General features: G+C 42.7%; 3 protein-coding genes and 1 long non-coding RNA gene across 6 annotated transcripts in view; 2 read left to right on the top strand and 2 right to left on the bottom strand.

Moving 5' to 3' along the window:
• The first annotated feature begins 8,064 nt into the window (after positions 1-8,064).
• On the top strand, positions 8,065-22,995 carry LOC133382060 (uncharacterized). Of its 2 annotated transcripts, XR_009761778.1 has the most exons (4): positions 8,065-8,234; positions 11,159-11,333; positions 22,282-22,357; positions 22,841-22,995. It is a non-coding gene; the product is annotated as an uncharacterized LOC133382060 (long non-coding RNA). The 2 variants fall into 2 exon arrangements; XR_009761777.1 differs by lacking the exon at positions 11,159-11,333 and having other exon boundaries at positions 8,076-8,234; positions 22,841-22,993.
• A 6,403-nt stretch (positions 22,996-29,398) lies between these two features.
• Positions 29,399-139,130, top strand: SLC4A8 (solute carrier family 4 member 8). Of its 2 annotated transcripts, none has more exons than XM_061614936.1 (25): positions 29,399-29,917; positions 68,679-68,760; positions 80,525-80,656; positions 82,921-83,056; positions 86,839-86,999; positions 90,491-90,676; positions 91,549-91,625; positions 93,674-93,831; positions 97,425-97,512; positions 98,105-98,251; positions 100,551-100,654; positions 101,698-101,872; positions 103,008-103,141; positions 109,534-109,779; positions 116,668-116,773; positions 118,451-118,612; positions 119,502-119,615; positions 122,457-122,618; positions 125,987-126,238; positions 128,545-128,613; positions 130,965-131,138; positions 134,163-134,300; positions 136,087-136,202; positions 137,306-137,408; positions 137,935-139,130. In XM_061614936.1, the coding sequence occupies exons 1-24, from the start codon at positions 29,873-29,875 to the stop codon at positions 137,391-137,393; spliced, it is 3,252 nt and encodes a 1,083-aa protein (XP_061470920.1). In that variant the 5' UTR covers positions 29,399-29,872; the 3' UTR covers positions 137,394-137,408; positions 137,935-139,130. The 2 variants fall into 2 exon arrangements, with proteins under 2 accessions (XP_061470920.1, XP_061470921.1); XM_061614937.1 differs by lacking the exon at positions 29,399-29,917 and adding an exon at positions 57,207-57,819.
• Positions 139,131-156,058: 16,928 nt separating this feature from the next.
• On the bottom strand, positions 156,059-176,250 carry LOC133382349 (pro-glucagon-like). The gene is made up of 4 exons (XM_061622042.1): positions 176,150-176,250; positions 175,069-175,221; positions 173,522-173,575; positions 156,059-156,206 (listed from the first exon to the last, which is right to left on the bottom strand). The coding sequence occupies exons 1-4, from the start codon at positions 176,248-176,250 to the stop codon at positions 156,059-156,061; spliced, it is 456 nt and encodes a 151-aa protein (XP_061478026.1).
• Positions 176,251-241,426: 65,176 nt separating this feature from the next.
• Positions 241,427-243,517, bottom strand: part of LOC133379514 (aquaporin-5-like) — a 21,580-nt gene continuing 19,489 nt past the window's right edge. The window contains exon 6 of the mRNA XM_061614935.1: positions 241,427-243,517. This exon is cut by the window's right edge and continues 1,938 nt beyond it. The gene's annotated coding sequence lies outside the window, so the exon portion shown is untranslated.

Genomic DNA, 243,517 nt, shown 5'->3' with positions numbered 1-243,517 from the left:
ATTGGGCTGGATCAGGATGGGGAATCCTGTGGCCCTCCAGACGTTGTTGGACTCCAACTTGCACCCAGCCATCATGACCAATGGTCAGGTATGATGGGAGCTGTATTCCAGCAACATGTGGAGGGTTACAGCTCCCCCATCCTTGCCATACATAGATCTTTATACATGGCTAAATACCAAACAAAATAAATACAGTTAGTAGTCATTTTATTTGTTTAGCAGTAAGCCATTGCAAACATAAATCATTCAAAGTTGGGACACAAATTTTGCCCTTAATTTCCTGGCTGCCAGCGCAAATAAGGAAATACGCACTGAGATACATTTTCCTTGTCAAAGAACAAAAAGCACACAAACTCACTTGGTGTAACAATTTCCCCCCCTATAACTAAATTTGGATAGATATTTCTGACAAGGATCTTTGTATAAGGGACACTGGGTAACATAATGAACAACATCATCTATAGCTGTTTTACAGAACACATGAAAATACTGTTCCAAGGAAAGTTTCTTAGAGTAGCCTTTGAGAAAGGCAGACATTAAACCTTAACTCAGTAAAGGCAATTCCACGCGGAGCTAAAGAAATCACCTCCAAGTAGTTAGCTTTCAGGTGATCTGTTTTAAAGCATGGGTAAAGCCTAGAACATCTCAAATGGATGGTTAGCATATCAGTTAAAGCACCTTTCCAAGACCCAAACAGCTTCAACTGTAATTTAGATGATAACTAATCTCAGTCAGCTTGCTATCAAATAGTATTTAAAGCTTCAACTCACTTTTGAATGTTTAAAGGTGAACCCTAAGCTATGGAGACCAGGTAAAAGGGTAGCAAAGCTAATACTCTGTTATGAAAATTTTGGAGCTGAACTTGTATTCTAGCCTAAACCCAACCCACTTCTGCACAAGTGCAGCAGGAGTACCAAGAGGTAGGCTCAAACCTTTCTTTTAAAAAGAGCTTTGAACCTTCTCCAATTCATGAAAAATGATTGGCTAAGACCCTAAAGCTCTACACCATATAACATAGAGGGGACAACCTTACAGAGCAACTCAAGTGGTGGGAAGCCGGCGGAGGGGGGGCGGTGGAGGAAGAGCAGGTGGAAAGCTCCGTGTCATCCACTTTCTGCTTGGGAGCCACTGGCCTGAGCTGTACGCATGAGTGGGAAGGAAGAAGCTGGCTCCCATTCATTGGCCTCCCTGGGAGTAAACGCTCCCTGTAAATGGCCATTATAATTTTTTACTCCACCAGCCTTTTAGCCAGTGTAGATTTTAGCTGGATCTGGATCTGGGGGAGGGCTCTGAACACAAGGAGGATCTTGTGTAGTCCCCCCTGGCTCCTCCCACGCCCCTGGAATGCCCTATTTTTGAGGCTACTGCTGGCTTCTGCCAGCTCTCCATCCACCAAGCTGTCTGTCTCCAGTGGTGCTGGCAGGGTCCTGGTGGCTGTGGAGCCCAGTGGTGCCAGGAGCCTGCCAGCTCAGCTGGGAGTCTGCTGCATCCAACTCTCCCAAGCCTGGTTGAAATATGAGTTGGATTCCACCCTTAGCCAAGAAAATTTTTAGGACTGGAGCAACCAATTACCCATCCTTAGTGTAAAAAAAAATTCAAAATAGCTCCAACAAGACATCTTGCTTTAGCATCAGTACCAGAGCTTGGAAAAGTTACTTTTTTGCACTACAACTCCCATCAGCCCAATCCAATTGCCATGCTAGCTGGGGCTGATGGGAGTTGTAGTTCAAAAAAGTAACTTTTCCAAGCTCTGGTAGCATCCAGGTGGACCTTCCAAAAGGAGTTTTCTGTGGAACGGACTCCTAAATGCATAATGATTTCATCCATTGGATAGGATTATGAGAAATTCTCCAATTAAATATAGGAGATCTCTTACCAAATTCTACCAGTTTAGTTTTGGATAAATTGATCCTGAGCTGTTTCTGCTGACAATATTTAGCCAATATTTAGTCATCTTCTTCAGGTGAGGCTGTCAATGTGCTGAACTGGTGCCTGGCTGCGACAATGGACTGGATGAGGGCTAATAAACTGAGGCTCAATCCAGACAAGACTGAGATGCTGCTAATGGGTGGTTCTTCTGACTGGATGGTGGCTGTCCAACATGTCCTGGATGGGGTTGCACTCCCCCTGAAGGAGCAGGTTCGTAGCTTGGGGGTTCTCCTAGAATCATCTCTGTCACTTGAGCCTCAGGTAGCCTTGGTGGCATGGAGTGCCTTCTACCAACTTTGGTTGGTGGCCCAACTACGTCCCTATCTGGACAGGGGTAACCTGGCTTCAGTTGTCCATGCTCTGGTAACCTCTAAATTAGATTACTGCAATGCACTCTACATGGGGCTGCCTTTGAAGATGGTTCGGAAACTGCAGCTTGTGCAAAATGCAGCGGCCAGATTGGTAACGGGGACCAGACGGTCTGAACATATAAAACTGATTCTGGCCCACTTGCACTGGCTGCCTTTATGTTTCCGAGCTCAATTCAAGGTGCTGGTTTTGACCTATAAAGCCTTACACGGCTTGGGACCACAATACCTGATGCAACGTCTCTTCCAATACAAACCCACCCATACACTATGTTCAAGATCAAAGGCCCTCCTCCGGGTGCCTACTCCAAGGGAAGCTTGGAGGGTGGCAACAAGGGAGAGGGCCTTCTCAGTGGTGGCCCCCAAATTATGGATTGATACGACTGATGAGGTGCGCCTGGCGCCAACACTGTTATCTTTCCGGCACCAGGTCAAGACTTTCCTCTTCTCCCAGGCATTTTAGCATGTGTTTTATATTGTTTTAAATTGTGTTTTAAATTGTTTTTTAAAAAACATGTATTTTAAATTGTATTTGTTTTTAGTTACTGTAAACCGCCCAGAGAGCTTTGGCTATGGGGCAGTATACAAGTATAATAAATAAATAAATAAATAAAACAAATCCATCTGCTTATTCAGACCACCCCTTGTCAGAGATAACATAACCATGTCATCTGCATTGGGTTTCTATCATGAAAAGAAAGGTGGGCTATAAATGTAATAAATAAATAAATATAAGAGAATACTGACCTTCTTATTTCCTATGGCAGGTGAGCTTAAGTAAAGTAAGTAAGTAAGTAAAATTTAATTTTTGTGTCGCCTATCTGGCCGAAGCCACTCTAGGCGACGTACACATTAAAATTAATAAAATACAATATAAATACAGAATAAAATACAATGCAATAAATAAAGTTAGAAATTGTCTGGATAGCTCTTGTTTTTGGCTCATGAAATAAAGTTCTGCACTGCAGTCAAAAAGATTTTGGCTATGCTTTTTTACAGCATGGGGATGATTTTGATCTAAATGACACCAGCATTTGAGATCATGGCACACATAGCAGCTTCAGGTGGATTTTCAGCAGGAGCATGGTACAGAGAGGAAAGGGTTAAATCTCACTTTCCATGAGCCATAGTCTATATCCTGATTGGGCCACCCATACCTGTCTTTTATTTTCTTTTTAAAGAAGAAACATGGAATGCACTTCCAAGTTTCTCAGAGGTTTTGAGGTGAAGAAAGAAATGATGCATGAGTAAGGTATCAAAGGTCTGTGAGATGCCATAGGAATTAACATGGGGGGTTATTATTAACTCCAAATCTCATCCTTGTATGATTACACAATAAACAATAGTTGTTTAATATAATTACATATCAACTGGTGAAAATGTGTTCAGCAGGGGAAAGGTGCTGTGGCTTGAGGCGTCAGCCTGCGCTCGGCCTATGCCATATTTCATTTGCTTTTTGTTTTGTCAGAAATATTATGCTATATATTTTAAAGTGTTTTCTTAATAAGATTTGAGATATTTAATCAAGACTGTGTAATTTTTTTTAACATTGTCTCAGGAAGAATAACACATGGAGTGGTTTATCTGGGCTTTAAAAGTATGTCTTTATATTGCTACAATGTTTACCTTGTTGTATTTTGTTTTCTGCTGTAAACCACTTGATGATATTTAATGAAGAGAAGCATATAAATGAAATGAAATATTTATTTATTTAAAACATTGATGTACCAGTTACTCATTTGCTTCTCTAAGCAGTGTACACAAAAACAAGCCATACATACAGGAAACAATAAAACAATTAAAAATCATAATAAAAAACCAAAGACTTCTTTCACATGCCTGCTGTAGCAAAAAAAGTTTTAGTCATAAATGCCTGCTGTTAAACAAGGAGGGTGCCTGTGTAATCTCAGTTGGGAGGGAGTTCTGCAGTCTTGGGCCCACAGCACTGAATGCATGGCTTCTAGTCATTATGAACTGTGCATCTGAGCTAGGGGGGGGGCACCAACACAGAACTCAAAAGATCTTAGTGATCAGATCAGGATATAAGGGATCAGGTGGTTCTTAAGACAGGTAACTCTTGGGTCAGAACCAATAACCAGATTATGGCTATTTTTCTTCTTTTATATTCAGTTCTGGCTTGAGTCCCACCACCACCAAAAAACCCCAAACAAATTTAGGGCCTAATTTGGATGTCTAGGTAGCTCCCCAGCCTCCTCAGCTCTATACACACCTGAGATATGGCCAATCACCAGTATTTATTCAAATCAGCACACGGCATCAGCAACAACAATAGTAATATAGACAAAACCACAAAGATGTGCCAGTGGAACCCTATATGCCTTTTTTAGTCTTCTCATATTTCATCCAAGGCATCTCTGAAGCATTTGGGTAAGTTGGTGCCCCTTCCTGGCTTTGCCATGAAGTGCAAAATTTGAGAGCATCACAATACATTGGTCCAGCCGAGGACAGCAGCAGGCTCCAATAATTCCTTAAAAATCTGAGTATTGCAATATCTAATCCAACCAATAGTAATGGCAAAGCATGATCCCAGCTGCTAGGATAGTCAAATGTTCCCTTCCTGCTCAAGTAGTTTTGGGTTTCAGATATTGTGGTTTCCAAAGGAGAACAAACACTGGGGCTATCCTCCACATATTTAAGTGAATCTGAGTCCAGGAAAAGATGCCCTCTTTATTGAGACTGAGTGAACCAATAGCAAAATATGCTCCATCTTTGATGTAAGTGATCAAGGTAGTCAATTAGAAACTAAAACTTTTTTTAAAACCAATGTTTTTAACCTTAAAAAAGTCTTGAAAGCTTTAAAAAAAATGTTTTTAAAGATGTTTTGTTTTAATGTATTTTAAAGTCTGTTTTTATGATGTTTAAAGTGTTTCTAGTGATTTTGTTTGCTGCCCTGGAATCCTGCTGGAAGGAAGGGTGGGATATAAATAAAATGATAAATGAATAAATAAATAGAAATACAGTTCCATATTTCTAATGGATTAGAACTTCCATGAAAAATGGCTAACTAATACAGATCGGATGGCTATTGTTACAAAGGGGGTTAATTTTATTTATTTATTTATTGAATTTCTTAGTCGCCCATCTGGCTGGCTATCCAGCCACTCTGGGCAACGTACAAAATAAACATACAAATACAATAAGCATTAAAAATCTGGAAAGAATAATAATAAAATCTATCCCACCCCAAAAGCCTGCCTGAAGAGCCAGGTCTTCAAGGCCCGGCGGAAGCTTATCATAGAAGGGGCATGGCGGAGATCATTTGGGAGGGAGTTCCACAGGGTGAAGGCCACAATTGAAAAAGCCCTCTCTCTAGTCCTCACCAGTCTGGCTGTTAAACCAGGAAAGTGGATTGGATCTAAAACCAAGGATTTGTTGCCCTTACAGTAATCCAGAATCCAAGACACTCTATATGGCACTGTTGGTCTACATCCTATTATACGGTTTCTCTAAATGTTTACATATTTTACATGTGCATGATAACTACATGATTTACATGAAAACTTTCAGATTAATTTACAGTGAAATCTTATGCATGTCAACTGCAGCCTAATTTTTAAAATGATGACTTAACTGGAGTCTACTTGATCTTGATATCATATTAGTGTTTTTTACAAGTTTGTGGTTTGTGTGTTTTTAAAGTATTTCTGGTGATCATACCTGAGTCATCAAGGCATTTTGGAACATTCTTGCCACTGTGCAGGCACAAACACACATCTTTAAATACCACATATGCTTGCTCTTCCTTTTAGAATAAGCACTGTTGGCATTTTAACATGAAATGCCATACAGGGGATATTAGTCACCCCTTGATGAGCCCATCAATGCCAGAAGAGCACCTTCCAATTAAATACAGCACTTTCTGTTGCCTCAAATGTTCCTTTTCTTCTTAAGTAACCTTAAGCCAAGGATATTTGTCTTAAACAAAGGCCTGTGAGTAGGTGGCGTCTCATTATTGCTTACTAGTTTCAGCTCACTGAAATCAATGTAGGTGTCACTTTGGAATGAGCATGTGTTTGACTGATGTTCACTTTAGGCACCGAAGAATGACAGACACAAATCCCATCTGCAGCCCTTGAAGTGTAATAGCCTGATATGGCTAAAATAATGTTTTTTTAATTAACTCTCACTCCATTTGCATAGCAAATGTGTAGACATACTTGAATGCTAAAAGGAAAAAGATATACTAAGCTCAACGTATATGTGAGCTGATTTCTTTCATATAGCAACTGTAACATTTCATATGGATTTTTTTTTTAATGTATAGGATCATTGTAAGAAGGCCATTTCTGGACCAAACCAAAGAAGCCTATTCAAAGGAGACCCATTGAAATGGATGGATATGACTGACTGAGGTCCATTAATTTCAATGGGCCTACTCTGAGTAGGACTTAGCTGGATACAACCCAGTGGTCCATCTGGTCTAGCATTGTGTTTCCTGCATGATGTCCTGGGCCTTGCTACATGTGTGTGAGGTCCCTGGTGCTTCCTGTGGGTCATTGTCTTTATTAATCCTCATTACTGAATTTGTTTTATAAATGGTTTTCATCAGCAACTCTTACTGCAAGGAACAGATAGAGGAGCAATGGAAAAGGCATTAAGAGCAGGTTGGATGTGCTTTTGCTACAATTAATTCAGGTGGACTAAGGCTGTACATCTTCAAACATATGGGAGAATCCTGAAAACGAGCCTGAAAACTACTTTCTCTTCTGCATTTTTCTTGATGTTGGTCATGTATGCTGTTAAATAGTATTTCTTGCACTTGAAATCATGGATCATAAATTTCAAAATAAGTTTGATTTCAAATGTTATGTCCTATTTGTATCCTGCCCTTTTTTTCAAAGAGCCCCCCAAAATGTACATTGCGTCCCCCCCATTTTTTCCTCACAAAAACCCAGTGAAGGATGGAAGGCTGAGAGATTTATTAAAAATATCTTTTAGTGATTTTGCTAAATAAAGAATAAATCATTATTGAATTTAAAATGGAACAAAGGTATATACTGTACATATTCTTAAAGGATCTAGGATAATCAAACGAGAAGAAAAAGGAAGCTAAACAAACAAACCCAGAAAATAAACATGCTCTGATTTCAAAGTCCATTCTAATTGTTCTGTTGTGGTTCACAAGCTAGGGTGCAATCCAACTTGTACTTGCATCAGCCTGGGGGGAGTTGGATGTGGCGGACCACCGGCTGAGCTGGCAGGCTTTCAGCTTTGCCAGGCTCTGCCGGGCTCCACCAGCAGAAGCCCCTCATCCCGGCTGAGTAGTGGCACCACTGGAACCCTGCCTGCTCAGCCGAGGGTTTGCCGGGGACAACCAGCCCAGTGGACAGAGAGCCGGGGAAGGCCCAAAAAAGGGACATTCTGGAGGCATGGTGGAGGAGGACCCAAGGGGAGACTTATATGTCATCCTCCTCACATTCATAGTGCTCCCATGGGTCCCGATTTCCATTAGCCTATTGGCTGGCAGAGTAAAATATTTTCAATGGTGGTCAATGGGAAGCACTTATTTGTCAGCTCTGCACTGAGACAGCAGTGCAGGCGGGGGCTGGAAATTCCTGGGTATTTACCAGGGCAGGAAAATCCTTAGCTGGCAGCTTGGTTGTAAATCTGCCAGGCTAACGAGGATGAAGCATGATAAGGGCAAGGCCCTTTCCAAGCTTACGTGCCAAGCCAGAAGTCCAGAAGCGAGGTCAGTAGAGGTCCGGGTTCAATTGCCAAGGGATCAGTCTAAGATAAGGTTCAGGGAATCTGGAAACACACGAAGCCACGCCTGACATTGTAGTCAGCAACAAGCTGAAGCCAAGGTTTGTCTTTTAAGGAGCAGGTTTGTCAGCAGGTGTGAGCCACAGCGTTTTGGCCTTAAGTGGACAGGCCTGTCCCTCTTCTGCCTGACCTTCTGCTGTCTATGTTTTGCAGGTGAGGGGGGAGTATCCTGTTCACTGTCTGCGTATGGCTGAAGGGCTTCAGCTGTGTCGGGTGCTCTGCAGCTGAGGGGGAGAAGGAGCTGGGTTCTCAGGAGTTTCTCCTTCTGGGTCTGCTGCTGTTACTCTCGAGTCATCCTCGTCTGATGAGTCCTCTGACGGGGCCATGACATTATTCATCAATAGGGTATTTGTGGGAACTGGTTTTTGCTTTTCCATTTGTGCACGCAGCTCCTGACTGAGCTGGCATTCAGCCTGCCTGGCAGCAACAGAACGGCAAGTAGATGCCACAGAGCTTTCTGACGGCTCCCCCTCCCACCAGCTTCCCATTATTTGGATTGCTCTGCCTGTCACAAATGGCTGATAATTCCAGGAGTACTAGGGACCTGGGTCAATTATGGATTGTTCCATATACTTGCTTATCTCGGCAGTTGCTGGAGCTTCTAATTTTTCATTAATGAATTTAGTCAAATTGAACCAAGTTGAATAAAACATGCCTTTCTTTCTTTCTTTTTTTTTACAAACCTCTATACAAACCGTCTGGGTCATTTTTTTTCTGATAAGGCTAAAACCCAGATCTGACTATGCCAATACATTTTTCCAAATGCTTCCAAAATCTTGTTATAGGAGGTTGAGAGATCATGACTGGTCTATGTGATGGCTGAGTGGACATTAAAACCCAGATCTTCTTGGTCTGATGTACTATTCTCCATCACACTTTGCGTAATATTCTAAGGCAGAAAACACCCTCTTGCAGAATATATCAATTTCCTTTAGCACATTATGATTCGCTGTACTAGAACATATAGCAAAACATATTTACAGCTAATCTTCCTCTCACTGATTAACTAATTATTTTGTGATAAAATCCACTCTCCAAGGATGTACAGAAGAGTAGGTTAAGTACACGAATAGAATGATATAATCTGCTTTCAACTGAGTTAGTCATGAGAGCAAATTTCAGTCTGCATAGATACATGTGCACAGTTGGAGCCATTTCTATTTGATCATCTGTGGATTTTACTGATGGTTTTTCCGTATTTTCATGCATCAGAAAGAAAGGGTGGATTCAAACAACCAGGTTGTTCTGGGATACTGTGGTCTGTATCCAATGCTGCAGCTCTACTGACTCAAGAGACTTCCATGAGCCATAGGGTATGCCACAGGCTCCAGAAGGGCAAAAAGATAAATGATAAGATATTCCAGATTGTGGAATGGAAGAGCAATTTGGCACAGGTCTGGAAAGACTAGAGGATGGGAAGGCCTACCAACTAATAATAATAATAATAATAAATTTAATTTCTTCATCGCCTATCTGGCCAATGGCCACTCTAGGCGACTTACAAAATTGTTAAAATACAATTGATAAAATACAGTAATACAATATAAAACAATACATCTGCAGCAACAATATTAAAACTGGGCAGGAGCCATTACAGTTATAACAATTAACCTTCCCCGGATACCCCGAAGGCCTGCTGAAAGAGCCAGGTCTTTAAGGCTTTCCGAAACACATTTAGGGAAGAGGCGTGCCGGAGATCTTGTGGGAGGGAGTTCCAAAGAGTGGGGGCCGCCACTGAGAATGCCCTCTCTCTAGTACCCGCCAATCTGGCTGTTTCTGTTGGCGGGATTGAGAGAAGGCCCTGTGTGGCCGATCTTGTCGGGCGGCATAATTGAAGGCGCTCCGTGAAATAAACTGGGCCGAAACCGTGTGGGGATTTAAAGGTCAATACCAACACCTTGAATTGGGCTCGGAAAACAACTGGTAGCCAGTGTAGGTCAAACAACACTGGTGTGATGTGATCTCGGCGGCGACTATTCGTAAGTAGTCGAGCCGCCGCATTTTGTATCAGTTGTAATTTCCGGACCGTTTTCAAGGGTAACCCCACGTAGAGCGCATTACAGTAGTCCAAACGAGAGGTGACCAGGGCGTGTACCACTAGTGGGAGCTGGTGAACAGGAAGGTAGGGTTGCAGCCTTCGTATGAGGTGTAGTTGGTACCAGGCTGCCCGGCTCACTGCCGAAATCTGAGCCTCCATGGACAGCCTGGAATCAAGCACAACCCCAAGGCTGCGGACCTGGTCCTTTAGGGGTAGACTCACCCCGTTGAACTTCAGGTCAATGTCACCCAACCTTCTCTTGTCCCCCACAAGTAGTACCTCGGTCTTATCAGGGTTCAACTTCAGCTTGTTCCTTCCCATCCATCCACTCACGGATTCCAGGCAGTTGGACAAGGTCTCCACAGCCAACTCTGGTGAAGATTTAAACGAGAGATAGAGCTGAGTGTCATCCGCATATTGATGACACTGCAGCCCAAATCTCCTGATGATTGCCCCCAGCGGCTTCATATAGATGTTAAATAGCATGGGAGAGAGGATAGAACCCTGTGGCACACCACAATTGAGAGGCCAAGGGTCTGATACCTCCTCCCCCAACGCTACCTGTTGGTACCTGTCGGAGAGAAAGGAATGGAACCACTGTAATACAGTGCCTCCAATTCCCAATCTCCCCAGGCGAAGCAGAAGGATACTGTGGTCGACAGTATCAAAAGCCGCTGAGAGATCGAGGAGGACAAGAAAGGTGGATTCTCCCCTATCTAATGCCCTCCTCAAATCATCTACCAGAGCGACCAAGGCTGTTTCAGTTCCGTGACCAGTCCTGAAACCCGATTGGTATGGATCCAAATAATCCGTTTCATCCAAGTGTGCTGACAACTGGTTGGCCACCACTCACTCAATGACCTTGCCCAGAAATGGTAGATTCGAAATTGGGCGGAAGTTATCGAATACTTGGGGATCCAAGGAGGGCTTCTTTAAGATGGGCTTTACAATTGCCTCCTTGAAGGCTGATGGCATCACACCCTCTTTCAAGGATGCGTTTACCACCGCTTTGATCCCCTCGCCCAATTTCTTTCTGCAGCTCACAAGGAGCCACGAAGGGCAAGGATCAGTAAGACAAGTGGTTGGCTTCACAGATGAAAGCACCTTGTCCACTTCCTCAGAAGGGAGAAGCCAAAACCGATCCCGATTTACCGGCATGCAACTGGCCAACTCTGGTTCATCCACTGTGTCCACGACGCACGGGATCGAGCTCCGTAAGTGTTCGATTTTATCAGCGAAGTGTTTTGCTAATAAGTCACAGGAGGCCTTTGACTGTTCCAAGGGTTCCTGAGCAACTGGACCGACCAGACTTCGGACCACCTGGAACAGCCTCCTGAGACAGCACTCCGCAGACGCAATAGAGGCAGCAAAGAAAGCCTTCTTTCCTACCTTTATTGCCACTTGGTAGGCAGCTACTGCTGCTCTAACCTGTGTCCGGACATCTTCGGAGCGGGATTTCCGCCACCGGCGCTCTAGTTGTCTCACCTCCTGTCTCAGACTACGCAACCGCGGTGTATACCATGGTGCTAGCTGAGTTCTATTCAGGGGGAGAGGACGTTTCGGAGCCACCCGGTCTAATGCCCTGGTGATCCCCACGTTCCACTCCTTCACCAGGGTTTCGACCGGGCGACCTTCAGCAGGTTCCAATTCCCCAAGCGCAGTCAGGAATCCATCCGGATCCATCAGGCGTCTGGGGCGGACCATTCTAATAGGTCCTTCACCCCTGTGGAGGGGGCATGGCAACGAGAAGTCCATATTTACCAGGTAGTGGTCTGACCATGACACAGGAGTGGCAAGAATCACTCCCAACTTCAGACCACTTCTCTCCTCTCCCAGGACAAATACTAGGTCGAGAGCATGACCGGCTACATGGGTGGGCCCAGTATTACTTAGGTACAGTTCCCAGGAAGCCATGGTTTCCAGGAAATCCCGAGGGGCTCCTATGAGAGCGGCCTTGGCATGCACGTTAAAGTCACCCAGAACTAACAGCTCTGGGGACAATGCCCGTACAGCCGAGACCACCTCCAGCACCTCGGCCAGGGAATCTGCCGTGCAGCGGGGTGGGCGGTACACCAGCAAGATCCCTAAACTGCCCTTCGGGCCCAACCTCCAGTACATACAATCAACAAATTGAGTCCTATGGAGGGGAGGTCTGGCAAAAACCAAGGACTCTCGATAGATAACTGCCACACCCCCTCCCCGCCTTCCCACCCTCGGCTGCTGTGCGTAACGGAAACCTGGCGGACACATGGCCTCAAGAATTGGAGCAGAGGCTTCGTCCAGCCAAGTTTCCATAATACATGCCAGGTCTGCGCGCCCATCCAAGATCATATCATGGATGAGCGAGGTTTTCTGAGCCACAGACCTGGCATTACATAACAGCAGTCGAAGGTCGGTAGGAACCTTGCGTCCCCCAGTTTTCGTCTGGTTCTGAACAGACCCGGAACATGGGATGGATATAATGCATCTGTCCCGTGTTCCCATATTCTGGCGTGGTCTGCTAGCAGCACCCTTCCAGCGCCTGCCGCCCAAACTTCCTATAACTTGGCCCCCCACCTCCCACTCCGGCTTGCACATGCCTCAATCCCTATCTGCTTATCAGCAGGCCACCCACCCTAATAAAGTTAGTCCGGAGACCCGCCTCCGTACCCTATAGCAGCAGTATTTACTAATTTAAAATAAAGTAATTAAACCAATTAATTAAACTAATTAAATTACATCAAATTAAATTAATTAACTAAATCAATACAATTCAGTCCAATTTACATTCATACACATTCACACACTAGCTTCTGGTAGCAGGTAAAAGTTCTAGTCTCCTGTGCAGTGTCCAAATTGTTTTGTTTTAAAAAGTGTTTGGATTTGTAGTTCACCCCACCCCAAATATTTAAAACACATAAAAAACCAGTTACCATAAAATGCACACCCCACTTGTTATATGCCTTCAAGTCGATTACGACTTATGGTGACCCTATGAATCAGCAACCTCCAATAGCATCTGTTAAAAACCACCCTGTTCAAATCTTGTAAGTTCAGGTCTGTGGCTTTCTTTATGGAGTCAATCCATCTCTTTTTAGGTCTTCCTCTTTTTCTACTCCCTTCTGTTTTTCTCAGCATTATTGTCTTTTCTAGCGAATCATGTCTTCTCATAACATCCAAAGTGCCAAAAGTATAATAACCTCATTGCATCATTTTAGTTTCTAGCGATAGTTCTGATTCTATTTGTTCTAATGCCCAATTACTTGTCTTTTTCACGGTCCATGAAATCCGCAAAGCTGTCCTCCAACACCACATTTCAAATGAGTTGATCTTTCTCTTATCCACTTTTTTCACTGTCCAGCTTTCACATCCATACATAGATAGCAGGAATACCATGGTATGAATGATCCTCACTTTAGTGTTCAGTGATACATCTTTGCATTTGAGGACCTTTTCTAATTCTCTTATAGCTGCCCTCCCCAGTCCTAGCTGCCTTCTGATTTCTTGACTATTGTCTCCATTTTGGATGACTGTGCCAAGGTATCGATAATCTTTGACAAGTTCAATGTCCTCGTTGTCAACCTTAAAGTTACATAAATCTTCTCTTGTCATTACTTTAGTCTTTTTGACGTTCAGCTGTAGTCCTGCTTTTGTGCTTTCCTCTTTAACTTTCATCAGCATTCGTTTCAAATCATTACTGGTTTCTGCTAGTAGTATGGTATCATCTGCATATCTTAAAATTATTTCCCCTCCAGTTTTCACACCCCCTTCATCTTGGTCCAATCCCGCTTTCCGTATGATATGTTCTGCGTATAGATTAAACAAATAAGGTGATAAAATACACCCCTATCTCACACCCTTTCCGATTCGGAACCAATCGGTTTTTCCATATTCTGTCCTTACAGTAGCCTTTTGTCCAGAGTATAGATTGCGCATCAGGACAATCAGATGCTGTGGCACCCCCATTTCTTTTAAAGCATTCCATAGTTTTTCATGATCTACACAGTCAAAGGCTTTGCTGTAATCTATAAAGCACAGGTTGATTTTCTTCTGAAATTGCTTGCTCCGTTCTATTACATATGTTTGCAATATGATCTCTGGTGCCTCTTCCCTTTCTAAATCCATCTTGGATGTCTGGCATTTCTTGCCCCATATATGGTAAGAGCAATCTTGAGCATTACTTTACTTGAATGGGATATTAAGGCAATAGTTCGATAATTACTGCATTCTCTGGGATCCCCTTTCTTTGGAATTGGGATGTATATTGAACACTTCCACTTTGTCGGCCATTTTTTTCTTTTCCATATTTGTTGACATTTTTTTGTCAAAATGTGGACAGATTCCATCTCAGTAACTTGTAGCAATTCTATTGGTATGCCATCTGTTCCTGGGAATTTGTTTCTTCCAAGTGTTTTAAGAGCAGCTTTCACCTCACATTCTAAAATTTCCCTATGAACAAAGTATGCAAAATGCACATCCCACTAATCTATGAAAATTCTAAACTGTGTTTTCCAGTTGTGACCACCAAAACCGAACTCAGATAAAGGGGCCTTTGGGCTTCGGGCGGTATATAAATTAAATTAAATAAATAAATAAAATAAATATCAGTGATGTAGTGGTGCTAGCACAGGCATGGATGAAGAACCACTTATTCTACTAGGGGGAATGTCAGTGTCCTTTCCTGGGGTGCTGTTTGCCAATGTTATGCATGCAGAATGAATAAGTATTTCTCAGAGAGAAACCCACCAAATAAGCTAAGTGAAAGAAGAGGTAGGATACACAGGCGGAGTCTTAAACTGCCTTTTTATTTTGAAAAAATTCAAAATCTCTTTATTTATAACCCAATCAAAATGTCACAAAATATTGAGCAACCATTTGAGTCCACCAAAACTCTTCATCAGGCTGAATGTTAAGTGCAATGGTGTGTGTGTGAGGCAAAAAGGTAGCTTGGTATTGAAGCTATAATGTCTGCATTTGTCAAACTTTCACGGTTGTTGTATGGTCTTAGAAGGGGCCTGGCTATGGAATTATCATGAAGAGCACCTGCACTTCAGAATTTACCAGTACACCATTGCTTCATATGACTTCTAAATTATGCTCAGATCTAATCATCTTGGCTTGCTTGAAATTTAGTTCGCTGGAGACAAAGCCGAAGTTGGGTACTACTGATTTCCAGTTCCTTATTCAAAAGTTTGAAGCTGAGTTGTATGAGCAGCCTGAATAAGAAACTCAATGTTATTATTTATTTATTTATTGTATTTATATACCGCTGCATAGCTGAAGCTCTCTGGGCAGTTTACAGCAACTACAAACACCAAAAACAGATACACAAATTTAAAACACATCTTTCAGTGGCATCACTAGCGGGAGTGTGGGGGGTGCGGACCTCCGGCGCATGCCCTCCCAGGTGCGTGGATGGGGGTGGCTGGTCTTGCGCACGCGTGCACACACACACACTCACCACGCGCTCCAGGCTGGCGGTGGGAAGCCTGTTCCGGCTTCACTGCCAGCGAGCGGGCACCTGCTTTTGGTCTTGCCCGCCCGCCGCCGAGGAGGAGTTGGCGCGGGGCAATGGCGTGGGACGGGGTGGCTCTGGGTGTCACCCCCCTCAGGGTGTCACCCGGGTGCGGTCCGCACCCTCCGCACCCCGGTAGTGACGCCCCTGACATCTTTTAAAAACAATTTAAAACACAATTTAAAAATTTAAAACAATTTAAAACACATGCTAAAATGCCTGGGAGAAGAGGAAAGTGTTGACCTGGCGCCGAAAGATAACAGTGTTGGTGCCAGGTTCATCTCACCAAGGAAATCATTCCATAATTTGGGGGCCACCACTGAGCAGGCCCTCTCCCTTGTTGCCAGACTCCCAGCTTCCCTCGCAGTAGGCACCCGGAGGAGCGCCTTGGATGTTGAGCATAGTGTATGGGTTGGTTCATATCAGGAGAGGCGTTGCATCAGGTATTGTGGTCCCAAGCCGTGTAAGGCTTTGTAGGTTAAAAGCAGCACCTTGAATCGAGCTTGGAAACATACAGGCAGCCAATGCAAGCAGGCAAGAATCGGTTTATATGTTCGAACTGTCTGGTCCCCATTACCAATCTGGCTGCTGCATTTTGCACAAGCTGCAGCTTCCGAACCGTCTTCAAAGGCAGCCCCACATAGAGTGCATTGCAGTAATCTAACTTGGCGGAAGCCAGGTTATCCCTGTCCAGATAGGGACATAGCTGGGCCACCAAACGAAGTTGGTAGAAAGCACTCCGTGCCACTGAGGCTACCTGAGCCTGAAGTGAAAGAGATGGTTCTAGGAGAATCCCCAAGCTAAGAACCTGCTCCTTCAGGGGGAGTGCAACCCCATCCAGGACAGGTTGGACATCCACCATCCAGTCAGACGAACCACCCACTAGCAGCATCTCAGTCTTGTCTGGATTGAGCCTCAGTTTATTAGCCCTCATCCAGTCCATTGTTGCAGCCAGGCACTGGTTCAGCACATTGACAGCCTCACCCGAAGAAGATGAAAAGGAGAAATAGAGCTGCGTGTCATCAACATACTGATGGCAACACACTTCAAAGCTCCAGATGACTGCACCCAACGGTTTCATGTAGATGTTGAACAGCATGGGGGATAGAACTGACCCCTGCGAAACCCCATACTGGAGAGTCCAGGGTGCCGAGTAATGCTCCCCAAGCACCACCTTCTGGAGCCGACCTGCCAAGTAGGAGTGGAACCACCGCAATGCAGTACCTCCCACTGTCAACTCAGCCAGACTTCCCAGAAGGATACCATGGTCGATGGTATTGAAAGCCACTGAGAGATCAAGAAGAATCAACGGAGTCACACTTCCCCTGTCTCTCTCCCGACAAAGGTCATCATAGGCTGTTTCTGTGCCAAAACCAGGCCTGAAACCCGACTGAAATGGATCCAGATAATCGGTCTCATCCAACAGTGTCTGGAGCTGGCCAGCAACCACTCGTTCAAGGACCTTGCCCAGGAATGGAACATTTGCCACCAGCCTATAGTTATTAAGATTTTCTGGGCCCACGGAGGGTCTGTTCAGGAGTGGTCTCACTACTGCCTCTTTCAGGCAGCCAGGGACCACCCCCTCTTGCAGAGAGGCATTAATCACTTCCCTGGCCCAGCCGGCTGTTCCATCCCTGCTAGCTTTAATTAGCCAAGAAGGGCAAGGATCCAGCACAGAAGTGGTTGCACGAACCTGTCCAAGCACCTTGTCAACATCCTCAGGCTGTACCAACTGAAACTCATCCAAGAAATCGGGACAAGGCTGTGCTCTGGATACCTCGCTTGATTCACCTACTATAACACTGGAGTCTAAGTCCTGGCGGTTGCTAAAGAGTTTACCCTGGAAGTGCCTAGCATATTCATTACAGTGGGCCTCAGATGGTTCTACCATGTCCCTGGGGCCAGAGTGTAATAGACCCCGGACAACTCTGAAGAGCTCCGCTGGGCGGCAGATTGATGATTTCATAGTGGCAGCAAAATATTGTTTTTTTGCTGCCCTCACTTCCCCTAAATACAGCTTACCCATAGGCACTTACCAGTGTATAATTGCATCCACTAGGAGTTCGTCTCCATCTGCACTTAAAAGTTCAAAAGAAGAAACTTCCCACAAATGAGGGAACTGGTAAAAAGGAAGTTGAAAGACCCCAAGTCAAAAGGTTCAATCGCTCCAAAATGCTTGGGAGTTGTTTAAAACACAGTATTAGAAACTCAGCTAGAAAGGTTTTACTAGGGCCAAAAGGATGCCTGCATGGTCAATGAGCAGAGTCAAAGAAACTATTAGAGTCAAGAACGTTTCCCTTAGAAAACTGAAGTCTTGTTCAAATGAGGAGACCAAAAAGGAACAGAAATTCTGACAAAAGACATGCAAGCAGATAATGAGGGATGCCAAAAAAAGAATTTTAGGAACACATTGCTAAAAACATCAAGACCAACAAAAATATATATATTTAAATACATTAGCAGCAGGAAACTAACTAAGGGGGTGGTTGGACCTTTGGATGACAAGAGAGTGTTCTTCCTTTGATGAAAGGAGATTGCAGAAAAGGTGAATGAATTATTTGTATTTGTCTTCACAGGGTAAGATATAGGGTAGTTCCGTGTATGAACTAACTTTCACAGGTAGGGAGTCTGAGGGACTGAGGCAAATAGTGCTGACAAGAGACAAAATTCTCATTGATAAATCACTGGAACTAGATAGCATCTACCCAAGAGTGCTTAAACTCAAACATAACTCAAAAAGAACTTGGAACAACTATCAGGTGGATCCACAGTTGGCTCCAGAATCATACTCAAAGAGTGCTTATCAATGGTTCCTTCTCAAACTGAGGGGAGGTAACAGGTGGGTACCACAGGGCTCAGTCCTGGGCCCAGTGCTCTTCAACATTTTTATTAACAACTTGGATGAGGAGGTTCAGAGCATGCTTATCAAATTTGCAGATGATACAAAATTGGGGGGCACAGCTAATACCATGGAAGACAGAAATAAAATTCAAAGGGACCTTGATAGGCTGGAGCACTGAGCTGAAAACAACAGAATGAAATTCAATAGGGATAAATGCAAAGTTCTACACCGAGGGGAAAAAACCAAAATGCACAGTTATAAGATGGGGGATACTTGGCACAGCAACACAACATGTGAGAAGGATCTTGGAATTGTTGTTGTTCACAAGCTGAATATGAGTCAACAGTGCAATGTGGCTGCAAAAAAGGCAAATGCTATGTTAGGCTGCATTAACAGAAGTATAGTTTCCAAATCACATGAAGTATTAGTTCCCCTCTATTCAGCATCGGTTAGGCCTCATCTTGAGTACTGCATCCACGGTCTCTGCACATCAAGAAGGATGTAGACAAACTGGTTCAGAGAAGTGCAACAAGGATGATCACGGGACTGGAAACAAAGCCCTGTGAGGAGAGACTGAAAGAACTGGGCATGTTTAGCTTGGAGAAGAGAAGACTGAGGGGAGATATTACAGCACTTTTCAAGTACATGAAAGGTTGTCACACAGAGGGGGGCTGGGATCTCTTCTCAATCGTCCGAGTGCAAGCCAAGGAATAATGGGCTTAAGTTGCAAGAAGCCAGATTTCAACTGAACATCAGGAAAAACTTCCTAACTAGTAAGAGTCATACGACAATGGAACCAATTACCTAGAGAGGTAGTAGGATCTCTGACACTGGAGGCATTCAAGAGGCAGCTGGACAGCCATCTGTCGGGAATGCTTTGATTTGGATTCCTGCATGGAGCAGGGGGTTGGACTTGATGGCCTTATAGACCCCTTCCAACTCTACTATTCTATGATTCTATGGTAAAATTGCTGATCTAACAAGAATATGTAACTTGACCCCAAGATCAGCATCTATACCTGAGGACTGGAAAGTAACCAATGTAACATCTGGAGGGATCCTGGAAACTACAGGCCAGTTAAGATTTGTTCAGGGAAAATTGGTGGAAATCATTAATAAAAATAAAATTACTATGCATATAAAAGAACAAGTCTTCCTGAAGCAGAACCAGCACAGCTTCTGCAAGAGCAAGTCCTGTCTCATCAGAATTCTTTGAGAGTGGAAACAAGTAAATAGATGGTGACCCAGCTGACATTGTGTACTTATTTTCAAAAATCTTTTGACAAAGAACCTCGTGAAAGACTTGAGTAAGCTTAGCAGTTAGGGAATAAGAGAAATCTCTTGTTGCGTAGTAACTAGTTAAAAAAACTGGAAGCACATTGTAGGAATAAATAGATAAGTTTTCCCAATGGAGAGACATAGAAAGTGGAGCCCCTGAAAGATTTGCTTTAGGACCTGTGTTTTTAGCTTGCTCATAAATGATCTAATGAATTAGGGATGAAACCAAACTGTTCAAGGTGGTTAACACAAAAAAGGATTGGGAAAAGCTCCAAAAGGATCTCTCCAAACTGGGTGAGTGGGCAGTAAAACAGTAAATACAGTTCAATTTAAAGTGTAAAGTGATGCATATCAGGGCAAAAAAATAAATTTCAAATATATATACGCATGGGTCTGATGGAACGAGACCTCGGGGTTGTTGGAGAGAGCTCAATGAATGTTGACTCAGCTGTGAAAAAGTGAATTTCATCCTGGAGATTGTTAAAAAAGGTATTGAAAATAAATTGTCGATAATGTTGTTAAACAAATTTATGGTGTGACTGCTCTTAGAATATCATGTACAGTTCTGGTCGTCCCTCCTTACCAGAAAGGACAGTATAGAACTGGAAAAGTTTCAGAAAGGAAAGGTTAAAAAAATTGAGGGTTTTTCGTTTAGAGAACAGGTAAGATGGGGCATGATGGAAGTATATAAAATTATGCATGGTGTGGGGAAAATGGATAGGGATACTTTTTCTCACTCTCATATAATACTAGAATTGGGGCCATCCAAAGAAGTTGAATGTTGCAAGATTCAGTATAGACAGAACAAAGTACTTCTTCCGGCAGCACATAGTTAAACAATGGAATTCGCTCCCACAAGAGGCAGTGGGCCAATAACATGGATGGCTTTAAAAGGAGATTAGAGCAATTCATGGAGGTTAAGGCCATCAGTGGCTACTAGCCCCAATGGCTACATCCTACCTCCACTGTCAAAGGCAGAATGCCTCTGAATACCAATTGCTGGGAGTTACAGGTGGGCAAAACACTGTTGCCTCAGGTTCTGCTTGCAGACTTCCCATGGGCAACTGTTTGGCCACTGTAACAGCAGAGGCCTGATCCAGCCAGGACTATTCTTACATAAGCAACAAGATGGTAAAAGGTTAATAAATTTAGCATTTATTCTTAATACACACATTTACTTCCTTTCTATATTTAGTAATATTTTCAGTCACATGCTTCTGTAACAACCTGGTTTGCACACTGAGAGGGAACCTTTGCCAACATTATTTGGAGGCTAAGATAGAAGATGGGGAAGGGGGGACTGAATAAAAATGGAAAAACTGACAACTGAGAAGACCAGAGAAAGAACATTAAAAACAGCAAGAAGCAGCGACTGCAGAGAGTCAAACTGACTGTGGACTGAACTAATATACAGTATTACTAAATAAATAATACTAAATAAAGGGCAACTTTTTAGGTGCAGGTCTGAAGACAGTTGCTATATTGAATCATAAAGATTTGGATGGAAAATTGACATTGTATCCACGTAAAAAGCCTTTTGGGCACAATCCAGTCAAGGTTACATACCATTATTACAATGGGAGAGTTAAGCTGTCTTGGGACAGAAAGGAATAGATACAATGTTTACTTCATCAGTTAAATTAACTGATTAAAATATTTTGATTGACTTAACACAGTGGTGGCAGTCCAACATAAATGGTATATAACAAAGTGTTTTTTAGATTTGCCAGATTTTAGTAATCACAGTGAATTCATTTGCACATGCACAGAGGCACATGTTACCATATTCTTGCAAGCTACACAGCAAGTGGATTGGACTGTGAAAGACCAACCCAAATTGTGTTTGCATTCTGACAAATTTGTAGGGCAGTCCAATCTCTCAGAGAGGAGGTCATGTCTCTTGCTACCCTGGTGCATTCACTATAGCTGCCCAATTTCCCTGCTTTTTTTTAATATGTTTTTTATTTGAAATATATAAAGAAAGATTGAATATTAAATATTCACATAATACAGAAACCATATACACAAAGAATAGTACATTACATATAAAAGTACTACTCAGTCTATCACTATCCACATATAATACAAATTACTTAACATTGGTTATTAGGCAGTTTTAGATAATAATTAATTAACAAGAGGACAGATCCCAGATCTCCAGAGAAACTATTGTAGCCATAAGCTACTAAAGGCAATTGGAACCTGTATTGGTGCTGATGTTTTGTTTGTATGTGTAATAAAACACAACCATTCTGTAGCAAAACTATCTTTTTTCTTTTGTCCTCTTGCTACACTCAAACGTTGAGTAAGTTTCTCTGAGAGCGCTATTTCCCATACTATGCTATACCACTTCCCAATGTTTAATCTTTTTGCCTCTTTCCAGCATTTAGCTATCAACATGCGTGCTGCTATTAAGAGATACTCAATTTTCTTTTTATGTGATATGGTTTGGTTTTGGCCATCAAATTTATTAAGTAATGCCAATTCCGGTGTTTTTATTACTTTCATTCCCATTATAATGGATATTTCTTCAAAAACCTCTGTCCAGAATCTTTGAATATGTTCACAGTCCCACAACATGTGAACATAGGATCTGCGGACCCCACATCCTCTCCAGCACAATGGTGAGTAAGACTTGTCTATCCTTGCTATTCTGGATGGCGTTAAGTACCATTTTTGTAAGATTTTGAGTGATGTTTCTGTGTATTTAGCTGATATGGCTTTAAAAGGAAATTTCCCCCACATTTTTGTCCAGTATTCTTGATCAATTTTGATAGCCCAGTCAGATTCCCAGTAAGTTCGTAGCCCTTGTGATCCTAAATCCTGTTTAAGTAGCAATCTATATAGGGTAGATATTTGCCCTTTATCTTTTTCTGGTATGTTAAGTACCATTCTTTCAAAATCTGTCAAGTTTCTGGTGCTTTGCTGTATGATGTGTTGCTTTCTAATAAATGTAGATAGTTGATACCACGCTAACCATGTAATATTTGAATTCTTCAATGATGTCCTCCAGACAGTCCTGAATATGGGTAATGTCAGTATAATAATGCATTAATCTGTAGTTGATTATCTTTTAATGCCTTTTTATTTATCATTCTCTCTTTTAGGTAAAAGTCCGGGTATCAATGGGGATATCCTTGGCATCAATGATTCCTTTCTATATTTCCAGACCTTTAGTATGGGATTAATGCTTGTATGTTGTTGTTGTATTCCCTTTTTAATTTCTTTTTTAATAAAAGGTAATACTGCAAGATCTATGTCTTGAAATAAATACTTTTCTATACATACCCAATATTTTTCTTGAGAATCATTGATTATGAACATCAAGTGTCTAAGCTGATAAGCTTCATAATATAGTTTCAATAGGGGTATTCCCCATCCTCCTTCTTCTATCCTCCTATATCTCAAGTTTTTTGATGTCCTAGGTCTTTTACTTTTAAAGATAAATGTGTCAATTGTTGATTGCCATATCTTAAAATTTTTTGGTGCAATATAAGTGGGTAATGCATAGAACAAGTACATAAATTTTGGCACCACCATCATCTTTATAACTGATATTCGGCTCATTAGCAACAAGTTCATTTTATTCCATCTTTTAATATCTGCTGTTACTTGTTTCCAGATTCTTCCATAATTTATTTGAAAGGATTTGTTCATATTTTTTGAAATTTGAACTCCTAAATAGCGGAATGACTTGTGATCTAATGGGATTTTAAGTTGATTAGACATGTCAGTTTGATCTTTGGGAGGTATATTGTAACATAACAAATCTGATTTTGTGTAATTGACTTTCAGTCCTGATGCATTTTGGAAATGTTCTAGTTCCTCTTTGATATATCTCATACTTGTTTTTGGATTTTCTAGCATAAGTACCATGTCATCAGCATACAAATTTATTAAATGAGTTTGATTTTTAATTGGCACTCTCTTGATGTTATCATTGTTTCTTAATTTGTCTGCTATTAAGAAACAATGATAACATCAAGGGAGTGCCAATTAAAAAACTCATTATTAAACCGCAAGGGTTTTTTTTTGCCTATTAGTGAATTTCCCTGCTTTTTAATCTGGCAGGTAAGAAATGGGATCCTGTCCAAGTCTGCTGAGAATGGATTGATCATTTGCATGCTTATTGAGTTCAGTGGGATTTACTTCCCTGCAATCATGCTTAGGATAGGTGAAACTGAACACAGGGGTTGAGGGGAGGAAACACAGAGGGGAGGACTGGGATGGGAGCAGGCAGGACGGGGAGGGGAGAAGGACAGGTTTGATCATTTGCATATTTGTTGAATTCAGTGTGGTTTACTCCCGTGCAATCATACTTAGGATAGGAAAAACTGACCAGGGGGGAGGGAGGGAGGGAGGGCTGGAGTGGGCAGGGGAGGAAGAAGGAAGAGGGGAGGGGAGGAGGGAGGTAGAGGAGAGGGGAAGGAGGGGAAAAAGCAGGTCTGATCATTTGCACGCTTACTGAGTTCAATGGGATTTACTCCTATGCAATCATGGTTAGGATAGGAAAAACTGACCATGGGGGAGGAGGAGGGGGAGGGGGAATGAGCATATTGGAGGGGGAAAAGGAAGGGGGAGGGCAGGTTTGATCATTTGCAGGCTTATAGAGTTCAATAGTATTTACTTCCATGCGATCATGCTTAAGATAGGTAAAACTGACCATGGCGAGGAGGAAGGGAGGGGGAGGAGGGGAAAGGGGAAGGGGGGATTGGAAGGGGTTGGGGATGAGGAGGGAGGGGCAAAGGAAGGGGGAGGGAAGAGGCAAGAGGGAGGGAATAGGAGGGAGGAGAAGGGAGGGTGGGTTTGATTTTTTGCATACTTTTTGAGTTGAATGGGATTTATTTCTGTGCAGTCAAGTTTGAAAATGGAAATGGACTGCCTTCAAGTCAATCCTGACTTACGTTGACCCTATGAATAGGGTTTTCATAGTAAATGGTATTCAGAGGTGGTTTTACCATTGCCTTCCTCTGAGGCTGAGAAGCAGTGACTGGCCCAAGGTCACCCAGTGAGCTTCATGGCTGTGTGGGGATTCAAACCCTGGTCTCCCAGGTCGTAGTTGAACACTGACCTGGGGGAGGGGAAGGGAGGGGAGGGAGAGCAGATTGGGTGGGTGGGTACTGGGCAGAGGGGAAGCCCCTTTCCTTTATTTATTTATTATTTGATTTATATCCCTCCCTTCCTCCCAGCAGTAGCCCAGGGCAGCAAACAGAAACAATAAAAACACTTTAAAACATCATAAAAAGACCTTAAAATACATTAAAACAAAACATTAAAACATTTTTTAAAAAAGCGTTAAAACATCTTTTTTTTTAAAAAAAAGGTTAAAAACATTATTAAAGAAATATTAAAAGCAATTCTAACACAGACGCAGACTGGGATAGGTCTCAACTTAAAAGGCTTGTTAAAAGAGGAAAAGTCTTCAAAAGGCACCAAAAAGATAGCAGAGAGGAAAGGAAAACATTGTGAACAGTATCATGGCTTTTCACGGTTTCCCCCACCTTTTTATTCTACAGCAGGCACATGTAACCTCCCACCCAAATTTAAAACAAAGCTGTCCCTGGCCACATCCACAGCAGATCTTTATTTCACTTTGGACAGTCATGGCTTCTCTCAAAGAATCCTGGGAAGTAGTTAGTGAAGGCTGCTGAGAGTTGCTAGGAGACGCCTTGTTCCCCTCACAGACCTTCAATCAGAGTGGCTGACTATTAAACCAGTCTGGCCACTGAAACTCTGTCAGTGGAATAGGAGTCTCCTCTCAGCACCCTTCACAAACTACACTTCCCAGGATTCTCCGAGGGAAGCCATGACTGTCTCAAGTGAAATCAAGTCTGGTGTGGGTGTGGCCCTCTGATTAGCCAAGCCCAGCAGCTGTGAGTCTTTTAGAACACTGACAGTTGGTTCTTACTGAGCATGCCCCGCATTATCATAGGCTTCCAGCCAAAATTTCTTAAAATTAATTAAAAATCAGCCAGGCATTTTTTAAACTTTTAAACTGCAGAAGATGAAGGTCAGGCTATGGGGCAAGGTCAGAATTAAGATTACAGGTACTCTGTGAACATGGCTGATTTTTAATGAATTTCAACAGATTATGAGAACTCTGGCAGAAAAAAGTCCAAAGGGGCTCTGAGGTTTTTCTCTCTCTTTTCAGACTTTGAACTCTTGATTCTCTCTGACTGTTTTGTGTATCGCCATGAAAATTGACAGGGTTCTTAAGCAAGCGTTTCTGAGTTCAGAACTATAAGTTTTGTAAGGTTTTGTTTTGAAATGAGCTTATGGGAAGCATCAGAATGGCATGTGGGGGTATTTTCCATTTAACATTGTGGAATGTGAAAAATCCATGCTGGCTATAGTATACAGCCACTCTAGTGGCTGTATAATAAAAAAAGAGAGAGAAATGTAATGCTCACCCATAGAATGCAAGCATTTTGCATAGTGGACTGAGAAAACAATTACAGGAACGCACATCAATGTTTTAAAATAAATAAATAATGCCTTAAGATATGTAACTCTGAAAAGCTGAGGCTGGTGGTTTTGGAACTGGAAACATCTTTTTTAATACTGCACAGCTACCTATTTGTCAGCCACCATAGACTAGTTTCAATAGTAGCCCTAGATATTTCCGTAACGAAGCAGAAAATCCCATGGGACAGGAAGATCATTTTAATGGTAGGAAGATTTCCAAGTTCATTGTGCCACACAGATTAGGTATGTGTGTCTCGCATTTTGCCACCCAGGGGTGTAATTGTCCAGGGTCTTTGGGGATCTTAGACCCCTTACTTTTTTGGGAGCGGGGTCTTAGCAGAGTCCCTATGTCTCTAGCATCCTATGAGCCAACCAGCATAAAAAGCCCCTGTGAAGATTCGTGTAACATACTTCCTTGTCCTTTCATGCTTACTGGAGCCAATCAGAGTGAAAGGAGATGAGTTGCAGAGAAGACTCTTCTCAGTAGCTAACACACTCCTTTTCATTCTGTTTTGCTCCTGTTGTGGGGGAAGGCACTCACAGGAAAGACTGAGGAATGTGGAGATGACCACGGAGAGCAAGCAAGCAAGCGAGGGAGAATGGCAGTGAGGGGACTGTTGGAAGTGGGGCAAGAGCAACTCCTGTTTTGTTATGTTCCAGAAGGGAGATAGAGTCAGGGTCCTCCAGATGGATAGGCTTGATTACCATTACCTGTGATGCTCTGACTGAATTCCTTCCATCGCTAGACTGATATGTCTTAGGGAAGCTTATCTGCCCCTCCCCCTTCCGCCCTTTCCTCTTCTCTTCTTTGACTGTCCGAGAGACAGGAGACACCTTTGTCTCTGCTCTCTCTCTTCTGAGCCATGAGGGCGACTCCCAAGCCTGGACGTTGCACCTCCAACTTAGTCAGTCAGTTAGAACTAGGTATGCCTTTCTATCTACTATGTATTTCTATAAATAAAGTAGCTTTTCTTATTTTACTAAGTCTTAAGTCTCAGTGATCTCAATGCAGGGTAAAAGCTTGCTTTCTTAGGTAAACGTACACACTGGCACACACGCATTTCAGACCGTTGACCATTCTCTGCTAAGAAATATACAAATTTACACAACAAGGGTTATGGGCCCAGTAAGCTAAGTTGAATTGCAAGTTGTTCCTAGAAGCTATAAAAGGCTAAGTGCTGAGTGTGTTTTACAAAGAAATAAAAAGTGGAGACTTTAAGTTAGAAAAAGAAAAGCAGAACAAAAGATAGGAAAGAATGGCTGAAGAATCAACATTTAAAGCGAGCATCCCGAGACTGGAGAAAGATAATTATAAGGTGTGGAATCTTTGGTTCAGTGCGATCCTTGAAGGGGAAGATTTAAATGGAATCCTGACTGATCCTGAACCCTCAGCAGAGGATGAAACTGCTACAGCATCCTGGAGACGTAAGCATGCCAAAGTGAAATCTCTGCTTATTTCTGCATTATCAGATGAGGCACTAAATGTTTGCATAGGATGTAAGAATGTGAAAGAAAGGTGGCAGAAGCTAGAAGAAATATATGACAGAAAATCTAAAAATCATGTAATGTACCTTTACAAGGAATTGTTTATCCTGAAAGAGAAGGAAGCAGACACCCTGAATAGACATCTCAAAAGGTTCACAAAACTGCTAGTTGATCTGGAAAGATGCTGGAGGGGCTTGGCTGATGATGAAATGAAAAAGGCACTGCTCCTGAGCTCTCTCCATGAGCATCATAAATTAATTTCCTGTGTGCTAGAAAATTCTGACCAAAACATGAGTCAGATCATATCATATTTGAAGGACCAAGATTTTAAAGAGAGACGGAAGAAATTTTGTTGGAGAAGGCAAACCTTACTATGGGCAGGAACGAACAAACAAAGGGTAGCGACATGAGTCATCGCCTAAATCCACAAAAGGGCATGGACAAACACAGCAAAAGGGGTTTCATGTGCAAAACTCCAAATCATCTTCAAAGGGATTGCAATAGGTGTCAGACAGGAGCGAAGCCTGAGTTTAAACAAAGGCAGACTGAAAGGGGAGAAGCCGCTGGGCAGAGAAAGGCAAAAGAGAGAGAAAGGGAGCTTGAACTTAGACTGTCTATAAGTTCCAGATTTTAAAGATAATTTAATAAGTGCTACTTGGATAATGGAGCTAGGAGAGCAACTTTATATGAGTGGAGAATTTTGCCACGTTCTGGATGAAGGAGAAATATGTTGCACTGCAAAATTGAAAAATGGACTTTTGCATTTAGAATACCTTGAAGCTATGCCTGCAAATATGGTCAAGGAAACCTGTAATTCTGAATGTTTGCATATTTGGCATAGAAGAATGGGACATGCCAGCTTAGCCAGAATAGGTGCTCTAGAGGAAGAGAATTTGGCTAGAGGCATTAAAATGAGACCATGCAAGTGCACAGGAAAATGTGAATGCTGTATAAGGACTAAAAGTGTGAAACCAAAATTTCCCAAGAAAAGTGAGAGGAAAACCAAAAGGCCTCTAGAATTAATTCACACTGATCTCTGTGGGCCAATGAAAGTGCCATCCCAGGGTGGAAACTTTTACATGCTGACTTTTATAGATGACTACTCAAGGTATACTACAATGTACCTGCTAAAAGATAAAAGTCGAGTACTTCAAAAATTGAAGGGGCACATGAAATTAGGAAGGGTGGAGAGAAAAGAGATGGAAGTGGGCATGAGAAAGGTGATGCAGGAGATAAGGGCTCCCCCGCAAAAAAATCTAGTTTGAGGAAGTGAAGGGATGGAAAGGACCATTATTAGGGATTGCTTTGTCTGACATTTGGGGGAAGCAAACTGGCTAATGGGGAACTCCCCCTACTTTTTGCTACACCTTGGAGTCAACCCTCCAAGGCAGGAATGAGCTGAAGGAAGTGAATGAGAGACTGAGGAACAGCGTTCAAGGAGGGAAGGAAAGGCAGGGAGAGAAGTGAGAGAAGAAATGATTTTGTGGAGGTGGCTGCATTTCCTTGCCTCATGGCTGGGTCTCTGACTCCCCATTTCCTGGTATCACCCCCATATTGACAAAAAATGCTCCAGGCTTTAAGACACGCCCCTCACCTTCGCTTGGAACTCTTACTGGTCCCCCTCCCCGTAATGAATGGTTTCTCTTCTGCCTTCACAGTCACCCAAGTCAAGTCCAGCCTCTCCCCCTCTCAGCCTCTCCCCCCCTTTTCCAACTCGCTCCCGCCTTCTCTCCTCCTCCAGCACCTGCCTCGTGCCACTCCCCCTCCCGGTCTCCCCTCACCGTTCCTTGTGTCCTTCCATTCTCATTGGCTCCGCCTTCCTGTTTCTTATGATAATCCCCCCCCCCCATTTTCCCGCCTACTCTCTCGCGCCCCCTCCCCACGCCTGTCCCCTCTCGTGTCTTCCGGGACACTCTGCGGCTGTTTTGTTTCTCTCCCCGACCCCACCTCACCCAAAATCACCACCAGAGGCTACACTTTCTGGGCCGGGATTGGCTGCTTGCCGCGGCTGGAGAAGATGGTGTGGCGCGCGGCGGGCGGCAGGCGGCGGGCGCCTGTGACCGGGCAGCCTCTGGTGGGTTGGAGTCGCTGAAGGAGAGCCTTCTGTCCGCCGCCTGGAGCCGGCGGGGAGAGGACCGAGCTGAGAAGCCTTCGGCGGAGCGGAGCCCCCTGCTTGCCCAGGGCCAGCCATGCCTGCGGAGGGCAACGAACCCGACTGCCTCCTCAGATACCAGGTGAGCCGGGCGGTTTTCTGGGGGGGGCAAAAGGGTCGCCTCGGTGGCGCAGCAGCGCCCAGGCGCGTCGGGGACGATGGGCGCGTGGGGACAAGCGTTTTCGCGGCACCGGCGGCGCTTGGAGAAAGGTGGCGGTGCGCCGTCGCCGCAGCTGTTTCTGCTGTTGTTGCCGCAATGTCACCTTCACGTGGGCGCAGCTCCGGGCGGGGGCGAGGCTCAAGGATGCTGCTGGTACTTATGGCTGGTGCAGCCTGCCTGCTCGGGGTGGAAGGCAGCGCTCACTGCGGCAGAGCCATTTGCCTAGAGAGAAAGAGATTGGCCAGGCCCCGGAGGATGAGTGTGTGGCTTCTTTTCTGTTTGGGAAAGAGTGGAGTGAGTGGGATGCATGCACGCACACCTCTGGGGGTTTGGGAAGAGGAACCTGCCCCTACTTCTTCCAGAAAGAAAACGTATAAATATAATACATACACCCACACCCTGTTCTATGCCAGGAAACCGGCATCTAAACATCTGATTCTGCTATAATGGGGAAGGAGGGCGTTATTTCGAGCTGGGATCCAAAAATAGTTCAGAAGATACCTGTTTTAGGCGGAACCGGCTGCGTTAGCGTAGCAAGAGAGCTGTGAGGAAGAACGTCAAGCGGTCTCTTGATTCAGTATATCTGAAGATCAACGGACTGCTAGCGTCATCTTCTGATCTGGATCTTCTAGCTTCAGTTTCTTTTCTCTCTCTCACTACTTTGAGTGTGCTCCTATGTGTACATAATACGCCTTTATATTAAGGCTTTTGGTTTTAGGAAGCAGATAAATAACAGAGGGGAATCCTTCACCTCCAAAGTGCAGGGCACTCTTTCCTAAAGTGGAGAATGGTTGTTTCATCCAGACTGATCTTGTGGGTGATTGTTGTGTATGTATAGGAGAGGGAGAGGGGATATAGCCAATTGTAGTGTATGGACCACATGTATACACGCTCACCTGTTGGGATTTATTTAACTGTTGGGTGGCTGTGCTGAATATGCCTTTGTAGAGTTTTAATATCTGCAAAGTAGACTCCTGGGTGTGCGTGTGTGAGCTTTTGCAGCACAAACAGGCTATGGTGATCCATATTTTCAGACAGGTCCTTTCCAGCCCTACCTGCTTGTAATTTTCCTAGAAGCATTGGCCTGGTTACTGTTGAAAAGGAATGCTGAACTAGATGGAGACAAGCACATTGCCTCAAACTACAAACTAAGTACAAGGCAAAAGAAAAGTCTGAAACCCAAGCACCACTGGATGGCCCCATTGGGTTCTAGTGGGATAGAAAATGATGAAAAAGGGAGAAAAGCTTCTCTCTAATACACCTCTGTCATATCTCTCCTTATTCACCTTTCCTCCCCAAAACTAAAAAGCCCCAAATCTTGTAACCTTTCCTCATAGAAGAGTTACTCCAGCCCCTTGATAATTTTCATTGACTTTTTCTGATTTACAATTACATTTGAGATGTGCCAACCAGAACTCTATGCAGTATCTCTCCCCCATCAATTCCACAAAATACATTTGTTTTGCTGCCAGATCTCCAAAAATCAATTTTCCCTCAAATTAATTCTGCCATATCAATTTCCTTCCCATATTCAATTCCCTAAATCATTTCCTCTTCCAAAGATCCATTCTTAGTTTTTTTTGTATTTTTGCCTTTCAGATATTTAACTGCATTGGTCGTTATGTGCTTTTATAATGATTGTGTATTTTAATCTTGAATGTAAACTCCTTTAATTTTTTTTTAATAGAAAGACAGGATATAAAATCTTGATAATAAATACACTTTATATTACCAGTTACTTTCCTACCCTCTGCAATCTGTTTCCAATTCTCTCTCAAAGGAAAAAAGACCCTTTAATGCAGCCACCAACTTCATCTTTGCAGCTTCATCCAGAATGCTTCTGGCCCTGCCTTGTCCAGCATAAGGGCAAAATAAAGACTTAAGGCAAGGCTAGGCTTGGGCAGCAGCTCTCCAGTAAGCTGTCACTTGCCACTGCCCTGATGTGTTTGCCTGCTTGCCTTCACCAATCAACTTCCTCATCCAGTTCATGCTGCAATATTCCAGATGGAGTGCATCTGATCAGAATCTGCCAGTGCAGTGCAGACAGGGGTTTCTAAAAGGGCACCCAGTGAACCCACAACTGAGATCTGAACTGAGAACCCTCCAAGGGCCAAGCCTAACACTCTAGCTTCTGGATATTTTACTGCTATTTTGGCATCTGGAAGGATTATCCCATCATTTAATATGACTTTCTATTGTACATTTCTGTTTTGTCTGTTAGATTTCTGATATTATCTCTTAAACTGATGGTGAAGCAATAATGAGTCACTTCAGTAATAAAGACACAGGAGAGTCATTACCAGTGGCTTTTCAGGAAAGCTTGAAAGCTCCACCATGCCAGACATTGTATAAGCAAAAATGCAAAATTATTATGCCCAGAGTTATCTGGAAGAGATGATTAGGGAAAATAAATGGTAATGAGTAGCAAAATGACCCTGTCCAAGGTCATGCTGAACCACAATTGTCACCTGAGTCTCCTGGGTTTCAGCACAATCCACTATGCTTAATGAGAAATAAATCAATTGAATAAGCTCTTTCAACTGTAATTAGAGAAGCAGATCCAGCCTTAGAACAGGAGCAAACAAATTCTCAGGGAAATAACAAAAGGTAGCACAGATACCTGCTCAGTCCATACCTGGGAAAAGAAGAGAGTGACTGCAGTCAAGAAGGAGGATGGCAGAAAAGCCCTAATATCCCATTCTCCCAAAGCTGTTATCAGTAGTTAGGGTTGCCAGGTGTCCAGCTTTTGGCTGGAGATTCCAGATTTTGGGGGCCCTCTCCAAGTCTCTGGGTGACTCCCCTTAACCTCAAACTTGTAGCTTTCATTCTTTAAAAAAAAAGTTTCTAGGTGATCTGGTTCAAAAGATATAAACCAAAATGTCAGCTGCTTCCCCCCCCCCAATGTCTGTTAGTACCAGCTGCTCTAATACCTACCCTTTCAGGTTTTTAGCCAATAAGTGAAGTCAGGGTTGTGATTGGAAACAGCAAGAGCTAAACCTCATTTCAGGTTCTGAGAACAGTTTGCTTTTCCTGCTTGTCTCACATCAGGAATCCAGTAAATATATAGCTTTCAGCAGCATAAAGAATACTTTCTCTGTAGGGAATCGGGACTTGCTTTGGAGTAAACATGCATAGGATTGCACTACAACAGAAGATCACAACAGGATCTTGGTAGGCATAAGAGTGTATATGCAAGGTTTTTTTAATTACTTGCAAAAATGGTATATTATACTTTTTATTTTTCAAATAATATTTGAACAGAAGTTTTAAAAAGTGTACATGCTGCTGTGTTATACTTTTATAATTAAGGACTTAAACAAGTTTAAATTTTACTGGACTGTGGAAGAGGGCAGCTTATTTGTCTTATTTATAACCTGTTTTGAAAACCTTTTCAATGTGATTTTTTTCTGGGAGCAAAGCTGCAATGCTAATTCCACATACCTCGGAGTTAACCCCATTGAATTCAGTAGGACTTACTTTTGAGTAGATATGGTTAGGGTTGTGCTGAAAATCAGTGGGACTTTTGAGTGAACATAGAAAAGGATTGTGTTGTAAATCTTTCTCCCTCTGATCCTTTTTTTAAAAAAGCAGTTAGGTAGGGCTTACTTAGGTGTCACTGCTTTTATTTGGCAGGAAACTAATACTTTAAAAAATGTTCTGCAATGGCCAACTGGTTTTGACAATAAACTATTAGATGGGGTGTATGTATTTTTACATTTCAAGCGTGTGTGTATATGGAATATTTCCAATACCCCAGTGAGGTAGGGTTGGAAACCAAGGCACCTCACAACAAGAAATAAAGCCATTTAAAATCCAATAACCATAAAACACATATAAAACAGTTGCAAAACAGTGTAAAGTGGCATGATTCTGAATTTTGGATTGGGCAAGTGAAGTTGATTATAATTGAATTGCAGTCCCATGCATGCTTCCCTGTCTGAGTAACCCCATTGAATACCCCTTCTGTGATGCCGCGGATTGCAAGCCGAGAGCTCTGGAGCCCCTGTTATTCCCTTGCTACAGCCTACCTTTTTCGGCTGCCAAGATGGTGGAAGAGGCTTCAGCCCCTTAGGGAAACCTCGACCACCATCTTGGTTAAGGGCAGCGCTGTGCACGCAACCACACAACAGCCGAGAAAGGTAGGTTACAGCAAGGGAATGGCAGGGGCTCTGGAGCTCTTGGCATGCGATCCGCGGCAGCGATACTGCTGCAAATCGTGGAAGGGGAGAACAGGGGCCCCTCAGGCACCTGGCTGCCCTTTGGAGCCGGCCCTGTAAACAGGGCTGTAGCTCAGTGGTAGGGCACAAGCTTTGTAGGCAAAGGTCCAAAATTCAATCTCTGGAAGAGACTATAGCCTGGAATCCAGGAGAGCCAATGCTAGTCCATGTCATCAGTACTGAGCTAGATGGTGCCAAATGGCTTGACTTGGTACAAAGGAGGAAAGAGACCCAAGGGCCATAGTGATTCCAAAATTTATTTATTTATTTTATTTGCAACATTTATATACTGCTTTATTGTAAAAAACCTCAAAGCGGTTATAGCAGAAATTAAAACAATAAAATTATTGGCAAAAACAGTTAAAGACAGGTATTTCAAAATATAATATATTCAAAATAATAAAACCAATAATGAGTTAAAACAGATATAAAAAACATAATAGCTTCTAAATGCCTGGATAGTCTAGCCTAAACAAAAATGTTTTTAGCAGGTGCCAAAATGAGTACAATGAAGACACCTACCTAATGTAAAGAGGCAGGTAGTTCCAAAGTGTAGGTACTGCCACACGAAAGGATCGATTTCTTACAAGAGCAGAACAAGTACTATGTGGGACCTGTAACATGGAGAGTGCACCTTGAACTTGGCCTGGTAGCAAATTGGCAACCAGTGCAGATTTCAGAGCAGAGGTGTTGAGTGAGATCCTATCAGCACATATGTCGGCAATCATGCTGCAGCATTCTCCACTAACTGGAGCCCCCAGATCAGGTTGTGCTGCATGGGGATTTCTGTGACCTTGGCTAACTGGCTACCAGGATTTTTTTAGGTTTGGTTAGGAACCCTGACTGGTTGTGGGATGCTGAGTTTTCTGTCTTAGTCATAGGAATCTTGCTGTGGTTGATAAGGTGTTACATTTGGGAAATCATCACTGTCTTTTGTTTTGCTTTTTCTATTTGCATTTCAGTTACCTCTGACCTTACATGGTTCCATGTGGTCAGCTCAACTCCCTTAAAACCACTGATGATGCACCTTGTTATTTGCACGATGGTTTGTTTCTTGCCCTATAGTGCTAAAAGAAAATTCACACACTGGGAAGTGTGGCTTCAATTGGTGTTGTTTCCAGTCTACTCCCTGTGAAGGTAGACCAAACCATGTGTGTTTTCTCTCTGTCAATTATTACTCAGTGGAATTGGGTTGGCTATCAAAGTAAGTTTATACCAGCCCACAGAGTAGGCAGGAAAGAGTAGAGAATCTTCACAACTCTTACTCATTTCTCAAACCTCTCTCTGAAGGTCAAGTCTGTAAAGACGTTTGGAGCAGCCATGTTAAAAGGCAGGTAGGGCATACCAGGCAGGGGGTTGCCAACCCTGCTTTGATATGGATATTGTTGCAGAGGATCCCTAGTCAAGCCTTACCAACAGCACAATCCTAACAACATCTACTTGGAAGTAAGTCCTGTTGAGTTCTATGGAGCTTAGTTCCTTAGTAAGTGTGTTTAGAATTGCAGCCTTTGGGGACATCCCTATTTAATCCTGAGTGCTCCCATTTAACATCTCCACAACAAAAGGCTCCCTTCTTCTTGCAGTGGCTTTCTGGTGACTGGCCGGGCCTGAAGGTACTTAAATTTTCTTGCCAGAAGCAAATAGGCTAGATTAAATGTTCCTTACCTACGCTCTCTAAGCAGGTGAGAAGGAATGATCCCGTCACTTCAGCTGGACCTAGAAACACCCTCATTTAGCTAAGATTTCAATACTAATTTTCGATCAGAGAAATTGTTTTGTTTGAGTGGTATGCTCCAAGCAATTGTGGTTGATACTTAATGTGTCATGCTTAATGACATCACTAGGGCCACCCACTATGACATCACTATGGTCTGCCCCCATGACAACACTAGGGCCTGCCCCTGAAATCTTAGGGTTTGGGATGCTTCTGACCTGGCAACACTAGTAGACATAGACCATCAGTTTTATTGATTCTGTAGATCTTAACTGTCCTTTCAAGATGCCACGATGCACACAAGTTCTGGGACTGTAAATAGCATCACTGAAACCTTTGGAGGCACCAGTTAGTAGCCATCAGTGCAGTGTGTGGGTATACTTACAGGCTCTCATGGGGAAAACCAACTCCAATTTGGCAACAACATTGGTACTTCCATCATATTTCTTGATGAACAATTCTGTAATGTAACTTTATATATTGCCACATATACCTCCTTTTTTTTCTTTTGCGGTACTGTCTTCTTTCCTTAAGCATTCATTTTAAACATTTTTTACTTCTGTTTAAAATCTTACATTGGTTGCTCCTGCTTATCTTTCCTCTTTAAATTCTCTTCATATTCCTTCTAAAGCTCTGTGTTCATCTGATATAAGCTTTTAGTGACTAAAAAAGTGACCTTTTTAATGACTTTATATTTGGAATGCATTGCTACCAGATATTTGGACAATCAAGTCCCTCTCACTTCCTAAGAAGTATCTAAAGACCCATCTGTTTTCATGTGTATTTTTCCGAATAACTGATTCATCCCCATTTTAATTTCATGTCTTGGAACACCAGGAAATGCAGGGCAGCCCTCATAGGTGCAGCTTTCATTGGAGGAGAAAGCAATGGAATCTTATAGTTCCTCTATAAAAACGCAAAACACCTCTTTATTGACAAATCTTTCAGCTTCACAGATAATAATGGGATGCAAGAGCACTTGTACCAATGCACAGAGCTAAGGCAAACCCCAGGAACTAGAAAAACACTTAGGGTATATTATTTTTATCTGTAAGTCTGTGTTTCTGTCTTACACTTACACTAGCCAGAACCTAACAAAGAGGCTTCCTAGACCCTGCCTGTTGTCCCTGTGCTGAGTCTCTTTTAAGAAAACCTGAATTTTGTCAGGTTGGGTAGTTTGCATATAGAACAGTGGCCCCTTGACTTGAGCGAAATAACTACTCAAGTGAGCAAACTCATACACATCGGGTTCTATTCAACTAAGACCTATTTGGAGTAGATCTGTTGAAATGAATGAACCTCATGTCTATTAACGTCAGTTGGTCTACTCTTGAATAAGATCCTCTGTGGCGCAGAGTGGTAAGCGGCAGTAACACAGCCGAAGCTCTGCTCACGGCTGGAGTTCAATTCCAACGGAAGGAGGAAGTCGAATCTCCGGTAAAAGGTGTTGAGGTCCACTCAGCCTTCCATCTATCTGTGGTCGGTAAAATGAGTACCCGGCATATGCTGGGGGGTAAAGAAAGGCCGGGGAAGGAACTGGCAATCCCACCCCATATATACGGTCTGCCTAGTAAATGTCGCAAGACGTCACCCTAAGAGTCTGAAACGACTCGCACTACAAGTGCGGGGACACCTTTACCTTTACCTTTTTACTCTTGAATAGGACTAGCACTGAATACCACCTATTAACATCTAAAGAACATCCATCTCACCATAAGTCCAGAGTCTAGAATGATCTAAATACACCAGTGTTGCTTAGGACTATTATCACTCACATTTTGGCAACCATTCCTGCTGAGTACAAACATCCTTTCCCAACAGTAAAGGTCCTTTCTTTGCAGCATGCTTTGGAATAGGAAACAAGTAGCTTGAAAGGCTCAAGGGGGTCATGAGCCTCTGTCTTTATTACCTTAGAATTCTTCTTGCACAATTCTTCCCATAGGTCAAATTCACTCTAGGTAGGGGAAACAAAATTTCTTGTAGATTCTGTGATCTTGTAATTCCTCCCTTCCTTTAACAAAGCCTTTTCTCTATAGCAGGAAACACTTTTACCAATTAAACTGGTATGAAGGGAGGGATAAACTGATAAATGAAAGCATGAGCAGTTATTTTACTTTACAGATAGATATATCTACATAATAGATTTTTTGTTGTTCGAATATTAAAATAAAGAATAAATCATGTACTGAGTGCCTTTCCCTTCATCGTTAGAGAACTGCTGCCTTTCCCAACAACTACAGAATTAAGGAGCAGTCAACAGAGCTTACTTTCTCTAGGACTCCCTTGTAGGTATGTGCCCTGGAACATCTTCTTTTAAAAATTAAGCAGTGTCTCCAGTTACCTGGACAGCATTCTGCGTACACAGTCAAAAATTATTTTGAGACTTTAAATATTCATAGTGGCACTTAATACTATACTGGACCCACTCACTGCCACTGCTGCCTTTAGTGAGGATGAGAATACAGCCTCTGCTTCTAGCAAAAGCAATGTGAATGCCACTTTTTGTTTTGTTTTATTGTTTCTTTTAAAAATAAAAAAGTTCCGAGCCAACTGGGGTTTTAAGCACCTGGCAGGTGCTCAGAACCTGGCTGGATTCCCTGTTCAGCTTGCTTTCTAACATAATTTAGACACCAATCCAAGGGTTTATTTTTCCAAAGAACTGGGAAATTCCTGTTGTTGTAGCTGGCCTAGAGAGGCCATGTGGCTTACTTTATAGTTTTCTATTTGAGTCCTCTATCCAGTCCCAGTCTGTTTCACAGATACCCTAAGAAGGGAGGGCAGAGAGGCTTTGAAACTGCTCATCAACAGTTAGTTAGCAACTGGGCAGCAGACTGGGCAGACACACAGTCACCTGGTCACAATCTTCCCCACTATGATGATATTGTATTTCTATATTAATTGTAGCCACTATTTTTAATTTTTGCATTGGCAAATAAACTAGCATATGCACATTTTGTAAAAATCTGCATCCTCTTCTGTTCCCTTTTTGGTGATGCATTTCACCTTTCTCTTTTTTTTAGCAATGCATAATTGGCCACCCTAAGGGCAAGAGCTTTGGTAGGGGAAGTTTTAGCCATCAGCTATTTCCTTAATTTACTGATAAACTAAACTAGTCAAAGATGAACACACACACAGAAAATCATTCTTTCACTGTACTTGCAGGTTGTTTAGAAAGAAGAGGAAAAAATGAGGCACCTTTATTTCATGAACTGGCTACTGGAACAGAGAAATTGAGGATTAATAATAATACCAAAATTTTCCAATAAAATACATATGACAATTTCCAATAATGTATATATGACAATCAAATGACAATCAGTGGTAGTTAGGTAAGAAACCAGAACTGCATTGTTAAGGAATGGAAAGAACTGTGAGCTGAGGGCAAAATCCAACTCACCTTTCCGCTGGGGTGGGGTGAGTTGGATGCTGTGGATTCCCAGCGGTGCTGGCAGGCTCCTGGCTCCTCCTCTGCTGGCAGCAGCCCTCCATTGTTGCTGAGCCATGGTGTCACCAGGGGCCTGCTGCCACCACTGGGGGTCTGCCGGGGACAGCCAGCCTGGTGGATGGAGGGCCAGTGGAAGCCACCAAAATGGGGCATTCTAGGGACATGGTGGGGGAGGAGCCGCAGGGGGGACTTATGCAAGATCTTCCTCATGTCCAGAGCCCACCCCTGGGTCCTGATCCCCCCCACAAACTCTGCTGGCCAAAAGACCAGCACAGCAAAATTTTATTTCCAGTTATGGCCAATAGGGACCGCTCACTCCCTGTTTGTCAGAGCTGGCGCTTCCTGGCCGTATGCACAGCTCCCTACAGAGCCAGTGATCAGCTGGGCCAACAGCTCCCATGTAGGAGGAGGATCCTGCGGAGTCAGTCCCTGCCCAGCATACCTTCCCTCCCAAGAGTTGCCAACTTTTTGCCGGCCTCTGTGTGTTCGGAACCCCTTGTAGACATTAGCAGGTGATAACACCTTCAAGGCATATTTCTATACTTTAAGAGGCTTCATAATTTAATGTGCTGATGTCTGCAGATCAAACTGATGTTAAATGCACAACAGCAAGACAGGTCCTGTCTGTTAATCAGCTGACAATATTATTTCTATCCACCCCCCCTCCTTTGGATATGCACAGTTGTTGAGTGGAGCTAATTCAAGGTTGCAGATTGCACAGAGGGGAAGATGGCGTACTCTTCCCAGTAATTAATCATCCTTACTCATGTAGCTTCAGTATCTCTGATGACACAGATCCAGTAGGCGGTGAAATATAAGTTGGGGCTGGGAGCAGTTGATGGATAATTATGGATTCACCATTGAGTATATGTTCTGTCACCATATGCATCCATAATTCTTTGGCTTGTCTTTGCTGCAAGCAGGCCCACTCCCAACACCTGTCCTTTGTGTTCATTTGGCCATAAAGCAATTATTTTCTTGTAAACAGGAATACTTAAGTGAAGTCTACTCTTTACAGGAACATAAAGGCATAAAGAATTCATGAGACACACATATACAGTATATGATTCCCAACTGTAACCATGCTTTTAGCACATGTAGCTGCATTTTCCTACATTCTTCCTTGCTTGTTGTTCTTTCTCTCTATTGTTTTCCACATTAGATTATGAGCCCCTTGTGGGTAGAGACCTATCGGGTTTTTTTTTAACCTATGTACCTCTGTAAGGGACTGCATAGACTGATGGTGCTGCTGTATAAATAATGATACATGACACAGGCTGCTTTCACACTGTACTTTATTCTGTTATTCTGACAGTTTCTTACCTGGTAATTTGTGCATTTTATTTGATCTGTCATATGATGTAAAAGCTAGTTCTGGAAATCTAGTGGAATCAAGTGGAGGTTTAGCCCTCATTTATTGTTGTTGTTGTTGTTTTATTTATACCCCGCCATTTTTCCAAAACTGGAACTCATGGCGGCTTTCCATCATTTCCATGATAAATGATTCCAGAAGAAAACAATCCATTTGCAAGCTTGGGAATCTGGAAGATTGCAGGAATTTTGCACTAGCTGCAGCCGCTCACATGGCAGGCATCCCAGCATGCAATGTGTTCCCACCCTTTAGGTGCATGTCAGGTTTTTGTGTGTGTGATGAAAATTGTACTGCTATTCCAGCATAGGTGTCGGTAGCAGCTTCCCCTTCCTCCTTTTCCCACCCCCCCTTGTGCCCAGACACCCCACAAAAATAATGTTGGTTGCTAAAGTGAGAGGGGTTGCATGGCTATGGGATGAGAGCTTAGACCTCCTATACAGTGGGGAACTACCATGTGCATGTGTATAATGGGCGAGGGATGAAAACAAGGCATTGTTAGCTGTATCAGTGTGAAGTAAATTTGCACAAAATGCTGGTATATTGGTCAAAAAAGCCACTGTTCCTTAACACAACAGGTACTGCAGTGTGAAAGGAATTTTAGAAAAGACAGAAGAACTACCATTTTAATCTGCAAAACTGATGCAATAAGCCCCATGTGTAAAAGCAGCCACAGTTAATTCTTAGTAGTGGATTGGATCCAGACTTCCTGTGAAAGGGATGGTCCAGTTGGAAGAGGGGGCCAGGAGAGGCAATGTTTGCCAATTCCTCATGTGCCTTCTGATGGTCCCTCCAAAATCTGCTCCAGAAGGTTGAGAGAACCTCTGGAACAGCATGGGAGGTGGTGCTGGGAGGGGGGGCTATGGAGGAATTGGGAGTTGATGCAAAATCCCCTCTCCCCTCCATCCAGTGGGACCCCCTGGAGTCTCTTCCATGGACAGACTGGGCGGTCTGGATCTAACGACATATAAACAAATTATATCTAAAATGTGGGATATAAAGCTGATCCACAGTGGTAGAAGGGTTTTGCTGCTGAAGTGTGTGGTGCGGTGCATTAAAAGAGTATTTTAAAAAATCACAAGCAACAGGAGACATGGTGGATACGTTTGCTTGATAGACTACTTCTCTGCCTGTTACCAGCCTTCCCTCAAATGTGCAGCTCCAGGGGAGAGTTTGGTTGAGAATGTTGTATCATATGCTCTTAGTGTGCACAGGGTGATGGATGTTATTTTTTTATTAACTATATTTGTATGGTTGACCAATAACATATGTTCTCTGGGCAGCTCACAAAAATTCAAGGAATAAAATATAGTATTAAAAAATTTGCAGTCCAAAACAGATGAGGCTTGAGAGGCTTGGCCAGAACTCTGTGTGAACTGTATGCTCCAGAATGTGCCCCAGAATCTTCTGTAACACCAAGGACAGAAATCCACGACAGATGTGCAGGAGATTCTTGGGCAGAAGGCACTGAGGAAAGAGTTCCATGAAGGTAAATTGTTTGAAAGCTCCTGCTTTAAAGTAGCTGGGAATTCTGCAAAAAATGAACTCATGGGTCTGAACTAATAACCCTATTGTTGGGGGGGAGGGAAGGGGAGAGAAAGCTTTGGGATAAAAAAAAATTGTGTGTGCTCAAACAACCTACCATACTGACTCAGAGCTTCTAGCAAGTTATTAACTCAATTTAATGATCCTCCAATGTTTCATTTATTCTCAAAGCTTTTGAAGTTGCCGGAGTGAGGAGCAGTTCCTTTCCCCAGAGAGCAGAAGAGAAACATCAATTAATTCTTCTCTGATTGTTATTGGTTTCTCCTCTGCCTTCTTATAACCCCAGAACACCTTTTATGTGATAGTCAGTAGCTATGGGCAGAGTACATGCTTAAAATAAAATAAAAATTCTGCATCTAGTTAATGCTAATTTTGGAGCCAAGAAAATGAATGCTGCAACCTGTATAAATGATACAAATCTAAGCTAACCCTTTTCTGTCCCTTCTGGATCTAGGGAGGCTCAAGGGTTTGTGCAGGGCAGATCTGGTTTCATCCACATACTTGCAAGTTCTCACCACTTTGAGAACTAGAAACTTTGCAAAAATGGAAACTTGCATTCTCAGCAGAAGGTAGATTCTATTGCAGAAAACCAGATTCTGTGTTTCAGTGAAAATGTGGAGTACGTATAGCCTTGACCGAAGCTTATATTTTTGCCAATTTTAGGGTACAATCAACAACTGATTTATTCTGGAGTGGCATTCAAATAAACATCATGAAATAAAGTTACTGTGAAGTAAGTGGCATAGCCTCCAACATTTATCAATGAAAAAGGTGATACCTCTTTCGTGTTACATGTGAATTGAGAACAGCTCCACGTTACTGAGATAGAGAGACACAATGCAACCCAAGCATGTTTACACAGAAGTTAAGTCCCACTGTGGTCAATAGAATTTACTCCCAGTTAAGTATGCATAGTCTGTGTAATGGAATTGAATGTTCAGAGCTGCAGCATCCTTCTAGATCAGGGATATTGCTGGACTCCAACTCATATCAGTCGCAACCATCATGGCCAGTCATTAGGGATGATAAAAGCTATCCAGCACCATCTGGAGGGGCACATTTACTTACACTCCTGTTGTAAGAAAATGCAGAGATCCAAAAATGGTGGTTCCCAAAAATCTGTGATTGCTACCAAACTTTCTTCTCCTTATTATAGGGAGAGGTGGAATCTTATCTCTAATTATGCAGCCACAAGAGTGGATGTATATTATAGCCAGCATGGATTTTTCACATTCTGCCATGTTAAATTGAAAATACCCCCAACACCATTCTGCTGCTTCCCATAAGTTCATTTCAAAACAGAATCTTACAAAATGTATAGTCCTGAACTTAGAAATGGTTGCTTAACAATCCTCTAAGTTTTCAACACAAAACACTCAGAGAGAATCCTGTCTTTAAATTCTGAAACTCGAGTAAACAAATCCAGACCTCTGTTGGACTTTTTCTGTCAATGGTCTCATAATTTGTTGAAATTAACTAAAAATCAGCCATGTTCACAGAGTACATGTAATCCTGTTACTGACCTTGTCCCATATTCTGATCTTCATCTTCTGTCATTTAAAAGTTTTAAAAAATGCATGGCTGATTTTTAATTAAACATAGGAGTCTATGATGGTTCTTACTGAGCATGCCTGCACTAACTGTCAGTGTTCTAAAAGCCAAACTAACAGCTGTTTGGATTCACTCATCAGGGGGCCACACCCACACCAAACCTTTATTCCACTGTAAATAGTTATGGCTTCCCCCCAACAATTCTGGGAAGTGTAGTTTGCGAAGGGTGCTGAGAGTTGTTAGAAGACCCCTGTTCCCCTGACAGAATTCTAATGGCCAGAGTGGTTTAACAGTCAGCCCCTCTTCCCAGAGAATTCTGAGGATTGTATCTCTGTGAGAGGAATAGGATGTCTCCTAACAACTCTCAGCACCCTTCACAAACTACACTTCCCAGGATTCTTTGAGGGAAGCCATGACTGTTTAAAGTGGAATAAAGGTCTGGTGTGGATGTGGCCAGGGATAGCTTTGGTTTAAATTTGGGTGGGAGTCTACATTTGTCTGCTGTAGAATAAAAAGGTGGGGGACACTCTGAAAAGTGATACTCTTAACAATGTTTTCCTTTTGCAAAGTAAAGGGGCTTTCCCTCTGTCCAGTGCCTACCCACCCAATCTCCTCCCCCTCCTTTCCCTCCCCCTTCCTTTCTATGCCTCCTCTTCTGGCCCTCCTCCAGGTTAGTTTCACCTATCCTAAGCATGATTGCATAGGAGTAAATTCCACTGAACTCAATAAGCATGCAAATGATCAGACGTGCCCTTCCCTCCTTCTCCTGCCTCCTATCCCCTCCCTTCTGCCCCTACCCTTGTTGCCAAATTCTTCCAAGCTACACGGGAAGTGGATTGGACTGTGAAAGACCAATACAAATTGTGTTTGCATTTTTACAAATTTGTCAGGCAGTACAATATCTCAGAGGAAGTCAGGTCTCCTGCTCCCCTGGTGCATTCATTATAGCTGCCCAATTTCCCTGCTTTTTAAAGTTTGATAGAAATGTCTGTTGGCTATAGGTACGTTCTTAAACCGCAAGGGCTTTTTGCTTATTAGCGAACACCATGCTAAGCTTCAGAGATGCTCTGAGTATCTCTGAAACTTAGTATGAAGTCAAGGGAAGACTTCCTGTCCTCTCTAACACTGAGCTCAGACAAGCAGGGTGTAATGGGCCAGCCCAGATATTGGCTTGAAATATGCATAAAATATGCTGAATTCATTTACATCTGCTTACATTTTTTATATAGCTTAGAATATGCTTAAGATTTGCTGAAATAACGGATAAAGTCTGCTTCATGCATAAGACCAAATAGTAAAAAAGGAGTAGTTTAAAATTGCCCCCCCTTGCCTCCGTCTCCAGACTAAAGGTAATTTTCCTATTAAAGCAGCTGACACATACCCAGAGATAAGATGTCTGGGCAGTCAGCCAACACTTTCCGGCTCTTTTGAGAGGAAGCTCCTTATATGGTATGGCTGCCTCTAGCAGGCAGCATAATTGATAAGGCCAGGGGAACACACTTCCCTTAGATAAGAAAGTGTATAAAAGACCAGGTTTTATAGCACTTATGCCCCTCAGCTCTGCGGGAGTGCGGGAGGTGTAAAAAAAAAAGCAGGAGAACCATCCATGACATCTGATGGGTGATGTATTATGACATATATTTCCATGTACTTGGTAACTTTGGCTCTGTAATATGATTTAAGAGTTTAACTCAGTCCTTCATCTATTGTAACTTGTTTTAACTAAGATGTGCCTTCAGAGTCTTATACTTTGATGTTAAATGGATATCCAGCAACTTCTTTCATGCTTATATGTACTTCTATTTTTCTGTTTCTGTAATTGTGGCTAAGGCCACTTAGAATGTATTTTATTAGTTGCAGTGTGCAAGATATGAATAAATAGCATATACTATAAAGATTGTTCTGCTGTCTGAAGTCTGACTGCCAAATAGAAAATTTCTGGTACCTCCCAAAACTCAAGAATTCTTGAGTGGGGTCTCCTTTATTTTCCACCTGCACTAGATGACTGCTGTTGATAACCTGTGAGCTTAGATGAACTAACGTTCAACATACAAGGACTCTATGTATATACAGAGGAAGGGAGCAAGTAAGAACCCTTGACTCTGTGCATTCACTGGCAAGGGGGCCGGCCTTGCTGATAGCATGGAGTTCATCAAGCTCATTAGAGTGGGAAGGGATACTCATCATAGTGAGTGTGGTGAGTGAATCTGTGGACTCCTTGCTAAATATATATAAGCACAAAAATGCAAACCTGTAATTAATTTATTCTGTTCATTCCATTGTGGATTCTAGAAAACATAAGATTCTAGTCTACTTTCTGTGTTGATCTGATCTGTTCTGGATTCTAGAAGAGATAAGATCCCAACACTAGTTTCAATAGAAGCTCAGTTCAAGAATCTACGTTGATTCCTCAGTTACTTGGAACTAGGCTGTCATTGGGATCCTCACAGTGGAATAAGGAGTGTGCACTTGTTTTAATAACTGATGAAAAACAAAACAATTGCATCTCATTACTTTCATTTGTTTTAGTTGAATAAATGTACTCTTAATTAAAATCCATGTTACTCATCTGTCCGATTCATTTTTCATTGGTTTCTAATGAAGAACAGCAGTATTTTGGAACGTTATGTATAGTTCACAGAAAGGTTGGGGAAAGAGAGAGAGAAATGAAATGGAGAGATATAAAATAGGAACCCTTTGTCCTATGTATTTAAAACTTCACATGTCTGATCTGGTTGGGCAATACATGACTGGAAATTTCACAGCAGTAGGATTTACAACACAGAAGTTACAAGCAGGAGAAGGGCTCCCACTGAAAGGAGATTTCCTTTTTAAATTGCCTCTAAAATTGAGATCCCATTTCCAATCTGTCTGATATTTGCTAGGGATGATACATTCAAGGTGCAGTAGAATGCCTGAAGTTTCTATGCCATTTGAATGGAAAAATACCAGAGGTACAGGCAACAGAAAACTGGCTCGGTCTCCCAATGAAATCAATTGAAAAAATGAATGGAAATGATAAAACAAATGAATTAATTCCAAATTAAATATCAAAACAAATAAAAAAATCAAAAGAACAAATCATGAAATGTTCATAATGAAAATGGAGAAACTAAACTAGTTTTATTCTTGCACAGCCTTATGACTGAATGGATTAATGAAGTAGGCATAGCAGTTTTGAAATTTGTATTTATAAGCGGTTTTGACTATACAAACAAGACTGCTACATTTATACCCATTGTAAACAACAACAAAAGGCTGCAATCCAGTACATGTCCACTCAGAAGCAAGCTCCATTGGGTTCAGTGGGACTTACTGCGAGGTAAGTATGTATTGGATTACAGCCTAAGTATATTTGCATTAAACATTGTGCTAATACATATGTAGCTACATCCTCGATTGTATTTTTCTATATGCAATTAGCGGGCTGGTAAAAAAGCACACTAATTTGCGATGCTGCTTTAATTTAAGCCCTACTAAAGATGTAAGTTAGGGCATCAGAATGGCAACTGATAGGGCCAAAAAGCATGAGAAAGCCATTCTGTTTGGATAATACAGGTGGCAGAAGTTCAAAGAATGACTTAACCCACCTTTAAGAATCAAGGGTTTTTTTTATATACTGGGCTCCCACTGAGGGAGTTGGCTTTCTTGGCTGCTGAGGATCCAACCTGGAACTACATGAATTGAAGATTGGATATACCTAGTGAGATCAAAGGAAGCTGGGAAAAGAAGAAGTCTGCATGTGTCAGGAAGTGCAAGGCAGGATAGCAGTATTGTTGAACAGGCAGCATCAAGGTTGATTGTAATTGAACATAGTCATCTCAGTTTCTGTCAGAGTATTGACATGACCTATTCAAGAGAGAGAAAAAGATATATTATGCAGGTGGTGTGATTAAGCTTCCCATCTCCCAAATCTGAAACAGTTTATTATATATATTACATGAATACATTTTCATAATTAATTTTCTTATCATTGCACCCACCAAATATTAGAGGTAGTGAGAAAAGAAGGCACTGGAGAGTGGCCGTTCATTCGGCCAGATAGGCGACTCAAAAAATAAAATTTTATTTTATTATTATTTATTATTTTCTATTATTTGGTTAGCAAAGCATTCTCACATGAATCCTGTCACTCTTTCTCAATTATAGTTGAAATGTAGGTAATGTAGCAGCAGCAGGACAGAGGACATCTCTGTTTGTTTCAATAAAGTATGATCATATAGATACTCAGTGCCTGAAGTGGGAGGGAAAACAAAAAATGTGGGATGGTTATTTAGGATAAACTAAATTATGTCTGCCTGAAAAGAAGTGACAGATGGTTATAGGACCACCTGCAAAGGAGTGGAATGATATCCCACCCCACTTCTAGTAAAGCAAATTCCAGAGCATGGAGTGAACTAGTTCAGTTTAACGAACTAGTAAAAAAATATTTGAATTACACCTGAAAGTAGCTCCCATAATTGCCGGGTGAACTAAATGTGAATGAAGTTAATTTTGGGGTGGAACTGTGAACAATTTGTAGTTCATCTTCAAGTTCATTCTCTTACATGTTTTTTAATTTTTACATTCTTTAAATATCATAATTGTTAGGAAAAATAAATTAAACAATTCACATTCTATTCTGTAGTGTTTTGGTGTTTTGATGTTTTCTTAATCTTAAGTATATTAAGTATATTTTATATTTCAGCACAGCAGCTGTAACATTCTGAATGTTGGGGGGGGGGGAAATGCCGGAATCATTTGGATGAATTGAACTGGAAACTGAAAGGGAACTGAACTCTAGCTTGTTTTCTGAAGGGATGAATGCGAACTTAGTTCCTTTTTGGACAAGTTGAACGTGAACTAGTTTCTTTTAAAAATGAACTTTCCAAGCTCTGGCGAATACTACAACACTGTGTTTGTTAGATTGCAATTATGAGATATTTTACTATTTAACAAAATAAATTTTATTTATTATTTAATTTGTATCCCGCCCTTCCTCCCAGCAGGAGCCCAGGGTGGCAAACAAAGTGCTAAAAACACTTTAAAACATCATAGAAACAGATCTTAAAATACATTTAAAAAAAGCATTAAAAATATTTAAAAAACAACTTGAAAAAGTGTTAAAAACATTGTTAAAAAACATATTAAGCAATTCTAACACAGACACAGACTGGGATAGGTGTCAACCTAAAAGGCTTGTTGAAAGAGGAAAGTCTTCAAAAGGTGCCAAAAAGATAGCAGAGATGGCGCCTGCCTAATATTCAAAGGGAGGGAATTCCACAGGGTAGGTGCTGCCACACTAAAGGTCTGTTTCCTATATTGTGCAGAATGACCTTCTGATAAGATGGTATCTGCAGGAGGCCCTCACCTGCACAGCGCAATGATCGACTGGGTATATAAGGGGTAAAATGGTCTTTCAGGTATCCTGGTCCCGAGCTGTATAGGGCTTTGTACACCAAAACTAGAACCTTGAACTTGGCCCGGTAGCAAATGGCAGCCAGTGCAATTCTTTCAGCAGGGGGTGACATGTTGGTGATACCCTGCCACAGTGAGCAGTCTCACAGCCGCATTTTGCAGCAGCTGCAGCTTCCGGACCAATCTCAAGGGCAGCCCCACATAGAACGCATTACAGCAATCTAGCCTGGAGGTTACCAGTGCGTGTAGAACAGTGGTCAGGCTATCCTGGTCCAGAAACGGCCGCAGCTGTCTCACCAGCCGAAGCTGGTAAAAGGCATTCCTAGCCACTGAGGTCACCTGGGCCTCTAGCGACAAAGATGGACCCAGGAGCACCCCCAGGCTACGGACTTGCCCTTTCAGAGGGAGTACAACCCCGTCCAAAGCAGGTAACTGAGCAATTATCTGAACTCAAGAACCACCAACCCACAGTGCCTCTGTCTTGCTAGGATTCAGAGTCAGTTTATTGGCCCTCATCCAGCCCATCACCGAGTGCAGGCAGCGGTCCAGGGCTTGCACGGCCTCTTCCGATTCAGATGTTACAGAGAAATAGAGCTGGATATCATCAGCATACTGCTGACACCTCACCCCAAAGCTCCTGATGACTACTACTAAGGGTTTCATATAGATGTTAAACAGCATGGGGGACAAGATGGTACCCTGCGGCACCCCACAGCACAGCTGCCAGGGGGGCGAAAGACAGTCACTCAATGCTATTCTCTGAAAGTGACCCTGGAGATAGGATCGGAACCACTGTAAAACAGTGCCTCCAATACCCACCTCACTAAGTCGGCCCAGAAGGATACCATGGTCAATGGTATCAAAAGCCATTGAGAGTTCAAGTAAGAATAACAGGGTTGCACTCCCCCTATCCTTCTCCCGATGAAGGTCACCCATCAGGGTGACCAAGGCCGATTCAGTCCCATAACCAGGCCTGAATCCAGACTGGAATGGGTCAAGATAATCTGTTTCATCCAAGAGTACTTGCAGTTGCTGTGCCACAACCCTCTCAATCACCTTCCCTAAGAAGGGGCAATTTGCTACTGGTTGGTAGTTGTCACAAACCAATGGGTCCAGGGTGGGTTTTTTCAGGAGTGGTCGTATCACCGCCTCTTTCAAGGCGGCTGGAACCACTCCCTCCCGCAATGATGCGTTGACCACACCCTGGATCCACTTGGTCACACCCCCTCAGCAAGCTTTAATAAGCCAAGAAGGGCAAGGGTTGAGAGGACACGTTGCTGGCTGCATCATCACAAGCACCTTGTCCACGTCATCAGGCTGCATCAACTGAAACCATTCCGAAGAAGTTGCAACAGACTTTACACTGGACACCTCATTGGGGACTACAGTAGATGTGGAGGGGGCATCAAGACTGCCACGGAGACGAGCAACTTTACCCTCAAAGTGCCTTGCAAACAATTCACAGTGGGCCTCCGAAGGGTCTAAGACTCCATTTCCTGGATGTCAACAGACCCCTGGCAATACAGAAAAGCTCCACTAGACGGCTACTTGAGAATGCAGTAGAGGCAGAGAAGTGTGCCTTCTTTGCCGCCCTCACCACCACACAGTAGGCACGGTTATGATGTTTTACTCGTGCCCGATCAGCCTCACAGCACGTGTTTCACCACTTGCGCTCTAGCCGTCGTCCAGCCTGTTTCATTGACCTTAGCTCACTGGTGTACCAAGGTGCAAGCTGGGCTCCACAGTGCCAGAGAGGGCGCTCAGGGGCAATCGTGTCAAGAGCCCGACGCACCTCACTGTTCCACAGTGTGACAAGGGCTTCAACAGGGTCACCTGCTCTATCCACTGGGAACTCCCCCAGGGCATTCAGGAATCCAGTGGATTCCATTAGGCTCCAGGGCAGACCATCTTAATCTGTCCACCACCCCTGCAGGGAAGGATTGGAGCCATAAGTCTAAATTTCACCAGGAAGTGATCTGACCATGACAATGGGGTGACATCCACCCCCGCTATCTCCAGACCACCCCTTCCTCCATCTGGAGCAAAAACCAAGTCGAGGGTGTGACCTGCCCTATGTGTTGGGCCAATAACAACTTGAGACAGCCCCATGGTGATCATGGAGGCCCAACGCTACAGCCAAGATGACCTCCACCAGCTCGGTCAGAGAAGCTGCTGGGCAGCAGGGTGGATGGTACATTAGTAGCAACCCTAGTTTACTGTCTCCTCGGCCCAACACCAGGTGCAGGCCCTCACAGCCAGCTCCAAGACAGAGTGGTTTCCTGGTGACAGAGATGGAAGTTCTGTAGACCACAGCAACTCCTTCCCACCGTTCCTGCAGCCTGTGCTGGTGCTGCACCGAGTATCCAGGTGGGCAAAGTTGGGTCAGATCAACTCCTCCAAGCTCACCCACCCAGATCTTGGTAATGCACACCAAATCGGCACCTTCATCCACAATCAAGTCATGGGTGAGAGTGGTCTTATTATGTACCGATCTGGCATTAAACAACAACAACACACAGGCCAGTGGGCACAGCAGATGAGCAACGAGGAACCCATCCATGAGAGGAGTGGCAGCAAGGAACAAGGCGCAGATAGCCTTGCCTTCACCTTCTATGATAATTCACCACATCCCCATGGCTATACTTCCCTCTGCCAGTAATCACTGAAATTGGGGTGGCATCACTCATGTTCCTCCGTACTAAGTCTCCTCTTAAACACCTAATATGGGCCCAACACGAGCCCACCAACAAAGCCTGCTGGAGCGAATGATCCCAGTAGGCCTCTGCGAGGATTGGGAACAGTCACACCCATTTAAACTTTTTCACACAGGGCCCATCTACTCTCCTTCCTGTCTCACACCCAGGGAGGGCCAGCCTTCTGCCAGTTACAGACTCTCACTCTGAAGGCATCTGGCAACTTTCTCCTATCAATCAGTTCACCGCACAGGCTCCCACCCTGTGCAGGAACTACACATGCACCACACACCCTCCCCACCACCAGTCTCCTCTAGACTGGTTTAACAGAGAACACATTAAAAAGAACAGGAAAAAGTAATAGAAGGGGGTAGTGCCCTCGCCCTTGGGACTCCCTAAGAAGCAACCCTACTTGTTTCCTCTATTCCTAAGTTTCCTACTTATTTTCCTCTATTGTTAATGGAATTCAAATCTAGGAGAGGTGTGAATGTTGCTCATTTTGTGTCAGCATATACCTCTTCACAATGATCTTACTGGCCTTCTTGGAAATCTATCTCTCTGGATGGCATGGAGGCCTACAGCAGACCAATGCTAAAACAATCTAAACCCTGATGTTAGTCTGACTCATAGGCTCAAGGCAGATAAATTCCCATATCTTGAGTCTGCTATTTGCAGCTTAAAAATACAGTTGCCTTAACCCAATTGCTCCACGCTTGGTACGGTAAGCGATTTCCTGTGTCAATATACTAAAGTTGGCCTTGAGGTAGGGGAGGGATGTGGCAAGGTAACATGTATATAACCCCGTGCCTTACTCTAGGTGCATTTTGTTTTGTTTTGTTTGAAACGGTGCCTTGGGCTAAGTGCCATGGAGCATATGTAGAGTTCTTCCTGTCACAGGAAAATGAAGGGTGTCTTTTAAAAATGGCTTTAAGGGTAAAATGCCCTTGTACAGTAGGAATTAGGAATCTGTAGCCCTTCAGATGTTGCTGAACTCCCATAATCTCTGACCATTGGCCATGCTGGCTGGGGCTTATGGGACAACATCATCTGGAGTATCACAGGTTCTCCATCCCTGATATACAGAGTGCCTTTTCTTTGTGAAAGGAATGCTTTCACAAATACCTGGAGGGTGTCCAGCCCTACTGTTGATCCTGGCAACCTGTGCCTGACCCTCTGGCTTCCTGTTGGTTAGGGCAGCAGCAAATCTGGGGGCACAGCAGTGCTGTGAGCGGGCACTAGGCGGAGATTGCAGGGATTTAATTGAGATGTTGGGCCTGAGCTCTAGTTCGGCTGGCTTCTCTTTACCTTGGCGTCTAAGATATCTTTACACTCCAAATCCACCTTGCAAAGTGACACCTCCCAATATTCATATGGCACCACAGTATGCATGTATTTGAATTCACAGCACACAGCAATCACAGTGCATACATATGGAATATGCAATTACAAGCATGCTTCTCTCATGTGACACATTAGTATCCATGTATGCATTATTACACCTCATATGTGTGCATTAACAACAAAAGTAGATTTTTAAAATTCTGGCTTTGCATCCTCCAGTTCCAGTAACTGGCTAAGAGGGCTAATTGCTGGTCACTAGACATTCTTATTGCACACTAGGCACTGTTTAATTGAACGTGCAGCAGTGTGCTCACACAGAGTTCTGCTGCTCCTCTGGATTGGAGCTCCTGACTCCTTTTGAAAGAAGAAAAAATAGGTTTGTGTATATGTGCGCATCTTATTCAAGTACTAAAATCTTCAGAATCTTCCTGCTCTTCTTATGTATCAGAAGAATGAACTGTGGAAACCTATGCATGTCCACTCAGAAATAAGCCCCATTGGGTTCAGCGGGGCTTCCTCTCAGGTAACTAAGTACGAGATTGCAACCTAAGTCACCTATATAAGTGTTGTTGGACTTGTGCACTTATTTATAATACTTTCCCATTTTATTACCAAGGTATTCAAAGTGGTGTACACACTATCAAAATCAACAAGAGATGCCAACAAATGTTACAGTCCAACAATGTCAGAGGTTTCCAGCAGAATTTCTTATTACCTACCATTTTCAAGGCATTGTCTTGAAAGATCTTTCATTTTAAAACCAAGCCTGTTGTGTTTTCCTGCTCTTTTTCCTTTTCAAAGTACCACCTTTGTTTTCTGCATTTGGGTTTTCACCTCCAGTCAGCAGTTTGTTGGTATTGTAAATGATGGTGTCCAGGCTAGTACATGTATTGGTGGTTTCGAGGCTTGATGTTTAAAATGAATGGGCACATTAAATAGATATAAGCATGTTTTCATCGCCTCCATAACTGATTTATTAATTAAATGAACGATTTGTTTAGTTCAACATATAAGGAATCTCTCTTCACTGCATAACTACAAATAAATAATAATCAACTCTGAAGCAAGTCCCCAGATTTTCTTACTTACAAAGACATTGATTTCTCTAGTGTTTCTATGCGTACGCATGAAGAAAAAGATTGTTTCTCCAGACTTGGGAACAGTTTGATTTACTGATTTCTCATGTCATGCAGAAACACGTCCTATAGACTACTGTTGACTACACTGTGTACAGTCCACTGCTGCCAACACAAGATACAACAATGATTTTAAAGCACTCTGTTGTTAGGAAGGTATTTGCAGTTTGGGGGTAGCTGAGAAACATGCTTTATTTCAGCATGTGCTGTAGAGCCTGGAATTAAATTGCAGCGCTTTTGCTGGCGTGGAATCTGGCAACTGCCGTCAATTTTGAGAATTTCAGCTGTCACTTAAAAGTCTAGCTTTCTTCCCCATGGTACTAGTTTACTTTATTGAGGAAGGTTAATTGCATGAGGGAGCATTCAAACATGCACCCCCCACTTGCAGTCTAAAGTGAACAAGCAGTATCATGTGTTTTTTCCCCCTCTCAACATGGAGATCAGCTCCTACATGTATATCAGCTGAGAAGTGTGCCCAGAAGGAAAATAATTTTTCATTTTCCTTTGGGCTGTGTTCTGTTTTCTCCAGATGTTTGCTTTTGAGGTTTTCCTGTTGTTAAACAATAACAAGGGACATAGGGCTGAAGAGGAAGGTCACTAGCGAAGTTTAACTGATTGGTGCCATTTTCCCCTTGGATGCCATATTACACCAATGGTCACATTTCATGCAAAGCTTGCCAGTTAACAGGTATCACTGTTGTGAAAACTGGCCTGCTATGGGAAAGAGCATTTTCAGTATAGAATTCACTCATGCACTTCAGGGGGAGGGAAATAAATCTTCAATCAACGAACAGTGCAACCCTATGTACATTTACTCAGAACTAAGTCCAACGATGTTCAGGACAGCTTACTCTGCTCAGCTAAGTGTTCCTAGGATTGTGGCCTATGTTAGAATGTACAGATAATGTGCTTATGCTCCAAGCACCCCTATTTTCCAGCGACAGACACAGAGTGCACAACCTTTTGACCCCCCCCCTTGTAAATATATATTTTTCAAAAAATGCACATCAGGGCACATTTTAAATGACTTCCCATTAAAATCTGTCTGGAAATGTGATGGGAATGACTTAGTCCTGTTCCCTCAAAGAACTGGGACAGACCTAAAGCAACATATGTATTTATATGCTGCCACCTCTGTCTTTTTTCCAGTAAAAAACAAAGGTATGCTACATAAAACAAAGGCACGGATGATGGGCACCAACTACTTGAAAATAGTTTAACTATTAAATGTATCTTGAAAAGCAGCTTTAACCACAAGTATTTATGTATTTAATTTTTAGTAATCTACATTTTAGTAAAATTAACTGAAACTACATTGTAACCACTTGAAGTAGTATCAACTACTTTTTTAAGCACCCCTGGGAAAATGACCTCTCCAAACTGAGTGAAACTGAGTGAATTGGCGGAAAAATGGCAAATGCAATTCAATATAAACAAGTGTAAAATTATGCATATTGGAGCAAAAAATCTGAATTTCACATATACGCTCATGGGGTCTGAACTGGCAGTGACCGACCAGGAGAGAGACCTCGGGGTTGTAGTGGACAGCACGATGAAAATGTCGACCCAGTGTGCGGCAGCTGTGAAAAAGGCAAATTCCATGCTAGGGATAATTAGGAAAGGTATTGAAAATGCTGTGCCACCCTAGTCAGAGGCAGCATGTTTCTGAAAACCAGTTGCCGGAAGCCTCAGGAGGGGAGAGTGTTCTTGCACTCGGGTCCTGCTTGCGGGCTTCCCCCAGGCACCTGGTTGGCCACTGTGAGAACAGGATGCTGGACTAGATGGGTCACTGGCCTGATCCAGCAGGCTCTTCTTATGTTCTTATGTTCTTAACAGCCGATATCATAATGCCGTTGTATAAATCTATGGTGTGGCCGCATTTGGAATACTGTGTACAGTTCTGGTCGCCTCATCTCAAAAAGGATATTATAGAGTTGGAAAAGGTTCAGAAGAGGGCAACCAGAATGATCAAGGGGATGGAGCGACTCCCTTACGAGGAAAGGTTGCAGCATTTGGGGTTTTTTAGTTTAGAGAAAAGGCGGGTCAGAGGAGACATGATAGAAGTGTATAAAATTATGCATGGCATTGAGAAAGTGGATACAGAAAAGTTCTTCTCCCTCTCTCATAATACAAGAACTCGTGGACATTCAAAGAAGCTGAATGTTGGAAGATTCAGGACAGACAAAAGGAAGTACTTCTTTACTCAGCGCATAGTTAAACTATGAAATTTGCTCCCACAAGATGCAGTAATGGCCACCAGCTTGGATGGCTTTAAAAGAAGATTAGACAAATTCATGGAGGACAGGGCTATCAATGGCTACTAGCCATGATGGCTCTGCTCTGCCCCCCTAGTCAGAGGCAGCATGCTTCTGAAAACCAGTTGCTGGAAGCCTCAGGACGGGAGAGTGTTCTTGCACTCGGGTCCTGCTTGCGGGCTTCCCCCAGGCACCTGGTTGGCCACTGTGAGAACAGGATGCTGGACTAGATGGGCCACTGGCCTGGTCCAGCAGGCTCTTCTTATGTTCTTATGAAAAGCCTACACCCTTCGTGGTCCTGAAATCCAGACTTGATACTACAAAGGAATGAATGGTAAGGTCTGATTTTGTGGCGATTGTGGTGGTGGGAGATAGGGTAGTGGTCCTGCAACTTTAATGAAGTATGCAGTGGAAATTCCACCTTTAGTAGCTGTTCAGCAGGAAACTACTGCAGGTGTTGCATCTTATGTCAGCTACACCTGCCAAAATCCCCTCTTCTATGCAGCTGTTGAAATATGCAGGAGTCCTGTCCTCTTCTTCTACCTGGCTATCCTTTAAAGAAAGGAATGTAACCTTCTTACCAGACGGATGATATGGTGAAGCCAAGCGCATTCTGTTCCAAATTCCAGTATCAAAAAATAACCGGGCACAGTGTTGAAAGTTGCAAGGTTTCCTCCCTTCCCTGCTCTGCATTTCAAGAAGACTTCCCTAAGAATGGATTTGATGGGACAGAAGGATGAGTATCTTTTTCCAATCTATTTGGAATATTCATGCTGCCGTGTTCCATGCTGTCATAGTAATGAAGGTCGTGTGGCTCTAGGAATACTGTTAGCGAGGAAGCTCAGCTCAAGCAGGATCTTTAATGGTTCAACCTCTTCCCCTCCCCTATCCACCTGCTCATTACAAACAACGGTTTGAAATAGATGCTTTAAGAAATAGCAAGGCCTGAAACTGGCTTCTGTTGGGGTCAGTAGCTATTCAGCTAGATGGGTGTGTGGAATGGACTCGAGGCTCCTTTTCCTTGTACAGATTTGCACCAGAAGAGAACTTAGCCCAGAATCTGGATCCTTGTTCATAATTATAGAAGAAAGTTGATTCCTTGTCTCTTCTGGCCTTGCGCTGCTGCTGAAGACAATCATGACATCATATAAAAACCTACAGGTAAAGCACTGTATTAGAGTGGATAAGTACCCATTGTAATAGTTAAAATCCTTAGGACTTGTATTTGGCATTTTCAATTTATTTTAAAATAGGCAGTTTAGGTAACCATAGTTTCCTAGCGCTAACTTAACTTACCATTGTGAAGTGAAAATGTAAATGTTATCATAGTAGAAGCCTTAGTAGTTAGTTACCTGTAGAAAACCATGCAAATTCTGAACAGCTCCGAAGACCTGCTAGAGAAACAACTTTAAAATAAAGGTTACTGCCGAATAACACCAACAGCTGGTTCTGGTGTTCATTTATATAACTGAAATAGAGTTGCTAACTACTTTTTTCTATTTTTCACTAGTCCCTGCTCCTGCATTATGCTCATCTCCATGCTGTGAAAAGGTTCACATGCTGATTTGCGTACAGGAGCAGGCCAGGCTTTTTTTTCTGAACAGTTGGCAAACTTAAATTGAGCATACAAGCAAAAGAACTTGCTTTTTTTTGGAGGAAGATACTACCACTGGTGGTGTTATCTCGGTCGACAGTAGCCAGTGGAAAATCCCAAAACACAGCAGGGAAAGGTAGAAGTGGGCCAACACAGAATCTGCTGGATCCTGAGCCAGCCTTGTATTACAGTAAGAGGCTTAATCTGGGCCTCTTTGCTGCACCAAAGAGGTATATTTCCTGATTCCCTACCTGGCCAGTACAAGTGGTGAGGCTGTGGATGTGGTAGCAGGCATGCTGGTCCGTTAAGCCCTGCTGAGGCCAGCTGGAATTTAGATTGCCCTCTGACTTACTTGTTTGTGGCAGGTACTAATTTGCTGTGATATTTTAGGCTGGGTTTTAAACCTTGTCATAAAGCAGCGGAAAGCCCATTTAAAATTACTTAATTAGTGACACCCTAGGGTGCTAGGCAAAGGAGAGGGGTATGGTCTCTTTGAAGGACCCCAGAATTTGTTACTGTCATTTTTTGTTCTATATGGCTACCATTTTATAGTACGAAATAAGCCTATAATGTTGAGTAGCCAGCAGCCTTAGCATATAACAGCAAGGAACTGGTCATTTTTGGGGCTTCCTTGAAGTTGCCATTCTAACCGTTTGAGAAAAGTTCCAGGTATATGTACTGCAGAGCATTCAGTGTGCGAGGAATGCATTTTGGTGATTTGGAAGTCATCTTAACCAGTGGCTGGTACATCAGCATCCCTCAAACTCAGGATGATGGCCTGGACCACAGAGAACAAATAGTAACAGAATTAATACCATCCATGGTCATCTTGAGCAAGTTTTGAGTCAGTATATAAACCTGTAAACTTGCATTACACCTAGCTTGTTTGTTTGGCATTTCAAACAACTTGATTTTTATATGCTGCTTAGGAGGATTGCATGCAAAAGAGGATAGAAATGAGAATTTTTGCAGGTGCAGCTTTTCTTTCTCCTGCATGAAGGACCAACATTCCCTCTTCTGCAGGATAGTTCAAAGTACAGGTATCAGCGTCTGATGCATACTATTCCTAGAAATGAGACCATTTTCACAAAGCAGTTTTTAGGTCTGTTTGCAAGCCTTGCTAGAGGCAATCTGCTAGGGAGCTGTTGCTAGGAAAGGAAAGGAGGTGGCTAGGAGTGCTGAAGAAGTAATTAGGAAATGGAAAGCCAACAGTTATAATAAGCCTGCTGCTACGTAACAAACACAATAGGTCAAATTTTCTTTCTTGTTGCAAACAAGCAACGCATTTACCCTGACATCAGAACTTTCAGGAGAGGACACTAATGTTCCTCCTCAAATTCTTTCTCCTTTCTGTGATAACAATAAATGTCCAATCATATCAGACTGAGGACAGCTGGGTACATTGTCTGTGGCATGTCCATTCTATGTGCACTCCATATTTCATCATTTGATTGATTATTTATATATATATATATGAGCAGCCTGCTGGATGAGGTCAAATACCCATCTAGTCCAGCATCCTGTTCTCACAGTGGCCAACTAGATGCCGATGGGAAGCCTGAAAGTGGGACCCGAGTGCAACAGTGCTCTCCCTACTTGTGATTCCCAGCCCTTTGGTATTCAGAGACATCTGCCTCCAACAGTGGAGGAAGGATATAGTCATAATGGCTAGTAGCCATTGATAGCCTTATCCTCCATGAAGTTGTCTGATCCCTTTGGTGGCCATCCAGGTTGGTGGCCATCACTGCCTCTTATGGGAGCAAATTCCATAATTTAACTATGCAGGATGCGGGAGAAATTCAATTCAATCCTCATTTAAAAGCAAATATACTTAATTCACACTTTCTGGAACAATATGCAAACTGAAATGCAACCATCCTTCAAAATTTAAACATTTCTGAATTTTGCCATTCAATGCTCCAGTTAAGTAATGTACATGAAAATGCATATACTGAGGTAAAGTGTGCATGTAAATCCTCATATTAGTGAAAATGACACATACAAGTTTGTATTAAGGAAAATCATTTTTCAAAAACGAGTGAATTAGGATAAATATGCACTAAAATGCTGATAAATGTTCATGAGGATTTTTTAAAAAAACTGGAAACTGATGTGGAAATTTGGAGAACTGAACTGGAAAAATCAGAAACTGAGGGAAACCAAAATTGGCATATTTGCCCATCCCTAATCCTGTGATGCACCTTATATCATTTTACATTCACTTACCTGGGAGTAAACCCTATTCAACTCACTCAGTCATACTTGTATCTCAGTAGCCATGTATATGATTGAATTGTATGTGATTCTGCTGCTGAGGCCTACTCTACAAATACAGTAGAGACAGAATCTACCACTATCAGACTGCACATACTAGGGAAGCAATTCTGAAACATTCTTCCATGTAAAAAACCCTCTGCCGATAACAAATCAACTAATCACAAACCATGCTCTGCCACTGAGCTACGCCCCTTCCCTAGTGATCCCCTATGTAGAAGTCTCTCTACATGTGGAAAACTAGGTGGGAAAAAAGGAGCGAGGTCCTTGCTCAGTGCTATTCTCTGTTGTGCTAGCTTTCTATTTGCAGTGTTTTTGTTTCAGTGGAGAGAAGTGTGCAGTGGGATACTCCTATCTGCTATCTAAAGTAGTACAGCTCACTCTTGCCATCTAATTCTGGAGAAAATAGCTAGCATAATATATCCCACAGTTCACTCCCATTTCCAACTTCAGTCATGAGATGGGAGGGGTTACATCATCCCAGTTTGTGCTTCCACTACCTCCAGGCTCTCTCCTCCATTCTCTGGCTTTCTGGGTCTCTCTGGGTCTGATCCTTTTTGGCTGGTGCCTGTTTGGTTTATGGACAGCTGGCTACTGGCTTTGCAGGAATCTTGCTCACAAACAAATCTGGCCACCTTGGAATCTTGCTCAGAAACAAATCTGGCCTTCTTGGCAGGAGAGGAAGCATTTCCATCACTATCGGAACTGAGTTGCATCTTTTTTAATAATCTGGCTCCCCCTCTTGGCTTGCTTTGTCTGTGGCTTAGCTCCTGAGACACCCAGGGCAGAGTTGGGGTGCTAAGTAATGGGTGCAGCCTCTCATGGCATACCAATAGAGTCCACCCCAGCTGGCATGCAGGTGCACCATTGGGATCCCTGACAGCATGCAGTTTTTCATCGTCTGTGGTAGCCTACAGATCTGCAAAACCCCTCAAATAAATTTCATTAGTATTACTGACCCTCTCGTAGCTTCCCTTGGAATTTGTTGGATATTTTCCCACAGAGCAGGAATCTCTGGATTCACCGCAAAGTTTGCTTTGAGTGGCAAAACTTAGTGATGGCTCTATGTGAGTGTGTGCAGCTGCATTAAGAAATGCATTTGGGCTACAGTATGGATTCTCTGTGTCAGTTCCCATTCAGAGCAGTGGTACTCTGAAGATCAAATGTTGACTGTTTTTTGTCACCCAGGAAAGCATCCAAGATTATCTCATCACTATCATGATTTCTGGAATTGCCAGTCCTGAGGTTTGCTCGTGATTGTGTTTCATAGTGGCAGGGAGGATCCAGATGACATTTTCCTGCCAATGCCATTTGAAGCACCTTAAAGTACAAGATTTGAATGCCTCTTTAAATGGCTTGGTCAAGACTTAGAGCGTTTTGGGCAAGGTGTCTTTGTGATGCTTTGTTTTTTATTACTTCTGTTAACAAGTAGTATAAATCTGGCACCTGTAGAAGTGGCTTCAGCAGCCAGCTAATGTTTAAGGGGAAACTGTCAATAAATATATGGAAGCATTTATTGTGGCTCACAGTCCTGGAATGTGGCTACAGTCCTAGAATGGTTTTAGTAGAAACAAAGAATAAGGATATAGCCTTTTTTTAAAAAACCCAAAACCAGATAATTTTGAAAAACTACAGATGCCTCTTTGTTTCTTAGACTCAGTCCATCACTTAGTTTTTACTGATTCTGTCTAAGCAATATCTTCTAAAATCTGGTCCTTTTTTTCTGCCATGGTTGCTCTTTCCCTGTTTTTTATCTGGACTATTCCAGTGTACTGCTCACTGGCATACCTCTTTCCCAGCTCTCTCTTCTTATTTTCGTTCTTTATTCTGTAGCCTGGCTTCTTTGTGCCGTTTGTCATCCCAACAACATTTTTCTTCTTTCTCCATCTTCATTTGCTTCCTTATCCTTTTTGTATTCTCTAAACTCCCCCTCCCCCCACTATTTCTTGCTTTCCTCTTCCTCTCCTTAATAAACGTTTTAATTTACTTTGTTTGGCTACTTTGGGTTTGAAAGTGTATGGTTTTTTTTTATTATACGGCAGGAGGTTCGCAGCAAATTGTTTTACATTTTCAGGAGGTAGTTGGTGCTGATTAAACTCATTTGTTTCTGAAGCCTTCTTTCCCTGCATGGCCTTCTAATTGAGCCACAATTGAGTCATAATCTTCCCCACCATGGTGAAATGCATTGTATTACTATTAAAATCATAGTAATTTGCACTTAATCATATAAATTACATATATAAATTTTGTGCACATCTGTGTCCTTTTTTTGGCAATGCATTTCTTCTTTTTTGGCAATGTGTAAGTCAGGGGTAGGGAATTGCCAGCCTCTGGGCCATGCATGACCCCCCAAGGGGTCCACAGTGGCCCATGGGAGCATTTTCCCCAAACTATCATCATCCACCTACTAGCTGAGGTCACTAGTGATGTCAGATGATGGGCAGGAGGACAGGGTTTAATCCTGCCTTGGTTGCACAATCCTGTTCCTGGCAGGGAACAATATCATCTAGCCAAAGCAGCAGGATTTAATCCCCAGTCACCAGCTGAGTGGGGATTAAAGTCCTGTGCAAAAGTGCCCTTTGAAGTAGCACACAGGTGCACTACTTCAAAGAGGCTTTTGTGGCTTATTTGCTCAAACAGGAGTGTGGGGGCTGCCTTAAAGCTCTGCCCATCTATCAAATTCGGCCTGTGAGGCAGATGCTGATAAAGGTTCCCCACCCCAGGGTAAGTAGCCACCCTACCCCCAGTTTCAGCAACTCTTCTTCTTAATATTTCACTTAATTCTCCTGAAGATGGAACTTGGAAACCCAAACTGAATTCTGGTTTGAGCAGATCTGGTTTGAGCAAATCTATTATTATATGAATTTTTGGACCCTGGAGTTTGGCTAGAGGTTGTTATCGCTCATTACTGGTAAAAAACATTTTGGTTTTCCTTTGGGAAATTCTGCTTTCAGCAGAGCTATGAAAGATTAATATGCGAATTTATGTCTAGGTTGTGAGTGAAGAAGAAATAAAAGGGCAGTACTGGAGGTTGCTATTAGCGAAGTGTCCTTTTTTCACTCTTAAAGAACTATTAAAAATTTAATAAATAAAATGAGGCATGAACAGAAGTGTGTGTGTGTAATAACTGCATTATATGAGGAAGAGCTTTATCAGGCTATAGTTGGTGCCATAAGTTTGAAATGCATCCAGTTTCCACATCTTTGATCAGAGAAAAATAATCCCTTTCCCCAGCCAGCTTCTATGACAGGAAACTGAGAAGGACTCCGTTTGTTGCATATGCTTCTCAGTACAGTTCTAACAATTCTGCTTAGAATTTACAGTTTTTCTCTGGGATGCCCATCTTAACGTGGTGAAGGGGTTTGAGAGTGTCGAAGAAGCTGATAGCAATGCCATCAGGAGTCAAGACGAAGAGGCTAGACTCCTAGAAGGGGCACCCAAGGCGGAATGGTCAGAGCTGAGACACCAGACTAAGATGCATCCAGACTCAGAGGAAGGCAATGGTAAACCACCTCTGAATACCTCTTACCATGAAAACCCTATGAACAGAGTATCCAAAATGCAACATGAGATAGTGCTGGAAGATGAGAAATTGTAGAATGTGAAGTGGAAGGTGCTCTTAAAATACTTGGAAGAAACAAACCACCAGAAATAGATGGCATACCAACAGAGTTGCTACAAGTTACTGAAACAGAATCTGTCCAAATTTTGACAAACAATTAACAACAAATATGGAAAACAATGGCCTGCAGACTGGAAGCTTTCGATTCCAAAGAAAGGAGATCCTAGGGAGTGCAGTAATTATTGAACTATTGCCTTAATATCCCATGCAACTAAAGTAATGCTCAAGGTTCTGCAAAAAAGGCTCTTACTATATATGGAGTGAGAAATGCCAGATGTCCAAGCTGGATTTAAAAATGCAAGTGGTACCAGAGATCATATCGCAAACATGCACTGAATAATGGAACAGACCAAGGAATTTCAGAAGAAAATCACCCTGTGCTTGATAGATTACAGCAAAGCCTTTGATTGTGTAGATCATGAAAAACTATGGAATGCCTTAAAAGAAATGGGGGTGACACAGCATCTGATTGTCCTGATGCACAACCTATACTCTGGACAAGAGGCTACTGTAAGGACAGAATATGGAAAAACCGATTGGTTCCCCATCGGAAAGGGTGTGAGACAGGGGTGTATTTTATCATCCTATTTGTTTAATCTATACGCAGAACATATCATATGGAAAGTGGGATCTGACCAAGATGAAGGAGGTGTGAAAATTGGAGGGAGAAATATCAATAATTTAAGATATGCAGAAGATACCATACTACTAGCAGAAACCAGTAATGATTTGAAACGAATGCTGATGAAAGTTAAAGAGGAAAGCACAAAAGCAGGACTACAGCTGAACGTCAGGAAGACTAAAGTAATGGCAACAGAAGATTTATGTAACTTTAAAGTTGACAATGAGGACATTGAACTTGTCAGGAATTATCAATAACTTGGCACAGTCATTAACCAAAATGGAGACAATAGTCAAGCAATTAGAAGACGGCTAGGAATGGGGAGGGCAGCTCTGCGAGAACTAGAAAAGGTCCTCAAATGCAAAGATGTATCACTGAACACTAAAGCCAGGATCATTCAGACCATGGTATTATCAGTCTCTATGTATGTATGTGAAAGTTGGACAGTGAAAAAAATGGATGAGAAAAATCAACTCCTTTGAAATGTGGTGTTGGAGGAGAGCTTTGTGCATACCATGGTCTGTGAAAAAGACAAATAATTGGGTGTCAGAACAAATTAAACCAGAACTACCATTAGAAGCTAAAATGATGAAACTGAGGTTATCATACTTTGGACACATCATGAGAAGACATGATTCACTAGAAAAGACAATAATGCTGGGCAAAACAGAAGGGACTAGAAAAAGCGGAAGGCCAAACAAGAGATGGATTGATTCCATAAAGGAAGCCTCAGACCTGAACTTACAAGATCTGAACAGGGTGGTTCATGACAGATGCTCTTGGAGGTTGCTGATTCATAGGGTCACCATAAGTCGAAATCGACTTGAAGGCACATAACAACAGCAGTTCTAAGCTTTAATAGTCTTAATTTTCTTTAGGACTTGAAAAATGAGGGTTTATGTAAGTTTTGAATTTTAAATTAAATGTTTTCCATCCACTGATCTAAATTTGGATTGCGAGTCCCTTTGACACAAAGGACAAGCTTCTGTCACACATCTTTGCAAGTATGTCTGTTTTCCTAGAATTGGTGTAGGAGAGAAGGCTGGTTGCGCTATGCAGCAGAGGGAAATGATCTGCTTCAGATGGCATCATGAGAGAGAGAGTGAGAGAGTGAGAGAGAGTATGTGCATATGGGGAAATAGATGAAGCCAGAAACTGGTGTCTGCTGCCGGAAGTCTTGACCCTAGCAAAGGGACATTTGGGCCCTGTTTGAGGTCACAAAATGTTTTGGGTCAGCACTGGAAGGAGAAACCAATTGACTGTGTTTGGACAACCTGCAACATTTTACCTAGGAGAGAACTCCCTAAATGCCTCTTCTCTCTAGGAGCTGCATAAAGCAATAGCACTCCCCCCCTTGCCCTGCTTTAGGGAACCAGCAGTGTCTTGTGATATGAGTAGCCATTGGACCATTTCTATGTGATAGTACATCCACCACAGTTGAATGAGAGGAAACACTCTTATTGAACAGTATCAGATCACCAGGGCCAGTGCCAGAGGGCTGCCAGGTTGGGCCCTGGCTGAGGGCCCCTGCGATCTAGAGGGTGGGAGAGTAGCGCTCTCGTTCTACATGGTCAGCTCCCCACCGTGCCATGGATTGTGCAGAGGGAGCTCCCAGGCACCCCCCCAATACAGTCAGTATGGGTTTCAATAAGCTCACATGCGTGTCCCATCTATTTCTCCTATTCCTGTGAATGATGTGCATGCTGTGCACACATGCCTGCCATCAACCACGATGGTGGCAGAGGCTTCCTAAGGGGCAAATGCCCTTGCTGCCATTTTGGTTGATGATAGGCATGCGCACACAGCATGCAGTTCGTTCACAGGGACAGGAGAGGTAGGTGGGATGTGTGTGTGGGATTATTAGCCCTGCACCACCTGTACAAGTGAGTTGGGCTATGGTGGCATGGGCCCAGGGGGGCTGGTGGCAAAGGGCCCAGTCATGCCTGGTGCCGTCCCAGCAGATCATGGTATTCCATGTTTATCTAGTGGGTGGAGGAGGTTTGGTCTTGGTTGTACAAGGACTGGGAATTAAATGTAGTGTAGTTCAATTAACCCTCCTTGGTGTAAGATTTGGCCAGAATATGTAAGATTTAGAACACCTTCAGATTTTTAAGTGAGATATAAAATACCTCTCAATGACACCCTGAGATACCTATCATGGCTAGCTACAAGTTACAATTATCCCAGGCATGGGGAACCTCTGGTCTGCAGGCCTCATTAGGCCCAGCATGCAGGGCCGGTTCCAAGGGGTGGCCAGGTGGGGCACTGGCCTGAGGGCCCCTGAGGCTACAGGAGCCCCTGAGGGGCCCCTCTGCTCCCCTTCTGTGATTCGCGGCAGGATCTCTGCAACGGATTGCATGGCAAGTGCTTCGGAGCTCTGCCATTCCCTTTCCTTGCTGATGGCATGCATACGTGCTGCGCGCTCGCATCCCTGCCATGAACCAAGACGGCAGCAGAGGCTTCAGCTCCTTAGGGAAACCTCAGCCACCATCTTTCTTAAGGGCACCGCTGCATGCACAACTGCAGAGCAAGGTAAGCAAGGGAATGGAGGAGTCCTGAAGCTCTCACCAAGCGTGAATCACAGAAGGGGAGCACTGGGGCCTGGGGCCAGCTTTTGCCCAAGGGCCCCAGCGTGTCTGGAGCCGGCCCTGCCAGCATGGATCCCATTTTGGCTCATGAGGCTGTTTCCCTTCAAACCACACCTTTGGCCAGAGTTTTTCTCCATTTTCTACCCCACCCCACACATGACCCTTTCATATGCTGTGGTCATTATCATGACTCATGGGGTTGAGAGAACAATGATTAAGATAAGCAGGAAAGCAATCCATTTCCAGAATCGCAGCATTCATTTAAAACAAAATAAATGCTTACATTGTGTTGACTGCCATGAGATTCTAAAGCAAACAACGGCATACTTCAGCCAAAACTGTCTACGTGTAGTTGTGGAGGCAACTTTCAAGGAAGAGAATAAACAGAGTTAAAATTGCATTGCAAGATCAGACTTGCCCAGGAGTGTAGTAACCATAAGGTGTAAATATTCCCACTCCCATTCTGGTGATGAAGCTGGCCTTCCTATGTTGGCAACTGAATAATCATCAGTGCAAAAAACATGGAAGACAAAAACCTGTAATAGAAGTAACAGCATGTCAAGGCTGCTTGAGACCCTTTTTCTAGAGCAAACATCGTCATGAAGCCATAGAACATCTCAGATGTTCCCAAAGATAGGCCAAAATGTATGTGGGAGGGACTATTTTATCATGTATGTATGTGCAAACATCTGTCTATATTTGGGCAGGCCAACATTTAGGGGTGAATGTGCAATAGAGGTGGTACCTACCCTGTGGAATTCCCTCCCCTTAAATATTAGACAGGTGCTATCTCTGTTATCTTTTCGGTGCCTATTGAAGACTTTCCTCTTTCAACAAGCCTTTTAAGTTGAGACCTATCCCAGTCTGCTTCTGTGTTGGAATTGCTTTTTAATATGTTCTTAAACCTTCTTTTTAAAAATGTTTTTAATCTTAGATGTTTTGAAAGCTTTTTTTAAAGTAATATTTTTGAAGATGTTTTGTTTTAATGTATTTTAAAATTTGTTTTTATGATGTTTTAATGTTTTTGGTGCTTTTGTTTGCCGCCCTGGGCTCCTGTTGGGAGGAAGGGTGGGATATAAATCAAATTATTATTATTATTATTGTTGTTGTTGTTGTTGTTGTTATTGTTATTGTTATTGTTAATAATAATAATAATAATAATAATAATAATAATAATAATAATAATAATAATAATAATAATGCTTGTATGTATGAGAAATGTATAGATCATTGACTGTGATTCAGGATTGGGTCCCTCTATTCTTTAATCTAATTTTTCAGGTACATGTAAAGATTTGTGTGTATATATTTTTCTAACAGAGACCTGAGGATGAGGCTGTTGTTGATCTGGGAGGTACCAGCAATGTTGTCAACATTCATTATGAACCAGAAGAGCTGGAAGGTGAGGCTGTTCTTTGCTGGGCTATTTCCATCCTCTCCCCATTTTCCTGGCAAGTCATTAGTCGTCATTAACTATTTGGGAAATAAAGTAAATGTACTTTCTATCTGAGAAGGTTCCAGATGTAGTATTTTGGACACCACAGAATCAAAGCTGCTTATATTCTGTGCCCAAACCAAGACTTCAGTGACTTTTCTTTGCCAAGAAAATGCAAGTTTTTTTTGATCATTTTGCATGTTTGCTCCTATTTTAATGCTTTATTTCAAGCTCAACAATTCAATGTATGTGACTTATTGTATGTCTGTTGAATTTTTTTAAAAAAGGGGGTATATATGTGGGGGTAGTACAGGTACAACTCAGACTCAGGGTACGTATGTGTGGTAGTTTTAAAAGCTTGTAGGGGATAGGGATGGGGGAGAAATTTGATTGTTTGCATTTAAAGGCAAACCTACCCAAACTCACAGTATTTAAAACAATAGAAGATCTGAAACACAGCCATCCTTTAAAATGGGCACTTCTCTGAATTTTGCAATACAAAGCATAATGCCATAGTGCAATACAGCCACATAATGTATATATAAACTGCATATACTGGGGTAAACCGTGTGTAATATGCATACATTAGTGAATGTAATATAAAAAATGCTTTATATTAAGGAGAATTGCTTTGCAAAAATGTGTATATTAGGAAAAATTGTATAGAACCGTAGGAGATTCACTCCTCCCCTGTATGGGATGAAAAGACAGAGTTGCATCCAATGTATATATTCCTTTCCAAGCCACACAAGATAGTATCTTCATCTGGTGTTCTAGTCCCTTGTTTCTTTCCACCACTTCCATCCTGCATTGTATATGTGTTCTTGCAAGACTGGCATTGGCTTTGCAGGATGGATGGTCATATTTTGAGCTGAATTTCATCTCATGAGAACAAAAATACCTGCTTTTTAAAAAAAATTGCTTTGTCCTACTTCCTGTGCTTTGATGTATAAAATCATGAGGTAAAAGGACCTTCCTTGGATGGTGAACTTTTATGTTTTCTTTATGGGAAACAGCAGGATACACCAGATGTCCTCAAGCTCAACAATTATTTATTAAAACCTTTGGGACAGAGGAACAATCTTTGACATAGAAGGAGCATAAGCAACCTAAATGAACAATGTCCTGATTACTGATTATATTGGCCAGAATTGCCCAGGTTTCGCCCCCCCCCAGTTTATCACATTTAACTCCTCTCCCAGGCTTTGCATCAAAAAGATTTCTCTCCTGCTCTTGTCATACCGTCTGCAGCTTGAGGCCTCAGAGAGGCAGTACACAACACCTTCCTTGTAGCGGGGTGGTAAGGAAGTGAAGGGGCTCTGAGAAGGCACCAAGTCAGTGCATTGTGTGTGGAATCTGAGCATAGCTACAGTGACGTACCTAGCATATTTGACACCCAGAGCGGATCATTTTTGAACACCCCCCTCCTCTATATGACAAAATTATTGTCAGTAATAATAATGAAATGAATAATAATAATGGCCAGAAAAGAAGTTTGCACTTACCAAACAAAAATATTCACCTCGCAGTTCGCACTCTGTTTCACTGTTTTAAATTTTAAACACAAATAAAAACTCCAAGTGGTCACATAGAATGACAGAATTGAAGTAACTCAAGTTCTGTTTCTTCGTCTTTACAATCACTGTGCTATCATTGTTTATTTCAAATCTACTGTTTAAATGCAGGAATATATAGTACCATCCTATCTACTATGTATTTCTGTAAATAAAGTAGCTTTTCTTATTTTACTAAGTCTTAAGTCTCATCTCAATGCAGGGCAAAAGCCTGCTATTAGGATGCACACTAGGATGCACACCTTGACGTGGTGAGGGTTTGAGAGTGTCAAAGAAGCTGAGAGCACTGCCGTCAGGAGTCGAGGCCAAGAGACTAGACTCCTAGCAGGGGCACCCAAGGCAGAATGATCAAAGCTGAAACACCAGACTAAGATGCATCCAGACTCAGAGGAAGGCAATGGTAAACCACCTCTGGATACCTCTTACCACAAAAACTCTATGAACAGAGTATCCAAAATGCAACATGAGATAGTGCTGGAAGATGAGACCCCCAGGTCAGAAGGCACTCACCGAGCTACTGGGGAAGAACAAAGGACAAGTACAAGTAGTGCTGTGACTAATGACGCAGCTGGGTCAAAGCCAAAAGGAAGCCCAGAGGCTGATGAGCACAGATGTGAAAGGAGAGTCCGGAGTTGTACGACGCACATAATAGGAACATGGTATGTGAGACGCCTGAACCAGAGAAAGTTAGAAATTGTCAAGCAAAAAATGGAACATATCAACATCACAATACTTGGCGTGAGTGAATTAAAATGGACGGGAATGGGACATTTTCAATCAGGCAAATACAAAATATTTTATGCAGGAAATGAGAAATCAAGAAGAAACGGGGTTGCTTTAATAGTGAGAAGTAGCAGAAGCAATTGGGAGCTACAACACAAGGTCTGAGCGAGTGATAATCAATGAGATTATTAGGGTCGCCATAAGTCGTAATCGACTTGAAGGCACATAACAACAACAGGTAAATACACACACAGGCACACGCATTTCAGACTGTTGACCATCTCTGCTAATATCTATACAAATTTACACAGCAGGTATGGGGCATCCTCTTGATTCTTCTGGACCCCACAGCAGCGTTTGACACCATCGGTGATGATATCTCTCCGGCCCATCTCTGTGCATTGGGAGCTGGAGGCTCGCTGATGAACAGTCATTCCGCTCTGACTTGCAGGGCTGGTTTCAGATCGTGGCATTGAGGGGGGCCTCCTTCTGTTCGACCCCAAGGCATTTCAGTGGTGGTGTCACGCAGGGCTCCATCTGGGCCCCTTGCTTTTCAACACCCATTACGAAGCAGCTGCAGGGAGGTCCCCAGGGGATCTGACGCTCAGTCCCAGCAGTATACTGAAGTCATCCAGCTCTCCTTCCCCTTGTCTCTGGGGTCAGGGGAGGCCACATGGGGAGCCAGGAAAGACCTTCTTCATACAGCCTATAGTTAGACTACGGCGTTTGCTCCCATATGAGGCAGTGACAGCCACCAACTTGGGTGGCTTTAAATGGGGGCTGGACAAGTTCACAGAGGATAAAGGCTGCCCATGGCTACAAGTCACAACTTTGGCCTGGTCCAGCAGCTGGGCACTTCCGATGTTCTTTGGCTCCTTCTTACTCTCTCTCTGTGACAAAGCTCAGCTTTGCAGGTTTACACAATTGCTCAGTGGATCTCTGGGGCAAGAACGGTAATACCTGTGCCTGCACACCTGGAAGCAAAGCAGCTCCTTCTCAGCGCAGTGCGTGAAAAGGCAGAAGCCCCGATGGGAATTGTTAATTGTGGATTTGTTACTACATGAAACCCTGCCTTTCCTCTGAGGAGCCTCAGGTGGCACACAACATTTTCCCCTAAATGGTACAGCCCCGGCTTTGCATGCAGAAGCCACCCCCTCCCCGTTCAGTCCCCGGTGGCATCTCCAGGCAGGGCTGGGAACCTCCCCTGCCTGGCACACTGGAGAGCTGCTGCCAGTCAGTGCAGACAGGCCTGAGCTAGATGGACCATAGAAGGCAGCTTCCTAACCCCATTGCTGGCTGAGCCACAGGCCTGAGGTCACCCAGGGAGCTTCTTGGCTGAGCGGGGCTTTGGATGACCCCCCCACCAGCAGCCCAGGTGCACCCCTTGTGCCACCATCTGACGCTGGGCTTGCTTGGTGCCCGCTGCCAGGGGCCTCCTTGCTGTGCTGGGCTCCATTTGCAGGTGAACTGCACCCCTCAGCTTGCCCGCCGGAGGGAAAGCACTGCTTGTTGCAACCCGCAGCAAGCTGCCTATTCACCTGCAGCCCGCCGTGGTGCACACGCTCCTTCCCAGGTCGCCACTCCTGCCATGCTGCAGCAGCTACGGCATAGCGCCCCCGGAGCTCCAGCAGGCAGCGCCTGAGTGCTGGCCCGGCCAAGGCTGACTGTGGCGGCGGTGGCAGAAGCATGGCAGGCGGTGGCGAGTGCGTCCCAGTCAAGCGGCTGCCTCCTCCTCCGGCTGGGGCAGCACCCCCTTACTGCTTGCCACAGGGGTGGACCACCCCACACTCTGCTCTTGGTACGCCACTGCATAGCTATTTTAAGATGGTGCCATTGCACCCAAGTTGGTGCCATCCCTAGAGCAATTGCTCTCACAGTACACATCCACAGTGTCACTTCCTTCTCCCTTGCCAGCACTGAAAGAGAAGTTAAGGAATGTAAGATATCTCCCCAGGTGCACTGTATGAGGGAAGAGAGGCTTAGCAATGCTAATGCAGACGTATAAAGTACTGAATAGAGACTGCAGGAGGCTATCTTCTATATATGCCCAAACAGAAGGGCAGTAGAAGTTTGTGGAGTAGCGAAACATGACTGGAATCCAGGAAGGAGGGACAGGAAGCCATACTTCCAATACAGGCTCTGCTCTCTGGAATATTATGGTTTTCATAGAGACGTCATTTTCAAATAAGTCTTCTGAAGGAGCTGCTGGGCTCAAACTGGGAACCTTTTGGATATGTGCAGGTTTTCCATGGGGTGATGTAGGTTGGAACATCTGCTGCCATAAGGCAGTAAAGAATCTTCAATCCTGAACTGGCCCTGCCCAGCCAAGCTGGTCATTGGAACCTCCTGGATGGGAAGAATTGTAAAAGGACTTCCAGTATGGGAAAGAAAAATAAAAGAATTAAATCCAACAAACATGAATAGTTACCTAAGTTTCTGCACCTATTAATATCTTATCACCACCCAATACATATAATGTCATCTTCAAGCCTGCAAAAAACAATACACACAGAGTCACAGTGGACCATAAAGTAACCACTACAAGTAATTTTGTACCAACAACTATTTTATTTTCCAAATTTTGATTTATTTATTATTAGATTTATATCCCGCCTTTCCAGTAGGAGCCCAGGGCAGCAAAGCACTAAAAACACTTTAAAACATAATAATATATTTAAACAACTTTAAAAACATATTTAAAAAAGCTTTATAAACATCTTTTTTTTTTTAAAAAAGAAAAGGTTTGAAAACATATTAAAAAGCAATTCCAACACAGATGCAGACTAGGATAAGGTCTCAACTTAAAAGGCTTGTTGAAAGAGGAAGGTCTTCAGTAGTTTTCAAAAAGATAACAGAGATGGTGCCTGTCTAATATTTAAGGGGATGGAATTCCAAAGGGTAGATGGCACTACACTAAAGGTCTGTTTGCTCTGTTGTGCAGAATGGACCTCCTGATAAGATGATATCTACAGGAGGCCCTCACCTAAGGAGTGCAGTGATTGACTGGGTATATAAGGGATAAGACGATTTTTCAGGTACCCTGGTCCCAAGCTGTTTAGGGCTTTGTATACCCAAACAAAAACCTTGAACTTAGCCCGGTAGCAAATAGGTAGCCAGTGCAATTCTTTCAACAGTGGGGTGACATGTTGGTGATATCCTGCCCCATTGAGCAGTCTCGCCATTGCATTTTGCACCAGCTGCAGCTTCTGGACCAACCTCAAGGGTAGCCTCACATAGAATGCGCAACAGTAATCCAGCCTGGAGGTTACCGGTGCATGGACAACAGTGGTCAGGCAATCCTGGTCCAGAAACAGCTGCAGCTGTCTTACCTGCAGAAGCTGGTAAAAGGCACTCCTAGCTACTGAGGTCACCTGGGCCTCTAGCAGCAAAGATGGATCCAGGAGGACCCCCAGACTAAGGACCTGCTCTTTCAGAGGGAGTATGACCCCATCCAAAGCAGGCAACTGAGCAATTATCCAAACTCAGGAACCACCAACCCACAGTGTCTCAGTCTTGCTACGATTCAGAGTCAGTTTATTGGCCCTCATCCAGCCCACCACTGAATCCAGGCAGTGGTCCAGGGCTTGCATGGCCTCTTCCGATCCAGATGTTACAGAGAAATAGAGCTGGGTATCATCAGCTTACTGCTGACACCTCACCCCAAACCTCCTGATGGCCACTCCCAAGGGCTTCATATAGATGTTAAACAGCATGAGGGACAAGATGGTACCCTGCGGCTCCCCACAGCACAGTTGCCAAGGGTCTGAAAGACAATCACCCAATGCTATTCTCTGAAAGTGACCCTGAAGATAGGATCAGAACCACTGTAAAACAGTGCCTCCAATACCCATCCTACCAAGTTGGCCCAGAAGTATACCATGGTCAAAGGTATCAAAAGCTGCTGAGAGATCAAGTAAGAATAACAGGGTCTTAATCTTAATAAGATTGTTTGTGATTATCTTGTTTTGTGGATTTTTAATTCTAACTGTATTATTGTAAATTGGGGTTTATGCTGAGAGATTTGTATATTGTAAAATTGCAATAAGATTTACAATCAGAAAAGAATTTCCAGTTTGAGTAGTTAGGCCTTACCTGAGTAACAGGATTTTCCTTGCTTTGAGGTGCTCCTTCTTGTCTTACTCTTTGGGCCTGACTAGGGATGTGCTAGAATTAATATCAACATTTGCAAGGGAAACAAACCTGGATTGGTAAAAGCAGCAGCTAGCAGACAAAAAATGAACTCAGATCAATACTGTCCTATTAGGTCAACAGAATGCTTTCAAACTGGCACCAGCCAATGAATCCTATCCCTGTCCCTGGCTGCTGGCTTTGCCCTCTGCTTCAGTTTCTGGTTTGCTCCATGGGTCTAGTTACTGCTTGTTCACATGTTTCCGACCTCCAGCCTGCATCTCAGTCCTGATTCCTGCTTCTTCCATGGCTCAACTCCTGGCTCTTGGCTTCTGCCTAATCTTGGGCAGCTGCCTATTACCCACCCCTGAGATCTTCAGAACTAGAAACTTGACTTTCATATAAGAGTAAAACTGTTCTTCAGGAATCTAAATCTTGGGCTTGATATTGGATTGGGTGCAGAACGCCCAGGCACATGGATTCTAAAAAGGCAAAGAATCCTCCAAGGTAGGGCCATGGAGAATTCTGTAGTTAGAGTTCTCTGCTTTACCATCAGGCTGATGATTCCTAAATGGTGGGGAAAGACTGGGAGTGGGCCCATTAGTGGGAATGCTGGCGTTCTGTTGGTGTTCTTATCGCTCGTCCTTTGGGTGAAGCAGCTGCTGTTATGTCAGCACCTGGATGCACAGTCATATTTAAAATAGCTTGTGTTATGTGACAGTGTGAGTACCTCCCACTACAACTACCAAATATTTATCCAACAAATACAGCCTGCTGCTGCTTCTGCTTGCAAATATCCCTCTGAATAAAATTGTTCCTTGGCACAAACTGTGCTAAGGCTTCATGCAAATTTTTTGACATGCAAAGGAAATGCAGATGAGCAAAAGTCTGATAAGGGCTTCATCATGGTAAAAAACTAAAGCAAGATTCTACTTTTCTGTATATGGAACATAAGAAGAAATCTTTAAGTAAATTGTGCTTCATTATTGAGATTCTTTCCAGAGGGGAAAAGCTCCATTAGTGTGACACAATAATTTTTTTTTTAAATACCTTGAAGTGCCAACAAAAGGCTGAAGAACTTGCAATCATAAATGAAGCAAAGCAAAAGTTTTTGGAAATTGCAGAACACCCCTTCCCCTGAATGTTGACTTAAACAAAATATTTTCTCTTGCCTTCTGTATTCCTGTAAGGAAGAACTTGAACAGTGGCTCTCTAGGCAGGCATTCCAAAGGGCAAGAGCTATAACTAGGAATAGAGAAGAGAGCCAGAGTCCTCAAACCCTGGAATAAAGTTTTTTTCTAGGGAGGCACAGGAAATTGTTAGTGAAGGAATTTGATGTCTTAATTTCAACCTCAGTGTTGAGAGTCAAAATACCAAATCCTGAATATGCTGCATTTCAAATTCTGAGATTTATCTATTACATTTACATATATACTGAGATTGTATTTGGAACTTCAACATCTCACTCTGCACTTCTAAACAGATGGTAGAGGGTAAGCCTATTGAATAGTAGGACTGAGTAAACATATACAGGATTGCACTTTTAGTTGTTTATTGAAAATTTCTAACGTTCATGTCAGTTGCAAGCAGACCCTTGCTAATAGCACTAATCTTCGTAACAGGTTTTAGAAATGAGTGGGGAATATGGTGTGCTTCTGGTGTCTGTCAAACTCCCACACAAAGCAAGCAGGGTGTCAGTTCCTATAAATAATTCTCTTTTATACCAAAGGGAAGTGATCCTTAAGAGGAAGCCCATCTCAGTACAAAGGTGGGAAAAAATCTTTGTAGCCTCTTCTGCTGTATCTTATGCTTCATTCCTTTTATTCTCTCTTTGCATTCAGTCTGGCACAATGTGCTTAAATTAGTAATAAACTGCTCAGCAGCAAAATGTCTCAAATCTCTCACTTCTCAGTTTTATATAAATAAAGATCATGGTTTATCAGACCTAAAACTTGAACAGAAGGCACCTGTTTTCAATGCCGGGGCTTAGTCTTACTCTGCCAGTACATAATGTCAGCTGGCATGAGCATGGCTGCTGAGGAGCAAGTCGGCAACTGTGGTGCTGCAGTCAACTCTTGCTCTCCTGTGGGCAGTTAATGGCAACAGGTAGCTGAACACGGGCCTGCGGTGCAGCAATATTTAGGAACAGAGGATGCTGCCTTATTCTGAGTCAGGCCATTGATCCACCTAGCTCAGTATTGTCTACATTGACTGGTACCAGCTGTCTAGAGTTTCAGACAGGGAGCTTCTCCCAGCCCTACCTGGAGATACTGGGGACTGAACCTGGGAACTTCTGCATGCATGGCAGATGCTCCGCCACTGAACTATATGCCCTTTGCAAACAGCAGCCCATTGCCAATATTAAAGTGTTGATAGCAGGTTTCCAAATTGCTGAAATGAAAGGTCTCTATTCCCCCACCAGTTGTTTTGGTTAGAAGGCTGCAGATTTTCAGATTCAGCACTGGCAACATTCAGTTTTGGTTTCACAGGCCGAAGGCTAGACTTACTGCAATAAGGTCTACATGGGGTTTGAAGACTGCTCCAACAATGCAAATAATGCAAAACATAATCTCATCCTCCAGAAAAAGATGGGCCATCAGAAATGCATTAAAATGACATTCCAGTGTCTGCACTGGCTGCCTTCAGCCCCCTGCGCCATTCCAAGAGTGGCTCATCATGACCTATCATGCCTTAAATAGCTTGGACCTTGTATAGCCATCGCATAACCCAGTGGGCCATCCTCTAGCCTTATGCTTAGCTGTTCCAGGTGGACAAAACTCATTTGAAACACCCCTGGAGTAAGGGATTTTTCAGAAAGAAAGCAAAGATTTCTCCAATGGGGGTGGGTCTGCACTGCCATCAGTTCCCACTACTATACACAAAGGAGCCACTCTACTCAACTCTTCTACCTCCTTGGATTTTAATAGTGTTGCAAGGCACTGATAACATCTCCTGTTCCCTCTTTTACAGTGTTTGTTTCTCATTAGGATTTCTTCCAGGTTTCAATTTCCTAGCTATTTCCCCTGAGTCCTAAAGCCTGCTGTCTTTCTCCCTTGCACCTACGATCTATGTGTCCTCATACAGTTTTTCACCGTAGTACAAGAGCTTTTCCAGTGCCAATTGGATGGTCTTCTTTGCTATGAGATAGCAGCAGCACCTGTAGCAACAGATGCAGAGTATAAGAAAACTTCCGTCTCTCAGCTTGTCGGAGTAGATTTTATTTATTTTAATTTGTGAATTGCCCAGAGAACATAATTAATTATGTGTATAGAAATGCCTAAATAAATAAAATTATTTGTTTGTTTAATGTGTTTTAGGTTAAGTGATCTGGAACTATCAAACTCCTATGGCTTCATTGAGCCCTACGATGCCCAAATGCTGTCTCTTAGTAGTTTACACTAATCTGATACATAGTTTTTCTGTCTATGCATTTTCTGTACTTACACTGCTTTGCGAGGTCCTGTAGGTAGCAAATAAATACTTTCAAGCTCTCTCCTGGCTTTTTTCTGTCAGTGAATTCAAGAATGGCAGGCATAGGATTCCTAGGCAGTCTCCCATCCAGGTTCATTTTGTTTCCTTCTTGTTGTTGGGGACATAGGAGGGAAGTCTGGAAGAAGAGAAATGAGGGTGGGGGTGGAGGGGGATACTGCACAATTTAAGCTAGATTAAGACATGAAGGACAACATGCAGACCTAGGGGATCACTGCTATCTAAGGCATTCTTTCCCAACCAGTGTGCCTCCAGATGTTGTTGGACTACAACTCCCATCAGCCTCAGCCAGCATTGCCAATGGTCAGGAAAGATGGGAGTTGTGGTCCAACAACATCTGGAGGCACACTGGTAGGGAAAGGCTGATCTAAGGTGAGAAGGGGAAGTGGCTGAGGAACATTTCATCTCTGCTGCTTCAGGATAACTGGTTTGATCTTGTTCTGAAAGTGGCTTATGAGCTAAAGTAGGGATGGGGAACCTGTGTGGCCCTTCAGATGTCGCTGGACTCCAGCTCCCATCACCCCTGACCCTTGGCCACACTGGCTAGGGCTGATGGGAGTCGGAGTCCAACAACATCCGGAGGGCCACACAAGTTCCCCAATGCTGAGCTAGAGATGAAAGGGTGTAGGAGGCTAGTGTTGGAGTTTTCTCTGCCAACTCCTGCCCAGTATAAGAGTTATGAAACTGAGAATTTGGGGACTCTGCTATGAAGATTCCAAATGTTCTTATTGTAATGTGTTTTGTGTTTCATACCGCCTTGCTGTATTTTTTTTAAGTTAAAGTGTGGCCTATAAATAATGAAATAAAATAATATAATTAAAATAATATAATTAAATAATATAAATAAAATAAAATAATCTGGCACCAGTGAAGCTACCTGAATCATAATTAGAGAAATTTCTGAGCCAAACCAACCGTGAACTGACAATCATTCACATGTTTCCCCTCAGGAATAGCCAACAGGCAGCAGTCTGTGGTGAGCTAGGAGCTGTGAGACTAGCCAGCAGTCAGGACTAAAGAGTAAGCCACAGGGCAACCAAGAAGCATGGTAGAAATCTGGGCTGAAAAGCAAGTCAGAGAACAAAGCGGGTGGCAAAATCAAGGAGCAAGCCAGACGTAAGGGCCAAAAAATGACCACAAATACAGGAACACCTCAAGCAAGGTTCAACTGGAACAGGAAACCCTTTTGTGCTCCTTCCTGTCCAGGAAGATCTAATGGCTAGCTGGGGGGGGGATGGAGTTAGTCTACGGACTGTAGATACTTCTCTGAGATGGCACCTGTAGTTGAAAGGTTCATCGTATGGGTGAGCTGCACACAGATCCAGCATTTTCTGACACAACCCCACTCACATATAAAGTGCAGACAGCAAGGAGGGTGGAATTACTTCAAAGGGAGTAGGTAGGAGAGGGGCATTGACTCTTCCGCTCTCCCTCCTGAACCTTCCTTCCCCGCAGTCTGTTACTCTACCTGCTTGTCTTCATTCCTGTCTCTGGTTAATATAAGTGACCCAAGAACAGAGAAATGTGGTTGCTAAAACAGACTGAAGCACGTATGTAGGGAAGTCAGAGGACTCAGTACGCCCACCCCTACTTTATTTGTCAGCAGGGAGGACATGTGAAAAGTCTCTGCCACTGTGATGTCTAGTTTTTCCAGAACAATTCAGATTTGTAAGACTCTTGCTGTTAAGGCAGTCCTGGTGCTGAAGCATGGCTGGGTTTGGATTAGAAGGGTAGATCAGTAATTAACAGCCAATGATGAAATGCATTGCTGTGGTGCCAGCAATATAAAACATAAAAATCTCTTGCTTTGATTCCAGGGCACAGGACTCTATATGTTGGGGTACGGATGCCTTTGGTGAGGCAGAGCCACAGGCATCACAGGCATGGACAGAAGCACAGGAAACGAGACCGGGTGAGGGAAATTATTCCAGAAGACCAAGAGTCTCATGGTGAGTGGGCAATGCTGGGTTGCTGAGTGATGGTAACATGGTGGTAGGGCAACCAACTGCACAGGCCAGTGGTCTGTCTAGCTCTCCAGATCCTTAGGCACAGGCTTTCCTAACATTGCTACCTGAGATCGTTTGATAGCTTCATATGATAAAGCAGGTGCTTACATCTCCAAGTGTTTTGAGTTGGCAGTGGGGAGGTATGTGGAACCAGAATGGTGAGATAGTTAAGGGTGTTGTAGAGGCGTACAGTTGGAGAGGGACTTGTAGGGGTGGGCAGAAGAGAAGGTAGATCGGGATCTCCTGGTAGATCTCTGGGTGGTTTGAAGTAGATTAGTGAGGATTTCTGAATTCCAATTATGTAACAGTGGCAACAACAAACTGCACTACTGAAATGAAGAAAGCTGCAGTTGGGGAGGGTTACTGGGAGTTGATTTTTGTGTGGAAGAACTGTATTCAGTTCTGGTACTCAGAATGAATTCCTTGGTTAAGAATTTTTAAATTAAAGCTCTATATCTTTTGCACCTGGCTCCAACTGGTGGTTCTTAGGAGTCTAGTAAAAAAGACGGCAAACCCAAAATACGTCCCACAAACCTAAAATCCATCCGACTCTGGTCTAGCCAAATCACCTGTTCAACGCAGGAAATCCAGAACTAGATGGCTGTCCAGGCTCTGCTTGAAGACCTCCAGTGAGGGAGAGCCCACCACCCCTCTAGATAATTGGTTCCATTGTCAAGATGCTTTTACCATCAATAAGTTTCTCTTCATTTTTATCTTCCTGTAAATTAAGCCCGTTAGATCTAGCTCTGCTCTCTAGGACAGTGGAGAAAAAGTTGTTGTCTTCTTCTGTTTAACAGAATGTTTAATGTTTCAGGCATTTGAAAAATCCTATCATGTACCCCTCCCCCAAGTCTTCTCCAGGTCAAAAGTACCCAGTTCCTTCAACATTTCTTCATAGGACTTGTTTTCCATTCCCTCTGACATAGACTATTATTGTCCTCCTCTCAACCTTTTCTAATTTATCTATATATTTAAAAGCACAGCACCCAGATTTACAGTATTCCATTTCATGCTGAGTAGTGTGGAATAAAAAGGAACAATTACTTCCTGCGACTTGGAAACTATGGTTCTGTTAATGCATCCTAAATGGGCATTAGCCTTTTTTTTGCAGACACATCACACAGTTGAATCTTGTTCAGCTTGTGATCAACTGCAATCCCAAGAACCTTTTACCATGTATTATTGCCATGTGCTGTTTCTGGAGACTCGAAGGTGGCACAACAGTGAGCGATTTGTGGCTAAACCAGCAGTGCCTAACTGTGTGTGTGTGTGTGTGTGTGTGTGTATTAGGCACATGTGCTGGTCCTGCCCCTTTTTTAATAACAAGGAAGAGAATGGATTGATGTGGCAATCTGAGCGGGGTTTATACTCCATTACTCAGGATTTGAGCTGTTCAGCCATGAATGAGAAAAATGAGTTTCCTTCAGACCTTTCCCAGTACTATATTTGCATTGATCAGGTAATGACAAATTGGGATTATAGTGTAGAGAACAAATCTGGAGCCTTTGAGCTACATCCCTTCTCTAGGTTTGGACAACAAAATGTTACTGTGATTTCTCTCCAGAGATTCAACAGTGTAAGGGCTTCACCTTGCAATGAGCAGAGGCATCTTCTCTGGAGCCATATACATAGGAAATGTTAAGGTCAACCTCCTGTGTTAGGTGCTTCTACCCTAGGACCACCCTGAGGCAAGTTACTCTGGCCTTGTTTAGGGTAAAGCATACACGGTATCCTCAGATGAACTGAAGAGCATATGCATGTCAGGAGCACATTCAATGCAGCTGAGAAATTCAAGCCCTATGCTGATCCTGCCAGTCCAAACAACATAATGAGGAATGGAATGGATTAATACAAGTGGGGCATAGTCCAAATGAGGAATGGCTGCATAGAATCCTGCATTAATAATAAAAAATGTTGCTCTTTTTGTTGTGCACTTCTGGTTAGGAGGTATATGGCACAGCTAGCAATGTGGGAAGTTGCTGCCTTTGTACACATCTTCATTATCTGTGGTATTGCATGTTATCCTTTCCCATGTTGTGTTTTTATGATGAGGTGCTGCTCCTGCAAGTTACAAGTCCCATGTCTAGGAACATCACAGGACTTTTCTCTGTTGTTCTTTTTGCAGAACATTCCAAAATCAATTCAATATATTCTCGGTAGTTGTCTCCCTGTCCCTGATTGGTTGATTTAATGCTCCATTTTCTTAGATACCCCATCTCAGCGAGTTCAGTTTATTCTGGGCATGGAAGAGGATGAGGAGCATGTCCCCCACGACTTGTTCACAGAGATGGATGAAATCTGTGTGAAAGACAGTGAAGATTCAGAGTGGAAGGAAACCGCAAGGTAAAAACAAAGGGCAGCAACTGTATGCCAGCTTCCTGTGCAGTCGATTTAGCTCCTTAGGGCTGAACCAGAAGCATTCTTGAAGAATCGAGTAACCGTTTCCCTGCCATAAGAGCAGAAAGTCAACTGGGCAGGCTGAATGTTGATATTGGACAGATTGCCTTCTGTAGCATGGGTTGCCAGGGATGTGCAAATGAATTGTCAGCACAGTAACATTTCTGTGCACATTTGCTGTAAGGCTAAGAAGAAGGATGGATAGTAGCACCTAGTTCTACTCTGGACAGAGTTTGGCAGTTCAGGGTTTTGCATCTGGAACTCCACCATACTTTCTGCCCCAGTTACAGAATCAGTTCCAGATGTTCCAGTTCTAATGGCATTTGATGGGTACTGTTGACTCCAGAGTAGGGACGGAACAGAAATCCAATTCAGTTCACATTTAAAGCTGAATTTATCAAATTTTCACTTCCCCAAACAATATGAGAACCAAAACACAGCCATCCTTCAAAATTTGTACTTATCTGAATTTTGTGATGCAGTTCTCCAACCAACCAACGCTTTCAAAAATGCATGTATTAGTGGAAAATGTGTATAAAATTAACTTATTAGTGAAAATAACATTTAAAATGCCTTATATTAGGAGAAGTTGTTTGCAAAAATGTATATCAGTCAAAACAGCAGACAAAAATATGTTTATTAGGATAAAATTATGCACTAAAATGCTGCAGAATTTGCATGACGATTAAATAAATGCAAATTGCTGCAAAAACTTGGGGAACTGAATTTAAGATTAGAAAAATTAGTAACTGAAAAAGCCCAAATTGACAGATTCTTCCATACGTACTTCAGAGGTTTTCCTAATGCTATGTATAGGCAACTCTGAACATGCATAGAAGCTTCTTATGTTAGCACAAGATGATAATGTCATCACATAACGCCAACTCAGGAGGCTTCTGCTCACTGGCAGCTGAACCTACAACGTTGGGGAAGGCTTCCAGGCTTGCAGTAAGATCTTCTGGCTTCCAGTAAATCCAATTTCCAGACTGGTTTGTTTCTGCTGAGTATAGAACTGCTGCCAAATTTCATTTTAAGAAGCATCTCAAGTTCAGAAGTGCATTGAAGGCACTTTCAAATCCATTCAAAATGTATGTGTAAATATATCCTAAGTAGGAAATACCTATTTGCCAAACTAACACAAACCAAACCAAAGCACATTTGTTGCCTTGCCTGATGGTGACACCTACTGGCAGAAGAGATGTTGTTGCTGACTACTAATGCTTCTAAGCACAGCCTTGGTAGCTCTTACTACCACTGTAGCTGTTGCTTTTCAAAATAAACAGACAAAGATGAAGAGGACTGCAACAAAGCTAGTGAATGGTAACTTCTCCTACATCTGTTTGTGAAAAACAGGGAGAATTCAGTCTAGTAACCTGCTCAGACTGTGGTTTCATAAACCTTGGTTTCTCTGATCCTCTGCAAAGCAAGAAACATGATGGTTTGAGTCTCTTGAAGTGGCAAAATGTAAAACTGGCAGTGCTGTGTGAAAAGGATCTTGAAGAATCAAAGAGCTTGGAAAAAACAAAAAAACTCTGATTGCCTCATTTAGCATAGTGGGGAGGAGAGCCTGGCTGGGAGTCCAGAGTTTGTGAGTTCAAATCCCCGCTCATGTCTCCTGGGTGTAAAGGGCCAGCTAAAGATCACCCCCACAGTGAGTGGCTCAGGGGTTACGTGCCCTGCCACCTGTGCAGCCGCGGGCAAGCTGCATAGTCCCAAGGAGCTCAGTTGCCCCCCAGCTGAAAGTTGCAGACAAGGAGGGGGCTGGCTTGTGCAGCTGTGGCAAGCTGAGCAGGCCCTAGCCAGCTGGGGAGGACTAGCCTGAGAGGGAGGCAATGGTAAACCCCTTCTGAATACTGCTTACCATGAAAACCCTATTCATAGGGTAGCCATAAGTTGGGATTGACTTGAAGGCAGTCCATATTCCATTGATATTTGCCTCATTTCAACATAGTCAAAGAGAGATCTAGGGAAAGCTTCTCATCAGCTGTTTGTATCTTCTTTGGAAGATACCCATTCTGCTTTGGGAATACCTGCCTTTGGGGAAGGGCAATATCCTAGAGGCAGAGCACATGCTTTGCATGCAAAAGCTCCCAGGTTCAATACTTACAATTTCTAGTTAAAGGTTGTGACTTTGACTGCTAAATATTCTGGAATGATGCTGCCAGTGAGAGTAGATAATACTGGCCTAAATGGCCATATAATCTGACTCTATATAAAGCAGCTTCTTAGAGAGTTAATCCACGTGATACATTTAAAGCACATCCAACATGTATTTAAAGCTCATGCCTTTCCCCAAAGTTCATGGGAACTGTGGTTTGTTAAAGTTGTTGGGAATTTGTAAATCCTGGATTTTTGGGGGAAAGTATCATGATTTAAATGTGTGTTGGATATGCTTTAAATGTATGGTGTGGATCTACCCATAGTGTCAAGCAGGGATCATGCTGCTTTGCATATAGGCACATATCTCCAGAAGGTACCCCGGCTGCCAAAAGTAACAGCAGGATGCCTTTTCCCTCATGCATTAGTTCTTCACCCTGCTCTACTCCAAATCTAGGATTTATTATTCCTGACCTTTCTGCTGGTTAATACATAAAGAAATAGTTCCAGCTCAATTTAACTTTTTGCTCAGGCACGAGATTGTATTATGCAAGGTCCTTCAGCTCTTCCAGTGTTTCACCTTCCTGAATCTAGTGCATGGATTCTGCCCTGAGCATTTGACCCTGGCCTGGCAGCTCATGGTTTATTGCTCCAGAAGTACACACTCCTACTGGGTATCTCTTGCTTTGCACTCTCACCTATCATTGACAGGCAGGATGTTGCCCCCTTAATACATTATCCTGCAGAAGCTGTCCCTGCTACTTTATCCTTCAGGATTCAAACATCACCATAAGCTTCAGCTTGTCATAGCTTGTCATAGCTTTCAATTTAGCAGTACTCATTTGTCACTCAGAAAGCAAATATTTATCAAGTAATGGAGGCTGCACACAAGTACCAAGGTAGAGCAGTTTTTCCTCCTGATTCAGTTTACATATGTTCCAGGGATACCATGTAAGATTTAGAAAAGAATAGAAAAGAAAAAGCTATGGATTTAAGATGATTTTTGTTGTGATTGTTTTTTTTAAAAAACCTTTTAAGTATAGTAATGTTATCAAATGAGGTCAAGCAGTCACCTTTTTAAAAAGTAAAAGCAAAAAGAGATGTGAATTTGGCATGAATAGCCAGCACATAGCTCCATTTGATTGGAAACACTGTAAGCTTTATACTAATTATTGCTCAACATTTAGAACCAGGGGGTTGGCCAGAGATTTCGTTGCTCCTGAGGAACAATCACATGCAATTCTGTCCTGCCTAAATGGCACCACTGTTCACTTACACTAATGCATAAAATGTCCCCCAGTCTCTCTGGGTTTTAGTCCTCAGTTTTCAAATAAGTGAAGTGTTTGGAATCGCCAATATAGTAGGGCTATTGCAAGCATGCACAGATGCATTCTGATCCCAGGGTATGGCCTGAAGACCTTGCTGAAGAGATAAGCAGGTCTTAGTCTAGTCAGTACCTGCTTGGGAACCACATGTAGTCCATCTTGGGAGAAAGGGGGCTGGAGGTGGGATGTAAATGTAAGAAAATGAAATAAATAGGCATATTGATATTCAGCATCATATTCTGGGTCATTCTGCTAAAGCTTTTTACTGCTATTGATTCGGGTTATGTTGGTGTGCATCACTTGCAGGTGGGTGAAGTTTGAAGAAGATGTGGAAGATGGAGGAGAGCGTTGGAGTAAACCCTACGTTGCCACCCTCTCATTGCACAGTCTCTTTGAGTTGAGGAGTTGCATCATCAATGGGATTGTCCTTCTGGATATGAGTGCAAATACCACAGAAGATATTGCAGGTGCCAGTTTATGATAATTAAAAAGAAAAAGGAAAGGAAAGCACCAGAGTCAGCTTAAGACATTTCGGAGCCTGAGTCAGAAATTCCAAATGGTATCTTTCTGTTTTGCATGCAGCAAATCCCAGCTTCAGTTCCCAGTACCTTTCCCTAGGTTAAGGGTGGAGATTAGAAGGACTTTTGCCAGGGACCCTGGAGAGCTCCCTCCAGTTGATGGTACTGGTCTATATGGGCCATTGGTCTGGTCTGGTGAAACACAACTTCATATTAGGGTAGGGCTACATTTCATCCCCATTTTGGCTTCCAGAAATGGGAGCATAATTTGGGGGATGGGGTGATGAAACTGTACGAATGGTTTCCAGGGGTGGGGGTTTGATGTGGCAGCTTCCTCATTTCTCTCTCTATTTTTTACTTTTTATATATATAAAAAAGCCACACACATCAATAGTGATGGCCAAAGCAGAGATCAGGCTACCACCATGTTTCCCCATCAAAAGCCCTGGACTGATGCTTGCAGTGTGGGTTTTGTTCTGGCTGGAGCTCTGCTGTGGCTGCTGCTGTCAGCACACGTAGCATTTTTGCAACATTTATGAATTGGTAAAAAAGAAAGAACTGGTTGCCATCATGGCAAGTGCTCCACCCACCTGAAACCATTCAGATTGTTGGGTTCCCCAGCTCCGAAATTGCTAAAATGACCCCAAACAGGGATGGTAAAGGGGGAGGGGATTTTGGCTTAGCTCTAGTCCATTACTTGTGGACCTGATTAGAGCTGTCAGACTGGCTTGCAACCTCAAGATTTCCTCCGAAGTATTTATCATGGTTCATCATGATTTTGTCATGTATGTTATGTCGAGTGTGTTTTCCAGCAAATATATTGCTAAAAATATGTTGTTTTTTTAAATTCAAATGTTTTGCAAGCTTTAATGACAATAACTTGTTTTTAATACCATCAAAGCTGGACTCATACCATTGGCAGCCTTGTGGGATTTGACCAATCAGGGGTTCATTAAGAAATGTGGAACCAAAGCCCCAATTTGGTATGGGAAATGCTACTTTTGTTGTAACAAAAGATAGTCGTAACAAGATAGTCAGCCTCTATCCACTTGTGAATAGTGAACATGCTATCCTGAGTTGTTAAAATCTGCATCATGGCTGCTTGATCAAACAGAAAGTCATTAGGATATCTTTGTTTAATTATTTTTAATTGATATCTCACACATTGGCAGCTAAAGCACACTGTAGGCCATACATTAAAGGTGGTTCTTCTAATGCTTCTGGAAATTCAGGGTGGATAGGAGAAGTAATGTTGGAGTTAGACTTACCTGATGACTGAATGGTAAAGATGGGTGCCAGTCCTCACAGTTTGGAGCTCTCTCATAGCAAGTCCTTAAGCACCTACAACATGATTACTACCATCAATATGCTCTACTTACAATTTGTTCTTGTAGCTCAATGGTAAATCACTGTCCTATGGGTATAATGGGCACGCTCCCTGTCATCTCCATGTAGGACAGTTGTAAGAAACATGTGTCCTCATGATGTAGTTGGACTCCAGCTATCATCATTCCTGACCACTATCAATGCTGCTGAGGCTGATTGAGAGTTGGAATCCAGCAACATCTACAGGACCACAGGATGCTTACCTCTTGATGTAGGTAATCTTGTATGTCAGGGCTAAGAAAGATTTCTGTCTAGGACTGCAGAGAGCTACTGTCATTCAGGATTGATAGATAGTACTTGGCTAAATGGAGCAGTCATTTAAGGAATGTAAGGCAGCTCATTATATGCTTCAGGCATATGACTAAGACTTTTGTTGTTCCAACAGGCATTTTAAAGTAGTGTTCGGTTTTATGATGGTTTTATTTTTTTATATTTTATTGTATGCATGGCTTGTTTTTATATGCACGGCGTAGAAATGCAAATGATTAAATGGTACATAAATGTTTTAAATAAATAAAATAGTAAAAATAAAATAAATAAATTTTCTTTTTACACTTAAAAATCTCATGAAATTGTCAGGCCATCACTGAAATATTCTTTGGAAGCCCATGCCTTTCTAACTTAATCCATATCATTTCTATAGCCAATGTTCCACCTCGTTCTCTACCCATCCTCACATACACACTACCATCCCCTCATTTCTCACACAATATCCTTTAGTCTTCCATTGACTCCATTTTGTCATTCCTCTGATTGAATTTTTCTTTTCATGCTGGCTCTAGATCACCAATAGTTATTTCCCTTTCTTACTTTAGATGAATTTTAAAAAAATCCTGGAGGGAGTATCTGCTGTTGGCTGCTAGTCATGATAGCTAAATAGAATCTCCATGTTCAGAGGCAGACTACCTCTGAATACCAGATGCTGAAGACAGAGAAGAGGGGTGGGCCATTACTATCATGCTATGCTCTGAGTTTCCCGGAAGCATCTTACTCTACGATGAGACACTCAATGGATTTTGGGATGATCTTCTCTCCCTCCCCCACAATTCCTTCACTGCTGAGGGCCAGACTAGATGTAATGTTAGATGCACCTTAGCATTTAAAGTGCACATTTTAAAAAATGCAGATAGCAGCTTGTGTGTGTGTGTGGTCTAGGGATGGAATCAGCTAGCTGATGATGCTTTGGAAGCATTCCTTCAGCCTAACAGGCAGTATCAATTGGAGTTTGTTCTTTGTCCACTATCAGCTGCTTTTGCTGGTCCAATTTTTCCCCTCTCCAAAAATATTGATATCAATATCGATATTTTCAAAACATTGATATTTTGAAAGGAAATACCAATAAATTAAAGAAAATGAAAGGAAAGTAGTTTTCCTGTTTCCTCCTCCTCTTTTGTGACTAAAGCTGATCAGTTTTCACATTAGCAAGCAAGCAGAGAGTGGCTGTTTTCCTTTTGGAAAGGAAAAGAGGAAAGTAGCTTTCAGTGCCCCCCCCACCTTCTCCTGGGGTCAAAATGGGTGAGACTTGGCTTTTTTCCTCCCGCTTGAAGTTTGGATTATTAGAGTGGTGATGGTGTGGCAGAGAAAATGAGAGTGCTGTACTGTGCTGCGAGTAAAAACAGTAAAAGAACAATATGTTCGAAGGAATATCCGAAGGGAAAAAATAGTGTCAGGGGAAAGCCACTGAAGTTCAGAGCAAACATGATCTCTTCGCAAAGATGAAGAATATGCAGACCATTGAAAAAAACAGTGCTAAATCTGAATTCAGCTGAATTCTTGCCTGATAATTATCAGGATCTCAGCAGGTAGGGAGGTGGAGTTTAAGCCTTTTCTCCTTTGTTGCATTCCTGACCCCCAAAAAAGTTCCTCCAAAGCTGCTGCTTGTATTGGGAGGAAAACTCTCATTGGTGCAAATGGCATAATGGTTACTTAGCACATAATAGTGAATCCACCCTAAGGCACTAAAAGTAGCCAGTTTTTGAAATGAACAAAACTCCAGCCAGGGATGATGTCTTATCTGCACTGCTCTTGAGTGACTTGGCAGTTTTCCCTTTCAGACATGGTTCTGGATAAGCATGAACCTTCTGGGGACCTTGATGAAATCACCCGTAAAAAAGTCTGGGAAACCCTCCTGAAGAAGCATCATCATCAGAACGAAAAGAAAAAAACCCTCCTCCCGATTGTCCGCTCTTTTGCTGATGTTGGCCAGAAAAAATCTGACGCTCACTCAATAGATAAAACAGGTGAGAATCCCTGGGGATGAGGGGTGTCTCCACTCTGGTCCAATTGACACACTGGCCTGTGAATCACCTACTAGGGCTATGCACTGGCTTCATACAATCCTGGATCCTGAAACAAATTGGGCCAGTTTGGGTCGATTCAGGATTTGCCTGGAGCAGGTTGAGGCAGCCCCAGATTGCCCTGGGTTGGGTCCACACTGAGTAATGTGGGGCAGTCAATTGGGGAAGGTCAGGTGACTGCATGTTTAATCAGGGTTTTAAACCCTGGTTAAACATGTGGTTGGCAGTGAACAGTGGGGGAGTGCATAAGGAGATGCAGACGGAGACTCTTGACTGATACAAATTAAAAATATACTGAAATATATTAAAAGCAGCATACCCAGCCAAAGAATATCACATCAAATTTGAAATAAAGGACTGAGAAAATAATAAAGTCTTTGATGCCAAAATGACATTAGGGTAGACACCATGTGCACATATTTGGGAAAAACATTCTATAATCTTAGAGCCACCACTGAGAAATCTTTGTGAGTTTCTTCAAGTTTAAAGGCAAATACTGCTATTTTTAGTGAAGTACTGTTCCTTTTCCTTCCTAATCTTTCAGTGAGACTAGCACAGGCACTGGCGCACATTAGGGGCTTGTGAAACTGGAGTAACAGCTCCCCTTTCTCATGCACCTTCATTCTCATGAAGAAAAAACATCCATCTGCATGTGGATGAAAGCAAATGTTCCATGTAATTTGTGCTAGGAAAGGGATGTGTATGTGTACATATATTTTTGCATATAAACATGCACTTGGCGAAAATGGATCCATAGTCAATGATATGCTAAAACTATTAATTTCATCTATAATTCTTTGTTGTATTCTTCCTAGGAATGCAAAGTCCTCCAAGCTCCTTAGAAGTGAAAAATGGATTAAACCATGATACTACCCCAACAGACCTAACCAAGGTGAGATCTTATTTATTGATTCATTCACCTTACACACTGCTGTTTGACCTTTTTACCAAAGCTCTTAATATATATAGATATCCCAATATAAAATCCACTTCAAAATTTAAAAAATAGAATTGTACTGTTTGGATTGCCACACAATCATTTTGTGAATTTTGGATTTTTAAAAAAAAGAGCTGTAGGAGTATGTATGTGTGAGAGTGGAACTGTAGAAGTGAATTGCTACAGGGGAGCAGGTAGACATTGTCAAATCTCACTTCCTCAATCATTAGCCCACACAATCCCAGCCCACAGAGTGCCCTAAACAGAGAGGCTCCTGTTCTGCCCGCTGCCTGGCAGAAGTCTGTAAGGATTCAGACAAGGCAATGAACACACTGGAAAGTTTCCTCTATAACTTATTTTATTAGAGGATATAGCCATACAGCACCAGAGGAGAGAAAATAGATAGACAGACTTGCATCCCTTGTGTTCCTGAGGAATCCCTGTATCAGCACAGACATCATTTCAGCATGCCAGCACCACATCATAATCTTGGCCCACAGAGATGTTCGCCATCAAAGGGGTCTGTAGGGTTTATATACATTCCCACCACCATTTACCACAATGCAAGTTGCCTATTAATCATACATGGCACTGGTTAGCTCACTTCTCTTGGCTCAAGACCCCGACTAAATTCAAACACAGTTGGGCTGGCGTGCAGCAAGGACTTAGGCATAAGGAAGGCTTATTGTATGCATCAGTTCCTGATCTCCTCACCGCATGATCCCAGTGCACCTCCTTCCGCCTCTCCTCCGTGAATGGCTTTGGCTATTTTGATAAACTGCAGAATTGATTGGTATCTTTAAGCTCCTTTCCCCTTTGCTTAAGCTCCTTCTGTTTCCGGCTTCCTGATTTGTATTTACAGGCAGAAATAGCAGTGTGGCGTGTAGATATGTTAATTATATGTGAGTGAAAAGTGCCCTTTAGACCAGGGTGGCTGCATAACCACCTTCTGACACCTTGGGGGGCTGCATGCCATTGGTGGGCATGGGCATCCCGCAGCTGGCATGCTCATACCGCACACAGCTCACATACACAAGGCAGCACACACACACACATCACATGTACAGCAGAACAGGCACTCACATCACATACGCAGCAGAGTATACACATACACCACATCACATACACACAGCCACATCTACCACATTCACACTAGAATACACACACTTCACTTACACATCAGTGTATGTGCATGCATGCACGTGCATACACACACAAACAGTGCAGATGCTGCATCTCCTCAGATCAATAATCTGGACAGCAGAGGGAGGGAGCAAACTCAATTCCAATCATGGTGCTTTGCTGAAATCTCTCCTCCCACCTCAGCACCACGATTGGGATACAGATCTCTCCCTCACCTTGCTTCCAAGATGATTGATCCAGTCAGTGGAATGAGGGAGTGATCTTAATCCTGATTGTGGTGCTGGGCTGGATACAGAGTCTCAAATCTCTCTGCCCACCCCAGCACCACTATTGGGATGAAAATCCTCTGGTGCTTGGCATTCCCACCCCCAGTGGTGGCACCAAATTGGGTGGAAGGACTGGTGGGACATGGATAAAGGCTCGGCTGGTTGAATGAGGCTTGTGGGCCACCAATTTGCCACCTCTGTTCTACATGTTCCTTAGGAAGTAAGTCCTACTGTGTTCAAATGGGCTTACTCCTTGATAAGTGTATTTAGAATAGAGTTTTAGCCATTTTTTAAAAAAAGTTTGTTTTGATCTCAAAAGTCCACAGCCAAACTGGCCAAGCAGATCTCTGCTCTGTTGTAGCTGAAATATTTATTATGGAGCATTTTTAAATGAATACGTCTAATGTAAAGTACTGATGTCTTCTCTGTGCACCATCCCCCTGCAGAAAAAGAAGAAAAAAGTGAAAATTTCTGAAAAAGAGTTCCCAAAACATATATGTGAAAAGAGTACATTGTCTTGGGAACAAAATGCTTACCAAATGTGTCCCCCCTTTAGCTCAGCTCTAAAAATTATACCCTATTCTTTGGAATTAGGCAGAGCTTCATTTTATGAAAAAGATTCCCATTGGAGCAGAAGCCTCAAATGTTCTAGTGGGAGAGGTGGATTTTCTTACTCGGCCCATTGTTGCCTTTGTGCGCTTATCACCAGCTGTTCTTCTCACAGGCATGACTGAAGTCCCAATCCCTACCAGGTAAGAATTGTTGTTGGCATTATTGTGGGTCAGTATTAATTTTTTTAAACATAAAGTTCTGTGATTATGCGAACTTATATGCATGTATGGAATTTGCCCAGCTGTGCAGTTTGTCATTTGTGATTTTGTCGTTTCTACTGCAGTATTTGGAATGTTGCGCTTAATTATTTTTTGTCTATGACTTTTAAAGAAAACAAAGTAAACTGAGATGGGGGTGTGTGTATGTGATATTACACTTACAGCTGTGTTTCAGAAAGGTTTCAAGTTCCCTGAATAAAGGGACTTTATTCAAGTAATCCAAATGATCTCTGCCTTTCTCTGCTTTTTCCCCCAGACTTCCCCCCCCCAGACTTTTCTTCAAATTAGAATAGCAGAAAACTTGTTTAATTTTTAAAAAAGGGTAGAAAGGAAGCATTTATACAAAGCAGAAGACATATTTACAGTAGAAACCAAGCATTTCTGCTTTCTACAATTCTGATATAAAGTATTCTGAATCCAGTCCTGTGAGCATAAACAGTTTTGATATGGGAGGCACCCCACAGGCCTGAACTTTAATAATAATAATAATAATAAACAACTTTATTTCTACCCCGCCCTTTTTCCAATAGGACTCAGAGCGGCTTACAACTAAAAAACAACACCATTAAAACATACAGAAATATACAATTAAAAATAGAATTAAACTATGAGAAAAATTAGAACCATAAAACATATGTTAAAAACAGCGGACAATTTAAAATAATAAAATCGTATACTATAGTCACCAATCCTATGACACTTAATCCTGGTCGTTCTCTACCCAAATGCCCGTTGAAATAAAACAGTCTTTACTTGTCGCCGGAAAGATGGCAAGGAGGGAGCTAATCGCACCTCACTCGGAAGGGAGTTCTATAGCCTAGGGGCGGCCACCGAAAAGGCCCTATCTCGTGTCCTTGTCATATGTACTTGTGAAGGTGTGGGGAGCACAAGAAGGGCCTCACCTGAAGATCTCAAATCCCAGACAGATTCATATAGGGAGATACGATCTGTCAAATAGCCTGGACCTGAGCCGTATAGGGCTTTGTAGGTCAAAACCAGCACTTTGAATTGTGACCGGAAACAAATTGGCAGCCAGTGGAGCTGTTGTAACAGGGGAGTTGTACGGTCCCTCTAACCAGCCCCGGTTAACACTCTGGCTGCAGCTCTTTGTACCAATTTAAGTTTCCAAACAGTCTTCAAAGGCAGACCCACGTAGAGAGCGTTACAGTAGTCTAAGCAGGATGTAACCAAGGCATGCATCACCCTAGTCAGATCAGGCAGCTCCAGGAATGGGCGCAGCTGGCGCACCAGTTTTAATTGGGCAAATGTGCTCCTGGATACAGCAGTAATCTGGGCCTCCAAATTCAAAGCTGAGTCCAGGAGTACACCCAAACTGCGAACCTGAGACTTCAGGGGGAGTGCGACCCCATCCAGCACCAGTTGAGTCCCTATTCCCTGATCTGCCCTCCGACTGACCAGGAGTACCTCTGTTTTATCAGGATTTAATCTCAACTTGTTTGCCCGCATCCAGTCCATCACTGATGCCAGACACTGGTTTAGGACCTGTATGGCTTCCTTGGCTTCAGGTGGAAAAGAGAAATAGAGTTGGGTGTCATCGGCATACTGATGGCACCGAACCCCCAAACCCCGGACAACCTCTCCCAGCGGTTTCATGTAGATGTTAAATAACATGGGGGACAAAACTGAACCCTGAGGGACCCCATAGGTCAGTGGCCAGGTGGCCGAACAGGAGTCCCCCATAACCACCTTCTGGGTTCGGTCCTCCAGGAAGGACTGGAGCCACTGTAACACAGTGCCCCCAAGTCCCATCTCAGCAAGGCGGCCCAGAAGGATACCATGATCGATGGTATCGAAAGCCGCTGAGAGGTCCAGTAGTACCAACAGAGACACTCTTCCCCTGTCCAGTTCTCTGCGTAAGTCATCCACCAAGGCGACCAAAGCCGTCTCTGTCCCATAGCCAGGCCTGAAACCAGATTGAAATGGATGCAGATAATCCATATCATCCAGGAATCTCTGGAGTTGGGTGACCACCACACGCTCTATTATCTTGCTTAAAAATGGAATATTGGAGACTGGCCGGTAGTTACCTAGTAAAGAGGGATCCAGGGAGGGCTTTTTCAGCAGTGGTCTTATAACTGCCTCCTTTAAGCATGATGGAATTCTGCCTTGTTGTAGAGAGGCATTAACTACTCCCCTGACCCAATCGACCAGTCCCCCTCTGGTACTTCTAATGAGCCAGGAAGGGCAAGGGTCCAGTACACAAGTGGTGGCACGCGCCGCTCCAAGGATCTTGTCCACATCCTCGGGCAGAACAGGTTGAAAAGAATCCATTTTAATTGGACAAACAGGCGCCAAAGTTACATCCGCAGAGACTGTATCAATTTTAGCGTCCAAGTCAGAGCGAATCTGAGCGACTTTGTCTGCAAAGTGCGGTGCAAATTCTTGACAGCGGTCTGCTGAGTGGTCAGAATTATCCTCACGGGGGCTGGAACTTAAAAGCCCCTTAACCACCCGAAACAGTTCTGCTGGACGGCTCCCAGCAGACGCAATGGAGGCCGAGAAGAAAGAAACTTCTTCCCTGTTTCCCTACCCTCTGCTATCCAGCTACTATAGAGCACTTCCCCTTTCTTTTTAACATATCCAACAGCCCCTGTAAAGACATATTGTTTTCTCCAGGCACTTTAACATGCTAGCAGAGGCACAGAACAGCTGAACATACACAGTTTTAAATACTATATGCATGCAGCTTGAAAGCTTAATTGGGCCAAGGCCTCCAGATACTAGTGCATGAGTGTGTAGCTATGCATGTACATACATGTATATCATCCATATTTTATGTATTTGCTGCAGGAGAGATTGTGATGTACATAAACCACAAGCACATGGGCGGTATACAGGGGCACATGCAGAGGTTTTTGATGCTTGTACATGGGACATTGATGATGGATTTTCACTTGTATATTGCTAACACTCTATGTTTACTTCAGGAAACACATTTGCTGCATAAAGCATGGAGATGGTCTTCCTCTGGGGAACTGTCCCAAATAAATAATACAGAATCCTCTGGGCTACTGAATGGGCAATCTAGAATGGTCCTTCCTTTCTGTCCAAATTGATGTGGCTTTCATGGTACTGTTGAAACCTTTATTGTCACAGGAAGGTGTATTGAAGAAAGGTGGATGTTACCTTCCACCACAACCCCCCAAAAGGAATGAGGGCCAAGGGCAGTATGCAAGTATGGACCAGCTCCAGTTGGCTAGGGCTGGATGTTACCATGAAGGAAAGTGAGTTGTCTACAACTTGCTTCCCAAATGAGATGGAGAAAGGTTTGGGCAATGTATATCTGGTGGCCCAATCCACCCCCCCCAGATGATTACACTGCATCAAAGCATAATGGATCTGGATGGTGGGGAAGCCTTGGAAGATATGCTTTCTCTGAACTCAACTTCTTTTCCTTTCCTTGTGAAATTTTACAGGTCCCTATTTGCTTAAAGGAAAGTTAGCTTCTCAGTGCCTCAAAAAAATATCTGGCCCATTTTTCTCTTTCCCCCTAGGTTCTTGTTTATCTTGCTGGGTCCAATAGGGAAAGGGCATCAGTATCACGAAATTGGAAGGTCAATGGCTACCCTCATGACTGACGAGGTACAGTGAAATACAAAATATAATTTTGTCTCTTTTGTTTCATTGCATTACCTTTCTCCCAGAAATTGAGCACTGTGAAGAATGTCACAAACACCAGGATGTGGGATGTACTAACAGTGCTAGAAATAAGAGACGTCTTGCTGATGCTGGTAGCCATTTTGTGGAATTACATTTTTAGAAGAATAAACAAAGCAAGTACATATTCAGGAAGGCCTTGTTCTTAGCTGCAGAATGTGCATGCTACTTTAACATTAGAAGAAACTGCGAAAAGTGTTTGGTACAGAGCATTAAAAGCGTCAATATTGGTGAGACCATCTGACCCATACTGTATGCAACCGCGCTCTTTTTTTAACCCTTCTGCTGCTTGGTAAAAAAGCTGCATATATCCCAACAGCCTGCATATTGCTTCCACTAACAAGATAATCCAGTATAAAATGTTTTGCTACCTATTTCATATCTTATTTTTCAGGACAAATAAGCCCATGCAAATAATTAATTTGACAAAATATCCTGCAAATTTCAAATTGCTTTTGATGTTATTTCAGGGTTAATGTAACCATTTGATGGCTTTGTCTCGATCACCTGTCTACAGATTTTCCACGATGTTGCTTACAAAGCCAAGGACCGTAGTGATCTTTTAGCTGGGATTGATGAATTCCTAGATCAGGTGACAGTGCTACCTCCTGGAGAATGGGATCCATCTATTAGGATTGAGCCACCAAAAAATCTCCCTTCCCAGGTAAATAATAGCTCTCTTCTCTAGCACACAATAGCTACAGTTTTGGAAGAAATGACCTTTTGCTGGACTGCTTTGTCACTAAATTTGGTAGACGGTATTCACCAGTGTAATCAAAAGCATAGTACATTTTGAAGCTTTTTACCTGCCTGACCACAGCTAATGCCCCAAAAGAGAGCCTGGCCAATCAAGCACCAGTCTTAGGATTGCACAGCCTATTCTGACTCAGATCTAATGGAGAAATAGTTGGGTATCATCAGCTTACTGGTGACACCTTGCTTCAAAATTCCTAATGACTGCTCCCAATGTATATATTGCTCCCAGTGGCTTCATACAGATAAAAAATAGCATTGGGGACAAAATAGTGCCCTGTGGCACCCATAGAGTAAACACCAGGGGGCCAAAGAGCACTGTCCCAATGCTACCCTCTGGACATGATCCTGTAGGTACAAGTGGAGTCACCAGTGCCACTAACCCCCATCTCGCAGAGTCATTCCAGAATGGTATTGTAAGCTGCTGAGAGATCAAGCAGGAGAAGCAGGGTTGCTCTCCCCCTGTCCTTTCTATAAAGGTTATCCATCAGGGCGACCAAAGCTGATTTGGTCTGAAATCTAGGCCTGGACCTGAATTGGCATTCATTCAGAAAATCAGCCTCATCCAGGAATGTCTGTAGTTATTCCACCATGTCCCTTTCAATTACCTTTCCCAGAAAGGAAGTATTTGCAATTGGGTGATGGTTGTTACAATCCATTGGGTCCAGGCCTGGCTTTTTCAGTTGTGGTCACACCACTGCCTCCTTTAAGGCAGCAAGGAAGCATTCACCACTTCTGACCTGGACCCATCTGATCAACCTGATCAACCTTGGCTCGAATTCACCAGCTATGATGGGCAGGGATTGCGAAGGCACTCAGCTGGATACATCTCTGCAAGCACCCTGTCCACACCAAAAGACATTATAAACTGTTAGGGTGACTTGTAGCACCTGCAAAGCAGTGTAAAGCTCACCTCAATACCCCGGGTGTAAGTGCGGGCGGAGGAGGACCAGATGAGCCCCTGTGCTTTCTGCCAAGCATCAAATAAGACACACACACACACAGCTCTTGATCAAAAGCGACCTCAGTCCTACACAGGCACATCAGCCAGGCAAGATTGAAGGCCCCCTTTATTGTAAGCAGAATCAATATATAGGTTTCAGGAGTAAAAGGGCAACAAATGAAATGTAACACAACATTATTGACAACGTCAGAGACAAGAAACAGATCCTTGCTACAATTCAAAAGCCAGGACGTTCCTCCCTCGAATCTCGGGAGCCCTTGAGTAATACATTGTGAGATAAGAGTAGGGATGAGGGAAATAACTGACACTTCTAGCCGTCATAAACATGGGAACATATATACAAGAAACACATATGGCCCTGAGAAGGTCGTACATTAATGAAACTACGAGGTTCTGTTACTAAACCTCCGAAGGAGTAGTCAGAAGGAATTTGTGAAGAAATACAAAGCCTTAATTATAAAAGAAGATACATGGGGGTAAATATACATCAAGTGCTGTGAGAATAAAACACTCAAGGACAGCTCCAGTTTATTATCTTCTGAGAACATTGTTGCAGACTAACAGGCACCTCTGAGGCCAGATTCTCATGGACAGAAATGATATTTAGAGTATTTGCTTTCTCCCTCCTATCTGTGTTCCAGCGTGCTTTGCAACTTTGGTTCAGTTTCTGCAAAAGAGGTTTAGGCTCAGGGTTTTCTACCTAACAAAACTGAAATTGATCCCACAAAGTTAGGGAAGACATAGCATTGGACACCTTAGCTGGATCTGTAACCATAACAGCAGCATCTAAACCCCTGCAGAGTCAAGTGACTTTATCCTCAAAATGATGGGCCAGATGGTCACAGCAGGCCTCCATTGCGGCCAGAGCCTCATCCCCACCAGCAGGTGAGACCAGATTCTGGACAACACGCACAACAATTACTTGAGGATGCAATAGAGGCTGTGAATAAATATAGCAAGTTTCCACAGACTGACTGACTCAATCCACTCTTCATCTGTTTTCTCTTTTCTCATTCCCATTCTCACTTCCTTAGCTACGTTCAGGCCCATCTGCTATTTCCCATGCCTGGATTTGACTCCAGTTGTTATTATTATTATTATTATTATTATTATTATTATTATTATTATATACCGCCCCATAGCTGAAGCTCTCTGAGCGGTTTACAGTTGACAAACTATTCCTTGATTCCTTGCTTAGAAGCAAGCAAAATTAATGAAATTGTTTATCATGTTTCTATTTTATTAGGATAAGAGAAAGATGCCTGGAACACCAGGAATCGCTAATGGAAATATTAACCAAGATGAGCCAGAAGATGATCACAGTGGGCCAGAACTCCAGCGAACGGGAAGGCGAGTTCTATAAGCCCTCAGATGGTTTCTGCTAAAGGCAACTGTCCCTCTTCCGTAACACTAGAACTTGCAGAAGCATAGTGGATATCAAACAAAATTGGAAGTAGCTTCAGGAGAGGCAGAATAAATTACACTTCTTCACACAACACCTAATTTATTTTATGGTATTCATGCCACACAAGGTGATGATGGCTGCATAAGTACAACTTCTGCTTTTCAACTATTGGACCAGATGATCTTTGCTAGCTCTAGCAAGAAGGCTACTTACTAGTATTAAGTGACATAGCAGGGAGGGAGCTGCCCACTCACCGGCCTGCCTGCGCCCGCTCACCCTCTGCCCTGCCTGCTCACCCTCCCCTGCCCGCTTGCCCTCCCCCCACCTGCTAACTGGCTTGCTCGCCCTCTCCCCCCGCTCATCCGCCATCCGGCCTCCCCCGCTTGCTCTCTTGCCTGCCTGCCATCCCGAGGGCCCCTTGTTAAGGTGGGGGAGTTGCGCTTCCTTTCTGCGGCAGGCTCCCTGCTGCAGATCGCAGGGAGGGGGCTGCTCGCCCACTTGCTGGACCATCCATGCCCACTTGCTCACCCATCCACTCTCTCCCTCACTCCCCCTCCCCCACCTGCTCTCTTTCCCCCCACCTGCTCACTCCCCCTCTCCCCCCTGCGGATCGCAGGGAGGAAGCTGCCTACCCTCTCACCGGCCCACCTGCAGCCGCCCACTTGCTCCCTCCCTCAGTCACTCAATCGCCCTCTGCTCCCTCAGGCTCCCTCACTCACCCTCCCCCAGCCTGCTCGCTCGCTTGACCTACAGCCTGACCTCCCGCTCCTCCTCTGCCTGGTAGGTCGGTAGGTCGGTAGGTGGGGCATGCCTGTGTGCGTGTGCCAGGGCCCAGGGCAGGCTGGTGCCCAAGGGCCCCAGCAGGCCTGGGGCCGGCCTGGGGGAACCATTTTTGCCTCCATCCTTCTTTTGTTAACTCCCCTATAGGAATCAAATGATGTGTCTGCCTACGTTTTGTGGTGGTGATCTCCCTGTCTTTTCTTTGCAGGCTCTTTGGTGGCTTGATCTTGGATGTGAAACGGAAAGCTCCTTGGTATTGGAGCGACTATAAAGATGCAATAAGTTTGCAGTGTTTAGCTTCCTTCCTCTTCCTATACTGCGCCTGCATGTCTCCTGTTATCACCTTTGGGGGGTTGCTTGGAGAAGCAACAGAGGGAGAAATAGTAAGAAAGTTTCCTCCTCATCTCTCCTTTCTTTCTCTCATGTGTTATGAATAATTCTCAGGTAGTTGTCAGTGGAAGCATAGCGAAAAGCAGCAGTCATGTAACTTAACTGCAGCTCTTCTACCTTTGTGCCGTTGAGGATTAATAGATCTAATATTTTTAGCACACAGTCACAGACTCCATCACTCAGTTTGTGTGGCAAGTGACATATTACTGAAGTTATGGAATTTTTCACCACCTGGGGAATGTGGCTTTCAGATGTTCATTTGTTATGGAAGACACTCTCTCCATAATCTCTTTTAGAACAGAGGATGAGGGAACGTACTTAAGTTTACTTACCTTGATTGATGACTTCTGAACACATTTCAACCACACTTTATATTCATAGAGAGTGCTTAATGATTGGACTTTAAAAAAAATGGCTCTACTGGGCTTATAGATAGAATGCAGTACTTCAGGACATTTGTGAGACTGAATATAGATACAACAACATTTTATTACGGTCACCCAACCATTAGAGAGTCCACAACTGGATAAATACATAATCACAAATTCAAAACAGCAAAGATGAGGATTTAAAAGCCAATCATTGAATATCTAAGATATATTACTACATTCAGAAATATTGTTACCTGTTCAGTAATAAATTTATTAGATCCCTCAGGGAAAATACTCAAGAGTCTGTAGAAACTCAACTGAAATTGAGTCTGAATAACGATTAAAGGGTGGCAGGTGTTTGGGATTAAACTGATCCAGAATAAAAAGGGTGTGTGAGAAATACCATGCCGCTGCAGAAGCTGAGACTGAGGACTGTTGTTGAATGTGAAAATTGGTGCCATATTAAAGCCACTTGAAATTGCTTCCTGCGTCATCTGTTTCCACACGGTGAGCCTTTTTTTAAGGAAAGGGTGATTTTTCTTCACACTTCTGCAATTCCCACCCACCCACCAAAAAAACTCCATTAAAATAAATATGTGGTGGTGTGGAGAAAATCTATCACTATACAGAGAATTTTAAAGTAGCCTAAACATGGGGGGAGGGCGCTATCTAGGGGCAGAATAGTGAGCTGCATGGACCAGTAGTCTGACTCAATATGGCAGCTCTTCTGTTCTTATGTCTGTGTTTACACCTGCAGAGTGCAATGGAGTCCTTGTTTGGAGCCTCAATGACTGGAGTGGTATATTCCCTCTTTGCTGGCCAGCCTCTCACCATCTTGGGAAGTACTGGGCCAGTATTGGTTTTCGAGAAAATTTTGTTCAAGTTCTGCAAGTAAGACTATGTGCTCTCTCAAGGGGTGAACCAATTTTACAGTTTGGCAAAATGAAGTAAGATAGAGAAAGGGGAAAACTCAGTGGCGTCACTAGGGTTGGTGTCACCCAGTGCGGTAACTCATGGTGTCACCCCCATGGACCTCCTCCCGTGCCAGACCATACAGAATCCTTAGTAATGTTTTTTGTACTAATGTTACTCGTAAATCGTAATTCCTGTATATCACTGAATGTAATGGCAGCAATAGTAGTGACATAAACAACTAGCAAAATTAAAATTACACCTTTAAATTACAATGTCATACGCACAGCCCAAATTCTTGCTCTTATCACTAATGGGAGTTAATTATCTTGCATATGCCCATAGTAAATTTTCAGATACTTTCAGACCCTCAGCAATTTTCAAGTGGTCTATGTAGAAGAAAAGTTTGGAAACCCCTGGTATAAGACATCTGCTTATGTCCCTATGCTGCTCTCACCCCTCATTTAGGTGCCTGGGATGCATGCATGTGGACATACCTCCTTACAGTTATGGAAAGTGATTCTTAATAATAAGTCTCCAGACATAAAGTTACATAGGTATTTATCAGTTGTTTAGTAGAAAATTCAGAAGTGCAGAGTCCCTTCATGATAGTTGCAGCCACATACACCCTTTTTTACTCCTGGATTAAGATCGAGATCTTTGTAAATGCATTCTCTCACAACAACAAACATCTCTAGGAGCCAATCAACATGTAAGTGGAGAGCGTTAGCAATTGAGAAGAGTCTTCTCAGTGGCTGACTCACCTCCTTTCACTCTGATTGGCTCCAATCAGCAGGAAAGGCAAGGAAGCCTATTAGAAGACTCTTCTCAGTGACTAACACACTCCCTTTTCATGCTGACTGTAGGATGCTTGGAGACATAGGGACCCTGCTCCCAAAAAAGCAGAGGGACTAAGATCCCCTGGGCGACTACTGTCCTGGTGCTTATTACATGACCGTAATATATTTTGTGACGTGCAAGTTCGATATTATTTATTGTGTTTAGGATTACACTGATGGCATTCCCAAATATGTACTTTCACACAGACTTTGGTTTTCCATAATACAATGTTTGTCCAAGCCTCCACACTTGCGGGGGCACTACTTGCACACCCCTTCCATAAGCACATCAAAGTTGGATACACACCTGAACCAAGACCCAGACAAAAGGGCACTCAAAAGAAAAAGGTAATTACAGTGGCTGAGTAGATCTTGTACAGTGGTTATACTGACTGGGCAGCCACTGTCCTTCATATTTACAAAATACTTTTTCCTATACAAAGATTAAATTTTTGTGTATGAAAAAGTAATATATGAAGTGGTCTCAATAGTGAGAAAAGTAAACAAGTGAATGGTGATCCAAATGTTTTTCATTCTCACATTATGAAGCTAGCTGCCAGATGATGTATCACCTTCCCTACGCATGCAGCATAGACTGAAAAAACAGCACCCAAGCCACCATTCAATACGTGCACGTGTTCTTTCCGACATGAATCTACAGGTCTCAAAAAGTAATGTGTGACAAAGTCCTCAAACACCTTATAACATGCCTCAAACATGGTCTCTTGTTCTACCAGCATGCCTTCACACCATCACTTTGCCAAAACATAAGGATAGGTAAATTGCTTTTAGGGAGGTTCACAATTATGATTTCCTATTTATTTAATCTAAAAATATTTAAAATACATAAAAACAGCCAGGGAAGATATTGGAGAAATATAAAATAAATACAAATAAAAAAGGGGGGGAGGTGAAGAGACCTTAAATGTGCTACTCACCATCTCTCAGCCTATCCTCCCCTCAGGATGAAAACAACGGAGAACCATGACCACCCCCAGGAAGAAGGGCACACTTAAAATGTAGAGGAAAAAATCATCTACAACCATAGTGTGAAATCAAATACTTATTGGGACACAGTATGAAGAAATATTTATATAAACATGACTCTCAAATATGTTTATGAATTACATGATCTGTAAATATATTTATAGTGCAATCTGATGTTTGTTTACTCAGAAGCAAGTCCCAATGTATTCAATGGGGCTTACTCAAACTGGGAAGTGTGCAGAGAACTACAGCCTCAAGTGATAAGGAACTTGTTCTTTCAACTTGTTCTTTTAAGTTGAGACCTTATCCCAGTCTGAGTCTGTGTTGGAATTGCTTTTTAATATGTTTTTAAGCCTTTTCTTTTTTTAAAAAAAGATGTTTTTTTAAAGTCTGTTTTTATGATGTTTTAAAGTGCTTTTAGTGCTTTTGTTTGCCGCCCTGGGCTCCTACTGGGAGGAAGGGCGAGATATAAATCAAATAATAAATAAATAAACTTCATTCACCCAACCCAAAATTCAGAATCATGCCTCTTTAGGCTGTTTTCCAACTGTTTATTCTTGCTTTATGGTTATTGGATTTTAAATGGCTTTATTTCTTGTTGTGAGCTGCCTTGGTTTCCAACCCTACCTCACAGGGTTGTTGGAAAGACTACACACACACACTGCAGATGTATAAATACATACAGCCCATATAATAGTTTATTGTCAAACCAGTTGGTCATTGCAGAAAAATCAGTATTAGTTTTTAAAAAATCAGTATTAGTTTCCTACAGAATAAAAACTGTAATACCTAAGTAAGCCCTGCCTACTTGCTTTAAAAGAGGGGGGGCAGAAAGAGAACACAAACCCAATTCTTTTTTACATTCACTCCAAAGTCCCATTGATTTTCAGCACATTCATAACCATGTCTACTTAAAAGTAAATCGTATTGAATTCAATGGGATTTACTCTGGAGATATGGGATTAGCAATGCTTTTACCCCCACAAAAGCAAGTATTGGGAAGGTTTTCAAAACACTGCCCAGGATCTGACTCCTACACACAAGAGGGGAAAAAACTGAAATGTATATACTTACCTAATTTATGAGATTTTCAGATGAACGGGGGGAAACCACCATTTTCTGGCCTTGCAATGAGGTTTACTAGACACTGCCACAGGTCAAACAAACACTTCACTGATTGGCTGCAATCCTGAACGGGTGGGGTTAAAGCTACGAAGTGCTATACAGTAGTTTTAAAAAAGATTTAACGGGAGGGCTGACGTTTTTATGTATATCTTGAGAACCGGACCACCTAGAAACTTAATTTTTTTTTAAATTAAAGCTGAGAATCACCCCCCTCTGATGGTGTCACCTGGTGCGGTCCGCACCTCCCACACACACCCCTCATGACGCCACTGGGAAAACTAACAAAATTTCTCACTACTGTCCTCCCCCAGCCTTCCCTGCTGTGGGTGCAATCTGATTGGGATATCACAGGCTGTTGCTGATCTTGATGGATAGACAGCCAATGGAGCAAGCAATGGGGAAAATGGGAAAAGGCAACCTGGCATGATTTTGGTACTTGTGATGTGCTATATTGTATCCAGCTGAAGAGAGACAATATCCCTTCCTCTTCCCACTCCCAGAAATGGTTGTGACAAATATCATAAACCAAGATGCTGATCTTCAGAAATGTAATTAATTACTAATTCAATCAAGCAGTTATGGTAATTTATATCCCACCCTTCATCATACAATGATTCCAGAGTGGGTTACAGAAAATTTATCTCTTAAAAAAATAAAATTAGATAAAACAATTTTGAATATATCTACAACAGCATATCTTTTTTTTTTAAAAAGCAACAGTACAGTTATACAGCCATATCAATAATATCAGGTGCACACAAACACAATGCCTGGCTGCATAGATGGATATTCAGCTGGCGTTAAAAAATAGGCTCATGTTGGTGGGGAGGATTTCCACAGCAAGGTGCCATTACTGAAAAGGCCCTTTCCTGGATCACCACACAGTAAACTTGATGCAACAGTAGGATTACCCAGAGGTCCTCTCCTACAGATCTTAACATATGCTATGGGAGGAGACACTCCTTTAGGTATCTCTGTCCCAAGACATTTAGGGTTTTATATGTTAATGTGAAGACCCTGCTTTGAGCCTGGTAAAATATCGGCAGCCAGTACAATACCTTCAACACTGGTATTATATGACTACACCTTACTATCCCACTCACGGTTCTTGTGGCCAGATTTTCCACCAGTTGAGCTCTCTGGCCTATCTTCAAGGGCAACTCCATGTACAGCACGTTACAGTAATATAACTGGGAGGTTACCAGAGCATGGATTACTATGGTTAGGGTATCATGGGCCCAGGAAGTCACAGCTGACACACCAGCTGGAGCTTCTGCCATTACTTCTGTCCTGCTTCCAGACTCACACCCTGGCTCTAAAGGGCAGCAACAATCCCATACCCAAAACAGTAAACTGAGGTAATGTACTCCTCTGAGATATTGGTAGGCCTGTCACCAGCTTCCTATTAAAAGGAAGCCAAACCTGAGTATGTTAGGAAATATTACCCGGCGACCACAGAAGAAGGTTTGACATTTCTTGGGGTTTCTCACATCCATTCTTTGTATCAATTTTATGCCATTCATACTTGCCCTGTGATTCCCCAAGCCTGGTTTGTGTGCTAGATGGGATCACTGTGAGCTAAACTGAGGTGTTGTGTAGCTTGTGGAAAATGAATTTGCTGGGGGGGGGATAAAAGAAGCACCAGATCTGAAAACTTTCTTTGTAAATATACCTAATTTTGTGTCTGGAGACTTTATGGTTCCCTTAGCCATTCTAGGGTAGAACTTTCAGAATATTACACCTGCTGTGGCAGGAAATCATGTTTCAATAGCTATCATAATTGCATTAATACAGGTGAGGGGACCTTAGGCCTGAGGGCAAATGCAGCCCTCCAGACCTCTTTATCTGCCCCTTGGGAGTCTCCCCAGATCACACTCATCCTCAGGCCACACTTTCCCTTCTCAGGCAATACACCTTACTGGCCCTACTGCAGCCCCTCCTCAAGCTTTTGCTTGGGTAGAATGTGTCCTTCAACTGTGATAATACTTATTGCTTGCCTAGTTAGAGAATGGAAAGATGTGTGTGTGTGAATATAGAAACCTTTGGCTTTTGTCTGACTGGAGTATAGCCTACTATACAAAGGATGAGAGTCTTAGCTGTTGCTTTGCCCTCAGGTCCCACCTACCGCTAGCATGTGGCCCCAAAAAGGTTGCCCATGAGAATGTGGTCCTCATGTGGAAAGAAGTTCCTCACCCCTGAATTCATGCATCATTTTTAGCCACCTGTGTTGCATTCATAATTTGCAGCATTATTTTTCTGGTAGTTGGCAGCAACCTGACTCACCCCACCCCCAGACATGGAGATACATGTTTGATGAACACGTATTAGGATCCCTGCAATCATTCCATGGAGTCCTCCCCTACAGGTCCTCAGTTGGGTGTGCTGCCATTGTGCTGTTGCACAGTAATGTCCCTGGCTATTGTCTTTAATGGGAAGACCTTAAGAGTCACACCTTACTTAGACCCCGAGGCCACAAACAGCAGGAAGGATGGCATGGAATGCCTGTGGAAATTATCTGGGTTGGATCATTTTATTAATAAACACCCATAGCTCAGGGTGTACAGGGATATTTCATTAAAACTAGAGGGAACTGGCTTCTAAGCTGACATCTTTAAGTATATTTACCACTACGTCATAGGTCTTCCATTGTGTTGAAAGTCTAGAATTCTAATAAGCCCATAGTGTTTCCCATAATGCAGTACTTCCAACTGCATTTCCAATGAAGCCTTTCCTTTTTTTAATTCTTTTTAAATTGATTTGATTACGAAACATCAAATTAATGGATATTTGAAGAATATGTTTTGGGGCTGGAAAGAACATAAGCACAACATTGTGTTCTCTCTGTGTGTATTTATATCTATACACATTCATACAAATCTTCATCCTGCCTTACAGAATAAAGTCCTCCAAAGTGGCAATGCATGTTGAAAGAAAAATGAAAGGAAAAAAGGCTGAACTCCAAGTAGAAACCATGGATATAATAAAATAATGCGTAGTGTATCATTATATAAAAACACTCTGTTAGGAAATGTGGAAGAGATGAGCCAAGGTTCTAAACCAAATGTAAATAAAACATATGCTGTAATTAAGTTATACTCTAGATCAGAGAAGGGGAACTTTTTTGGGTCCATGGGCCAGATCCTTATTGGGCTAAATGTGAAAGGTGGGCAGGACTACCCACCTGTCAATCACATGTTGCCACATGATGGACAAGTGGATTGTCCCTTCCACCTGTCAAAATCGCTTGTGGGATTCCCAAGCACCTGCTGCCACTGAAGAAAGTGCCAGAAAGAAGCCTGCATTTAAAAATATCTCGCCTTCCACAACAGTGAAGGGGGGAATGACAAAGAGAAATAATCTTTTTTCTTTATGTTCAATAATTCCTCTTTTTCCCTCTTTATGACTTTTTTTTTTTTGCAGAGACTATGGCCTTTCTTATCTTTCCCTACGAACCTGCATTGGCCTGTGGACTACTGTCATGTGCATCCTTCTTGTAGCGACTGATGCCAGTTCTCTTGTCTGCTACATAACTCGTTTTACAGAAGAAGCTTTTGCCTCTTTGATCTGCATCATTTTCATCTATGAGTCTCTAGAGAAACTGATTCAGTTGGGGACAACCTACTCAGTTCATATGCACAGCGATCTTGATCAACTGAGTTTGTATTAGTGAGTTACTGTTGCTTTTCTTTTTAAATTGTTATCCTTCTATTGATTTTTCCTGAGTTTATTTGAATTCACTGATTACCCTGAGAATGTTGGCTGCACAGAAATGGGAAACAAGGCAATTGCCCCTCATTCCAGGAATGGTTAAGGAAGAGCTATTGTATGATAGGCTTGTTGAAATGAACATGCTATAGAAAAATGCACCTAGTTATAACCAGCCCGTTCATATATCAGAAGCAGTTCAACATTTCTTTTGATATTGGGAGTGAAATAATTGTGGAGAAAGTAATCTTGGAGCTGATTAAATGGGAGAGATAACCGGGTTTGTTCAAAGGATTCTTTTGCTATACCAGCCTTTCCCAACTAGTGGGCCACCAGGTGTTCCAGGACCACAACTCCCATCAGCCTCAGCCAGCATTGCCAATGGTCAGGAAAGATGGGAATTGTGGTCCAACAACATCTGGTGGCACACTAGTTGGGAAAGGCTGTGCTATACAGTATCTTTCTCTCTGTATAAACACACACATTTATTTACATAGTTACTGATTTTTGACTTTTCAATTAACAAATGTTAATTTTTAAAAGGGTTTTGTGCACTTGTTAACAATAGTCTTATTCTTACCCATGCTGTGACATAAGCTGCATTCCTCGACTTATTGCTCAGGGGGCTGTCATGAGTCCCATTCACTGTCTGGTTGTTGCATCTGCTGGCACTTCTGTTCCAGGCAGACTATGCAGGGAGAGCCAGGAAACCAGGCAGGGAAGCAGAACCATGGACAGCTCTGAGTGGAACTGGGCAGAATTCTGGTGTCATATTGTGAAGCACCCAAGGGGTGTGTGTGTATGATTTTGCTCCATCAAAGATCTGGAATGGGGATGGGAAAGAACTAAATTCGACTTAGTTTGCATTTAAAGCTGAATTGTCAAATTTGCACTTTTTGAAACAATATAAGAACCAAAACAGATCCATCCTTTGAAATTCACACTTATCTGAATTTTGCAGTGTAGTTCTCTAACCAAATGAAAATGGAGATGGACTGCCTTCAAGTCGATCCCGACTTATGGCGACCTTATGAATAGGGTTTTCATGGTAAGCGGTATTCAGAGGGGGTTTATCATTGCCTCCCGCTGAGGTTGAGATGCAGTGACTGGCCAAGGTCAGCCAGTGAGCTTCATGGCTGTGTGGGGATTCGAACCCTGGTCTCCCAGGTCGAAGTCCAACACCTTAACCACTATGCCACACTGGCTCCTCTAACCAAACAGCGTTTACAAAAAATGCATTATATTCGGAGAAACAGATTGCAAAAATGTGTACATTTGTCAAAGCTGCATACAAACATGTGTTTATTAGAAGAAATTTGCATTAAAATGCTGCAGAATTTTAATTAGGAGTAAGTAAGGATTTTAAAAAAAGAAATTTGTAAATTGCTATAGAAATGTGAAGAACTGAATTCAAGATTGGAAAAATGAGGAACTGAGACAACTGAAATTAACAGATCTTTCCATCCCTAGTCTGGAGCTAAGTGAAGGTTCAAACTCCATACTACTTAGGGAACTATCCGTGTGAAAAAGGGTCATGCATAATCTGTCTGTTCTTGGAAGAGAAGTCTTTAGAGTCCAAGGTGGAAAGCAGGGCTACCAGTTCAGGCGATGTAGTTGGAGGCAATTCTGTCACTCTCATGGAGGACTCTTGCAGAACAATGTCTTCTTTCTGGGCCTCTTTCCTAATCAATGGTCTCAGACCATTCTATGGATCATAGAGAACCTAACCACATTGGGTCATTACACCACTCCAATACCCATCAATATGTTTTCTTTTGATCCTGTCAGTGCTAAATGTCTAGAAAAAGAGACACAGGAGCTCAAGCCTGCATGGAAACACTAATCTGAAAGCCTCCCCTTGCAACTCCCAACACCCCACAGCCCCCTGAAGTGTGGGGACTTTTTGTAGTTAAGCAGACATAAGGTAAATTCACTCTACAACTATTCAGAGTATGAAGTCAACCACAGCATCTTTTTTTTACTAAACCTTTGTAACCTCTGAAATGCAGTGCTAGGCTCCATGATGGAATCATAGGAATGTAAGAACTTGCCTTATATCGAGTCAGACCATTGGTTCTTCTAGCTCAGTACTGTCTACACTGACTGGCAGTGGCTCTCCAGGGTCTCAGACAGGACATTCCCAGTGCTACCTTCTGTATGCCCAGCATGTAGTCTGTCACTGGGCTATGATTCTTCCCTTCATGCTGATTCATACTAGGAAGGGGAGGCATATCAGAATGGCAGAGGTTGGAAGGAGCAAGTACTTCCCTTGTATCCTTTTAAAGTAAGGGGACAACAACCATGGTACTGAAAATGGATGTGCACTAATACATTTTGGCAATCTAAAGAGCTAGGCATGTTGTGCTGACACCTATTTGCTAGGGATAATCACCTGATAAACATGCATTACAACATTGAAACTGCCAAGCTTGCCTAATATTGTGAAACAGAAATATTTTCACAGAAAGATAAAGCACTAGAAAATTCTGCCTGGAAAATTTTCCTCCCTACATCACTGGCAGGCATGTAGTGTGTGATTTATTCATTTATTGTTATTTATTTATTAAATTTATATCCTGCCCTTCCTCCTAGTAGGAGCCCAGGGTGGCAAATAAACTCTAAAACATCATAAAAACAGACTTTAAAATATACTGAAACAAAACATTTTTAAAAAACATATTAAAACAAAACATCTTTAAAAACATCTTTTTCAACAAAGCTTTAAAAACATCTTAAAAAGCAATAGCAACGCAGATGCAGACTGGGATAAGATCTCTACTAAAAGGCTTGTTGAAAGAGGAAGGTCTTCAGTAGGTGCCGAAAAGATAACAGAGATGGCGCCAATCTAATATTTAATGGAAGTGAATTTCAAAGGGTAGGTGCCACTACACTAAAGGTCTGTTTCCTGTGTTGTGCAGAATGGATCTCCTGATAAGATGGTATCTGCAGGAGGGCCTCACCTGCAGAGCGCAGTGATTGACTGGATATATAAGGGGTTAGATCATCTTGCAGGTATCCTGGTCCCAAGCTGTACAGGGTTTTGTACACCAAAACTAGAACCTTGAACTTAGCATGGTAGCTAATGAGCAGCCAGTACAATTCTTTCAGTAGCAGGGTGACATGTTGGCGATACCCTGCCCAGTGAGCAGTTGCACCACTACATTTTGCACCAGCTGCAGCTTCCAGATCAACCTGAAGGGCAGCCCTACATAGAGCGCATTGCAGTAATCCAGCCTAGAGGTTACCAGTGCATGGACAACAGTGGTCAGGCTATCCTGGTCCAGAAACAGCAGCAGCTGTCTTAACAGCCAAAGCTGGAAAAAGGCACTCCTCGCCACTGAGGTCACCTGTGCCTCTAGCGACAAAGATGAATCCAGGAGCACCCCCAGACTATGGACCTGCTCTTTCAGAGGGAATACGACCCCATCCAAAGCAGGCAACTGACCAGTTATCTGAACTCTGGAACCACCAGCCCACAGCATCTCATCTTGCTACAATTCAGGCTCTGTTTATTGGCCCTCATCCAGCCAATATGTCATTGCATTCAGGGTTTCTCCCCTTCCTCCTCAGATTCTTGGCAGCTGGCAGTAACTATCCTATGCTTTCTAGGAGGAACCCTAGAGTAAAAATGGCAATCATTGTCCTCACTCTAATTGGCTTCATTAGCGCTGCAGCATATAGCATTATCATTAAGCCAATCAAACTGAGGTCAGTGATTCCTGCCCTTGCTCTGGGAATCCTCGGAAGAAAGAAAAAAATGACGGCTGTCTGCTGCTGAGATGCTGGGGAATGCTACTGCCATCAGTGCTATGTGAAACAAGTGGCAATGAAAAATGGGGGTGCAGTTTCAGGAAAACTCTGGCTCCTCCAATATGCTAGAAAAGTTAAAAAGGCAAAACAAAAGAACTTTTGGTTTACCCTGAAATGAAAAGGAGGCACAGACAAATTGGGGTTAAGGGGGAAGGGCTGCTTATTAATTTTCCCTTACAAAAAGTAGGGGGACAATGGTTGCAAATGTAAAAAAGTCTGAAGTGTAAAGCAGCCCCTCCCTCTCATTGTTCCATTGCTCAAGATTATGCAGCTGCTTTTCCTTTTAAAAACAAAAATCTCTGGAGACTGTTGCATGTGTCTGCCATGTAATGCCTAGATTGTCACTGCAGAGCAAGAAACCCAAGCGTTTTGAGGGAAGGCGAAACAGCTACAGTACAGCACTGGCTGTGCTGTTCAGCAGGGTGGAGCAACCTGTTTCAATTGTCACCCTGGGGTTGGGGAATTGGTGAAAGCACCCTGAATGGTGCAGCAAGAGTTTTTTTTTTTAAAAAAAACATTAGCCCTGTCTTGGGACAAGGTATAGGGCAGCCTTTCCCAACCAGCGTGCCTCCAGATGTTGTTGGACCACAACTCCCATCAGCCTCAGCCAGTATTGGCAGTGGTCAGGAAAGATGGGAATTGTGGTCCAACAACATCTGGAGGCACACTGGTTGGGAAAGGCTGGTCTAGGGTGTGGAAGGAACCATTTGGGCTCCACGTCAGGCAGCAAAATAGCTTGGACCAGCACTGGGCTTCTGTACCTTGCTTGTCATGGCCCAGTGGTGGCTGGCGTGGTGATGAGCTGCAGAATCACCCTCCTGACACCAGCATGGACTGCAAGGCAGGGCTGCTCAGGCATACTTATGGTAACACTGGATTATTATTATTATTATTATTATTATTATTATTATTATTATTATTATTATTATTATTATTATTATTATTATTATTATTATTATTATTCAGAATTTATTACCCATCCTTCACCCAAAGGTCCCAGGGTGGGTTACAACAATTTAAAAACATATAATTAAAAACAGTTAAAAAAACCCAAGCAACATCAAAGAAAAAAGGGTGGGTCCTAAAAATATACATCTCTGATGTCGAAGGCCAGGGTAAAGAGGTGCATCTTCAGCATTCACTGAAAGTTGTACCTTGGTGGGGCCAGACACACCTCAGTGGGGAGGGAGTTTCACAGCTTAGGGGCTGCCACAGAGACTTCTGAGCTTCTGAGGGTGGGGGAACTACCAAAAGGGCCCCCTCTGCTGATCTCAACAGCTGAGAGGGTCTGTAGGGAAGGAGACAGTCTTTCAGATATTTGAAACCTAAGTTATCTAGGGCTTTAAACACTAATGTGAACACCTTGAACAGGGCTTGGAAATGAACTGGCAACAAATGCAGCTGTTTTTAAACAGGTTATATGAGTTCTAAAGGGAACCCCAGCCAGTAATCTGGCTGCTGCAGTTTGGACCAGTTGAAGTTTCCAAGTGATCTTGAAGGGCAGCCCCACATAGAGCGCATGGCAATAATCCAGTCTGGAAGTTACCAGAGCATGTGCCCAAGTAATCTCTGTCTAAAGGGGGCCAAAGCTGGCGAACCAGACGGAACTGGAAAAAGGCACTCCTAGTCACTGAGGCCACCTGAACCTGAAGTAGGTGGACCTGCTCCTTCAAGGAAAGAGCAACCCCATCCAGAACAGGCTGCTTCCCATCTCCTGGACACGAGAACTTTGGACACATAACATCTCTGTCTTTTCAGGATTCACCCTCAATTTATTGGCCCACATCCAGTCCATCACTACCTCCAAGCATTGGTTTAACAACTCAGCTACCTCTCCTGATTCAGATGGAACAGAGAGGTATTGCTGGGTGTCATCTGCATATCAATGGCACCTCACTCCAAATCTCCTGATGACAGCTCCCAGTGGCTTCATATAGATAGCATGAGGGACAAGATGGAACCCTGCAGAATACCACAGGATAATTCCTATGGTGCTGAATAGTAGCCTCCCATAACTACTGTTTGGATGCAGCTCTGGAGGCATGAGAGGAACCACTGAAGCACAGTGTCCCCAACCGCCACCTCCTTGAGACGTTCCAGAAGGATACCATGGTCAACAGTATCATCAGCTGCTGAGAGATCAAGGAGAATGAGCAGGGTCACATTCCCCCTATCTCTCTCCCAAAAAATGTCATCAACCAGGGTGACCAAGACAGTTTCAGTGTCGTGGCCAGGCCTGAAGCCAGACTGGGACGGATTCAAATAATTGGCTTCAGCTGTGCACTCACACAGCCCCAGCTTTGTCACCCCCCTGCCAAAGCCCTGTCCAGGTAAGCTGCCATGATTCCAGTGCTGGGAGGACAGTTCCACAGCACTGCCTCACCACACTGACTGCCACTGATGTCTCCAAAATGAAGTCACCAGGAGGCTAGCAGCATCACAAGTTTAGGTGCTCAAGGGATATTGATTAATTACATTTCATTTCAACTTTCTTCCCAAGAGTTCAGGGGTAACTGCAATTGCTGTGTGATTCATGTAATATGTGAACTCATGCACATGTTTTATAAGGCTGCACACTTAAGTTAGAGTTAAGTTATTGTTTTTAAGAACGTTAAGTAGCTTTGAAGCAGGTTTTGCTTCCCATGGTGTGTCAAAGCATGTTTCTTTGTTTCATGGTGGTCTTTGACCAAACAGGTCTTGTTTGAAGCGGAATCCTCCAAAACTGTTTGACCGGGGGGAGTGGGAGTGGAGTGGAACATGTGTTCACACCACATGTAGCAGTATGAATACTTTCAAATCACCTTCAGCTGTCTCTGGAATATTTTTGTTCTTGACGTGCTCACTTTGATTTAAATATATTGACGTGTTAAGTCCCAGCAAATGTTTTTAGGACTGAGATGCTTACTACAAATAGAACATTATGGTTTGTATTTTCTCATTCCATCCCAAATTGATATATTATTTGCTTTGAAAAGTAAACAAGACCATGTTTCGGGACCTTCCTGATGTGCTTTGTTAACCCTTTCCTGTGTCTGTCAGCTGCAGATGTTCAGCCCCAGCGAATATCAGCGATGAGACCCTGAACTACTGGAATGACAACAACATAATTCCTTCTGCAGTCGCGTGGGCCAATCTCACAGTCTCTGTAAGTCTTAGGGTTTTCCATCCCCCTTACTGGAGATGAGTTGACGTCTGTGGCACAACATTACCAACGGATTAGATCAGCATTCCTCAAACAGCTGATCTTAACACAATATTATTTTTTTTAAAAAAGTGCCCTTAAAGTTCTTCTTGTGTCTATAAATATTATCATCGTATTTGTATCCTGCCTTTCCTCCAAGGGGCTTTTCTAAAGAGCTATGGCTCTGTGGGAATTTGAACTTGGGCCACTCTTGTCACACCCTTACTACTATGCCACAGGCCATCAGTGGGCTGCAGCAGAACTGTTGTTGTAGTAAAAATGTATGTGTAAAAAGAAAGATTGGAACATGTCATTTTTAAGGTTAAAAGCATGCTCCTTCATTGCTGGAAAAGAACTCTGGGAGTTGCAGAACCCCAACAACAGAACAAACAAGTTTGCCCTCAAAGGAAAAGGGGGCAGATAGCTTGCAGCTGTGAAAGATTTTTCATTATCTCATTACTTGTCATTATTAAAGACTATATTTGTTTTGATATTCATTCATGAAATCCTTCTTGGTTTAGAACTCGTGTCAAAAGTGCATTTTTTTTTATTACCAATGGTGGCAATGATAGTGGAGTGTCTCTCAATAACTGCCTTCTGATGGCTACCATTTTATAGACCAGCAGTGCAGTATACATACTGCAACTGCCACAAAAAATGCCAGGCTCATTGGCCCCTTTTGTGGTAGCTGCTATTTTATTTATGTGCAATGTCCTGGAATGATTCAACACATGGGGCGTTGTGGGTGAATAAAATAGCAGCTGTCAGGAGGCAGTCACTGAGGAGACCTCAGCTGCCAACAGAGCAGGTACTCTTCTCAAGCAAGCAAGCAAGGAACACATGGTGTTTGTTTATTAAAGGTGGTTTTTCTGCAAACAGCAGTAAATTTGGGAACAATAGAAGCTTGGGAAAACTGATTTTTGATGGGATGCCAGTGAGAGCCCCCAATCTGGATCAAGAGTTCTTTCTGGATTGGGTGCCTATATGGCTTCTTTTCCTTCAAAATAAAGTGGACATGTTAAGTCTACTTTGCTTTTTTGTTTTTTTTTAAGTGTGAAGAACATAGTTCATCCTTGGGTCCTCAGTTAGCAAGATTGTGAGCCAGACTGGGTCTTATAAATCCTGTGACTTGAAGAGACATTTCTGTACAGTTCAGTGGATGGCTATTCGATCAAGACTTCTGACCTCTGGGCCCTGTGGATCTTGGTTCTAGTTCTCCAGGGTCCAGAAACTGATTATGAGGCCTGTTGCTGAAAATCTCTAGTTAGACACAGCTGCTGTAGTGGTGGACACTAGGCTGCATACACACCATACTTTTAAAGCAGATTCAAAGCACATTCTTCCCTCCCCAAAGTATTCTGGGAACTGTAGTTTACGCTACAATTTTCAGCATTCTTAACAAACTACAGTTTCCCAGATACTTGGTGGGGGCCTGGAAATGTGTTTTAAGCTGGAGTCTAGCAAGATCAAGGGGGCACAGCCTCCCCAACTCTGCAAGTTTACTGCTAAAAGTCAAAAGCCCCAATTTATTCAAAGGCTTGCTGCACTTAATCCACGTAGTTTGTTCATGTTGTCACTCTTATCACTTTGCCTGCTTCCACTGCTGTCCTTTCAGTGCTTTGATTATACTTCTTTGTTCAGCAATGTCGGAAGATGCATGGAGAATTCACAGGACCTTCATGTGGAATTGATGGCCCTTTTACCCCTGATGTTCTTTTCTGGTGCTGCATCTTATTTTTTACCACCGTTATCCTGACGAGTCTGCTGAAGATATTTAAAACCAGTAGCTATTTTCCAACAAAAGTAAGTAGATAGCAATGGCTAACACAGCAAGTTTAAACCCTAACGAGAGCACACTGTCTGTTTGGCATAAGAATGACTGGGCTGAATGTTTTTCAGTGTTCTGCACAATCACCACATTTGGAAGCCCCACACCTTTCCTCACCCATAAGTCAGATGGACAGATTTCTTGGGGTTTGGATTTCTGCTTGCGTTTGCTTTCCATATGTAGCACATTTACAGATTAAGGCATATACTCATCTCATATTTACTAGGGAGAGGGCCAATAGATGGCCCTGTGTTGGGGCCAGCATCTGGAGCAAGAGCATCTTCAGCTTCTAGAAGAGGTAGAACTTTTCTCTAGGATCCAGAGTTGTAGGAGAGATAGTGGCAGGCCATATGGTGGGGTGTCGCTGCTCACCTGCCCTCTGGCCGGTTCTGTTGCTGATGCTCATAGGGGGTTAGAGGGGACGAGTGAGGTGACAGTGAGGTGCAAACACACTGGCAGAGCAAATCTGGTGAACTCGCTAGTGCACATCTTCACAACAACCCTGTGAGGTAGGTTAAATGGAGAGACAGTGACTGGCCCATAGTCCCCTGGTGAGCTTCACAGCTGAGTGGGGATTTGAAAGCTGATCTCCCATGTCTTAGTCCAATACTCTTAATAATTACACCCCACCAGCTCTCATGCTGCATAGTGGTCTGGATTGTTTGCATGAATTTGCAAATAGGATGATGTGCAAACAATCCTGCATTGTGGTAGGGAGGCTGAACTGGTGTCTTTCTGGCCTGCTGCCCTTTTCAGTCCCTGACCTGTGCATCTGCATATTAGTTAACCAGTATGGATCCTGCTGAATGCTCTGATAACCAACAATTATCCTCTTGCTGAACCCTCTCCTGTTTCCTGCAATAGGTTCGTTCTACAGTAGGCGACTTTGCTATTTTCATTACCATCGTTATCATGGTGTTAGTTGACTACTTAATTGGAATCCCATCGCCAAAGCTAAAAGTCCCCAGTGTCTTCAAGGTAGGCACCTCTTATTTCTTTAATGATGCATCTGATGCAGCCTCTTTAAGTGCAGCTAGCTTTTGCTCATGGAAAACCAGGTATGTGTAAGACCGTGTTGAGGAACCTGTGCCTCTCCAAATGTTGCTAGACCTCTTGATGGGAGTTGGAGTCAAGCAGCATCTGGAGGGCCACAGGTTCCCCATCCCTGGCTTCAGTGGTTGTGGCAAAGAAGGAAAGTGTTATAGTGCTATCCCAGGTTCTTTCTATGTGCTGGATGGGGAGTCATGTTTCCTGGCTACGTGTGCATGGGTGAGGGATAACTCTGGTTTAGGTATCCTGTTTCCTATTCTGTAGGGCAGCCTTTCCCAACCAGTGTGCCTCCAGATGTTGTTGGACCACAATTCCCATCTTTCCTGACCATTGGCAATGCTGGCTGAGGCTGATGGGAGTTGTGGTCCAACAACATCTGGAGGCACACTGGTTGGGAAAGGCTGCTGTAGAGGATGGGGCACAGAAGTGCAGCTATGCAATTTTTGACTTTTGAATTAATGATCTTACACCCCACCCTTCCAAGACAGTAATGTGTATTATTTTACTTGCTTCAAAATGTGGTAAGCCTGTCCTGTTGTGTTTGTGGCCCTCTTGCTCCTCCTGCTGCTTGGGGACCTGGACTTCTGCACTAAAGTCCTGCCCTGATCACACTACTGATTGGGTGTAGGATGAAGTGATGAGAAAGGCAGAATACAGCAGGCAGCAGGGACCCATGCCTTGAAGTAAGCAGGTGGGTGTTTGAAAGCAGGGTGGAAAGCAGGAAGATGGAGGCACTCAAGAATTGTGGAATTAGAAAAAGCCTTAATTGAACTAGCAGTTGGTGGCTTCTTCTGGGGTTTTATGGCAAAGCCAAGCCTAAAAGGCCCTATTACCGCCACCTACTGACAACTAAAAGCACACACTATCTAATCACAACAGACAAATTACAGACTTGCAAAAACACCAAATGGCAGATAAAACTAGAGTCCGCAAACCACAGTCCCTAAGAAGGACTCCCAAGCTCCTCTATAAACCAATAAGCCAATAAACAAATATGAAGCTCCCTTTCATCTCTATTTTGTAAGCAGTCCCAAAGAATAACATACCCCACAAAGACCCTAGCCTACCCACCCAACATTAAAAAGATTACCACATGCTACGCAGTGTCCTGTTAACACAAGCAAACAAACTTCTCGCGTGTGACCACAGTGGTTGAAGATTTGAAAATCCCTCACATCAGGTCAAAAGGAGAATACGTCCCATACTATCCATTTCCCACCAATGTTCAGTTGGTGGCTCTTTTGCTGAGGCAAAGCAAAAGGAATACCCTAGAAACAAGGGCTGCTTTCACACATGGGGCTAATAGCGCTAGTTTAACAGATTAAAAAGGTAGCGCTTCATTCCAGATTTCAAAAATCCCTTTCACACTGCAGTACCTGTTATACCGGCATTTTGTGCAACGGTCTTTCACACAGGTCTTCACCTACCGGTTTGAGGCCTGTTCTTTCAGTGCTTGGGGTTTTTTTGAAGGAGGCGCGATCGCGATCAGCTGAGAGGCGCAGCAGTGCAGCCTCAGAGGCTCTGGTTAAGCAGCAGCAGCATAGGCTGCTCTCCAGGAGCAGCTGGGATCAGCTGGGAGGTGCGGCGGTGGCAGTTGGTAAGGGCGGGAATGCACTGCATGCTGGGATGGCTGTCACGTGAGCAGCGGCAGTAGCGCAAAACTCCCGCAATCTTCCGTGTCCCGGCCTTGCTATCGGAATTGTTCAGGTATCATTTATTGCAGAATTTAGTGCTAAACTTCCACTACGTTCCACCAGAATTCCGGAGCTACCTGTTATGTCATGTGAAAGCTCAAATTTTATGCACAAATTAACAGGAAATAAATCGTCAGAATAACGGAATAAAGTGCAGTGTGAAAGCACCCAAGTAAAGGAGCACTGATGAAGCAAGCAAAGGCTGCTAATAGCCTATCACAACTGGACAATGCTTTAAAGCTGCTTGCAGATGGTAAAATGTTTGTCTCTTACCACTTTAAGGAAAACACCCCAAAGGGTGGATTTAGAGGACCAGATGTATTCTTCTCCTCTGCAGATGTTTTGCTTTGTGAAAGCTGAAGCTTTCTGCTGAACTTGGCACACAGGTCAAAAACATCCTAATCTATTCCACATTCCCTGAAAATCTTTCCATCACAATGCTAAGGAGCTCTTGCAGGCCAGCTGTGGGATTCCTGACATGCTACAGATGGTACTTGAGTACCTTCGGGAGTACATACTTAGTTTTCATTGGTTGCCAGGACTCTGTTGCAGCTGTGCATTATAGGGAAAGATCAGTTTGCCTGTCTCATAATACACTGTATCTAGAGTTACCAATTCATCTGTTCTGTATTGATTCCAATATAAATTATGCACTGTCCAATTCTGTTGAAATGCACCATTCCTGACCATTGGCCATGCTGGCAGGGGCTGATGGGCATTGGAGTCTGACAGCGGAGAGAGGTTGGGGAAGGCTGCTGCATGGCATGGGGTAAGTGTGTCACTACACTGACATGAGGGGAAAAAGTTATTCCATTGTTCTGTTGCTGGAATATGTGTGCCAGACGGCCCAGATCTGATGAGTGCCTCAGTACTCTGAATCCTTAGGATTGTGCCAAAAAGTTTGACAGCCCTAGTATAGGTGAATATATTTAAATTCAGGATCAGGAGCTAGGATCAGGATCAGGTCAGACTCTTATATACCATGCAGTGGCATTCCTAGCATCTTTTCAGGAGATCAAGAGGAACTGCAGCTGAGACTGGGCAATGCATGTTGCATTTGTGTATTTTTCTGCAGCCAACAAGAGATGACCGTGGGTGGCTCATTAGTCCAATTGGCCCCAATCCTGGGTGGACAGTGGTAGCAGCTATCATCCCAGCTTTGCTCTGTACCATACTGATATTTATGGACCAGCAAATCACAGCTGTTATTGTGAACAGGAAGGAACATAAACTTAAGGTAAACTGTCCACCTTGCCCTTAGAAGGCTGCCATACTTTTTATTTCTTTTGCTATGATATGAGAGGTAAAATCACACTGCTTACTAGAATAGCAGTACTGTGGTCAGATTAAGAGGCTCAGATTAAAGCACTGGTTTGGACACTTTAGTCCCCTTGAAATAAATGGCACATTAGGCTAATTTAAGCCCCATTGATTTCAATGGGACTAAAGCATGGCTAACTAAGGTTGCAATCCTATACAGTCTTAGCTGGGAGTAAATCCCATTAATCTCAGTGGGATTTGCTTCTGAGTAGACATGTATAAGATTGTGCTGCACCTCTGGATGCAAATCCATTGCTTGCAGGAGCATTGTGCATATATTATTTGTCAGCCTAACCCTCAGGTTTAGGGAAGTTTGTACCATTTTTAAAACTCAAAACCAGGAAACATTAAAATACAAATCCACTAATAGCTTTCTGGAAGCTGCTATCAAGGAAAGGTATGGTTTTGTCTGCACTAGCTGTTTTTTTCTAAGATATGTATCCCAGGGCAACAACTGAATGCTTGGGAACAGCTGACTACCTCGTCCTCACAGTGACCCTGCTTAAGACTACACTTCTGAGTTTTGTGTGTGTGAACAAGAGTATTTCATTAAGAGATTTCCTGCCATGGTCATCATAATATCAGGAATAACACTCTTACCTGGAAGTAAACCCTGCTGCAATAGGACTACATCCATAAGCATGCCCTTCAAATGGCAACTTGGAGACCTTAGCTTTTGAGTACTGGCCATTTCAAACTCAAGCTGGATCTACCATTCCATTAATTAATTTTCTCCACAAGCAGGTGTGTTAGCTTTTTATTTTATGTGATGAATTTATTTGTGCATAAGCTCACTAAATTGGTGGCCTAAAGCAGCCAATTGGTGATTGTACACACAAATAATTTATTTGTATTTATGCCTTGTAAGTCTCTTTCATTCCTGATTGCTTCTCCACTCTTCTTGGGAGGCATATATTGCAAATGTGTACAGATCAGTGCAAGGATGACAATGAGGGACAAATCAAAACCAAATGGAACAAAAAGCAAAGCAAATGAAAAAAGTGCTGGTGCACATATATACTCCCATTGTGGGTACTGTTTGGTAAAACAAAAGATGTCAAGTCCTGATTTATTGCATCTCAGTAGTAAAACATGTGCTTTGTTCCCAGATTCATTCCCCCACATTCCCAGAAGTGGATGGCAGGATTCATGTCTGAAACCCGTGGAAAGCTGTAGCCATTCAGTATGGACAATACTGAGATAAACAGACCAATTACCTGACTTGATATAAGGCAGCTTCCTGTGTTCTTATGACTGACTGGCTGCATTTATGAGTTGCATGTCCACTCATCATGAGCACTTAGATATACAGCATGTTAAACACATACACGCACATAAAAATGGGAGAACAAATAATAAACAACAAAAGAATATAGATCTAATTAAAGTAGTTGCCAGTCAACAAATAGAAGCAGCGGCCTTGCAGACAGAATTACTTTTAGTTGGCAGTAAAAGTAATATGGGTGGGAAAGCAGATATCCTTTGAAACGGTGAGCACCACAGCTGTAAAGACCCTACTCAACATCTTTATACTACAATTCTTAGCTATGTCAAGGAAGGCCGAACAAAAACAAGGCCTTCTTGCCAGATCTCAAACTACTAATTTTTTGCAATGCATTACAAAAAATGTTCTGCTCAGTCAAATGCCTTCTTAGATTGAGGAACATAAATAATGTTTGGGTCTGTTGATGATCGCATTTGCCTATTAAATTTACTATTTTTCTCATATTGTCTAAAGACTGACTGTAATAAACTTTGGTTGTGATTACTCTGTTCAGAAATTATATTATTTAATTGTTTTGCATAAAGGGTAATAAAAACCATATCTTGATTCAACAAGAAAATGGGCCAGTATGATGTTGTCAGCACAGGGTCTATTTTTTAAAATTAATAAATTTAATTCCAAGAATTTGGAAAATTGGAAAAATCTCTGATAATCTTTTAACAATTCTGTAACGAGTACTATTCTTGCAAAAATGTATTATAAAACTCTGCTTGGAAACCATCAGGATCAGCTGCTTTACTGTCTTTCTTTCTTCTGTAAATGTGGTGTTTAGCATATTCTTGCTAGCACTGCTAATTTTGGTATACCCAGATCATACAAAAATTCCTCTTTAGAGTGGGATTATCTGATGAATAAAGTATTTTACCCCATTTAAAAGCCTAATTCACAATTTCCTTTTTTGTTTTTGATAATAAATTTAACTTTTCTAAATAGAGGCAATAATATTTCTCTTTTGTTGTCCTGCAAGGCTACTAGCATAGTAACATCAGAAGCTGCCTTATACTGAGTCAAACCATTGATCCAACTAGCTCAGTATTGTCTACACTGACTGGCAGCAGCTGTCCGGGTTTTCAGATGGGAGTCTCTCCCAGCCCTACCTAGAGATGCCAGGGATTGAACCGGGGACCTTTGGCATGCGAGGCAGATGCTCTACCACTTAGCCATGGCTCTTTCCTAATCTTACTTATCAGCATTATTCCCTTTCTTGAAATCATCAACATCATCATGATTTATTACCCAACTTTCACCCTAAGGTCCCAGGGCAGGTCACAACAATGTAAGATACAACATTAGAAACAGTTTTAAAACAAAATATAATTACAAGAATAGGGTGGGTCCTAAAAAGATACATTACAAGTGTTGGACGCCAGGGTAAAGAGAAGCGTCTTCAGGATTCAACAAAAACTGTATAGTGAAGATACCAGGTACAACTCTGTGGGGAGGGAATTCCACAACTTAGGGTCTGCCACAGAGAATGCCCTTTTCTGGACCACCCCCAAGGTTCTGAGTGTGCTGGAATTACGAAGAGGGCCCCTTCTGCTGAGCGGGACGTAAGAAAGGAGGCAGCCTTTCACATATTTGGGGAAATATGTCTGCTTAATAAATAACTAGAGATCTTTCTGCTCTTGCAGCATTCTTTAAATCCAGTAATTTTGTATTGACTTCCCAGCAGATCTCAATGCAGGGGTAGGTAGATATGGGATGAAGTGTGCTCTCTGATATATCAAAAACAATCCTGGCTGTAGCTAGGTCAAAGTACTGCCAAAAGTGAAAGAACCTTGCATCTGACAGAGGTTGGATAATCTGCTTCTCACATGTTACCATCATCTAGGGTGTGAAGAATTGGGGTGTGTGTGTGGTTTTTTCCATCAGCTGCTCTGTGACCTCTGTTGCATGTGGAACATTCTGACAATCCTTTCTTTAGAACTCGCTAGTGTTTCATAGCTCTGTGTAGTCATAAGCTTCCAGCTGGCCACTACTAATGAATTGTATCTCCACAGAAAGGGTGCGGCTATCACTTGGACCTTCTCATGGTCGGCATCATGCTTGGTGTGTGTTCAGTGATGGGGTTGCCTTGGTTTGTTGCTGCCACCGTCCTTTCCATCAGTCATGTGAACAGTCTCAAATTGGAGTCAACAATGGCAGCTCCCGGAGAGCAACCTAAATTCCTGGGCATACGTGAGCAAAGAGCTACGGGATTGATGATCTTTGTACTAATGGGCCTCTCGGTTTTTATCACTGGTGTGTTAAAGGTAAAGGGATTGGAGGAACATTCAAGGTTACATGCTGACAATAAATGCTTCCTTTTGGGGATAGGTCTGTCATTAGATTTGGGATGGTGTTAATAGGAGAGACCAGCCTTGGCAATATGAATTAACTGTGAGATTCTGTTTCAAAAGTGTGCTTATGGGTGGCATTTGCAAAATGTGTTTGGGGTCATTGTTATGTCATGGACTCATTAAATGAGAGATTGGAGGGCTTTAGTTCCTTCATAGTAATGCTCCCCAAACTATAAGTACCTAGAGCACAGGTTTTTTTCTACAATAAAGTTGGAGTCAGAAAACTCTGTTATATTCACAAAAGGAGAAAGATACTTCCTCACTTAGCTCCCGCTTGCTTTTGTATACACATATAGAAAATGGCACTGTAAATTCTTAGCAACTGTGTTTAGGATTGCAGCCTAAATTATGGGGGCTATCTTTGCCCAGTCTGCATTACATTGACAAGATAAGGGTAGAGGAGTGGCTAGGGACTAACAAAAAGGCAGGGAGGAGATCTGAATCAGAGTTTAGAGGCTGAGAAGGCAGATTAAGGCTTTCTTAGTGGTGGGGTCCACTTTATAAAAAGTGCTTCCCTCTTGAGATCTTCCTGGACCTAGCTATCATTCCACTGGCAAGTAAAAATAAAGAAATGAACAATCTGTCTGTAATGCACAACTTGTTGCTATTTAAGTATAGCTGGCTCTTTTGGCTTTTCAGAATTATTTCCAGGTTTTAATGCGTTATTAATTTTGCATTGCTTTTAATGCTGCTGTTGCTGCTCTTGTTGTATGCTCTGTGGAGTGCCATTTTGGCAGAGGATATGGCGTGTACGTGCCTGAACTAAATGAATGGGGAAAGGGTGAATGGCAGCTGAGGTGGACAGAAAAGAAAATGTGACTAAGTTCAGGAAACGATGGAAGAAAGTTCTATGTTAAATGCCAGGAAACGTCGTCTAGTCATCAAAAGATTTAGGCCAGTGCATTGAGTTTTTAAAGGTCTTGCATCAGGGAGCCCTGGGTTGAAATCCCACCTCTGCAATTGCATTCGTTAAGCCATGCCTTATTAGGCTCAGACCCCCATTTATAAAATGAGAATAGGACTAATGACATACCACAAAGGATTGTTATCTGGGTGTACACAACTAAACTGTAAAGCTCTTTGCAAAGTACAAATGATACATAAGCAATAATGGATGGTAATAGATTTTTGCTTATTGAATGGATAAATTATTACTGTAGGTTGCTAATCCAACACGGCAGCTAAGTTATCTTCTTGTCATTTCCTTAAATATCTGACTAAGGTTGAACCTGTGACCAGTTTTAATTCAGAACAAAAATGTGTCCCAGCTAAGTGTTTGGGAAATTATTGCCCAGCTCCACAGCTGTGTGTTCTATATGCACAGCTGATCACAATTTTAGATGAACAGTACAAGAGGTAACAGTATGTGACACAACCTCTGTGTTATTCCTACAGATACAAAATTCACTGAGCAGTCCACATTAAGTCAGAGTTGTCTTGTGCAATCCTGCCTCTTTCCCCAAAGCATTTGTTAAGATTTACTTTGCACGCTGATATCTGGAGGGCCAGGTTGTGACCTGCACTGGAAACAATGGCAGTTTTACTGCTGAAGCCCCCCCTTTGCAAACAGCTAAACTAAACCTTTTGCTAAAACAGGGGTCACCAACATGGTGCCCACAGGTGCCAGTGTGTCTGCTAGTATTCCCGATGGTGCCCATGAAAGATGCTCAGTAAATATCCCCTCATGAATCCACAATACATTAGATACTGTTTGCCCTGCCTGTTGAGTACCTGTTTGCACTGACTCAGCCTCTCCTACCTTGAACATGCTCCCTTCAAAATCCCCACATTTCATTGGATAGCAGGATTGCACACCCACCCACCCACCCTCCCCCCCTTCCACTGTGCACAGAACAGAGGTGCAAAGATATTCTTTCTAAGAGCGAGTATGATGGTAGCTGATATAGGTGCCTTTCCCCCCACTGATGGAGGGGGCATGCCCAACGCATTTTGTGATCTCTCTTTTTCTGCTCTTTTAGATGAAGCAGCCATTATGTTATGCCCCCATGGCAGACATTTTATGATTAGTGGCCACAGCACATTCTCAAAATAGCAGACTTGCCCATTAGCCAAAAAGGTTTGAGCCCCCGTGTTAGGGAAAATAAAATCATGTCAATGCAACTCAAGTAACAAAAAGACCATAATGAAGGCCAATGTTTTGCTGCTGCTTATAAATTATAAGCTTAATATCTCTTGAAATGTATATTCTCTCTTTCCAGTTTATACCTATGGCTGTCCTCTATGGAGTGTTTCTGTACATGGGTGTTTCTTCCCTGGGAGGAATTCAGGTATGCAGTTTAACCAACTAAAGGGGACTGTAAAAATTAGTCAGGTCAAAGCAATCTAGATTACAGAAGATATTCTGGGAAGGTTGCATCATATTTAAAGGAAGAACCTTCCTCTTTTGCGTGTTTCTTTTCTTTAATTTTTCTTACTGAATATCTTTTTGTATTCCATCTCTCATTTCCATCCATCCATCCTTTCCCTCCGCCCTCTCTCTCATATCCTGTCTTTCTTACTCGAGGCACTGTAGCTGGCTCTCCACCCATTTTATTGTCATAATAACCTTGCGATTAAGGTTAAGTTGAGAGATAGTGTCTGACCCAAGGCGAGCTTTATGGCTGAGTAGGGATTTGGACCTGAGATTCACCGGTCCATGTTGAACACTCTAGCTACTGTTTTATATTCTGTGTTTGGGGGTGGGGGTGGGATTGGTAGTTGAGTGCATGTGTGGTGGCCTTGCAGTTTGCAAAGACCCCTGAAGGGTGCAGTGCTCCTGTGTGTGCTCTGTGAACAGACATGGATTCCCATGGCCCTGGCAGGGATCCTTGTTGGTGTGGGCTGGGTGCCAAGTGTAGCACTCACAACATTAATAAAACACAGCAAGAAAACAATGCACAGCATACAGTGTATTGAAACCATGACATCCAAAACAGTGCAAATATACATAATATATATGATAATATTCATTTCATTGTGTTTGTCTTAGTTACCCCTCTTTTTTGTGTGTGACTCCTTTGGGGTATACCCGTCCTCATGGTGTTGGTTTTTTTTGCCCTTTGGGTCTAGTACAGGGGATGCAAAAATGACTTGAATTTCCTTTTTGTTAGTAATCTTAAACCTGTGATATAACACTGCAATGTCCATTCTATCAAACAGTGACTTCCCTCATTAGGAACATAGGAAGCTGCTGTGCACCAGGTCAGACTGTTTGTCCATGTTGCCCAGGAATGTCCCCTTTGACTTCCATGGTCTCTCCAGGTTTCCAGGCACAGCTGTCTCTCTCATCAGCTGTTACCTCACCCTTTTAATGGGAGGTATCAGGGATGGAGCCTGGGACTTCTGCATGCAAAACAGTTGAACTACCATGGAGCCATGGTCCCTCCTAAAATATATGATGTTTGGCATAAAATTTGAATGTCTTGAGTAACAGCTATGAATGATAGGTTAAATTGTGAAGGTGTAGTGTTCTTCTGGGTAGTCTCATGCTTTTCTTTGAGTGGATGAGGAATCAATGGGGCACAGCACCTGTCAATTTTGCCCGGTACTGGGTCTGGGGCTCTTGGGTCACTGGTAGAAATGTACAGGACTGCTGCTGAAGAACAATAGTTGCAGGTTAAGTGCAACTCTCTTCATTTGTTGCAAGACTCAGCTTGCACTGTAAATTTTCACAGATAATACTAAAAAGCACATTTGTGCCTTTCCAACACTATGCTCATATACGAAGGCTGCTTCATGTTTTTGTAGATGAACATCACAAGGTCTAATGTGTGGATGTGCAAAACATGCATGGTGTACTGCTTTATATATTTTTTTAAAAAAAATTCAAAGCAGTTTACAACCTGTCTTAACACATCAAATAGAACATTACAGAATATCAAATAAAACATTACAAATGAACATCAAGTACAAAATAGGCAGTTAAAGCAGCATCATTAACAGGAAAATAAAGAATTTTCTTAAACACAAAAATTCTACAAATAAAAAAATGCAATAAAACTCCAGATGTGCCACATCTATAGGAATAAACAGAATAAATGAAATAGGAGCTGCACCTGCACTTTCTCCCCCCCACAGTAACATCTCCCAAATACACCCTTAATAACCTTCCACATACAAACCTCACTGTCAAGCATTTCCACAAACTATACACATAACCCAGCTAATCCCCAGCCAACCATTTGTTGCAAACCGAATGTCAGTCTACCAAAAACCCCTTTCAGCTCTGAACATAATTTACAGCCTGCTCATTCACCCATCTCCAGCTAGGACAATACAGCATCAGACAGACAAGCCACAGGATGGGCTGCAGCTCCCATGTCTATGCTCTGTGGCAAAGGCAGGTTTCCTTGCCTTGTAATGTGAAGAAAAGCCCTGTTAGTAGTGTGAGGTGGGAAGTGGAAAAAAGGGAGCCATTGTTTTTTGTTTTTTTAAAAAAATGGAAAGCACTCTAGCCAATGTAAATATTGTGTTCAAGCTATGGGCACAAATGTAAAGCCTAATTGTATCTGTGTTGTGTGTGGAAATGCCCTTAGGCATTTTGTAAGGATTTGTGAAAGGTTGCTTATGAAGAAGCCACTCTATAGTAATTTATGTGTTATTTCAAATGCTTGATCTTTTCTTTTTACACTCTTCCCAGTTCTTTGATCGTCTGAAGCTATTTGGAATGCCAACCAAACACCAGCCAGACTTCATCTACCTTCGGCATGTTCCCTTGCGAAAAGTGCACCTCTTCACTGTCATCCAGCTGACGTGCCTTGTCCTTCTGTGGGTCATTAAGGCATCTCGCGCCGCTATTGTCTTTCCTATGATGGTAAACAAACAAACACACACAATACTGAATAGGTCATATTCCTCTACACTATATTTGCAGTGGTCTGTCACCACACTGTAGTTTGCATGGCTGCTAACTACAGCATGATGATGATTAGAAAGAGGCAGCGGTAGGATGGGGACTGAAAGAGGAGAGGACATGGAGGCAGAGGAGGAAGGGCAGGTAGCTGAGGAGTTGGAGGCAACAGCTATGGGGGGAGACTGAGAGGGGAGAGAAGGAGGACTTTTTGGGTGGGGTTGGAAGGAGCAATGGGGATAACCCCATTAGCTGAACTATATTGCCCGCCTGCCAGCCATGTGTAACTGGTGTGGGCACTTCCTTCGCCTCTTGAAGGGGCTTTTAAAAGGAGGAGAATAAGAGCAATGTGGATAGCCCCCTTTGCTCACTGTTGTTGCGGGCACTTCCTTTGTCACAAAGAGCAACTTTTCTGAAGGGGGGTTGCTCTTTCTTGGACAGAGGAAATAGCAGCAAGGAAATAGTGGGAGGTTGTGTACCGATGGGGGACACAGGGGAGGGGAGAGAAAGACAGAAGGAAAATGGGTGCAATAAGAGGATGGGTGGTGGGGAAAAAATGGGGGTAGAGAAAGGCACTATACACATATTCAGAGAGCCTCTTTTGCATGCAGGGAGCCTAGCAAGGTGCCTTGGGTGGGGGGTTGGTGAGTGGAGCAAGCAGGGGCTCTGCCCCTAGTCTATCATGTGGATATAGATTACATCTGCAAAGCACTGGTCTATTTATTGCATCTTAGCAAAGTTCAGAAGCCCCATTGAATACTCAGAAAAGTGTTCTCCAAGTGATTTTTGTGTCCTTAGAATATTTACTTAATTACATAGTGTTTATAAGCCAGGGTGCAAAATGGATAACAGCAGTCACACCAGAAGACATGTTAGCTGTCCACAATTTAAGTAATTTAACAAACTGATGGGAGTGGAAGGCGTCAGCAATGTCACCTCAAATGTAAACATGGACTCTGATCTAGTCTCTGTGTAGCCAAGATCAGAAAATGTGCAATAGTTCCAACAGCTTTCCGGCATAGGATGGAGCAAGGGAGAGAGATTCAGTTCATCTCCTTGCTGCTCCCAGTGCTGGCCCAGGACATTTTGCTCCCTGAAGTGGAGCCCAAATGTTTCCCTCCTTGCTAGGACCATCAGTTTTAAATATCTTGCTGCACTGTTCAGACCTTTATTTATCTATCCTGCTCCCCAACTTCTGGAGTTGACTGAAGCAGGTTACTTCATGTGTGGTGGAGTGAGCCCTGGCTTCCCCTTCAAAAGCTGATTAGTGCTATTGCTAACAATAACAATAATAGTAAATTGTTAATTTTATTTAAATTAATATCCTGGCCTTCCACAAGGAGCCCAGGGCGGCAAACAAAAACACTAAAAGCATGTTTAACACATCTTAAAAACAAAACATCATTAAAAATTAATCTTTAAAACATCTTTAAAAAAGAAATCTAAAAACACAGATGCAGACTGGGATAAGGTTTTTACTTAAAAGGCTTGTTGAAAGAGGTGTCAAAAAGATAACAGAGATGGCTCCTGTCTAATTTTTAAGGGGAGGGAATTCCTAAGGATAGGTGCCGCAACACTAGAGGTCTTTCCTATGTTGTGCGGAATGGACCTCCTGATGAGATGGCAGCTGCAGGAGGCCCTCACATGCAGAGCACAGTGATCGACTGGGCATATAAGGGATAAGACAATGTTTCAGATATCCTGGTCCCAAGCTGTATAGGGCTTTATATACCAAAACCAGCACCTTGAATTTAGCCTGGTAGCTAATGAGCAGCCAGTGCAATTTTTTCAGCAGAGGGGTAACATGTTGGCAATATCCTGCCCCAGTAAGCAGTCACACTACTGCATTTTGCACCAGCTGCAGGTTACGGACCAACCTCAAGGGCAGCTCCACATAGATCACATTATAGTAATCCATGCCAGATTATCTGACCTGGGTTGCAAACATGTATTGCTATGTATTGCTGCTCTGGCAGATGGATAAGGAGAACTACATGCACAGCAACCATTTGTACACACTGTTCTTTCTCAGGTGTAGATAAGCCATGGGGCTTTATGTCCATATGGGTATGTCCTTTAGTGGATCAGGGCAATTGTGTTGTCCCATGATAAAAAAAATCAAATGTTTATTTACCTTCTCCCTTCAGAGGCCTGGTACAGCTGGCAGAAGTAGCGATTATGGTAGCAGTTACCTCATTCTGGCCTTTCACAGTTAACTGTTATCATTTGTTTACAATCAGCTTCCCTTTAAAAGATGAAAATGATATCATAAACTAATCATACTTGCCATTTCACAGTGGCCTGTAGTCTCAGAGGAGCTTGGACATTCCCCTCCCCATATGTCAGAGCTAGCCACTATCCCTTCCCTAAAATACAATTTGAATTATATTACAGCTTTGGTTGAGTGTTCAGGAAGGATGGCAGAGATTATCCCAGCTAGGCAACAGTATGTTTGTTGATGCTTTGCTATCAAAGCCGTAGTATGGGAGAATGAACTCAGATGACTGGGAACTATAACATGGTAACTTATTTACTTACTACAGGTTGCCTGTCTGTAGCCGTGTGAGGATATGGTTGTCTCTCCTTTGCAAGGAAGCAGAGGGGTAGTAGGCTGGGCTTAACCATGTGGTTGGAGGTCACAGCTGACTTCCTAACCATGAAGCAGCTTGTTCCAATCTGTCTGATTCCATTCCCCCCACCTTCCCAATGCAGGACCATTGTGTTCTACTTCTTCCCTTTCCCCATTAATTTCAGTAGTATCATAGATGGACTGAGAGATTGCAGTATTGATATCATTTATTTAGCTCCACAAAAACAAAACATTGCAGCAAGTATAAGAGGAGAAGGAAGAAAACTGTTCTTTTTTTTCTGTCTGGTGCCCTTTATCCCCTTTGCCTTCATCTGTGTATTGTCTCTGCTGGTGAATTCTCTTGTTACTGTTGAGTCCTCTCTCTCTTTCCCTCCTCTTTTCTTCCCCACTCCAACAAGGTTTTGGCATTGGTCTTTGTACGTAAAGTCATGGATTTCTGCTTTTCAAAGCGGGAGCTCAGTTGGCTTGATGACCTCATGCCAGAGAGCAAGAAGAAAAAACTGGATGATGAACAAAAGGTGGCAGATCAAGCAGAGGTGAGCAGACTTATTTCTACATTTATATATGCATCTTTCAGAGCTTCATTCTGCTGCAGCAGAGTTAGGCACCAGCTCTATGATCCTTCTGTATTTATTTGTTATTAAGGACAGTCACTGTCATGGCAATCCCAAGATGCTTTTCTTTTCACTCAAATCCTCCTTTAGCAAGGCCTCTTCTGACTTTACTGCCACCCATCTGGTTTTCCCAACTCTCTCTCTTTCTCTCTCTCTCTCTCTCTCTCTCTCTCACACACACACACACACACACACGGTCTGTTGTTCATATCTTCAGATGAATGCACAAAGACTAAGGCAGAAATCCTGTCTTCATTTACTTCATGTATCCGTGAATGATAATTCCCAGCCTGGATTTGATGCTAAATTTTCCAACAGCAGCCTTCACTGCATTTTCTGTGAATATGTCACCTCTGAGGTCCCTAAACAAATGTCCTTTTCTACTCAAAGGATCAATGCTGTTAAAAGCATCCTTTCTGCGGTCTCTTATGCATACTCAGTTTGCGTGGGACTCCTGCCTGCCACTATACAGAGATCCATAGAACTCAGCTGGACTTACTTCTGAGTTGACATGGATTGCACTGTGGGAGTGAATTCAGATGGCCAGGAACTATATAACATGGTAATGTAATTACTTACTACAGGGTGCTTGTAGCCATATGAGTAGGAGGTGGTTGTCTTGGGGTTAATCACCGCTTTGGAGCACATGGCGGAGGGGTGATATGCCTGGGCTTAGCCATGAGGTTGGAGGCTACAACTGGCTTCCTAACTATGTGGTAGCCCCCATCCCAAGATAATGCAGGGTTCATGTCTTGGCCGTCTTATGTGGAATGTCAGCCCCTCTGGGCAGGGACCAAGCAGAGGAAAGTAAAGTGAAATAATTGCAGTAACAATGAAATCTCAGAGACCTGAATGGCAATTAGATGCCTAACACTTGTCAGATTGTGTTTATTCGACTTGCTTCCTTGTACAAAGGAAACCAACTGAAGGACCATAAATCATACTAAATGTAATGAGTATACAAAGTTAGCAAAGGTTAGTCACAATCAACTCCCATGGGAGAAATAGGTGTATCCTGATGTAACCAGGACTCACATTTCACAGATTTCACTGGGACTTAATTAAAATCTTAAGTTTTGCTGGGTAGTAAGTGGAGTTTTTTGTGTGAAAGGGGTGGTTTACCCCCAGTTTTGGGGCCTGAACCGATCTCCCACCCCCAAAAACCTACCAGTGTTGGCAGTGGAAGCAAAAAAAGCTTTTTAAAAAAGCTTTAAGGGTTTAAACTGCTCTGCCTAACCCAGTGCCCTAATGTATGTCACCCCTCCCCTTCCTGATCCTCAGATTGATCATTTGACAACCAGGAACACAGGAAGCTACCTTATACTGAGTTGACCTAGCTTGAGTCTAGTTTGGTTTGTCTGTGCTGACGGGTAGTGAATCTCCAGGGTTTCGGACAGAGAGCATTCCCAGCCCTACCTGGAGAGGCTGGATATGGAACCTGGTCCTTTCTGCATGTAAACTAGATTCTCTACAGGGCAAGTGCAATAATCCCCCCTCCCCAGCTGATCTGCATGAGTCAGCTGAGAAGGGGGCCTGTGTATGTGTGTATGTGTGGATGTGTCCTGTGAGAGTGTGGGATGACCGCAACCACCACTGGCATATGGCCCTGGGAGGGTTGGCCAGTGGCTCTTAGGCCAAAAAAGGAGTTAGCCATCCTTGGGTGCATGCGTTTATGGCATTTGAACAAGAGTTTTTTTGTGTTCAACAGGAGTCTGAGAGCATGAGAGAAGATACTGTAATTCAAATACCTGTGGTGAACCCATGCTATCTTAGTGTACCAGGAATTGAAATTCCACCACAGACTACTTCACCAAAAAATAACAGGTAAACAACAACAAAAATTAAGTTCAAAGAAGAGCTTTGGGAAGTTAATGGAATACTCTTTCATTCAAGGACACCAAATGGGTGATCAAGACTTGCTATCATTTTTGGTGCATGTCAGACGTCCACAAACGATATGCTTCCTCTTTCTCATTTTTCTTTTTGAATATGTTTCTGTATTCCAGTGGTGCTTTACAAAAGCAGTGATAGATGATAAAACATTCAACTTGTCAATGCTGTGTTAACATCTGTAGTGGGAAAGGAAACTCTTGTCTCTATTCAGACAAAAATGAATTGAGTTGAACTTCTTGCTGAACTGTAATTCATCAGTTTAATGCTTGAGCCGCCCTTTGAAATTGCTTTCTTCAAGAATTGCTGTCTTAAGATCAGTGGCAGAGAGCCTACCAGGACATTCTGCCACTGATCTTAAGGAAGCTATGCTTGTTAGTCTTTAAGGTACTATGAGACTCTGGGTCATATTCAACTAGTCATTACGCTATCTAGCACAAGGATTCCTGCTAGTGCAATGGGATTTCCCCCCTTCACCTCCCCCCTGCCCCCCACACCTTCCCCAAATCCACTGCAGAGGGTTGGGAGAACCCCAAGAACAGCGCTCAGGAGAAGGAGAGGGGAGATTGTTCCAACAGGCAGAAATACTAGTGTTGATGGAATGATCTCATTAGCGTTACATTGAATAGAATCCTTTATCTTGATTGTGGTGTAGGAGGAGAGCTTTGCAGATATCCTGGACCGCAAAAAAGACAAATAATTGGGTGTTAGAACAAATTAAACCAGACCTATCACTAGAAGCTAAAATGATGAGACTGAGGTTATCATACTTTGGACACATAATGAGAAGACATGATTCATTAGAAAAGACAATAATGCTAAGAAAAACAGAAAGGAGTAGAAAAAGAAGAAGGCCAAACAAGAGACGGATTGATTCCATAAAGGAAGCCACAGACCTGAACGCACAAGATCTGAACAGGGTGGTTTATAACTGATGCTATTTGAAGTTGCTGATTATAGGGTTGCCATAAGTCGTAAGCGACTTGAAGGCGCATAACAGCAAAGGTTTTAATCACTAATTAAAATGTTTATTGCAGACCTGATCCTGCAGACATTAACATCTCCGAAGAAATGTCTAAAACAACTATGTGGAAGACCCTCACCATGAATACAGAAAAACTCTAAATCCAAAGAGTAGAGGTATGGAGATTCCCTATAGGGTGGCCCTGCATTTGTACTCGCCCATGCAATCCTCAAGTCAGACAGCTATAGTGGTTAGTCTAAAGGTGCTGGTGAGAGCAGAGCATTAAAGAATTTCATGTTTTAAAACCTGAAAAAAATGATTAAAAATACCATGCTCAAGCATAGCCTACCCACACTGCTATATCACATTCACTAGTGTGGACAGAACATAGTGGGATATACATGCACACACAAAACACTACACTGTCTGGACTGTAGAAAGTCAACTGCAATGCTATGTGCAGTTTTCAGCAGAAGAGCAATCATTGAGTATTGCTAGGAAGTAACTCTAGTCTATTATGCGCACTATTTCTCTGTGCAAAAGATATAGCCATTTGACAGTCATTGATGTGCAAATTCTGAGACTGCTTTCAGACTTTCTGGGGAATAGAGGAAGATGAAGAATGGAAAAGAAATTATGTTGATTCCTGCCTTCAGTATGTCCAGAATTGGTATATATCTAATAGCATATTTTGATTCACAGCTTTGCCATTCAGGCCCCTCTGCTTTGGATGAGGAGCAGCAGCACATGAAGATGACTCAGGGAAGAGCCAAGACATGCAGGCAAGGGAGAAAATACTTTTGCAATGGAAAAGGGCACAAGCAAACAAACTGCCCCAGTACTTCCTTCACACAAGTAACTGGGTTCATATTAAAAGCCATTTAGAAGTGTTTTGACTATCCTTTTGTGTGCTTCAGTGGGCATTCTAATTATGTTCAGACCAGCAAATCAATGAACGCACACGCAATCAATGAACATTAAGTGTTAAAGCCTCCGTGTGTGTGTGCGTGTGTGTGAATTTGCTATGTTGCAGTTTCTTAGTTGTAGAGGGACTGCTGTCTCTGCATCCTTAAGTCCTGTCCTCCCCTCCCAATGTCTGTTTTTTAACCATTTAAACTTTGAGTGTACAACACCACCCTCACAACTATTTTGGGTTCCTTTTTTTTAAATTCATATTTACTTGTTCTTTGCAATTCATATTTACTTGTTCTTTGAAAGGCTAGTAGTTCAATTAGGTTTGCCTTTTACCCTGAATCATCTTAAAGAGTGATCACAGAAGCAACTGATGAGAGATAATATAAATGCTTACAAGAAGGTGGGGGAAATGTCCCTGTAAAATGCTTGTTTCTATTTTTTTTAAAAAAAAATAAGTTATTTAAATTTAGCTCATTTGGTCATTTTTAAAATTTTGATTTATTTATTTTACAGCTGGTTTATAATGAAACTTTAATTCATTAGAATATTTCAACGTTTCAGTCACAATACATACATGTGCCAAACATCTTTGTGTTGCTTTGTGTGTGTGTGTGTGAGTGCGTGTGTTTGCGGTCTAGGTAAATCCAACCAAGCCATTGACTGTAGCAATGTAAACAAGCTAGCACAGGAGAGAGAGAGGGAGAAAGGTGATTGCCTCAACCGCTATTAATGCCACAATTGTCACAATCTTGACAGATTTCTGCAGCCAATGAATTATGGGGTGAAAGTGGGTTGATATGGGGAAAGTCCAGAAATGTTGAGCTTAAAGGTAAGAACAAGGGCAAGTAGCAAAAGCTGCCCTGGTGAAGTTACTCTGAGGGAAGTAGCTTGGGCCAGGAGTCTCAGTGCCTCAGTGCACAGAAACCTTGTTAATAATATTCGTCTGTCCCCTCAAAATTAATAAAATTAAAGCAAATTGATCTGCTAAACAGAGGTTTGATTCTCAATCATTCTGTTTTCTGTATTCATTGAGAACATTGGAATTCTCAGACATGGTCCCTGTGTGGCTTTTTAAAGTCAAGGTGAAGGGTAGAGAGACACACTTACTGTTGTGTCGGTTCTGGTGCGTCTAGCTCCACCTCTGTTTTCTGAAAATGGGGGCCATGCAACGCTAGTCAAACTCCCACCCCTTTTTACTCTAAAACCTGATCAGATCATCTCCAGTGCATTTTTTAAAATAAAAAAATCAGCTTCAGACAGATCTCACAACTGATTGTTAGATTAACCCTTTGCTCCTCCAGGTGTGACCAATGGAAATGATCTGCTATAGGCTCAGGCAGAGACAGTGATTAGCCCAACACTTTGCTGTGAGCAGTCCTGAAAGGCCTGAAGTCAGCAGTGGCGATGTTGTCAGCAGAGGGCAGAGTCACTTCAAAACGCAGCCAGAAAAATTATTCTCACTGCTTTTGAAGTGGCTAGTGTGCCCACAGCCACAGTGTCTGAGCTTCCCCGAGTGTTTATTGCCAAAGGACTGATGAATGGGGCTGCTGCTATTGTCCTAATTGATGCTGGGCCATTTGAACTCATGGCATGATTTAAGGTATCCCAAGGGAAACCAACCAACTGACTTCTGCAAGTAGGAGTTTGCTCTTTAGGCCCTGTGCATTATCCACCGGTGCAACTGAGGGAGAGAAATAACTGGTTTTGTTACAGAGCAGGATCTCACTCTGCCTTTCACCTATCCAGGGGAGGCACATATTCTGTGGTGTTGTGCATTGTCACAGTAGGGTGATGGTAGTGTATGAGGAAGGAGTTTACAGGTTCATCTACATGGTGGTTTACTGTGTGTTTGGTGGTACTCACATCTCCTTTTAATTCACATGGTTCAGATGACGTTACTGGCAAACAGAAGCTATCACACAGTTTCCCCCCTGTAAATCTGTACTAACCCAATAATAGGAAAAGGGAAGAAAAAAAGTCTTCACTCCCCTCCTCTAGTGCTTGCAGACCCTTTGCTCCTATGCTTTTAGGTGGATGTGTCAATCGTTCCCCTCTCCCGCCCACTGTCTCCTCCTCCCTTCTTTCATTCAATTTCCTGTAGGCTGACAAGTAACTTCTGGCTGCTCTCCATTCTGCTGGCCTTTTTTATGTTGCTGCAAACTGTGCCTTATTTTTCATTTCCCCCTAATTTGTGAGTACACTGCTCAAACCAAGATTTGTATTTCAGCTGTAATGTACCAGTGAAAATACAAATAACCACACTTCCAGGTTATTGTTTTTAAATGGAACTTACTGCAGTTGGTAGAACAAACTGAGCATGCTTGGCTGCCAAGTAGCTAGAGAAGTGGAGATGTTAAATTAGAGGGTATGGTCATTAGGAAACTGCATGATTGATCCTCTCAGTGTGAATAGAAAACACGATGTTTGTAGCTGGCATTTAGCCCTTACTGTGGAAGGTACAAATAGAAAACAGAGGTAAAAACAGTGTCTTTAGTACGAAGTAATACTCCCATGTGGATAAGCCTTGTGCATCCCTAAATGCTTGCACTTCTAAATAAACGGTTGCGTACCATTTTTGATTATCCTGGGTCTAGAATCTTTAGCTGGCTCCTCAAGATTCAGAGAAGGAAAATTTTGAAACAGATGAGAAATAGAAAAAGTGGAAGTAATCCACTGACTTTTCAGAGTCCATAATATGTGTCCTGACTTCTGCTTCACAATTGCCCCCAGGAGGACCAGGTTTTATTTTGTGTTGTTTTCTTCCACAACCGGTGCTCTGCAATTGCCATTCCATACTTTATCAAAACGTTTGAAGGACAAGGTGAGAGATGGTAGGCCAGGAGAGTTTAGGACAGGTTCTCCAGCCTAGCAGCCACTGCACTTCTGCATTTCTCTTACAGCACTTTTCTCAGTTTCTTTCTAGAGGCTTTTCTGTACAAAGTACTTTGGAATTTTCAAAATTGGGGCATGTGTTTATTGAAGAAATGGAGTACTAAGATGGGGAATATCAACAGGACAAGCTTAAAACTAGTTTAAAAGGTATCCCTTCTCTCTAGAAAACTCTGGAGCAGTAGTTCTGTGATGGGAACTGTGGATCTCTAACCAGGGATTCTTGCCATCCTCACCAAATTATTGTTGTTATTATCCTGCCCTTCCTCCCAAAGATTTGCTGGAGAAAACCATGGCAGTTTTTACTGCAAATCTTTCTCATTTCTATTTTGTTAGATATAGTATCTTCTTCTGTTCCATCAAAGGGCTAGTTCAGATGGGGTTTTTTTTAAGTGCTTTTCTTAATGAACACATATGAGAAAGATACATCAGAATGGGCTGCCTGTGAAATTTCCTGGGTATGATCTTAAGAACAGAATCCTCTTTTATTTTTGAATATTGTTCACAGGACAATCAGTAACACTGTCAGGTTAACTAATGTACCCAAGGGACCACTGCAGCAATTCAGCTCTGTGTAGTCTCTCATAGTTCTTCCCTTCTCCCTTTTGCATGGGGAAAATGTGACCAACAATCTAATGCAGAAAAGCACAGGCTGCACTCCTTTGCTGACTTACCTGGGAATAAGCCCTACTGCATTCAATGGGACTTGCTTCTGGATTGCACTGTTAGACTGCAGTTCTATGGAGAAGTAGGCCATGTTGAATCCAGAATTGTTTAGCATGCTTAGCTGTGCCTTGAGGTGATATTCAACATTAATCCTACTCACAGTAGACCCATTGAAATTAATGCACATGACCAACTTCAGTGTGTTTACTCTGAGTAGGGCTTAGTTGAACATCACCCTTGGATTGCAGTCGCCATGTTCAAATGCACATCTATTTTTTTAGCACTACAAGACCATATCTAAATTTCTTATCACACAACATGCTTATTCTAGAAATATTCTGCTGAAACCACTGCAAGAGGAGTTAGACCACTGCAGACATCATGTCTTTGATATAATTTACTTATTTGTAAAACTATAACATATCAGGGCAGTATACAACAAAAGTACAATAAAACATAAAATACTTTAAAAGCAATCCAAAATAATCATAAAAATGACTGGCTCATCTTGAAACAGTTTAAACAACTGAATAGGCCTGCTGTTGGCATAAAAAAGGTCTTTGTCTGAACATTAGTAGTGAGGGTGCCTGCCAAATCTCTGCCAGAAGATTATTCCAAAGCATGGGAATGGTGACACTAAATGGCTGACTTCTAGTTGAAGCTAGTTGGACTTCTGAAGCACGGGGGACAACTAACAGCACTCCTCCGGATGATCTCAGTGACTGACCTTGGATATAAGGCAGTCATTATGTATCTTGCCTGTCTACCCCCAAATTGTTATCCTTTCATGAAACTTAAGCCAAACCACATAGTTCTTTTCTCTGATTCTTTTCCCACCAATATTCCTTCATCTAATTTGGCCATGTGAAGAAAGCTAGCATTATGAAATTAGTTGTGTTTGGTTTATTGTCTTTTTAAATGTTTTGCCCCAAAACCCAGAATGAAAACACGAGACTCAAAAACCTGATTGAAAAGAAGAGCACAACATTTATTGATAAACAACATGATCGGCAATGAGCAAAACTACTCTTTCCTTATCCCTTTTAATAGCATGGGTTCTTGCCATTAAGGTGAGAACCAGGAGCTACTGCCTCCCACAGTCTGCTTCCTTTAGGTGACAGGCAGCACCCTGGCCCAGAATCTTGTTTCATTCCAAAAAGGTGATATTTATACCTCATTGCTGGGCCCATTTTATGGTGCACTGAGCTAAGCAAGGGAAGAACAAGCACCTATCTGCACACTTAAATCCTCACTATCGATTGCCACCCTCACCAGCTGCGTCAGCTCTGGTTTGCAGCCTTGTGCTCCCTTCCCTCAGTCAAGGACATGGGCAAAGCCATCTCATGCATACACATACTCCCCCAACCAATGATCTGTGGAGGGAGACAAAGCGGCATTCTTGTCCTTTTAAAGTGAATGTAGTTGTGGGAACTCCTTTCTCACTTCACAAGCGTGAGCATACTTTTAAGACTGGCAGGAGATCAAAGGCACCAATTTCATATGTGGACTGACCTCTTTACACTATACTCTAGAATTCCTAATGTTCAGAATGGGTTGCAATGTTCAGAATGGATTGCAGCATGAAAAGATGCTTAATAAATGTTTCATGGGGGAGAGGGGCATGAGGTCTCTTAGGTTACACTTTCCCTTCTTTTCTGTTCTTGGGAACAGAGAACATTAAATGCTCCCTGGGAATGGACATACTGGTTTGGTCTGGGTAAATTTACTAATCCTAACCTGGAGTCAGGTTTGGGATATGGGACTCATGCCACTGTAAACCTCTGGGTGATTTATCCGAGGCCAAATGAAAGTTTGCTTGGTTGTTGTAGAGTACTGTATTGGTAAGAACATTTAACATTGGGATTTCCCCCTTTTGATTTCAAAAATTCTTCCCCTTCCCCAAGCAGGGTTAGAGCTATGGCAGATGGCAGCAAGGCAATACCTGGCAGGTAAGGGATTGAGATAAGGCAGAGTGTGGTGAATTAGGGACAGAGCTGTGATGGAATTTAGCTGCTCAGGGCAAAGCTATGGCAGAGAATGGTGTGTTCCAGGTGGATATTAGGCATAATATGGCTAATACTGGTAAAGCACTATTTTACAAGCAGGTTGAGTAAAATGCTAGTTGGTTGGCAACCTCAATGAATATATGCCTTGATTCATAAAACAGTTATGTTATGCTTGATTTTTTTGGGATTTGGGCCACTCTGCATTCCCATTCAAGTTTGCTTGGACACTTCACTGAAATCAGTAGAACTCCCAAGTAAATGTTAGGATTGGGGTACATATCAGGTGTTAGTGGCTTGAACCTAACTGGATTGTAGGTCAGGTAATGGATGGAGCTGTACCTGCCAAGTGCCAGCTTAGGAAATGCAATTTTGAATTTCCTCTCTGACTTTAATTTTGAAATCACCATTTGACCTGCCATGAAAGTAAAGCCTCCCCCCTCCCAAACAAACCAGAGTATCTATGTTAACATTTGCATTCATTCAAATCATGGTTTTCATTGTGTGCTAAGGAACTAACCCCCTATAATGGATTATATTGTCATGCCACACAGTGAGTAATCAGCTATTTTACTTTCAGTTCTCGGCATCTCCTGCTTACCTCTGTCAAAGAGCTTTGCAAGATTTGCCTGCTAGCCTGTACTGGAGGCAAGATGTATACCATATCTTGACTCTAGGAGCATCTGTGGCTAAACAAATGAAGGTCACATGTACTTTGAGGGAGTCCTTAGTTAGTCCTCCACTGTCTGTAGACTAAATTATAGAGTGCTTGATGAGTACTGAACAGAAAGTGAAGGAAACAATTTCTTCTGGCCTAATGTAGTGCTGCCTACCAGATTTCTGGTGCTATCGGGAACCATTGCTCAGGGTACGTGGGGACTGATCAGGACCAAAGAAGTGGGGGTGGGGTGGGAAATGCTGGGCTGGAGCAAAGTCCCAGCACTGAATAGTAAAGACTTTCATCCAAAGGCTGTTGTCCATGGGAATTGGGAAGCCATGGAGAAAACCATTAAAGCATGCTTGGGGGCAGTTGAGTGATTCTGCTGGCAGTAGCCGCAGACCTACTTCAGTACAGATAAAATTGATATTGAAGCAGAGAATATTTGTAAAGAAAATGTTGCTGGCAGGGATTCAAGGGCCAGTGTTCTTGGAGGGCCATAATAAACTTGGCCCCAGGTTCCACAGTGCCTCTTAAGGGGCTTGTTGTCTGAGAGGCTTCAGGTAAATGTAAATGTTATGGCACAATCTATCTTCTCTGAAAATCATAACCCACTTGATGAGCTTCATAATCCTAACTGAGGAAGGAGGGGAATCAAATAAAGAAAAGGTGCTGGCATATTTTTCTAGTGTACTTTCTTCCTCCTATAACCGCTGCATGTAGAAATAGAGAAATTATTTTCTTTTTAGAAATAAAAGAAAAAATATTTATTTTATTGTAAGAGATGTAATTTCGAAAAACACTCCATGTTGTAAATAAAATATAAAAATTGAAAGATGGACTCTTTCTACTTGTTCTGTGCAAACGAAAGTGAATTTTGCTAAATTCGCCTCAGTTATATAGACATGTATAGTTTTGTTTTATGGTAACAGACATTAGTTTATGCCTCATGGTTTATGTCTGTAAAATGTTTGTCACTCATGATGATACTCTGACAATCAGAATTGCGTCTGTTGTTGATCTACATGTTCACCAAAAATAACAAGTTAAAAATCAATAAAAGCTGCCCATATTTATCTAAGTGTGCTCTCTGTGGCATATTTTCAGAAGGCAACGGAACAGAGAGGGCTTGCATTTGAAAGGCCTTTTCAAAATACTTTCCAGCAAAAGATACATTATACTTAAACACAGTATATGTTCAGTGTCTTTATTGATTGCACTCATGATTAATATGTTTAATAAGCCTTTGTAGCTTACAAACTTGGAAACAAAGAAGTGCTTGACATTGCCGGAATCCTTTGCTTAAGATGAGTCAAGCAGTGAAAGATTTGGCTCGTTCCCATGTTTGAACAGCAATGCAGTGGGGTTTAATCGGTCTGCCTAATAATAAGAGACAAAGAAACAAAACAACTGAATGGGATACAGTTCAGGCTGGAGTTGAGTTTTCCCTCAATGACTGCCTCTGTCTCAATAGAGAGGCCAACCTCATACTTCCATAAGAATAGCTGAAGTTGCGGGGGGGTGACGTCACCCATCAAAGATGGCATCTTAGGTCTGCTCTCCGCTACTTCCGGGACTAATTCTTAAGCTTTTAAAGCACCCAAGCCTTCTTGGAGTCAGAAACAGGCAGGGAGAAGAAAAAATGGGGACACTTGTGCCACCTGGTAGCAGGCGCTTTCCATTCCTTAAAATCCTTCCTGTCTGGACCATGCTCCTGCCATCCCCAGCAAAGCTCATTTTAGACTCTGAGGCTGAAGGTGCCTGGGTGTGTGTGTGATGTGATGGATGGATGGAAGCAGGGAATTTGAAATGCATTCCTTTAGTCTTAGGATTTTTGCCTCTCTGCTCCTTTGGAAGCCTAGTTAGTACCTTGATTGCCATTTTTTTCCTGCTCTGAGCATGGCAGTTCAAAGAGAGGATGTTCAATCAAAACTCGATATTCTAGAATGATATTAGCCTGATTAATTGATGCATTCTCCCATCACAGCAAAAGAGACTACAGAGTGCTGTGTGCCAGCTATTTCAAATCTAGAACCCGACTGTTCCCATTGCTGTGGCTCCCCCTCCCACAACTCTTTATTGTGCCTTAATGATACATTCACACTGTATTAAGAAATGACAATTGTCTTATATCCCTGGGATTTTAGACTTATTTCCAAGTGACTCAAGAAGCGACTACATCACCTGTTCTTCTTACCTAGTTAGTTTTAGATGCTTTTTAAAATACTCATTTATTGCCTTAAGTTTCAAAAGTTTTGCGTATTCGTGGGTAAACACAGCATCAGCAAGTGGTCCTCCTTGGCCAAAAGTGCCATCCTGAGACCGGTCCGGATCCCCAACGAGAAAGCTGTTTGAGAAGTCAAAGATGAGCAAAATTAAGACATTCACAGGGTAGGTGTCATGATCCTCCAAATCCTATATTAGCTTGAACCACCAGCATGTTAATAGTCCAGTTCACACTAAGCCAATCCATTGGCTTAGGATGAATGAGTAAACATGCAGGCTCCTGGCTTCTTTGCCTCTCCTCCCGATATTCTGTGGCACTAACCCACAACTTGACTTAGGAAGTCATCTGAACCCAGGCTTTTGGTTTAGTTCTTCTCCAGCCATGAGCTGCAACTAGAGATTGAGAAATCTGTCCATTTTGGTCCTCTCTGTGTCTCATTTTTCCAATCTTCAATTTGGTTCTCCACATTTCTGCAGCAATTTGCATTTTTTTTAAAAAAACTCATTAAAATTCCTTAGCGCTTTAGTGCAAATTTCTTCTAAAGAACATATTTTTGTATGTGGTTTTAACAAAGGTATACATTTTTGCAAGCAATTTCTCCTAAAATAATGTACTTTTCTATGTTATTTTTGCTAACATATTCCTTTTTATGCACATTTCCCCTTAATGTAGCATTTTTGTAAAAATTGGTTGGCTGGAAAACTGCATGATAGAATTTGGACAAGTATAAATGTCGAAGGGTAGCTTTGGTTCTCATATTGTTTCAGAAAGTGCATATTTGATCAAATTGACTTTTAACGTGAACTGAGCTGCATCATATTGTTCTCATAGTGTTTTGGAAAATGTGAATGTGATAAATTTGGCTTTAAATGTGAACGGAACCAAACTTACCTCCCATCCCTACTACGGATACCCTGGCCATGTGTTTGTGACCTCAGCACTTTCTGCTGGCTGAAGCCCCTCTTAGCTACCAAACAAGGTACGGAGGCTGCGGTTTGCGTTTGGTTTTGTGCTGGCGGATTGGTACGATTTCAAAGGTTGTATTCAACTGAGCCCTACTCAGAGTAGGCCCACTGGATTTAATAGACCCAAGTTAGTCCTGTGGGTCTACTCTGACTACAACCAGCACTGAATACTACTGTGACAGTTTTGACTGCATTGTAATTTGTTGTATAAGGAATATTGCTTGAATGAAAAGTGTAGGTCACGTTTACCAGAGTCCAGAGTTTGAGATTTCTGTGTTAATGCCAAGAGGGGTGAAAGGTTGGGAGGGGGTGTTTACATCATTGCATAGCTAGAAGAACAAACTAAAAGCAAGGTAATAGACACTCTGTAATACTGCATAGTCTGGTAAACAGTCTGGAAACTGGTTCTTTTTGTGCATAGAGAGGTTCCCCGCCTAGTGTATGGCCTGCGATGTACAGCATTCTTGCAATGAGGGCGAAGGGCTGACATGGGGATGGAGAGAATTTGCCTAGGGCAAATGGGAAAGGTTGATGCAGGTGACTGAGTGGAGCCTCTAGAGCCAGGGTAGCCCTCCAGAGTGTGCTGGACTGCAACTCCCATCGTCCCTGACTGTTGGCTATGATGGCAGGGGCTGATAGTATTTGGAGTCTGAAGGACACCAGGTTGGAGAAGGCTAGTTTAGGAGCATTCCATTGACTATTAGCCCAGGTAATCTTGCCACCATCTTGAATACTGTAGATTGCTTCCTCCGTGCTTTTCCTGAAGCATCTGTTATGAGGGAAGTGCTGAGCATAGGGCTCGCAAACCACTTTGCGCTTGGGAATCCCTGCACAGAGTGGCAAAAAATAGGCTTTGGCTCTCCTGCCTATCCGCTGATTTCTGTGCAGGGCTTGCAAAGCCCTTTGAACATGGGTTCCTGAGCGCAAAGTGTCTTGCGTGCATCGTGTAGCAATCCAGAAGGCAGCTGATGCCTGCAAAAAAGCCCAGGCTTTCGTTTTCCTGCCCATCAGCTTTAGGGGAAATGGTGTCATGGGCCAAATTGGGATTGGGAGAAAATGATCTCACAGGCCACACTTGAAACCCTGATAGGTCAAATGTGGTCCGTGGGCATGTTTGGAATCATTGCCTATCAGCTGATAGGTGGCAACCTCAAGTCTGAGCTGATCAGCAGTGCTTCAGAGCCCCACACAGTGCACATTGCAAGCCCTGTGTGGTGCTTTGAAGTCCTGACGTGAGGATTTCAAAGCGCCGCATCCCCTGATATCAGGTGATTGACAGGTGGATGTCTGATGGCCAGATCCAGTTCCCCACCTCTGCTGTAGATTTTCCATCTCACCCACATTATATCATACATCATTTATCATGGTTCTTTAGCCATATTCTTACTCTCTTTGGCAGCAAGCAGGAAGGAAAATTGCAAAGATCAGTCCAAAAACACAAAGCCATTGTATGTTTTTCATTTCCTGTTATGCAGATCAGATGTAAAATGTGTGAAGAAGCAGCTTATTCACCAGTCCAGAAAAATAACTCTAGGGACAGACTTAGCTTGTGCTTTTAAATAATGCTCACAGCTCCATCCACACACCTGCACAAGCTTCTCCCACTTGTCCTGCCCATTTTGTCCACCCTCCTGGCAACAGATCACACTCTTTGCCAGCATACATTGCAGCACATTTCATGCTACATGTTACAAACCACACATGAAGCTGTAGAGAAAAGAACACACTTCACCACGTGGTGGAAGCTGAAAGCGCAGAGAAAACTTAGCACTGGAACCCAGTACAGGAGGGCCTCACTTTACAGAGCTTTGCTAGTGCAGTAGTCTCAGTTAGATGCAATTAGACTAAAGCCCCACTCATACGGCGCTTGTTCCGCTTTTACGGTGGTTTTCGGGCATCATGCACCATTCTATTCAATGAGTTCTGCTTTTCAGCGGTTTTTGCTTTTCAGCAGAGGTCTGGAATGTAACCCGCCATATGAGTGGGGCCCTACTGTATGCCACACTCATCTGCATGTTAGATGAGTTGCATTCTGTGTTTTACTGTAACTGTTGGAATAAGCTAAAGAACAGAAGGGTGCTTAGGCCTCTTGTGCCTCCTTGTCAACTAGCTATCCTCATAAAGGTTGCTGCTGGATAATGGTTCGTTCTCAACAAGTGATCTCTGGAGAACAGGGTCACAGATATGGTCAGGGAGACTGGAACTCCTTTTGTCTTTGTACAAATTATGTACAAATTACATTTTAATATTTTTAATTACATTTATATCCCACCTTTCCTCCAAGGAGCTGAGAGTGGTGTACACTTGCTTCTTCCTCACAACAACCCTGCAAGGTAGTTTAGTTTGGGAGACAGTGACTGGTCCAAAGTCACCCAGTGAGCTTCATGGCTGCATAGTGAACCCTGGTTTTCCAGGTCTTAGTCTGACAATACTCTAACCACTACACCACATTGGCTTTCCATATTTTTCAAGAAAACAATATTCCAACAAAAAATAAACAATAAAACAAAACAATATTCAAAAAAAACCACACAAAAACCACACTGCAACACAATTGAGTTTAAAACTTTAAGCTTCCTCTTTCATGTGCACTCATCTCAAGAACAATTCCTGATTTGTCAACATTTTCTTGATCTTGAGCACATCTAATCTGGTTTATTACCTTGTCCATTACAAGTTGATTCCAAATTTTATTATACCAAGAAACAATTGACCTTTCCAATGTGTGATTGGACATGAATATGATCAAATGAAGAATGTTTTTAAAGGGAATGGCCGCTGGATCAAAGCACCTCCTGTCATATCTGTGTAATAGGTACAGTGCCTGATTTTGTAGTCTCTGTACCAGTTGGTGATGTGTGCCTAGTTTGTACCTGTTAATGGAACATATCCTCCCAAAAGTACCTTTGAATTGTTTGAAAGCCAGCTTCCTTGTTTGATTTTATAGGTGCTATAAAATCAAGAAAGTTATTTTTAGGAAATATCACATGCTTCTGTTAGATAAAGAAAACATCAATGTATACATTAGGCATCAGTATCAGAACTTGTTTTAAAATAATTTTAACCCCTGTATCAAATCAAGTTGATGAGAAATATGTTTATCCTAGTTTGGAAAAAGCAGCATCTAAGATGATGCCACCACTTAATTTAACACAAAAAACCCAGGAAACATCCAAAGATGTAAAAGGGAGAAGTGTATCACACTGGAAAGGAGGAATGCTTATTGTTATGTTAGCCTGAAATGTTACGGTCAAAGGAGCCTTCTTAGAATCATAGAATAGTACAGTTGGAAGGGGCCTACAAGGCCATCGAGTCCAACCCCCTGCTCAATGCAGGAATCCAAATCAAAGCATGCCCGACAGATGGCTGTCCAGCTGCCTCTTGAATGTCTCCAGTGTCGGAGAGCCCATTACCTCTCTAGGTAATTGGTTCCATTGTTGTATGGCTCTAACAGTTAGGAAGTTTTTCCTGATGTCCAGTCGAAATCTGGCTTCCTGCAACTTTTTAAAATTGTTTTCATTGTCATATTTTGAAGTTATTGTAACCTGCCCTGAGACCTTTGGTGAAGGGCAGATAATAAATGATGACAGTTGTAGTAGTAGTAGTAACAGTAGAAATAATAATAATAGTAATCGTAATAGTAATAGTAATAGTTAAAGGGTGAAATGGAGATAATATAAAGTGATCTGAAAAAATGTCTACCCTAAGTTGCCCTTTACTTGTAATTACTGCAGAATAAACAAACTTTTATTTTTACTGCAGGCCAACAAGCATGCTTCTTTATTGCTGGCTGGGTAGAGAACACAAGTGAAGCTGAAAAGCAGAGCAAAGGAAATCCCAAGGGGTAGAATCTAACTGTAGCCCATAATAGAAGATTCTAATATTTAACTCTTCAAGGGTCATGTTACTATCTTGGCTGTTTCCCCCCAAGGATAATTTAAGTAATTATGAGGTGACTGTGATCACGAAAAACCCACCCTCAGTCAGGGACAATCTTGAGTGAGTAGACTTTTGGGTGCTCTTCGAAAGGAGGCTTTTGTTGTGTACTCACCCTGCCTTATTCACTGAATTTTTCAGAGGGTCCTATTCTTGAATTGCTCCTGTCCTTAAACAAACTGTCATTCTTTAAATGGAGGCAGTCATTGTCTGTCATAACTCAAATTAATAAGACAAATTTCCAAAATAATCTGGGGGGGGGAAGCACAGTTCTGGGAGGAGCTGTGCACCAATTTGCCCCACCCTGGCTACAGGGCTGAATAACCCCATTTTAAGAAAGGGATAGAAGTATCCCGCCTCTGTGTTTTTGTTTTGTTCTGTTCGGTCTTGTCAAAGAGCACTTTCCATTATTTAAAGTTTTCCTTCCCTGCATGTGGCCCTAACAATTCTAGCAAAGCCAGTTGGGGGATTTGAGGGAAGCAGTACATCAGCAATACATTCCTTTTTCCCCCTTCATACCTGCAGCTCCTACTTTAGCAACCAGTTCTTTGATTTTTATCTCTGACTGCTCGTAGCATGACAGCTCAAAAAGAGACTGAAATTTTTTTTATTCAGAATTGACTGGTTAATTGAGATATTATTCCCACACACCCCCTAAAGGTATTTATAGAATTTTTATGTTGTCCTACAACTTAAAAATTTTCTGGACAGCTTACAATAAATAAGTAAACAAACATAAAACAAAACTCAAAACTGCGTAGATGCAAGAGGAACACGCATTCATGGCACCTCCAAAGTTAAAACACATCTTTGAATGTTTTATTCATTTCTACTGCAAAACACATAGTGAAAAATTCCATGGAAATGTATAAATTCTGAATTTTCCATATAGATTTCAACTTTCATTTGTAGGACTGAAAATAAATGTATGGAATATCTGCATATCTTCTGGCAATGTGAGAAATTGCAAAAATTTTGGAAGGAAGTTCTCAGAGTGACATATGAAAGTCCTGGCTACATCTTGCGCTGTATTCCAAAAAATGGTCCTCCTTTGTTATGTGAAATCTGAGGTTCAACCAGAAGACTTTGAAGCAATTGCAACTCTCCTAACAACTGCAAAAATATGTACTGCAAGAAGATTTCATTTCATTTCATTTTAAATTTGTACACCGCCTTTCTACATTACTGGAAGGTGGTTTACAACCATAAAAATATACAAAACAATCAAACTGTCATCCTATAATAATTCAAGATATAATTAAAAATAAACAATGACCAAAATTCAAGAAAAAGTTGGAAGGTCGAAGTTCCTCCTCAGAAGTCACGTCAAGTGATAAAGTCTACCAAAATGACATATATACGAAGGGAAGCCATTAATCAATTAGAGAACAAGTTCAGAGAATGTTGGCTTTATTCCTTAACTACTGTCTGGGACAAGAAAGGTCAAAGATGATAGTCACCCCTATTTGCAGTGATCTGATTAAGAAACACTCAGCTGTTTCTGTTCCCTTTCTAGTCTGTTTCCCCCCCTAATCTTTCTGTTTCCCCCCCCCTTTTATTTATTTGTTTTGTCTTTATTTCTTGGCATATTCACACCCTTTTTTTCTTTCTCTTTTAGAAAATACAGTTGTGATAATATATCTTGATTGACAGATCAAGACACTAGTTGAATCTGTTCCGTTTAATCACCTTCTTTTTCTTTTTCTTCCCTTTCTTTTTGACTTTATGATATAGGGAGTCCTAAAAGGTGGAAAAAATAGTGACAATGAGATAACACTGAACCATTTGATTAATGTGATGATATGGTAGTGTTCTCTGAGGTTCAAGAGAAAAAAATAAATGTTTGAAAAAATTAGAAAAGAAAGCACCATTATCTTTTTACATCAAGTTCTTATTGTCTACAAAAATAAACAAAAGGTAGGCAGCATTTTTCAGAAAACTGTAGATTTCTTTTTCCCCGTGTCATATTTGTATAATTTCTGTGAATTTTGTTGTTTTGGTTGGCCATTTTTGTATGATAAGGTGTGTTTTCTGAATGCCATTCAGATGCAACCAGAATGTTTGTTGCTGTTAGTAAATGTGAATTTAAAAAACTTGATCTTCTATCATTGTCATGAGTCCTGCAAAAAGGGCATGGAGCAGTGAGAACAAGGAGGAGGAGGAGGATTTTGAATGGCATGATGGTTCCAGTGACGGGCCTACAGGCACGCTGGACTCTGAAAGCTCTTGCGCCATGGACAGGCACAGCTCCATTCCCATAGCTCCAATTTATTTATTTATTTATTCCATTTGTATACGGCCCCATAGCCGAAGCTCTCTGGGTGGTTTACAACAATTAAAAACATTAAAAAACAAATATACAAATTTAAAAACATATTTTTAAAAAGCAATTTAAAAACATGCTAAAATGCCTGGGAGAAGAGGAAAGTCTTGACCTGGCACCGAAAAGATAACAGTGTTGGTGCCCGGCGCACCTCATCATAAAGATCATTCTAATCCACTGAGAAGGCCCTCTCCCTTGTTGCCATCCTCCAAGCTTCCCTCAGAGTAGGCACCTGGAGGAGGGTCTTGGATGTTGAGCGTAGTGTACGGGTGGGCTTGTGTCGGGAGAGGCTTTCTATCAGATATTGTGGTCCCAAGCCTTGTAAGGCTTTATAAGTTGAAACCAGCACCTTGAATCGAGCTCGGAAAAATATAGGCAGCCAATGCAAGCGGGCCAGAATTGGTTTTATATGTTTGAACCATCTGGTCCCTGTTACCAATCTGGCTGCTGCATTTTGCACAAGCTGCACTTTCCGAACCGTCTTCAAAGGCAGCCCCACGTAGAGTGCATTGCAGTAATCTAACTTGGAGGTTACCAGAGCATGGACAACTGAAGCCAGGTTATCTCTGTCCCGATAGGGGCGCAGCTGGACCACCAACCGAAGTTGGTAGAAGGCACTCCATGCCACCGAGGCTACCTGAGCCTCAAGTGACAGAGATGGTTCTAGGAGAACCCCCAAGCTATGAACCTGCTCCTTCAGGGGGAGTGCAACACCATCCAGGACAGGGTGGACATCCACCATCTGGTAAGAAGCACCACCCATTAGCAACATCTCAGTCTTGTCTGGATTGAGCCTCAGTTTATTAGCCCTCATCCAGTCCATTGTCGCAGCCAGGCACCGGTTCAGCACATTGACATCCACACCTGAAGAAGATGACAAGGAGAAATAGAGCTGTGTGTCATCAGCATACTGATGGTAATGCACTCCAAAGCTCCAGATGACCGCACTCAACGGTTTCATGTAGATGTTGAACAGCATGGGGGACAGAACTGACCCCTGCGGAACCCCATACTGGAGAGTCCAGGGTGCCGAGCAATGATCCCCAAGCACCACCTTCTGGAGCTGACCCACCAAGTAGGAGCGGAACCACCACCATGCAGTCCCTCCCACTCCCAACTCAACCAGTTTTCCCGGAAGGATACCATGGTCAATGGTATCGAAAGACGCTGAGAGATCAAGGAGAATCAACAGAGTCACACTCCCCCCGTCTCTCTCCCGACAGAGGTCATCATACAAGGCGACCAAGGCTGTTTCTGTGCCAAAACCCGGCCTGAAACCCGACTGAAATGGATCCAGATAATCAGTCTCATCCAAGAGTGTCTGGAGCTGGCCCGCAACCACTCATTCAAGGACCTTGCCCAGGAATGGAACATTTGCCAATTACCAGCAAGGAGGCTCAGCCCAGTCAGGCAGTTGCCTCTCTGCCCAATGTTCACCCCCTTCCAATTCCCGCTTCACTGCTGCCTCGGTACAGCCCCCCTCCCTCTGATGGGGAGGATTTTGCTGAGGCACCCTTGCCTCACACACGGGGGCTGTTGCAACAGCAAACTCAACGACCCCTGTTGCCCCTCTGAGGAGGAACGCTCATGTGTGTGAACATTCTCAACAGTGACGCTCAATTCACACAAGTAGGGTGCCTGCCCTCCTTACTTAAGCATGGTAAGGGGGCATGTCTAGTTGCTGTGACAATGTCTTAGTGCAGTGTAGTTGTGCCTGGTTTCTCCTAGTAACAATGCTGAATTCTGTGTAACATGTAAAGTGTTTCATGAAGCGGTCTGAACTGAAACTATTAAATCTACTAAAGAAAAGCACACCTCCACATTCGTGTCTGACTTCAGTGGGTTCAGGCAGGACAATTGTTGCTGGAACGTTGCTAGCAGCTACTCTTGCCAGGAAGGAGATGGGATGGGGTGATGCAACCGTTAGGTCTGAGGAGCTCCTGGTTGATAGTGTGGTTACCACATTGGTCCACTTCAGTCCTGTCCCAGTGAGCGGCGGCACTGACATTGGACGGATGTCACTGCCCCCCACCCCCTGCTGACTATTACTGTATCCCATCCAAAAATTATGGGACTAGAACAAAAATCCTAGTTTATCAAATTAATTCCATGTGCTTTCCCTCAGAATGGGTATATTTTGGATCACATGGTTCTGAGTTTCTCTTGGAGTAAACATTGTCATGCTTGGCATTCACATTGCATCACAGAGGGACATGTGAGGATCACACTACCTTATTCCGGCCACTAGCTTTCATAGCCGTAAGTTCTCAAATGTTCCTCAACTGCCTTGTCATACAAACTTCTTTCACCATCAGTGGGAACTTGGCCAGCATACTGTGTCATAATCCTAGAAGCAATGCTCATAGTACTTCTTGAGCCATCAGAATTCAAGCTGTTTAAGAAGCCGGAGAGAAACAAAATTAAAGCTGTCATGTGAAAAGGAATTAGTTCAGCAGTATCTGGGGGGCCATAGGTTAGCCACCTTTGTTCTGAAATCTCATAGGTTTCAGTGGGAAAATTAAGCACATACCAGTCTCTCTCACTGAAACACCTGGGTTTTAAAAGTGCTTAAATTACGACTGCATCATGTCCTATTTTTAATTTTAAAATGTTATAGACTATAAGAAGTAGATCCATATTCTATACCTGCTTAAGTGGGAGTAAGTCCCACTGAACGCAGTGGAAGTTACTTGTGAGGTGACAACTGTAGAACTGCACAAGAAGACAAGTCTCTGCCCTGAGGAGCTTACAATCTAAACTTCAACACACAGGAAGCAAGGTAATGAAATTTCATTCCTGTACTACGTTACTTGAGAGCAAGTCCTACTGAACTCAGTGGACAACACTTGTGAGTAGACATGTATAGAAAAACAGGTCTCTGCCCTGAGGAAGCACCAGCATTTGGGAGGGGGGAATCCCAGAGCCAAACCCTCCTGCCATATTTTATGCTTGGAGGGGAGATCACTGCTTGCCTTCTTTCGTTGTGTAAAATCAGGGATTCCCTTGCTCCAGTGGAAGATATCACCTCTCCAGGGTGGGGCAAGGTGAGGGAGAGAATATTTGCACTTGAGGAGGAAGGGAAGGAAGCCCCCATCACAGAAGTTGGAAGCGGAAAGCTCCTTCACACCCCTATTCTCCCCTTTCCACAGGGCAGTGGTGGGTGGGGCCACAAATGTAAATTTTACCTTTGCAAAGTAGGCCAGTGTCTACACTTACTTGCACATCCTTCTCTGTCCTGCATGCAGGCAAAGAAAGGCATATTCCTGCCAGGCAAAGACACTAGGGCCAGTGAGGGGTGTGCTCTGGAAGCAGGGCTGGCACCAGACTATAAAAGGCCCTGGGGCACCAGACTGCAGTGGCCCCTCGGCAGTGGTGACACAGCACGCTGGCACGCTAATGTGGCAACATGGGGAGTGGCACAGCTGGGCTCATGCTGGCAGGGGGAGGGGTGTTGCCTGGGAGGGTGGCTCCTACTCCATGAGTCATGCCAGCATTGCGTTGTGGGGTGCATGGTCCATGACCCAATGCTAGCATGGATTGCGGAACAGGAGCTACAACTACCCATCCCCAGCAGCACGAGCCCCTCTCAGCCACAGGAGCCCTCGGCCAGTGCCCAACCCGGCCACCTTCTGTCGCTTGGCCTGTCTGGGAGAAGGGTATGCAGCCTGAGATGAGTTGGGAGGTCCAGAGACAGAGTCATGAGGGCCATATTTGGCTCCCAGGCCTGAGGTTCCCCACCCCTGTTTTAAAGTAACAACACTAACATACATACCTCAGCTACATTGTAATGCTATGAAGGCTTAAGGTTAGCCCAGTTTCACTGAATTTCTTCCCAATGCCCCCTCCCCACCACAAAATTACCATCTGATGACTATGGCTTTTTTTTTGGACTACACTCTTTACTGTGTTTTGAAGATACCTTTGCATTGTCACTAGGAACCCTGAATGTTCTCTCCCTTAGACTTTGCAGGGTTTCTTCTTTAGCTTTTAAGAAGTTCCAAACTCCCATTTAGCCATAGTTCTCCCCCAGTTGTTTCATCATCATCCTGCTTAAACACTCAGGGTACTTTCTGAGTCATCAGAAAACAGCCATGTTTAAAAAGTCAGAGATGAATAAATTAAAACCTTCACAGCCTGGGCTTTATTATCCTGCAAGTTTGACTCAAATTCAAACCACTGACATGTTTCTGACACTCAGCACAATTAGATGCTTTAGTGCAGGCATGGGGAACCTGTGGCCCTCCAGATGTTGCTGGGCTCCAACTCCCATCATTCCCAGGCAGCATGGCCAATGGTCAGGGGATGATGAGAGTTGTAGTCCAGCAACATCTGGAGGGCCACAGGTTCCCCATCCCATCAGAACGGACACAAGGTAATGGCAGGTTACTTTAGCTAATAATGAACAGAATCCTTCTGATCTACAGACCAGCAGTTGGTGGCCCATGGGCAGAATTTGGTTCGGGGAAGGTTTTATTTTATCTATTTATTTTATTTATTCATTATTTGATTTATATCCCGCCCTTCCTCCCAGCAGGAGCCCACTTGGATCCTGGGTGTGGAGCAGGGAGGACTTGGGGCGGGCAATGATCCCCTTCAAACTTGTTAAATCAAGGTGTGGTGATGGTGGTACGGAGCCCTTTGAATCCAAGAGTGACAGTCTCAGTTATCTAAGGCAAATGTGGGGATCAATAGATTTTTTATCCTTCCTTCACTATCCCTTTCTGTCTTCTTGAAAGTGTTCTTGGCCTTCTGCCTGCCTTTCTGATAAGCCAGTGGCCTCCCCTTGCCTTGAAAAACAGGAAGAATGTAAGAAGGACCCTGCTGGATCAGGGCAAAGGCTCACCATCTAGCTCAGCATCTTGTTCTCATAGTGGCCAGCCAGACACTGCAGGCGCATGGGAACATAGGAAGCTGCCCCACCACCAGAGCCTTGGTCCATCTGGCTCAGTACTGCCTACACTGAGACTGGTGGTGGCTCTGCAGGGTTTCAGGCAGGGGTCTCGCCCAGCCCTGCCTGAAGATGTCAGGGATTAAACCTGGAACCTTCTGCACACAAAGCATGTGCTCAAGCACTGAGTTGCAGCCTTTCTTCAGATGCCTTTGGGAAGCTAGAAAGAAGGATGTGCATTCTCCCACTTGTAATTCAGAGGCATATTGTGAGTGACTAAGAACATAAGAAGAGCCCTTCTGGATCAGGCTAGTGGCCCATCTAGTCCAACATCCTCTTCTCACAGTGGCCAACTAGATGCCTATGGGAAGCCCAAAAGCTGGACCTGAGCACAAGAGCACTCTCCTCTTTTGTGGTTTCCAGCAAAAGGTATTTGTCATACAGCAACCACATCTATACCATAAAGGTTAGATGAAGTTTTTGGATTTCAGCACAGTAAATCCCAGTGCAGTCAAGAGGAGTGGTTTGGTTAAATGCAGATGCTGTGGTTGAGCCTGGGGGTTGTGCTGCTGCTCTGTGCTAACTGGTATCCTAAGGCTATCATGAAAGGGACCCTGCTGTATTGGACCAAAGGCCCAAATACAGCCACAACTTGTTCCCGGTGATGATCAGCTAAATCAGCCTTTCCCAACCGGTGTGCCTCCAGATGTTGTTGGACGACAACTCCCATCAGCCTCAGCCAGCATTGCCAATGGCTGAGGCTGATGGGAGTTGTGGTCCAACAACATCTGGAGGCACACCGGTTGGGAAAGGCTGAGCTAGATGCTTTTGCAAACCCCTTAAGCAGCATGTGAAAGCACAGACTTTAGTCCCCAATATATATGTATGCCTCTTAAGATGCCTCTCTTTCTTCTTATAAACCAGTTAGACTGATTTTCCCCCATCCCAATGGACTAACTGGAAAACAATGCACCCACAAAGGTCCAGACCAACACCATGCTGAAAATATATTAGTCTAAATCCTGTATGAGGGTGGTAACCTTTCTTTGGCCCAAGGGCCACACTGACAGTCGGTCACCCCTCTAAGGGCTGCAGACCAATGGTGGGAATGGCCAATGTACACTTACATGCACATTCACACATATACTCACCACAGATATAGCACACATAAGGACCACACGCTCATCACACATACCGACCACACATACAGACCACATAATTACTACACATATAGCACACACACATGCACACTTAACCACACATACAGCACACACACAACTCCCCCCACCCATCTCTGCTGTGTGGGGCAGAGGAATCGCTGTGTTTTGCTCTTCAGATATCATTCCCTGAAGAGCAAAATACAGGCTCTCCTACTGTCCCGCCCCATTGCAGCATTGTGATGATGTGGAGGAAAGGATCCTCTCTTCCCATCCCAGTGCTGCGGGGGGGGAGGACCCCTAATTTACATGCAAAGGCACCTTTTTTCCTCTGGTGTGGCACTGTTGCTAGAAGGCCTGAGTGCTGAGGGAGCAAGGAGGAGCGCACCTTCTCATTTCCTGAGCACTAGGGCCTTGTAATGCCACACCAAAGGGAGAAGAAGTGCCTTTGCAAGTAGGTTGTGGGCAAGAGGAATAGACATCCAATTCGGAGAGAGGGACAGTGGACCACTGAAAGCACCTTTGAAGGCAGAGGCAGTCTGCAGGCCACAGGTCCACCACCTCCATCCTAGACGTTAGCATCAGATGTCTAGGTTCCTGTAGATTTGTTTCAGCCCAACTCTACCGTATCTACCATTTCTAAATGCTGCTTACCCAAATTTGTCAGCCATTTGCCAGCTAACAGGGAGTAAAGTTGCGATGGCCAGTCCAAAAATGCACAGACACGGTATGCTCTTCATCTCTTCTCCTGCTCAGACATAAAATTCGCAACAGAGATTTCAGCAATGACTTTGGAAGACTTGCTAGCCTACCAAGCAACTCAGGAGGTAGAGTTGGTTGGTGCCCTTAAATGCTCTTGGTGCTGCATCCTTGCTCTGTTCACTCACATGCTCAAGCGTCTCCAATTTGTCCTGCTTCAGTGCTGCCCCAGCCCTCATTTCATCACCCTTGGAAAGAATGCGTAGAGAAATGTTTCCTGCTGCGTGTCCAGGACCAGCCCAAGACATTTTGGTGCCCGAGGTGAAGGACAAGATGGTGCTCCCCCATTCGATATACAGGAGCCAACTAGACTAGCATTAGTTAAGAATGACTTAGGAGTTTATGGGAGCAGATAGCAAACTGTGAAAGTGACAATAACATTCAAGAAATATGGACACTACAAAGAAAGACTGGATGGATGGAAGCCAGCTGTGCAATATATAAAAAGAGAAGGATAAAATGTGACATTTCCATCACTGAATCTGTCAACTGCATTCTTTATTTGCTGTAATTTTCTTATTCTAGCTGTAGGAATACGAGAGCATTTTAATATTGCTATATTGTTTATGAACGTACTATGAGAATCTCATTCTCTTCTTAAAACATGTGTAGATTGGAAGGGAGGGGGAGTGATGGTGAATACTGCTGATGCCTCCACCAGAAAGGCATTCTGAAAGAAGCAAGATTATCTGCAAGTCCTGAATCCTCTGAGTTCTCTGTGATTTAACGTTGTTTCTGAAAGTTGCATGTCAACTTTCTAATAGAATATTTTTTAAAAATCAATGAATGATAGGTCACTCATGTTTTCAGTGCTGTGTTATTTCTGCTCTTTCTGGGATTTTATTTAAAGTGGACATCATAGTGAGTGAAGACCAGTATTCCTGAATACTTCAGCAACATTTTCTTCATGATTCTGAGGAAGACAAAAAGCTGGAAGCTGAGCAGTACTCAGGTGAAATGACAGAAAGCTCAACTGAGGAAGAGATGGTTGAGATTAATGGCATCACTTCATCTGTTGTGGCAATCTTTCCATATACAAGTTGATAATCATCGTTACATTTCCCACTGTTAAACTCTGTGCTATGTGAAGAGATACCTCTTTTTTGTTTGTTCTGAATCTTCCAACACTCAGCTCCATTGGGTTTTAAAATGTATCCCTCTTCACTTTCTCCACACCATGCATGCATTCAGAGGGTTGTATCCATTTTGGTCCCTGAGCTTTCTGCTTAATCACCACTGGAAGATGTGCAACAAACCAAGAAGGAAGACACTGAACTGGGTACGAGTAAGATATCATTTCTTCAGCCAGCGTTGGTGCCTTCTTAGAGAAGCTTGTACTTTCAATAGAATCATTTTTCTGCTATCATTTCAGGGCATTCTGCTTGGCAGGTTCTTGTGCAATAAATGTGCATCTAATATTAATTCATTGCCCATAATCCACCCTGATCAACCCCAGTGTCTATTTGTGTGATATTATTGATGCACGTGTTCTGTTTATGCCCCTCCTTAATTTCTTCTCAGGTCAATAGTTTAGTAAGTATGGAAAATGGAAAGGGAATACCTTGCCAGGCTCCCTTTTCTTTCTAAATCCTTTTTTCCTTACAAGAGATGTTTCGTGGCTCACCTTTTAAACTGCCTTGCTAGCCTAGCCAAAAGACAAGCCACATATCTTCTGTTTCTGTCCCTGAGCATCTGAGGCCTAGAGGCTGCATGTAGCTGTCATGGGTAATAAAAATAACCACTGATAGATCTAGCTTGTACAAGGCAAACACTACTGAAGAAAATAAGCTAATGTGGGAATACCCTGTATTGGCACCTTTATTAAAAGATTTCCTAGTGGATTGCCAAAAGAATACAAGTATCTCACCAGTATTTTGGTTTTCAGCTGGAGAGCTCATTTAGGGATCTTTCCAGAATTTTATTTAAAATGGGTTTGTTTGTATAGTATACAGGGCCCCGGTGAAACCGGGACCTGCTCTTTCCATTGTATATATTCATACTCTCCATCACAATTGCATATTATCCCATTGCATCTATTCAAGAGGAACAGTGTATTTTCAGAGTTGGTGCACAAGCTGGTGAAGTGTACCTAATCTGTAACTCTTGGAGCACATACTTCAGAACAGATCTATTTGTTTAGCTCATTGATCGGCTGATGGTTATCATCACCTTGCTTTACTATCAGGTCAAACTATCAAGTGTAAACGAGATTGAAATTCTCGAAGATTAAACTGTTTAGTGCTTCACTCTCAAACATACAGAATCAGTTTAGAAATATGTCTTCTCTTTGCATTAGAAGTACTATATAGTAGTATATATACATATCAGGGCTCTATGATAATTAAAGCATTGTGGGGAAAAGTTTGTGTGCCACTTGCTCTCTTTTCTAATGCTTTGCAATCTGTGCTCTGGAGAATGTTGGGGGTCCCTAATGTTCCCACGCACAATTCTTTGCACAACTCTGCACAACTGCAGATGAATGTGGGCTGTGCTTTAAGACACAGCCTCAGCTTTAGGACACAGTCTTGCAGGACAATGATGAGGACCACATAAACATCTGGAATCTTCTGCAATGTACAAGAACTATGCTGCAGTCATAGTTTCAAGAAGGGTTCCAAGAAGGTGGTTAAAGGTTTGCTCTATAGCATTGTGAGAGTTGCAGAAGTGCAAAAAATATCAGCTCATTTTCACTTGGCAAGAACTGGAAATATATCAGAACTAGGCTACATATTACGTTCACCGTATGACCCTGAAGGAAGTCCCGTTGCTGCTTGTGAAGTGGCACATAGGAATGGACAAATCTGCCCATTTCAGTTTCATTCTACTTCTCCTTTTCCTAGCCCTAGTTCAGTTTGGTTTGCCACATTTCTGCATCAGTTTGCAATATTTAAAATAAAGCCCTCATGAAAATTCACTACTAGTGTGCATTTTTTTTCTAATACACATTTTTTTGCATTTTCCCCTAATGTAATGCTTTTTGTATGCTTCTCTCTCTCTCTCTCTCTCTCTCTCTCTCTCTCTCTCTCTCAACACCCACACTTTCCCCTAATATATGAATTTTTGTACACATTATGTGGTTGGAAAACTGCACAGCAAAATTCAGTGAAGTGCAAATTTCAAAGGGGAGCTGCATTTCAGTTTGCATTAAGTGCAGGGCATGGTAGCCTGGAAGAGGGCTTTCTCTGTGGAACTCCCTCCTTACAGAGGTGCACCTAGCATCTGCATTGTGCAGCTTCCGTCAAATGCTGAAGATGTCTATTTTTAGCTGGCCTTTGAGAGTTAAGGTATTTTTGTGGGACCCACCTTTTCTGTTTTGTTTAATCTTTGGGCTGCATTCAGACAACAGTTTATCCTGTTTCCCCAGCATTTCCTTACTTCATAGTCTCCACATTTTATTTGATCTTTCACACAACGTGCAAGACACTTCTGGAAATCTAGTAGAATATAGCGAAAGCTTAGCACTCATTTCCATGTTAATTGCTTCCAGAAAATATCTTTTTGAAACTCCATTAACCCAGAACATCGTGAAATTTTGGGCAGTATACCAGCGCACCGTTCTTTCCTGCCATTTTCATGGGGGCACAGAAGTGAGCATGTGTGGAAAGGGTGGGGGAGTCATGACATGCCCAATAATGTTCATTGTTATGTCACACTACACCCACTGGTCTGAATGAAATTTAGCGCAATGTGGCAGTATATTGCTCAAAAAGCCACAGTTCCATAAGTCAACAGGTACTGCAGCGTGAAAGGAATGTTGGAAATTGGGACAGAAGTACTACCATTTCAATCCACAAAAATGACACAAGAAGCCCCATGTGTGAAAGCAGCCATACTGTGCTGCTTTTGTTTGTAATTGTTTTATTTCTTTTTATAATAGTATATAAACTGCTTTACTCCCTCCTCTCCAATTTTAATTGCATTATTAGACTCATGTAACCCACTCTCAGACCTTACAGTGAAGGACCACGAAGAAACTGTATAAAATACGTACATACATATGTACATACATACATACATAGTAAAATAACTAAAAATTCTGTTTTGAGAAGGGCAAATTGCATTAACACGTGAACTGAACTGAATTTCTCCCTGATCCCTAGAAGCACACACAACGTTTTGAACTGAAATGATCAGAGTATGAACTTTCCCACTATGAAACCTCTGGGGTAATTATGAGATAAATCCAAACTTCTCCAAAGGTCAAACTCAACTTTTAATTAACTTGGCTATAGCTTGCCCCCATCTGAAGCCACTGTCTTCTCTTTTCAGTTCAAACTGCTAGATTAATTAAAAATGGAGTGAAGTGTGTGATCTCATGCCTATGTGCTGTGAGAGTGTGTGTCTTTGTATTGTGGCAAGCAACAAACTGCAACTGAGTGTAAAGGGGAAAAAAACCTTGGCCAGACAATAACCTGACTTTTCAAAGGCCAGATACCATGCAACAAGCTAGGCGGATATTGGAGGCACAAAAATTAAGCCACTGCTGCAGTCTCTTCCTATTTTTTATACATTTTAAAATGCCCATATCCACATTTCATGTATATCACATGAATAGGAAAGTCAAAGAGCACATGCCATAAGCGGTGAATGCATGGATTTCCATTCTGTGAATACAAATTTCAATTTTGTAGCTAGAGTGACAGTAGTTTAACCATTCTGGAGGACACATTGACTCTCCTGTGTAAAGGGCAAAATATAAACATATCATGTTTTCAGATTTATATACCAGGTGGGATGTCAAATGTAAGTGTATCACATGGGGAAGTGCCTGCACAATTTTGACAACTGAATGAATGAATGAGAACCTACACACACCCTTAGTCAGCAATCCAAAGTGCAACATTTTGGCCAAAGTGCAACATTTTAATGTACTTTTTGTAGGTGCTTCCTGTTGTTGAGAATAATGGTATATTCAAGGTATACTGCTCCACCAACTACAGTCTTCCCTCAGCCAGTCCCCATCTCCATGCCTTCTTACTTACAACCAGTCTAGGGGTGGCTCTACCTTTTATTGGCTCTGGCTCCACCTACTGTCGGTCTTCCTGCCTTCTGCCCTACCAGTCCCAATGGGCACCACCCACCACAAACTGTTAACTATTCCACATTCTCTATACCAGTCCCTGATGGTGTGGCATTTCTCCTCTTCCTCCTCTGTATAAGAGCTATTTGTTAACATGCTGAAAAATGTGAAGAGTTTGCATTGCTAAATGTAAAATTGTTCACTTTCCAGGTAAGATATATCTATACCTATATACACATTGTCCATTCCCCAAGCCATGAAACGTATGAGGTCAGAGCTACCTGGGTTTGGCTTGGCTTCTTTTCGGAAGAGAGATCACCGGAGACATGGCATTTTGCAATATTTGATTTATTTTTCAATACACAGAGCAAAAATGTAGGCACACAGGAAGAAACCCATTCCCATATTACACAGAGCACAGGTATGAGCAGTCTTTGCACATGCACAAGCTTTTGTGTGAGAGAATGTACACTTGTGTACAGCTCAACTATTGTGCACACAGACTATACACTCAATGAATGTTGCATGTGAACAACTGCAAGTGTACAGCTCAACTCTTTGTGTATACCAATTGCACACTAGTTGAATGTAAAATGTGGACACCCCTAAGATAACACCATTTCTACAAGCAGGGCAGCAGATGTTCTCTCACCAGTTCTCCAGAGAGAGACCCTTTGCATCCCACATGGCTTTTAGAGCTCACCTGTCTGCCTCTCACTCTATTGTCATTTTGCCTTTCTCTGACTTCCCCTAACTGTTCCAAAAAGATTCTCATTTGCTCTCTCTCTCTCTCTCTCTCTCACACACACACACACACACTCACACACACCCACACACACCCACACACACCCACACACACTCACACACACACAGAGAGAGACAGAGAGCTGGGGGAGGAGGAAAAATAACCTCCCCAGTTCCAGTGATGTTTCTCGTTCAAAACACTCAAGAAAGATTTCCAACTATTTTCTAGCCATTGGCTCTGCTAAGAAGCCACCAAGAACCCATCTTGAGTCATTGAGACATGCTTGTCAACTTGTGTGTATTTGTATGAATGGATGGGATGTGTGTGTATGTGTGTGAAGGAGAGAATAAATGGATGATGGATGAATCAAGTGGAGAAAGGGGGGAGAGAGAGAGAGAGAGAGAGAGAGAGAGAGAGAGAGAAGGGGTGTTTTACCACTTTTTATTTAACCCCACACACCGCCACTAGTAGGTGGCTCCTGGTCACTTTCCTCCAATGGAAAACTGCATTCCACTCTGAAAAGCTTGCCCACCCCTGCTTCATCTAGTCCCCAAATTAAGATTCTGCACTGCTTCAACAATATTTTGAAATCATGATTGTGGTGCAGCAGCCCACAGATTCCATGGAAGCAGCTCACTTACGCCACTGACTCTGTCAATTTCAGTTTCTCCCAGTTTCTCGTTCTTCTAATCTTAAATCTGGTTTGCCCCATTTTAACATGTACTTGCAATTTTCTTTTTAAAAAGTCAGCACAAAAATTCATGTGCATTTCTGTGAGCATTTCTCCCACTGCACAATTTTTGTACAGAACTTTGCATATTTTTTGGGGGGAAAAAATCCTGAACAGAATGTGGCTTTTTTGTTATTTTCACTAATATGCACATTTTTGCGCACACTTTTCACTAATATATGCATTTTCACACATTTTCTTTGTATGGAGAACTGCATTGCAACATTTGGAGAAATTCATATTTCAAAGGACTGCTGTGTTTGTTTATTTATTACATTTATATACTGCCCCATAGCCGAAGCTCTCTGGGTGGTTTACAGCAATTAAAAACATTAAAAACAAATATACAAATTTTAAAACACAAAAACCAATTTAAAAACACCATTTAAATTTTTAAAAAACAATTTAAAAACATGCTAAAATGCCTGGGAAGTAGAGGAAAGTCTTGACATGATGCCAAAAAGATAACAGTGTTGGCACCAGCCGCACCTCATCAGACAGATCATTCCATAATTTGGAGGCCACCACTGAGAAAGCCCTCTCCCTTGTTGCCAGCTTCCCAGCTTCCCTCCGAGTAGGCACCCGGAGGAGGGCCTTGGATGTTGAGCCTAGGGTACGGGTGGGTTCATGTCAGGAGAGGCGTTCCATCAGATATTGTGGTCCTAAGCCATATAAGGCTTTATAGGTTGAAACCAGCACCTTGAATCGAGCTCAGAAACATACAGGCAGCCAATGCAAGCGGGCCAGAATTGGTTGTATATGTTCGAACTGTCTGGTCCCTGTTACCAATCTAGCCACTGCAATTTGCACAAGGTGCAGTTTCCGAACTGTCTTCAAAGGCAGCCCCATGTAGAACACATTGTAGTAATATAACTTGGAGGTTACCAGAGCATGGACAACTGAAGCCAGGTTATCCCTGTCCAGATAGGGGCGCAGCTGGGCCACCAACCAAAGTTGGTAGAAGGCACTCTGTACCACCGAGGCTACCTGAGCCTCAAATGACAGAGATGGTTCTAGGAGAACCCCCAAGCTACAAACCTGCTCCTTCAGGGGGAGTGCAACCCCATCCAGGACAGGTTGGACATCCACCGTCTGGTCAAAAGAACCACCCACTACTAGCATCTCAGTCTTGTCTGGATTGAGTCTCAGTTTATTAGCCTTCATCCAGTCCATTGTTGCAGCCAGGCACTGGTTCAGCACATTGACAGCCTCACCTGAAGAAGATGACAAGGAGAAATAGAGCTGCGTGTCATCAGCATACTGATGGCAACACACACCAAAGCTCCGGATGACTGTACCCAACAGTTTCATGTAGATGTTGAACAGCATGGGGGACAGAACTGACCCCTGCGGAACCCCATACTGGAGAGTCCAGGGTGCCGAGCAATGATCCCCAAGCACCACCTTCTGGAGCCGACCCGCCAAGTAGGAGTGTTTTGGTTCACATATTCATGAGGAAGTGTGAATGGTAAGTTTGCATCAAAGTGTGAACTGAATGGATTTCTCTCCTGTCCCCAGCCAGAAGTGTAGACACACAAACAGCTTTTTGGTTTACTCAAACACCTCGGAGTGAGAGGGTTCTTTTGACATGGAAATACCAACATAATGACATCAGAAGAGCCTGGCTGTTGGATCAGACCAAAGGCCTGTGTAGTCCAGCATCTTGACCTCACAGTAGCCAACCAGATACTTCTTGGGAGCCCACAAGGAGTGCATGAGCACAACAACATTCTCCACAGTTGTGATTCCCAGCAACTGGTATTGAGAGATATGTGAGTGGGATTGATTATTCAGATAAACTGTCCCAGGAAAGTCTATTAAATTTTAAGCCATTTAAAATTCTAATTCCTCCTTTTGCGTAATGGCAGAAAGGCAGTCTATAAATGCATTTAAGCTGCAGTCCTACATACATTGAGCAGAGCTTGGAAAAGTTACTTTTTTGAACTACAACTCCCATCAGCCCTAGGCAACATGGCCGCTGGATTAGGCTGATGGGAGCTGTAGTTCAAAAAAGTAACTTTTCCAAGCTCTGCACTGAGCTCAGTGGGGCTTATGTTTGAGCACACATGTACGGGGTTGCACTGTTAATCAAATCCATCCATCCGCTCATACTCCAGCATCTATAGAGAAGGAAAGGGAAACCTATGGCTTTCCATATGATGCTGGACTACAATTCCCATAATTCCCAACCATTAGCCATGCTGGATGGGACTGATAAGAACAGGAGTCCAAAAAACATCTGGAGGGCCACAAGCAGAGCTTGGAAGATTATTTTTAAAAAGTAATAAATTACAGTTACATGGCCCAAAAAAGTAGTGATTACGATTACAATTGCTCTGAAAGTAACAGATTATTTTACTTTTTCTCAAAAGTGATCACTACAATTACATTTCAGTTACTTTTTTAAAAAAGCGCCTACTAGGTGCTGGCCTTGGCTGCTGCACATCTAAGTAGCCTACAACAACATTAAAAATAAACACACACATACAGAGGTAGTAGAATAATTATTTTTATCCATAAGATAGCAATGGTGGTCTCTCCAATGGTAAGGGAGATGGGGAGGGAGGCAGAGGCCACTACTCAGATCTTTGAACGTCAAACCAAGTGCAACCCCCCACCCCTGTCTCGCTCTCCATCTCCTCCCTCGTCGCCTCCTACCCACCCACAGAGCATGAGAGAAGAGTGATGCTGCGCAGAAGCCAGTTTGAGGCACATGATTTTCATCCACAAATCAGAGGAGCAGAAGACTTCCCTTCCTCTCCACCCCAGGTAATGCCCAAAGGTAATGCTGGAAACATTACAGTTACTCCACAAAAATAATAAAATTACTCCTAGTTCTATTACAATCAAAATGTAAAGGAATTACCCACTTGTTCCTCAAAAAAGTAATGAATTACTTCCAAGCTCTGGCCACAAGTTAGCCACTCCTGGTCTAAATATTGTGCTGTCCAATCCTGAGCAGCTCTAAAGTATGTCCAGCCCAATTTTAAGCATGTTAACTTAGAACCAAGTCTACTGAGTTCAATAAGGCTTAGTCTCAACAGGTGAGCATTGCACAGGGTTGCAGCCTTGCAGCCCAATCCAATGTATCAGAGGTTCCCAAACTTTTTCCCCGTGGACCACTTGAAAATTGTTTAGCATCTTAGCAGACAACGTAATGATATTCTGCCTGTTGTAGCAACTGTAATGCACTGGCCTAGATGCTGTAAGAGTTTTAATTGAATCAAGATGAAACTTCTGGATTCTAGCCTCCTGCTAATCCTCGCCACTCCTTTCAAGTGCCTTTCAGGGGGACCATCAGGTTCTAAGGATGATGGTGCAGCCACTGCAATGTCCGTTCTTCACTGACCTGCCACGGACCACATGAACAAAGTTTGCTGACCACTGGTGGTCCATGGACCACAGTTTGGGACCTCCTGCAGTATATCTTTGCTTGGCTGCAAGTCCCTCTGACTTCAAAGAGGCTTACTCCCAAGTAAGTGTATAGGATTGTAGCTTCAGTTTCTAAATGAGAGAGATCAGGGCCCAGGTTTGCCCTGAATTCAAGCCTTCCGATCTGAAAGCCCCTGCCTTATGTCATTGCTCATTAGTGAGGGAAAGGCATACGTACATTGAAAGGCACTCTTGCCGTTGATATTATTTCAAATTTTTCAGGGCAGAACTCCACCACAGGAAACAGGTTTAATTATTATTATTATGTATTATTTATTACATTTCTACCCCGCCTTTCTTTTCATGATTGAAACTCAAGGCGGCTTACATATGGTTCCCAGGTGGTCTCCCATCCAGGCACTGGCCAGACCTGGAAAAGATAAATCTTATCGCCTGTTAATGTCTGCAAATCAATCCTCTGTTAACACTGCAGCTATTAGGGCCCAGTTAAAAGTTGCGACTGCACAGTGTCCCTCTTGTCAATTCCGACTCTGCAATAATCTCCAATATAAAAGGTGCTCATAGAAAAGGGCCATAATATACGAAGCTCAGCATCTGGCAGTGGAATATCCACAGTGCTGGATTTGGAGGCAGATGTTGAGTACAGAATAGATTTGATGGCAGATTCTAAGCTTTGTGGCAACGTGATGAGATAATGGCAATAACTTAAATATTTCATCAGTAGCTACAATGAGCCTGCATTCTTTTCTTCTGCACTTAGATGCTGTTAAAAGTATTTGTTGCTGTAATGTTTCGAATCTATATCATACTGAAAACTGAAGCTGTCCAATGACACATTTTGCCCCATAAATCCCCCTCTTAACATCAAACACTTCCAAGAAATACAGGAGAAATTCAAAATGAGGCAGAGGCTGAAATACATCGTTTTTAAGGTGACATCATTTATTGCAGAGACATTCAGCAGCAAGTTAAATAAGCATCTGTACTTCACCAACTTAGAAATAATGAAGAGTGAAAGAGTGACGGTAGAGCCTTTTGAGCAGAAGATTCCAGTGCTGGATGAAGCTAGACATCAGAACAAGGGAACTCGGATTCCTTGAATTTTCCTTTTACTTATGTCTGCAAAAGTGACAGATCATGAAATAAGAACATGAACTGAGTTTAGACCTAGCAACGGCCTGAGCCTGTTGTCGTGGGTGGGGTGGGGGAGGCACACATCATGTTGTCAGAAACATAGTTTTGAACTGTATATCTCGCCGTTCCTTGAAGCAGCTCAAGGAAGCTTACACCACAATCCGGTAAGGTAGGTCAGGCTGAGAGACCATGATTGTCCCAAGATTATCCAGTGACCTTCATGGATGAAGAGGATCAGAGGCCTACAGATGTCCTCCTTTTCACCCAGACAATCCAATATTTGAAGTGACATTTGCATGACTGTCTGGGAAAATCAGATGTATTTCATAGAGTCAGGTTTTTCCAGACATGCAGACAAGGGAGTACTTATCACTACATAAGGTGGCCAGGTGGATATTGAGGGCTGGCACTAGAGTGCAAGGGGCCTTCAAAGATAGCACCAGCAGCAACACGACTGCACTACTGCTGCTGGCGCTGGGGGCTTACCTTAAATAAGCCCGGTCGCATCAGCGCATTAGCGTGCTGTATGCGCACACCTGCCATCACCCAAGATGGTGATGGGGACATGTTGATGCCCCTTCCACCATCTTGGATGATGGCAAGCATATGTGCACAGCACAGCGATGCAGCAATGTGGGAAGTGGCATGGCCAGCCTGCTCCATTGCTGGCTCCCTGGGAGGGTGGCTCCTGCTCTGTGATCCACACCAGCATCAGGTTGTGGGGTGCATGCTCTGTGACCCAATCACAGATCACGGAGCAGGAGCTACATTGTCTCAGTCCTAGGGGCCCCTGTCAGCCCTTGGCCAATGCCCCACCTGGCCACCCACTGATGTGGGGCCTGTGGATAATAATAATAATAATAATAATAATAATAATAATAATAATAATAATAATGTGTTTACTTAATTCCAAAGGTAAACACAGTTCAACAGCTGCACTTCCTTCTGCTATATAACTGGACACTCAAATGCCCTTAGGAAATGATGCTACATGGTGATATACACAGTTCCCTGGGACATTGTACGGAGAAAAGATGGCTGTGAAATGGGTGTATTGTTCCTGCAATAAAATGTAGGATTAAAGAGTGGTTTGGTGTTTTGGTGCTCAAGCCACACCTCTGCTTTGTACTCAGTTTCTGAGGCAAATAATTTATTTCTCAGCTTCATCAGATAGCCTTCTGTGAAAAATGTGTTTTTGTGCTGCAGCAGCAAATGTGGAATAAAATATGTGGCTTGGTATTTGGGGCTCAGAGCCTCAAACCCAGCCTCTGTCTTGACCTTGTTTTGCAGTTTTGGGCAATTCACTTGTGTCCATCTAGTCCAGGATTCTGTTTGCAGCAGTAGTCAACCAAATGCCTTTCGGAAGCTTACAAGCAGCAGGGCATGAGGACAACAATGTTGCTCTGTACTTTTGCCCCCAGTATTAGTTTTTTTTTGGGGGGGGAGGATGTTTTATAGCTTATGGCTAGTTGTATGAACCCTGCCCATGTCCATGAGCGAAAAAGAAAGGCTATGTGTGCTGTCGTATCTCAGGCTTTGGTGTTATTTATCCCATCTCTAAAATGGGCACATGGTAGGATTTCATTCAATTTCCATCTAAATTATAGTAATCATTTCTAAATTGGCATTTGTACCTATAAATTAGCATATAAATGCTATGCAAATGTATGTCCTTTTGTTGTTGATGATGTGCAAGTGGCCATCCAACTGGGTTTCAGATCTAGGTTTCACCAATCCTAGTCCACTTCATTGCACTGGCTCCTCCTTCTCTTCACAGAAAGAGGTAAAGCCAGAACACTTGACATGGCCCAGCTAGAGTAGGTGTGTCAAGGACATGAGCAATAGGGAAACTGTTGTATTTTTAAATGCTGTAAAGCGTACCTGAATGAGAAAATGCCAGATGGGTAACTTTCTTTAATGAACCTCTTCGTAGAGCTGTGAACAGGAAGAAGGCAACAGTTTATGAAAACAAGAGTAACAGTGCTATCCAAAGCATGTCTCCTCAGAAATAATTCCTTTGGATTCAATGGGACTTATTCCTAGGTAAGTGCATATAGCAGATGGCCCTCCAGATGTTGCTGGATTGCCACCTCCAATCGTCCCTGTGCATTGGCCATGCTGGCTGCGCTGGTGGGAGATGAAGTCCTACAACGTCTGAAGGACCACAGGTCGCCACCCCTGATACACAGGATCGCAGCTTAACAGTGCTAAACTAGCTCCGCATCATCAAACATCAAAAGCAGGGGCGGGGAACCTTTGGCTCTCCAGATGTTGTCAGACTACAACTCCTATCATCCCTAGCCATTGGCTCAGCAACATCAAGAGGGCCAAAGGTTCCCCACACCTAAGATAAAGCCTAACTCTGTTGCAGCTGTTTCCCCATAATTATACCTGCCAGATAACTCATCCCCTTGCTGATTCTCCCTGAACTGGGAATAATTATGAATCAGGCTGTAGTAGTATTAATAATGTTGGATTATTAATAACAACAACAGCTGAAACTTTTAAATCAGTAGAATATTTAGTTCAGTGTTGCTAAATTGAAGCCCTGTCATGAAAAGCTGGGTTAAATAAAAGCGTTTAGGATTCTGGACACCCTCGTGATGTGTTACCATACTGAGATTGAAAAGGTAAATAAAAATTTAAGATTGTCTTCCCTTCTGATCATGGTGAACAGCTGTTGTTTATTCAACAATAAATCGCTATTTTATTTAAAACATTTATTACGCACTGTTCATTACTGTATAATCTCAAAGCAAGGTATAATTTAAAAGCACAACATATAATAGCGCCTTAAATCAATAGCCTAAAATCATTGTTTGTCACACCTCTTTCAACATTTCAGGCAGGTATCTATATCAATTACTTCAAATGTATTACAAATTTAACAAATTCCCACCAGATCAACCAAAACCTTTGTAGCCAGTTGAGAGATCTAAATAATAACTCATAATCCTTCCCAAGGGGCTTTGGGTACCAACTAATTAACCTACTTGAAGGCAGTCCATTTCCATTTTTCAACTCGCTCTGGGACTTTATGGTGAAACATGGTAGGAAAATGAAGAAATAAATAAAGCGTATTATAATTGCAACCTGCTCTCAAATTGGTGTTTGTTATGAAGAGCAGGCTAGAAATGTTTCAGTAAAAAAGTAGTAAAATCCAGATACAAATCTACATATAAATTACTACAGACAAAGGATTCTAGTAGCCTTATTTAGTAGGGGAAACACCTTTTTTGTTTTATTGTTGTTAAACTACTGGGAGTTGGAAATCCATACTGATCTACTGCATATCATCCAGGAATCAGTAGAGCGATCCTGTGTCTGTCCAACCCTTGCATGGGTTGCAAAGTGGAAATCACTTTGATTTGAACTCTACTTTGTCTTTCTGCTCTAATTGGAAAACTGATTCACAACCTATCACTTACCTGTACTGCTTGGCATTGATAAGCCAGTGTACAAAATCCTTGGCCTTCATTTTGTCCAAATATTGAGTGAAATCGCTGGTAAAGGTACCTTCAGAATGTCGCTTGAGGTTGGATGTAAAGCTGTGGGCACTTTCTGTTTCATAAGATTGCCACCTGTTTCAGAAATCAGGAATGGATAAAATAATATCCATAGCACAACAGACCCCATCTAAAGCCAAATCAGGTCATTTTCTTTTAACATTGGCCAATGCCGGATACTTCAGAGGAAGTGCACAAAAAGCCATCAAAAAGGTACAAGATGGTTTGTTTGTCTCTCAGACATGTAGACCACTTCATAGCTAACACTCTCAAAGAGGGTGACAATAAATTTTCTATAGCAACAATAAAAAAGCTTTATAAAAATAATGGAATGATCTTGAAAACCAAGATGCTTCTACACTACATCAAATGTCATGTGACAAGAAAACACTGGTTTTTTTTTCTGGGGGTGGTGGTGGTATTCATGTTGTCTGCTGTCTCTGTCCTTGTCCTACTCATGATCTTGTGAGCAGATCCTACACATGTACCTGTCTGTACAATCTGAGACTCTGCTTTTTGTAGGGACCCAGATTGCACATGCAAGGTCTATGCAAGTTACATTTGTTTACACATAAAAATCTGTTCACAAACTATATTGAATGAGCACAGATGGGGGGGGGGTCAAAGGGCACAAGCATGACCTCCACATGTCATGTAATACATGAATAGGGCTCCAAACTTGTACCAACGTATATGTTGGACAATGCAACATTTCACAAATCCTTTGTCTACTATAATTCTTGTTGCAGTAATGCATATTTCACCTGACATAAATCCATAAATTCTGGTTTAATTGAGGTGTGCTAATCAATCAGCATCTCTCCCATACTATCTTGAACTGACAATCCTATTGCCTCTATTACAGGATCGAGAAAAGAATTCAGATTTGACAGTGCCTACAATATATACTAAAGATTCCTAAAAGCAATCATCCAGCATCTTCTAGGCCCCTGTGTTTCTCCTTTTCCATTCTGTAAGAGTTATCATTTGAAATGCTTCTTACCTAGATTCATCAGCTGAATCTTTCAGGACCATTTGCCAGCTAATAGGAAATAAAGCAGCAATGACCAGCCCACAAACACAAAGCCACCCTGTGCTCTTCATCTGGCCTTCTGCATCAAAACAAGCCAATAAATAAACAAGAAATCAAAACACAGTTTTTTAGTTACATTTCCCTATCAGCAGGGCTGTGGAGTCGGTATGCCAGACCTTCGACTCCGACTCCTCTATTTTTCTACTGTCCGACTCTGACTCCGACTCCTTCATAAATGGCAAATGTATATTAACTAGTAATAACAAATTTACTGTAGTAAAATGGTAGCACAAGGCATTTCATCACCACCACGTGAATCCAGAGCTTGGAAAAGTTACTTTTTTGAACTACAACTCCCACGAGCCCAATCCCTGGGGCTGATGGGAGTTGTAGTTCAAAAAAGTAACTTTTCCAAGCTCTGGGTTCACGTGGTGGTGATGAAATGCCTTGTGCTACCATTTTACTACAGTAAATTTGTTATTACTAGTTAATATACATTTGCCATTTATGAAGGAGTCGGAGTCAGAGTCGGAGTCGGTACATTTCTACCGACTCTGACTCCACCCAAAATTGCTCCCGACTCCGACTCTGACTCCACGACTCTGACTCCACAGCCCTGCCTACCACTTTAGGAGATGATACAATAATACATCTTCCAGGGTTGCCTGTCTTGAAGAAGAAAGTATGAAACCCCAGACTCTGAAAACCAGTTTGCAAACATCTAGGTCGTGAATCTGCATTGTATGCAGTGTTAGCCATCCTCAGAGTAGGGATGGGGGAGAAATTTGGTTCAGTTCACATTTAAAGGCCAATTTACCTAATTCTCACTTCCCAAAACAATATATGAACCGAAACACAGCCATCTGACAAAATTCACACTTCTCCAATTTTTGCAATGCATATATTAGGTGAATGTGTGCAAAAAATGCATGTACATTAGTTAAAATAATATACAAAAATGCATGATATTGGGGGAAATTGCAAAAAAGTGTATATTAGGCAAAATTCGTATAAAATGTGTCTGTTATGAGAAAGGTGCACTAAAAAGCTGATAAATTTTCAGGAGGGCTTTTTTAAAAAAAAATCACAAACTGATGTCACAATGTGGAGAACTAAACTCAAGACTGGAAAAATAAGCAACAGAGAAAAACTGAAAGTGACCTACTCACACATCCCTAACTCAGAGTAGACCTACTGAAATGAATTTACACGGCGAACTTAGGTCCATTAATTTCAATGGCCCTGCTCTGAGTAGAACTTAGTTGGCTACAACCCTCTGGTTTTGAATGTTATGGATTCCAATCCCACTCTGCGCAATCCACACACACTTACCAGCTAAGCCAAAATAACTGATGTGAAGTTGATTTCATACCAGCCCAGTTTTCTATGCCAGTCCAATGGGGCTGGAGCAGCAATTCTAAACTCATGGAGTCCAGATAATTAATTATATGATTAATGGTATGATAGAGAGAAGCATCATTTTTCACGTCCTTATTGTCTCTGTTCACAAGTTTTTGAAATGCTTCAAAAATGAGTTTTTTATTATTGTTTGCTATGTTGAACTGCTTATATGTTGCCTTGAACTGCTATATGTTCTTGGAATGGTGTCCAACAAATCTAGTAAGCAAGCACCCGGGTAAATGTGTGCATACACTATGGGAAATGATGCCCCTATCATCCAACCTTCGATGCTCTTTAAAGCTGTTGTCTGCCTCTCAAGTCTTACTTTCAAATAAGCATGTTTCAGATCACAGCCTTCATTTCAATGCTTAGTGAGACTGTTTTTCATAAGTGTACCTTTTTCATCTTAGCAGAACTTATCAATGAGTGCTTTTGCAAAGGATTCCCAGCCAAAATGGCAAATACGATGACATTTCTGAAATATCTCACTTTCCCAATCTCTTTCCTGCAAAACAATGTCTTTTTTCTACCTAGGTAGATGCCTCACTATGGCTAAGCTGAAAACAACCACGTTTCTTCCGACTTGACTTAGAAGAAAGCTAGAAAAATAAACACCCCCACCACATTACTGTGGATGTAACATAGACTTTCTACATCTATGACAGTAGTTAATGCATCCTTTAATGCGAAATAGATTGATTATTATGGGAGGGGTGGTTGGTGAAGAGAATATTGCTTACCTTCCAAAAGACGCAAGTTTCTCTTTCAATCCCGAGTCCTTTTTCTTTGTGAGCTGTTTTTGTGGCTTAACGCTATTCCTTGCCAGGGTTTTTAAGCTTGTTAGTGGAATGCTAAAAGATGACAGGTAGGTCATTGGTGTTCCTGATTTTGGTTGGATGGGTCAGTTATGAATCATTACTGGATCTCTCTGTTCTTTTTTTAAGTGGGTCCATAGAGAAGATATGGCCATTGCAGGACTCTTCAGTAGTGCCTTCAGCAATGTTTTCTCCATGATGCTCAGATGGATCAAGTCAACAGAGCATTTATTTCTTACTGGGTGAATCTCTCTCTCTCTCTCTTTTATAACACCACATCCTGTGTGAGCCTGCAGGACTGCTGTTCCAAACACCTTTCCCTTTCAAAACAAGAAGCACACACACACAGAGAAGAACATACGACACAACACAAATTTGCAACATTCAGAAATTACTGGGAAGACATTTCTGCCTCTCAGGACTCTGCTGCTAACTTCAAAGACTCCAGTATGAAGCTGATAAGGTAGAATTTATTAGTAAATTCAAACTGACTGAAGGTGGACTCAGTCTAGATTGGGGTACCGTTCCCACTTTGGAAAGTAATTGTCCTTCAGGTGTTAAAATGGCAAAACAAGAAAAATAATATTGTGGCAACTGGTGGGAATGAGTCCCTCTGTTAATCTCTTGTATACACTTGGAATGTACATAGAAATGTGATAGACTTACTGCTGCCCTTTGCATTTGATGATTTTTGGGGCCCACTGTCCATGATTATCCTCCCCATCCTACTCTGTACATGCTCCTGACAACACAGAATACTGTAATGTCCCGTAGTTGAATAAGACTCTAGTCTAGTGAAGTTTATGCACATTAAATTTGGTAGACTTCATAGGAGCCTTGGCTTCTGGTTTGTAACATGAAGATTTTTCAAGTCAAAGATACTTTCCATGACAGTGTCTTTTGTACTGTCTGGAAAAGACGTCATCCATGGATTATCAATATAAAGCTTATATTTAATCAATAAATTAATTTATCAGTGTAAGAAGTGCTTTTGGGGCCAGTCTAGTTGTACCTCCAGATGCCAGAGACATGTCTATTATTATTATTATTATTATTATTATTATTATTATTATTATTATTATTATTACACTCATAAACACATAGTGAGAAACATACATATAGAGAGTAACTGCACTTATTCCTTTACAGAGAAATAATAATCTGTGAAGGAAAGCAATGGAAGTGAGGAAAAGGAGAGCCAACATTAAATACCTGCAGGGCCACTACCATCTATCTGGAGCTTCAACCTCACCACCACTACCTTGCCCAGCCCCATCCTGATGAGTGCAGCAATGCCACCAATGGGATGATACCACCGCTACCACCCTTCCTAATGAGCCACTATAGTAGGACCCTGCTTTACGGCACTTCGCTTTAAGGCGCTTCGCTAATAAGGCGGTCTCAATTAGACACAAATAGACTAAAGCCCCACTCATATGGCCCTTGTTTTGCTTTTACAGTGGTTTTGGGGCATCACGTGCCATTCTATTCAATTAGTTCCGCTTTACAGAGGTTTTTGCTTTACAGCGGGGGTCTGGAATGTAACCCGCCGTATGAGTGGGGCCCTACTGTACTGAGATTAAGGCCATAGTCACACTATACATCTAAAGCGCTCTGATGCCACTTTAAACAGTCATGGCTTTCCCCAAAGAATCCTGGGAACTGCTGTTTGTTAAGGCTGCTGAGTGTTGTTCGGGGACCCCATTCCCCTCTTCAAGCTATAAATCCCAGAGTTCCATGGGAAGAGGGACTCACTGTTAAGAGAACTGCAGCTCGGAGAGAGGAATAGGGGTCTCTATACCACCATCAGCACCCTTCACAAATGACAGTTGCTAGGATTCTTTGGGGGAAGCCATGACTGTTTAAAGTGGTATCATTGTGCTTTAAATGTATAGTGTGGATGTGGCCTAACAGGGAATGAGTATAAACAGATGCAGTTCCTTTGGCTTCATTTTGGTTGGGGGTATGCAAGGCCAGCCCTACCATTAGGCAAAGCAGGTAGTTGTTTCTGGGTGTCATGAAAGAGCAGCAACGTTACTTCCAATGAGGGAGCTGATAGACTTGTAGGATTTTGCACCTGAGGTGCAAAAATAGCTTGGCCAGTCTTAGGTAATATGCACGTTGACTTGTGTGTATGTATGTGTATGTGTATGTGAGGGGTAGCACCGTTTGCTGCTCTGCCCTAGGCAGCAAAATAGTTTGTGCCATCCCTAAGACTAAAAAGATAAGTGAAGAAACTAAACACATAAGCTCTGGGAGGTGGGCCTAGGCATAGAGTGCACAAAGGCAGAATGAGCAGAGCGGTCATTTAAGAAAGGTGGACATTTTGTAGTGCCTGAAGGGGATCTAGTTGAAGGCCCAAAGATCACAAACCTGTCAAGAGATGAGGGAAGACAGAAAGAGTGGATCAACCCTGTACAGAGTTTTTTTAAAAAAGTTGCTTTCCCCCCCCACAACTTGATAGCCTCATGATGCTATTAATTAAAACAGGGAGGAAATGTATCTGTTGCTCCCTGCCCATTTGTTAGACACTGCAGTCTGAGTTTTGCCAGTTTTGCCAGCCCAGAGACAGCTATTCTGATTCTGAACTTCTCTGACATCCACAGTCTGCACTTTTCATGCAAGACACGCTTCCTTTCTAACAAAGCAATTAGACGCTTCTCTCTAGCACTGGGTTTATTTTAATGCCACTTTCAAAATACCACTGTCTAGTGGAGCACAAGAAATCCCGGCTAATTAGGCATCCTGTATGGTACCAGAAGCGACCAGCCATTGAAAGAGCTTGGGTAACAGGTTCATTAGCACCACCTTTGGTGAACTGGGTTTTCTGTTGTGCTGATCTTGTAGTGCATGATTAAGCTGCTTTGTTTATTCTTGCTGCCAAATAAGGCTGAATGAGCCCTGTTGTAATACATACCTTGATCCTGGGGCCTTGCAGGTATAGGCACGTATTGATTAGTTATGTGGTAAGGATATGTTGAGGTATACTCATGATTCATTACTGATTTTTAAAATCACCTGTGATAAAAGAAATGAAGGCTGCCTCGTAGCCATTGTGAAAACCTGTGTGACCCTAGAGACTAAGGAAATATTCAGAGCAAAGTTCAAACTCTGCAAACTCTCTCTCTCTCTCGTCAAGCAGAATTTGAATTCAGATCACATCCAGAATTGTGAATGTCAATGAGTCTTTGGAAAAGGGCTGTAGCTCAGAGGTAGAGCATGTGCATTGCAGGCAGAAAGTTCTAGGTTCAATCTGTAAGAAATGTGGTTTTCCTTAAGGGAAAAACCCCCTATGAGACCCCAAAATGGTCCCCTGTGGAAGACCCACGACAGAGACAATTGTGAAGCAGTTATAAAGCTTTATTTCATCCTTGCAAGCACGGGTGTCCTACCAGAAGGCAGACACACCCAACATGACATTGGTACAGACTTTTATCCTCTAGCACGATGCTTAAGTTCCCTCCCCTGGGAATTGGTCAGGTACTTCCAGGGTTTACAATCTTATCCGAAAAACGCCTTAATGAAGTCCCACCCCTATTTAGATTTTTTATTACTTAGTTCTAAGCTGCCCCATACCAATATTTATTATGTAAATATTAATTAAGCAGAATATCTTCAAAACACTCCCATTACGTCAAGCAAAGTAAAATTTCCCTATAATTCTGTCAAGCGAAAATCCCCATTCTATATTAAAACAGACTTTGACCACAAACAGGCCGAGGCTGTCTGAGTTCCAGATAGTCTTTTTCTATCTTTACAGGAGAAAATCCCCTTTTCACCTAGCAACCTTAACCCAAGTTTGTCTAAAGTCAATCTACAAAACAATCTATTTACCCTATTAATTTTCCCTTACATCAAGCAAAGCAAGTAAACAATAAAAACCTCATCTAAATCAGCCAAGCGTGAATCCTTTATCTACTTTAAAATTAACTTTGTCTAAAAGGCAAACAAAGCAGCTGCAGCCTCATAGGTTGTGGTTGATCATATCCTGTTCAAAGAAAAAGCCCCTTTTCGTTTACTTGTCTTAGCTTCAGCTTCTATAGAATATCTACTACAAACAGTCTATCAACTTATGAAACCCTTATTCTGAACAATAAAATTACATATTTTATTTATCCTTAACATATTCTGAAAAAGCAACACATTATATGCATTTCTCTCAAATCCCTGCCATTTCCAAGGATCAGGTAACAAATGATGGAAACAAATGATTCTGCCATATATCCTAAACAGCTGCTGTCAGTCAGAAAAGGCACGACTAGGTAGATGGAGCAATGGTCTGACCTGCTATAAAGCAGCTTCCAAAGTTAATAAATGGGTTTTATGAACCTGTCTTCTTGATCTTGGGGAAGTGAAATTCTTACTTCCTAAATAAATAATGTCTGTGCATTGGCTCTTAGGGGCTGAGAATGCTTAGATTATTACAAGACAGGAAAAACAACAACAGCAAGAGAGATCTAGGGAAGACAGGAATAAACTGTTGGGATAATAGGATTTAGCAGAGAATAAAAACTAGGGCTATGCACAGCCTCCCGACCTGCCCTGTGGCTCCAGCTGGGGGTGGGGGAATCAGGCCAACCCACCCTGGATCAACCTGGGGACCCCCCACCCCACCTCATAGCCAGTTGCAAATACGTCACAAATATGCAAAACCCTAATTAAGGGACAGGGGAAGAAGACACTGCATCATTTCCAGCCAAGGAGAGGCCTTGTAGCAGCAACTGTGATGGAGCCAATCCAGTGTTCCTGCTGATACTGATTTGATTTGTTCCTACTGACGTGTTTGCAGTGCACTGATTTTCCTGCCACATTTCCCCATCCCTTCACCTTCCCAGTAAGCAATAGCAACTCAGCTCCTGGGAGGTCTGGTGAGCACCCTCATGCCATCTGCTACTGCATTTTCCCCTAGCCATAACTGGGGGATGGGAACCAGGCCTGCAGACCACTGAGTACTTCATTTTGGTATGACTGCTGAGTTTGTTTTTAAGGAAAGTAATTCCATTCACCTCCTTTCCAAACTAAGCTCTTTAAAAGTAAAAAGACTTCATTTTTTGAAAGAACAACAAACACCTGTCTGGTGCACATTAGATCTCCATGCTTGCAGCAAAGCCCAAGTGAGGATGTCATGGGGCTTTTAAAAAACTCAAGCACCCAGGAAGACTGTGGAGGGCATATCTCTGGAGAAACTATTTGTAGAATAGAAGGGCACTCACAAACAAACCCTTGTACACCTTGAGAATAAGGTAAGTGCAATAAACCCCCTGCAATCTCCCACCCTTGAGTATTTCTTTATCCCAGTTGGTATCTGTTTTAGATTTGTACTGATTTTATGTATGTGCTGTTGCTTTAAAATGTTTTATAATTTTTTAAAAAATTATTTTATATATGCAGTTGTTTTAACTGTTTGTATATATTTAGCTGTTTTATCTATGTTGCAACATAAATTGCTTCAAGATGCCTCGTGGGAAGGGATTCATAAATGAAACAGACAAATACATAATAATAAATATTTCACCAAAATTTTCTCTGCCCTTTTGTAATTTTTGAATGCAATTTCTTTTCCCATAAATTGATAGAGAATGATCGGAAAAAATGCAAGATGATTTTCTGGTGCTAAACTCCCTGTGACCCCCTTCTCCAAAGAAAAGGTTCTTCTTCTTTTTCTTCTTGCTTGGGGAAAGCAGTGGGGGTTGGTGGGGAGGGGACCCCTGGGAGGGGAGCCCCAGTTCAAGCAATGGCATTTTTTGAGCATTCCTCCTGCACCTTTAAGCAAGTTCATTTGAATCTGTTGGGTGTTTGTGCCACGTATAAATGCTATTTTAAGGAGGGAGAAGATTTGGAAGGGGGGGGAAATGTGCATCTCTTTCAAGGCAGATTTCACATGTATAATATGAGCTGATTAAAAATAAAGCAGTTACTCTTCTTGCATGAAAACAACGATCCAGGTTGCGATCATAGGGGAGATGGATCCCAAGGAAAGACTCTCTTCTTTCTCCACAAGGTGTCTCCACAGTACAACCTAACATGGAGCAGACCTCTGAAGGGAGATGGAAGAACAGAATATAGAACATAAATGCATTAGCGCCAGTACTGTAGTAGCAAATTCAGAAGTGCAGGGTCTCTTCATTTTAGTCACATCCATGCCCCTCCCCCCTTTTCTGCTACTGGATTGAGAATGAGATCCTTGTTAATGGCTTCTGCCACGACAAAAGATGCCCCTGGGAGCCAATAAGCATGAAAGGCGAGAGTGATCCCTACTGAGAAGAGTCTTCTCAGTGGCCAACTCACCTCCTTTCACTCTGGCTCCAATCAGCAGGAAAGGATAAGAAAGTATGTTAGAAGACTCTTCTCAGTGGCCAGCACACTCCCCTTTCATGCAGATTGGCTGGTAGGATACTGGTAGGATACTGGAGACATTGGGACCTTGCTTCCAAAAACGTAAGGGGTCCAAGACCCCCCATGACCCTGGATGACTACACTCCTGATTAGCACACTTCTGCTTCTTTTATTTTTTCTTTTAACATACTGCAGCTGAGACATAGTGGGATCATGGCAGCGGAGGAAGGATGGGGGTTAAATAGTTATCCGATACACCATGATCTCAACGAACATCCTTCTCTCCCAAGGAAGCTGGTATTTGCTGTAGGAAGGAAGCTGTTCTTGGAGACAGGGGATGCCTCCGCCCTGTTCCAAATGGAGTTTTTTGGAAGGGGTAGGGATAGAGTTGTTGGGACTATGATATGGGAGGAAAGGATGAAACGTCCTCTCCCTTTGTGGGCTGTGGTCCTGATCAGCCCCCCTGTTATTTACAGTGTAATAATGATTCATGCAGCCAGTCTAAGTGACGCATTTAAGATCACATGTAGTTTGGCACTCAGTCACAGATTGCAGAGAGGCAGAATTCTCCATGCCTAGGTGAGGCTCATTGGAAGGCCACAGCAGTAAATCATGCAGCAATGCAGTGGGCAGGTTCCTCTTGGAGGTTTTAAGTGTTTAATTTATTTACATGTTGCTGCACAGTTGTATCTCTCTGGCAGTGCACAGTTTGGGAATGATTTAGAGTGTGGGGGGTGAACCCAGTGCAGGGGCTTAACTCAGCCCCCAAGAAGTTTTTCCTGGCTGCACAAGACCCCATCAGTTTTAGTGGCAGTGTTGTTGTTTTTTAAAAAAGTATAGACACATCTGGGCAGGGGTGAAGCCCAGCATCCTCATAAGGCTGCAAATCACCTCCTCTCCAGTCATGGGATCGATCGTTTGATGTGTGGAAAGGGGGCTGTGTGCCAGTGTGTTTCATGCGCTTTTGTGAATGGACGTGTGCTAAGTACACCCGCTGCCGCCATGTGTTCCCCCCTTCCCCCGAGAGTTGGCCAAAGGTGAATGCAGCCCTTAGGGCAATCAAGGTTAACCACCCCCGTTCTAGTCTGAGTTTGTAAATGACTTCAAGGGGGCCCTTTATACCCTTAATGCGTGCAAAAGCAGGGATGGGCACCCTGTGGCCCTCCAGATGTTGCTGGGCTGCAGCTCCCTTCATCTCTGCGTATTGTCCTTGGTGGCTGGAGCTGGAGAGTCCGTCAACCTCTGGAGGGCCTCACAGCCTCTTCATCCCAGCTTCAAGGGATCCTACCACACCCTCTTTAGGGCTGGGTGCAGCTGTGCTCCCCTCCCAAACGTGCTTGTGCTGGAGCTCCACTGCACGGGCCAGAGAGTGGAGTGTGGAGCAGGAAGGTGCCAGGCCAGGCCACCTGCTCCTTTGTACGGCAACGAAGGACTGTTATTAGAGCAAACCTGAATCCCGTGCCTGGTCACAGCACGGAGCCCAGGATTCCTGGCAGAAGGGGTGTGTGTTGCATTAAGTATTGTTTTCAACAGCAAAGATGACAGAACTCAGGGACTCGGCTTTACTTACTTCCCGGAAGGCACCGCTTTAACTATGGGGAAGGGCTGTGGCTCAGTGGCAGAGCATCTGCTTTGGATGCAGAAGATCCCAGGTTCACTCCCGGACATCTCCAGGGAGGGCTGGGAAAGACCACTACTTGTAATCCTGGAGAGACATTGCCAATCAGTGTAGACAATACTGAGCTAGATGGACCAACAATCTGAGTCAGTATAAGGCGGCTTCCTATGCTTCTGTGTTCCTAACTGTAGTGGTAGAAAAATGTGCACAGGTAATTTCTGCAGCAGAAAAAATATTGTGATTGAATCGGGCTGTTTCAAAAGGAACTATACAGATTTAATCGTGTATGTGTGTGTGTAGGCTGTGCCCATGCTTGCTTTGCTCAGCAACCCACTTAACCTCCCCAAGCCCTTCCCTTTACACATTGCCTAAACCACCCACTCCTCCCTCTACTTCTTTAAACCACCTACTCCCTCCCTTTACCCCTCACCAAAGCCACCCACCCCCTCCCTTTACAAGGTGTGAAAGCTACCCCTTCCCTTTACACTTGCCTGTCTGCTGCCTCCATCTCTCTCTTCCACTGGCCCAGCAGCTCTCAGAAATCTGTTGCCGCAATGTACTTTACATCTGTTGGCGGCCAAGTGAAGTGCTGTGTGATGACATCCTTAGGCAAATACAGAATAGGATAACATGTACTACACACATGGATAGAGGGAGTGGGATCTTTACCCCACTGGCTCCTGCACACACTTTGTGTAATGTCTGCACAGAATATACATGCACACACACACACAAACATACACAGTGTAGATCCACAGTCTCTATCTCTCCTATGAGGATCCTGCTGTCCTCCCCAAGCATATTCTGGCTACACAAACAAGTAACTTCTTCACGGTCTGAATGTGTTTTGCTTTATTTTGGAAACTCCGGTTTTGCAAAACATTATATTGCCTAAAAAGGTAGCCACTTCCTTTTATCCAGCCCTGCTCCTATTTGTTTATTTATTTACATAATTTATGTCCCTCATCTTCATCATAAATGGCTAGCAAAATCCAATAAAAAGTACAATTTAAAAAAAGATAAAAACAGAACATACCAACTAACATGACAAACTGAAACATAAGCCTTCAGAAAATGTTTCTGCCAGGAATTTCTAGACAATAAATTTGATTCAGTGTTGACTGTTTGTTTTGCATTTTATGATTTTAATATTTTATGATGTTTTTAATTATTTTATTGTATACTGCCTTTTTTAACATTAGCGGTTTATAAATGTCCTTATAGCTGATGATGATGATGATGATGATAATAATAATAATAATAATAATAATAAACAGCAAAAGCCAATTCAAATAGGCAATACAAGCAAAACTGCTCTAAGTTTAAAATGCAAACATTCACATTCCTTAACTTATCCTTGAAATTGTGCATCTTTTCAGCATTGGGACTGAGCTGTGTTTTTCAAAAAATTAAATAATAATTGTTATTCTTCCTCCATGTACAAATGATTACCTTTCAGAAACCTATTGCTATATACAGTGCACTTTTGGGGCTGCAAATGTGCCATTTTTGCTCCTGAAAAGGAACGTCACAAATAATAATTGCATCTTTTTGTCAAAAAGAACTGAACTTCAACTCCTGTTATTCTACAACTGTGTAACAGATGCATCCAAAGTAGGTATGGATAACTCTGTCATTGGTTTCTCATTTTTTCCATCCAGTTCAATTTGCCCCATTTTTGTATAAGTGTGCATATATCTGCATGAAAAAGTATGCATATTTTTGTGTGCATTTCTAATACGTGCATTTTTGCACACAATGCTGAGAAATGTAAACAGTTTTGGAAGCAATGTCCCCTAATATAATGCATTTTTATATGTTGTTTCCAGTAATATATGCACATGGCTGGCACCCGGAGCTGTCTTAGGCATTGTATGGTGTAAGAGGAATCGAGAATGTCTGCAAAGCCTGGGGCTATTCAACACTTATTCACTAGGAATGGAAGGCAGAGGGAAGATCAGTAGGAGGCTATGCCTGAGGCTCTAAAGTGAGTAACTGGAAGAAGATGGAGGCTGTAGAGTCAAATGGGCTTGCAGGTGCCAGACAGATGCTGGGTGGGGAAAGCTCTGAGAAATTTATATCCAATGACATTTGAGAGAAGGAAATGTAAATTTACGTTGCAATCTTGTGCATGTTTACCTGGTAGTAAGTTTCACTGAACTCAATGGATATTAGGATTGCGCTATTAATGGGGAAGTTCAGGTAATTAAAGAGCAAGCTTGGCCAAGGTTAAGCTCTGCTAAAGAGCATTTGAAATATCAAAGCTGCACCCATCAGCTTGCTTACTAGGAAATGGTTTCCACTGAAGGCCCTTCTCTCTCATTTCTCTATACAAATACTTTCCACACAAATACTATATAAGTCTAACCCATTCCACAAATACTGATCGATTTGCAGGATTTCAAAAATACAAACCACACTAGCATTAGCTCTAGATCTGTAGTAAAGCAGACTGTATTTGTGGCAGAGAAAGATATTCATTTGACATCAAGGCTGGATGAAAATGGTTTGGGGCCCTGGTGCAGTTCCCAAAATATTATTTATATATTTATTGTATTTATGAATCGCTTCCCATAAAGCATCCCGAAGCAATTTACAATATAATTATACAAAAGTTACATATATAAAAAGAGTTAAAATAACTGCATATACAATCTTTTTTTAAATAAATTATAAATATAAAAACAGTTTAAAACAACAGGACGTATAGTACATAAAATCAATTCAGATCCCCCTTCCTCCAAAAATTAATGCACAAAATAATGATGTCTTAAAGGCTTAACATTTTTATTATGACAGAAGCTCTCATTAACTACAAAAAATACTTAGCCTGCAGAGTTTCACAACTCTTAGCAAAACACAAAGAAAAAATGTTTTGCTAACCTTAGTAAACAAAAAGAAAATACTCAGAACATGTGCAGTTTCACATTTTAAATTCACAACTCATTATTATCTTGGATCACTTCCTGGCTTATTTATTTATTTACTTGTTAAATTTGTATCTCACACTTCCTTCAGAAGGAGCCCAGGGAGCAAACAAAAATACTAAAAGCACTTTAAAACATTTTAAAAACAAAAGGCTTTAAACCATATTAAAACAAAACATCTTTAAAAACATATTAGAACAAAACATATTAAAACATATTAAAAAGCAATTCCAACACGGATGCAGACTGGGATAAGGTCTCTACTTAAAAGGCTTGTTGAAAGAGAAAGGTCTTCAATAGGCGCTGAAAAGATAACAGAGATGGTGCCTGTCTAATATTTAAGGGGAGGGAATTCCAAAGTATCAGTGCCACAACACTAAAGGTCCGCTTCCTATGTGGTGTGGAATAGACCTCCTGATAAAATGGTATCTGCAGGAGGCCCAGTAGCTAATGGACAGCCAGTGCAGTTATTTCAGTAGCAGGGTAACATGTTAGTGATACACTTCCCCATTGAGCAGTCATGCTGCCTCATTTTGCACCAGCTGCAGCTTCCGTACCAACCTCAATGGCAGCCCCACATAGAGCACATTACAGTAATCCAGCCTGGACATGGTCAAGCTATCCCAGTCCACAGCAGCAGATCAATAATTCATAATTTTTTTCAGTCACTGATATCCTCATCCAAAAGAGGTGCATCTTCATCTGTTTCCTAAAAGAGCCATGATATAATTAGATGCATCTCAGTGGGGAGAGCATTCCACAGGCATGGAACCACCACTGAAAAGGCTCTTCCGTGGACCCTGGTGCTATGTACTTCATCTTGTGCAGGGTCTACCAGTCAGGTCTCATCTGCTGACCTTAACATACGGGCAAGTTGGTATATGAGAAAACATTCTCCTAGATATTAGCCTTGTGTAGGCATTCATATATTCAAAGTATGCATTTGAGAGGGGGTTGTTGTCCCTGTCTGGCAAGCTCAGCCCCTCAGTGCTCCGGACCTTCATGTGTCAAAGGGCATACAGGTCTGCAAAGTGGGCTACACACATATAGACTCTGAGGTAAGTAAAAACCAGCCACATGATCTGTACCCTGGAAAAATGAGAAGTGTGGATCATGCAGCTGGTGTCTTCATGCACGAGCTGTTATGCAATTGGCCCCTTCAGACTGCAGTGGGCCCTCAAAGGCGATGCTGGCAACATGGCGGCAGTACTGCCACCACTGGGGGCTTAAACAGGCCCAATTGTGTTAATGTATGAGCACACTGTGTGGTCATGCCTGCCATCTTGAGTGATGGGAAGCATGCCTTCACAGTGCATTGGCACAGCAACACTGTGATGTGGGAAGTGGCACAGCTGGCCTGTGGCAGCGGGGGGGGGTGTTGCCTGGGAGGGTGGCTCCTGCTCCACAATCCAAACCAGTATTGGGTTGTGAGGTGAATGCTCCATGACTCAATGCTAGCATGGATTGTGGAGAGGGAACTATACCCACCCAGCCCCAGCTGTAGGGTGCCCTGTCAGCTGCAGAGGTCCTTAGTCAGTGCCCAACCTGGCCACCTGGTGCCGGGCCTGCCTCTAAATATGCCTGCTGCCATGGTCACAATAACTGTCCCCAAGTACAAGCACACTTTATATAAAAGGCTTTTGCCACTTAACTTGAAGGGGGGGATCCCTGTGTTTTCTTATCAGAAAGGATTCAGTACTGAATTCCCTTCTAACGTCACTTTAACCTATTATTTCAGCCACTGCCTACTTTTTTGAGCCACACATGCTTCCTCATTGCTGTTGCCCTGAATTCTTTCCCTGCCAACAGCACATAGCCTCTATTCTCTGTATGTCATGGGAACTGCCCCTGCCCTTAACATTCCAAAAAATGACTTTGTCATTCTCGTCGTTCACCTTCCCACTCATTTCTCCAGTTCTCTCCTGCCACTTCCTACCTTAAGAATGTACATGGGAGATTTCTCCCACACTATAATTAAATCCCCACTCAGAAGCTGGACTGTTAGCAAACATTCTGTTACTGTCACCAGTTGCAGTGTTCCATGACACCACAGCAGCTCAGCCAATTGCTGCTAGAGGCCTTGCCATCACAAAATCCTATTGCACATTGCATTATGGATAGGGCTGGGTGCTGAAACAAAATGGCTCAGTGGGAGCTCTAGTTTGAACCCATGTGCATCCCCATTCATTCTCCCTTCCCTTTTTGTAACGCCCATTAAATTGTAAACCTGTGGACAGGGGCAGTGTAGTTTTCTTGACTTTTGTACAGCATGTAGAAAGCTTTGGGTGCTTTAATAATAATAGTAAGAAGTGGGGCTTGCAACTAAACGTTGCAATGGATTCTCCGATAAAGTTCCTCAACCCACTTCCCCACTCTGCGCATCTCCAGGTATGTCCCTCCTTGGACCTGTATTAATCTTCCCACTTCTTCCCTTTGTAAGGATCTGCTGATTCTGCAGCTTCTTTTCTCTATGCTCCTCATCCTGAGTTCATATATGTGTACATTTGTGTGTATGTGCTTCCTTGGCTTGGTTCTGCACCAAGCCACTGGGCACTCTTTGGTGCAGTAGTGTAGTGGCAAATTCAGAAGTGCAGGATCCCTTCCTGATAGGCATAGCCATGCCCCACCCCTTTTTTTGCTGCTGCGTTACTGCCTTCTCCCACACCACCAGGCATCCCTAGGAGCCAATAAGCATGAGGAGAGAGTGTTATCTACTGGAAAGAGTCTTCTTGGTGGCTGACTTACCTCCTTTCACTCTGATTGGCTCCAATCAGCAGGAAAGGACAAGGAAGCATGTCAGAAGACTCTTCTCAGTGGCCAGCCCACTCCCCTTTCATGCTGATTGGCTCATAGGATGCTGGAGACATAGGGACCCTGCTCACAAAAAAGTAAGGGGTCTAAGACCCTAGATGACTATACCCCTGTTTGACTGTCTTTTTCTTTTCCTTCCCTCCATCTCCCTTCTCTTCTTCCTGTCACTGGCCACCCTGGGAGCATCCACGTATCCCTTTTAGGCAGGATCAGCCCATCTATTGCACATTTTTGTTTTTCTGGACAGCTCCATTTTGCTTACAGATTGGTCGGCACAGGTCCACATAATCTCCTTATCTGATGTAACAATAATAATATTTGCGGGCAATCTCAGGTTGCTGAGTGTATGTATATGACACACATGCTCCCAAATATGGTCTTTTCATGTACATATTACATCTTAAGGTATACGCATAACTCATTTTGGTTTGTATTCAGTGTAGTGCTAAGGCAAACATTTACTCAGTGCAAGGATTTATTTTTATGCAACAGAATTTTCCCCCTCTCCTCTCCCTGCATGCCCCCCAAATCTGTTATCGGGGTTCCCCCAACCCTCTGGAGCAGATGTGGGGATGGCACGGGGCGTGCACAATAAGCATGGTGCTAGTGGTTATCCTTGCACTAGCGCTATTATTTAATTGACTACCACCTATTTGCCCTTCCCAAAATGCAATAGGTGAAATGACCCTGCGATTCCCAAAGAAATGGAGCCCTCCACTCCACAGTAGGATAACGTTGCTGCAAAACCTGGCCAGCTCTGTTGGCATGTCCAAGACATTTTCTTCACCCCATCTGCTTGAAAGACCTGTTCAACCCCAGCCAGATTTGTTTCCCAAGCATTTATGTGCCAGTTAAACAAAGAAGCTATACAGCCGGCAAGGCCTAAAGGCAGAAACGCCCTGAAATTTAGTACAGGCACAAGGCTGAAGCTTTACCTTGCTGCCAGCGAAAAGTCACATGTTGGGAGCCAAAGAAGCATGATAAACAGGAAGAAAGAACAGAGCTCCATACTGTCACTCAATAGGCTCCTTCCTCACCACAAGCGATTCATGCAGGGATGCTAAAGTAAGCAAAGTCCAATGTTGAAAAGTTTAAGAAAAGATGGTTGCAATTTGCAAATTCATCCCATCCACTTAAAGCGTGTCTAAGATAACAATGCATGAATGCCTTGTTCTCTCTCCCTCTCCCCACACCTCTTAAAAAGCCTTTTATGATGAAATGTGGTTTGGGAAGTGAAACCAGACCTAGTCAGTAAAATAGTATTTTGGTATATACACATGGAAGGCTCATTTCCTAGAGTAGGGAATTTGGAACTTTGGAACCCTTCCCAAATCAATTCCTTTTATTTATTTATTTAATTTAATTTATATACTGCCCTAAGCCCGAAGGCTCTCTGGGCAGTGTACAAAAAGATAAAACAAGCACAGTGTATAAATACAATAAATACAATAAATCAAGAAACAAAAACAAACAAACAATAAAAGAACCAAACAACGTCCAAAATACAAATAATAGTGAAATACTGTTAAAATACACTTTAAAATGCCTGGGAGTATAAAAAGGTTTTCACCTGGCGCCGAAAAGATAGTAGCGTCAGCGCCAGGCGCACCTCATCGGGGAAACAGTTCCACAGTTCGGGGGCCACCACTGAAAAGGCGCTATTTCTAGTCACCACCCTCTGAGCTTCTCGATGGGATGGCACTCGGAGGAGGGCCTTAGATGTTGAGCGCAGTGTACGGGTAGGTTCATATTGGGAGAGGCGTTCCACCAGGTATTGCGGTCCCATGCGGTGTAAGGCTTTATAGGTCAAAACCAGCACTTTGAATCTAGCCCGGAAACAAATAGGAAGCCAGTGCAGACGGGCCAGAACAGGTGTTATATGAGCGGACCTTCTGGTCCGCGTCAACAATCTGGCCGCTGCATTCTGGACTAGCTGTAGTTTCCGAACAGTCTTCAAGGGCAGTCCAACGTAGAGCGCATTGCAGTAGTCCAATCTAGAAGTTACCAGAGCATGAACGACTGAGGCGAGGTCGTCACTGTCCAGATAGGGACGAAGCTGGGCTACCAAGCAAAGATAATAAAAAGCATTCCGTGCCACCGAGGCCACCTGGGCCTCAAGAGACAAGGAAGGATCGAAAAGAACTCCCAAGCTACGAACCTGTTCCTTCAAGGGGAGTGTAACCCCATCAAGAACAGGATGAACATCCACCATCTGGGCAGAGAAGGCACTCACCAACAGCGTCTCAGTCTTGTCTGGATTGAGCTTCAGTCTGTTAGCTCCCATCCAGTCCATTATCGCGGCCAGGCAACGGTTTAGCACGTTAACAGCCTCACCTGAAGAGGATGAAAAGGAGAAATAGAGCTGCGTGTCATCAGCGTACTGATGACAATGCACCCCAAAACTCCTGATGACCGCACCCAGCAGCTTCATGTAGATCTTAAAAAGCATGGGGGACAATACCGATCCCTGCAGGACTCTTCCAAGAAACCATGCACACCAGCCTCAGAAATTCTCCATGTTGCAGAAGATTCTAGGAACACTAGTCATATGGGCCTCCAGCAATGGACCTGGCTATTTCCTTGTGCAAGATGAGAGGGCAACAAAGAATATTCCCATTTGCCTACAGGTCCTACACATTACAGGGCTATATTGATAATGACGAACAAGTTAGTTTCCAAGCAAACTTGCCCACAATTCCTGATCTTCTCAATAGAGACCATCAGTATGCTTTTTTGGGGTGTGTGTGTGTAATGTGAGTAGGAACTCAAGTGAATTAGACATAGTTGTATGGGAGAATCAGTTTGGGGGTGGGACCAGTAGGAAAACGAAAGTAGAGCTCTCGGTTCTGCAGCAACACACTGTTCAATAAAGTTTGTTCCTTCTAAGCTGTGTTTGGAGTTCATTTCAACTTTTGCAAATATTACATGGTGTCAGAAGACTACCTAAAAACAGAAGGCAGTGAAAAATGGACCAGTTGAAGCCTCCAGGAAAGTTGGTGTTTGAAGGAAATGCAGCAGAGGACTGGAGAAGATGGAAGCAAGGGTTTGAATTGTACTGCATTGCAAGTGGAGCAGATAAGAAAGATGAGAGACTCCAGTCAGCATTATTTCTGCATGTGGCAGGTGAAGAAGCAAGAGAGGTATTTAATACTTTCCAATTTGATGCTGATGCTGATAAATATAAAATTCAAATTTTGATGAATAAATTTGAAGCTTATTGTGTGCCCAGAAGAAATGTTACTTATGAAAGGCACAGGTTCTTCACTGGAATACAGAGTGAAGGAGAAAGGATAGACCAATATGTGACTGAGTTGAAGCTTTTGGCTCAAACCTGTGAATTTGGGGAGCTGTGTGATTCTCTTATTAAGGATCGCATAGTGTGTGGCATTCAGAAAGACAGGTTGAGAGCCAAGTTACTGAGAGAGAGTGATTTAACCCTTGAGTGTGCAGTGAATATATGCAGGGCAGAAGAAGTGGCTGCAAAACAGATGAAAGATTTTGGGGCAACAGAAAAACAAATGGATGCCTTACAGGGCAAAAGTACCTTTGAAAAGCCAAAAGTAAGCCAGTCTCAGAGCAAATGGAGCTTTGGCACTACTACCAGCCCCCAAGGAAAGGAAATGCCACAGAGGCCTGTAGAAGCAGCAAAGGCCTGCTACAAGTGTGGTATCAGTCATCATGACATAAATGCTTGTCCTGCATATGGGAAGGAATGCAGAAGATGTGGCAAACTTAATCATTTTGCTAAAATGTGTAAAACTAGAGATAGAAAACTTCAATGCAGACAAATGTTCTCAGTAGCAGATACAGCTAAAAATGCTCATGATTTCTTCATTGGCACATTGAATTCTACAGCTCTGGAAGATGAATGGTGTGTGGATCTTCTCATAAATGATCACAAGTATGTGACCTTTAAGATTGACACAGGAGCACAGGCTAATGCAATGTCTTTAAAAATATACAAAGCCTTGCAAGCTGAAACACTTCAGCATACAAATACCAGATTAATAACCTACTCTGGAGAAAGACTACATGTGTCTGGTAAATGTAACCTGGATTGCAAATATAAAGATCAAAGAGCTGAGTTGGAATTTCACATCGTAGACTTTGATGCACAAGCTGTACTCGGTCTCTGGGCTGTGACTAATTTAAATTTGGTGCAAAGAGTTAATTTAATGAAAAGAGCTCCAGTAGATTAATGGGATGTTACAGTTGAATACAAAGATGCATTTGAAGGCTTAGGTTGCTTACGCCATCAAAATCAACCCACAGGTTCCACCTGTAATTCATGCACCTCGGAAGGTTCCAGTAGCACTAAGGGATAAAGTCCAAATGGAACTGACTCGTATGGAGCAATTAAAAGTCATAGTTAAGGTAGAAGAACCTACAGAGTGGGTGAATTCAATTGTGGTTGTAGACAAGCCTGGCCGGGACCAGATAAGAATATGTTTAGAACCAAGAGATATGAACAGTGCAATTTTAAGAGAACATTTTCAATTGCCTACTGTAGAAGAAATTACCAGTAAGCTAGCAGAAGCAGAATTGTTTACTGTTCTTGATGCCAGTAGTGGATTCTGGCAAATTCAGCTAGATGACAACAGCTCCAGGCTATGCACATTTTATACACCTTTTGGCAGGTACCGATTTACAAGAATGCCATTTGGTATCTCTTCAGCTCCTGAGGTCTATCAGAGGATGATCCAACAGACATTTGAGGGTATTGATGGGGTCACATGCTACATAGATGATATCCTGGCGTGGGGAAGACCAAACAGGAACATAATGAGAGACTGAAGAGAGTTCTGGACAGGTGCCAAGAGAGGAATCTGAAATTGAACAAAGTGAAATGCAAATTTGCCATGACTGAAATAAAATATCTAGGACACATCTTAACCAAAGAAGGACTAAAACCTGATTCGTCTAAAATAGAGGCCATCACTGAAATGCCCAGCCCAAGTAACAAAGCTGATATTCATAGATTTCTAGGAATGGTGACTTACCTAGCAAAGTTTATCCCAAATTTGTCAACAGGAACAACCCCTTTAAGACAGCTATTGGCCCAAGATGTTGAATTTTGCTGGATGTCAGTTCATGAAACAGCATTCACACAGTTGAAAGAACTATTAACAAAAGCTCCTGTTTTGAAATATTATAATGTGAAAGAACCTGTAACTCTGTCAGTGGACGCTAGTTCTACAGGCTTAGGTGCTGTACTGTTGCAAAGAGGTGCACCTGTTGCATATGCTTCTAAAGCAATGACTGCGGCCCAACAGAACTATGCTTAAAAAAATGCTCAGAAATAAAAACCAAAAAGAACCAATATTGTTTGAATTTGAAAGAAAGGACTACCTACTTTTGGTTGATTATTATTCAAAATATGTGGAAATATGTTTGCTTGAGGACACTACAAGTAGATCAGTAATTTTACACTGCAAATCTATATTTGCAAGACATGGTATACCTGAAGAGATTGTCAGTGATAATGGCCCTCAGTTTTGCTCTAGAGACTTTAAAATGTTTGCCAAAGATTGGGACTTTGTTCACACAACATCCAGTCCACTATTTCCTCAATCAAATGGAATGGCAGAAAGAGCGATCCAAACAGTAAAGAGGATTCTTAAGAAATCTAGTCTGAATAACACAGATCCTTATCTTAGTTTATTGGATTACAGAAATACGCCTACAGTAGATACAGCTTCACCTGCACAACTTTTAATGGGGAGACGTTTAAGAACCAGGTTGCCTACCTCAGCACTGTTGTTACTACCTCAGCAGGTAACAGGTGACATACCGACACATCTGAAGAGAAGACAAGAAAAACAGAAGCTTTACTTTGACAAAGGTTCAAAGCCTTTACCACCTTTGCAGGTTGGTGATTCTGTTAATGTTCGGCAAGATGAAGTGTGGAAACCAACGAGAGTGACTGGACAAAACATGACTCCAAGATCATATTCGGTTCAGACTGATGATTTAGCTGTCTACTGAAGGAACAGAAGAGATCTTTAAAGCACTCCAAGTTGTGAACCAAAACTGGATGAGACTACTGAGACTGCAACTGCACCTCCATCAGAGGTAGACCTATCAGAGTCTCAAGACAACAAAAGTGGAACAGTTGTAGCACAATGTTCCAGTGATATACCAGAGAAGATTTTGGACTCTGAGTTACCTGTTACTACATCAAGAGGCAGAGTGATCAGAAAACCAATTCGATATAGACAGTAGTTTCTATCTTTTTCTTAAAAATAAAAAAGGGAGATGTAATGTGAGTAGGAACTCAAGTGAATTAGAAGTAGTTGATGGGGGAATCAGTTGGGGGTGGGACCAGTAGGAAAATGAAAGTAGAGCTCTTGGCTCTGCAGCAACACACTGTTCAATAAAGTTTGTTCCTTCTAAGCAGTATTTGGAGTTCATTTCAACTCTTGCAAATATTACAGGGCAGACATGAGGTTCCTGGGAACACTGTTTGAAAACTACTGCCCTAAAATACTGGAACAACACATGGACGTACAACCTCATGGGAGATTTTCATGCTCTGTTTTCACCAGACCCTTTTGGCCTAAGCCAATAGTATGGAAGGTGGATAAAGCAAGTGTCTCATAAAAAGTCTTCTCGTAAGCAGATAGTGTGATTCATGTTGTGCAGAGCATGCGGATCATGCCGGCCTTGCAGTTTACCCCATGATATGTGGTATGGTTGGGTGGGGGATCAATGGGAGACCCATTCTTAGAGTCAGCCAAGCTGGGACCCTCTTGGACTGTGCACTCATGGGCACCTCTTGGGATGAGCCACTCAAGAGCTGGAGCCAGCATTGCCCTTCCAGGTCTAACTAGGGCCATTCACTGACTCTTCCTGACCTGGGCCTGGCCATAAATCAGGAATTAGGAACCTGGGGCCCAGGGCCTGGATGTGCCCTCCAGGCCTTTCTGTCAGGCCCCTGGGACTCCTCCAGTTTCACACCCTGCTCCTCATCCTTCACTAGACTGGCTCCACACCCTCCTTGAGTACTTTTGCCTTGCTGGAAAATGTTGCTGAGTTTTGATAATGCATCTTGCTTGCCTAGATGGTGAGTGGAGATCTCTCTCTCTCTCTCTCTCTCTGTAAACCTCTAACATTTGTTTGTCTGGAATATAGCCCACTGTAGAAAGGTCAGTTTCACCTGTTTTGCCCCACCCACTTTGGCCTCTGGCCGCACACACCCCTGGTCTGTGGCCCCCGGCAGGTTGCCTATGAGGAAATGCAGCTCTTGAGCTGAAAAAAGCTCCCCTCCCCATTATAAATGCTTCCAAATGAGGCATTTCCCCCCAGGACAACAGCCTGCCTATCTTGTCTGTCTGCCCCCCTAGTCTTTCCTTCTACCTGCCTATTTTCAAAGTTACCTTTCCTCTCAGTCTGCTAGACTCCATTTCTTCCTATCTATAGCTTTTCTTTCTCTATAATCCAGTCTCCTTGAACTGGACTCATTCCTTTCAAGGCGGGACAGGAAAACCTGTGGGATTCCACTTCCCATTAGCCCCAGCCAGCATGGCTAATGTGCAGAGATGATTAGAGTCATAGCTAACCTACATCTGGAAGGCCACAGATTCCCCATCCCTGTTTTAAACCATTATGTGCAACTGCCTGCCTGTGTTGACCTCCTGTGCTACTTTGAAGTGGAACAGTTTCCTAAGTTATGCTTCTAAACCCTTTGGTTCACTATGCCCTATCAATCACATTGCCAATGCTGTTAGGACTCACGCCGTCTGCCCAGCCCGTGCTTGGCTCTACAGATACTTATGAGCTAAGCCTTCAAAGCTGGCTTGCCAGTGAGCCTGTAGCCTGACCCAGTGTGATGCCACCTACGAATACGAAAGTGTGCTATGTTAGAAATTAGAATTAATATCCTGTTTTATTTGTGGGATCTTCATTCCCCAGGGCTGAGAATCCCAGCTGCATTTCCTGGAAAACCAGTTAATTATACAAGCATGAAAGGTAAACAGGCTTGCTGAAATTGAGTTCTTAGAAATGCGCACCTCCTCAGCACATGTGGTATTCTCAGGAAGGTGTGAGTAAATTGGCATCATTTCGTAAGCAACTGGTTCCCCAGCAAACGGCCCTTTGGGAGCCATTAAGCTGTCATGGATTAAAAGAGAACTTTTAATTAACTGCTTGCCAGTTGTTAGGCTGGAGGAAAAAATTGCTGTGTGTTGGAGAATGCAAGAAGGAAGATGAGGAAGACAGAGAGATAATATCATATAGCCAGGTCTTTTACAAATCCATAGACAGTAGCATGTACCATTTGTAAAATGGTATAAAAATTTAAGACACTAGACATGTAAAAACTGTGTTTGTGAAATTTTAAAAAGTGTATTTTTTGTTTTTACTTATTTAACAAGATTTCTATACTGCTTAATTAAAAAAAATCTCTTGAGTGGTTTTCATAAAATGGTATGAAATATACATGAAAATAGCAATAAAAGCAGGCTTTAAAACAGCAAAGATAATAAATTACCAACATTTAGATAAGAATCAACAGATTTTAAAAAAACAATGTGCATAATAAAACTTTGTTTTTACAGGTTTTTAGTAGGCTACTTCAGCAAAGGCAGGTGCAATTCCCCCCAGAGGGGAACCACTGTATCCTCACTGCAGTCCTTTGGCAGCCAGGCAGCTTTGAAGTTTTTGTTTACCCCCATGCCTTTCCCTGTGCTGTCATGAAAGAGAGAGCCCTAGCCAAGTTACGCCATGCCCCTTCACCCCCTGCTTCTATTATCTCTTCTCAAATAGCTAATATTCTCTAACACTTGGGTACAGCTTTCTTTACCTTTAAGGCAGGTCGCTCTGTAGAATCCATAGAAAGTTCGACTAGCACTTTGTATGTATTTGAACCCACCCCCTTAAGTTTGTTGTCTTGCATGCATTGAAATTCATATGTAGTTTGTGATTGTATTCCTTCCCCTCTTTTTAACAATTTATCCATAAACGATTTTACCTGGAACAGTTGAAACCAATTATATTTTATCCCCCGTAACTTGTCTCGTAGAGCCTCAATTGACATAGGGCGACCTCTTTCCATCAGGTTCCCAATACAATAAATGCCTTTGGATTTCCAGTCTCTAAATTGATTATACTAGTCAGGTTGACAAAATCCAGGGTGGTCCAAAAAGAGAAGTAAAGGGGAACCTTTTGGGGATAAACTATCACACCATCTTTGCCATACCATCAAAGTGGCTCTAAAAATGGATTGCCCAGCTTCTGAATTACTGCCCAGGACGGATGAAGCAATGGAAGAGTTTGCATTGAGGGAACTGAAGGGGACATTTCTATTGAAACCCAAAGTATATGTGTGTCATCTTGAATAATCCACATTACTTGTTTTATCTGGAATGCTTTACAGTACAATTTCACATTTGGCATTCCCAAGCCTCCCTTGTCTTGTGGCCTGTCCAGAGTGCCCTGAGTTACTCAACTGTGTTTCCCTCTAGCTGTGTAGCCATTCAATAGCTTTTGCCAGTTCATGAACCAAGCATCAGGGATGTGAACCAGTAAGACCTAAAACAAAAACAAGAAACAGGGTAGGATAGATATCTTAATGGCAGCTATTCTGCCAAGCCAGGAAAGTCTTACATGTTGAACCCCTTTAATTTCTTGTGCAATAGAAACTTCTGATGTTCGTAAAATGTAATTGACTTAGTTCCCTCATTAGAATGAAACCTAAATACGTAAATCCCGCAAAGCACTGGTGAATGCTGTCAGATGCAATCCAGGCGTTGTCCTCTGAATCTAAATTAATTGACATGACTACTGATTTAATAATGTTCACTTCCAGGCCAGTTGCTTTGTGGAATAGATTTAACACCTCTATTAGTCTAGGCATGTCTTCTCATGGGTTACTTAACATTAGGAGCATGTCATCCATGAATAAGTGTTGCGATGCAGCCAACTCAGAAGGGACAGGAAGGGAGGAGGCATGAGTTTCAGGCACCTCCGCAGCCAGAAGATGCAGAGTTGGGGATTGTTGCGTCTGAGCAGGATCGTGAGGGAGGGGGGCAGCCTGCTGTCCAGCCAGTTCCCATGAGTAACGTCCTTTCCGAGGAGCCGAGCGCACCGCCCCCAGTTGATGCAGAGAACGTGTGGGGGGAAGCTTCAGAGTTAGTGCCAGCTCCTCCTTCACCAAGCAGTTCCCAGGAGGATTCCAGTGTGGCACCTCCCCCTGACCTCGAGCCTGTTGCTTGGGAGCAGGTGTCTTCAGATGAGCTGTTGGATGCGCGTCCCCTGTCTCCTCGCTCCTGTCGCCGCGAGAAACGGACAGGGCAAAGACAGGAATTACGAAGGAGTCAGCGATTACGTTCGAAAACATTTCCTATATAAGCCTGCCGCTCCCAGGGGGGGGGTCATTGAGTCAACTTCCTTCACATGCTGCAGAGCATGTCTAGAGTATAGTTAGGGACTTTAGTGAGTTAGCATAGGGTTTCCTATGAAGCGCAATGCTTTTGATGTATCCATTATTCTAATAAAATTAGATTTACTTGCACACACACTCCAGCCTCATTCTTTCGGCTCTGGACGGGACAATAAGTTTATTTTGTGTTCAACTCCCCATATTGAACCCCCCTGATTAACTGCTCTAATCCTGTTTGCTAATGTTTCAATAATCCAAGCAAATAAGTGGGGAGTCAGGGGACATCTCCGCTTAGTTCTTTCAAGCTGTATCTCCAGGGATTCCATTGCTTCATTTAGTTCAGTATTGCCAGGAGTAGTGAAGAGAGTGCCCTCCAGATGTTGCTGGACTATGATATCATCTCTGACCATTGACCATGCTGACTAGGGCTGATGGGAGCTGAAGTCCAACAACATCTGGAGGATACTATATTGACTACTCCTGGTCTACACTCTACACTGACTGGCAGTGGCTCTGAAAGGTTTCAGAAGAGTCTTTTGCCACCACACCAAAGAAGACTCGTGACACATATATGGAATAATGTTATATTTATTAAAATATAACAAATAATCAATCAAATTCAATTCAACCAATTAATTGATTTCAAATACTTCGGGCAGGTGAGGCTCAACCTAGCTGTGAGGGAATAGACCCTCCAATACAAAAGACAAGTCAGCAACATCGGACTGTAACTGCCAGTCAAGGATGTGGGAAAACTTATCCCTCCTTGCTATTGGAGTCAGGTCTGTGGTTCCAACCTCCACATCCTGGCCCCACTGTACAGGCATTCACCGTGATGTGCAAGCCGGTCCCACAAGGACACTCCCCAGATCCACACCAGACATTAAGCCCTGATGGTTCCCTAGGGAGTGCCCTTTACCAGAATGCCTCAACTGCCTCAAATTTAACCCCAATTACCTCACCTGCCCGAATTCCATGCCACAAGAGGGGATCAGCTGAAGCTTGGTCCCCTCAACCCAAAGAAAAACAAAGCTCCCAAACCCAACCTAAAATCCTCCAATAACAAATCACACCCACGCTCTGAGAGATGGACGCCATCATCTCGAAACAGATGTGGAGAATGAAACCGAATCCTATCATGAGGAATGAAAGCCCCTCCAAGAGACAAAACTAGGTCCCCAACCATTCTATTTGCTCACTTTCTATACCTATCCATCCTGTTGGGGTGCAGCACACCCCTCCAAACTCATCTCACCAACATATCAGACCATACTAAAATGAGATCCAGATACGACTGGATGAGCCCGGTGAAATCCTGAGTGACCCTGAGCAGCAAATCCATACCTGGCCGCTGCACCAAGTCATCCTCCCCCAAATGAACTACCAAGACAAGGGGCTGGTCAGCCGAATACATGTTTGGCTCTCCAAAGGCATCAATGCATCCCACAGCATGCCCCTCTGAGCCTCCCCGCTAACTGTTGCTCTAGCAGAAAGCTACAGCTGCATCCCAGCAAGAGATGAGAAGGCCCTCTGGTGGGCCCAAATTAGAATAGAATGGCCACAGAGGACGATCCTCACAGGAACTGGAAGGCCCAGCACACCTAAGGAAAAACAAAAACAACAAAGACATTAGGATTAATACCTGATGTAAGACTTAAAAAGCGGAAGAACGCCACCTGCCAATCATCTGGATATCATCAACTCTAAATGCCCACGAGGGCTGCGGCCATGGCCACCCCAATCCAAAAGGAATGCAGCCCATAGACTCAAGCATCGCAACCACTGGCCAACAAGGCCTGCCGAACAACGGCCCAAAATTGAAACTGAGTCAGGGCAGAACCATCTGGATGTATAAAGAGATAACGCTGGCCCGCAGGCCTGATAGACAGAAATTGACGCACTGCAGAAATAGGGCACAATTCAGGAACCTGGCAACCGTGTAAAGATACAATACTGCCACGGCCCTTTTGATCAGTCTTAGAGACTCGAAAGGGGGAACCTCACTAAATCAGAACCTAACGTGCAATCGCTAGAGCAGAAGGTTCGATAGGACACATCACACTTCGAGGAAACTAATACTTCACTAGGGCGAAAGCACCATAAAACATCGTCAGAATTACTGCAGCGAAAGGTGCAACTCATACTGAGATGAGCCCATAGAATTAAACAAAGGCAGGATCTGGAGGAGGACATCGGGCATGATTGGCCGCCTCTGGTCAGCAGGCCTGTGGGTGGAACGCGACCAACCCTGAAGGACCATTCTGACCCTAAAATCTACAGAATGATCCTGCAATCCTCTTGCCTTGGAAATAAAGGCCAGTGTGGAGAGGTGTCCAGCGATAGTTATAACAAAATTATTTTGCCCTTTTAAATCAAGCATAAATTGCAGAAAAAGAAATACAGGGATTGGCCAAGCAAAAGGCTGAGCATTATGAGCTCGAAACACCTGTAATTTTCCAAAGGCACACTGGTATGCTCACTGAATTCTGGGAGCAAGGGCATTTGGCAACCCCCACTTCTAATTCTAAGGCTCAACAGGAAAAGAGGTAACACTGTCTCGTAAGACCAGAATACGATCTGAATGCATGCCTACGAGGGCGGCGGCCACTGCCGCTCCACTTTGAATGGAATGCAACTCATACTCTCCTGCATCTCGCCACAGGCCTGTAAGGGCCCCCCAAACTTGAGGCCAGCATTGCAATTGGGTTAGGGCGGATATGTTGAGACGTATGAACAGGTAACGCTGGCTGGTATGATTGGAATGCTTCCATAACACATGCCCACAAGGGCCATGCTGTATCCGATCCTGTAATAAAGAATTGTAACCCTTACACTCAGGGATCACCCCTAAGCTTCACCAACCATGCACCACCCCTCTGGTCCATCTTAACCATATGCACTGGATAAACATCACAGAAATGTAAGCACAAGGCTCAACATGACGTGACGTGCCTGGAAAGCAAAGACTTTACTAGAGCCAAAGGCTCCCTAAAAAGCTGCTAAGGCCACCGCCCGGAATAACTTCCCTCATAAAGAGGGAAGCACTAAGTGCTAGTCGAAGGCAGGAGCATCATTATTCCATCAGGGGTGAATGGCCACATAGGACCAGGAGGCCTGAGGGTGGAATGCAACCAGCCCCCTTTGAGTTTCATAAAATGGGTTCCTAAGTGCACTTAGCCTGAAAATTAAAGGCCAGGGCAGAAAGGTGGCCAGATATATTTCTTACAGTAACACCCTGCCCCTTTAGGAGAGCATGAACTGCAAAGGTATACGTCTTTCATACATCAGGGGTGAATGGCCACATAGGACCAGGCAGCCTTAAGGTGGAATGCAACCAACCCCCTTTGATGGTCATAAAATGGGTTCCTGAATGCGCTTGGACTGGAAATTAAAGGCAAGGGCAGCAAGGTGGCCAGATGTATTTCTTACAGTAACACCCTGGCCACTTTAAGAGACCATAAATTGCAGAGGTATAAAACTGGTATCGGCCACACTTGAGGTAGGGCATATGAAGATGGTATGGCCGCATCATTCTGCAAACACAGAACATGCCGAGCTGCAACCGGAATATGAAAAACGTACATTGCAGAACAAACTCACGCACAAGGCGCATTGCTCGAATAGAGGCAGGTGCCTAGGGATTTACTACACAGCCAAGCCAGGTGCTGATCCGAAGACGTGCTGTGAGGGTATGTACCGCAAGGACTATCAGAAAAATAACCCAAGGAAATAAAGTCTGGAGTGAGCCCCATGATGCCCGAGGCAGCTGGCCTTTGGACATCACACCAAAGGTTCCTAGAATGGACACCAAAACCAACCACCAGCTGTATCGGAGCTTACCTCTTCTTCCAAAAGAGCAGTCGATGAAATCCTTCAAAAAGGTAACCCACATAGGGAAATCCTCCCTGTCCTAACTGTGCCTGTACTGCAGTTCAAGCTACAGGAGCAGGTCCTCTTTTCTCAAAGAAAGATGGCCGATGAAGTCACATCTGGAATGAATGTAAATCTAACAGGTAGCAGCGCCTATTGCGCAAGAGACTGTCATGAAATAGTCACGATTGAAGAGGGTACCAGCATCTTGTGAAACAAACAGTATAGAAGTCATATTTTTGGAATAATATTAAATTGAGTTAAACAAGCCCTGTAAAAGCTTCATAATATAGATTTACCAAATGCTAGAGCAGCACTTTAAGCAAGGACCAATAAGCTGTCATTTTAAAAATAAGCATATTTTATGTTTCAGTTAGATATTTCAGGGATGAAAACAGAGGATTTGAACCACAGGCAATAGGATGCCTTAAGCAACCAACATATCAAAATATTTCTGCTACACTCCTGCTATAGAAAGAACTATTTTATAAGCTTATTAACTACTAGAAGTCCCAAAGGAAAAATTACAGGTAAAACTTAATCATTCAAAAAGCCAACAAAAACTGATTCAGCAAACTTGTAATATTTTAAATTTTATTGTTAACCTTAAACGTCTTGGCTCTCAGAAAGCCGCAACGATGAGTTTATCTGGATGTAGAGCATTTCTTTTAAGCTTACATGGCATAGATCACCTTTCTCTGAGCCACACTTATTTACATATTTTGAAGCCTCACAGGATTTCTGAGAGGCGGGGATTTTACGTTACTCACATTGAATTAAATTATCTGTTGCCCTCTCAAGATGATATTGCATAGGCATCAATCTTCCCCCCCCATGCATAACACATGCTGCAAAAATATGAAGATAAATAATCAAAACAGTATTTTAAAAATAAATTGAGAAATATAGGAATACAAACAGAAATAAATATATAAAATAAATTGAACTAGAAAAGACAATAATGCTGGGAAAAAACAGAAAGGAGCAGAAAAAGAGGAAGACCAAACAAGAGATGGACCAACCCCACAAAGGAAGCCACAGACCTGAACCCACAAGATCCGAACAGGGTAGTACACGACAGATGCTCCTGGAGGTAATCTCTTGGAGGAGATAAATAATCAAAACAGCATTTTAAAATCAAATCAAAAATTTAGGAATCCAAACCGAACTAAGTATATAAAATAAATTGAACTAGAAAAGACAATAATGCTGGGGAAAAACAGAAGGGAGTAGAAGAAGAGGAAGACCAAAGAAGAGATGGACCTATTCCACAAAGGAAGCCACAGACCTGAACCCACAAGATTCAAACAGGGTGGCACACGACAGACGCCGCCGGAGGTCACCAATGCACAGGGTCGCCATAAGTCATGATCGACTTGAGGCACACAACAACATCATCAAATTATTTATTTAGAGATGAAATTATGTTATATATAATAATAAAATTAAGAAGACAAAACAATCAGACCCTCCCCTCCACCCTTCCAAACAACTCACACCTCCCACATAACCAGCAATACACCATAAAAGACTACAGGTGCAAAAAAAGAAAGAAAAAGGGGGGAAAGGGTTTTTAAAGGGGGGATACTAAAACAATGGGTGTGTGTGAATTAACTAATCATTTATTTATTTAATTATTTATTCATACTATTAATTTATTTTATTTTAATTTATTATTATTATTAATTATAAATATATAATTCAGCCACAGAAAAGGGGGGACCACTTATTAATTAATTTAGGAATGTACTTAAGGCTTCAATGCCACATGGGAAGCCTAATAAATTGGAACGACTTACTCACGGCCTCTCTGCCACCCCAAAGCGCCCGGCTAGGCCTGGAAAGCGGGGGAGATAATGCACCATGGGGCGGGAAATTCAAAAACCCGCAAGCAGGCTCAGCGTGCCGGCACCCGCCGCCCAGCTGATGCGCAGGAAGGGGGCTCGGCAATAGTAGAACTCAAGGCAGGCAGCCGCAATCAAGTGTGGGTCTGCACTGCTTTGCAAGACGGACAGGCGAGCTGGAACAAGCCGACCCGACACCTGCTGCCCAGCTGACATGCGGGGAGGGTCAGGCAAACAAGTGAATGCTAGGAGAGCAGCTGCGGCTTGGCGCTGCGTTGCAAGCCAGCAAAAAGAACACTACGTGAGGCACAGATTGGAGTTGTACTGTAGGGCCGGCGGGCTGGGATGAAAGCCGACCCAACCCTCACCACCTAGCTGAGACGAGGGGAAGGATGAAGGGGAACCCCCACATGCACATGCTCCCAAACGTGCCTGTACAACTATTGGGACCAGCAGGTGCAAGGGAACATGCGGTTTGAAAGGCAGGAAACTGCCTCGAGAAAATACAGTTACCAACGACCACTCGGAAATAGAGATTGGTCATGATAAGCAGGAGGATCTAGGAGAGGTGCCAGCCAAACACAATAATGGAGTCTGTTCTCAGCGTGCCGCAAGGCAAAAAAGGCAAGTTTTTAGGGAGGAGTGGACTTATTTATAGCCGCTCAATCCCTGCACCTAATTGGTCAAAAGACCCCACTTGACCACTTGGAAACCTTTGGGAACCTTCCTGAGCCTTCTCAATAATGGGGTGGTGGCAAACACGCCCCCGCACAAGGTGGGAGCGCCATTCCCAGCCCTTCCTGGAGACCTCCATGATTGAACCTGGGATGTTTTACACATGAAGTATATGCTCTGCTATCAAACTATGGCTCTTCTCTGCTATCAAGATGGCTGTGGGATTTCCCTATGCCCCATCACTCTGTACTCACATTTCACCATGAGCTAGAATAATTTCTGTGTTTTAACTAACAAGTAGCACCAAGCAGATTATGAGTCAGCTATGCCCATTAATCAAGGTAACATCCACACCATATATTTAAAGCACATTGAAAGCACATGGATCCCCCCCCAAAAAAATCCTGGGAACCATAGTCTACAATTCCCAAGATTCTTTGGGGAAATCCATGTGCTTTAAATGTGTGGTGTGATTTGGTGACCCAAATCAGCTAATGCATACTCATCAGATGAGATTAGACCATTTCAATAACTGTACATAGCCTTTCTTTTTTTGTCTTGGTACTTGTTGCGAGTTGCTACGCACTTCATGGCATGAGGCAAAAATAACACCAAAGATAAGTGTTTGTTCATGTTTATCAGGTTGCCTGGGAGGGACTGAAGGGGGTGGGGTGGGGGGAACAGACTAGCCTGGACTGTGAAAATAATACATGACAAAGCAGTGATTTCACAATTTTTATCAGGCTACAGTTTGATGTGATTAGACAGTGTGACATGATTAAATGGCAAAAGCACTTTCCTCACCTTAACACAATTGATTCATTCAAAGTGAGGATGTCCGGGTCGCCTTTAAAGTACATAGCACAGAGAGGTGTTACCGAAACTCAACTGCAGGCGACACAGTAGCTGACCTCCAAAAGGATTAAGCTGCCCCAATGGTGTATTAGTTTTGAAGAGGTTTGCTTTGAATCTTAGCCCTGATGGGAACATACTTTTTTCTGCTTTGCCTTTAGTCATTTACAACAATACTTTGGATTGTTCTTTGTTAGGAAGGGTGGGCCTAGACATGACAACAAATTCAGGTTCATGCACTGAGTACTCCCTTCTCTTTGTGGGATGTGTGGTAATGGAAATGGGGAATATGACATCGCCAAAAGATAGTCATTAATGTAGAACTGGAGCGAAGAAATGCATAAACTGCTGATGTCATGTCACGTTTCCATAACTGCCCGGTTCAAGGGAAGGAAAAGGAAAGTCACGGGGGGGGGGAGGGTGGCTTACATTTTTTGGCAGCAAATCTGCATTTGTCAGCATGTCGAGTTCCAGTTTTAAATGTAACATTTTAGCAATCAATAGAATTTTCAAAACAGTGAATGAATGATATACACTATTATTTAATTAATTAATTAATTAATTTATATCCCACCCTTCCTCCCAGTAGGAGCCCAGGGCAGCATTATACACTATTATATACTAATTATACACTCTAATTTTGTGCAAACATTACTTGCATTTTACATACAACATAATGATGAACATATGCGTTATAGAATCATACAATCATAGAATCATAGAGTTGGAAGGGGCCTTGTAGGCCATCAAGTCCAACCCCCTGCTCACAGCAGGAAATCCACAGCTAGAGCATCTCCCGCAGATGACATCTGGATTGGACTACTGTAATGAACTCTGTGTGGGGCTGCCTTTGAAGACAATTTAAAAAAAACTGCAATTGGTGTAGAAATCCTGCAGTTTGGTTGCTAGTATAGACGATGTCATCAGACCACATGACCCCAATTCTGTACCAATTGCACTGGTTACCAGTGCATTTCCAGCCCCAATGTGAAGTGCTGGTTTTAACCTTTAAAGCCCTAAATGGTTTGGGACCGAGTTATTTGAAGAACTTGCCTGTAGTCATACAAACCTACCCATGGGCTGAGATCTCACTCAGAGGCTCTGCTTCAGTGCCTGCCTGTGATCAGTCTGGTTGGTGCGTGCAAGAGACAGAGCCTTTTCTTTGGTGGCTTCCAGACTATAGAACTCTTTTCCCTCAGAGGTGTATATGGCCTCTACACTGTGGAGTTTTAAAACCCCCATCTTTTTCTAACTGCCTTTCCTAAACAAGGCTTTCCTAAAGAGCTATGTTACAAAATATAGTTCTGTTCAATTGCTTTGTTAGTCTTTTTAATTGTTTGAAGTGGTCTTTTTAATAACGGGTTTTTTTTGTTTTTATTTATTCATTTTTCACAGTGCACAACAATTAAATGCAACTATTATACCCATTTGAATCCAGTAACAGCCACAACTCACAAAAGAAATTTACAGAAAGGTTTCAGTACATACACCATAGACTTCTCCTGCTGTCCACTTTGCATGTCTTCATCTAAGAGTGCTCTTCCGTATGAGACCGGGGCTGCCCGTAGGGATGGAAAGATCTGTCAGTTTCAGTTCTCTCAGTTTCTCATTTTTCCAATCTCAAATCCAATTCTGCAATTAGTGTTTTTTTTTAAAATCCTCGTGAAAATTCATCAGCATCTAAGTGTGAATTTTGCCTGCTAAGCACAGTTTTTGTATGCAGTTTTGACTCATCTACACATTTTTGCAATCCATTTTTGTATATTGTTTTCACTAATACAGTCACTTTATGCATATTTGCCCTTAATATATGCATTTTTGTCAACATTAGTTGGCTGGAGAGCTACATTTCAAAATCTGGAAAAGTGCACATTTCGAAGCATGATTGTGTTTTGGTTCTCATACTGTTTTGGAAAGTGCTCATTTGATAGATTCAACTTTAAATGCCTACTGAATTGAAATTCTCCCCCATTCGTAGGTGACAGTCATGTTTTTTGTCTTGCTGACTATGGTGTACAAAACCCTACATGACTTGGGTTCCAAGTACTGAAACATTCCTCTTCTACTATCTGTCATTCTGCACCTTGAGATCTGTGGAGGAGACCCTCCTTGTGTTACCATCAACATCTGCAGTTCATTATGTGATGACGTGAAGCAGGGCTTTCTCTGTTATCCCCCCCTCCCGGTGTGGAATTCCCTCCTGAAAATACAACTTTTTTCTACATTAATAACTTTCAGTTGTCAGGTTAAGATATATCTGTTTCTTCAGGCTTATGTGGGTGGCTGATTTAAAGAACTCATGTCTCTCTTCAGGACTACTGAATCACTGTTTTATTGTGTACACTGGTTTTACAGCTTTCAATTATGTTTGAATGGGTTTTTTAAATTGTTTTAATTAGTTATTACTGTTGTTTATGCGTTATTGAAATGTTGTAAGCCACTGTCTTGTAGTTTGGTAGGGCTGGTTGACCCTGACTCCACCTCAAAGGAGATTAACTGATCCCAATGCTGCATGAGGACACAACTAGATTTATTGATTACAGAATCTATCTATCTATCATCTATCTATCTGTCTGTCTACAGAGAAAAGCTTACACCCTCTCTTTCTTCCATTGATCTGGTCCCCTACAATCCAACAAAGAGGCACTCCTAGTCCCTGGTGGTGGCATGCCTTCTAACCTCAGGGCAAGGACAAAAGATGCACTCACCAGCAAAGGTTTTTAAGTACTTGGTCTCCACCTCCTGGGAGCCTGTCAGCCAATGGGAATTCATTGCCCCAACTTTCTCAAAGCTGCTAGAAGGTGGGCATTTCTTCCCCTGGGTTCATGAGCTTCACATGAGCTTCTGCTTCTCACCAGGATTGGAGAGAAAGATTACATACTGAAAGCATCACTATGCCATTATCAGGATTGTCTATACTCCTTGGCCTTGACAATGTTTATACATCTGCAAGGCCAAGATAGTCCTTACTGTATGGCAAGCAACCAAACTGGATAACTAACCCAACCTCATGTCAGTACCAGGTGGACACTGTGGGGTTATGCTGAGCTTATCTCTTGAGAAAGTTAAATGACCAAAATTCCCAGGCTTTGCTCATCGGTGCCATCTCTGCATATTACTTTTCTTTGCCTGGCACAACTAGCTAAGAGCCCAAGGCAGCTATGAAGGTGTCCAAAGGCCTATTTCATAATTATACCTTATTATCGTCTGAAGGCACATAAGGCCGGCTCCAGAGCTTGGAAAAGTTACTTTTTTGAACTACAACTCCCATCAGCCCCAGCCAGCATGGCCACTGGATTGGGCTGATGGGCGTTGTAGTTCAAAAAAGTAAATTTTCCAAGCTCTGGCTGGCTCCCTGCTGAAGCTAAGCAGGGTCAGGTCTGGTCAGGGCCTGGATGGGAGACCGCCTGGGAACCATATGTAAGCCGCTTTGGGATTCAATCATGAAAGGAAAGGCGGGGTAGAAATGTAATAAATACATAAATAAATAATAAATATTCAATATATGAATCTCTGTAACAATGCACATGACCATTTGTACAAGTTCACATGTTACTATCTGTCTATATATCTTACCACAGCCACCTTGAAAGCCTTCAGGTTCAAGTGTGGGATATAAATCAAGCAAATGCATGCGTATTTGGGGATACTCCCTTACATTAAAGAAAAAAGCAAAAGAATACCTTGTACGTAGGTAATTAGCACCAGTACATCACAGAGAAAGAGTTTGTGTAGTACTCCCCATGGGAGGAAAATGCTACCCAGGGCTCTTGGGAACTCTCATTATAATGGTCTGACTCATTTCTCCATTCTCAAGTCAACAGAAACTTCAACAGGAAAGCCAGCAATAGCAGTAGAAAGCCTCACAAAGGCATTCTGGAAACCAGCTGGGTCTCCCCGTGTCTGAAGACTGACCATCCCAATTGAACCTTTGCCCATCCCTGCTGAGGTCAGGACTCCTCAAACTTTACCAGGTTGTGGCTTCTCCAGGCCAGAGGGGTAATCACTACTGCTTGGCAGGCATTGGGGGATTGCAGCATGACACACCCACATGCCTACACATAGCCATATTTAAAATGGTTACGTTATTGTTTTAACGTAGTTTGTCAGCCGCCTTGGGCTCGCTGATGAAAGGCGGAGTATAAATGTTCTAAACAAATGTGTGTCGTGGTATTATTTTTATTAAACTGGAGACAAGGAGCAATGGCCAGAGAATGCTATTTGAAATGGATCCATAGCTGGTATATTACTTTTCTATGCCTGGCACACATATCAGGCTCAAAGGGCCATAACTGTAGGAGGGGCTGTGGGGATAGGGGGTTCTTACATACACATGTGTTGGGGCTGACCAAAAATGGCATCATATTGGACCATGATCTTTAAAGAAATTACTATAATTACAAAGCAGAATGTACATCTTATGCTTCAGTTGGCTCTCCTCAACATATGGGATGGAGAGAAGGAGGATTTAATATACAAATCTTTGGTATCCTTTAATTACTAGCAACTAGACTGGAGATAGCTAAAAACTAGAAGCTAGAAGAGGTTTTGACATTTGAAGCATGGTTGATTAGACTTTGGAATATTGCCATGGTGGGGGAAAATGGACTTTTACAATACAACTGGTCCAAGGGAAAGCTGAACTGATGAACTTTTTTGGCACCCTTTCATGGACTACATTAAAATATACAGGTGGATGCTAGATATGTCACATCCATTTCTTTAGCTCTGGGACAAAGCCTGAAGCTCCCCTGAAGCAGAACACAAAGGATTTTATGTCGTTGACTATAATTTTATGTGTGAAGTTTCAATTTTGTGATGACATACATTAAGGAAATCTTGGGATTTGGGGGTGGGTGGGTAGGGCATTACTTACCTTTGTTTTACTCACCTTTGGGGGATTTTTGTTATGTATCCTATATGACTCACTGGTATACCATGATTATTTACTTGTAAACTTTTTGTATGAATTGTTTGATGTTTCTTTAATATATATATTATGGAGAATACATAGTTATATATATATGTATTCTTCATAATATACATACTACTTTCAAGTCATTAGGACGGACAGAACATATTACGTCAAACAGAACACTTGCAGGTCCTGCAACATAACTTACGTCACTGAATGCGAAAAACAAGGATGTTGTATCCAATACTATCTATAACAGCTATAGAGATGCCAACAGAACTAACAGCGCTGACTAACAGAGAGAACTTCTGGATATGCTGAAAGACCGTCTTATCCCTTATATACCCAGTTGATCACTGTGCTCTGCAGGTGAGGGCCTCCTGCAGATACCATCTTATCAGGAGGTCCGTTCCGCACAACATAGGAAACAGACCTTTATTGTTGTGGCACCTACCCTATGGAATTCTCTCCCCTTAAATATTAGACAGGTGCTATCTCTGTTACCTTTTCAGTGCCTATTGAAGACTCTCAACAAGCCTTTTAAGCTGAGACCTATCCCAGTCTGCATCTGTGTTGGAATTGCTTTTTAATATGTTCTTAAACTTTCTTTTTAAAAATGTTTTTAATCTTAGAAGATCTTTTCATAGCTTTTTTAAGTAACATTTTTGAAGATGTTTTGTTTTAATGTGTTTTAAAGTTTGTTTTTATGATGTTTTAATGTTTTTAGTGCTTTTGTTTGCCACCCTGCTCTCCTGCTGTGAGGAAGGGCAGGATATAAATCAAATAATAACAATAACAACAACAACAACAATAATATGCCCCCTGGACACATTGCCACCACATGGCCTTAACCTAGAGGACAGTACCACCACTACTTAGCTTCTGCAAATGAAGCCTGTCTGAGCATTCCATTTTCAAAGCTCTATAACTGCCACCTTGGTAACAGCATTTGTATTTGCAGCTGATGAAGGTGGAAGCTGAAACATTTTGACTGAAAATGTATATTAAAATCAGTTGTTTCCCTGTCTAAGGTTGATAGGTCAGCTAGCAGTGGGGATTTCCTTCCAACCTGCAGATAATCCCCTCTCTTCAACAAATATTTTTTTCTATCCATTCATTTTTTCATTTTTATTTTTTTTAAATAGGCATCTAACGGAAGCAAGGTGTTTGGATAGCATGAACCTCATTACAAATTTCAAGCACAGGAAGAAGAACCCTAGCGGATCAGACCAAAGGCCCATCTAGTCCAGCACAGTACTTCCCACTGGGCCAACCAGATACCAACCAGAAGCAGGACATGAGGGCAACAGCTATCTCCTGCTGTTATTCCCCAGCAACTGGCATTCATGCTGCTCTGATCCTATAGTATAGTCATCATGATCAATAGCCACTTACAGCCTTATCCACCAGGAATTGGCCTCATCCACTTAAAACTGTATAGATTAGTGGCCATCACGACATCTTGTGGTAGTTAATTCTATAGTTTGACTAATGATATTTGAGTTTTTTAAGTACTTCTAGATGGATACTAGGGGTGTGCACTGGATTTGAAGAAATTACAGATCCCAAGGTGAAGTGGGGTGCCTTGGAGGAATTTTCTAGGTTGTCAGAAGGGGAGAAGGATCTCTGTGAGGTGGCACAAATCAAAGCAGGATCCCCTGGAATGGCTTGTGATGCTTTGCCAATTCAGACATAAAAACAATGCTCCAAGTAAAAGTAATGTCCCTGAGTTTACTACAAGACCATAACATCAGAGTGGGTGGATGGGACAGCAAACGCCAGAGTGGGGAAAGGGTGGAGGGAGAGCTCTGTTGTGACTGATGGGTCAAGCATGTAATCAGAGAGAATTATTTTACCCAGAAAACTAATTCCTTTTAGGTCTTCCCACCTCAAAATCAATTTTGGAGCTATTTGTCTACAATTACCTAAGAGCACCTCTCTCATGTTAGTAATTTTCAGATCAGTTAACTACAAAACATCAGAGGAGATTAAATGATTCCCTTTTTATCCACCTGAAAACAGAAAGCTTTCTTTGTGGGAAAGATACTGCAGCTATTCTGCTGAAATTTGGCAGGATCCACACCCTCAGAAGGAGTGACCTTACTTGCAAATTCCATCCACTTCTGCACCCAAATAAAATAGTTATAGCTGTTTTCTTATTGGAAAAAGCAAACCTTAAAGGTGCCTAGCACAAAAGCCCCTGGACCTATTTGCCTTTAATTTGGTGGCTTTATCCAACCAATGTCATCCACTTCTGTCAAACAGAAAAAGAGTTATAGCCATTTTTAAAATTTCCTAATAGTGAATGGGGGAGGGGTGAAACAAAGTGGACTTGAATGGACCCCAAGCCAAATCAGGTTATCTGTGAAGCACCTCAGCCTGAAGTGGGCTGCTTTCTGGACCATCAAACTGGGGTCTGAGTTGGATCTTGTGATTGGTGCACACCCCTATGGATACTGTAATATTTGCAAGAGTTGAAATGAACTCCAAACACAATTTTAGAAGGAACAAACTTTACTTAACAATCTGTTGCAGCATAACCCTGAGCTCTATTTTCGTTTTCCTACTGGTCCCACCCCCAACTGATTCCCCCATCAACTACTTCTAATTCACTTGAGTTCCTACTCACATTACATCTCCCTTTTTTATTTTTAAGAAAAAGATAGAAACTACTGTCTATATCGAATTGGTTTTCTGATCACTCTGCCTCTTGATGTAGTAACAGGTAACTCAGAGTCCAAAATCTTCTCTGGTATATCACTGGAACTTTGTGCTACAACTGTTCCACTTTTGTTGTCTTGAGACTCTGATAGGTCTACCTCTGATGGAGGTGCAGTTGTAGTCTCAGTAGTCTCATCCAGTTTTGGTTCACAACTTGGAGTGCTTTAAAGATCTCTTCTGTTCCTTCAGTAGACAGCTAAATCATCAGTCTGAACCGAATATGATCTTGGAGTCATGTTTTGTCCAGTCACTCTCGCTGGTTTCCACACTTCATCTTGCCGAACATTAACAGAATCACCAACCTGCAAAGGTGGTAACAGCTTTGAAACTTTGTCAACGTAAAGCTTCTGTTTTTCTTGTCTTCTCTTCAGATGTGTCAGTATGTCACCCTTTACCTGCTGAGGTAATAACAACGGTGCTGAGGTAGGCAACCTGGTTCTTAAACGTCTCCCCATTAAAAGTTGTGCAGGTGAGGCTGTATCTACTGTAGGCGTATTTCTGTAATCCAATAAACTAAGATAAGGATCTGTGTTATTCAGACTAGATTTCTTAAGAATCCTCTTTACTGTTTGGATCGCTCTTTCTGCCATTCCATTTGATTGAGGAAATAGTGGACTGGATGTTGTGTGAACAAAGTCCCAATCTTTGGCAAACATTTTAAAGTCTCTAGAGCAAAACTGAGGGCCATTATCACTGACAATCTCTTCAGGTATACCATGTCTTGCAAATATAGATTTGCAGTGTAAAATTACTGACCTACATGTACTGTCCTCAAGCAAACATATTTCCACATATTTTGAATAATAATCAACCAAAAGTAGGTAGTCCTTTCTTTCAAATTCAAACAATATTGGTTCTTTTTGGTTTTTATTTCTGAGCATTTTTTTAAGCATAGTTCTGTTGGGCCGCAGTCATTGCTTTAGAAGCATATGCAACAGGTGCACCTCTTTGCAACAGTACAGCACCTAAGCCTGTAGAACTAGCATCCACTGACAGAGTTAAAGGTTCTTTCACATTATAATATTTCAAAACAGGAGCTTTTGTTAATAGTTCTTTCAACTGTGTGAATGCTGTTTCATGAACTGACATCCAGCAAAATTCAACATCTTGGGCCAACAGCTGTCTTAAAGGGGTTGTTCCTGTTGACAAATTTGGGATAAACTTTGCTAAGTCACCATTCCTAGAAATCTTTGAAGATCAGCTTTGTTACTTGGACTGGGCATATCAGTGATGGCCTCTATTTTAGACGAATCAGGTTTTAGTCCTTCTTTGGTTAAGATGTGTCCTAGATATTTTATTTCAGTCATGGCAAATTTGCATTTCACTTTGTTCAGTTTCAGATTCCTCTCTCAGCACTTGTCCAGAACTCTCTTCAGTCTCTCATCATGTTCCTGTTTGGTCTTCCCCCAAACCAGGATATCATCTATGTAGCATGTGACCCCATCAGTACCCTCAAATGTCTGTTGGATCATCCTCTGATAGACCTCAGGAGCTGAAGAGATACCAAATGGTATTCTTGTAAATCGGTGCCTGCCAAAAGGTGTATAAAATGTGCCTAGCCTGGAACTGTTGTCATCTAGCTGAATTTGCCAGAATCCACTACTGGCATCAAGAACCGTAAACAATTCTGCTTCTGCTAGCTTACTGGTAATTTCTTCTACAGTGGGCAATTGAAAATGTTCTCTTAAAATTGCTCTGTTCATATCTCTTGGATCTAAACATATCCTTATCTGGTCCCGGCCAGGCTTGTCTACAACCACAATTGAATTCACCCACTCTGTAGGTTCTTCTACCTTAGCTATGACTTTTAATTGCTCCATATGAGTCAGTTCCTTTTGGACTTTATCCCTTAGTGCTACTGGAACCTTCCGAGGTGCAGAAATTACAGGTGGAACCTGTGGGTTGATTTTGATGGCATATTTCTCTGGTAAGCAACCTAAGCCTTTAAATACATCTTTGTATTTAACTGCAACATCCCATTGATCTACTGGAGCTCTTTTCATTAAATTAACTCTTTGCACCAAATTTAAATTAGTCACAGCCCAGAGACCGAGTACAGCTTGTGCATCAAAGTCTACGATGTGAAATTCCAACTCAGCTCTTTGATCTTTATATTTGCAATCCAGGTTACATTTACCAGACACATGTAGTCTTTCTCCAGAGTAGGTTATTAATCTGGTATTTGTATGCTGAAGTGTTTCAGCTTGCAAGGCTTTGTATATTTTTAAAGACATTGCATTAGCCTGTGCTCCTGTGTCAATCTTAAAGGTCACATACTTGTGATCATTTATGAGAAGATCCACACACCATTCATCTTCCAGAGCTGTAGAATTCAATGTGCCAATGAAGAAATCATGAGCATTTTTAGCTGTATCTGCTACTGAGAACATTTGTCTGCATTGAAGTTTTCTATCTCTAGTTTTACACATTTTAGCAAAATGATTAAGTTTGCCACATCTTCTGCATTCCTTCCCATATGCAGGACAAGCATTTATGTCATGATGACTGATACCACACTTGTAGCAGGCCTTTGCTGCTTCTACAGGCCTCTGTGGCATTTCCTTTCCTTGGGGGCTGGTAGTAGTGCCAAAGCTCCATTTGCCCTGAGACTGGCTTACTTTTGGCTTTTCAAAGGTACTTTTGCCCTGTAAGGCATCCATTTGTTTTTCTGTTGCCCCAAAATCTTTCATCTGTTTAGCAGCCACTTCTTCTGCCCTGCATATATTCACTGCACACTCAAGGGTTAAATCACTCTCTCTCAGTAACTTGGCTCTCAATCTGTCTGTCTGAATGCCACACACTATGCGATCCTTAATGAGAGAATCACACAGCTCCCCAAATTCACAGGTCTGAGCCAAATGCTTCAACTCAGTCACATATTGGTCTATCCTTTCTCCTTCACTCTGTATTCCAGTGAAGAACCTGTGCCTTTCATAAGTAACATTTCTTCTGGGCACACAATAAGCTTCAAATTTATTCATCAAAATTTGAATTTTATATTTATCAGCATCAGCATCAAACTGGAAAGTATTAAATACCTCTCTTCGTTCTTCACCTGCCACATGCAAAAATAATGCTGACTGGAGTCTCTCATCTTTCTCATCTGCTCCACTTGCAATGCAGTACAATTCAAACCCTTGCTTCCATCTTCTCCAGTTCTCTGCTGCATTTCCTTCAAACACCAACTTTCCTGGAGGCTTCAACTGGTCCATTTTTCACTGCCTTCTGTTTTTAGGTAGTCTTGTGACACCATGTAATATTTGCAAGAGTTGAAATGAACTCCAAACACAATTTTAGAAGGAACAAACTTTACTTAACAATCTGTTGCAGCATAACCCTGAGCTCTACTTTCGTTTTCCTACTGGTCCCACCCCCAACTGATTCCCCCATCAACTACTTCTAATTCACTTGAGTTCCTACTCACATTACAGATACCATGTAGACATGATCATCTAACAAAAATATGCAACTGGTTTCAAAGATTGGTCTGCATCTGAGAAGTGGAAAGTGGTCAATGTAATGCCAATTTAAAAAAGGGATCCAGGGGACATCCAGGAAATTACAGTTGTGTTAGCTTAACATCTGTTTTTGGTAAATTGGTTGGTAGCACTATTAAAAATGTAAACCATTTTATGTAAACTGCTTGTGGTATATAAATTCTAAATGATAATGATTATAATAGTAATAATACTGCTACTCACTACTATGCAGATTAGGAAAAATGCTGTCAGTCCATTTTTTAAAGAATTATTCATGGATTGTAGGAATTTCTGTAGTATTGTTTTTTAAACGTTTTAATCTTTCTTGCTGTTTTCTTTTTAATATCTGGCCTGTGACCGCAATAAAACAATTCATTCATAATAGATATAAAAGTATCAATCATATAGAGCAGCCTTTCCCAACCAGTGTGCCTCCAGAAGTTGTTGGACCACAATTCCCATCTTTTCTGACCATTGGCAATGCTGGCTGAGGCTGATGGGAGTTGTGGTCCAACAATATCTGGAGGCACACTGGTTGGGAAAGGCTGATATAGAAGAACAAATCTTCCTGAGGACATTTTTATTATCCTAGGCATTTGATATTCATCATAGATGTGTTTTTGGTGGCCTTTCAGGCAGCAGTGGTTCATTTTATTGTTGCGGGTGGGTGCGTGGGTTTGTGACTGATTTTTGTGAAACATATTGTTTTAAAAACTGTATTGTTGTTGTTGTTGTTGTCGTCGTCAAAGAATTGGTCCCCCAGGGGTCCCTTGCCCTCAGCATCCCAAGGGAGGTTCTTTGCTTCTGAGTACAGTGCCAACTCCTTTGGGTCTCTGCTTCCCAGGCAAAACCCTCCCTCCTTCAGGAGTAATTTCTTGGTAGTACTGCCACCACCCCTTCTCTTCCTGGTTCCTTTCTCTGAGGAAGGGGATCTCAGAGAGCTGCATGAATTCTAAAGGGATTAACCCTCATTAACCAACAGTAATCAGTAGCGTTCAGCAATCAAGGACTAGATTTAGAATCACTAATTTCAAGCCAATACACACCATTTATAAAAGGATAGTTTATTTAAAAGATGTTAGAACAGTATATAAAACAGAGGGCAACAGTTTGATTCCTTAAAGCTAATCACCCTCAGGAGGGCTACACGAGGTACATTGGGATAACAAAGGAGAGAGGTTCAATCCAGACAAAGAAAATAACAAAGAGCTTCCTATATTTACAGTAGAATAGATCCTATACTCACAGTAGAATAGCCTGGTTCCCAAACGGCCTTTCTTTTCTGTAAAACTTCAGGCGAGTAGAGTAGATGGAAATAGGGAACAAAGACTGAAGGACCATCCTTCATTTTTATGGAGTTTATCTGTCAACAAGGAGGGGGGGAGGCAAACAGCCATATTCTGCCCCTGCCGTGATCCACTCCTTTGAAGCCTTTGAAGATAAGGGGGCTAGACAGCCTCACCCAGGGGTCCTGATCTACAACACCCCCTCTTCCTGACTTTTGATCTCAGGAAGCTGATAAGGGATAACAGCTAAGGTTCAGTTGCATCTTCTTACAAGGTTGCAAATTGTCTGTCTGACACTGAGCCATGGATCTCCCCCAGTAGGGAGTCCTAGGGAACCACAGACTCCCAGAATTCTCTCTGGTTGACCCATTTCAGCTTGACCAAAGTTAGCTATTCTTGACAATTGTTATGTTGATGTTCTTATTGTTGTTTTTCTCTTCAGGACATTCTGTGGGAAGTGACACTCAAATTAACTAATTATGATGATGATGATAATAATCAAGAAGAAGAATCAACAGAGCTTCTACACAGACCAGCCCTGTCTTAATAACCTGTCATAGTTATAGAAAATATCAACAAGCATGTGGATAGGGCTTTCAAAAAAACTTCTGACAAAATCCCTGGCCAAAGGTTTCTGAGCAAATATCATAGATTAGTTAAAAAACAGGAAGCAGAGAGTAGTTCTCACAATGGAGGAATATAAGTTATGGAGTACAGGGGATCTGCACAAGAAAGGTCATTGTTGCCCTGCCACTTGAAGTGAGTTGGGTGTACTGAATCTTCACACTGGAACCCTTTTAAAACTTTACATGTGCCCTGAGCAGACTCCAAGACTTTAGCAGGACTCAATTGATTGATTGATTGACTGATTAATATCCTGCCCTTCCTTCTAGAAGGATTGTATCTAAGGATACAATTGATCATATACCAATGTGTATTCCCCACTGGACTCAGTGGGACTGACTTCTGAGTAGGCGTATATAGGATTACACTACATGTGTCTACTCAGAAGCATCACATTAATTTTAGCAGTGCTTATTCTCAGATAAGTGCATACAAGATTGCAGCCTATGTGACTCGTTATGAAGAGGGAAACATACACCTGCTGAAGATTTCTAATTCTTAGAAACCGGCCTGATTCATTATCACTGAATGTTTATTGTGTAATTAATTTTTAGAGATACAATAGTCAATATGATTAGCGTGTGGGAAAGTACTGTATGTGTCAATAGCTTTTATAGAGGTCAGGACATGGAAATGCTTCCAATGGAGATATTCTGGATTTCCATCACCCCAGTCCAGTTTCAGACAACCCGCTAAGCTAATTTTGTAAGAAATCTAATTAAAGGTATTATCATGTTGGATTAAGGGCTACTTCACATTTGATACTTTCTCTAAAATGGTCACATTGGTGTATTTTGATGAAATGACATATGTGCTCTCATTTACACTATCATTCTTGAGTGTCTTGCTTTCCTTTCCTCCCCAATAGAGGTCTTCTTTTGTATACTCCTTCTAGCATTAAGTGATTTTTTTCTATTTGCTGAAGCATTTCCTTGTTAGTATCTGCTATTTTCTATTTTTTTAAATAATTACTATGTTGCTGGCAGGACTGCTCTGAAATTCTCTAGTTTTTATGCTTGGGGGGGGGAGAGTCAATCTATTTCTTGAAAAACATTTTGTTTGAATAGTTACCTTTTCCAATCGTATTTGGAATAATTATTTCCCCAGTTGCTGCTGCCAGTGGTATAGGATGACTACTGCTTCTTTCTCTTTGGATTCTGCACTTAGGTGAGCCCAGCCAATCAGGAATCATATAATAAATAGGATGCCATCATAATTCTGCATAACCAATCATGCTTAGCTAAAATATAACTTCACTAATGGCAGATGGAACACTGTGGTATAGTGGTTAGAGTGGCAGACTAGGATGCAGGAGATCAAGATTCAAATCCCCACTCAGCCCTGAAGCTCACTGGGTGACCATGAACCAGCCACCATCTCTTAACCTAACCTATCTCGCATGGCTGTTGGATTAAAAGGGGGGTGAGGAAAGATGGGATATAAATGTAATAATTTTATTTCTTTATTTAACATTTTTATATCCAACCCTTCCTCCAATCTGGAGCACATCAGTAAATAAAACACCACACAACAATAATACATAATTAAAGAATACATTTATTAATCAAATAAAACATGATGAACCGCAGTAATCATATTTATAGGAACACACGGCACCCTGAAAATCATTATTCCATGGTCAAAATGCCTGGCCAAATAAAATTGTCTTTCAAGTTTCTTAAATGTTTCTAATTATTCTAAGTAAATAAAATTGTGGCCCAGTATCAGGAAATGGCTGGTTTTACATGTACAGCCAAATCCAGCAAGCAGACTTTGATTCACATCTTTTCTCGGCATTTCCATGTGCGCCTATAGCCAAGAGCAGGACTATAGCTCTCAATAATAAAATTAATAAGAAGAAATGAACTGAGTCTTCCACATCCGCACTGTACATTTAAAGCACTATGATACCATTTTAATGGTCATGGCTTCCCCCAAAGAATCCTGGGAAATGTAGTATGTTAACAGACCCCTAGTCTCCTCACAGAGCTACAATTCTCAGGGTTCAGTGCGAAGGAAGATGGGTTGTGAAACCATTCAGCTTACCCCACAGGGATGCAGCCCTCAACAGAGAAAAGGTTGCTGAGCCCTGGAAGAAGCAAACTTTTTCACAGGTAGGGCCAAAAATAATTTGAAAAGTCATCTTAAATTGGAGGTGTTTTTAACGCTAACAAAACTGTTCTTGAAAATGGTTATCAGCTCAGCCTAGTTTCTGGCTTGTAGGGCCTCCGCTTGGCTGGATTTCTTTCATGCCAGGCTGTGGATGTTTTAGTGATTTTAGATGAAAATGTGTATGTTTGGGGTTTTATTGTTTTACATTCATTTGGGAACATTTTGTTGAGAATGCAATTAACAGCTTCCTTAAATGTGTAATGACTGTGAAAGTTAAGATCTTCCTATTTGTAAATGCACTGGGAATCTGCTGCTAGTCAGAGCTTCCCAAGATGTGGTAATGCGGGGGGGGGGAGAGACAATAATGACTTTTCAACATGGCAGTATACTTGAACATAGGAAGCTGCCCTCCCAAGTCAGACCATTGATCCATTAAGCTCATGATTGTCTACTACACAGACTGGCAATGGCTCCCAAGAGTTTAAGGTTAGGGTCTTTCCCAGCCCTACCTGGAGATGCTGGGAATTAAACCTGAGACCTTCTGCATGCAAAGCAGATGCTCTACCAGTGCTGAGCTATGGCTCTTTCAAATATACATTGGAGTACATAGTTTTTTCATACGCCTCTCTAGGGACATTCACATATGAAGCATTGCACAGATAAATTTTGTTTTTGTTGCTACTCTTTTAGAAATCTTGATTGCTACTGCTAAGATAATGAATGATGATGCAACATAATTAATTTAGTTTTGAATGCAACCGCTTTTGATTTGTACTTCCAGGAATTTTTACATGTACAGATAGGAATAGGACTTTATAAGGATGAAATGACAGGTTGGCAGCATTATTACATTTGACATCAGGCCAACATGTTGAAAGACGCCTTTCAGCTGTCGTTACAGTAAGCCAGTCTTTGTAGCCTTGCAGCTCACATGCCTATGCTTAAGCCTTCGAAGATTAAAGGAATATCTGATCTGGTAATTCTCCCCATATTATGTCCAGTTACCCATGCAACCAGTGACTATGCACTGGGATGGCCACTCTCCACTTCCATTAATGGCACACTTAGGTGATGAGTGCGGTTAGGACTGCAGCCAGAATAGGGCCACTGAGAAACATGAGGGAGGTATCCTCTTGCTCCTGGAAGCTCCAAATTTGTAGTGCAAGATACATATATTGTTGTGCACCACCCCAATCTCTGAGAGATGTGAGACTTTCAGGGGTTCCGGCACTTACCCAGGGTTTGGTTTCCTTGGCCAGAAGGTCAGTGGAGACTATGGTGTCTTATAGGATATATGGTTTTTATTTACACACATTCCAACCTGAGCTTAAGATGGAGGGGTTCATAGCATTAACTGCACAGAATTAACCCATCAGATCTTGCTCCCCATTGCCCATAGCTTTGGGAATACAGACAGCAAGCAAGTCTCTCTGTCTGTCTCGGATTCTCAGCCTTTCCCCCCACTAGACTAAAAAACACAAGCCTCTCCTTGGCTCCAGGGTGGGGGGAGGAGGGCCTCTCCCTTGAAAAGAGTTCCAGTACTCCTATTGGATATGCAGACTGACCATTTAATAAGTCCATTTAACTCACAGGCTAGCTTAACAAAGGAAACTAGTCTGACCAGTAGAACAGGTTTCTTGCTTACATATCCCAGCTTCAGATACAAGATCACAGGCTTGAAGGTGACACAAAGCAATCATCTATTTTATCCCTTAATCCAATAACAATATACAGCAACACAACATCCTCCAAAGCAATTCAGTGAAGACTGAGCCTGCTCAGCGGCCATGGGATTTGTTGGGATGGGAAACTGAGGATGGAACAGAATATTCTGGAAGAAGGCAAGGCTGGAACACTGAACAGGAGCACTCCACTATGCAACATTGTGTGCAGGTCCCACCTGTTTTGTCATAATGCCAGGAGGAAAAGGAGTCTGGTGGAAGCAGCTGATCCCTTCAATGCCATTTGTATCTGCTATATATTTTGGAAAGTGGTTTGTTCGCTGTACATTTCAACGCCTCTTAAGATATCATAACCAAATTTTGCATGATGGCTCCTGAGATCAAGGAGCAGGTTCTAATCTATATTTGGATATAGTTGGATGCCATTTTAAATCAGGAAGGCAGACTGAACCTTTCAAAACAGCACTGATTTTGACCGTTCATTTAAAAACTGCACTGATATTTTTGGTTTCTTAAAATTCCTAAGCAATGCTGGGTACAAGGCTGCTAGTATATGATATTGTCCCTAAAACGAACAGCTGTATTGTCTGTCTTCATGATGTGCCTTCTCTATAGGGATGTATGAAACTTGGTCCTTAATTTTTGCAGATATTTCTGTCATCCTACATGCAGGCATTGCATATTCAGGACTCTTATGTGCAAAAGTAGATGTTCAGCTTTTGCAATGCAAATCCAAATCATTGTTGTGCTTCTTGCGCATATTATTATCTACATGCATATTATTATCCACAGCAGGCTTGTTTGAGTATCATATGCCCTATTTGAATACAGATGTCTCTTTTAGCAGCATAATGTAGACATAATATATATATAATCATTGCTGTCAAACGGAAGTGTAATTAGATTAATTGGCTTAATAATCTTGCATATGTAGTCAGGGCCGATTCTAAAGGGTAGCCAGATGAGGCACTGGTCTGAGAGCCCCTGGAGCTACAAGGGGGCCCTCAGCAGCCCCTCCGCTCCCCTTCCACGATCTGCGCCCCCCACGCCCCACCACCTACCTGTCTCCTGTCTTTTACCATTGCCCGTAATGAAGATGGCAGCCGTGGTTTCCCTACGGGAATGAAGCCTCTGCTGCTATCTTAGTTGATGGCAGAGATGCGCGTGTGGTATTCTTCTGGGAAGACTTGCGGAGTTGGGAGTTGGAGGTACTGCTTGGCAGTGGCTCCGCTCCTACTTGGCGGGTCGTCTCCAGAAGGTAGGCCTTGGGGAGCACTACTCGATACCCTGGACTCTCCATTGTGGAGTCCCACAGGGATCGGTTTTGTCCCCCATGCTTTTTAACATCTACATGAAGCTGCTGGGCGCGGTCATCAGGAGTTTTGGAGTGCGTTGTCACCAGTACGCTGATGACACGCAACTCTATTTCTCCTTTTCATCTTCTTCAGGTGAGGCTGTTGATGTGCTGAACCGTTGCCTGGCCGCGATAATGGACTGGATGAGAGCTAACAAACTGAGGCTCAATCCTGACAAGACTGAGATGCTGTTGGTGAGTACCTTCTCTGCCCAGATGATGAATGTTCAGCCTGTTCTGGATGGGGTTACACTCCCCCTGAAGGAATAGGTCCATAGCTTGGGGGTTCTTTTCAATACGCTCCTGTCTCTTGAGGCTCAGGTAGCCTCAGTGGCACGGAATGCGTTCTACCATCTTCGGTTGGTAGCCCAGCTACACCCATATCTGGACAGCAACGACCTCGCCTCAGTTGTGCACGCTCTGGTAACCTCTAGACTGGATTACTGCAATGCGCTCTACGTGGGGCTGCCTTTGAAGACAGTCCGGAAACTTCAGCTAGTGCAAAACGCTGCAGCCAGACTGCTGACGAGGACCAGGCGGTCCGCGCATATTACACCTGTTCTGGCACGTTTGCACTGGCTGCCTATTTGTTTCCGGGCTAGATTCAAAGTGCTAGTTTTGACTTATAAAGCCTTACACGGTGCGGGACCACAGTACCTGGCGGAACGCCTCTCCCGATACGAACCTACCCGCTCACTATGTTCAACATCAAAGGCCCTCCTCTGAGTTCCGACCCACAGAGAGGCTCGGAGGGTTACAACGAGATCTAGGGCCTTTTCAGTGGTGGTTCCCGAATTATGGAACAGTCTCCCCCATGAGGTGCGCCTGGCGCCCACTCTTCTATCTTTCCGGTGCCAGGTCAAAACTTTTTTATTCTCCCAGGCATTTTAATATTCTTAATATTTTTAATACTTGAACTTATTCTAACATATTTCACTGGTAGCTAATAATGTTTTAGGATGTTGAATGTTTGAAATGTATGTTTTGATGTTTTTATTGTAATTTTATTGTACTTATACTTGTAATAATTTTATGCTGTGCACCGCCCAGAGAGCCTTCAGGCTTTTGGCTGTATAAAAATTGAACAAAATAAATAAATAAATAAATGTGTGCCATCAACAAAGATGGTGATGGAGGCTTCATCCCCTTAGGGAAACCATGGCCGCCATCTTCATTAAGGGCAATGGTAAAAGACAGGAGACAGGTAGGTGGGGGGGCACGCCCGTGAGCATGCATGCGTACGTCTGGGCCCAGGGCAAGCTGATGCCCAAGGGCCCTGGCATGCCTGGAACCGGCCCTGTATCTAGGGACTGCTTCTTTCATAAATCCACTGATAACAGACTCAATATGCTGCCTTTTCAGGAATTTATCAGCAACAGCAGATATTAAAACTGCCGTGAAATCTTGATCAATGCAGAATTTGAAGCAGTGTTCCTTTTTTTAGAGTTATTCTGCACATCCCTAGGCTGTTACCAGATTTCAGCTATAGAAAAATTCAAAGTAAATTTGGAAGTTTCTCCTCAAGTACATCACCCGAACAAGAAACCTAGAAGAGAGTCAATAAACGTGAACAACTGAAATTAAACTTGGCAGAAGCAGAAAAAAGTGCTTATCCACCAAATTGCACACTTTTCAGCCAGTTTGACAATATCCCACCAAGCTATCTGAGCCGTTCGACCCCTGGAACATTTAATATTTAATTTTACTTACACATCTAAGAAATTATTGTCCACAATAACAAAAGCATGAATGAAGTGATTACTTAAAAATACATGTGGGAAGAAGACTTAAAATGATCAAATAGAAGAGAATGATTGGAGCAAAATTTGGGACAAAAACCCCTTTCAAATCCGTGCCTGCAAAAATAAGGGAAAACAGTATTAAGACTGTACACAAATGGGATTACACTCCATTAAGATGCCACACATTAATCCACAAATTAGCTCATGCTGTTGGACGGGATGTGATCCTCTAGAGACTTTTTTGCATATATGGTGGAGCTGTGACAAAGTCAAACAATTTTGGGAGCAGGTTTTCAGGGAGATAGGAACAATAACTGGGCAAAAATTGAATGTGATCCAAAAGTGGCATTATGGACACTCTTTCTTGATGAATAAAAAGATTTGAAACATAAGGAGCTGATCATAAGGAGATGAACTTGTGGCAGCATGTCAAACAATAGCCTACTAATGGAAAACTGCAAATTAACTCTGGAACAATGAATGCAAACAATTTGATATTGCTTTATTCAGTCCATAAGCAATCAGGACCATCCAAAATTCCACCAGCCACATGGTGGAATGGACAGTTATGGGTTGACCTTCTAAGATGACCTATGAAATGGAAAAAGAAATATGATATAATACAAAAAAGAAAAAAAATGGACAAGCAAAGAACAATTGGTCTATATCAGTGACCTGAAACTTTTTAGGGGTGGGATGGCGGGAAGGGTTAATGGGTTCTTGTTATTGTTTCTCCTGTAAAACAAGAAATGCAGAATCCAAAGTATATGAGGTTGCATTCCAAAGTATGCAATGTATGCTTCTATTTTGGAAAATCATAAAAAACCTTTGTAATGTCTCTGGGTGGTAGTTGTAATTCTTACCACAACCCTGTAAGGTAAGTCAGTATCCCTGTATTGCAGATGTCATGGACTGAGGTTGAGAGAAAAAAGTGGTTTGACTAAGACCACCTAGAGGCAAGATTAGAAGTGGGGGCTTCCTGATTCACAGCTTTGGGCAGAGCATTCCTAACAAGGGGCCAGGAAGGTGCAGAGCAGCAGTCCCTCAGCTGCATCTGAAGGCCTACCAGCTTTTGCCAGTGAGGGTGGAAAGTAGGAGGCATTTATTTTTTGCTGCACCAGTTCAAGGCTGCTGTAACTGAGGGGTCCAAACTATGGACCATAGTTTGGGCCCCTCAGGATTCACAGGGCTTAAGATTTATCCCAAAACTCCCAGGATCTAGGGTGCCAGGTCAGAAGCATCCCAAACCCTGAGATTTCAGGAGTGAGCCCTAGTGATGTCATTAAGCATGATACATTAATTACCACAGTTGCTTGGAGCATACAATTCAGACAAAAACATTTCTCCGACTGGAAATTAAGATAGAAATATTAGCTAAAACATGGTGTTTCCAGGTCCAGCTGAAGTGACGGAATCATTCCTTCTCACCTGCTTAGGAAGCCTGGGTAGGGAAAATGTAATCTAGCCTACCTGCCAAGGCCGGTTCTAAAGGGCGGCCAGGTGGGGCACTGGTCCGAGGACCCCTGGAGCTACAGGGGCCCCTCCACTCGCCAGACAGGAGCTTCTGAGCTCCTACACATGCGCATTGCTGCCATCAACCAAGATGGCGGCAGAGGCTTCAGCCCCTTAGGGAAACCTCAGCTGCCATCTTGATTGATGGCAAACCGCAAAAAACAGCAGAGAGAAAGGTAGGTGAACCGGGGGGATGGCAGGCGGCTCGGAAGCTCCTATCCAGCGAGCCATGGCTGTTTCCGTGCATCGCAGAAGGGGAGCGGAGGGGCCCAGGGCAGGCTGGTGTCCAAGGGCCCCGGCATGCCTGAGGCCGGCCCTGCTACCTATTTCAGGCAAGAAGGGTTTAAGTGCTCTCAGGCTATGCCAGTCACTAGAAAGCCACTGTATGAAGAAAGGAGCCTAGTAGTGTGGAGATGTTAGATGGGAGCACCCAGGAGAAAAGATAGATGCCCCTGAAGGCTGCAATTCTAAACACACTTACTAAGCCCCATAGAACTCAATAGGACTTACTTCAGAGTAGATATGGTTAGGATTGTCTTGTTGGTAAGGCTTGACTAGGGATCCTCTGCAAAGATATCCTTATCCAGGCAGGGTTGGCAACCCCTGCCTGGAATACCCTGCCACTGCCTTTTAACATGGCTGCTCCAAACATCTTTACAGACTTGACCCTTCACTTCATAAAGAGGTTTGAGAAATAAATAAGACTAAGAAGATTCTCTACCCTTTTCTGTCTACCCTGTGGGCTGCTATAAACTCACTTTGACAGCCAACCCAATTCCAGGGAGTAATAATTGACAGAAAACACACATACTTTGATCTACCTTCACAGACAGCAGCTTGGGAACAACAACAATTGAAGCCACACTTCCCAGCATGTGAATTCTCTCTAGCCACTATGAGGCAAGAAACCAACAGTCATGCAACCAACAAGGTGCATCATCAGTGGGTTTAAGGAGATTGAGCTGAGTGCATGGAACCACTGTTGTTGCTTCTATGGATGTAAGGGAGTGAGGTTAAAGGTAAATGAAATGCAAACAGAAAAATAAAAGACAGTGATGATTTCCTAAATGCAATACCATACCAACAACAACAACATTCCTATGAGTAAGGCAGAGAACTCAGCATCCCACACCCAGTCAGGATTCCTAACCAAAAACCCAAACTAAAAAACTCTTGGCAGCTAGTCAGCCCAGGTCACAGAAATCCCCATGCAGCACATCCTGACCCAGGGGCTGCAGTTAGTGCAGAATGCTGTGGCATAATTGCTGACATGAGTGAGACCCTATTAACACATAATACCTCTGCTCTGAAATCTGCACTGGTTCCTGATTTGCTACCAGGCCAAGTTCAAGGTGTGCTTTCCATGTTATGGGTGCCACATAGTACTTGTTCTGCTCTTGTAAGAAACTGATCCTTCAGTGTGGCAGCACCTATGCTTTGGAACTCCCTGCCTATTGACATTAGGCAGACACCTTCATTGTATTCTTTTTGGCACCTGCTAAAAACATTTTTATTTAGGCAAGCCTATACCAGCATGTAAAAGCTATTTTTAATCTGTTTTTAACTCATTGTTGGTTTTATTATTTTGAAATTTTAAAATATCTGTCTTTAACTGTTTTAGCCAGTAATTTTATTGTTTTAATTCCTTCTGTAAACCGCTTTGAGATTTTTTTACAATAAAGCGGTCTATGAAAATGAAATGGACTGCCTTCAAGTCGATTCCTACTTATGGGCTACCCTATGAATAGGGTTTCCTTGGTAAGCGGTATTCAGAGGGGGTTTACCATTGCCTTCCTCTGAGGCTGAGAGGCAGTGGCTGGCCCAAGGTCACCCAGTGAGCTTCATGGCTGTGTGGGGATTCAAATCCTGGTCTCCCGGGTGGTAGTCCAACACCTTAACCACTACACCATACTGGCTGTCAAAGAAGTCTATAAATGTTGTAAATAAAATACATAAATAAATTTTGGAGTCACTGTGGCCCTTGGGTCTCTTTCCATTTTTAGGAACAAAGGAATCTGCCTTACACTGACTCAAGCCATTTGGTACCATGTAGCTCAGTACTGATGACATGGATTAGCACTGGCTCTCCACGATTCCAGGCAATAGTCTTTTCCAGAGACTGAATTTTGGACCTTTGCATGCAGGACCTGTAGGGGGAAGGGCAGGATATACATTTAATAAATACATAAATAAATAAAATAAAAATGTCTTTTAAATTGTTTTTTCAGTTCACTAATGAATGCACAGCATACCCAGGGCAGTTCCTCACCATTCATTTAAAGCACATACAACATCAATTTGAAGCACATGAATCCCACCACAGAATTATGGGAAGTGTAGCTTGTTAAGGGTGATGGGAACTTTAACTGTGAGGGGGAAATGCTTCCCAGGATTCTTTGGGGGAAATCATGTGCTTTAAATGTGATTTAAGATGTGCAGTAAATGTATTGGGTGGATCTAATTCATAAACATTGCCTGCATGTAAATTGTTTTAATTATTTTTTTAAAATAGAAATCAGCTGCAAAGTTTACTGGGTGACCATGGCCTACTCACCATCTCTCAGCCAAATCTGTCCCTCAGGATGAGAACAACAGAGCAGGACCATGACCACCTCAAGGAAGAAGAGCACACTTAAAATGTAGAGGGAATAATGTACAGCCATAGTGTGAAATTAAATACTTATCAGGACATAGTATGAAGAAATATTTACATAAGCATGACTGTCAAAGATGTTTATTTTTTACATAATTTGTAAAGATATTTATGGTGCAATCCTAATGCATATTTAGTCAGAAGCAAGTCCCAATGTATTCAATGGGGCTTACTCAAACAGGGAAGCATGCACAGAACTGCAACCTCAAGTGATAAGGAACTTCACTCATCCAATCCAAAATTCAGAATCATGCCACTTTAAGCTGTTTTGCAACTGTTTTATATTTGTTTTTATAGTTATTGGATTTTAAAGGGATGTATTTCTTGTTGTGAGCTGCCTTGGTTTCCATTCGGCAACCCTACCTCATAGGGATGTTGGAAAGACTCCATATACACCCCCCCACATAACAGTTTATTATCCAAACCAGTTGGTCACTGCAAAACATTTTTTAAAAATAAAATTAGTTTCCTACATAATAAAAGCAGTGCCACCTAAGTAAGCCCTGCCTAATTGCTTTAAAAATAGGATTGGAGAGGAGGAGAAAGATTTAAAACACAAACACAATTCTTTGCTATGTTCACTCAAAAGTCCCATTAATTTGCAACACAATCCTAGCCATGTCTACTCAAAAGTAAGTCTTATTGAATTCAATGGGGTTTACTTCCGATATGTGGGATTAGTATTGCACCTTTATTCCCAGAAAAGCAAGTATAGGATTAAAGCTTCATATTGGGAAGGTTTTCAAAACACTGCTCTCCTCAACAGCTCAGGAAAATTTAAACTTGTTTGACTCCTTATAACTAGAAAAGTATAACACATTGTAATTGCATTTAGACCTCCTGCACACAAGAGAGAAAGAGACTTACAGTACTCGGTTTATGAGATTTTCAGACAAGCAGGAAAGCAACAGTTTTCTGGATTTGCAAGGGGTTTTAGCTTCTCAGTCACAACCCTGACTTCATTTATTGGCTAGAAACCTGAAAGGGTGGAGTTAGAGCAGCCAGTACCAGCTCATTTAACAGAAGTTGCAGGGTGGGAACAGCTGACATTTTGGTGTATATCTCTTGAACCAGACTATCTAGAAACTTAATGCTTTTTAAAATGAAAGCTGAGAGTCTGAAGATTAAGGTGACTCACCTGGAGACCCAGATGAAAAAAAAATGGAAATGGACTGCCTTCAAGTCAATTCTGACTTATGGGCGACCCTATGAATAGGGTTTTCATGGTAAGCAGTATTCAGAGGTGGTTTACCATTGCCTTTCTCTAAGGCTGAAAGGCAGTGACTGGCCCAAGGTCACCCAGTGAGCTTCATGGCTGTGTGTGGATTTGAATCCTGGTCTCCCACGTCATAGTCCAACACCTTAACCACTATGCCACACTGGCTCTCAGGGACGCAGATAGGACTCCCAAAATCCAGAGCCTCCAGGCAAAAACCGGACACCTGGTAACCCTACTTTGATCCCAAGTTTCAAAACTTAGCATGTTAGGGACTTTTCACTGGCTACCTTGTGGGTGGACTTCTGGCAGTAGTTTACTGTCTGCTTGAGCTGCACTGGGGCCACCACCACAGTAGGGTTGCCAGGTTCTTGGCCTGAGACTGATCTTGTATCTTTAGGAGAAGAGAAAGTTGGCCAAGTGCAGGTGTTCTTGCAACTCTGTAATGGGAAAAACCACACGGTGGAATTCTCCCTTCCCCCTCCACAACTTTTAAAGATACAGAAGACCTCTTGGTTGCCAGGCCTGCACATCCAGTTCAGATGGAAATACACAAGAATGAATAGAAAAAAGAAAAGCAGCCAACATCAACACACTGAAGCAGGACTAACAGAGCAAATTGCTTCTTAATCTTAGCTGCTTCTATGCACATATAGCAATAGGCCAATGATGCATGCAAATTTATGCAGATTTACATGATTGACTACTTGAGCAAAACTTATATAGTTAATCAACTGAGATTTTTTTAATTTGGTAACAGCACAAGCATTATATATATATATATACATACACACAGAGCACGTTGTATTTGGAAATGTATTTCTAAACTGTGTAACTGTTTGCAACAATTATTACATTCCCTATTTTTTAGGGAGGAAACTGAGTGTGGGTACCTCAAAGAATTCAGAGCACAGATGTCTCCCAGATCTCTCTACCTTCTGGACCAGGGATGGTGAGCCTGTGCCTTTAATAATTGTGTAGAAGTTTCCTCATCAGGACTCTGAGGGCAGGTGATACAGAAACTAATCAGTGCCTGGATAAGAAATGCCTGAATGTAAGTTGCACTGGGATTTCCAGCTTTTTGAGAAGTGGGGGCAGTGAATTAATTTTTTTAAAAAATGTGTGTGATTACACAAGAGTTTTGTGGCCTAGTAGAGAATGTCTGCGGGCATAAATGCATTGTTGCTTTTCCTCTTCCATGTATCTTAGCCCACATCTGCACTATACATTTAAATCACTGTGATACCACTTTAAACAGACATGGCTTCCCCTAAAGAATCCTGGTGACTGTAGTTTAAGGGTGCTGAGAGTTGTTAGGAGACCCCTACTTCCCTCACAGAGGTGCAATTCCCAGAGTTCCCTGGGAAAAGGGTTGATTGTTAAACCACTCTGGGAATTGTGGCTCTGTGAGGGGAATAGGGGTCTCTTGACAACTTTCAGCACCCTTGACAAGCTACTGTTCCCAGGATTCTTGGGGGAAAGCTATTACTGTTTAAAGTGGTACCCTGGTGCTTTAAATGAATAATACAGATGGGGTATTAAAGGACCCAGAGTCTTTAATAAGACTGCTAGACTTCTCTGTAGAGTGTAGATCAAGGGTGGGAAACCTGTGGCCCTGCAGATGTTGTTGGACTCCAACTCCTATCCTATTAGACTCCACCAGTATGGCCAATGATCAGTGATGATGGATGTTAGAGCCTAACAACATCTGGAGGGCCACAGATTCCCCAGGCCTGCTGTAGATTTTCAGTCTAGGCCACAAACAGAAAGCCGGAGCCAACTGATAGCACCACTTCAAATTGTGTGAAAGGCCTTTAGGCTGCAGGGTCAGCCCCAGACATGCTAGGACCCTTGGGCACAAGCCTGTCCAGGCCCCGGTGCCCCTCTTCCACGATTGGTGGCAGAATCACTGCCACAGATTGCACGAGAGCTTCCAAGCTGCCGCCATTCCCTTGCTTCAACCTACCTTTCTATGAGCCAAGATGGCAGCAGAGGCTTCAGCCCTTTAGGGAAACCTCGGCCACCAACTTGGTTAAAGGCAGTGCTCAGCACGCAACCGCACAACAGCCGAGAAAGGTAGGTTGAAACAAGGGAATGGTGGCAGCTCCGGAGCTCTTGCCATGCGATCTGCGGCAGTGATCCTGCCATGAATTATGGAAGGGGAGTGGAGGGGCCCCTCAGGGGCCCTTGTAGCCCCAAGGGCCCTTGGCCAGGGCCCCACCTGGCCGCCCTTTGGAGCTGGCCCTGTTGGGCTGTATGCATGCAATTATTTTCTGTATGCATTACTTCTTTGGAGCCTGGCCACAGTATGGGACAAGTCAAATTGGAACCAGTCTTGCTGGCAAATGATTCAAAAATGACCATGGAATAAAGAGAAGAGCATAAAAGGAAAGCCACCTAGTGAATTAAATTGCTTTGCCAACATAACATTCCTCTCAATTGACAGATATCAAGGCAGCTAGCATGTTGCAGGATTTACAGCTGCCTGTTTATTTCATAGTTGCCTGTATGAGCCTTATTGATGCCACCGCCCACCCCCATAGTCCCAGAACAACATCTGGAGGGCTGGGTAGCTGTGGCTCTCCAGATGTTGTTCTGGGACTCCAGCTCCCATCAGCCCTAGGCAGCATGGACAACAGTCAGGAATGACGGGAGTTGTAATTCAACAACATTAGATTCCCCCTTCCTAATGTAAGGAAACATAACTGTTCTGGCCTCAGCACACACTGAGCTGTGTGCCTATCCAGGCAGATAAACTCACATTCAATCCACATTTTATGTAACTTAAATCTTCTTTTTTATTCATAAGCAATCTTGAACATAAGCAACTAACACATACAACAAGAAAACACAACTGCACAAAGCTGATAAGTGGAGGATTAACAATTGAATCAAGGAGATGGAATGGATGTGTGCTGAAAAGATGAGACATAGCCAAGCCCTCCAAGCTGCGGAGAACCAGGCCTCATGGAGGTTGTAAGAAGAAACTACCCCAAACACAGAACTAAAGACTCTTTCCAGGAGTAGCCAATTGATAACAGAATCAGACCTAATCAGTTGCTAACAGATTGATTAAGGAGAATTCTACCTACAATCCTAAAACAAATAATGATACAACTAGGGTTGCCATATTCCCCGGTTAGCTGGATTTTACCCGGATTCTTTGCATGCCACCCAGCGCCCATTTAGCCTCTTAGGTGGCCCGGATTCTCAGCTTTAATTTTAAAAAAAATTAAGTTTCTAGGTGGTCTGGTTTTCGAGATATACATAAAAACGTCAGCCGCCCCCCTGACTGTATAGCACTTCGTAGCTTTAACCCCGCCCATTCAGGATTGCAGCCAATCAGTGAAGCCAGGGTTGTGTTTCAGTCTCATTGACCTGAGGCAGTGTCTAGAAAACCTCATTGCAATGCCAGAAAATGGTGGTTCCCCCCCCCGTTTATCTGAAAATCTCATAAATTGGGTAAGTATATACATTTCAGGTTTTTTTCCTCTTGTGTGCAGTAATCAGATCCTGGGTAGTGTTTTGAAAACCTTCCCAATACTTGCTTTTGTAAAAGCAATGCTAATCCCATATGCCCAGAATAAATCCATTGAATTCAATAGGACTTACTTTTGAGTAGACATGGTTATGAATGTGCTGAAAATCAATGGGACTTTGGAGTGAATGTAAAAAAGAATTGTGTTTGTGTTCTAACCCTTTCTGTCCCCCCTCCAGTCCTATTTTAAAGCAAGTAGGCAGGGCTTACTTAGGTATTACAGTTTTTATTCTGTAGGAAACCAATACTGATTTTTTAAAAACTAATACTGATTTTTCTGCAATGACCAACTGGTTTGACAATAAACTATTATATGGGCTGTATGTATTTATACATCTGCAGTGTGTGTGTGCATGTGCGTGTATGGAGTGTTTCCAATAACTCTGTGACTTAGGGTTGGAAACCAAGGCAGCTCACAACAAGAAATAAAGCCATTTAAAATCCAATAACCATAAAAACAAGTATAAACAGTTGCAAAACAGCGTAAAGTGGCATGATTCTGAATTTTGGGTTGTGTGAATGAAGCTGCTTATCACTTGAGGTTGCATTTCTGTCCCGGTTTGAGAAAGCCCCACTGAATACACTGGGACTTGCTTTTGAATAAATAAACCTAGGATTGCACTATAAATATATTTACAGTTTGTGTAAATAATAAATATATTTGATAGTCATGCTTATATAAATATTTCTTCATTTATCCTATTTGTGGTTTTTGGTTAGGAATCCTGACTGGTTGTGAGATGCTTAGTTTTCTGCCTTACTCATAGGAATCTTGTTGTGGTTGGTATGGTATTGCATTTAAGAAAACATGGAATGAAATGGCCTGAATCAGTATAAGGCAGATTCCTTGGTTCCTAAAAGTGGGAAGAGACTCAAGGGCCACAGTGACTCCAATATTTATTTATGTATTTATGTTCAGCGTTGTCTCTGATGTTGTTTAACATCTATATTAAGCCACTGGGTGAGGTCATCTGGAAGTTTGGAGTTCGATACCATCAATATGCTGATGACACTCAGCTTTATTTCCCCTTTCCTCCAGATACTAGTGAAGCCGTCTCACCCCTGAACCAGTGCCTGGCCTCAGTGATGGGCTGGATGAAGTTGAATAGGCTGAAATTAAATCCGGATAAAACAGAAGTGTTCCTTGTTAGTCGTATGACTGATCTGGAAGCAGGGAATTTGCCAAGGTTGGATGGGGTAGTTCTCCCCCTGAAGTCTCAGGTTCGCAGCTTGGGTGTGCTTCTGGATTCGGCTTTGAACCTGGAAGCCCAGGTTTTGGCAGTCTCCAGGAGCGCTTTTGCCCAGTTACGACTGGTTCGCCAACTGCGCCCGTTTCTAGAGACATCCGACTTGATGAAGGTAACACATGCCTTAGTAACATCTCGATTAGACTATTGCAATACGCTTTATGTAGGGCTTCTGTTGAAAACAGCTCGGAAGGTTAAACTAGTACAAAGGGCGGCAGCTAGGATGCTAACGGGAGCTGACTCACGAGCTCATACAACGCCCCTCTTCCAACAATTACACTGGCTGCTGGTCTGTTCCCGGCTCAGTTTAAGATGTTGACCTTGACCTTTAAAGCCTTGCATGGGTTATGTCCTCGCAATTTGTCTGATCGTATATCCCTTTATGAGCCCTCTCGGCCCTTAAGGTCTTCTGTGGATCCTCTCCTTGTGATTCCTTCAATTTCCCAAGCTCATTTGATGAGAACTAGAACTAAGGCTTTTTCCGTAATCGCTCCCCAACTCTGGAACTCTTTACCGGCAGAAGTACGGTTGTCTCCCTCTCTTATGATATTTCGTCGTCAGGTTAAGACGTTTTTATTCCATCAAGCATTTAATTTAAATGTTATATAGGATGTTTTTAACTTTTGATATATTTTGCTGTTGACTATGTGTATTTTAATAATGTTGTTATTATGCTAATTTTATTGTTTTTGATTGTTTATGTTTGCCACTCTGAGTTCTTTGAAAATAGAGCGGGTTATAAATGTTTTAAATAAATAAATATTTTTATTTACAACATTTATATACCGCTTTATTGTAAAAAATCTCAAAGTGGTTTACAGAAAGAATTAAAACAAAAAAATTATTGGCAAAAGCGTTAAGGACAGATACTTAAAAACATTCAAAATAATAAAACCAACAATGAGTTAAAAACAGATTTAAAAACACAATAGCTTCCACATGCCTGGAGAGGCTTGCCTCAAGAAAACTGATTTTAGCAGGTGCTGAAAAGAGGCGTCTGCCTAATGTCAATAGGCAAGGAGTTCCAAAGCGTAGGTGCTGCCACTTTACAGGACTGATTTCTTACAAGAACAGAACAAGTACTGTACTATGTGGCACCCATAACATGGAAAGCATAACTTGAACTTGGCCTGGTAGCAAATCAGCAACCAATGCAGATTTCAGAGCAGAGGTGTTATGTGCTGATAGGATCTCACTCATGTCAGCAATTGTGCTGCAGCATTCTGCATTAACTGCAGCCCCCAGGTCAGGTTGTGCTGCATGGGGATTTCTGTGACCTTGGCTGACTGGCTGCTAGGATTTTTTTAGTTTGGGTTTTTGGTTATGAATCCTGACTGGTTGTGGGATGCTGAGTTTTCTGCCTTACTCATAGGAATCTTGTTGTGGTTGGTATGGCATTACATTTAGGAAAGTGTTACTGCCTTTTGTGTTGTTTTTTCCCCTGTTTGCATTTCACTTATCTTTAACCTCACTCTGTTACAGCCATAGAAGCAACAGAAGCATATGCAAGTTAATTAACTCCCATTAGTGATAAGAGCAAGAATTTATAATTATTATTTTAATTGAAACAAGAGGCTTATGAGTACTTTGAAGAGGACCAGATATTTATTTTCTTTCTGAGCCCAGGACTGGGTCTTTCATGATGCCCGGTGGGGGGGGAGCAGGAGAGTAGTCGATAAGACAGACATCCTGGCATTGGTAATCTAATTAGCAAGGTATGTGTGGGGTTGTTGCACACTTCCAGGCCCAGTTTCATTTTGAGTATGGAGGTGGAAACTGTGTAGATGTGATTGATCAAAGGGAGAAGAAATTTTGAGTTAAGCAAAGCTCTGCTTTTATAAAACCTAAGAAACATACAGATACTTTGAATGTCTGAGTGCCTGCACCAGTGGAATACTGGAGGAACTTGTAAAGCTTGCTGCAACAGTATTTAGAACTGAGCATGTGGTGTGAAAGACTCATTTTCCTAATATTTTGGCTTCTTGTTTTTCTCCACCCACCACATCTCTGAAATATATCGTATATGTAATGGTTAACCGTACTGCTGCCCTGACTTACTTTAAGTTTGTTGCTATTTTGTGTTTTTATTATGTTTTTATATTGATTATGTCTTTTTATTGTTTTTATTATATTTGTAAGCTGTGCTGAGCTCTGTTTTTAACAGCAGAAGGGCAGGATATAAATCCTCTTAATCCATCAATAAATACTCCATAGTGTTGGAAACTAGAGTCTAGGCATTTAAGGCTGAAAATGTTGCTTTTTGAAAAAAGATTTCTCACATCTTTCCCCAGTTTTTGGTGGTAATTCCTAGGCACAAAAACAAAACAACTGGAGAATCCAAATATTAAATCCCAAATTTGTGGAACTGGAATATGGCAACCCTAGATACAACCCTGAAAGCAGTCTATTAAATAACAAAGAGCCCAGCTGAGGCAGAACAGTAATGGTATGGATGGCTTACAGATGAAAGACACCCCCAATGTCCTTTTCCTGGGCTCTCTACCACAGAAATGTATTTTAATCATGCGAGGGGCTGGAAAGGAGTCAGGCAGACTGAGGGATGGAACTAAGAATGTGTCCCTGACCATAATGCCCAGTGTGATCTTGAGATGGAGTATTGTCAGGATACAGGATTGGGACCCTAGCACTTCAGAGGATGAGGAGGAGATCACTTTCTCAGGGCTGGGTGAAGAGGGGGAGGGAGAACTCTCAGAGATAGTGTTGCCCAGCGACCGCAGAGGCCTTGAAACTCCAGCAGACAAAGTTACAGACACTACTCAGGAATTTCCCACGCTTACCCCCCTCACTGAGCCAGAGCCGTTAGACCAAGAAGGAGGGGGGATTCCACTCCCTCCTCAGCCAGGGAAAAGTCAGCCTGATGGGCATGACGCTCACCCCCCCTTTCTCCAATCCCAGAAACAGAATCTTCAGAAGAGGAGGGGGAGGCAGAACTTCCACCCTCACCACGAACCCGGAGAAGGGAAAAACGAGTCAGGGGGAGAGAGAGTAGGGGCGGGGAAGAAATTGTCCTAAGGCGGAGTGAGAGAATTCGCACCAGAATGTCCCCTTAAAAAGGATAAGGGGGGGTGGGAATTCCTTGTTCTGTCAACTCTCTTGCATGTCGCAGGACACGTGTATTGTGTTGCTTCATGAGGAGACGTAGTCTCTGTCTGGATATTACATTAATGAAAACTGAATTGCTTTCATCGACTGGTGTGATTCCTGAGTCCAGCCCTGGACACGACAAGTATAGGGTTACCAACCATACTCTTTTAAGAGTACATGTACTCTTTTTGAGATGGTGCAACAGCATACTCTTACTTTTCACTTATGGAAGCCAAATGTACTCTTTTTGAAATGACAAAATGATGGTAACCCTAAATGGAGACTGAAATCCAAGAGGTACCCTACCCCCAGTGGGTACTCATAAGGCATAAAATTGTTTGTGGTTTTTTGTTTTTTAAACTTCACACACTTTATGGGGCAAACTTGTATTTTTATATTTGGGAATCCATATTTGAGTACAAATAGTCAAGAGAGAGTCAGCCTTAAGTGTGACCTGCCCTGTTTCATCTTTATAAGTAACTGGTGCATTGTAATAGGCCAGAAATATTTCCCTTCTGCTGCAGCAAAATGGAGTATCCAGATCTGTTTCCATAAGAATGTGCTCCCATTAGACCATAAGAGGAGCCAGGTTCATACAGCCTAGCATTCAGTCTCTAAATAGAGC

This window comes from Rhineura floridana, chromosome 3 (genome assembly GCF_030035675.1).
Source record: "Rhineura floridana isolate rRhiFlo1 chromosome 3, rRhiFlo1.hap2, whole genome shotgun sequence".
NCBI lineage: Eukaryota > Metazoa > Chordata > Lepidosauria > Squamata > Rhineuridae > Rhineura > Rhineura floridana.
Note: the sequence above shows the minus strand (reverse complement) of the source record. Positions and strands in the feature narration are given on the sequence as shown.

What these genes read in the sequence shown, in the direction of transcription:
- SLC4A8 (XM_061614936.1), top strand. Translation starts at nt 29,873, where the DNA reads ATGCCTGCGGAGGGCAACGAACCCGACTGCCTCCTCAGATACCAG. An exon ending in CTACCCTCATGACTGACGAG is followed by an intron (nt 97,513 to 98,104) that starts GTACAGTGAAAT and finishes ACCTGTCTACAG; the next exon opens with ATTTTCCACGATGTTGCTTA. An exon ending in ACTTCACCAAAAAATAACAG is followed by an intron (nt 136,203 to 137,305) that starts GTAAACAACAAC and finishes TGTTTATTGCAG; the next exon opens with ACCTGATCCTGCAGACATTA.
- LOC133382349 (XM_061622042.1), bottom strand. Translation starts at nt 176,250, where the DNA reads ATGAAGAGCACAGGGTGGCTTTGTGTTTGTGGGCTGGTCATTGCTGCT. An exon ending in ATCAATGCCAAGCAGTACAG is followed by an intron (nt 173,576 to 175,068) that starts GTAAGTGATAGG and finishes TCCTGTTCACAG; the next exon opens with CTCTACGAAGAGGTTCATTA. An exon ending in TCTGGCATTTTCTCATTCAG is followed by an intron (nt 156,207 to 173,521) that starts GTACGCTTTACA and finishes CTTCTTAAACAG; the next exon opens with CTTGAATTCTGATGGCTCAA.